Genomic DNA, 236,116 nt, shown 5'->3' on the forward strand with positions numbered 1-236,116 from the left:
CGTGATATGGTCCCGCCACTGCTAGACAGGACTCCTTGGGAACTTCCAGTGCGGCAGGATTTGCTGCCAAACAGGACTCTGTTCAATGCCTTGAGAGGAAAAGAGCTGTTAGCCATACGGCTGTCACAGTCGGTGGACCAAACTCTGAAGCGCAACGAGAGCGCTCTATGGTCACAGGTGGAGGGTCTTTATGACATGTTACAGGGAACATCAGGTAGATCCTCTGGCATGCTCACCCCTGGAGATTCTGCGGTTTTTGCAGAAGCTCAGGGATGCGGTGAAGTCACCCTCCACCCTAAGGGGTATGGTGGCGGCTATCAAGGCAGCCCGTATAGGAGGATGCCAATTATCTGAGGAAGTTGGCAACCTTGTTTCCCAATTCCTCAAGGGGGCCAGAAGGCATATTGGCCATCAGTGTAGATCTTCTCTCTCGCCTTGGAGCTGGTTCTAAAGGCTGTGGAATGAACTCCGTTCGAGCCCCTGGATCCTGTTGACTTGAAGTGGTTATCCCTTAAGTCTGCCCTACTGCTGGCACTGGCCACCACCAGGCGGATTGGAGAGCTTCAGGCTTTTCTCCATTCATGCGGACCTCTGCAGGATCCCACCAGAGGGGTCAGGGGTGGTCCTGCAGCTGAATCCAGCATTTCTCCCCAAAAGTGTAATTTTTCCTTGTCTGTCAGCCTGACGTGGCTGTTCGGAGTGGAAACCTCTCAGACTGGCTGGCCTTGGTAGCGTCTCGTGCTTTGGAATCAGGTAGCAGTAACTTTTTTTTTGCTTGACACCATGGCATTGAATTCATTTATTTATTTCACTGAACTTGTTAATTTTGGTTAGTTATGTGTGTGATTCCCGGCAGTATGCAATGTGTTCACGTGGGCGGGAGTGTGTTTTTGTGGGTGGGTGTGTTTTTATCCTGTGTACCAGTGAGAGAGAGAAGAGAAGAGCTTGACCTTTAAAAAAATATTTACGAATGCTGTCCTTGTCCATCTGAGTTTAAAAGGCCATTTCAGCTGTCTTGCTTACACTCTTGTAAGCCCGATCATGGCAAGAGCTGTGGTGCAAGTCACCCTCTTTGGGCTGCTGCTGGCTTTGGTAACCACACTACCAAACAAGGTAAGATACTTATATTACCTAGTGTAAAAGAGCTGCATAGAAACTATACAATCAATCCAACCAATGAATTTATACATTTCAGAGGCTTTGGTGTTCTTATTTTTCTGTATGTTACATCACACTAAACTTTGTCCTGATAAATGCCTGCAGGCTCAATAACTTGAGTGTTGCTTCATGTTTGTGTGTTTCTGACTTGGCATTTAGTAAGGTTTGGTAACTATGCTAAAAGGAATTGTTGAAAGTTGACATTTAAAAGTTCAGATAAGTTACAAAAATGTGTTTCTGTTGGTTTGTTTGTGTGTGTGTGCGTGTGTGTGAATATGTTTATACAGTCACATTATGGGGTCTAATCCCCCTTTTTAAAGACATAAAAATTCCCCCATAATGTTAATCATTAAGTAAGACCTAAGGGATAAAGGAAGTGTGCCATGTGAAATTACTGGATGGAAAAAAAGAACTGGGTGTTTCAGCATTTAAACCAATAACATTTTACCAATGCCGTCTGCCTTTGCTTAACATCATCATCTGATCTTTGGTTAGTTGGTCCTCGGCCAGAGAGATTAAACAAGCCAATTACTTGATTGTGAAATGGGCCTCCTGTATTTGCTCAGGATGACTGGGACATCTACAGCTTTCACATCAACTCAACAGTGAGCAGTCGTTACGCAACCACAGTCATCACAAGCCGTGTGGCCAATCGAATGGACGAGTCAAAGGAAATAGAATTTCAAGTCCGGATTCCCAAGAATGCCTTCATCAGTAAATTCAGAATGTGTGTACATAATGACTAATTCATTAACAATAAATGTAAACGTTTAATCATGAAATAAATCATGGGTCATTATTAATATTTATACTAATATAAGCTTGTCCTCGGTCTTCAGGTTTATAGATGGCCAGGCATACGATGGGGTTGTGAAATCTAAGGAGGCGGCTAAACAGCAGTACACTGATGCTGTGTCACAAGGCCAGAGTGCTGGGATTGTCAGGTACATGGATCAATAGACTGAAACAGTATATTGCCAGGTCTTCTGCAAATGATTTCTAGATCATATACCCTATAAGATCTTGTGTGTCCTTTTGATTAAAGAGGAACAAAGTGAAAAATATTCTTGAAAGTATAAATTTTTTTTATTTTTCTGACTTTTCTTAGATATGTAATTTTGATGTTAAAATCCTTCAAGTTAAACAATCTAAGAAGAATAATTGTAATTGCTTCCATTTGCTTTACTCCTGATGAAGGGTCAGATGTACGAACTGTTTTAATTTAAGGGACCCACTGCTTTAATGCCATGATAATCCTCTCTGTAAAAGTTCTGTAGGGAGGACTCTCGAAGAATTCAAGACCTCTGTGAATGTAGCAGCTCACAAAAAGGTCACTTTTGAACTTACATATGAGGAACTACTGAAACGCAAACTGGGCAAGTACGAGCTGCAAATCCACGCCCGACCAATGCAGCCTGTAAAAGACTTCAAGGTTTGAACATTCTGTTGGTATTTTATTCATGGATGAACCAGGAAAACAATACTTGAGTGATAACATCTCCATAACTATTTCATTTATTTCTCTAAATCAGGTTGACGTGTACATACATGAGAAAGCTGGAATCAATATCATGGAGGTTAAAGGTGGACTAAGCACCAATGCCATGGCTAATGCCATCACCAAAACACATTCAGACACACAGGTAGTAGTCTGATCTTTGTTCAACCCATTGCCCCCAATGGTTTTCTGATGGTATTTGACATTTATTCTGGCCTATTTCTCAGCCTGTCAAGGGTGAATAAATCTGAATTTTGCTGTTACCAGGCGTGGGTGTATTTCTACCCAACTGAGGACCAACAAAAGACGTGTGACCGCTGTGGAGAGCAAGGTATGAATGGAGATCTGGTTATTGTTTATGACGTCAACAGGGACAACTCATTTGGAGACATCAAGGTACAGCAAGAGTCCTATATTTTTTTTTGAAGAATTTAGACTTTTAATGAAACTGTTCGCAGCATCTCATATGTATGGCAGTTTTGCCTTTGCCTTACCAACAATCTTTTCTAACCAGCCGGAATTTCATCTTACTCTTCCTTAGAAATCATCAGGGTACTTCGTTCATCACTTTGCTCCATCTAATCTCGCCCGAATACCAAAAAATGTGGCCTTCGTTATTGATCAAAGTAGCTCAATGCATGGCAGAAAAATACAACAGGTACAGTTTATGAGAGTGTGATTTTGTGACAAATTACAAGAACTTTGAGGCATTTTTTAATTTTCAGCCTGTGGCATTTAATATACCGACTACAAATAAAAATCTTCTGAGATGAACAAAAGCTGTAATGTTTGAATGTTGTTTTTAACCAGACCCGAACTGCATTGATTCGTATCTTGAATGACCTGGCAGAAGAAGACCACTTTGGTCTGATCACTTTTGATAGCTCCATTTTTCACTGGAAACGAGAACTTGTTCAGGCTACGGAAGAAAACCTGGCTAGTGCCAAAACCTTTGCACTGCAGATTCAAGATAGAGGAGGTGAGGTTTTTTTTGTAGGGAAAATACTTTTTTATGAAACAGTCACATTTGACAGCAGAATGTTAGCGTTAAAGCATTTTTGTTGTCGTTCTATTTCAGCCACGGACATTAACCAAGCAGTTTTAGAAGGAGCACGAATGCTGAATGCAAATCCCAGAGAAGGCTCAGCATCTATTCTCATACTGCTCACAGATGGAGACCCAACCTCAGGTTATAATAAAAAAAACATGCATGTCAGATATATGCATTGCATTAAGAGCGTTCTAAAAATACTATCTTACATTTTTAAGATGACAATCAATGGCTTGACATCTTCTTTCTGCTGGCTAAACTCCATACTTGTGTGACTTGTGTTTATTACAGTGTGATGTTCATAATAACAACTGCATTCTGTGATGACACCATTATGAGCTCATCACAGATTAGTGGTTTGATTTTACTGTCAAAGGGAAATTGAGTTCAGTTTTAATCGTCAAACTTCATATTGGTCTTCTGTCTGCAGGGGTGACAAATCTGGAAGTAATTCAGTCAAATGTAAGAAAGGCTATTGCAGGTGAATTCCCTCTCTACTGCCTCGGTTTTGGTTTTGATGTCAATTTTGAGTTCCTTGAAAAGATGTCACTGCAGAACAACGGTGTGGCTCGACGGATTTATGAAGACTCTGATGCTGAGTTACAACTCAAGGTCAATTAAATCCCTCACACTATAAATATTTGTTACATTTCAATGGAAAAACTGCTCTTACTCTGCTGTGGCAAAACTAGACATTAAACCAGAGTCCAAACTGTATGTCAACAGGGTTTCTATGAAGAGGTGGCAACTCCTTTGTTAACAGATGTGACAATGGTTTATGAGGGTGGGATTAATCTAACCCAGACTAACTTCAGCCAGTATTATAATGGCTCTGAGATTGTTGTGGCAGGTCAGATCACTGACAACGACATCAGAACCTTCACTCCACAAGTTGTGGCCGTTTCGGTAAGGACAAATCCACACTCACATGAGCTTTCAATTTCTTAGCACTATGTAAAATGTAAAAAATAACTGACATCTGAATGTATTTGTTCAATAACAGAGAAATAGAAAGGTGGTGTTTCCTGGAACAAATGTTACAGTGGAGTCAGCCGATGTGGCTGACAGTAACATCCAGAGAGTTTGGGCTTACCTCACAGTGAAACAGCTTCTAGAGAAAGAGTGAGTGTGATGTCCAACATCTTTTATAAATATTATTTATCCATTATTTCCAACAACTGTTTTTTTGGAGGGCTACAACCCCTCATAGTTTGATTTGATTAATTAAATGCAAACCCTGTTTTCTACATAATATAATGTAATGAAATTGAAAAAAGAAAGTACTGAAACATCATCTTATTAACTAGCTGTCACTCATTCAACCATTACCTAAGCCCTTGGGACTGTTTACTAGTCAGTCAAGCCTTTTGTCTTCACAGGACAGGTAAGAAGATTTACAATTCCAAAGTTTAAAGTGTAATTTTAAAAATAGGTCTTACACTTTAGCCATAGAAGCCAAACAAAAGTAGATATACACGGTTGACAACTTTAATTTGGTGGCAAATATCGTTACTGTCCCTTACAGAATTTACCAGACATGTAGTAGCCTGCAGGCTTATGGCTATTTCACACCTTGCAGGGCAACTGACTGTTCAGCGACTTAAATGCAAGAGCTTTGCATACAAAAGCAAAACCTAGAAAAACTTTTTTACTGGATGTGGAAGTGGAATACAGTGTTTGTAAAATGTTAAAAAAAAACAGGTATATGTTGGGTGTTCTGGGTGGTAAAACGATACTGGTGACTGGAAACCCCCAGCATTTTTCTTCTTCTTCTTGATTTCAAACATACACAACTTGTGCCACAGACTGCGGTTATCTGGACCTGAGAAGGAGAGCGCTAAGAAAGAGGCCTTGGAGCTGTCGCTGAAATACAGCTTTGTGACCCCACTCACATCCATGGTGGTCACCAAGCCTCCTGGGGAGAGCTCAGATGTGCTCCATAAACCCAAGGAAGGTGAAGCACCTCAGACCCCAACCTCTAATGCGAGGCAATACGGACTCATGCCTACTGTAAGTGATATTGTCATGGCTTATGATGGTGAGTAACACAAATGTGAACAGAACAGCAAACACAGTGCAAAACAGTAAATTAATTGTATAGATATAATTTCAAATGTACGTGTGGATTTCAACAAAATAAATTATGTGACTTAACTAATCGACAATTAATAAACACTTCATTAAATAATTTATTATTAATTCACAGTTTTCAATTAAATATTTGATAACAAGTTCTTTTTAGCAAATAAAAAAATCTAATGATAGGCTTTGTGATTATTCAATCGCAAATTTAAACACTATTTACAATTGGTTATGTCTACCTTTATAATGTAATTGTACTCTATTCTTCTCTTAATTAAGTGTTCACTTAAATGCTCCCTTTATTCCCTGAAACTGTATCTAAAATCGGATTACCTTACCAACCTTCCTCTCCACATACACACACATGCTAGCTGAGGAGGATTATTGTTAATGACATATTGAAAAGATCAAAAAGAACATGATGTTTATATGGGGTAGCTTTGGCTCAGCGGTAGAGTCAGTCATCTCTCAACAGGAAGGTCAGGGGGTCAATCCCCAGCTCCTGCAGTCAAATTTCAAAGTGTCCTTGGACAAGACACCTAACCCCATTGTGCCCACTGTGAGATTAGTTAATACACCCTGAAGTCTTTGCCCTCAGTGTGTAAATGTGGTGTGAATAGGTGAATGTGACCTGAGCTGTAAAAAGTGTATTGAGCAGTCACAAGACTAGAAAAACGCTACACAAGTTCAAGTCCTTTTAACATTTTACACATGTCACTGATCATATGCCACCGTTTTGTAAAAAGGAAACTCATTCCCACAAATTTAATTGGCTTTTAGTTCAGATTATGTTGTCAAACTGAAGCTAATCAACTAATCAGATTGAAGAAGTTTATGAATTGAATGAATGAATGAATGTTTTTTTTATTTTGGTCATTCATTAAAGAATATCAAGAGTTAAAAATATTTATGTAAATAGTCAACTTACAGAAACAGAAACAAAAAACTTCACATGCTTAAACTTGTCGATTTCACACATTAAAATTCAAATAAATCAATGACCAAAACAGGAATAGGCTGAAGCCCAAGGTTTATTTCTGCCTATCCTGTAAAAATCCTTCATATAAGTCAGAACATAAACAATCCAACAAAAACAAAACAAAAACAAAAGCAGTATTTCTTAATTATTCATAATTTCACGTTGTAATCATGAATTAATTTGCATTTTAATTTTTTTTAAAAACTCAACAGAGAACTAAACAATTTCAACTCATGACTAAGGCTGTTCCATAATTTGACTCCCCAAACTGAGGCGCATCTATGTATTTTATGTTGATTCTCACTTTGCATGTTACAAACACACATGACCGTCTTAAATTATAATTGCCTTCCCGTAATTTAAAAATTGTTTGAATAACAACAGGAAGACTTTTATTATTAGATGGATGAAGTATTGTTAATGTTTTGAAATACACGATATCTACAAATTTAAGGGTAGAAGACCTTATGAACAATGGATTAGTAGAATCATAGTAACCAGCTTTGTTTATGACTCTTACAGCTCCTTTCTTGTGTTTAATTATTATTAACTCTTAATAAAGATGAAAAGTAGGAAAAAAGAGAACAGTGAAAATGTAGAAGTCATAGGAAGTTAGAAATAAAAAATAGGCTAATGCAGTAAGTCTACCTGTCATGCAATAATTCTCACAATGTGATTATTCATTTAAAAGCCTGTAATTAATAATTTTATTCTTTGAATCATGTCAGTACAAACGTTGTTTTCATTCTGTGTAGCAAGGTGAGTTTTAGACTTTCACCCAAAATGCTTCTTAACAATCTGTGCCAATTACAAGTTCAGATGTCATAATTCTTGGCATGAAAAGAGTCTGAAAAAAAAAGGAAAGTAAAAACATCCCTTGTTGTCCCCTTTGAATCCAACTCACATGGGACTGATGTAAGGAAAGACTGCAGTCACTTGAAATTGGTATTTCTATATTGTTAGAACAAAGCATCAACAAATATTTGTTTTAAAGAGCCCATATTATGCCCTTTTTGGGATTCGTATATTTAATCTATGTACCTACTTTTGTACGTTCACAATAGGTAAAGTCCAAAAAACATGTCTGTTTTCATGTACTGCTCCTCCTTGCTCCCTCTACACTCTGCTGAGCCCACACTGTTAGACCCCACGTGGGCCAAGTCTGCTCTGATTGGTCTGCCGATCCGCTCTGTCGTTATTGGTCAGTCGCTCAGCACAGTTCTCAGAAATGTCCCGCCTCTTTTAACATATTGGGAATGCAGCCACTGGCTCCGTCTGAGGGGAGCATAAACATTAGCAATTTAGCACTACTGTGCTACCGCAGGCTACGGCATATCGTGGGCGTGCTACAGAAGTTAACGGGCGTGCAACATGAGCTGCAGGGCTTGCCACAACGAGCCAATGTGCTTAGATCAGTGATCTCACACTGACAATGACGTCGGACTGACAAATTTTTATCAAGGGGGGCTAGAACCGAGCGTTACATGCAGCTAATGCTACAGCTAACAGGAGGACGCAGGAGATGACGCGTTTCCGTGGACTTTGCATTTTTGCACATAGATGTGCCTAAACAAATAAAACCAGAAAAAGCATAATATGGGACCTTTAAATAAAATTTACATGCAAGACAAAAAATCTCATTTTCCAGTTTCAGATGATTACACAGACTTCGCTTCCCGAGCTGATGCGATCATGGATTTTGGTAATATTTTTCTTCTCTATTTCTTTCTGACAAAAAGCACGAAGTCAACACATACCTCCATCAATTTGTGTGTCCTCCTAATTTGGCCCATGAAAAGTGAATGAATAGAAACTTCCTGTATCTGTATCGTAACACACAAAGGGAAAGGTTACAATTCATATGTGCAAGAATCAAATAACTAAATAGAAAAGGTCTATACAAATGTTGATGTAAAATATCATTAAAAGTATTTCATCTTTAATCACACACATTTTTTTTGTAAGAGACATTACTGTAGGGGGGAAAAAAATAAAAAAATGGATTGATTTCATATTTAATGAGTTACTATGAAGTGGCTTTACGTCAATTAAATTAGTTGTTCAAACTTTGCCCATACTCAGAAAAACTTACAGGGCAGAACACCGAGATGTTATGAAGAACACTCTAATGTCAGCTTCCCTTCACCAAACATCCTGTTTTTTCGACCAGACTCAAAAAATGAGATGTATAGATTTACATGTGCAAATTGTTTTGCTGAGAAGGCTGTAAAAATTTGTGCATTTCAGTTTGAGAACTATAAAACAAAAGATCTTTACATTTTTTTTTCTAAATGGACCACTTTAAAAGCAGTTTGGAAAAACACCTGAAATCTTTTTAAGATTTGACATAAAATCCCATTTTACTTGCTTAAAGTGTAACTATTTTGTGTGAGCAGATTTTCCTGTTGAACTAGAAGAAGAAGAAATTCATGCTTCATATGGGCCACCAACTGCTACTATGGGAACAACTATAGGTACAGTGGAATATTAAATAGATGTCATTCATGTTCCTATTTAAATTGTGCTGTCATTGATTTAAAAAACAAAAACAAAGATCAATAACAAAAGAGGCTTTGATTATCAGTTCCAGTTCATCACAATTTTCAAACCTTTGTATTTTTAAACACTATCCTCGCAGCCTGTTGGGGCCCTGGCCACCCTGCCCTCCACTTGTATCCGCCCCTACTGTCCAGCCAAAGTTATCGTAGCCCATCCAGCTCATGGCGTCATCACTACATATTTGAAGTTGCCTGTTATTGCAACATGTTAGATGCAAACAATAGACCACTCAAACAACTACATTTACACTCTGCACAATTTTAGCCAGATGTTTCCAAACATCCTAACTTTGGTACATAATCTTATGTTCAGTTTACCATTACTGCCTGAGAATTACAAACCACGGCTCACAGAGTGCAACAGATAAACAAATACTTAAATCTCATACATTTTGTTTGCATTAGTGATCCAATTTACCTCAGATGCAACTTGAAAACTGCTGTTGATATGTGAGTGAAAGTGCGAAGTATCTTATGACAGAAACAGATTTTCCAGTGAACTCTTAACAAAGATGTTTAATAAAAGTTTTCAGTTAAGAATGTCTTTTCATCAGTGGCCAAAGATAGTTTTTAATCTTTTAATGGAGAAATTCTCAATGGAAAATTTGTCAAATTTATTTAAACCATTGCATGTATTTTTTTTAAAACCTTTTTTGTATTGTCAGAGTACGGGGAGCTAGTTTTGATGCTGTTTGATGTTTGTTTTCAGTGTTTCCTGTGGCTTTACTGTATGACTATGTTGCTCTCTTTATCTCGAGGTTCCTCAGTGTCCAGTGTTGTCTACAATGATTTACATCCTTCTATCTTACCTGGACAGCTTGTCCACCAGTTTTTGCTTAAAACTGAGAGCCTGTCTCTCCCACTTTGTTATGGTGTCTATGGAGTTGTCAGCCTTAAACTTCTTCACCATCCCAATAAAGGTCAGTCATTTTTCTCTTTGTGAAAATTGTTAGAAAGCCTCAAAAACAGTCTGGTTAATAAACCTTTGATATTTCAACCCTTTGTTTACAACCTTTGTAATAGCAGAATTTTCTTCTCTTGCCTCTCCTCAGTGTCCTTGCAGCAGTTATAAATTATGTGTACTTTCAGCATCTTCATACTTTTACTATATTAAACTTAATTGTCAGAAAAAGCAAATATAGGAATACTCAGTTTTGTTTTCTGATGGTCTTGTTTGCTTTTGTCATACAGAGGCATCAGTATTACTTTAAGTCCCCTCACAGGGGCGACGTTAGCCTAGTGGTTAGTGTACACGTCCCATCTGACTCTATCCAAGTCCAAAATATCTTTTCTTCCACCTCTGCTTGTTTTGATTATAATGTTGAGTTACATTGTTGTTCTCTTTTGCTTTAGCGCTGTTTGTGAATGGTGAGCTTGATGAAGTATTGCTTGGAGGATTCAAAAGGATTGCCATACATACAGCTGCTGCACACTTTGAGTTTGATGCCATGAAAACCATTGTACAAGATGGACAGTCCACAGTAGAGTACCTTCAACAGGATATAGTTGTTTCTCGTAATAGGTGACTTTGCATTATAATCTCAGTTATGATTACACCATGATCAAACAGACTTTCTGACCTGCATAGATGATAATACATAAGGGTTACTGCTTTGTCTGTGTGCACAGACAGGTTTTAAGATCAAATCAGAGCAACTCTTAAAGGAAAACTGTAACTTCATTGAGACGTTGCTGTGACTTGTAGAGGAGAGGATCAAAAGAGAAATAAATAGTACTTTGTTGAATTTGCACAATAGCGTGTTTAAATAAGAAATGTAGCCCCCCATGATGTCACCAATTGGTCTTAAAGGAAAACTTTAACTCTTATGAGCTACAAAATGAGCTCTGTCACTATTGAACAGTGCTCAGAATGATGTTTCCACCTGTTTCCAGTCTTTATGCCGCTGGCTGTAGCTTTACTAATAATTATAGTTTTAAAATGGTCATCACTAAGGTAGATTACACTTAATAACTGATGTTTACATTAACATTTCTGCACACACCATTAATTGGCCCAAACAAGAGCAGGGGCGCAAATCCACAAGAAATGTAAGATCTGTGCTTTCTTTTCTAGTGTGACAGTGATCAGGCGGGCCAAAGAAATAGATGTTGTAAGTGGAGACACACGTATTGTCTTCCTGATTCATGAGAAGGAAGGCAACTTTTATCTCTGGCCTGTTATAAGACAACAGCCAATGGACACCAACGTTACAGGGATTTTAGGTGGGTGGATTTGTTTGCATGATTTAATATCAGGTACATAAAATATTCAATCAATGTTTGCACTCACTCGCTGTTATTGAGGTTATAATTATTCACTAATATATTGTGCTATTTTTTGATTTTCCTTAGCTCTAAAGCCAGCAGTTTATGAAGAGGTACAGCAAACCCCCTCAACTATACTCAAGATCCAAAACACGGAGGTCATTGCTACCAGGTACGTTTTGTTCAATCAATCAATCAATCAATCAATATTTAAATCGATCAATCAATCAATTTTATTTCCATTGTTCCAATTTATAAATGTTATCTCAAGACACTTTAGAAAAAGAGGATGTCAAGTACATATTCTTTGTTATATTATTCAGAAAGCCCCAACATTAATCCAGCCCAGGACTTGGCAACATTAAGAAAAGTACCATTGTTCTGTGTTATTATGAACAAAACGATTTATTTGAGAGTGCTTTAATACACTAATATAAGATCTTTTATGTTTTTATTTGAAGATCCACAACTGCTGACTACAGTATCGCCTCTGCTCTGACACTGGACTGCTGGTCTGTGCCCTCTGAGTTCGCCTTACAGAGACCCATAAATGAGTTCATCGTTACACAAATTTAACTGGGAAAGGCATTTAATCTCTTACAAGGATTTCATTAAAAAAAACATGTTAGACCATGGAAAAATATTTTTCACCTTTTAGTGACAAAACTTGTCCCAGATTCTTAGTCGTCTGGAAAGACTTTAATGAATAAATATTTACCCAAAAGACTTGCCTACATTTGTCTGGTTATTGTGAGTTATGATTTATGGTGATATTTGTGTGTGTATTAATAGGCAGGCTGGCACATATAGTACGACACACTGTAATTTCTTTACCACAAGAAGTGTGAACTGTAGAGTGCTTGTAGATCAACCAGCAGTTAGAGTTACATAGTCAGCAGCACATCAAAGTATAACATATCTGATATGATGCAAAGGTGTCACCAAAGCTAATGATCCGAGTTTATATTTGAAACCCTACAGTCTTTAATAGCATAGCAACTACATCTGTAAAGAATTGTTGTACTTTAGACCTGTAGGGAAAAAAACAACAATCTTCTGTATAGCCATGTTACAGACAGAACGTATATTCAATTCAGTCTCTGAGAAACATAACAGTTTTCAGAAGAAACCCTGAGGATTCAAAAACATTTCTGAGAGATATGTCATTGTTCTAAAAGGCATGCATCCAAGGTGGAACGGCAGCAAAGATACAAGGCGGAGAGGAGCGTGCATGAGGAGTTTCAGGACAATTAGACTAATGGATTGTGCTATTGGGCTATTTCTTCCCTTCCTCCCTGCTTATGCTTAACCTTTGACTTAATGTTTATAGTAAATAGAAATTTCACTGAATAGATTCTTTGGTTGTTAAAAAACTATTTTTCAGGGGACCATGATGATTTTCTGCTTTCTTATAGTATACACTAATAAACAGGCTCAGATTTAGGAGCATCTATGTTTTTCTTTTTCTTTAATTCTCTTGCTGTCAAGAATGTAATTGCGATATCCCGCTCTTTTCTTCACCCCGACTTAAAGGGTGACATTTGAACTATTAGACAAATGTATAATTTGCTATAACTATACACTAGCACAAATAAACTAGCACAAATAAACTCACCCTTGACTACAAAACAATAGTCAAGGGTGAGTGAGCTGCATAGAGCATTTAAGAATGAGTGTTATCAATATCAGTTCTCTACTGTTGAATCTATCTCTCCCTCAGTAAAATTTGAGAGTTTGAGAGCTTTGGGTAGTTTCTTGGTGAGTTAGTAGAGATAAGCGGGAAGCTAGTGTTTTCCATTTTGAAGTCATGATGACACAATACACACGTCATTTATTTGTTAAAATGTTAAATATTAACCCATGAAACTTTATTTCATGGGTTAAAGATGTAATTCATTATTGATGTAAGAATGATAATCAATTTGATAAGAAATGCTGTACAGTTTAAAATATTTCATGTATTTAATCATTGTGTTGCAGTAATGATATTGAGTGTAGCTGTCGCAGAAAATTATATTTCTTTGAACAGGATTTGTTGTAATTACAGAGAAAATGTTTTATTTTGAAATGTGATCAGATTCTATGCTCTGTTACTGACACCTACTGGTCTAATTGTGTATTGCGCCGAGTGTTCAGCACGCGGTGTTCACATGTTTAATTGAAGCAATAAAACGTGCTGCCAGAAGCTAGTACCAACGGTAGGACACAGATGAAGGAGACGCGTCTGTGAAAAACATTAAAAGACTGCAAAGCCTAAACATTTCTGGTTAGAAGGCGCACATGGTATATAATTGTATTTTGTATTTGTAAAGGACATTTTGTTTAGCTTTTGTGTAGTCATCTGTGCTCATGAATGCTTGTGTCTTTATTTACTTCATTTTAGTTTTTCACTGTGTTTGCTGACAAAAGGAAAATAATAAATATTGGTCAAACATCAGTTGGAGCGTGGCCAAAGAAACTTTGGGAGCAGTTATATTGAGAATTTGAATTGAATCTCATTATGGTCATATAGAGTGAGAATTTGATAACTTGAGGAGCAATAGCCCTGTTTCTGTACAGGCTAGGTTTTTGAGGTATCCTGGAAAACATTCAACTTGACAAATTAGATGGCGAGCCGACCCTGCACTGTGAAGAGGAAACCATGATTTCTTAAATCCCATCACTTGTGCGTGTCAGTGTGGTAGGACTGTTAAAGCCCGACTGTTGGTACGTATTTTCATGGATTCATTCATCTTGATAATTTTGTGGACATATCTTTAAATTGTGTCAACCATCTTAGGGTAATTCTTCTTCTGGGTCTGTGAAGCTGTAACCTTATATGGTGAAACATGTAAATTGTAGCAGATCTATGTTTGGATAGGAGCCAACTATATGTTGTCAGCAACTGTTTGCTAGACAGAGAGTCTACATCTGATACGTATACAAATCAGTGTCATGTCATCTTTATTGTTTTATAGTGATGTACCCAAATGGGAAGGAATTTGTGGGCTGTACCTTCTAGCAGAATATAAGCCCCACTGTGTGATGAAGACTTTGCCACTTTGCCATTTTGCCCATGATGGCCACTTTGCCAATGATTGTCAATGATTGTCAGATCTTGGTCAGCATGGGTCAGCGATGGTCTGCACTTTGTCAGCCATGTGTGTTGTGTTTCTGTGTTGTCTGACCATGGCTGAATAAATCTAAGATGATCCACAGTCTGTTTCACGATTTCATCATTGTTCATCTCAAACAGAAATTACCCCCACCTAACAGTGGCGTTAACGAACAGTCGATAATGATCACTTCAGACCCAGGTAAGCAATTCAACTTTTTTGCTTGCCTGGAAGAAGTATTTCTTGTTAAAAGACCTGTTGGGGACTATTTCTGTATGAGTTGGAAAATTAAGTATTATTGGATTGGACATTTATAAGTACTGTAGTTGAATTAAATCACAGTGTTGTATTTCTGGACTTTATGAAATTTAAAATTGATAATTAATGTTATTGTTATGTTGTCTATGTTTTACATGGTATTGCTAACATGCTCATTAGAGGACTTTGTGCTGTGACAGAGTTTATCTTTGGGATTAGAATATCGATGTAATATTTGTGAAGATTTCTATGAGGAACATAGAATTAACTGTAGTTTGAACACTGGCAGAGCTGCAAAGGTTTGCGTGTTTTATAACCTCGGTGTTAAAGTTATGTATAAATCGGGACTAGCGCAGCTAATACTTAGCTGTAGGCTTGCAGAATAAAATGCGTAGAAACCCATTGTAAAATTGTATTAATTAATTAGAGAATGATAGCAGCTGATGATTTTTTTATGGAAAATAGATTTTTATGGAAAAAGTATCGATACAGAAATACATGGAAGAATATAAGGAATAACGAAAAGTAATTTATAGCAACTTGCTAACTGAATCAAAGGCGATTGCAGGCAGATCGTTTCAAGGACGTAGTGTTGGCTAAAAGAAAAAGAATAATGAAGAAAATGACTGTAATAGGCCTAAGATGTGTTGCTGGTCAACTGTCTTGTTTTGTTTTGTCTAAAAGTCTCGAGCAATTGTCACTTTGTTTTCTTACTGTCCAGAAAACTAAATTTATATGACTAAATTTTACAAATTGATAGAAAATTTTCAAAGAAAATGTATTAAAACAGACTTGTTTTATCTTATGATTTATACAAGGGTGCACTATATTCACTAATTTGTTGTGTGTGCATGGAACTAATGAAGTTATTGTTAAATGATAAAATGAATAAAAATAGGAAAATAATAAACTATTAAACAATAGGTAAAATAATTAACCATAAAAAAGTGATAACATAGGTACCACATTTCTAACTTTTAGCAGATTCATCTGTTAATAAAATTGCTCTAAGAGAGTAGATCTAGAGCAGATTAAGTTTTTTAATATAGAACTTTATTTGACTTGTTTAGCAGCATGGACTGATAATCACTATCCCATAGAAGGTAGCTTTGACAAACAGACATTGGACTAAGGTCCATGGTTTTAATAAATAACACTGCAGCATCTTTAGTGGGATAGAGACTACATGTTATCTGTGTTTAAAGCATGGGATTTAAATAGCCTTGTAACATAAACAAAAGATAAGACAGAAAAATTGGACCAGTAGATGAACTAACAGATAAACTAATTCTACAGTTTTGCCATAATGCATAACATGTCAGTAAACTAAGACATGTTAAACCCAAACGTAGCTGTTAATGCATGACAAGCTGATATTATACTCTGCAATGACTGACACAGAGTCAAAGGCAGATACCTTTAATCATAATTTTCTCCTACAATGGTTTATCTTTTTACTCAGACAGTATTATAAATCAAAGCCTAGAGGATGGAATGTGTTATTGCATGGTGAGCAATGACAGAATTTTAAATCTTTAGAAAGATTACGACTTGTTTTAATTGCTCAAATATGCTAAGTATTTACTCTGCTTTGTTTCTGAGTGCTCTAAGCAGGTGGTAGATTCCATTCCACCAACCGAGACCACTGTGCATTCCTTCCAACCGGGTGACCACTTCCTAGTTTGCAACTCGAAACCAATAGAAACACATGTCATGTCATCTTTATTGTTTTATAGTGATGTACCCAAATGGGAAGGAATTTGTGGGCTGTACCTTCTAGCAGAATATAAGCCACACTGAGTGATGAAGACTTTGCCATTTTGCCATTTTGCCATTTTGCCACTTTGCCACTTTGCCATTTTGCCCATGATGGCCACTTTGCCAATGATTGTCAATGATTGTCAAGTCTTGGTCAGCATGGGTCAGCGATGGTCTGCAATTTGTCAGCCATGTGTGTTGTGTTTCTGTGTTGTCTGACCATGGCTGAATAAATCTAAGATGATCCACAGTCTGTTTCACGATTTCATCATTGTTCATCTACGACAGAAATAACCTCCACCTAACACCGACTGATGACCACCTGTCTTTTGGACCTTTCGAAATAAGAGCTCTTGAACTGAAAGACATTAACCTATCTGACTAAATCTTCTTTGACTTGACTTAAACATAAGAACATTCAAACTTTAAGGGAGCGGTTTGATGAGAGTGTGAGGACATAATATGCGCATCGTATCGGAACTGCAGCTGGTTTCATCTGTCATTGCACAGTTGACGAAGGAGCAGGTTGCAGCAGAATGGAAAGGCAAATCGTCTCTCTGGCTGACGAGACTCAAGCTTTGGTTGTCTGCATTGCAGCCCGAGGACCAAAGCTGCCTTCTGAAACTGGCCGAGGATCCCTCAGCCATGTTTGGTCCTTGTGCTAAGGCTATGTTACAACAGGTCCAAGAAGCGAGTCACTGTTCCCACAAGGTTTTTGGTGCACTGGTCAAGCTTTGCAGGTGGCGATGGACTGGACAGTCCAGCAGGCCCCCTGCCCCAATACAAGGGCCAAGCTGGGACTCTGGGACATGAGAGCTACCTTTGATGCTTGCTGTGGTAGAGGATGAGTTAAAGGCAAGCCATGTGAGGGGGCCCAGATCAAAGGACGGCCTAAGCCCCCGCCTCGCCCCTGACGCCAGTCCGGGTCCTGCCGCTGCCGGTCTGGTGCACGTCTCACAGCTTGGAGGACACTGGGTGTGAGCCCCTGGGTAATTTTCTACCATGACCCAGTGGTATCATGTTAAATTTGCCCGTCCTCCTCCGACCTCAAGGAACCCAACTGTCTTCACAGTGGTGGATCCAAAATTCAAGACTGTGCTCAAGGCTGAAATTTCCGCTCTGCTGGTGAAGGTCACCATCAGAGTAGTTCCACCAGGCAACAAGCAAGCTGGTTTTTATTCCCAATATTTTCTCATCCCAAAAAGGGATGGGAATCTCCGTCCCATTTTAGATCTAAGGGGGCTCAACAAATAACTCAGACGTTTGCCATGCAAGATGTTGACTGTCGCGAGGGTTAAACAATCCATCTGGAGAGGAGATTGGTTCGTCACGATGCCTATTTCCAGATTCACATCCCGGAAGGGCACTGGCGGTTCCTCAGTTTCATCTTCGTAAGAAAGACATACTAATTCCTCCCATACTGGATCTCTCTAGCTCCCCGCACCTTTACCAGTTGCACGGAAGCAGTTCTGTCGCCGCTGCGATTGAAAGGGATCAGGATTCTGAATTATTTGGATGACTGGCTCCTGTGTGCACGTTCAGAGAAGCAATGTCGGGCTCATTTGTCCTTGCTCCTGGATCACCTACAGCATCTAGGCCTGCATCTCAACTGGAATTAGAGCAGGCTGGAGCCACCACAAAGGACGCAGTTTCTGGGCCTCATAACGGATTACCAGACTGCACAACTTGATTGAGTCAGGAGAGACAGGTGGCCCTCAGGGGATGTCTCTCACATTTCAAACTGGGGGCAAGGGTCACATGGGGACTGTCTCTCCGCCTCCTGGGGCTTATGGCATCATAGGTCCAGGATTGGCCCTTTTGCATATGCGCCCAGTGCAGAGGTGTCTCCTGGGTCTAGGGTTGAGCCCCGGAAGCCATCTGCATAATGGTAAATGGGCTTGAGCTAGCGCTTTTCTAGTCTACTGAAAGCGCTTTTACACCACATTTCACACCTACTCATTCACACCCATTCACACACTGATGGCAGTGATTGCTATGTAGTGAGACCATCAAAAGTAACTAATCCCATTCATACACATTCATACGCCACCACCGAAGCAGCGGGAGCAATTGGACACATCGGACCTGTTGCTGCAGGAGCTGGGGAACGAACCATCGACCTTCCCGTTGAGAGATGACGACTCTACCAACTGAGCCACAGCCGCATACCACTGTGCTTGTCACCAGACGGATGCGGTTGGCCCTCCGTTGGTGGGAGAGCAGGGTGAATATTTGCAGGGGAAGCATACTGGGCGCAGTGACACATCACCAGCTACTGGAGACAGATGCTTCGCTGACAGGTTGTGGCAGTCACATCAACATGCTGGAGCTAAAGGCGGTCCACCTTTCCCTTCACCATTTCCTCCCACATCTTCAAGGTCAGCATGTGCTGGTGAGGACAGACGATGTGACCGCATCAGCCTACATCAACAGGCAGGGTGGCCTGTGTTCCCCACGCCTGTGCAAACTGGCACACCGGCTGTGGCTTTGGCCATATCCCAGTGTTAGAGGCATAAAGGATAACAGGTTAATATAAAAATATAATTTGCCCATTATTATAATTTTGTATTTATATGTTTATAATTAATAGAGTTTTTGCTTTTGAATTTTAGAATGAATTTTTTTTTTTTATATTTATCACGTATTGAAACATTGTGTGTTTATAGTAGGTCTGTGCTCAGTTCACGTGTCCTGCTGCTGCAAAGTGTTTCTGCTGTCGTACAGCGCAGCTAATTGGCGTAAATTGCCATGTGGATACAGGTGAATAAATACTCGGACGAGAGGGCATTCTGCCGAGCAGGACGAGGAGCAACAGTTTTCTGACCGTCACGGTTTTAGTTTTTGGTCAAATCCGAAAGCTTTTCTTTTAGTAAACAAGTGATATTTATAAGAGCTTATTTTGTAAACTGCAATTCTTTTTTGAGTAGCCTACGAGTCAGAAACTTCTAGTCCTGCAAGAAGTGGCAAGAGGATTTTTGTTTGAGTTAAGTTGCCACTACACCCAGGTTTGGATCCCTGAGGGCAGTTCATGTACCAGGGGTGAACAATCTGAGAGCGGATCAGCTGTTCGGGGGGGGGGGGGGTTCAGACCTAGGAGGTTGGAGGCTACACTCTCAGTTGGTTGCAGGTATATCTTTATGACATGTTACAGGGAACATCAGGTAGATCCTCTGGCATGCTCACCCTCGGAGATTCTGCAGTTTTTGCAGAAGCTCAGGGATGCGGTGAAGTCACCCTCCACCCTAAGGGGTATGGTAGCGGCTATCAAGGCAGCCCGTATAGGAGGATGCCAATTATCCGAGGAAGTTGGCAACCTTGTGTCCCAATTCCTCAAGGGGGCCAGAAGGCATATTGGCCATCAGTGTAGATCTTCTCTCTCGCCTTGGAGCTGGTTCTAAAGGCTGTGGAATGAACTCCGTTCGAGCCCCTGGATCCTGTTGACTTGAAGTGGTTATCCCTTAAGTCTGCCCTACTGCTGGCACTGGCCACCACCAGGCGGATTGGAGAGCTTCAGGCTTTCTCCATTCAAGCGGACCTCTGCAGGATCCCACCAGAGGGGTCAGGGGTGGTCCTGCAGCTGAATCCAGCATTTCTCCCCAAAAGTGTCAGCCTGACGTGGCTGTTCGGAGTGGAAACCTCTCAGACTGGCTGGCCTTGGTAGCGTCTCGTGCTTTGGAATCAGGTAGCAGTAACTTTTTTTTTGCTTGACACCATGGCATTGAATTCATTTATTTATTTCACTGAACTTGTTAATTTTGGTTAGTTATGTGTGTGATTCCCGGCAGTATGCAATGTGTTCACGTGGGTGGGAGTGTGTTTTTGTGGGTGGGTGTGTTTTTATCCTGTGTACCAGTGAGAGAGAGAAGAGAAGAGCTTGACCTGTAAAAATATTTACACATGCTGTCCTTGTCCGTCTGAGTTTAAAAGGCCATTTCAGCTGTCTTGCTTACACTCTTGTAAGCCCGATCATGGCAAGAGCTGTGGTGCAAGTCACCCTCTTTGGGCTGCTGCTGGCTTTGGTAACCACACTACCAAACAAGGTAAGATGCTTACATTACCTAGTGTAAAAGAGCTGCATAGAAACTATACAATCAATCCAACCAATGAATTTATACATTTCAGAGGCTTTGGTGTTCTTATTTTTCTGTATGTTACATCACACTAAACTTTGTCCTGATAAATGCCTGCAGGCTCAATAACTTGAGTGTTGCTTCATGTTTGTGTGTTTCTGACTTGGCATTTAGTAAGGTTTGGTAACTATGCTAAAAGGAATTGTTGAAAGTTGACATTTAAAAGTTCAGATAAGTTACAAAAATGTGTTTCTGTTGGTTTGTTTGTGTGTGTGTGTGTGTGAATATGTTTATACAGTCACATTATGGGGTCTAATCCCCCTTTTTAGAGACATAAAAATTCCCCCATGATGTTAATCATTAAGTAAGACCTAAGGGATAAAGGAAGTGTGCCATGTGAAATTACTGGATGGAAAAAAAGAACTGGGTGTTTCAGCATTTAAACCAATAACATTTTACCAATGCCGTCTGCCTTTGCTTAACATCATCATCTGATCTTTGGTTAGTTGGTCCTCGGCCAGAGAGATTAAACAAGCCAATTACTTGATTGTGAAATGGGCCTCCTGTATTTGCTCAGGATGACTGGGACATCTACAGCTTTCACATCAACTCAACAGTGAGCAGTCGTTACGCAACCACAGTCATCACAAGCCGTGTGGCCAATCGAATGGACGAGTCAAAGGAAATAGAATTTCAAGTCCGGATTCCCAAGAATGCCTTCATCAGTAAATTCAGAATGTGTGTACATAATGACTAATTCATTAACAATAAATGTAAACATTTAATCATGAAATAAATCATGGGTCATTATTAATATTTACACCAACATAAGCTTGTCCTCGGTCTTCAGGTTTATAGATGGCCAGGCATACGATGGGGTTGTGAAATCTAAGGAGGCGGCTAAACAGCAGTACACTGATGCTGTGTCACAAGGCCAGAGTGCTGGGATTGTCAGGTACATGGATCAATAGACTGAAACAGTATATTGCCAGGTCTTCTGCAAATGATTTCTAGATTATATACCCTATAAGATCTTGTGTGTCCTTTTGATTAAAGAGGAACAAAGTGAAAAATATTCTTGAAAGTATAAAAAAATGTTCTTTTTCTGACTTTTCTTAGATATGTATTTTTGATGTTAAAATCCTTCAAGTTAAACAATCTAAGAAGAATAATTGTAATTGCTTCCATGGGCTTTACTCCTGATGAAGGGTCAGATGTACGAACTGTTTTAATTTAAGGGACCCACTGCTTTAATGCCATGATAATCCTCTCTGTAAAAGTTCTGTAGGGAGGACTCTCGAAGAATTCAAGACCTCTGTGAATGTAGCAGCTCACAAAAAGGTCACTTTTGAACTTACATATGAGGAACTACTGAAACGCAAACTGGGCAAGTACGAGCTGCAAATCCACGCCCGACCAATGCAGCCTGTAAAAGACTTCAAGGTTTGAACATTCTGTTGGTATTTTATTCATGGATGAACCAGGAAAACAATACTTGAGTGATAACATCTCCATAACTATTTCATTTATTTCTCTAAATCAGGTTGACGTGTACATACATGAGAAAGCTGGAATCAATATCATGGAGGTTAAAGGTGGACTAAGCACCAATGCCATGGCTAATGCCATCACCAAAACACATTCAGACACACAGGTAGTAGTCTGATCTTTGTTCAACCCATTTCCCCCAATGGTTTTCTGAGGGTATTTGACATTTATTCTGGCCTATTTCTCAGCCTGTCAAGGGTGAATAAATCTGAATTTTGCTGTTACCAGGCGTGGGTGTATTTCTACCCAACTGAGGACCAACAAAAGACGTGTGACCGCTGTGGAGAGCAAGGTATGAATGGAGATCTGGTTATTGTTTATGACGTCAACAGGGACAACTCATTTGGAGACATCAAGGTACAGCAAGAGTCCTATATTTTTTTTTGAAGAATTTAGACTTTTAATGAAACTGTTCGCAGCATCTCATATGTATGGCAGTTTTGCCTTTGCCTTACCAACAATCTTTTCTAACCAGCCGGAATTTCATCTTACTCTTCCTTAGAAATCATCAGGGTACTTCGTTCATCACTTTGCTCCATCTGATCTCGCCCGAATACCAAAAAATGTGGCCTTCATTATTGATCAAAGTGGCTCAATGCATGGCAGAAAAATACAACAGGTACAGTTTATGAGAGTGTGATTTTGTGACAAATTACAAGAACTTTGAGGCATTTTTTAATTTTCAGCCTGTGGCAATTAATATACCGACTACAAATAAAAATCTTCTGAGATGAACAAAAGCTGTAATGTTTGAATGTTGTTTTTAACCAGACCCGAACTGCATTGATTCGTATCTTGAATGACCTGGCAGAAGAAGACCACTTTGGTCTGATCACTTTTGATAGCTCCATTTTTCACTGGAAACGAGAACTTGTTCAGGCTACGGAAGAAAACCTGGCTAGTGCCAAAACCTTTGCACTGCAGATTCAAGATAGAGGAGGTGAGGTTTTTTTTGTAGGGAAAATACTTTTTTATGAAACAGTCACATTTGACAGCAGAATGTTAGCGTTAAAGCATTTTTGTTGTCGTTCTATTTCAGCCACGGACATTAACCAAGCAGTTTTAGAAGGAGCACGAATGCTGAATGCAAATCCCAGAGAAGGCTCAGCATCTATTCTCATACTGCTCACAGATGGAGACCCAACCTCAGGTTATAATAAAAAAAAACATGCATGTCAGATATATGCATTGCATTAAGAGCGTTCTAAAAATACTATCTTACATTTTTAAGATGACAATCAATGGCTTGACATCTTCTTTCTGCTGGCTAAACTCCATACTTGTGTGACTTGTGTTTATTACAGTGTGATGTTCATAATAACAACTGCATTCTGTGATGACACCATTATGAGCTCATCACAGATTAGTGGTTTGATTTTACTGTCGAAGGGAAATTGAGTTCAGTTTTAATCGTCAAACTTCATATTGGTCTTCTGTCTGCAGGGGTGACAAATCTGGAAGTAATTCAGTCAAATGTAAGAAAGGCTATTGCAGGTGAATTCCCTCTCTACTGCCTCGGTTTTGGTTTTGATGTCAATTTTGAGTTCCTTGAAAAGATGTCACTGCAGAACAACGGTGTGGCTCGACGGATTTATGAAGACTCTGATGCTGAGTTACAACTCAAGGTCAATTAAATCCCTCACACTATAAATATTTGTTACATTTCAATGGAAAAACTGCTCTTACTCTGCTGTGGCAAAACTAGACATTAAACCAGAGTCCAAACTGTATGTCAACAGGGTTTCTATGAAGAGGTGGCAACTCCTTTGTTAACAGATGTGACAATGGTTTATGAGGGTGGGATTAATCTAACCCAGACTAACTTCAGCCAGTATTATAATGGCTCTGAGATTGTTGTGGCAGGTCAGATCACTGACAACGACATCGGAACCTTCACTCCACAAGTTGTGGCCGTTTCGGTAAGGACAAATCCACACTCACATGAGCTTTCAATTTCTTAGCACTATGTAAAATGTAAAAATAACTGACATCTGAATGTATTTGTTCAATAACAGAGAAATAGAAAGGTGGTGTTTCCTGGAACAAATGTTACAGTGGAGTCAGCCGATGTGGCTGACAGTAACATCCAGAGAGTTTGGGCCTACCTCACAGTGAAACAGCTTCTAGAGAAAGAGTGAGTGTGATGTCCAACATCTTTTATAAATATTATTTATCCATTTATTATTTTCAACAATTGTTTTTTGTATGGCTACAACCCCTCATAGTTTGATTTGATTAATTAAATGCAAACTCTGTTGTCTAGATATAATATAATGTAATGAAAAAATAAAGTACTGAAACAGGCCCATCATAATTTCCAATAGCCAAAAGTGGTGTGTCTGGATTGCTTTTTAACTTTTTTCCACTTGCTTTTGTCTGATCAACAGTCCCAAGAAGCAAGAAAACTTGCATTAAGAATCTTAGTCAGATAGTTGTTGTTTTTTTAATCAAAGTTATTATTGATTTAATTAATTAGCTGTCACTCATTTGACCATTACCTAAGACTTTAGACTTCATTGTCCTCAATGGGAAATTCTTTTGCACAGCACCGTTACTGTCCAAACAGACCAAACCAACAAAGTCCCACCAAAGAACATTCATACACAGAAAAACAGAGTATAACACAAACGGAGTTAGACAACAGTCAAAAGTTCCCACTCTGGCCTGTTCAGCGAGGCCTTTTGTTTAGGGCCGCTATAACTGCAGGCTTTCTGCACCTCATTGCTCTATACCTCCGTCCTGAGGGAAGTGGGGCGAGGTGAATGTTCAGTGGGTGTGTGATGTCCTGTTCTATTGAGGTTGCAATGCGTGTGATGGCCCTGTTATTGAGTTCTGTTAGGTTGGGTGTGGGGAGACCGATTATTCTGGCAGCTGTGGTTGTGATGCATGTGAGTTTGGCCTTGTTTTTTTACAGACAACATGTTGAAGAAGCAGGTTGAACAGTACAGTAAGATCGGCTGGATCATGCTCTGATATAGCAGCAGGAGGAGATGGGGGGCAACATAAAGTCCTTTCAGTTTGCGGATAGCTGACAGTCTTTGATGGCTCTTTTTTTGAATGTCACTGGTGTGCTGTTCAAAACTGAGTTGGTTGTCTAGTGTTACTCCGAGATATTTAAAACTGTTAACTATTTCCACTGCTTGGGTATTGATGAGAAGTGGATGCTGAGGTGAGGGGGGACTATTAATTATTTTGTCTTAGGGACATTGAGATGAAGATGGTTATTCTCAAATCACTGAGTGAAGTTTGTGGGCTGGTGCAGTCATTGGTGTAGAGTGTGTACAGGAATGGGCTTAATACACATCCTTGTAGTGCTCCGGTGTTGGTGGTTAGTGCAGGTGATGAGGTTGTGGCCACTCGCACAGCTTGAAGCCTGTCACTGATGAAGTTGTGAATGAGGTGGATCAGGCAGTGTTGAGCTGGTGTAGTTTCTGGATCATCAGATGCCTTTGGATGGTGTTAAAAACAATGATGAAGTCCATGAAGAGGATTCTGATAAAGTGACCTGGGTATGTGACCGACTGGTGATGTTACCCAGTCGGTCATGTTGAGGAAATTAGTAAGACTTGACTTCACACAAGAAATGATTCAGAAAGACTCATATGGCTTAAGTTGAAGAAAGTATATAAATACAAGATGACTACAGAGGAGAAATTGAGTAACAGAACACGTCTGATACTTGTCTATTAGCTCTGACTGACATCAGAGAACAATGAATTGACAAAATGATGTCTGTACATTTAAATCTAAATAGTTACAGAAATTCCACCACATGTCAAGCCTTTTGTTTTCACAGGACAGGTAAGAAGATTTACAATTCCAAAGTTTAAAGTGTAATTTTAAAAATAGGTCTTACACTTTAGCCATAGAAGCCAAACAAAAGTAGATATACACGGTTGACAACTTTAATTTGGTGGCAAATATCGTTACTGTCCCTTACAGAATTTACCAGACATGTAGTAGCCTGCAGGCTTATGGCTATTTCACACCTTGCAGGGCAACTGACTGTTCAGCGGCTTAAATGCAAGAGCTTTGCATACAAAAGCAAAACCTAGAAAAACTTTTTCACTGGATGTGGAAGTGGAATACAGTGTTTGTAAAATGTAAAAAAAAACAGGTATATGTTGGGTGTTCTGGGTGGTAAAACGATACTGGTGACTGGAAACCCCCAGCATCTTTCTTCTTCTTAATTTCAAACATACACAATTTGTGCCACAGACTGCGGTTATCTGGACCTGAGAAGGAGAGCGCTAAGAAAGAGGCCTTGGAGCTGTCGCTGAAATACAGCTTTGTGACCCCACTCACATCCATGGTGGTCACCAAGCCTCCTGGGGAGAGCTCAGATGTGCTCCATAAACCCAAGGAAGGTGAAGCACCTCAGATCCCAACCTCTAATGCGGGGCATTACGGACTCAGGGCTCGTTCAGGTGGTTTTTTCGCGGGTTATGGTGGTAAGTAACACAAATGTTAACAGAACAGCAAACACAGTGCAAAAACTGAAGAGTTCAACATTTGTTTTCAAATGTCTCTTAGCAGGGAAGTTTAAGCTGCGTAAAGGTAGGACAAAAGTGTGTGATTTGGCATCAGGCTGGGGAATTACACAGAATGAAAACAGTAAATTAATTGTATAAATATAATTTCAAATGTAAATGTGGATTTCAACAAAATAAATTATGTAACACAGTTAACTAATCAACAATTAATAAAAACTATTCATTAAATAATTTATTATTAATTCACAGTTTTCAATTAAATATTTGAAACAACTTCTTTTTAGCAAATAAACAAATCTAATGATAGGCTTTGCGATAAATCGCAAATGCAAATTTAAGCACTATTTACAATTGGTTATGTCTACCTTTATAATGTAATTGTACTCTATTCTTCTCTTAATTAAGTGTTCACTTAAATGCTTCCTTTATTCCCTGAAACTGTATCTAAAATCTGATTACCTTACCAACCTTCCTCTCCACATACACACACATGCTACCTGAGGAGGATTATTGTTAATGACATATTGAAAAGATCAAAAAGAACATGATGTTTATATGGGGTAGCTTTGGCTCAGCAGTAGAGTGAGTCATCTCTCAACAGGAAGGTCAGGGGGTCAATCCCCAGCTCCTGCAGTCAAATTTCAAAGTGTCCTTGGACAAGACACATAACTCCATTGTGCCCACTGTATGAATGAGATTAGTTAATACACCCTGAAGTCTCTGCCCTCAGTGTGTAAATGTGGTGTGAATAGGTGAATGTGACCTGAGCTGTAAAAAGTGTATTGAGCAGTCACAAGACTAGAAAAACGCTACACAAGTTCAAGTCCTTTTAACATTTTACACATGTCACTGATCATATGCCACCGTTTTGTAAAAAGGAAACTCATTCCTGCAAATTTTGTTGGTCTTTAGTTTCGATTATGTTGTCAAACTGAAGCTAATCAACTAATCCGATTAAAGTAGTTTATGAATTAACTTTTAATAAAGATGAACAAGGAAAAAAGAGAACAGTGAATATGTAGAAGTTATAGGAAGTTAGAAATAACCAACAAAAATAGGCTAATGCAATAAGTCTACCTGTTATGCATTAATTCTCACATTATTAACAATATGCAATTTATTGTGATTAATTAATGTAACAGCGCTTCTTGGATGAGGTTGATTATCCTATGTTGGCTTGCCATGAACTATAACACTAAACATACTTAATTAAATATATCGTCGGGTGTGGGTAAGTAAAAGCACAGGGACAACTTCTGCTGTGAGTCTCGCATACTTTAATGTCTGTCCGTAACAAAGCATGACATATCCAGACTGCACAACAACAACAGCGACACCTTACGTGTTTTAAAGCAATATCACTCCTCCAACCGTAACCATCGGTAACTTTAAAGGCAAAGTTCATCATATCAAACAGATACTCTTGCAAAGTACAAAATGTAAATATAAATGGAATTAGCATTAAATTAAATAATGTATATTATCTCAACCTGAGAAAATAAAGATCTTTAAAATAAAACTTCACAAAAATAAATCTCATCTCCATTTTACATTAATTTAAAAGCCTGTAATTCATCATTTTATTTTTTTAATCATGTCAGCACAAATGTTGTTTTCATTCTGTGTAGCAAGGCAAGTTTTAGACTTTCACCCAAAATGCTTCTAAACAATCTGTGCCAATTACAAGTTCAGGCGTTCAGTTACATGCAAGACAATAAATGTCCTTTTCCAGATGTAGTAGTCAGTGGTCACCAACCCTTTTAAGCCCAAGATCCCTGACCTCAGCTTTGGTGAAAGGCAAGATCTACCTATTGAGGAAAAAAAGGACAGCCCAGATTGTACTTCCAACTTGAGGCCTATTTGAATTACATGAAATGTGTTGGTCCAACTTTCAAACTGTTGCTACCAAGAAAACAGTAACACAAAATAAATGCATATGGCTCATTTTCCACTTGTATGAGGAAATTATTGTTTTCATAAAAGACAACAAAGAAAAAAAATCTCCACACTTGCAGTGAGCAGATCATATTAAGTACCATTGTAAACCATTTTGCTTTCAAATTACATGACATGCTTTAGTTCAAATTTGAGAATTTTAGCAACTACGGAAACACTAACAAAAAATAAAGGCTTGAGGCTTATTTTCCATTTGTATGAAGAAATTATTTTGTTCATAGTAGACAAAGAAAAAATCAACACACTTGCAGTGAACAGATCATATAGTGCCTTTGTTGTGAACGTTTTGCTTATCAATTGAAGCTTCATGCAAATTAATACATTTAGCCTACCATGTGCATTTTAGGAAGTAGAACTCTAACATGTGCTAACAAAATTCTTAGTCAGTGCAATTAAGATAAGTGCAGTTATGTGTCCCCTTCCATCCTCTGCATCACTTTTCACATCATCAGAAGGCAAAACTATTGCAGTCATGCTCCTCACTCAACTCAGTGGGATGGCTCTGAATTAATACTGTCTGTGAGTGCCTTGTTAGTTTGGCTCATAGCTACAGACAGCCAGTCTGAGACCGTCAGTGAGGTACCTCTGTGAAAACGTCATTTCACAGAGGTAAGTGGATCCAAAGGTCATAAATTCCTCTTCCCATTCTGGATGGAAATTGTACGTTTTCGCCTTCTTTCGCGGAGCCTCCACCATGCTAGCAAACTGTTATTAGTGTGTGCTGTGGCTCTATTGACATTTGCGACAGCACTCTTATCTCATTGGTCACTTAAATGCAGCACCTGCTACGCTGTAAAAATGCAACAGTTGATTCAAGAGAGAAAGAGAGACAAAATAACAAAAATAACATTAATCAGGCACGTTGTTGTCCAAATTTTGTATTTATTTTCAGGAGCTGCAGGGTTCGCGATCAACAAGTTGGCGAGCACTGTAGTAGACGATTTGGATGACAATCCTATATTTGCCAAGGGTGAGATGGATCTTGGTAATATTTTTCTTTTCTAATTTTTTTTTGTTTGAAATAATGTTACAAAACGTGCCTGATTAGATAAAAAGCACTAAGTCAACACATACCTCCACCAAGGCGGTGGAAAGAGTGTCCTCTTAATTTGTCCCATGAAAAGTGAATGAATAGAAACTTCCTGTATCTGTATCGTAACACACAAAGGGAAAGGTTACAATTCATATGTGCATGAATCAAAGAACTAAATAGAAAAGGTCTATAAAAATGTTGATGTAAAATATCATTATAAGTATTTCATCTTTAATCACACACATTTTTTGTAAGAGATTTCCCAGACAATACTGTAGGGAAAAAAAAAAAAGAATTGGCTTTGATTTCATATTTAATGAGTTACTATGAAGTGACTTTACATCACATAAATTAGTTGATATAACTTTGCCCATACTCAAAGAAAAACTTACAGGGCAGAACACCGAGATGTTATGAAGAACACTCTAATGTCAGCTTCCCTTCACCAAACATCCTGTTTTTTTGACCAGACTCAAAAAATGAATTGTATACTGTAGATTTACATGTGCAAATTGTTTTGCTGACAAGGCTGTATAGAATTTATGCATTTCAGTTTGAGAACTATAAACCAAAAGATCCTTAATGTGTTGATTGAAAAAAATTCTAAATGGACCACTTTCAAAGCATTTTGGAAAAACACCTGAAATCTTTTTAAGAATTGTCATAAAAAATAATTTTACTTGCTTAAACTGTAACTACATTCATGTAAGCTGATTTTCTTGAAGAAGAATTTGATGCTATATATGAGCCACCCACTGCTACAATGGGAAACACTATAGGTTTAGGAGTATTTAATAGATATAATTCATGGTACTATTTACAGTATATAGTGCTGTAATTCATTAAAAAAAATAATGATCAATAACAAAAGAGGCTTTGATTATTAGTCCCAGTTAATCACAATTTTCAAACCTTTGTATTTTTAAACACTATCCTCGCAGCCTGCTGGGGCCCTGGCCACCCTGCCCTCCACTTGTATCCGCTCCTACTGTCCAGCCAAAGTTATCGTAGCCCATCACTACATATTTGAAGTTGCCTGTTATTGCAACATGTTAGATGCAAACAATAGACCACTCAAACAACTACATTTAAACTCTGCACAATTTTAGCCAGATGTTTCCAAACATCCTAACTTTGGTACATAATCTTATGTTCAGTTTACCATTACTGCCTGAGAATTACAAACCACGGCTCACAGAGTGCATCAGATAAACAAATACTTGAACAACAAACACCTAAATCTCACACATGTTGTTAGCATTGATGATCTATTTATGTGCAAAATATCTTGTGACAGAAACAGATTTCCTTAGTGAAATCTAAACAAAGATGTTTATTAAACGTTTTCAGTTAAGAATGTCTTTTCAGCAGTGGCCAAAGATAGTTTTTAATCTTTTAATGCAAAAACTCTTAATGGAAAATGTGTCACATTTATTTAAACAAATTAAGCACGGCATGCATTTTGTTTAAACCTTTTTTGGATTGCCAGAGTACGGGGAGCTAGTTTTGATGCTGTTTGATGTTTGTTTTCAGTGTTTCCTGTGGCTTTACTGTATGACTATGTTGCTCTCTTTATCTCTAGGTTCCTCAGTGTTCCATAGTATCCAACGGGGTTACATGCCCCGCCAAACTGTCAGACCTACTCGCATTTCTCTTCCAATTTTTACACTTCCAGTTTTGCATTTCCACCAGTTTTTTCTTAAAACTGAGAGCCTGTCTCTCCCACTTTGTTATGGTGTCTATGGACTTGTCAGCCTTAAACTTCTTCACCATCCCAATAAAGGTCAGTAATGTTTCTCTTTGTGAAAATTGTTAGAAACCCTCAAAAACAGTCTGGTCAATAAACCCTTGATATTTCACCATTTGTTTCCAACATGTAACAGAATTTTCTTCTCTTGCTTCTCCTCAGTATCCTTGCAGCAGTTATAAATTAAGTGTACTTTCAGCGTCTTATTAATTGTACTTCATTACATGTCATAATGAAAATATTGTTCTATTTTATTCACTACATTTATGTGACATACAGTTACTACATTAAAGCATATAAGTGTAAAGAACAAAATGCATTGCTTAAGAAAACAGTGGAATACCAACCTTCAAGGCATATCATCATCATCATCATCAACCTTTATTTAAGTTCTCGGAGAGATCATTGAGGGCAACCCTCATTTACAATGATGCAGAGAAAACATATATAAATGATAAACAACGAGAAATTAGATGAAGCTACTACAGAAAATAAAATCAATAAAAGACAAATAAGAACAATAAAATATATACACTAATATAATTTAAAATCTTGAAATTACTACAGTGATAAGTCAGTAATTAAAATCAAATAAAACCGTTACAGTCAGATATTGGGCCGTTAAAAATAATATTTCTAAAGTGTCCATAAGGGGTTAAAGGGGCTCAAATTCCGGTCCTGTTTTAAAATGTTCCAGGAGTTTGCAGCACTAACACTAAAAGCAGTTTTCCCCAGGTCAGTCCTGGCATGAGGAACCTGGATAACCAGCCTCTCTCACGAGCGGGTTAAAAATGGACCAGGGTTCACATGTAACAAGGAGGTGATATATGATGGAAGCTTTCCAGTAAGGGCTTTATAGATAAAAAGATGCCAGTGATTATTGCGTCTCTCAGTGAGGGAGGGCCAACCAGTTTTATTATGAAGAATGCAGTGGTGAGTCATGTTGCTATCACCAGTAATGAATCTAAGCACAGAATGGTAAACAGCATTTAAATGCTTTAGCGTAGTGGAAGAGGCATGCCTATAGACCACATCACCATAATCCAAAACTGAGAGAAAAACTGCTTCAATTATCCTTTTCCAACTTTTTGTCGTAGTTTGACAGTAAGATTATCAATGTGAAGTTTGAATGTCATCTATCCATATACCGAGATATTTATAGTCTTTAACTCTCTCGATAATGGATCCTAGCAGGGTGGTTAATGTGAAGGTTATTATCAGTTTCACATTTAGCCCTAGAAAACAACATACATTTAGTTTTCTGAACATTTAAAACCAATTTAATATCGTTAAGTGCAACTTGGAGAACATTAAAGGAATGTTACACGTTCTCCAGGGCAAGCTGAGCAGAATTAACAATACAGTGCAATATTGTATCATCTGTATATAGTGATAGCATTAAGTGAGCATGTGAATGGTTGCTAGATAATAATGGAATAATTTTATTAATAAAAATTGTAAAAAGGGCTGGGCCTAGGATTAAACCTTGAGGAACACTCTTAGTGATTGGAAGAAACTCAGAGTGGATGGTTCCCAGGTTCACTGATTGTCGTCGGTCAGTGAGGTAGTTCAAAAACCACGCACACGCACTTGCACTAAAACCAATAAAACCAAGAATTTGCAGAAGCAATGAATGGTCAACAGTGTCAAATGCTTTGGAGAGGTCCTGAGTACTCTGAAAGAAGCCCAGTGGGACGCCTCTCCTGTACATCTAGCTAAGGACCAAGCTTTGTTTCTGATAGAAATACAGCTGACAGTTCATGGGAAAACCATGGACTAGATCTATTTTTTACCCTAACTTTTTTTTAAAGGTGCATGCTTATTTACCACAGAAAGGAACTTATTAGTAAAAAAGTCTAAGGCTAGTTCGGTATCTTGAAATTGAGATGTAAGATGGCTGTCGCTCTCAAATAGGTCATTCATTAAAGCAGGTTCATTAAATGTTTCATATTTCTTTTAACTAAAATATGTGAAGAAGTTCTCTTAAGATGCATATCCCTAATACAAGCAATAGGGCAATGATCACTAACCCTTAAGTCAAAGACACCACTTGCAGTAATTTTTTCACTTCTGTTTGAGAACAATAAATCAATCAAAGTCGAGTGGGTCTGGTGGGTTCATTAATTAATTGGGTTAAATTGAGACTGGATGATATTTCCTTAAGGTAATCAGAGTTTTTGGTCAACTAATCCAAGTTTAGATCACCCATAACTATGATTTCAGAGTTTGTATACTGAGAGCGTAATTCAGCTAGATAGTAAATAGACCTAGTTTCAGCTGATGGGGGTCTATAGTTCCCTATTATAACAAACAAATTATTTGACCCCTTATTTACCTTTAAAGCTATAAATTCAAAGCAATAAGGCACAGAAACTACATGTAAAACAGAAACAGAAAAAACATGATTTGACATAAACAGCATATATGTTTAAACATATTGTTAAAACAGAGGCCCTTGGTGTTTTTTTTTGGTTGAAAATTTTTAATTCACAAAAAGCAAATATAGAAATATTTAGTTTTGTTCGCTGATCGTCTTGTTTGCTTTTGTCATACAGAGGCATCAATATTAATTTTATTCCCCTCACAGAGGCGATGGTAGCTTGTGGGCCCCATCTGAGTCTATCCAAGTCCTATTTCTAAATAAAGGCAAAAAAAAACCCTTTAAAAAACCTCTTATCTTTTCTTCCACCTCTGCTTGTTTTGATTATAATGTTGAGTTACATTGTTGTTCTCTTTTGCTTTAGCGCTGTTTGTGAATGGTGAGCTTGATGAAGTATTGCTTGGAGGATTCAAAAGGATTGCCATACATACAGCTGCTGCACACTTTGAGTTTGATGCCGTGAAAACCATTGTACGAGATGGACAGTCCACAGTAGAGTACCTTCAACAGGATGAAGTTGTTTCTCGTAATAGGTGACTTTGTATTATAATCTCAGTTATGATTACACCATGATCAAACAGACTTTCTGACCTGCATAGATGATAATACATAAGGGTTACTGCTTTGTCTGTGTGCACAGACAGGTTTTAAGATCAAATCAGAGCAACTCTTAAAGGAAAACTGTAACTTCATTGAGATGTTGCTGTGACTTGTAGAGGAGAGGATCAAAAGAGAAATAAATAGTACTTTGTTGAATTTGCACAATAGCGTGTATAAATAAGAGATGTAGCCCCCCATGATGTCACCAATTGGTCCCACAGCTGGATGAAGACTCAAGTTCTGCATGTGATTGCCGCCATGTTGATTTTTGTGAGCCAGAATTGACTATATTTGAAGAATATGGTTGAGTTTCTGACTGCAGCTGGTTATTTATCAGACAAAAGAGGCTGATTTGAAATGATGCAGACTTGCTGTTTGCTTGCAGGAATCTCCAGGGAGAGAATGGAAACCTAACTTAAAAATTGCAGCTTAGGGGCATCCATAGCCTAGTGGTTATTTCACTGGCTTTGATAACTGTTGGAAATATTTGAGGTAATGTAAGTACTTAAGAAAAATACATATAACCTAGGTTTAGTCCATCATTTTATAAATTTAGATATTTTAATGTAAACATTGTAATACAATTCTACATATTGTACATTTATATGTATTTTATACATTTAAAGCTGAATGAAATAACACAGTGTTAACATTTAAATCAGCCCATGCATAGCTGTCATGAGTTCAAAAATTTGTTAAAGAGACCCAAACCGTTTTTTTTTTAACAGGCTGTAAACCAAGCAGCAACCTCTACTGTTGAAAGTCACAGTTGTGGTGCAAAAAAACCACAACAGTTCCTCAAATGTCCACTTAAGGCTGGCTCCAACATCCCATTTACCCTCTTGTTAAAATGCCCATTACTACAGAAATAAACACCTTTATTAACCGGTACAAAAAACAAAAATTGGTACTAACAGCTCATGTTTTTATTGGTACAAACGTAGGAGGTAAGGTTTTTATAAGTCACCCACTTTGATTTTTAAATGCTGAGAGTTATGCATACATTGCATAATTTGTAGCTGTTTACTTAGAAGTATAGGCAGCTCCCCCGATCTGTTACTTAGCTGATAGACAGTTTTGGCTTCATAACTCTGCTTCTGATACCAATTGGTGGCATCACTGAGAATATGTCCATTTTCTGTACTGTCTATGCTGAATACATGTTATACTTGTGTTTTTAGGCTTTTGCATTTCCCCATAGGTGTCATTTTTTCGACTCCAAAGTTTCCTGTTCGATTTAGGCCTACTTAAAGGTTTTAGTATAATTTAACTCGTATGAGCTACAAAATGAGCTATGTCACGATTGAACAGTGCTCAGAATGATGTTTCCACCTGAGTCTTTATGCTAAGCCAGTCTTACCAGCTGCTGGCTGTAGCTTTACTAATCACTATAGTTTCAAAATTGTGAGAACTGAGGTAAATTACACTTAATAACTGATGTTTACATTAACATTTCTGCACACACCATTAATAAGCCCACACAGTGGCAGGGGCACAAATCCACAAGAAATGTAAGATCTGTGCTTTCTTTTCTAGTGTGACAGTGATCAGGCGGGCCAAAGAAATAGATGTTGTAAGTGAAGACACACGTATTGTCTTCCTGATTCATGAGAAGGAAGGCAACTTTTATCTCTGGCCTGTTATAAGACAACAGCCAATGGACACCAACGTTACAGGGATTTTAGGTGGGTGGATTTGTTTGCATGATTTAATATCAGGTACATAAAATATTCAATCAATGTTTGCACTCACTCGCTGTTATTGAGGTTATAATTATTCACTAATATATTGTGCTATTTTTTGTTTTTCCTTAGCTCTAAAGCCAGCAGTTTATGAAGAGGTACAGCAAACCCCCTCAACTATACTCAAGATCCAAAACACGGAGGTCATTGCTACCAGGTACGTTTTGTTCAATCAATCAATCAATATTTAAATCAATCAATCAATCAATTTTATTTCCATTGTTCCAATTTATAAATGTTATCTCAAGACACTTTAGAAAAAGAGGATGTCAAGTACATATTCTTTGTTATATTATTCAGAAAGCCCCAACATTAATCCAGCCCAGGACTTGGCAACATTAAAGAGCCCATATTATGCCCTTTTTGGGGTTCTTATATTTAATCTATGTTCCTACTTTTGTACGTTCACAAAAGTCCGAAAAAAGTGTCTGTTTTCATGTACTGCTCCTCCTTGCTCCCTCTCTGCTCTGAGTACATCAGCTACGCTCTGCTGAGGCCCCACTGCAGAGCCCCACATGGGCCAAGTCTGCTCTGATTGACAAAATTGTCGCCGATCCGTCGCCGATCCGCCTGCGGTAGCACTACTGTGCTACCGCAGGCTACGGCATATCGTGGGCGTGCTACAGAAGTTAACGGGGGTGCAACATGAGCTGCAGGGCTTGCCACAACGAGCCAATGTGCTTAGATCAGTGATCTCACACTGACAATGACGTCGGACTGACAAATTTTTATCGAGGGGGGCTAGAACCGAGCGTTACATGCAGCTAATGCTACAGCTAACAGGAGGACGTAGGAGAAGCCGCGTTTCCGCGGACTTTGAATTTTTGCAAATAGATGTGCCTAAACATGCACAGGACACTTGGAAAACACACTAAAGAGCATATAAAACCAGAAAAAGCATAATATGGGACCTTTAAGAAAAGTACCATTGTTCTGTGTTATTATGAACAAAATGATTTATTTGAGAGTGCTTTAATACACTAATATAAGATCTTTTATGTTTTTATTTGAAGATCCACAACTGCTGACTACAGTATCACCTCTGCTCCGACACTGGACTGCTGGTCTGTGCCCTCTGAGTTTGCCTTACAGAGACCCATAAATGAGTTCATCGTTACACAAATTTAACTGGGAAAGGCATTTAATCTCTTACAAGGATTTCCTTAAAAAAACATGTTAGACCATGGAAAAATATTTTTCACCTTTTAGTGACAAAACTTGTCCCAGATTCTTAGTTGTCTGGAAAGACTTTAATGAATAAATATTTACCCAAAAGACTTGCCTACATTTGTCTGGTTATTGTGAGTTATGATTTATGGTGATATTTGTGTGTGTATTAATAGGCAGGCTGGCACATATAGTACGACACACTGTAATTTCTTTACTACAAGAAGTGTGAACTGTAGAGTGCTTGTAGATCAACCAGCAGTTAGAGTTACATAGTCAGCAGCACATCAAAGTATAACATATCTGATATGATGCAAAGCCCCAAAGCTAATGATCCGAGTTTATATTTGAAACCCTACAGTCTTTAATAGCATAGCAACTACATCTGTAAAGAATTGTTGTGCTTTAGACCTGTAGGGAAAAAAATGGCAACCTTCTGTATAGCCATGTTACAGACAGAAAGTATTCAATTCAGTCTCTGAGAAACATAACAAGATATGTTTTCAGAAGAAACCCTGCGGCTTCAAATATATTTAATTTCTGAGAGATATATCATGTTAAAGGAAGAATTTTTCGACAAAATTTACGCATAAATATAGCATAAATATATATAAGTTTATCAAGTATACTGTATATCCTACTGTATAATGGGGTGGCAGTAGCTCAGTCTGTAGGGACTTGGGTTGGGAATAGGTGGGTTCAAGTCCTGGAACTGACCAAGTCAGGAAAATGGTCTGGTAGCTGGAGAGTTGCCAGGGCACTTCCTGGGCACTGCCAAGCAAGGCACTGCTCAAGGGCACCAGGGTGAGTGTGTAGCAACAGGGTGTGTGTGTAGCAACAGGGTGTGTGTGTGTGTAGCATGTTCATTAAAGGTTCTATATGTAACTTTTTACATGTAGAAATCGTTTTTTTATCGCCCATTAATAAGCGAATGGTTAACTGATATGAAAAAGTAGATGTTCACTGTCTATCTGTGTTGCCTGTATAAAAAGTTTCACCGGCTCATATTTTCCATGAAAGCTCCAGGAAGTGACATTTTATGCATGGTGTCAACGTCCACCTCACTCCGCTCTGCTTACAGCGATCAACAGAACAAACTCATCACACACTCCTGGTCTTCACCTCCTCAGCCAGAGGTCGTCTTCCACACACTTCAATCCGCCCTAAGAGCTCTCAAAGGCGGACAAACTCATCCCACACTCCTGCTCTCAGCCAGTGCCTGCAGAGACTGTCGTTTGTAGGATGGAGAATGAATACAGACACACAGACTCCTTCACAGACTTTCACATGTGTATGACCTCTGTAAACATTATGCCGGTAAATATCCAGTGTTTCGCGGCCGATGATGATGCTCGTTTGTGTACGCACGAGCAACAGGTTATTGGTGCAGTTCGCCTAACGGCCATGCGGTATCTCTACAAACGCAGTATTTTTGAAAGTTACATATAGCCTCTTTAAACAGAGCTTAAAACCGAATTTTCCTTCACTGGATTAATAAAGTATAAATTGTTATCAATTATTTTTATGTAAATGTCTCTCTGAGTCATGACTATATATAATGAGTGAGAAGCACGAGTCCCACTGGTTGTGTTGTTGTTGTTGGAGCTGTGTTAACATCATGACAGCCAACTTCTCTCCTCATGTAAAAAGCTGTTTTAGTCAAGGACTAGAGAAAATAACTATTACATAATTATTTTTTGAATGTCATATAAGAATTTTAAGATCAAGGTCATTCCATGTATGTTTACATGCAACGCGAAGCTACAAGCTAATCAAAGTGAGCTAACATTATCCTGCTAACACACCAATGCAGGCCACAGACAATTGCAGCTCGAGCAAAGGACAATTTTGTCCGCCACTTGCGCTTAATGGTGCCTAATTATGGTGCCTTCCATTTGATAACTCCTTTTTGTGAATGTAAGGGGAGAGGGGTTGGAGGTGTGTTGCTGGAGGACTGGAGGCCTCAGTATGGCGGAGGTGTCGCCAAACAGCAGCTTGTTTTGGTTTCATGCTGGTGCTCAAGGTCGACATCTACTGGTTTTAAAAGTTGCATATTCTTCCTTTAAGATACAAATGAACTTTATCAATCCAGAATCACAAAGGACAGTAACCCCTCTCCCAGTTAGGTGACACTCCCACAGCAGTGGTGGTTCTAGACCACTTTTACTAAGGGGGCCAAACTGGGGCCAGTTGTTTTGTCAGAGGGGAACATAAAAAAAAAAAATAGAAAACATTAAGAAAAATAGACAAAGATAATCGCTTTTATATATATATATATATATATATATATATATATATTATGCCAAATACCATGATTTATGTTTGTTTCAGTAACAGAATTAAATACTAGATTGTGAGTCAAATACCAGTGTGTTATTATGGGGACTCTTCCTTTTGGAGGGGTGGCCACAGAGGGGACCAAGCTCAGTTTTGCAGGGACACTGGCCCCTGTTGGCCCCTGCCTAGAACCGCCCATGTCCCACAGCTAGGTGTTTGTTCTGTCTTCTGATTCTGCCTTCTCAACGTAAACAATAGGGCATGGTGCAAGAAAGCCAGAGCCACCCAAGCCCTTCCAGAGGGGTGTGGTCGAACACAGTTCATTGTCATAGACACAGAAACAGTTCTATGCAGGGCTGCAATAAAGGGGTTCATAGGCATGCTAAAATACAGGATCGGAGTGGATTTTTACCAAGAAACTTCACAGATATGTTTTGGGGAGCTCCAAGACTTATTTCAACTTGTTGAAACGGAGGATGATATGTGACCTTTCAAACTTGAGTCTGATGTGTTTCCACAAAGGATGCAACAGAGCTGGTTAGCTTTAAGATAAATAAATCAAATCTTAACTACAGCAATCGTCACTTAAATTTTGTTCAGTGAAATAATTCAGGGTTAAACTCTGCAGTGTGAAGTTATACAATGAGAGTTCACACTGAGCTTAAGTTAATATACTATCCATCTTTACTGGAGCCATGCAGCTTGCCCACATCGATTTACAATGTACACAACAGGTGGATGTTTATTTTACTCTGGTCTGAACACACAACGATAGAGTGGTAGACAAGGTTTGTGCTTGGTTCAATATTATGTGGTCCAACCAGTTGAGCTGCTGCGTGATCCATGTGTCATCGTGTTAAGAGGGGTTGTCTTTCAATGGATTGCATCATGAATGCGGTTCAAAGGTATGCATGGCTCCTTACGAGAGAAACTTGTTTGTCAGCACACAGTTTCCTAAGAACTGCGAAAGTATAATTTTTTTAAAAGCACATAACACGGAAAAGATATGCTACACATTTTCCCCTTCAACTTATCAGCTGTGACTTGTTTATTGTACCTTAAACTCAGCTCTGTGTATAAAGCTACTTAAATCCAGCAGTCAAGGTGGAGTCTCGAACTGATTTAAAGCACTTATGGACTATGACCCCAACTTGTTATGCTGGGATAAAGAATTTAGAGCAGGAAGGGTTCACTTCAAAAGTGTGATTAGAGTGTAACATACGGACAAACAGAGAGAGAGAGAGAGAGAGAGAGAGAGAGAGAGAGAGAGGGAGGGACTGTTGCTTCAATTTTCCCACAAGGCAAACAGTTCTTAGTAACTCTAACAAGGTGTGCAGCTTAACAGTCTGTCTGGAGAAAAACACACCACAGAGAGACTTAGACTGGACAACCAGACACAGTAAGTAACCGACATGATGTTGCTTTGGTGTATTCTTACATGACTCATGTTGCTATGTGTTATTATGATTTCATGTCCTCTTTTTCTGTACCACCATTCCATTATTCCTGAAGGTGTTTTAATAAAACAACAATTTGGCTCCTTCTTATAAAATAACAGGCAATCCAACAGGAAGCTTTATAAAACTGTGGTGTTTCCAGATGAAAAACAACTCTATTTACTGATCTTTTCTTCCTCAGGCAATAACTTAAGGTGAAACCTTCAGAAACACTCTGACAGTTTATCTCGAGTCTCTGCCTTCGGTGCTGCTGAGCTGTTTCTGCCAGGATTTCATCAAGTTAATCTCCAACCCAAAGTCATAATGGAGAGGAGAAGACTGGACTTACTCAACAAAGTCTTCATGAAAGCTATTTGGAGGGAACTCTTGTAATGCTTAGTGTCCACACACAAAATGATTATTCCTGGATGGTCCATTTGGTGCCTTTTACTGACTCTACACATGTCAGCCTGTAACTTGGAAGCTTCTGGATTCAATAGCCATGAAGTCATCTGCTCTCAGGTACTGAAGGCTTCACTGCCTGGATATACTGAAGCAGCATTTTCCTCTGCTGCAATACAGTACATACATTATGTTGACGGATTACACTTTTAATTTCCTTTTTAGTGCTTGCTCTAACATTTTAATTTACCTTATGACCGATAAGGTGTTTTATTATCAAATATTTATTCAAAGCAAACAATCAGGCATCTTCTCACAATACAGATCTCTGTTGCATGTAGAATTATCACAGTGTCGGCAAATATTTACCCTTGCAATGCATATAGTACTAACATCCAAATGGCTAACAAGTGAATCTTGTTCTTCTATTTCCAACTTTGTCTCCTATAGGGTCTCTCCAATTGCACCATGAAGGATGAGATGCCTCTTTCTATGAAGGAAAATACTTCTGTAAATGTCCAAAACCTGACACCATATTTCAAGCTCTGCTGCAAAGACGGGTCCTCATGTTGGTTATGTCTGGTGATCGACATGGAGATAAACACCCACGCAGAAAAGGACATGGAGGATAAAGGCCACTCTGGGAGGGATGAGGAGGACTATAACGAGGAACTGAGCAATTCTAAAGGTACAAACTAAGAACACATGCAGCACAATGTTGAGTTGCTACTTTTTATCTAAAGACAAAATACGTTATTTTGTATGTTGAAACCAGATCTAAATATTAGCATTACTGTAGCTACAGTGCATACCACCATTAAAACAGACAGAGCAGTCCCTTTTTTCTCTGTGCTCATCTTGTCTTTTTTTTGTCCCAAAGAATCTCCCCTCAATTTATCTTAACAGCAAAATGTATCTCTTGTTGAAAATGTAACAAAGGTCAGTTAAGTAATTTATCAACCCTTCCCACACACAGAGATTTTTTGTTTTTGAAATGAGCAAACATGACAGTTGTGAAATGATCATGTGAAGTAAGTGTAATCTTGTTAAATGTCACCTACTATATCAAGTGTATCAAATTCCTTTAAACAACATGTGGTTTGTTGAGTGTGTTCAGTTTCCTTACTCTCTTAGTGAGCGTCAAACCCTGTCATTTTTTCTACTGCCTCTTTTGCAACAGCGTCTGTGTCAGTGTGTTTTAACACCGCACACACCATGCCCAGCTGCAAGAGGGTGGAGTTTACGGTTAATCATGCAGCTCTTACTCAACAACACCAGGCAAAGGTACTGTATGCTTCATGTGCTGTAATACAAGAGGGTGTGTACTATCAGTGCTATCATACTCTGTGGCATTATGTCTGAACTGTGTGTGTGTGTGTGTGTGTGTGTGTGTGTGTGTGTGTGTGTGTGTGTGTGTGTGTGTGTGTGTGTGTGTTTGTCTTTAAGGTTTCCATGGTGATTACTGAGCCAGCTGGGGTTACCTTTAGCAGTCAATTGATGATTTATTCGTCAATTGATCATCATCGTCCGTTAAAGTCCGTTGTCGCTCCTTCTCTAGATGAAGGTAGATTTTTGTATTTTACAAATATAACAACTCTAAGGACATGCTAACAGAAGTGCATGGCATTCACCAAATACAATAAAATTGGACCCCTCATCTCGAACAGTTATTACAAGACAAGGATCTTTTAAGAGATCAGGATCTGGTAATTTCAAGAAAATATCTCATAATTAGATATAAGAATCCAATATTTATTTTGTTGCATAAAATGTGAATGAAATGTTCTTCTGTACAAATGTGACTGATGATTAGCTTCTACATCTTTAAGAACTTTTTTTTATATCTGTGTTTAGTTTGCTCCCAGAATCTGTCTGAGCGTGTAGAAGAGTGTGGAGGTAAGTTTCCCACTTGCATGTATTTTATTTGTGCTGGTTTGTATCTTTAATGGGAACAGTGCTGTACTTCTCTCCCGCCTCTCAGTGCCCAGACTCCGCAGTGTTATTAACAAAGAGAAGAATCGTGTTGAGCTGCAGTTTGTTGGCAGGAATATGAACTCACCCTCTGTATGCCTTCAGTATGAGCAGAATGGAAAATGCCAGGTCAGTGTATATCAGTGCCTAATTTTTGTAGTTGTCACAGTTTGTGTTGTTGTTTTTCTTTTGTCATAGTGGTTTATTGTATTTTTGTTGTTGTTGTTTTTAGCAATATCGCAAATTAACAAAAGTCATCCGTTTAAAACATCATAAGTGAAAGTACAGAGGCTATTATCAACCAAATGAATGAAATAAACTCACTATGCATACTGTCCCATTTAAACATATTATATTTGAAGCTCCTGTGCAGAATTTTTTGCTGGTTATGAAACAGACTGAAAATAATATTAATGCATCGATATGACCAACAAAAGGTAAACGAGTTCATCACCATGTAGGTTGACTATTTCTATTTATAGAAATTATTATTGCCTTAAACTGCTGCTGTAGATGTCGGACAAAGTGATAAACTGCAGAAACATCCTTAGTTTGCACTCTTCACAGCAAATATTCACAGTGTACCTTTACATACCTTTAACTGGAAGAGAAAGAATGACGACATTTATATTTTTTGAAAAATATTTCTTAAAGGTCCTATGTGATGCCCCAGAAGGGTCAGCAGATAATTGTTTTCATTGTATGTTGATTGTCTTGGAGATGTGTCTAACTTGTGATCTTGTTGGAGCACTAATTGGAGTAACTCCTGGGTCCGGTGTGCTGAGGTTACTTAAGCACCTGCAGACACACACACACGCACTCCCTGCTGCTCTCTATGCTCACCCTGCTCTTCTCCACAGGTTTGAGAATTTGGTCTAATTGGAATTAGATAAAGAATAAAGACTAATTCGGTTTAATTTGGTTATCACAAATTGTTTCAGTTATCTAATTTGGTTTATTCTGGTTTAAATAAAGAATTTTTTAAACTGGTACTTGGTGTTGTCTCCCCTTTTTGTTGTGACTTCCTGACCCGGGTCATGACAAGTCGGGGCTCGTCCATTTCGGCCATTTTGATATTTTTGTGCCTTAGGTAGCAGTCCTTAAGTGAAATTGTTAGTTGGTCCTATGATCAGTTGGTGTAGCTACATATATGCTATTTTGCTGTGCTTTGTTGCCAGAGTCGTCCTTGTCTGGAGTGTAGGGCTCTGTTTTTTTTTTGCTTGTTGGGAGATACACCATGTGCTCTGTTGAATATTGCTGTTTGTGAATTAATGCTGGTTTTTTGTTAACCATCCAGGAAGCATTTGTTACGGCTGACGCACAGTAGACACACATTTCTCCGTCAGGCTGTAAGGTACTTTCCAATCGGGATGGTGCCTGTTTGTTTTTTTTATTTTCATTAAAGTGGTGGGAAAGTGGACCGAGCAGTTGTCTCAGGAGCACATTCCCTACTGCAGGGGGGTCGCCATATAAATGGTTGCTTTCCCGAGTTGTCGGGCTACAGTCATCGAGTGTATAAAATGTGGATTATTGCAGTCGATGCAGTGCATAAATACCTACCATCAGTACCACACGAAGACTAGGGTCGAGCTTTAGCTAGCTTTCAGTTAGGCAGATAGGGGAAAGTTGTCTGTCGAGGGCAAAGCCTGCCCAAGTGCATATAAAAGCAGTTATCTTACTTTCTGTCTTGTGTTGGTTTTGTGATCATGGCTTCCTTGTCAGAGTTATTCAGGACGCCCACAGTGACATTTGTAAATTGCTATAAGAAGGAACAGTTATTGGAGATAGCTGACCATTATGGTGTTGTTGTTGCTGGAAAGAGTCTTAAAGATGAGATTCGTAAAACTGTGTTTTTGTCTTTGATTGATCAGGGGGTGTTAAAGGAAGACCCAGTGCCTTTGTCAGTGTCTGCACCGGTAGTTTTTTAGGCTGCAGGCCTAACTTTTGAGCAGCAGAAAGAATTGTTGGCTTTGCAGTTTGAGCAGGAGAAGCTACGCAGACAGTTCGAGAGGGAAGAGCGGCTTGAGCTAGAGCAAATGAGACAACACACTGAGAGGATGAAGTTGGAGTTAGAGCAGTCCAGATTACAGTTGATAAGAGAGGGCAAGCTTCATCCTGGGGGCTTTGGTGCCTCTAGTGGTGCGTCATCAGGGGGTTTTGATGTTGCTTCTGATGTGCGTTAAGTGTCCAAGTTTAATGAGCATGATCCTGATACGTTCTTCACACTGTTTGAGCGTGCGACCTATATGTAACTTTTTACATGTATAAATTGTTTTTTATCGCCCATTAATAAGTGAACGGTTAACTAATGTCAAAAAGTAGATGTTCACTGTCTATCTGTGTTGCCTGTTTAAAAATTTTACTCGGATTGGAAAGCTCCAGGAAGTGACTTTATTTGAAAGTTACTTATTGCTCCTTTAAACATGTATAGAACTATATCAGTAAAGGGATAGAAGGAACCACTAAAATGCTAAAGTTTCTTACAGGAGCGTGAACTTGTTGCATTATTCCTTATACATTACCATATGAACATGATTTTAAGATGCTACAGATGTAGTTATAGCTTTACTTGCTTTGTTTCATCTTGCAGTGCAGCAGACAAGCTGAACTTTTTTTCAATTGAGAATCTTTGCAAGGAAACTTCAATCTCCATCTAGAATGTTTCAGAAGAATAAAACTGGAGCATTAAAGATACTATCGTACATTAGTGAACATTTTGGTCGGTGGCGAAGTACCCAAGGTGAAAGAAGTCCACAATGAAGAAAGTTTCACTTGATAAAATGTTTAAAACTCTAAGCATTCATCTGTACTTATAGTTCGAAAATTAAAGTACTCATTATGCAGAAGCATGATCTTTTTCTGACCCTGAATCATTTTGTATTATTGAATTCAAACTATAACTACAAAAATGTGTATAGCATAATACGAGCCTGATCTTAATTACAATACAGTTTAATCATAATGCTTAAGTTGACTGGATCTGGAAAGTTATCAAAGTAACAGTAAAAAGTGAAATATTGGCCTCTAATAGGACAAATCAAGGAGCATTAGAAATATTTAAGTTATCCACAACTAACCATAAATTGCACTTTTCAAAAGATTATTATTTACCAGAGTCTATGCAACTTCAAATCAAATTGTGACTTTACACATTGAAGTATATTTATGAAAGAAGTTTTGAAGAAAAAATGCACACCTTACTCATAAGCCCTCAAACACTCATTTCTTACTCTCATGTTGTGTTAAATGTTACTCTACAGAGATGGAAGAGGCCGTTCATCCCGTTGTATTCTGTAACCACCTGCATGTGTTTTCAGGTAACCTTATTGGAAAATCATAATCACTCACAGCTAACACACTAACAAGGATGTGTATGTACTGACTCATAGGCCTGACTTGTGTGTGTGTTGTAGATATGGGATGAGGATGATCAGAGGTCTCGGCGCTCTCTAAGCTGTCCTTTCATCAACAAAAGTAAGAAGTCTGGAGGTATTCTAACGATAGTCTACTACTTTCTGTCTTGTAACAGTTTACCAATCAGCATGCTGATTTTTTTGTTTTTTTGTTTCCATTCTAGATTTATTCCACAGGAATATTTGGGAGAATATTTCAGTGTCTGTTGGTCAGGGTCAGATGAGCAACTCCCGCTCAATGCTGTCGTGGAACGTGTCTGCCCCCTGCAGGCTGGAGGGGGAAGTGTGGCCCTGTCAGAGAGACCTCAGCTGCCGGGAGGTGAAGGGCTTCAGACAACAGCTGGCAACGGGTGAATGGAAACAAAACAGCAAGGGATTGTGGGTAAGAAAAAAATGTTAATTCGTTTTAACCTCTTGATTTTACACTTAAGCTTTTTTTTTTTTTTTTTTTTACCATCTAATTGCTTTAAATTTGGAGAAATCTAAACTTACCATACTGTCTAATACTTAATTCTGATTTGGCTTGTTTTGACTTTAATTGAAAACTGTGTGTTGCTGAGGAAATTGTCTGTTTTTTTAAGATTGCTTTTTCAAAATGTTATGTGAAGTTGCCTATATTAAAAAAAACAACATATATGCATAATTTTAAAATCATTTAAAATCATTTCTTGCCTTGACTAGAATTTAAATCAATCTGGCTACACAGTATGGTGTTTTTATTACTGGCAGACTTACATTTCAAAAGGTCTAATAATATGTGACTTTAAGATTTATAATTGTGTCGCCTTTTAGGTGAAAAGAGGGGTGTTTGAAGACATCAACCTTCAGCTTTCACCATGTGTGATGGTAATGTTTTTTAAAGATTTCCTCTTGTGTGAAACATTTGTATGTTTATTGAGCCGAACTAACAAACCAATGTCCGTGTCTATTTGTTCAGGTGAAGGTCAGAGGACTGGGACTTGACCTGGGTCCATTCTGTTTTAACAACAGTGAGTATGACACAAATTAAGCAGAGGGGAAAAAACTACACCAACGGAGCTGTTAATAAACAGTGTTTTGTTTTATCTTTAATGCAGCTGGCAGGTGGCGCTGGAGTCTCCTGGTTGTTGGTGTAATGCTGATAGTTTGCTTGACTATGATCATGTTCTATGTGCTTCATGACTTCATCAAGAGTAAGTCTTTTTCTCTCTCTTTGCATTACGTTTAATAAGGAAAGATAGTAGAAGAAAAGTCAGTGTCGTATTTTGCTGTCTGGAATTTGTTTGCTATGATAAAACATGCATTGTCTAGCTTGGATTAAATTCCCTGAGGCCCCTTCCATAAGTCTGCTTTCATTTGCTGCTAAGATCATGTCTTTTTGACTAGGTCTTGAAATGTTTGCATCCCTCTTGCATACCAGTGTTTTACACGGATGATGTCAATGAAATTAAATACTTATAGGGGCACAATAATGATGAATATGCTTATAATGTGTTTTTGCTAAGCCTTCTAAAATATATATACTTTATTTCACCTACTGTTATAGAATGGGTATGGAGCTGTCATTATGGCGGATTTGTCAAGGGTGAGTATTTAATACTTTAACACAAAAAGTCAAGCTGAAACATGCCATTACAGTAATCATTTTGTTTCTTCTTTCTAAAGTTGGCAGAATGTCTCATGTGGTGTTGCTGAGCCCCCCAGATGTGGATGCTGGTGTTTCAGAGTCAGTGTGTGAGCTAGGGTCCTTGCTCTCTAACCATGGCTTCCATGTGTCTGTGGACCAGTGGAGCAGGAAGGACCAGTGCACTCTGGGACCTCTGCCATGGCTGCACTCACAACTGCTGGAGCTAAAGAGCCAGGGTGGCAGAGTCGTGCTCGTCTTGACCCATAATGCCTTAGAGAAAACAGAGGAATGGACCCGTTTGCACAAAGAGGATATCAAGATGAAGGTGGACAACAATGATCTTCCTCAGATGTGTTCCCCGTACTCTGATGTGTTCACAGCCTCTCTGTGCATTATCCAGGCGGACAAACAGCAGGGCAGGGCAGGAGAGCGTTTTCTTCTTGTCAAATTTGACTCCCATCCTAGCAGTGACAGGAGACTACCAGAGCTTTTTAAGGGCCTGCCCCTGTTCCATCTCCCCTCAAAGATCCAAGCGCTCCTATCTGAGCTAACTGTGGGGGGCACAGAAAGGAGAACAGGTATAGATGGACATAACCATGGAGAAATGAAAGGACTCAGATGGATGAAAAAAAACAAAAACTAAAGAAGAAAATCACGTTGGAGTTTTGGGACAAAGCCTTTGAAGCATACATATAGATTTCATGCTGGAGATAATGTTGATCTGCTCACATGAGGTGCGAGTTCATCTTAAATGTGCCTGGCATACATCGTAGGACACTAATGAAGACCTGTTGAAAAAAAAAAATCTATTTTGTTAATGTTTGTTATATGGGGTTCCATTTGTGCAAAAACCAGACAGACATTTGGCTGTAACTTTTCAACAGTGAACTGTGCTTTCAGTTTATCTGAGTCAATTGCTCACCTGACGACACATTTGTCTGTGTAAATGAAAATGTTAACAAGATTTCAGTAGTTTTGTTGTACTCCATGTCATCTTTTTAAAAATATTTATTTGTTTTGTTTTTTAGCATTTATTTTGTATAGGACAGTGGATAAAGTATGAAATCGGGGAGTAGTGAAGATAGGGGGAAAGGAGCCGCAGATCAGAATGGAACCCAAGCCACTTCATTGCACTGCTATAGCCTCTATGGGGAACAACCTAACCGCTATCCCATCTGAGCCCCATACTCCCCTTCATCTTGATGTTACTCTGACAACGTCATTAAACATGTCCTGATGTGACGTATGTGTCATTATATTTGCCTTTCTGATGTGGCGTCAGACAATGTCAGTACACATTCTGATGTGTTGTCTGTGTTGTTCGAGCTACCTGTTGTTCTGATGTTTTGTCTGCTTGTGTCAATATATCTGTGTTCGAGATGTGTCGTCTGGAGATGTCTGTATGGAACTGACTTAAATTACTGTACATTATGTTCATTGTTCGGACTGGACATGGCAGTAATGATAGTCTTTGGCCTATCAAAAAAAAAATAAAGATGACAAAGGCTATACTTAATTCAGTTAGACTAATTTGTGTATTTTTGTTGAATTAGCTTGCCATGTTTTAAATATGATTGAAGCAGAAGACATTAGACAATGTCAATATTGAACCTAAACACAGATTCACGAATTCATTTAGTATGAGACTGTCAGCAGTCCTGTCTATAAATACATTAGTCTATTTTTGTCCTTGGTGCATCTCGGATTGTGATTGGTTTCTTCTCCGTGGAGGGCAGCTTATCTCATTGGTGTAATCTAGTGTCCGTTTGAGGACACAGACGCGTCTGAACATTTTCCCATCCGATACTGGAGGAGCAGTCGTGTGAGGCCTGCATGTCCCGCCCGTTGTTTATATGTGTGTGTTATTACACTTAACAGGTTATGTCACAAGTGCGATAAAGCCGTCTAACTTATATTGACTTCATTTAAACTTTACTGATGACGATACGGTGACGCTGAATAGAGGTAGGCAAAAGAAAACCCCTAAACTCAACACAAACACACACACACACACACACACACACACACACACACACACACACACACACACACACACACACACACACACACACACACACACGTGTTGTGTTGACTGCTGCAGTGTCACGTTCACTGTGTGTTCTATGTGACGTGTTGTATTATGTATCAGCATGTCAAACACAACGCTCAGTGTGGCGCTTACAGCCTGTCCTCATGGGACTTTATTTTAAATTGGCGCTTGGAAATAAACTTTTGTAATCGAAGTTATTCTGACTCCAATAATACAAAGCCTTGATTTTACCCCTTATAGTTATGACATATAGCCATTTCTGTAACATACTACTTTGAGTTGACAGACAATACAGTGGTAAGATGTATGGCCTATATAGTCTATAATAAAACGTGGGTAAAGAAAGTTTTCTGTGATAACATACACAGAAACTGTATTAAAGGCCTAAATATGATTTGAAACGATCAAAAACATTTTACAATCCGTTTTAATGAAGAAATTAAGAGAAATGTAGCAACAAAAACAGACATTTCTCACAGGGCTTCCTCACTTCAATATATTTCTAGGGTGGTTATATGGATTCTGATTAGTCAAAGATCTATGTGGTCCTTTGATATACATGCACACATGCAAGATACACAATAGCGCACACACACACTCAGAGGGAGAGAGAGCAAAGCCCTTTAGCTACACAATGTAGTGATACAAAAAGTTAAAACTATTATTTTTTTTACTTGAATGTACCCTCTTCTGTTAGCAATCTGTTCCTCATTATCCACCTGGCAAGAAACATGTTTATCTTCTTATCAAGAAACACAAAGCAGCTTTATCTGGTGGACCTGCTGGGACAGATGGGAATGAGGATGCTTCACATGAACCTGCTGCAGGCTGCTTTGCTGTGTTGTCTGTTAGCTGTTAAGGCACACAGCTGCCCTCCTGCCTGCAGTAAGTGTTCAGGCCCAGAAAACCACCATTGTGAGGGATGCAGTACAGGATGGATACTCCATAACAACACCTGTGTAGGTACTGTATACAGAGTCTGCAGATCCAATAGTGCTTGTGTATGAGACGTAAAACAAACAGACTATTGACTATCCGTTACATTCTTCTGATCTGTCGTAGACTTAAATGAGTGTGACACCGAGCTGGGTATCTGTCCTGCAAACAACTACTGCTTCAATACAGAGGGTTCCTTTGAGTGCAGAGGTTAGTGCTTTAAAATTATATAAGGCACAATATATTTGAAAAAGTACATTGGTATTAAATGCTTGTTAAGTCTTTGGTATACACTAAACATTTAGAGTTTGCTAGTGGGCTAAGTATATAGTTCTAGATATCGAATAAATAAGTAATAGTTGAAATTGAGTAAAAAGTGAATGAATAACGGATTAATCTTATAAAACTAAAAGGTTTCAATTTCCCAGGGTTACATCTTTATATAGTTTGTATTTTACCACCAGCTGTCAAAATATTGTGTTAAACTGACAATTAAATATATTTTTGTGTTCTTCAATTTTTGACAAATACATTTAATTTTCAACTCTTTTTATCCTGATGCCATATTTTTTTCTAGTTTTTCTAATTTTCCACCAATGTGGCAAAATTGTCCTTAAAATACAGTATCAATTAAATGTTCTGTGGGGAGTCTTTAACTGGTTAAAAGACAGACTGATGATAATATTGATGTCTTAATGACCTACAAAAGCAAATAAGACCATCAGTGAAAAGACTGGTTATTTCTTTATTGTCGTCTGTTGTGCTTGTGAGTGCTGCTGGAGGGTATGTGTCAAACAAGTTATAGCCTGCTGCTGAAACAGACCTCTTTTATATTCCCCCTTACAAAGATCACAGCGAAGGTTACAAGACAACAGGATGAGATTTTAACTTTAAAAAACTGACTTAACCTTAATCTCCAGTTGGGTATTAAAATGACATGATGCTTCCTTTCTCATGTAATTTCATTTGGATTCAGAGTTGTACGACAAATATTTAACCTTCACTCTTCCTCCAGATTGTGACCCCGCCTGTGTGGGCTGTATGGGCAGCGGACCAGCACGGTGCAGGAAATGTGCCTTGGGGTTTACACTTACAGGGTCCAAGTGTTTGGGTAAACAGAGAATATTTCTGAATATTATATTATTAGCATGCATTCATTATGTTATATTATATGAGAAAGTAGTGATCTAAAATGATCTGATGTTGTCTCTGTCTTTCTGTTGCTCAGATATAGATGAATGTAGTGACAGGGTGCTGGCCTGTCAGGGTCTGGATGAAATCTGTGCCAACACAGTGGGCTCATTCCGCTGTGACTGTGCAAAAGGATTCATACGCAGAGATGGTGTCTGTGTGAGGAAGCAGCAGCCAAGTTAGTCTCATCTTACAATACTCGAAGATGTTTGCACCCACAACCACTTGAGCACCTTCATCAGCCTCTGACTTGTCCGTCTCTCTGTGCAGGTGTTCAGGGGAAAGGTCTGTTTGAGGACATGCAGGATGATGAGGTGGAAGTGCTGCAGCAGATGTTCTTCGGGGTGGTACTCTGTGCTCTGGCCACGCTGGCCGCTAAAGGAGATATGGTCTACACGTCTGTATTCATGGGAGCGACGGCAGCCATGGCAGGGTACTGGCTTTCTGACCGGGGAGACCGTTTGGTAGACAACTTCTTCAGGGTACGGTAACGCTCTGAGCTGATCCAAAAAGGACTTCAATATTTAAGAAGGTAGATCAATTAGCATGGGTTACAGCTCAGCAAGGCAGGTAACAATCACTGTTCAGAAAAGTCATTTGAATATTTTACAATTACTTGTAATATGGTGATATGACTTATTGATATTCAAATACATCATACTATGGAAAGCTCTAATCAAATCACCCTTTTCCAATGGCAAGAGACATTTTCTTATGCTCACCTGCTCTGGCTGCTTGTGTGACTGGATTGATGGTTAGCCGGTCTTTTTCTCTCCCTTGGCTTCCACTTTGGTTAAAATGTGTGGTTGATTTACCTTCTCTCATCACTGAGTTGTATTTACATTAATTAAAATGAAACTATCTTGGCTATTCAGCAGTGTTTTTAATTCTCAACATTCAATGCTGGCACAGTTTTCGTCGCGACAAAGAAGAAATCATTGTAACCTTTAATGAGAGATGCATTTGAAAGGGGTTAATTTGTGAGGGTAATCGACATTATACTTTTCATTTCAACTATTCCATCAACTGTACAACTGTTGAAGTCTGATTTTATTATTGTTTGAAGGAGCTTCTTTATACAGGCACATTGAGCCACCAAAATATAAGTTTTACGATTGTAATCGACCAAACAGCCTGCACTAATATATGAACATGTTTATCTTAAGGTACCATGTAATAGATTTACTTCTTATATTGTATTTACAGTAGATAATCGAAATACAAAGCATGTACAGTTTAATATTTTTTCAACAAATTGAACTTGACTTTTACCCTTTTCCCAAAAAGCATCTTCGTTTTTTTGTTTCATTGTTAAACACTGAACTAGAACTTTCTTGTACAACACCAAATGGTTCCACTTCAATCATTTTCCTCATCAACACATTTCTACTTAAATAGTTGAATTCTGTTGCATTAGTGGAAGCCTTTCCTCATGTAAAGCAAGCCAATATACAGTATGTGGCGATACCTTCAAGCTAGTTTAGCCAGGCAACTCAAGCGGCTCTGATTTTACACTCACATTCATCATTCTTCACAATGACCCGTTAACACATCCAACTTTTACTGTTTATCTAAGCTGCAAGATTTCCAGTCTCCCCCTCACTCAGTCACTGCTCAGTGCTGTGTTCTACTCGTACCTTCTTACCCCACCACCACCCTAGCATCCACCTGTAAACTCCAACTGAGGGCCTAGAAATTATCTCTTATCTCCTCAAATTTCTGCATGTACAATTAATCTGCGAGACGTAATGAGGTTGGATCCTAGATGCCTTACTCAAAATATTTTTTGCTGCTGCAGTGCACATTTCAAATTATTCCAAAGAGTTATCTCACTGACACGATGGAATTAATCATATTTAATGAATTAAAGGGCTCTTTGAATGTGTTCTTAAATCCTTTTGTAAAGATTGGTTTTATTGTTACTGTAAATCACTACAAACCTTGTTTCTTTTAAAGCGCTTTGTAAAAACCTGCTAACTTGATGTAAAGTAGAACTTAACTAAAGCAGGTAGTACCCAGTCTTACAATAAGTCACAAATAAGTTAAATATTCTCTTGAACTCCAACTTTGAATATAAGCCATATAACTTCTTCACCTGTGTGCTTGTTTGCACAATATACTGTATAAACATGGACGTAGTCTCAGGGATGTCACCCTATGGTTTCTGAAGCCCATGGATGGCAGTCCTCATATTTAACATGCTGTTTCAAACTAACTTTCGGTCAACCTAGTTACAGGCAAAGAGGAGAAGCTGATGCAGGACTTAAGTCTCCTGAAAAACGGCTATAAGCTGCCCGTCTGTCAGTCACGCCCATTATTATGATTAACTCTCCAAGTCATTGAAGGGGGAATCAAAATGGATGAGTCATTAGTCCCCGTACAGTGTGTGCCAATAAAGATACGAGCTATTCAGACCAAATTTGTGATTTGAACCTGAATAAAAACATGTTTATTTCTGCTTTGGGTGGGTGTTTGTGACTTCCAGGGCTTTTGTAGCTAGCCTCAAGTGGGTATTCAAGGAACTGCAGTTTTTATACTTCCTTGGCATTTGCCTTCATTTTTCAACACTGGAGGTTGCTGCTTGGTTTGTACTTAGCTAAGATATCATTCAATTTATAAAAGGTTCATACTATTTTTTTTAGTACAAGAAAAAAGTAGATTCTACTACTAATATTAAATGTTTTTAACTGGAAGTAGAAAATGACCAACAGAGACAGAAAGAAAGTCACCTTTATTTGATGGATATAAACAAGCTGGCCAACACTCAATAGTAATATTCTGTTACAGCACATACAATAGCAAACTGGGGCACTGAGGACAGCCTCCTAGGTTTTAAAAAAAAACATCACAGAGTATCCATGCTTCATTCAGTACTTTGACTCAGTCTCGCTTATTTTTTTCTCTAGGGACTTCTTCTGATAAAGTTTTTCTTCTTTTGAATAGATTGTTCTCTTGTGCATTCATGACACACACAGATACACACACATACTGACAAACACATCCATAAAGGCAGCTATACACACTCAAACACACACACACACACACACACACACACACACACACACACACACACACACACACACACACACACACACACACCCACTCGCATCCCTCTTTTCTGAATACATTTACACAAGCAACCCCAAGAAACATGCTTCACTCTCACAGAACTGTACAGGCTGTCTACTAATGGGACACAGTAAGTGAGACACACATCACTCTCAAACACAACATCACACCGTCACAATGCACGATGCGGATGCAATAATGAGTGAGGAATGATGCATCATGGGAGATTAACTCACGTTCACACAGGTTTTCATTCAGCATGCTGGACACTCACATTGAACTTGTTCCTAGGTTTTTACTGTACAGCTCAAAGATTTACTGAAATTAAATAGTACAGTCTCAAACTGGCATTTTCAAGAAGCAGAAACAATAGAAAAAATAAAGCTAACTGAAATAGAAAAAATAAATACAAATAATACAAATAAAAAAGTCAATATTTGTTCTGTTTGAAGAAAAAAAAGTTTCTGGCATTGGTCACAGTGATTTGTTTGATCCAAAGGTTTAGCAACATATATATAAAAAAAAAAAAAACCCTGAATAACAACAATAAGGTGAAAATATATGTTCTGTCTTTTCATACTTTTTCTCAAAGGCTTTGGAATTACTGCTAACTCTAAAGGCCTTTATCTCGAGTTTTTCTACATGGCTGCCTGCAGGCACAGATGCAGACTTGACTTCTTGACTCCACCTCACACTGAGTGCAGTGTCAGTCATTCACAACCAGGATTAGTCTTAAGTCTAAGCCCAGGAAAGCAGCCTCAGCCTCAATAAGCCTCTGTGTCTCCGAAACCTTTTTGACACGACGTTTGAGAAATCGCTCTGCATAGACAACAGGAGATTATCCTTACATCACCACTCTCAGTTGGCACGTTATGTAAAAATCAGCATGCATGGGCACAATTGAAATGTTTCATGTTTTCTACCATGTAAATCATATATGGTGTTTCATGGTAGGAGAACCCCCTACTTCAAGTATTCAGTAGATATGGACCTGAAAATGGAGGATTCATACTCCGCCTCCTGATGGTGAAGTGATAGGTTTTTTTGCTCCTTTGTCTGTTTGCATTGTCTTCCCATTTTTTTTTTTTAAGAAAAATCCAAATTAGGACTTTTCTTAGAACTTTTGTAAACACAAACACCACACAATTTGCCGATTCTTGGTCAGTGACAGACGCAGTAGAGGGTCATGTTTGGAGCTGACACAAAACGTGATGCATGGATCACCTTGGTTAGTGGAAGATGGGAGAGACATTTATATATAACAATCAAAACTTGGCCAAAAACGGGAGACACACACAGGCACCATAAGGGGAGGGAGAGGACGTGGGGAGAGTAACAGTCTAATTCAACTTTCCACAACACTGCAACAATGTGTGCTGGATTTTTCTACTAAACGAGCTGTCACAGTCACATTTTGTCACCACTTCGGTTCACAAGACGACGACGACACAACAGGTGAAAGAAATGCATCCGACAGAGTCACTCAACCCTCCACTTGGATGTAAGTAGTGATAGTCCTCACTCACAAGTGCAAGTTTTTCTGCCCGCTGAATGCAGCAGACATAATCTCATTGCTACCTATGTGAGTTGCAAAAACTCAAGATCGTATTTCTTGTTTGAAAGTTGTCACCACAAGCAAATGGTCTTCAACTGAATGTTTTTCACATTTAAAAAGGAATGTTATTATATCAGCTTAACTAGCCTTCCATTTAGACTTGAATATACTTTTCTATTTCCCATCAACTCCTCCAAAGCTCTTTTTTTCTGGGCTGTCCTGTGTTTTCAGACAGGGAATGTAACTTGCTGCTGAGGGACTTTCTCACAAAATACAAACCAGAGGAAAAACACACCACTCAACACACTAAATAAGACACCTCTCTGACCTCCAGCCAGTTAGAAAAATAACCATGAAGAAAAAACATAGATATATTATCTTTGTCAGTTTGAAACGATTTTCTGACCACGTATAGACACACTCTATAGAATTCTCTCTATATGTATAATATATGTATATCTATCATATATGTGTACAGTTTTTTTTTACGAGGCACAGGCCACCTTGTTAAGAAGGAGAAAACGAGTCACTATGTTTAGGGAGGTCACACAGACTACTACTGGAAGAGGAGGATTACAGGAGAGAGGGGAGCAGGAGCACACTGCAGGTCAGACATTGGGCTGTCAATGGTTCAAATAGGCCTGCAGGGAAAACATCTATTGAGCATCTCCTCCCTTACATAGTCTGTAACAGTATTTATAATAGCAGTAGTCCCCCATGGTCGAATCATATGTACAAGGCTGTCTTTTACAGTGTTTTTATGAAGGCTTTTCTTTTTTTAAATCTCTTATTACCAGGTCGTCTGACACCATTCAGTTTGAGCACCAGCAGAAGCACCAATAGTAAAAATTCCTGCAACATGGAGGAGGTGCATAGGTGCATAGTCTCAGAACCTCAAAATAGTCGGACCGATGAATATTTGCTGACCGCTCTCTTGGCCTCCGATTGGATGGTGGATTACACTTTGATTGACAAATTTGAGAAAGGATGAGGAACTTAAACACGCATTCACTCCATGTTAACACCTGCATAGATTGATTTTTTTTGACTACTTCTGATTCAAATGAGGTAACATGAAGAAACACCAATGGCAGCCACAGCCTTAAGGCCAAAATGGGCCCAAGAAGTGGAGGGCCCTAGCTCATGCAGCCCTGTTGCTGCAGGCAAGGCTAAAGGCAGACTAACTGTAAACTCTGAGCTCTTTCTTTCCAACAATGAAAAATCACTCAAAACTGGGATATGTAGAACATGCTATACTCTGTTTTTTGTTTTTAAGTTAAGGGACATTGTATCACTTCTAAGGATGCTGAATATGATCTGCACTAGAAATGGGAAGGTATAAAGGTTATAAAAGAGGACAGTGTGAACCACAAAGTGTCATGGACACAATCAGGTGACTAAAACAATAGAAGAGACTCTGAGGGTCATGACAGCCAGGTAAAGGGGCCAGATGTCACCAAGTGGGTCAGCAGGGCAGTGAGGATTGAGACAAAGTCAACTGGGAGCCAACCAGAGTAAGAGGAGTCAGTCTGGAAAGTGACACAGACACCAACACAACCATGATCTTGAATCTGTCAGTGGAAAGAGGATGAACAACAAAATACTGAGCACAGACAGTCAAGAGCTATCTGCTGGGAGGATGAAGAGGGCATTGTTGGCCTGAGGAGGTGCAGCGTCCTGCAGGTGACAGACAGGTGAGGTGACCTCTGGTTCTGGGCTGCTGTTTTGATCACATGACTTGTCAAAGCAAGGTCTGACACAGAGAACACTGTGGTCCATCAGCAACAATTTCTTTCTCTTTACTTCAGTTTCAGTCCTTTATCTGTGATCAGCTCCTGTGCAAACAAAAAGACGTCCAGGGTCACCTTGAGCAGAAAACAAAGAAGAACAAAGTGTGAGTTGCATTTTTAAAATGTAACTTTAATCACTTATTGTGTTTTTACACTTGCACAAAACTCTTGACATTTTCTAGGGTGAGCTGCATGTGTGAACACAAACTGATAATGTCTTCACCCTGACTTTTTGCAGAATCTCTACTGCCAGTCCCCTAGTTACATTTTTGCATGAAGTAAAATGATCAGATGTGTAAATGTAGCAAGAAAATTGCTATTCAAGAAAATTCACTGCAAGTAAGAAGGAGGGGGTGATGATGTTTACATCTAGTGACTGGTGAGCAACCAGTGCTATGGTCATGTAGGTAATGAAACTGCATCATTTTGAATCCTCGCCAGAATGTTCTTCTTCGCTCTTTCTGCAAAATGAGATTAATAAAGTAGGAGGCTTTTTAGTTTTCCATCTTTTCAAAACGACACGTTTACATCACCTGACAACTGAAGTAAAACAGAGATATTAAGATAGCCTGTGAGTTTTGGGCTCTTGCAACCCATATAGAGTAAACACAACACTATGCCAATCGCTAGAAAAGTTCTTGCCGGTATTACAGTTTTAAGAGTTACCATGGTAACTAGCAACTTTCAGTTGAATGTGCCCGCGGTTGTCAGACTGAATGGCTGAACGAATGCCTCCTTGTTTAGCTTTTGATATCTAATAAGTATTTCTGATATCATAATAATCCAGAAGCCAAACACAGAGGCATTTGTTGGGACACTTTCAGTCGCATTTGTCTGAAAGTCACAACAGAACATCACTCTAGTGACGTTATATTCATGGAGAATCCTTCTCCTTACACTGTTGTAGGAGGAAAGTCTACAGTCGTCAGGTGGGTTGTTCCATAAGTGTGTGATGTCACTCCAAAGCTATGAAAAGCGTAAGACTACACTTTGCCTGCCATCTTGGATATCTTGTTAAGATTATTACTGCAGTCTCCTTTTTATGTCCCACCTCCCCAGAACCCTCTCCCGTCTTTCAGGGAAAACGTCATGCCGTGGGATACATGTGAATAAAGACCTGTTCTAGAACTTTTCAGGGATGCATAAGAGAAAGCAGTTTCAATAATCCATTTTCATGGTAGTATACACAATGTGTTTCCTGATTCGTTACATTACCTGCTGAGCTGTCGGTCTCCCCGCATGACCTGCACACCTGAGTGCCCTCTCCTCTCCCATCGGAAAAAAAGGTCCCATAGCTGAGTGTTGATTAGGTGGAGGTAATAAATGTTTGGTCGGGTGGTGTTTCAACATCATGGCATTGCTGTGCTCCTCCAGTAGTGACTGAATCATCTAAATATAGGAGATGTAACAACATTTTGTTTTAAAATGCAGGCGGAGAGGCAACAGTGAATCATATCAATGTGTAAGTCTTAAATTTATCTCACCCCTCAAAACAACATCAGAGCTTTGGTTGTCACAGCTGGGATTATGCCCAAATGCCCTCGTCGTCATCCTAAAATATGCAAGAAAGGAGAAAAGTAATCAGACACTGGCATAGGCATAATTTAAAAAGATTATTTTAAGTTAAAGCAGCAAAAAATGTATTAATGTAATTCCTAGTTACAGTGCAGCTTTAGGCACAGTTAGTATAAGGCTATACTTTGAATCGTATGAATTTGCATCACAAGAAAGTGATTGCTGCAGCTCCCTACAGTACCATAGTTAGAACCAACAATGCTCCAGAGTTTGTTGACTTCTATCATTTCTTTAACTGTTTATTTTCAATACCATTTTTCAACAAATATTTTCCTAAATCAACACTGAACGACAATAATAAAAAGTGAGGAACAAACCCTGCTCAAAACAAATGATGTCCCAGGTATTGTCAAAGTAATAGTAACAGCATGCTATAACTTGAGTACATCACACAAGAAAAAGTTTACCGGTAATTGAATTAATATTGATAAAAAAGTAAAAAATGTGCAAAATACTGATTTATCAACAGTCAGAAAAGCAACTCTGAACAAGAGGTCGAGAGATTTGTGACACAGGAAACACATTAAAGCTACCGTGAGAAACTTTCATTTCATCTTGGTGACCCCTGTGGACAAAGAGGTACACCTCATCTCTTTGCTAATAACAGAAATTGTAATGCGCCTTAGTTCTCATCAAGTTTTGAGAGAACGTAAACTCTGCAGTCAAAAGGACTAAAATCAGGCTGTAAATGGAAAGCTCTTGCTTTGATGCAGAAGATGCTTTAGGGGCCTACTTAAAAAGATTTCATCTAAATGTGTCAATGATGTTGAAGTAACTAGAGAATTTGGTGGGAATTTGTGATGTTATGTTTGTGATGGAAGACACCTCACCTGGTCCTGGTTGGGACGGTGACCAGCGTGCGGGGGTCCTCTGGCAGGCCCTCCACGATGATGGGGCGACGGGTGACGTGGATGCTGGGCATGGTGTGGGTGCTGTGGGTGCTGAGGATGCTGGGGATGTGGATGTTGTGGATGGGGTCCTTGTTGCGCAGGGCCATGTGGGTGCTGTGGGTGAGGGTGCTGCTGTGGAGGATGTCCATGTGGGTGCTGCTGAGGATGCTGTGGGTGCTGCTGGTGAGGGTGCTGGGGCTGTTGGGGACGTGGGTGCTGTTGTTGTTGATGCTGTTGGTGCTGGGGAGGTGGTTGGGGATGTTGCTGAGGATGTTGCTGGGGATGTTGCTGGGGGTGTTGCTGGGGGTGTTGCTGGGGGTGTTGCTGGGGGTGCTGCGAGTGGGCAGGGTGTGGGTACTGGGGTTGTGGCTGCTGTGGGTGCGGGTGCTGTGCGGGGGCCTGTGGGTGCTGTTGATGTTGTGGATGCATGGTGTGTGAGTATGGAGTCTGCTGGGCGTGGGGAGCATGGGGGTACTGGGGCTGGGGCTGAGGCTGTGCGTGGGTGGGCTGCGGCTGTGGGTGGTGAGGACCGTGTGGGTGATACTGCTCGTCTTCATAGTTGTCTGCGATCAGCTTCATTCGACTCTGTGTCTGCGGGAAGATGAGAGAAGAAATGATTTAATAGAAAATCATGATTATTATTTTAAGTATATGTGGGTCTTGATTTAAACAGCAATACCTTACAATGTATTAAAATGCATCATCATAGGAACAAACACACTTTAGGCTTTAACTTTGCTTTTTTTAGTCTTCACACTGTGTCAACTGTTGATTAATATGTGTAGTCATTCTGAAGGATATCTAGATTTTGAAGATAAAAGAACATTTGGGGAAAGGTCCCATATTTTGTTAAAACCAAAAAAGATATGCAAAAGCAACAATCAGTTGATAAGCTTGAACAGGGAAAACAAATCTACTGCCTCACTCACATGATATTATATATTTAAAAGGTTGTGGTGGAGGGAGGAGGCTAGCGTTAGTGACTATCTTATCATCTTAGGCATCGTCATTTTTAAGACATGTATATTGTATAGTTACCACCCGAGTTCCTCTAAAGAGACTCAAGTAAAGAAAAAAAAAAGAAGACTTGGGTCCTGACTTGGGCTTGACGGCTGGATGTTTCTACTTACTTGAGACTTGACTCCTTGAATACCTGACATGACTTGAAGCTTGAAAGCAAAAACATTTAAGACTCAATGTTTGACCTAATGAACACATCTTGAATAATAGATTATAAGGCTTTAGTATGAATTTGACATTACGCGTTGCAAAAAAACACATTGCTTGTAGCAAAATATCCACGCTGATGTGAAATGTATATTCATGGTCAGAAAAAAAGTAGCATTCACCTGGCACTTTGCTAATGAAAGCTTGTAGCTTGATTTGTAGCTCTTTAGAATGACTCAAGCTTTAAGCGGCCCAAAAAGATATAAAAGTAGCCCTGACTCATGCTGCAAAATTAGATGCTAACATTGGGAATAGCGCCAAAACTAGAGCAGCACAGAGAATCTGTGAGCATGCATGCGCACCACTCTCGGCAGATGAAATGGAAATATGGCTAGGTTCCTTCTACAGCTTTATTTTTCATTGTGATTAATGTTGCCTTGGCAATGAGATACAGACTTAGACATAGACTGCATATTCTCTGACACTGTGCTGCAGTACTTACGTGCTGTTTGAGCTGGTGCATCAGTTTGTCCCGCTCCCTCTTGAGGGACAGCACTTCGTCCTGGGTCTTCTTTTTATTGGAGGCAGAAAGTTCCAGTAGTGCAATATTAGCATCTTTCTCACTGATGGCTGCCAGCAGAGCTTGTTGCCTAAAAGAGTTAAAAACCATTTGGCCATCTGAACTTTTGTTTTGAAATAAGGAAGAACATTTCATAAATGATAAATATGGTAGGTGGGCAATTTAATGGAGCAATTCAAACACTTGCCAGATGCTGTTCAAGTGCCTCTGTGAACTGATAGGCCTGATTAGATACACAAGGACTTTTAAATTACAGTAGTTATTTACATGATTTGAATGCCTCAAATGTATCTACAACAAAGGCAGTATATGCAAACTGTATAAGATGTGGATGAAACCCTTGGTTTCAAAAGTGAAACCAAAGTGGTTTAAAATTCTATGTTATACCTGACATCTATCTCATGGCCAGCAGGGGATGACTGTACTAGTTGAAAAACAAGTGTGAACTCTCAATAATAAATCTCAATTGATGTAATAAGGCGTATCCATCCACCCTGTCATTCAGATATGGTCATTTCTGGTTTTACAAAACAATTCAAAATCCTGAACTCAAGGCTTACCAATGGAAGTTCACAACAACTAATATTTGATTCTTGGAAGCTGCATCCACTTCTACCACTTATTAACGTGGATTGGAAGGGGGGAAACTGTCTACTTTTCCAGAAAAGGTAGTAATGCATACTCAAGAGACACAACAAGAGAGCTTACTTCATTTCTAGGATCTCCTCCAGCTGTTTCCTGCGATCTTGTCTCATGTTGGTGAGGTGTGTGTCCCTCTCCTGCAGCGACTGCTGTGTGGAGGAGAGACGCTGCTTGGTGGAATCCAGCTCCTGCCTCGTCCTCTCCAGAGTGCTCATCAGCTCCTCCAACTGATGAAAACCATCATTATATGAGAACACCTAACTTAATCATTAAAAATCACAAGGGGCTTGGTCAGAAGGGTGGCATGGGCCCCCCTTGAAATTTGATTGGCCACCCCAGGTGCCACCCCAAAATCCAAATCTCTGATAAGCTATTTGCCTAATCAGAAGTGGTACTTCGGTTCAAATCAACTATTCTGGCTGTTTTCAGCAGGCTTATGGTTAATTAATACTTTGCTTTTGCATACAATTTTTCAAGAAAAAACATGTGCACAGTGTCTAACTTGCAATGGACTTGAGTGCCAATAAATGTATTTGTTCAAGTTAAACAGTGTGCAAGAGTAAGCATTCATTTTTTTAAGTATATTGTGACTTTGTTTTTAAGTCCCTAAATAATCAAGCTGAGAAGATTTATCTGTTGCCAAATTGTGTTACTAATAAGTACGTATCATGAGTGGTAATAGAAAGGGTAAAAAAATGATGTTGTTTGTGCGCGTGTGCCCACAAACTTCATGCCACTCCTGAATAAGTCAGTGCCCGAGGTGGGCCACCCCAGTTAAAAAAAAAGTTTGGACATGCCCCTGAAAATCACATATACATTTTTTATTTGAATCCAGTTCGTGGTGCTGAGTGGAACACTTGTTGGCTTTTAAGAGTTAACCCGTACCTTTGAGTGGTGGCCACCATCCATGGTGCCATCCTTACGAAGGTCTTGTCCTAAACCTTTCTTGTCCCCTTGTGGTCCCAGTTTGATGTTTGGCCCCTTCTTTGTCAGGTCTTTGCCTCCTTGTCTGTAAAATCACAAAACCTTAAGATTGTTCCTTTACCAGTTCTTCTGAATATCATTGTGTGAACCAGATATTCAACTTTAATTCTAGGGGCAACAGTTTTAATTGAAGTTAGTAGATATGTGAGTAGGATACAATATAAACCCATATATCAGAATCAATAAACACACGTAGAGCAAATACAGCGGGATGGACCACCATGGGCATTTTGAATAAATCCTGTTTCAAAATAGTACCAATCATGACATCACCGGGACAGCAACAGACATGAGCATCAGACATGAATTGATTGCCTCATGTTAAAATGACATTGTTGTCATGGCTTAAAGGTTAGAGCACCAGAGTTAGGATGGGATGGACAGAGGTAGAAATGAACGCGCTGAAGGGGGAGGGGCATAACTTACCTAGGAGCTAGACTGCAGAGAGGGGGAGGTAAAGATAGAAGAAAGGGGGGTGACGAAACAAGTTTAGGAGACATTGAAGGCAGCAGAAGAGAGCACACGAAGGACAAAAGTAAAAAAAAAAAAAAAAAAAAGAGACATTAGAACCAGAACATAAAGAGACAACAACAACAAAAAACAATACAGAGGACCCAGAGGAGATCCCAGTGTTTCTTGTCAAACAAACTGGGAGACTACAAAGTAGCCTGTGACTGCAGCCTGTCACAGCTAATGCAGGATGTACCTTCTCTGAAAACATGGAACCATTTGCATCTACTGTCAAGCCTGGGAATGGCATGCAGTCAGACAGGCAGAAATCAGCCGGGCAAAGGAAGAGGGGAGGAAGAAGGGGGAGGGAGGGTCTCAGAGCCTAGCAGAAGGCAGGGGAAGCCAAAAAGTGGTTTGACAACGAGTAGGAGCGAGAGAATCAGTTATGGATGCAGGGTTCTTCAGACAAAAAGAGACCCGACTGGACTGACACACTTCAGGACCGAGGGTTCAGTCCGGACCCTACCTACTACAGCACCTCACTTACTGAGCGCGTGTAGACCTGGAGCACAGCAGCTCTATTCATGCAGGCCACTAGAATGATCATTTCCCTTAGTGTCTGGTCGATCAAGCGAGGAAGGGCGGGGCAGGGTGGATTGGAAGGAAGAGCAAGGAGGTGGGCACTGGGAAAGATTGTTAGGAAAGAACGGAGCTGTCGAGTGGTGTTACTGGGACGATTTGCAAGGTGGACTGAGAGTTAGAGAGAGAGGGTGATGTAGGGGAAGGGGGGCAGATGGGTGGATGGAATGCACAGGGGAAGCGTGCTCATGGCAGGAGGAGGCCTCAGCTCTAAACACACAAACTTCCTACACAAGCTACAACAAACAGCCAACACTACAAAAAGACACAAACAAGTGTGTGTGTTTGCGTGTGTATGTGTGTGTATGCGTGTGTATGCGTGTGTCAGCAAGATTGATGGTGTGCACATATATTGATAGTCCACCAAGAACACAGAGGGACAAAAATTACAGTACAGAAAATTAAAATGATTAAAATGAATCAATGAATTAGCAGAGAAAATACATCACTGACATATATTTTAAGATAGTTCTGAATCGGCGCAGTTAGAATTTTATTTCTTCAAACATACAGTAATCAGGCCGTATTTATAATTTATACCACTATGATTTGCTGCTGCTTTTGTTGACTGTAATGTGATTTGACACACAAGAAAATCTTTGTGTACTTAATTCCCTTCTCTGTCAGTACAGATAGATGGCAGATACAACATGCAGAGAAAATAAACGTGCAGCATAAAACTCTCGTACAAAATCTCTAACTTAGACTAATCAAAAAATAATTTCACAGCACATAGGAATACATGTAAAAACAAAGCAAAAACATGCCAAAGAAATAAAAGCAAACATGTATCCAGTGATCTTTGTATCACGTGTACAAGAACTCACTAACAGCAAAGACACTGTGATACAAAAATCTGTGAATGCTTCAGACAGCAGGCAGACCCAGGCACACATGTGAAACCAGAAGCAGTTGCAGCAGTCGCAGTCGGAGACTTTAACCACGCAGCCGAGCTGAAGTGCCAGGGCAGAGCACTCACTTTCCCAGGAAATCCCACACCATGCCCCCTATCTGCTGAGGAGCAGCGGACACAGAAGGGAGCGGGTCAGGGGGAGCTCTGCCACCGGGACGAGGGGTAGGGCGAGGGAAAGAGGGAGGGGGGCTGGTGTCGGGAAGGAGGAGGGGAGTACAACAGAGAAAGAGTTGCGTGGAACCGAGGTTGAAAGTGTTCAATGGCAGAGGGGAAAAAAGAGAGACAGGTGGGTGTGAAAGAGAAGATAGAGGAACGGGACAGAAAAAAGTGGGTAAAGATGGCAAAAAAAAGGACAAGAAGACTCAGTTAATTCAACACCACCAACAAATTAGCATGACACTGAAACAAAATGGCCATTATTTAAGGCTGGGAAGGTAAAATATAACTGTTTTCAACATGAGGTGGTGGGACTGGGACTTCTGAAGTTGAATGGGCTTGTCATTGGTGGACATGTGCTCATACAGTTCTCGTTCACTCTGACTGATCTCTGTCTCAGTCTTTCCTGTGAGATGAGGATGGTCTTGTCCAACAACAAAGCCAAATCCAAAAGCTGCTGTCAGTGTGGAGACACTAGACCACATAGTGCACTGAGAGGTGAGCCAAGAGCTGATGAGGCCACAAGCTTTATGTATGTGTCCAATAACTGTTATCAGTGTGACCTCTGTCCTTTGAGGGGTCGGGCTGAGTGACATCTAGCACAGTGTTGAAGAATTACACAGAGTTTCTGGTGTATCTCAACACACAGCAGCAACAGTGATCCCTGACAGGTGTTCTACTAAGAGTGTACCATGACTGGATCCAGTTCACAGTGCTGGACACGCTTACACACAACAACAGGAAAATTGCAGAATACTGCATGTACACAGAAGCACAAGGAAGCTCACTCACGACACGTAGAACAAAAGAACTGTATACTTTAAAGGTTACAAAATGTATGTGTGCTATTTTCACTGATCACTACTTAATGTTCTGCATATTAACAGTAAAGGCTGCTTTTACTCGAAATGCTAAAATAACATCATCTGCTCAGGGAATTTTGTTGGTGATTTTCATTAAAAGGAAGAAAGCTTGGATACCATTTAGTTAAAAAGAGTGAGAAATGAAGCATTTTCCATTCATTTTGAATACTGTTACTGAATACTTTAGTTAAGAGTTCACTACCTTTCCAACTCAGCGATCTTCTTGTCCTTATCATTCTTTTCCGTCTCCACCTCTCGCAGGATGTCCAGGAGTCTCTCTGTCTCCGTCTGAGCCTTGTTGGCCTCGTCCTTGTAGTAGCTCACCTCCTTCTCCAGCAGCTTCACTCGGTCCACGTACTCCGGGTTTCCTCTGGAGCCCGACTGATGATCCACCTCGTGGGCTTTCTGCATTCCACATGCCAAAGAGAGTTTGGGAGAGACCCAAACAGACACACAAAAATGCACACACACAAAGACAAACTCAGTTAACATTATAATATTAGCACAACCACGCAGTTACAGCACAGAGGTCTTTACTGCGGACAGCAAGGAGATACACACTCTGGCCACATTTCAGTCCATCTGTGTATTTTATTAACTACTCTCTCGCACTCTCTCCTTCCTCCCTCTCTGTCTTTCTTAATGAATGAAGCAGAGTAAAATGTTGTGGGCAAGGGCATCATTAATGGTTGTGATGGCTCATTATCTTTAACAGAGCAATTATTTAGCTCCATTAAATGGCCTTCTGAGACTCCCAGTCACTTTGCATATTGAATGTATATAGAATAGTTAGCTGAATGCATTTGTGTGTCTGTGTGTGTGTGTGTGTGTGTGTGTGTGTGTGTGTGTGTGTGTGTGTGTGTGTGTGTGTGTGTGTGTGTGTGTGTGTGTGTGTGTCTGACTGTCTGTCTTTGTACCAATAATGGTAACAAACTTGTGCTACCAAAATGTTACTCATGAGTCTGTCTAATGGGCTTTCTGACACAAGCTGGTCAGACGTTAACTGCTGGATCACTATGGACAAAAGTCACGTTTCCACCACAAAAGCATTCCCCAGGGACCAGAACCTTTGAGTGAACTTCCATGTAATGCAAGAGTCTAAATGACATTCTGTGCAAGTTTCCCAACAACCAGAAAAAGTCCCTGCTTGTGGAAATGGTACTTTCCAAGACTACAAGAACTTTGAGGCCAGTTTTGCAGCGCTAAATGTTATTTACTGGTTGTGCATTCGTTTTTTTTCCAGCCACTATTTAAAAAAAAATATCTGACTATGAACAGGTATGCTCAAAGCTTCTTGTGGGTTAAGGTGGGGATCTCTTTCCAATGTTGATTCACTTAACCAAATTGCAAAGTAGTCAATCACAAACAAAAGCCAAAACTTGAAACTACTCCTTGTTGTCAAATTATTTAACAAATACCCCACACGGCAGCACTGCTATATAATTTAGGTACAGACGGGAACAAAGGGCTTGAAAAAAATGGTCTCTGGGAGTGAAATGATTTTTCAAATTTAGTTCCCGGCTCAAAAAGTCCTTGGTATTTCCTTTGGTGGAAATGTGGCTTAATATCACTATTATTTAGATAGTTTGAAACTCCCAATGAAGTTCATTAAAGTGATACACATTACCCTCAAGACAATATGCAGCCACACATGTCAACACAGTTTCGCTGAAGTGCAAGATTTAAACAGAACAAGAGAGCATCCACCAAAACACTGCAGTGATCTCCAACCACGGGCTGATACATCAGCTGACCGCACCACACTGAGACAAGAGAAAAGCCTGGCAACACTGACAGTGACAACATGCAACAAGGTCGACATTTTCATGCAAACCCAACAAAGCTTCACAGTCTCTGTGATTGTCAGACAAAAATGGAGAAACAAAGTAGTAGGGACCACCGTCTGCTAACAGTAAGTTGCATATTTCAAGCATGAGGAGCAATGTCAGGGTTTTAACTTGTAGGAACTTTTTTCTCAATGAGTAAAACTCTTTAAATAATATAATTAATAGTAATTTTAGATTGACGTAATACAAATGAAAGTATATTAAAAATACTTTATTTAAAACTTAAATCAAAATTACTGTGTCCAATTACAACATTAACATTTTGCTAAAGATGGGGGTTCTGATGGTTATGAGGGTTGTATGACCTTCACTTTTTGATGGCTTTGGTACGAGTCTATTTTAATGGTAATAGAATACTGCTTTATGTATTGATTTGTCATCTGATACAAGGAAATGTTGCTGTTGTTAAAAAAAGTATCATAAAAAAAATCCATGACCATGAAAGAATAATGCTTTACATACAATTTTATGAAGCTTCTTAAAAATAAAAATCATATATAAAGATATAAATGACTGATATGAAAGATACATGTGTTTGTTATCAGATTAAAAAATGTGATGCTACACATGGAGATTAAGAAAATATAAAGGCTATGATTCCTTAAAAACATTAAAAAATATATGTATCCTCATACTTTTTCATATTTACTTTTTTTTCAAGTTTTCATAGGATATGAAGAAATTAGACTGAGACTTGATGCAATTCGACCTTTAAAAGCCAGACTTTTAGCAACATTTCTCATGGTCCTGCATGACAAACATGGGTAGATGCTCTGGGATGTACAGTATACCTTTCCATACATTTAGGATGTTAGTGTGAAAAGCTTCTTTTCTAAATTGTAAGTGTGATCAAACAAACTATCATAGAAAAAGCAACCAGAGAGCCACAGTTAAACTTACAAATAAATATTTACAGTGAACAATTCCAAAGAGCTGATAAGGTGAACTTAAAAACTTTGTATGTAGCGCCAGTGTCACCACGTGTCACAAACACAAACAGTTGCAGAATGCCTCTGAGTGCACTTTAAAGCTCATTATATCAGTACAGTGCGATGACCAGCATGCATCTTGGCGGGTTGGTGGGTGAAAGCAGAACCTTTTCTTGGGGGGGGGGGGGGGGGGGGGGGGCTGGCATGATCACCATCTAGCATTTTTTACAGAAGTACTCAGTGTCCTCATGCTTTCAATATGTGCCTCAGAGCGCTCAGGAGTGGGACTTACAGGATTGTTCATGTGACTGAAAAGCTGCTCAGCTTGCTACATTGCAAACGGACGAGTTGAGGAGGGGAGTCAGGTCGAGGGGGTCAGGATGGAGGGGGGGGGGGAACCCAGGAGAGTAAGTATTAGGATTTAGTTTGAGCCAGAGGAGAGAACAGCAGGATCAGACATGTTACAACACATGTTCGACAGCAACATAGTCTCAGTACAGCACATGTTGGTACAGGTTAAAGACATTACATGATGTACAAATGCAGAGGAACAAACAAAAGGAGAGCTTGTGGATCATGGAGGAGGGTATTTAATGAAGAGGCTACTCCCTGCAGGAGCTTAACAAAGCAATGCAGCTTTTTACAGGAGAAAAAAAGAATGAATGTACCCATTTTCTTAATTAACTGTGCTTTCATACAAGAGAGACTGACTTTTGTGGATCTGTCAAGATAATATTGATAATAAGAGTAGTTACATTTTTTAAAAACTGAGTAAGTTTCATGAAAGATGGCAGTTAATTAAAGTCTTCATGTATGAGCTGGAAATAACACGAACTCAGCTTTTAGCTCAACTCTTTTTTCTCTCAGAACAACAACAAAGAAACGATGGAGTCTGTCACTACCTAATAGTCTCCATTCAAGTGTGGGTGAGTTAATTCCTTTCTTACGTGTGGGCACTCAGCTTAAGCTTTTTAGCTACAGTTCAGTGCAGTTAATGAGGAATACTTCTACAGCCTTCTAGAGCAAAGACGCTCTCCACAGTTCAGCCAAAGTCAAAACATTAAACAGAAGAAAACTGTGTTTCACTACAAGAATAGGTCACTATTGTCCTGAACCTCTCACAATTATCTGTTTGAAACTCATCACCCATATTTATTCTTTTCCTCATAAATATAAATGATTCATTTCATGTAAAATCCTAAAGAATCAAAGACAGGGAGTTAATGAATCACCTTGAAAACATGGACTGGCAAAAAAAAAAACATGACCACAAAATTAATCGGAGATGCTGGAGAAAAACTACATCAACCAACTACTGTTATTTGTTCAAACATTTGCTGTGGTGTCACATGTTAGCTTGTATGAACTGTGGAGGGGTTTGCCCACAGCTGAGATTGCCGCTATTACTCCATTTTAACTGCAACAACACTTAAAGACAGAACTTTGAGTCAGAATGTAACACAGCTGAGGATGAATGTGGAGAGAAACTTATCTGCATAGTGTTAAATAACTGCTGTGTCCAAAATACTTATAGGATGTAAACATCATGCCTTCATGATTGATGTTTTTGTGCACTTGCTCAGATGTGCTGACTGTAAAATAAAGAAAATGTCTGTATTTAAAAAAATTAATTAAGAATTTTTAATCAAGTAACTCTTGATTGATTGATTGATTGATTGATTGATTGATTGATTGATTGATTGATTGATTGATTGATTGATTGAAACTGATTTGTCAAAGTTTTTGACTTGCCTCACAGCAGCTCCATTCACAACATAAATTAAAGACAAAATACAAAACATTTGACAAAACATTTTGAAAACCAAACAAATATTCAAGGCCCTTTGGATCTGGGATTAGTCTCCAGAACGAGTAATCTGTTTTACAAAATTCAGATTCATACATTAGTCTGTATTTATATGACTCACACTTACCTTCTGCAACTGCGTCTCCAACTTACTACACTCCTCTTTTTTCTGCTCGATGGCGATCTCCAGCGACTTCAGCTTCGAATCTTTCTTCAGGCCAGAAGACGCCAGAGATGAAGCATGTTCCTTCAAATCGATGAGACTCGACTGCAGGTGGTCAAAACATGGGGTTTCAATGTTACAGAAAGGCCGTAGAGAACCATAAAGGCACATCTGTTTAATAATATGCAATCATATAGACACACCTCTCTTACTACCTATGCTCCCTGCATACTTACTCACCTCTTTATCAGTTAACTCTATCTGCAGGCTGTTGACCTTCTCCTTCAGATCCTTGTTTTCCTTTTTATACGAGTCCACTTCTTCTAGACGTTCTCTGTCTTCCCTCTCTCTTTGGTCCTTTAAACGCTCAATAATCCTCTCCTAACACACACAAACGACAGAATTAAAAGAATATCACTCAAAAATGCTCCAAATATGTTGGTAATATGTTCGCAATAAGACCAATTTATTAAGCAACTAACAGCGAAGGACAAGAGAAACACTGTGTGAATTGTTTTGTAAAAATGATTGATTAATTAATTCTGAAAAGGTCAATTAGGGACAGAAAAGATCAATAAATTCAAAACAAAAGTTAACCTTTGCTCATTCTCAATTCCAAAATCTTGTGAATGACACAAAATAACAACATCAAGCATTAGTCTGCAAGCAGGCCAAAGAGTAAGACTGAAATGTTTTGACTTTGACCTTTGATTACAAGAAGCCTTACGGATGTGCACTGATCACCTTTCTTGGTGAGAGTAAGACAAGAAGATTGATACCCGTCATGTCTGTACATGATGACCTCAAGTAAGAAACAAACAGCAGCAGCTCGCTAACTAAGGTTATCATATGCTAGCTAAGGTTGTCATAAAATGTTATACCTGAATATTTCGATACTTTGAAACAATACCATCTTTGTTAATGATCAATAGTAGCTTAGCTTTAAAACTACAGATGATCAGTCATATTTTGAACACAAAACTGCTGCGAGAGAGAAAGCAGTGGGAGTCCATTCAAATTCAAAGACTGGCAAATACTGATGATTGTCACGTCCCTTTGGCAGTCTCATAAAGACACTTTAAAGCCTGCCAACTTCATTTAAAGTCGCTCATAAAGCAAAAACCTGGATTTCAAAAAATGTTGAACTTTTTCTTAATGTACAACACTTCTGATGAACTCAGACCCTGAACTCTTCAAACCTGAGTTATGTCAGTGGGATGGGCACTGGGATTTTGTGACTTTGAATCCATTCACATTCACGTTTATATCCTTATACTTCAGTGCTGCTGCATACCTTCTCTGACAGCGCCTCCTCCAGGGTGGCCAGGGCAGTGTCTGTGTTACTGGAGTCGGTCTGCAGAGACTTGACCCTGTCCTTCAGGTTTCCCAGCTGCTTGTCTTTGTCCCGCAGCTGCTCCTGCAGGTTCTCAATCTGACAGGGAAGGAGGAGACACACAGAAACAGAGGTACATTGTATGATCTCAAAACCAAAGCAGAATTTGAAGTTGGTGTTACAGCTGGACTTGGAGATTACTAAAGTCTTTGAAGTTTAATTCCCTCAGCAGACACTGTCATGTTAAAAGTTTGAAATGTGCTGAGCCCTTTCCTTTCCAGGAAGAAACACAACCAAACTGGCAGACTTTAAAGAAGAGTTTAAAAATCTGAATAGAATTCAACAAAAATAAAGCTGTCAACTGTGAGCAGAGAGAAATTGTGTATGAAACCTCCATGAGACAGTCAAACACGTGCCCTGATTTAGCACACAACAGAGAAACTCAAGCAAATAACCACATCTGAGGAATACAAAGATGTAGTAGTCACGAGAGATGACAAAAAGAGATAAAAGTGGAGTGATGTTGGAGAGGAGGTGTGATGGGAAAAAAAGCAATGAGAAAGGGTGAGTGGCTCAGGGTGAGAGAGGGAGTAACACTCATGAGAGTATTTATAGCACACACACATACACAGGAGCCAGTGAGGCAGAAATATCTTCTTGCTTGTCTTTCTATGGACACTTTCCCTCTGAGAGCGACACAGACTCTTACTCTTAATGGAGACAGTAACCGCTCGGCTTTCTATTTTCACACAGTGGCTGTTTTAGTCCAGGACATCTGAATCTGACTGAACAACTCGCACCATTCCGTGTTGTTTATTTCTAATTTCATATTACATCAGGAGCGTATTTACTCAGACCTCGATCTTCTTACCATAGTTCATTGATAAGTACAGTAAACAGATACGTAACACCTTGGAAATGCTTTATACTTTTTCAAAGAAACGTGTCTCGTTTTGAATCCCCTCTTTCTGACGATAAATTGCCTTCAAGCTTCCTTAAGCTGGTCAAGTCATTCTCACCTTCTTCTGCAGGACGTTGATCTTCCTTTCTTTGACCTCCAGCATGTCCTTCATGTCCCTTATTTCTCCAGCGAGAGTGCCCTTCTCTTCTGTCAGGTCCTGCAGCTGCTTGGTTTTCTTGTTCAGAAAGGACTCCTTCTCCTCCAGACGCAGACGCAGAGCATCAACCTGAAGCACAAAACAGCCCAAATCACCTGAGAGGAAGTCTAAATACTCGAGCAAGTAAAAGAAAGGCTGGTTTCACTTTAAATAAGTTAGTGAAATCCCAATAATGTCAACACCTTTCCATTGGTTATAGTCGTTCAGTGTCCATGAAACTGTAAAATATATATATTTGTATATACATGGGAGGTAAGCAAATATTAAGCAGTTTCTGATGATCTACGATGAGTGCATCAGATTTTGTGTAATACCTCCCCAGTTGTTTATTCATCAGTCTAGCTTTCAGTGTATTTGATGTGTATTAGAGGCACCATGATAGTAGTGTGGAACTGTTTCTTTGGAGCCACAGCTCAGTTCGTTTTAAGTCCAAAAGTAAATAAAGAGCTTGTATAAGTTACAGTAATAAGCTTCAGGCCTAGGGAAGCTCTCATATTTGCCCAGCTTTGGCTCATGAAAATCCTTGTGCGGCATGGTATTGTTGGGTTGATTTACCGTGTGTGTACAAACAAATGAAGGGCTTTTCATCACCTCTGTTTGCAGAATGGCAGCACGTTGTTCTTTGGCAGTGAGAGACTCTTTGAGCACCTCGATGTGCTGTTTGCAGTCGGAGTTCTGGTTGTTGAGGGTTTCTAGTTTTGTCTGCAGAGCCAGCAGTTCTGACTCCTTTTTGGACAGCTCCTGCTTTAGCTGGTCAATCTGCATGCATATGAAACGCACAACAAGAACAACCAGTTACATCAGCATTATGACGTTTACCGTGTGTGTGTGTGTGTGTGTGTGTGTGTGTGTGTGTGTGTGTGTGTGTGTGTGTGTGTGTGTGTGTGTGTGTGTGTGTGTGTGTGTGTGTGTATACATATGGTTGCCTGATAGAGACAGCGAGCGAGTCAGCACAGGGTTTGTACTATTTTCATCAACACACTTTTCTCTCATTAAATATGCATTTGGGACTGACTCCCCTGCATTTGTCATATATTATACATCATCTCCATACATGATTGATGAAAAGAGGTCTATAAATAGAAAAAACAAAACTGTAGCTGGTCGGTGCCTGGTTGACTAATATAAGGAGCAGGAAGTAAACACAGTGTCAAAGCTCTTGGAGGACACATAGCCAGAGAGTGGCAGATACATACTGAGACACGGTTACAGATTTTAGTGTAGCTTCTGTTTGCTAGTGTCTTGACAGGGAAGCTAGATCGACTGACACCTAGCAGCTGAAAACACGATTCATCCTGCAGTGTGGGCTGATCAAAACACTGACTGATCTAAAAAATGAAGCAGGTAAAGTGATACTTTGAATTTTTGGGCTTAAGAATTTAAAAAAAAAAGTTTTTTAACTGTCTCTTGCCATCAGAATTAGAAAGATAATCCCTTTTGTTAAAGATTAAGGACAAAAAGTTCAGTATTTTATCATTCTGTAACATGCACTTGCTGATTTTGCCTTTTTTTTTTGCAATTCTTGACTCTAAGCTCCTCTGAGAGGAAAGCACCTCTTGGATTGTTGCCAGTAGTACACTTTGCTGATGAAACTAAATGTTAATGCAGCTAATTTAAGCGACACGCATCTTAATTTAGCGGTCTCACCTCAGAACAGGTCTATCTGTGCAGTCTTTTGTGTATTTACAGTAAGCCATGTTTTCACATGACCCTTATTTCTACAGAAGCATGCACGGAGCGGACGGTATCTACCTTGGTCTTCATAAACTTAGAGTGGTTCTTGTAGACCTCCATCTGTTTGATTTCTTCCTCTCTGTCCTCTGTGTTCAGTAATCCATTCGCCTTCAGCATTTGGATCTCATCCTCCAGATCCCGAATGTTGCGCTCCAGAGAGGCAATTTTGGTGTCCTACACACAAACATGCAGAGGAGACACACCTCAAAACCTCGGCTGGCATGCCTACAAGTTGCATGCTGCAAATCAACCCTGAAGTAGAGACTAGGGTCCTAGCAGACAGATTGAAAGACTGATAAAAACAAGGCTAAAAGACAGACAGATAACCAGAAAGAGAGAGCTATAGAAAGAAGAAGAGAGTCTGGTAGATCTCTGTGTAGAGGCTGAGAGCAGCTGCAGTATCTGTCGGTGAAATCAGAAGCGTCTACCCAGCTCCTGGCGGCGGCTCAGAGGATTAATCACCATGTGGAAATATTGAGCACACATCCAGCTAGGAGAGATCAGCCCGGACCGGAGAGGAACGTGCAGAGGGGAAGGCAGGAAAAGTAACTAGACGTTGTTTTTGGCGTTGTTGCTTGCAGATCAATGCAGAATCCAGTCCCTGAACTGCGACTGTGAGTGCAGCTTTAGCTTCACGGCTTTTTAAATAAATAATACAACGTCTTTAAGATTAGACATGGTCCATCTACCTCTCCAGTAGAGCATGGAGCAACCTTGTTCCTCCCACTTTCTCTCTTTTTGTGTCTCTCATTCTCCCCTCCTAGTGGCTCTGAACTTGTGAACTTGTGGCCGTCAGCTGGGTCAGTCAAAGACCACCTCAAGGGAATGTGGGTAATGTATCAAAATGAGGAATGACCATCAAAGAAGGATGTAAGGTGTTAACATCAACACATGAGCGCTGCACATGTACATGCACTTCACCGTGCAGTTGCATCTCACTTCAGAGCGGGTGTTATGAGACGAACATCAATGAACTAACATCGCTGAAATAGATATAAGACATCGTACCTTCAATGGAGGGAGATTTTATTCCATCCACATATAATCATCGACCTGGTCAGTAAATCTTGCTCTTTATCTCTTTTCCCCTGCCTCTGTGTGTCTCTATTTCCATCAATCTTCTTGCATACTGGCCTCTCACTGTCATAAACAACCACACCTGTTTCCATGGCAGCAGCAGCAGCAGGCTGGCTATATACTGTGCACTGTCTCTGGTGAGTGTGGAGGAGAAGGTGGGAGGGAGGGGGGATTATTCGTGCTTCCATCAGCAGCAGCATCAACACAGCAGAGGGAGAGAGCAGCGGGGAGAGATGCAGAGTCTGCCGACACAGGACAGAAGAGGAGGAGAAGCGAGAGACAGAGTAGGAGGAGGTAGCTCTGTATGCAAATCAACAGGATCCCAGAGCACAGAAGTCACATGACTGTGCCGTGCAGCCAAGGCTAAGGCCTGCACAGTGCAGATCAAGCCGAGTGAGAGGGGCTGTGTCAGCTCAACGATGATGTCATGATTTATTTTGAGGAAGTGATGTCATGCCTCTGCAGTAAGGATGTTGGTGTGTGTACAGTGTTACAACACATGTTTTACAGTTCAGTGGTTCAACATGTGTTGATCGAAAGTGACGTCTAAACAAGCATGCTTGCACGTAACTGCTGCAGGGTTTTAAAGAATGGTTCTTGAGATTCAGCCAGCTAAACTGGTGATGGGTGGGGTCTCTGAAAATGCAATCTGAGAGTATCTTTCCTTTTTTATCTTTATATGACCTTTTTTGCAGAAATATTTTAATGTCCCTATAATTTCACCTGAAGCTGTAAAGTTACATAACACATTACATACGTATTCTTGTTGTATTCTGCTTGTCCAAGTGCTTCACTGAAGATATTCAACTCAACTAGTCGATGTAAATTATGAATAACTAAGATGACAGTTATGTATGACAAACCTACCTCAACTATCAATTACAGTATATACATGTTTATACCTTTCAAACGTTTAGTTATAAATCAGCCAGACATACAGTAGCCTATGTGGAGACTTTCAATGATAATTAGCACGCTAAAAACAATGCTAATGTGCTCAAAACTAAGCTGACATGATAGAAGTGCAGTCTGTGATGCTGGCACACAGACTCTAATGTTGAATATTTGATTTCTGAAATAAAACATGTTATTTCTTGTCATTAAAAAAGTGAAATGCCACTTGTCATGACTGGCACGCTAAGTAGGCTGAAACATGAACAGTAATATTGATTCTTGTTGATGTTTACACAACTTCTTTGAGTGTGTGTGTGTGTGTGTGTGTGTGTGTGTTTGTGTTTCTGTGCCAGGGGAGATAAAGAGATGTGTCATTGTGTTTATTATTGACCCAGCTGCTCATGATAACAATGACAACAATAGATTCAGTAGAACACACACAGGTCACAGGCCTGTTTAGACAGGCATGCGAGTGGTGGAGTAACCTGTGACCTGAACACACATGAATAAGACATCAGTATTTTACCATCATAGCAGACTGTCCATGATTAAACTTGTTTTTTTTAGTATACAGTCATAGCAAGAGGAAACTTCATCAAATATAATGAAAAAAAACAACTGAAGCTGGATAAAGCTGCCCCCTTATTTACTCCATGAGGCGTGACTTTGAGGAATAATACGTGGGTAATTTGACTTGTGATGAAAGCTGCATGCGGATTCCTAAAGCTTTGTGTTGTGAGTGAGGTTCTTACTTTCATCTCTATGATGGTCTGCAGGGCCTTGGTTTTGCCTGGATCCTGATGTAGCTGATTTCTTCTGTGCAGTTCCTTTCAGAAAAAAAACAGCATTTTGCATCAGTAAAACGTAACCTATAGCAATCTTCATTCAATAAAAATACAGAGTAATGCATCTTAAGCTTGTCACATACGTAAATTATTTATATGATCAAATAAAGGCAGCAGATCATTTCATACTCAGCAGTGCCCTCTAGTGATGACAAATAAGAAGACAGTCATGTGTAAGTCTTAAACAGTGAATCCAACATATCCATATTAACATGACTGGTTAAAGTTACCTCTCGCAGATGGATGTTCTCCTTCTCCTTCTGATCCAGGATGACCTCCAGGTGTCCAAGCTGAGCCTCTGCCTCAGCAATGCGCCTCGCTCTCTCCTGTTCCTCCTCCTCCGACACTCTGCCAGAGGTAAGCCCTTTGCTCTGCAGCATCTCCAGCAGCTTCTTGATGGACTCGTCCCTGGCACCCAGCGTCTGCTTCTGGGTCTCGATCCTCAGCTCCATCTCCTCCAGCGTCTTTCTGAGCAGGAACAGCTCCTTGGCCTGTCTGTCATGCTCGGCCTGCAGCCGACGGAAGTTCTCCTCTGTCAGCTCAATGGTGGTAAAGTGGTCAGAGGCAGAGCGGTTACCGCTCTCCTGCTGCAGCAGGTGGTTCAGGTCTCGCTGTGTCCGCAGCTCATCTTGCAGAGCCTGGATGGTCATCTGGAGATGCTGATACATGACACATGAATAGACAGACTGAACAGTTATTGAAATTGAACAAAACAGTAAGAAGTGTTTGATGATAACAATGCAATACTTGTGAAATACTTTCCCCAACGCGTCTGTAGAAAAATGCAGGTCAAACATGAGGGCATATCACTTTCCTCTTTTTAGAGGCAAACAGACTGTAAACTACTTATTCTGTCGAACACATTCTCACTTCTCTTTTTTCTGGAACAAGAAACAAAGCTGTAAGATGTTTTAAAATATATCAAAGATCGGAAAATTCACTCCGGCATTTATTATTGGTGAGCTGAAAAATATGTGCAGTTGTTATACAGCTTATTAAAGCTGGAGATCATCCTGATACTTTACTGCAGTGAACCAAGGGCCTTCGGTCTCTGACATTCAGCCTGATAGGCCAGCAACATGTCAGGTGTTTGTTTGTGTCAAGAATTAAATCAAACATTAACAGACACTATTAGATTCAATATCTGATTGTATGTAGGTGTGTTGGTTCCGTGTTGGGGGAACAACCTTAGAGCTAAGTTTCTGTCAAAGATTGACCAAGAATTTGGGTTGCCACTGTTTAAATTTTCTTCCAGCAGATATTTCAAGAATGCAATCAATCTACACCCAGAAAGTGACCCAATCAGGAGAAGGAGGAGGGGAAACAGATTCTTAAACTGAAATAAGATCCACATGACAGGCAGACTAGGCTTTCAGGGTTTGTTGTACTACAGGGGGATGGAGCACCAGACACTTTTGGATTCACACCACTGAACAACCCTATCACTCTTTATAGTTTTACAGTATTTGTAGGGGAAGATATGAGGTTTCACAAGAAAAGGATGCAGGCTTAACTGCTGGAAATGTTCATTTCTTTTAAAGGTTCATAGGAGAGGAGGTTGTAATGGTGCAAAGGGATTGCCAGGTGTCTGAAAAACACACCACACTGCAGGTGACTCTATGTTGTGCACACAACATGTGGTGCAAACATAGGGACAAACCTTAGTTCTCCTTGACTCCAGCAGCTGCAGAGCATGGGCAGAATGAACAGAAAAACAAATGTATGGTAAAAACAGAGCATCAGAGCATGATGCAACAGAGACGGATGGTCAACACACACCAGCCAAAAAATTTAAAATAGGAGGCAACAATCAGTCTGTCCAGCTGGGTTGTTATCTGCCTTCAGCCGTCAGTCAGAATATCATATTATTCACAATATGCCAACAGACAACATGTGACCCATTGAGGTGACCTTTCTGGAAAGAGATATATGGTTCAAAATGACTGAAAATGATTCCAACCACTCATTGTTTTTTGTTTCTAAAGTAAAGAAATGGGTCTGGCTGTTTTTACAAGTTTCCTTGCCTATGACTGTCTTTGAGTCTGCAGTAGACCAATCATCAAGAAATAGTTGATCTAAAACAGAAAAACAACAATGCAATTTCTTTATTCACTGGAATATAATTTTTTTTAAAGACTATTATCTTTCTGGTCTAAAGGCACTAAGATTTCCCTGCTCTGGGTTACCAATGAGGATGTTTGCTGACGATATCACTGCCTTGTTCTCCTAAGCACAGCCTTTAATATGATCACTCACAGCTTCCTGTTGGACAGACCGACCTCCCTGGTCATTATTTCCAAAAACATGATCAATCCCTAAACAAGGAACTGTGATCAATCATCAATCCTATTTTAGCTTATTTGCACTGCCTTCCAAATATGTTAAAAAAAGACATTACAATTATGCTGGTTACTTTTCAGGTTTTCATGGCCTTTTTGCCTTGCTATAGCTTTGACCATTTGGTACTTTAAAAAACGGGTAAGGTCCTTACACTATGGCCTTTTGTCTAGAGCGAAACTTTCCTGATTTTACTTTAGAATAAAACTTACTCATTATACTCATTATTGTTATAATTTAAAACAGTCAGTATCTGCAGCTGTGATTTAATGACACCATAATTACAGCAGGATAAAAGACAGAGTATTCTCTGTGTAATAATAATCAAAAAAATAATCAAATGAGATATATTAAAGTTGAAATACTTCCACATCATTCCTCTTTTTACATTGGCTCCTTACCTCAGTAAAGACAACAAGGAAATTGGTAGCATATAAAGCATGTGCTCTCCCAGCCACCAGGTGGCACTGTTTGTATTACAGGAAGAAGCTGATGATTTTTCAGCTGACTGCAGGACCGCTCCCACCACCATCAGTGCTTTTGGCTCGTGTCAGTGCTATTTCTTCTTGCACTGAAGAACTGACACAACTGAAATGTAACATGCATGTTTTTTTACATGCCATTATACACATTGTTGCCACTTAATAAAAGACAAAGGATCTGAACATTCTTTAAACATGAAAAGATTTGTATTTCTAAACAAGTTTAAGTCAAACTGTTTCTATCTCACGTGGAATAATCCGCATTTTTATTTTTAAAATGATCATTTGCTACAAAGGGAAAAACATATTTTAAAGAACATCTTCTTAACAACAATTACATGAAACACAACTGTTATCAGACCTAACCAATCAAAAGGCTGGTTTTCTTTGAGAAAAGGTTCCTTTAAATCTTGACCTGCTGAACCCCACTTGTATCAGATCCATATAATATGTCATACAGAGCAGTTTTCAAACACTAAACAGAAACCTTTTCCTCTCCCTCCACGTATCCTCACCTGACTTTACTCCCTCTCCGTTCCTTATCAGTACTTCCTTGTTTTGTCCTGATCAATAACCTACTGACTTGGATCTTAACTACAGGAAACTCTCCAGTGAGCCCATTTGCATATTTGCACGGTGGGTTAGAATGACTATGGCAGTTTCTCCTTAATCCCCTCAATACTTAAAGCAGGACAGGACCACTTCCTGTGAGTCAGTTGTGGTTTAGCAGATGTTGCTGTTGTGGTCAACCTGCCTTAAGTTTGTAATAATAACAGTAATAATCATTTATATAGCCCCTTTAAAAACATATGTTTATGAAGTGCTTTGACAGACAAAGAAAAGGCTTCTCTTTCTCTTTATGTCCTATAAAATAAGTTCAAGAATTTTCCCTGAGTCAAGGCCTGATGTTGAGCTACTGTGTCCCTCCTCTGTCTAACTGACACCGGGGCATCCGGGGGTAACTGCCTGTCAGAAATCCTTTCATGCAGAAACATAAAACCCTTCTGAAAGCTACAAGAGTCAAAGACTCACATTCTGTGTTCCCCTAAAATCTACCTCAAAAATGCCAAGCCCTTATATCTGCTCAAATGCAGGTCAAAAAATCATCAGTCAAAATCATGTTTTTAAATGGGAAGTTAACTTTACTTATTATCAACATACTAGTTGCAATGGGAGGTAGTAGCTACGCTACTTAGATGCATATGTGCTTTCAGCATGCTAATATACTAAGTACAGTAGGTATATTGTCTATTATTCTCAAAATGCTACTTATGTTAGTATTTCTAATATGCACAACACACATAGTAGCAGCGGATGACAGAAATGTGAAAGAGTTCTATTAAACATTTTGACCCGATTTTAGAGCACTTTAGAGAAAAGCAGATTTCATCGTCTCAGGTTCTAGATTATTCTGTACAAATTCTATAGCAAGTGATCCTTTAGTTTCGATGATATTTCAGCCAGCATTAGTGTTTTACTGAGTGACACCCTCACTAACAGTCAAGCTAACAAGGCTAACAACATGTTGGCTCGTCGGATATGTTAACAGCTGATCCTTTACCTGGACTTAACACTGACTGTACACAGATTGACATTCAAGGCTGTCACGTCCAGGTCACATCCAGTTTTGTTAACGATTTTTTTCTACCAGGTGGGAAAGGCGCCAGCAGCTGCCGTATATGTGTGGTATATATATGTGTGTGTATTTAGAGACAGTGGGTGTTTTTATATGACAGATGGACAGCTCAACAGCAGTGAGTCAGAGCAGCCTAAGCTCACTGCATATCTAATCTCTGTGTTGTATGTCGTGATGGCTGACAATATAGAATCACGCCCACGGCCATGGCAGCAAACCTGGTATTTAATCGTCTATGCTCAGCTAAAAGGGATGTAAAAGCTGTCTAAATGCAGGAATCTGAGAGTGGGGACACAGGAGTTCAATAGTGAATCTGAACACTGTTATATTGTCTTTAAAAAATATTTTTAAGTACTAAAATATTTAAAGTCTCTTTGACTTGGTATTAAATTACACACATATAGTTTCTTATTTCACAGTATTGGGTTTCTAAAAGATGGCCCTACATCCTTTGAGTTACACTGATGTTACTAATAATGAAACTATGAATATCAAACACAGACCACAATGCACTTTGCATGTGCATATACTATTTGTGCATCTGTCTTTTAATGTGCCATAGGGAAACTTCTTTAGCCTTTACACGTGTGTGTCTCCAGGGGAGGCTGCGCTAAGAATTCTGGGGGTACTAGAACGCTCCACATCTCTGAATTATGAGGCTCAACTGAGTGACTATACAGTATTAGCCACTAGCGTAACATGCCAGAATCCCTGAACAAATCTGATGGCAGATGCATTGTGGGTAATACAGCCCCAGGAAGAAAAGAAAAAAAAAGGCAGCTTTTTATGGTACTTTCCACATTTATCTTGTCGTGTGCTGAAAGGATGTCATTGGAGTGCTGAGTTGATGAAGCACTCTTCTGAAATGTGGGTTAATTAAAAGTTAACAGTCAATCAAGAGCATGTCTTCAGTTCATTCTGTTTCAAGTCATTGTAGGTTGTGTCCAAGGTCATTAACTTTTTTCATCAATATTTACATTTTCTTCATTACCATTTATTACTGGGATATCAAGATATATATGTCTGTATAGATCACAGCTGTAAGAGGAAATACAGCGTACACACCCATAACATATGTTAGGTTCTGACGTCTGTTAATGAACCACATCCATGTGGTTTGATGTTGTGTATTGAATCTTTCCCTTCTTCACGCATTTTCTTTCTGACTAAGTATGAGGTGAAGTTATAATTTCACAGTGATTTCGTATGAAAACCAGACAACCAGTCTACCAATGTAAGCAATCAATAACCCATTCACTGAGCATCATTTACAGCAATGCCACCAAATGAATGCCTTTCAAAACAACAACAAATAAACAAACTCATATAATTGATTATTTTAATGATGTTTGAGGTGATTTTCAGCCATTTTCCCCCTGTTTAGGGTCATGTAAATGTGAGTATTATTTTCGAGAGTCACTGAGAGCTTAAACTTTGAGAGCAGATGAACAATAATACCTTTCATTAGCTATCTACATAAATGTATAGGAAGTTAAGCTGAGATATACTGCAGTGTTTCCCCTACCATTATATTGGGGGGGGGCGGCCCCTTGAAGGTCAAGTAAAGATTTATTTTTGTGCTTTTTGTGCCTTTATTGTAGGGATAGGATAGTGGATAGAGTCGGAAATCAGGCAAAAGAAGTCATTTAAGGATACCTTTCCGATAGAAAAGGACAGCTGTCATTAAAAGTAACACATGAACACCAAGTGTTTGTGTCGTCGTGTCGCCGTGTCGGCATGTCAGCTTGTCCCCACCCCCCCAATGCTGTAAACCTAGGGAAAACACTGTACTGTACAGGTACATAATACACAAATGTGTTTAAGCTTTACTCTTCTTCTGAGGATGCTTTTGCAAGACATATTAATCTTACAGTTTTCTCAATATGGTCATTTTTTTTCCATTGAATTATATAAAAAATGGTCATTTGGACATGAAACCTACCAAACTACCTCCTCCTGCCCTGTAGGCTCTGATCTTATCTTCAGTGTAGAAAAGACACGAGCAGACTGTAACATGTCTTTATCCCCTTTACTTTGTTCCCTCATCCTCTGCTCCCACCTTAATCTTTCAAGCCTCGTGCTAAGTAAATGCCTCCCTCGCTTTTCGGCATCTCATCCTGTTAAGATGAACTGAGGAGAGGGAGAGAAACCTCCTCTCATCACCTTCCTGTCCTCTGGAGGAAGCAGCAGCCATCTTATGTCCTCAGCTGAGGGGGAGGTTACCAAAGGAAGAATGCATGTGCTTTTTTTACACTGTTCATATGATACTTCCCGGGTCCAAGGTGAGCTTACTGTTTTATGACATTAGGGGAACATATCAACACCTTTGCTTGTTATGCATATGATACAGCTACAGGCTAGTCTCTACAAACTGAACATGATGCATTAATGTCTGCTGTAGTGTGCTCACCTGCTGCAACACCAAATATGCATATCATACCTGAAAACAGTTGTGACTCTACATCTCTCTTTCTCTCACATTAAATGCAGTCTGGTGGTCATGACTAAGCCTCTGCACACACATCTGCAGCTGGCACAACTACAAAGAGAAGAATAAAGCTGTCATCAAAAAATTGCAAACACCCTTGTTTACTTAAAGTACACATCACAGACCAAAGGGGAACACAGATAAATAAATAACCTATGTGAACGTGCATACAAATGTCTGCAAGCACGCACATTTGTTCACATGTTCACACTTGAAATTCTCAGGGACACCTAGCAATCTGCAACTCACAGTAAATACAGGTTATGTACATGCACGAACAGAGCTTTGTCATATGGAAAGCCAGGCCTCCATTTTGGGGATTGCATTGATTTGGGCTGACTGGCTGGCTGAGCAGCAGTGGTCATGACTCAGACAGATATGGTACGCTCTAGCTCACACACTTCCCTCGAGCAGCTCTCGTCCAGCTTCAGCACGACAAAATATTCTGCTGGATTTAAGTCGCATGGTTCACTTTTGTTACAGCCTGAGCCAGCTGCAAAGTAAATTACAGATGTACCACATAGAGTCTTGGACTAATAATTTCCTCAAGTCATGGCCTTTGACCGTCTTTATTAAAACTCTGCCTGCTCTTGTTGGTATTTCAGTTGATTCTTTGCTCTACAAAACAAAGAAAGACAAACTTAGGCCAATGTATCTCTTCCTTTGATGTGATACAAAAAGGCACAAATTCCCAGTTCACAAAATAAATAATGTATAACATTTGCTCAAGCTAATTGAGGACTGAAGCACCTGTAGTCATTGTAAACAATGCTACAAGACAGATGTAATGATTGGTCTGAAATCACTTCAATATTAATGAGGCAATTCTCTCCTCAGTCAAGCTCTGAAGCTTTCCCACTGTAAGCATACACTATCATAAGAATGCCTCACAGCCCAGAAATCAAGATAAAAACGATCAATTATAAGAGCACGGCACATCTGCCTTTTATTAGCACTCATGCTTCATTAATGAACCCTACCAGGAGGGATATTAATATATGCAGCACAGAGTGAGAGCGAACACTGATGGACTAGGTTGAGGATAAAAAAAGCCTGTCTTTGTATCGAGCACAAAGGCATGAAGGCCCACACTGTACAGCTTTTATATTCTTCTAGACAAATTCAGCTTCTAGGTGTGAAACGGAACTAAAAATACACACAAGGATTCACACTGAGTTTTTTAATCACACTGAACATAAGGAATAAGAAAAATGATGAATGGCTTTGGCCCTGTCTGAGGAACATTCTCCTCCCATGTCCTGCACATTGACATTGAAACATTATAAAACATCTCTCATTCCCCATTGGGAACCACCAGCAGGTAAAGACCCTTCAGTTGTTACACAGAGACGACCAGTCCTTTAGCAGCGTGGGAGCCCTTTCTTTAGATAAAAGCATGAAAACCATTTAAACTCCAGACAAATTGCTAATGCTAATCATTATACACAAACGCAGACAGGCAGGTCGCATCTAAGGGTCATCATGCTAATGGTGTCCTGCGATGACTCTGAAGGTTGGAGAGACAGTCTCTGCCACTGTGAGTAATGGATGGCCCACTGGCCGCTCTGTGGTCGACAGTATCACTCAAGTGGACTGACAGAAACGCAGACACACAGGGAAAAAAAAGAGCGCTATCAGCTAGCAAAATTCAACCTTTTACGATTCGTGAGGCGGTGTGCAATTTGCTGCATCATGCCACAGAAGAAGCCAGTAAAAGAAAACACTCTGACCTTTTATACATCTTCCTCAGTGTTTGTTCCCTTTAGATACAACCTAAATACGAGTTATATAAAGCACACAACATATCCAAAAGTAAGCTAATTTAGTCACAATTTCAGATCATGAAGTCAAATATGATTCCAGCAGAAATCAAACATCAATGCCTGTTTGGATCCCCAACAACAAAAATAAAAGTCCTAGGCACCAAATATTTGGCCATTTCTTGTTTTAATTACCAAACATTAGCGGTAAACTCCTGCATATTGTTGAAATTTCACAAATAAGTTGGTGACATTTCAATATTGAAATGTTGCCAATGTATTCGTGCAATTTAGACAGTACTCCCTCTTTTCACTCACAGCAGCTTTTGGTTAAAAATGTGACTTGGGATCAGTCGTTTTTTTGGTACTAATGATCAATATAATAATGGAGATTGTATACTTTTAAACCATGTACAGAAAGAATCTAATTATCAAAACTTTTGACAACATACAGCAATGAAATTTTGGCTTAACATATCCAAGAAACATATCAGTACTGGAGGCATGAAGACCATGGTTCCATATTAAATTGGTCCACAGTGAAGATGGGCCATTTTATATCTGGAATATTTCCATAGTTGAAATAGATTTTTGCTACTCTGTAGATGGAGAGATTTGATGAATAAAAAAAACGAGTAATTTCAAATTGACATTTTTCTAGATTTTGTCGGAAAATGACTGACTGGGTATTTATATTTGAAGACAGGGAGGGTCAGATGAACAAAGGTAGACAGCGAGAGATGATCAAAGTCACAGTGTGTAAGGGAAAGACTGTGGGATAGGGAAGACAGAAACAGAAAGTGTTTCAGTAGCCTTGACATCTGTCTCTGGGCCTTGTGCCTACTGTTGTCAGTAACTGATTGAACAGGGCCATGACTACACCCCCACACTGAAGCAAGCAAAAAAGAAAATCTCCTGACATCTCAAACTCAAGGGGCCAGTCTGATAAAACACTTGAAAAGAAATCAAAATGTAAAGATTTTGTGGCGAGGATGCAAACAGAAGTTACAAACTGAAAGTATAGGCTTCCATTGACAGTAAGAGGGTTTCATATGAGGCACAAAGCTCATATTAGCTCAGATTTCAAAAAGCAGATTATAGACAAGCAGATTGAAAGGTTTTGTATTTCCTGTGGCTCGAGTGCTCTCTCTGACATTGATGCTGTGCTGGAGCACCTTGAAGGAGAGTGTGTGTTAAATATTAATGTTTGCTAAGAACTCTTTCCAGAAAGGTTTCCTCATGTACTTAAAACACATGAATGCAATTATTGGACTGAGGGTGACAGCGGTCCACAGCAGAGAAAGAAATGCTGACAAAAAAAGAAGACGGAAAGAAAAAGGACTAGCATCAAGTGAAACTCATTGCAGCAAAGAGTGGATTAAAGATAAGAGAAAGAATGCTCCCACCTGGTTCTCCTCATGAGTGACTCTCATCTGCTCCTTCAGGATGGAAGTGCGGGCGGCCTCCTCTTTCCTCATGATTCTCTCTTTCTTCAGTTCAGGGCTCCAGAAGCTCTTGATGCTGTTGGTGGAAGACCCCAACTTACTGTCCTTCAGGTCAAGCTCTCTGCGCAGCAAATCATTCTCCCTCTGCGTGTCCCTGAGCTGGGCCTGCATCTCCAGCAGCTCCCCCCCACTGCCCCGCACCGCCTGCCTCAGCAGGGCAGAGGGCACCCCCTGGTGGTGGTGATGGTGGTGCAGCATGGAGAGGGAGCCCAGGTCACTGTAAGACAGCAGGTCAGCATGGTGAGGCAGCCCCACTGAAGCAATGTTGGGACTGCTCCCCATGGCTGTGACGCGCCCCCCATACATGGCCCGGCTGGTGGCGCGACCCAGAGTCATAGTGCCTTTTGGGTAGGTGGCAGTGGAGCCCACGCCCTCATGGTCACTCAGGTACATGGGACCTGAGGTGGCGTAAGCAGCGTTGAGGGACTGGATGTTCTCCATGGAGAGCGTCTTGCCCCCCGCACCGCCCCCACCCCCGCTGTTGGCCCTCCGATGGCCCAATCTGGGGGACCTTGGCAGGCGCGGGGACCGTGCGGGGCTGCTCTCTATATGGCCTACAGCTCTGGCACTGCCGTACATGTCCTGTGAGTCAGCGGTGGAGCCACCAGAGGGTCCTTAACGGGAGGGCGCTGAAATGAGGCTGCTCTGACTCTCTGAACCGTACATGGGTGATTTATTTCATGCTTTAAAAGGTTGTGCACATCAAAGTCAGATCTGAGGAAACAGGAGAGAAACACCTGTTAGATGAAGAACAACTTTGTCACATGAAAGGCACAAAAAGAAAAGTGTATTCTTATCAAATTTAAAGTCCCACAAGAGACAGAATAGTTAAAAACAAACAGAGCTGGCCTTCAAGATGTTTCAAAGGGAGGAATAAATAGTTCACTTAGCTTAAGGACTCTATTAGTTATAACATCAGCAGCAAACTGTCACATTGTGCTTGGCTCCTATTTCAAATGGCCTGCAGGAATTTCCCAGCATCATCCTGGATTTCCCACTGGTCAACATTTGTCTACATCTCATTACTGTTGCAAAAAGATGCGGGAAAGTCAGAATGGCTGTACAACCTCACAGTGCATCGGCTAAATAGTGACTCAACTAAAATGACAGGACAAAACATGTTTATCTTGAAAAAACCTGGTAGATGGTTGTCAATCGTTTTGTATCAAGAGGAAATCCTGCAACTTAGTAAGATGTGAAAATGCAGGTGTTTTGTTTACCAAATTTGATCACATGCAAAAGGCAGGCTATATAATTTAAAAGACTATGCATCCAGAAAAGCTGTGAAGACAAAATGAATGGTTAAATATGATGCCACCCTGTTTTGCTACCTACTCGATCAGTTCTTTTCACAAAGTCTGTAGAGATCAAATAAAAAAAAATATTTAAAAAAGCAACCTTTTTATTACTATCATAAGTGTCGGAAACTGAATTAAATGGAAAAATTATAAAATATCACATCCTTTTTATGGAAATATTATAATATACAGCACATCCTGCAGGCTAACAAGGAAAAAATGATATGGAATACTTGTTTTTTAATGTTAAAAATAATATAGAGTTATAAAATAATAGTTTAGCTATTTCAGCCTTAATAAATCACAGTCTGTGATATATTAAAGCTGGAGATGGCATATAATGGCTGTGGCATTATTACATTGTGGAAAAAAGGTAAAGTACAGAAAAGTGTTAAAGAGTTGACGACAAAGACACACACAGGCTGTGATGTCACAGGCTGTAATGAATAACCTCAGCCAAAAAAAATTACACTCTTTCATCGAAGTGAACTTTAAGACTTTCTCTCCTCTGGTGACACTTGCTGCTTAGCCTCAGTTGCTATGGCGACAATGCCTGAGCTAACAGAGATAAAGGACATCTGTGGTCTGAAGTAAAGCTAGCAAAAAGTTTCCAAAAGGTTAAGGGAAATTTTGTGGTATGTGGTATTTTATTCAACAGTGTCAATGTGACATTACAGCTTCAAGGCTACATTTATAATGATACATCTATTTTTTTTTTTTTTTTTTACTTTTTGGGGCACAGATGACATGAAATGAGATCTCATGGCACAGCACAGTGTGTCAACAGGTCTCTTCGTTGGATGAAATCAAGTTAGATTTTTGATGACATGAACCCTCAGCTGCACCCAGTGAAGCATCATGTTTGTGGGAATTCGGCCAGCGACAATCTTTGCAGTCTGGCAGAGGGGTTCAGACAGCATACAATCATATGTTTTTAGTTATATAAAGCAAACTTTGCCTAGATATGGGAATTTGCAAATATAAAACTGCAAACAAATCTACAAGAACTAGTCCAAAAGTCTACAGAGAGCATGTGTGTACATGCTGTAGACACTCTGTAGTGTGTAAAATAACTCTCCTTTCTTTGTCAGTACCTCTGAGAGGTAAAATTGAAAACTGAATTCAAACAAACGTATGCAACAATAATCACTGTAGTTCTTATCTTTAGTGGTCAGCTTGCTACAGCAAGTCTGTCCAGTCTAGTTAGTTTTTTTTTTTTAAATCAAATAAAAACAGCATAGAACACTGCAGACAAAGCAACAACAAAAATTATAATTGACCACCTGTGCATCCAGTCTACTGAGCCTCATAATATCCTCATGTTGCTTAAACTGAAAATGTTTCAACTCAGAGGGGATGTGCTGTGGTCTGAAGTGTGAAGCCAAACATATTGGAAAAGCATCATTGAGTCAGTGTTTGTCAGGATCTACTTGTAATAGTACGTTTTTCTGTGTCTGGCAGATGTCTGCATTAATTTGGGATGTTCTGTCGAAACAGTGAATCAGGCAGTGACTCTCTGGCCTCTTTGTACCTCTTTAAGTAGCATTATGTTTCCCTGAAATGGATGTCTATAAATTGTGTTTGTCAGACTCCTTATTAACGCTGATGAGTCCTACTAAATGGTACTCAGCTTTAGCTATGATTCACTTCGTCATTTCACTTTTGTAATTTTTAATAAAAGGAAAACTATGTGATGTGGGGAGTTTCAAATTTACAAAAATGATGCCAACTGTGCTGGTGGGCCAGTGATCTGGGATGAGTGCCATTTGACTAAAACTTCCCCGCTTTGATCCCAGCTGGGGATCCTTGTTGCCTGTCCTCTCCCTCACATGTTGTGTTTCCTGCCAACCCTCAATGTACGCTATTTAATAAATCCAGAAATAGTTACGGGACAAAATCATGACATGGGCAGAACAGAGGAACATGGCACTGTGATGAGGACCAATGTCAACACAGACACTGCTAAAGACAAAAACACACTTCCCCTGACGAATTAAACACACTGAGCGCTTGTCTCTGACAGTCTCCACATTGTTTTGTTATTTACTTTATATAAAGTGTTGTTTTTCTGTTAATCCTATATCATACACTCTAATATACTCGTAGGGTTGACAGATTAACAGCCTGGTGTTAAAAGACTGAGATAAACTGATAAACATGGTAATTGATCAAAGAAGATTGTAGAACTGTAACATTATTGTCTTTTTATCAAGTAAAGAACACTTACTTAAAATGGCTCGCTTCACATTTTGAAATAATTTTCTTTTGTCTTAAGTTATGGAAACCCAAAGTTATTCAGTGTACTAGTGTTATAATACAGAGAACAGTAGCATATGAAGGTTCGTTCATTTCAGACACTGAAGCAAATAAATTGCTTTAAAGTTAAATTGTTTAACAGAAAACGTTAACGATCATGCAATCTTCCAAATTGTTCTGAGCTAATTTATTGTAGATCTACTAATCAGTTAATTGACGAAAGATTGCAGCACTTTTAATGTGGACATCTGAGACAAAAGTTGTCCAATCGTCTTGAGAAAACACCCATGAGCCGGCTTCCCTCCAGATACCACTGTGATCGTTTTCTTCTTCTAACCCTGTTTTAAAGCAGAATTCTTCTGTACATGAACAGATTTCACCCACACAGATCTAAAGCACATTTTTCAGTGAACTGCATGGGCGGGGGGAAATGACCAAAATGCAATTTCATGTGAGGATCATGCTAGCAGAAAAATGATATGATGGAAGCACCAGAGGAGATGCCAGCTGAGAAGGCCAATCGTACTCCGTCTCCCCTTCCTTACTCTACAGTTCACTTTACAAAGGATGCTTAAGAATACACTTGAGCCTGATTCAATAAACAAGGACACAGTAGACTGCAGTAGTTTCTCCCGATTAAATTATTTAATGCCATTTTTGCAGCTTATGGCCTTGCTGTCACTTGAATTCATATCTGACCAGATGTCCTTAATGCTCAGGTTTAACTTGAGCATTACAGTTATTAAGGACTTGAAAACCTGTCATCAAATACCAGACCAGGCTACTAAAGAGATGCTCAGTGAGAGCAGTGGTGCGTTAACTGTGCAGATGATACAGATGTTGTAAAGATTTCACCACAGGCGTTGCTGAGTTTATCTGTGGGGACGCTGAGGCTGATTTCCATGAGGCCAACATGACATTTTGAAAGCAAGCGTCCATGCATTGTATTCCTCCTGGAACTAATTGTATAAGACTTAAAAGCATGGATCTTTGACAGTGAGAACGTGCTTTTGAGGTCAGAGCGCATGTCTAGGGTAGGACTAGAGGGCCATTTTTCTATAAATAGCCTTTGATAATAGAGAATATCCTCTGTAGAAAAAGAAGTGCCAACCCATTCAGCACGGTACAGAGCTGCTTGTGCAAACACACATGCAGCTTCCTCATCACGTATTCTAATAGAGGGTCTAACGCCCCCATGCTTCCCACTGAATTCAATGGTTGGCTGATTGGATGAGAAAATGTAAATGTGCACATAGTCTGTTCTACCGTCAACTCCGAGCCGAAGCTCAGTGATTGTCCCTCTTTGAAATGGCTTGCCGGCGTAAAATGAAAAACGCATGTAAAACCTCTTCGACAAGTCTTAATTATACACAGAGGTTTTCTATTCAAATGTGAATTATTGATGTCTGTCGTTAGATGTGCAAGCTGAGTAACATTTGATGCAGCATTGAAAGCACGACCGTGCAATTGACAGCTCATTGGGCCTTCATTTTCGATGGCTCCAGCGTGGTGTCCGTCGAGCACCAATGAAATATTGGGCTTACCCGCCGTGAGGAAGCCAGCTTGCAACCTGGATTTTCAAATACCCCGCTGCTCTTATCATTTTAATACTGGTTTAAAAATACAAATCCGCCGGTATCGAATCATCATTGACTGGCTGTGTCCATGCAATCACCGACCACGAGAAGGGATTTGTTCAAACGCTCACAGCCCGTGCCTTTTCCGCCAGGTCGCTCACGAAACGCTAAAAAAAAACAAAAAAAAACGAAAGGACACTTCACGTATTCCGTTTATCATCACTGATGAAACGCGGATGGACTGGGACCCAAATAAAAGACATAAATGTACCTTGATCGATGTTAATTCCTTTCTTTCTTCGCCAATCTAGACGGCATCTTGTCGCCTCCATTCACCCCAGCAGCGTCTCTCAGCAACCTGCGCTGTCATTGGGCAGCGGACACGCTCTCTCTCCTCCTCTACACACCAGGGAGCAGCATCACCACTACAGCCCGGCTACTGACAGCGGCAGCTGGCAGGAGGGGATGGGCGGAAGAGATGCGGCTGAATCTCACATCCTCTTGATGCTGAATGGGAATCATGTGCACTTCAAGTTAGTTTTTAAATCGAGCTCACGTTTTTGTTTTTTTTCCCTCTTTAATTATCTCAGTGGTGGAGGTTCTACTGTTAGCCGGAAATAATTTGATGTAGGTTACAGCACATTTTAGAATAGGTGGGTCTATTCTCAATTATATGAGTGACTTGGATCACTAGTCAAACCTGTGGGTTGAGCCAGGTGCTGGGTGTTTTCTTTGCCCTTAGTCAAGACTCTCAGGCGGCACTTCCTCCCACGCTGCCTCATGAAGCTGTTTCCATAAAAGCTATGGTTAGATATTAAAGGGACGGGAGTATGAGTAAGTAAGTATGAGAACACCAGCGAGGGAGGAGAGATGTGCACGCCTGGCAGACTGCACTCTGGGCCATACAGCACATGTTTTTTCAGCTTCTTGGCTCATTGCTTGCTTCTTCATTTTTCTTACACATCTGATCCAGTTAATTCTTATTTTATGAACAGATGGAACAGAAATTAACTTAGTGCATAAGGGAAGATTAAACACTTGTAGCACACGAAGAGCCCAATTAGATGGCAAGATCATTATAACTCTCATGTCTGATAAATATGAAGCTATATGGCCAGAGGACTTGATATAGGCAAATAGGTTTGTCAGACATGAAAGTCCACCTGCCTGTATAAACCCTTAATGGACATTTTCACCATCTTTTATTTACATTTCTTATTGCTCTAATTCACAAGTAACATGCTGTTTTGTGTGCAGTCTTGGCCTCTCTGTACTTCATTATAATGTCTATATAATACGCTCATATAAATACAGCTGAATAACCAGACAGGCATAACACTGTCAAATGTATCCTCATCCAAAAAATCCTGTGATTCATACTTTTGGAATTCATATTTGCCCAATTTTGTAGTCTTTTTGCCAATGCAAGAAAGGGAAAGAAAAACTGAAATAGCCTGCAGATCTTCAGGGCCATCAACTACAAATGGCAGAGCTGGTACTACCACACATTTGGCAGCTGCTCTGAGCTGAGATCCAAAGAAACAGAAAACATCAACAACAGCACGTCTGATTAGAATAAATAGGTTAAAAGCCGGAGGGGGGGGGGGGTCATTTTACTTTCTGAATTTTATTTGTAAAACTCGTGACAGAATCAAGTCTATTAAAGGAAAGACTACTTTTTAAATAGGTATTTATGTACCAGAATATTGCGTTCTTTTTCTTCTTTGCATTATGGTCTGGGATGTTTCACACTTTAAGGTTGCCTGGCAACCTCTGTGTGAAGACAAGTCTATAGAGGCAACATCTTTATGCACAAAAAAATACTAAGGAAGCATTAATCTTCTTGCCTCACTCTCATAAAGAAAGTAATTTATCAACATTAAAAAAAAAAGTTAGCTTTGAGCTGTAAACTACAGGACGTGGAGAAATTCTATTCTTTTAATCAAAAAATTGGAAAACTGATACAGTAAGGCAGTGTTGATTATGAACCAGTGAACTGGGTCTTCTCGAGCCTTCAGACTGCAAACAAAATCATTTGGATTTAACTGCCAGAGGAAAACAACAGATCCATTGAGAAGCTCTGACAGGGGAACTTCTGTCGCAGCATGAATCAATCTAAATTAATGACATCATAAACTGACTTCGTCATGAGGTGAGATCGTCCTTCAGAAGTGCCCTAACGGACAGCCCTCCTAGCTTTTCAAAAACAGAGCAATGTCCCCCTCTTGTCTTCCTTCTGCTCTCGCTTGCCTTTAGCCTTCCTTAAATTGACTTTCTCCTGTTTAGCAATGTAAACACTGACGCTAAGTTAGCTTGACAGGGCCCAAAGGAGAGGCATCATCAGCATTTCTGTGTCCTCAACACAAACCCACAGACTCTGACTCCCTCACACATATGACAGGAAAGAGGGGACATGGGTACAAGAGGAAACTCTTTCTCTAACGTTTGACCTCACATATGTTCACATGCTCCATAGGCTGTATTAAAGAATTGCTTGTGGCCACTGTGATGTCACCAATTGGTTTGTCAACTACTTGAGACCTCAAACATGGCATTTTGGCTTTCTTGACCATATTTGGATGAGTGGGTAATGCTGGAGAGGAGCCAGGGGTTAGCAGACATTAAGTAATCCAAGCTAGCCTGTGGCAAATTCATTAGCTGACTAATTAGCTAGTTAACCATTATGTTTCCCACTTCATTAAACTTTATTTGGGGTTTGTGGTGCTTGCTGACTGTAGTTCCTTATTTATCAGTGTGAATAAAATGCAACCCATTTGCCTCCTTTGCTTGTCCTCATCTCCATCAGGAGTAAGGTTGTCAAAATTGTAGATCATTTCATTGATTGATTGAAGTTTTAATTTGAACATGTAAAAAAAAGAGAAGAGAATAAAAGTACATAATAAAAGAATAAGCAGACAGAAAATAAGTAATATGTACAAACGATGGAAGACATCATACAAAAGAAGCTTTCAAATACTAGTTACTTCAATTCACACGTCTGAAAAAGGAGTCGGAAGAACTTTGGATACTGATAATGATTGAGAGTACCAATAAGTGCAGAGGCTTTAAAAAAAACACCACAGATTATAAATACTCTCGTAAACCTGTGGGCGAAACAGACTCTTGAAAAATGATCACAAGAAAATATAAATTAGAGGGAGATACTGTAATGCTTAAATGGTCTGCGTATGATTCAGACTTTACACCAAATAAACTGGCTTTGATGAAAGAAGGAAGACTGCTTAGTTTTGAAATGATTAAAGAAGAACATTTGAGAAAGAAGACATTTTTTAAGTTCCCAGATGCAAAATTTTGTTCACAAAAAGATGATAAATGTAATCCAAGTAAATACATATCTGATAGAGCTGTTAAGAAAAGCACACAATTCAGATCCTGTAATAGAATCATGTTATGTATTGGTAGGGGTCTGTCAATTCTCAAAAACAAATTCAACTTCAAACAGAACAAAGTTGAAGAAAGAAGGAGGGATGAATCTGCAACAATATGGAGAATGGAGATACATTTGAAGATGTTCATATTAACGGAGGGAGTTTTGTTTGAAAGATCATTAAAACCCAGAGTGCAGATTTCTATATGTATAATATATTGCAAGTGTCAAAATCTGTGTGAAAATCACAAAAAAGAAGGAGGTAGAAAGGAGGAAAGGAACACAAGTAAATTAAGTTCAGTGTCTGAATTAGGGCCTGTGTCCAAAGATTATGTTTTTTGTGCTGGCAGCATTCAAGACCTCAGTCTCAGGGCACTCCTCACCATTGTTGCTATAGGTTACAAAAAGTTAACCACCGCTTCCTTTGGCAATGTTAGCTGTGGCTTAGATAGCGCCATGTGCTTAATATTTTCTTTTATTCAAGGATTTATCAACAAGAAAACATAATAACAATGTAAAGGAATCCTGTCCTGCGATCTGATCTGTGTCCATTTTCACATCAACATCTTAATTCATACCAATGAGATTTTTGGTGGGTGGAAGGCCACGCTCCGGCAGAAAGAACATACAGTCGATTAGGTTGCTTTTAGACCTTTGTCTGGTCATGAATAATCACTGCCCCCAGCTTTTAGAAAATTCCTACTATGAAAGTATATTGACAACAACAATTTGAAAGACAGGATATGGCTTTACACAATTCCTTTGCACACCTCAGTCATGTCACACCTGCTCGTGTCCTCCCCCACATTGAACTAATTCTGCTCTTACAAAACCATGCCTGTGGGCTCTTAAATGTTGACTTTCAGAATAAGTAGCGCTCAAAACTGATTAAAATATACTTCCACAGAAGTGCAGCCTACCTTTACTTTATGAGCAACACAAGACGAGATGCAGCCTATCCTCTTCGTTGCAGCTGCAGTTAAATATTGGAAAAGCTCATCTGTTTCCAATTGCTCTGTAAAAGGATAATGAGAAGAACCGTCTCAAAAGTATGTTTAATATTTATAACGTGTCAGTTTTTTTTAGAGAGTATAATGATGATGTTTGATGATCGTTCCATTAGTCTTCCTGGTAATCAAATTAATACAGAGCATGTTGGTTTCATACTTACATAGTCTAGAGAAAGCAATGGATGGGACTTTAAAAATAGCACTGCTTGCTGTGTGGTTTAGTTTGTCAGTGGTTGTGTTTGCTTTCTACTTGATAAAACTGCTTAAAAATGCAGGTCTAGCATGAGGAAGAGTTAGCTGGCTGTTTGAAACCCAAACATAAAAAAAAGAGCACGTCAAGTCATAATAGCACCCAGTTAAGTAATAACAAGCTTTTAAGCTGCAAGGTTTTGATCCTACTTGACGGGGAAATGGCAAGCAATAAAAACAATATTGAAATATTATCACATTTGAAGTTTTTTGTTAGAATGTCAGTGCCCCTATGCTTCTGATTAGCTAGTGTGTTAAAGGCTTAATATGCTATTTTTCACAAATGTAATAGAAATTGAAAAAGAAAAAGAAAAATGTTGACTATTTCCCAATTGCACTGTATGTTTTGAACTTGCTTTAATAAAAATATGTTGATTAAAAAAAAAAAAATGTAATAGAAATCAAGTATATCTTCTGAAAATAACTCTGTGAGACTGTCTACAACAGGTGTAACACCCGAGTCCCACTGTCTGTGATGCTTTCCGAGTTTTCCGAGTCCTATCTTCAGTTTGTTTACATCGAGCTGGGACGGCTGGCCAGCTCATCTCCTCGCGTATAAATGTTGTTTAATTGAGGGACTAGAGAAAAGAAGAATAACATACTGTACTCACTGCTTAACTGAATGTCACATAAGCATTTCTAGATCACGCTCATTTCGGGTAAATTTACATGCAGTGTGAAGATATGAGCATAATAAAGATCGCTAACATTAGCATGCTAACACAACAATGCAGCGCAAGTTGTTATGGTTTCATGCTTGTGCTTAAGGGCGACATCTGCTGGATCAAAAAATTGCATATAAAGCCTTTAAATCAAATAAATACAGGCTCTACTCTTCCTTTAAACCAGTGGTTCCCAAGTTTAGTTTGTATTGGCAAATCTAACTTTGGCAACCTTAGAGCAGACATAGTCTTGTGCCCCCACTGAGATCTTTGTGGATTATGGGTGCCGGTCTGTTGAGCCTAAAGTCTAATGCTGTTTTCAAAAAACTGCCAACCACATTCTTCCATTGAAGGTAGTATGCAGTACTTAATACTACTATATTCGACAGTAGAATGTATGACTGCCAGTGGGTGGTTATTTTGCAGTATGCCAGGCCCAGCTAAGGTGGTTTACGGTTTGTAATGCAGTAAATAATAGCACAGTTAACAATAAATGCTGCAACAGTGTAGCATCAACTTACCGTCTGGAAAAGAAAGCAAGGGATTTTCATGATTTTGAGCATCAAAAAAGATAATTGGTGGTTATCTTTGTGTGGTTAGATCTGATTGTGATTATTTCCCCTCTTATGATATCCGTTGCTGTCAGTCATTCTGATCTCTGACCTGAAGCTTTGAATTGTGGAAAACAGTAGGCCACACAAGGAAGACTGATCTGATGCATACTGTAATTTTTTTCCAAATCAGTATGACATCAGCGTATGTTTTTGGCATACTCACACAATCTAGCATTTGTTTGCATGTTGTATTTTTAGCCAAATCAGTACGTGCTACTTGTATTGTTTCGGAAAAACAGCCAGAGTTTTTCATGTCAGGAAGCTGTCTTTTCTGACTACGGTCATCAAGCTTTTATTAGGTCTTTTGGAAACACAATTAATGGAACACACTAGCCTAGGCCTGTTTGTATGTTGGGTAGCTTGAGACTGGCACTGTTTACACTATTTAATTTATATAGGCTAATCTCTGGAATTATCTTACATTTTAATGATGAATGGTTTCTATTTGGTTTCTTATTTATCTCTTTGAATCTGAATAGGAAGCCCAGTCAGAAAAAGTAGCCTATGTTGACAAACAAACAAATGAGAATTATTTGAGTTTTTGTCCCTTTACCAACAGGTTCTTCAGGATAGGCCTATATGTGAGAAAATAATACACACCTTTTGCTTAGTAATCCTGAGATTTAAAAAATGACAAATAAATGTGCTGCTTTGTATAAAATACCTTTATACAGGTATTGAACCAACCAATGTAGCTCTAAAGTTTCCCCTCTGCACCTCAGTGAGCTCAGTTGTTTTTCATTTGCTGAGACAGTGTATTGATCTTTTTTTTTTTTTTTTTTTTTTTTTTTAGATGAATGCCCACAAACAACCCCTTTAGAAAGCATAAATGCCTGTAAAAGGATTGTTTCATTATCAAAGGATTGCACATTGATTATGCAGTATGTAGATTTGGCAACCAAGCAGATTAGACTTTGAGTGACAGGTAAGGGAGGAGAGCCTGAGCAGTCAGTTTCCCTCCGCCCCATTCATTTGTAATTAAGCCCAGCAGTTTGATGGATGTGGATATATTTAGGACTAGAGTTGCTGGTGTGCTCTCTGTTGACCTCTTGTGGTGTGGCTACAACACATCAAAATCACTAAAGGGGTCCTCAATCAGTTATAGGATTGTTTTTAGGTTACATTTACAAAAATCAGGAAACAAGTGTCTCTCTCAGAAATGTCTCTCATTGGCATCATAAAAGAAATGCAACATGGCTTGTATCTGTGAATCAGCTTCCTTCTGAGAAAGAATGTCTAATATTTAATACATTTAATCGGGGTAGCTCTTCTGGTCATTATCTGCTTTCTCTACCTCTGCGTCACACTTCCCACCACATGATGATGAGTCATTAAACGTTTCTCTGAGGTCATCGCTGACGGAAAGAACCTGTTTAGAAAGGCTCTTAGACTTCAGAAACTGAGGATTTATTTCAGGACAAAGATAATTACAAGCATCCCATTCATAATTTCATGACTTACTTTTTTTTACTTCCCTAATAAGAGGACATGCAGTCCTAAACTGCTAGTGACCTAAACTGAGACCAATAAGAAGCTCTGAGGAAAGCGTCTTAGATCATTGCAGTTTTGGGAAAAATGAGAAGAATGTCTATGATAAAATATATAAAGTGACCCCAGACAGTAAAAGAGGAGTGTGCATGGCAGTGTTATATATTATCATGATGTTAAATATGCTCCATTAGATTGACCTGAAGGAGGGGAAACGGTTGGACACCAGTGTTGTAGAGTTGGCTGCTGCAGGGACGAGCAATAAATCTGTGTTAGAGGAAAGATTGAGCACTTAAAGCTTCACAGCCCAGTCATTGAAGGGTCATATCAGTTGATAGAGGATTTTAGTGGTAGTTTAACCTTTGTGCACACATGTTGCAATAAAAATCATGAAGAATATATATTGTATGATGTCCACTGCTTGCTTTCTTTGAAAATTTCTCGGAAAAGGGCAAGGCTGGTATGGTAAGCATTGTTAATAGCTCTTTCAAAGGCCAATACTTACTGTATCATCTTTTTTTTAAACTTTGCTTTAAGAAAATATAGGCCTTAGAAAAAAAAAATCTAATGATCTATTATCTGTTTTTATGTCATTTTTGTATCAATGTACAGGGACTGACCTCTTTAAAGAAACCAGTGAACTTCTTAGAGCTGCAGTGTAAGGTTAAAGTTCAGTTTAATCCTTTGACATCACAGCTTTGCCTTTCAATATGTAAATCATGCAGTTACATTTGACCACCTCAAATCCAACTCTGGACAGGCATCAAGGATATAGCGCATACATTCAGTGTAAGGCCTCATCCTGACCTGTACACATTCACTTATTAGTTATATTAGTCAGATATTATACATTATTGTCTAATATTAGCTTTTCTGTCACTCTGTTTCTAAATAACATAGATTAATCTACTCTAGTATTTATACTATTCATAGTATGCCAGAGCTTGGACGGATCTTTTAGATTCAGACAAACTAAACACACATCTGCTGGTCTTCTGTTTAGTGCTTTCATGATTCCATTTTTTCTGACAGACTTCATGCTGATACATTCAGTGAATATTCATTTTACTTTACTTTTTTATTTTTCAGTCTTCATTCTGTTCAGTATTATCTTTATTCAGTATATATTTTTTTAATCCAATCAAGCTAAATTATTCATAGTAAGCAAGAGGTTTTTTTTACCCACTACCCCTAACACACTTACAACAGTTTCATGAATCCAAGAGTTTTCCTTCCAGTTTACCTCTTGAATTTTTTTTAGGTCTACCTTGCTTCAAGTTCTGTCCCTAACCAGATGAGGGCAGCCAAGTTCTGCAGATGTGACAATTGATGCCTTACCCAGTGGGAATGAGCTGCAGAGTGGATTGTGCTTTGTAACTAAAATAGGAACACATCAACCTGAAGGCTCAGTATGTTGATAAATTATCGCCAAATCTGCGCTGCTGGAGTGGTAGGTCAGACAGTCCTGCTGTTTCACTGGGTGAGTAAAGCAATGAAATAATTGATGTACGCCACATTGACTAGAGGACCACAGGGATCTACTGTATACAGTACCTGATTCAACAACCACTGTAGAAGCACATGACACAGTAGAAAAGGTCTATAGGCCTAGACTCCATAAAATAGCCTAAAAGAAATAAACATCTTTGGTCAAAAGTGTTAAGTGTTGACAAACATCTCTGAAAACCTCAACTCACATCTTTATTTTAACTTTTCACCTTTAATTACATACATGTATGTGACACCTGACTGGCTCCCATGTGACCTACAGATTATCAACATGTCAAAGCAAAGCAAATTCAAGACTCTAGTATGCAGGGGAGTTGCAAAAGGTCTGATCGGAAGAGTACGAGTTTGAAATTTAAACAAAATCTGGCTGTGTAGATGTAGAGTATAAACAGGTGATGTTACCAATTCCCCCAAAGCTAGCAGCTCAAAGCTTCATGAGCGACTCGCACAACACACCCAAACAGATGGTGGTGTAGGAGAAACATGTTGCATTGTGGGCAATGTGGGCTTGGAGAAGGAGAAAAAAGGATTCACCTAAAACAAATTATATCTCAGATTCTACTGAATCACTTTTTTATTTTGTGTCATTGAGGTGTAGATTTTTAAAGGAGAGGAGTGGATATGTGAAGAATTTAGAAAAAGAGCTGAGAAGAGAAGGCCACAACCAGTCACAATCTTGTCCCTGAAGCTGCTCTTTGCATTTTATTTAGCTGTTTTAACCGTAGACCCTGCTCCCAATCTTTAGTGTTACATAGGAGTTTAGATTATATAATCCAAGTTTGATTAGTTACTACTAGCTAATGTCTTACTGCATAACATGAATGACTAAAGACCTTGTACACTCACTTCAGATATCCTTTACTCGGCTTGTATTTATGAATATGTGGCAGTAAGTGCATGATAAAAAGCACAAGAGCTGCATTAATTGAGTTACATAAAAAGAATGTTATCTCAATGGAATAGCGTGTTAAAGGTACGAACTATCTTTTTTTTCTTTGTCATTACTGATACAATATTGATAATGTGAAAATGTGTTGTTGATGGAATCTTTATGGACATAATTTTCACTATTTCCTATCATTTTACAGTCATTGAACTCTGGATATAATAATCAGTTTACCAATCAACATGATAATAAATGGTAGCTGAAGGCTTGAGTTGCTTTAGTCAGTTTAAGCTTGAGATAGATTGAATGAATATCCCCATTAAACTGTACTGATCTTATCAGAGTAATAGAGGACAAATGCATCAGTAAACAACAATACAAACTCAATACTCTCCTTTTTCCTGATACACACATGCAGACTTAATTACACATTCTGACACACTCACACCTCTGCTACGTATTGGCAAAAACTTCTCCCCTCGCTTCTCTCGTCTCCCTACCACCCACCCACACTGGGACAAGTCATAACTGATTCAACGCGTAAAGCCTGGTCTTATCTGAACAGATGTGTTGCCTTTTTCTAGATCTCTCTACTGTCTGCTGTGGAGCTATAACTGAACCTACTGAGTCTCTATCAGTAGTGTAAAAAAAAAATGGTACACACAAGAACACAGACTCAAGACAGTAAACACAATATATTCCTTTTCTTTTTATTCTTCTCTCTGTTTGGAAATTTCAGGGTCAATATTTTCATTACTCACGTTACTTGACATGATGCACCAAAATTTACTCTTATCTGTTTACAGGAATACACTGAATAGAACACAAGGTTTCACAATGGATACACGACTGACGTTTTGCCCATTGCACTTACAACAGTGAATGACATTTTCCAGATTTTTTTTTTATTCATTTTTTTCAGCTGCTTCCCTTTACCCTCATCACTTTGCAGATGATATCCATCCATCAAAGACCTCCTGATAGTCTGACAAAGGCATTCTACTCTGCAGTTACTGTGGAGGTTTATTCTTCTTGTTTACAAACACAATATGTATAGAAACTATACACAGACTGGATATGTTTCTGAATACAATTTTGTTCCACTGTTGTAAACAGTCAATACAAGTCAGCCACATACACTATGCTTATGCAATAATTATAATAATTATCATCATTAGTTTCTTCATCATCATCATCATCATTGTGGTAATAAATTATTTTTGTACACAAAAGTTGGCAGCAAATACGGCATGGGATGCAGATGACAGCCGTACTCAAAACTCAAAAGCTGTACAGAAAAATGAACTTGTATTTACAGTAAGAATGTGTGTCTGTCTGCCTTTCTGTAAATCAGACGGCTGCACTGAAGGCTGTTTTGTCTCATGCACCTCATGTCGACCCGAAAGCAACTCTACCTCTCGTTCTGATACAGATCCTACGCTGTTGGAGGCACTGTTACGCAACCTCCGTGTTTCTGCGCTTCATCGAGCAGCAGGTGCAACCAGCCAGGCTTGTGCTTTCCGTATGACATGCCCTGATTTGTGAATGACTGGCTGAACATTTAACTCATCAATATTCTCTATATTGGCCAGTGAAACTCAAGGTTTTTTTCAGTAAACCTTTGTGAAATCATGCCTTCCCTTTTTTTTCTTTTAAATTTAGGTACAGTTTCAAAGTATATAAGATCTAGTCATGCACCTTTTCAATGGCTTGGCTGCTGAGTGGTTTAATCAACAATGAAATATCAGATAGAAGCATTCCATTCAACCCACAGGTTATACTGACACCCAATATGTACATTGACTAGTAATAATGAGAAGTGCTGGCCATCTGTATCACAGGTTTATAGCAGCACAGACAGTCACTGCAAGCCAAACACTGAGGAGCCCAGGTCAGCCAAAATGCACAAAAACTGAATGAGGACTTACAAACAGCCAGACAAAGCCAAGCAAACCCATGCTTCAAAGCAACATGATGGTGGACATTCAAAACCGACAGTCTACACAGTTTACCCTTTGGCAACAAATCCCCCGTGTGGGGAGTGAGGGGTCAAAACATGCCACGAAAATAAAAAACAATTCTAGTTCAATATTCAAATTCATACAGACAAGTTGCTAAGTAAAAACGTTTCATTACCTTTTTTTATATTTTAGTCCATAACTTCTTTTTTGTTTTCTTGTGAATAGAATGATGATAATAAACTGTTTTAGGCTAAATCATTTCCAGGTTCAAAATGAGTCATTGCATAGAACATTTGAATTGATAATTGCTTTCATCCTCTCCTGTATGTATGTGTGTGCATGTTTGTGTAAGAGTGTGTGTGTTAGTGCATGTGTGGATGTATTTGCAAAAATAGAGGAAATGGGCCCAGATTGTTAGTGAGATGATCTTGTTGGTGAATAGGTTACCTCATTTATGAGCAGGAGGCTAACATATCTATTTAGTGGACAACACAATTAAACTTGGGTCTGACAAGTAACTGTTAGTTGTGTGTGTGTGTGTGTGTGTGTGTGCGTGCGTGCGTGCGTGCGTGTGTACGTGTGTGCGTGTGTCTGCAAGAGACAAAGAGAGAGAGTGTTTCCGTGTGAGTGTGTTCGTACCTGTCTGCATGCTCTATGCCTCTGCACATGACATGCACTTCTGGACGTGGTACTGTGGCTGTAAACCCGCTGACAACATCGTATTACGGCTATTTATTGACAGAAGTGTTTGATATCTTTTATCACTAATTTCAACATTTATACTTTGTGCTATATACCATTTTCTGCATGCTATTGCTTTTAAAAATCAACAAGCAAATTATTTGATGCAAGAAAAAAGAACCAAAAAAATAAAAAGTGAAAAATATAAAGTTTTACCAAAGAAAGACACAGACCAACAAAAAAATGAGTCACTGGATAGTGATTTGATGAATACATGAAGACAAATTTACATAAGTAGATCTCTGTTTGTTATGTACATACAATAGTTTACAGTTGTTTAAAAAGAAATGCATGATGACATGGACAGTTCCAAACATGTGAGGTATACAAGTAAAAACGTACTGAATAAGGCTCTTCCATTCAGTGAATATCAGGCAGAAATGAAAAGAAACTAAAAGATGAGAAAAATCAATAAAAAGGATCAAGTCTCCGAGGGGACTCTATCCTTTTATAGTTAGACCCAGAGTGTTGCCATCAGCTCTGGGGCTGACTATAAGGATGGCTTTACAATGGCTAACAAAGAGCCGTGGCCACTCTTTCATTTGGTCCTCTCATCTGTGTGAATCTCACACTTGTGGGCACACTGGTAGTATTTTCCTTCCCTAAAAACCTACAGTTATTAACTAGTGGCATCTCATAGGTGGTGAAAAAGTACTGATATGGGCTTCTATTTTTCTGTTGTTTTTTTTTTTAAATACTTGTGCGTGCATTCTCATGTCCACATTTACACAATGCATTCTGTAGACATCGAAAAAAAAGAGGAGAAATAAAATCACATTCAGAGAAAGGGTCATATTCCCTAAACTGGAATGTACTGCAGAGATCAGAGAAACCAAGCATTCGAGGGTTGTGAGTGGAGTCATCTGGTAAGTTGTCATTGCTGTGATACATCTTGTCTATTCCAGTTGTGTTGTCATTTTGGGCTAAAATATGGGTATCGTTGGTACAAGGAAAACCTATGAAAATCTTTCTTTTTCTTGTTTCACTGTTTTTTTTTTTGTTGGAAAGGCTGCAAAGACATCAGTGTAGAATCAAATATCCTTGCCAGATGTGTACTCCTCAGACATAAGAAGTGTTCCATTAAATCCCTCTTGAAGGCGCTGTGTGGCTTCCTTTATTGAGCTGTTAGAAAGAAGGGACATGCTCGACCAATATGCTGAATTCCTCCCAAGATATCCAGGTGCTTCATTTAGCATGCCTTTTACTGTCACACAAATCCCAGAAGGCTTGCTATAGGAGAGGATAGGAAGCAGCACATGAGCCCCTTCCCCCTCTCTCCTATGCTTCCCTGCATCTTCATTATTTACTGCTGTTGTCCTCCTGAAATAGAGACAAAAGAGATGTGAATGTTAGCAGAAAGTAACTAGATATTAATTAAATATCCAATGCATAAGACTAAATGCATACACAAAAAGCTGCAACCTAGACAAAATCAAAATGAATAAAATAAACAAAAACAAATGACAAAAAAATGTTTTAATCACCTGAACCCCAAATATGCTGTAATCTTTGCAATGGCTATGGACAACAAGTTTATAGGGAACCAAAACCCTCCACCTCCTCCCATTTACCTCTCCTGATATTCCAGTCAATCATGAGCCATAAAGCTGTGGCTTCATGGCTAGTAATCCAGTGTTGTGCAGGCTGCCTTGCCAAAGAAACATTGAGTCAGGTTTATCCCGACTTTCCCCCACTTAATCTGGCCACAGACACAGAAATGACCCACACTGCCACTGATAGTAATCTAAATGTCAGCATAAAACAGCATAAAATGATAAACCTTCATTCAAATGAGCCATAACTTCATCCTTACACAGCATGTGTTTTGACAGATGCTAAATCAAGTTCTGCTTTATTGGTGCTTCTGTATTTCTGCTACATTGAGCAAAATGAGTTGATTAGCTCATTCTTCCATTTAATGAGTGATTCTTACCATGAGTCATGATTATTTGTCCCTGCATGTGCTCATGTCCCTACGTGTCGCTGCGTGTGTGACATTAAAGCAAAGCCATGGTTAGCCTTCTCCGGCTAATTATAGCGGCGTGTGGCCCAGATTATTGGAGCGGTGTGAAGTCAAAAGTAAGCTGTAGTAGTACTGTCCTCCCTTGTCCTTTCCCCTGGCCTCTCACCTCAGCAGCTGAAGGTTGAAGGGGACTATGACTCTCGATACCTAACCTGACACAGCATTGAACTAATGCTGAAGCAAGCAAAAACTCCAAACTAAAATAAATCAGCCCTAAATCCTGCAACATGACAATATATATATATATAATCAAACATACATGTGTACCCTATAGACTTTATAAAAAGATGAAGCCACAATATTTGGAGGTCCCCCTATTGACTGGCTGCAGTATAGGCATTAAAGCCCTCCATTTTAACAAATGGGACATGGGTCAAACTATAAAATCCAAATACACATTGAATCAATCTTTTCAAAACAGGTTTCATTACAATTCTACTATAATTCTATCATTTCATTTACCAGACACACTGTCCATAGTGATGCACATCTGCGAGAACATACAACACAGGCAAGGATCTATAGAGGAGGAAATGATGTCAATAAGGGCCAACAAACAGCTTCTGATAAGACACAGTAGTTTATAGGCAGTACAAAGAAGCAATGCACAGGTAGATTGTTTTTGTTGACCAAGACAAGACGATAACGCGCTAAAAAGAGATCTGATGACAGGTATGTTTTGTTTACATTTACGAGACGAAATGGGACTGATATGTTAGTGGTGGTCTGTTGCCAGACAGAAGGGGACATGGATGTGGGTGTACGTGTGAAGCAGAGCGACAGTGAGAGCATGAGCTGATGTGGTCACGATCGCCTGCCAAAGCAGCGATTGAGTGAAGTCTATATGGTGTTATATTATTGTAACCTTAATTACTGCACAAAGTACATTTGTATGTTCTGTGTTTTTACTTGACTTTATAACATTAATTTATTATGTTTATTTAGATATACACTACACTGTGTTGGATTTAGTATATTTCAGCAGGAATAGTACACTATATTATTGTGAGTTTACAGGCTTAGTTTATAATTGGGTATAATTATTATTTTACTTTCATTCACTGCACTTTAAGTATTATGATTACATGTGCAACACTTACATATGTAGGTTAAATCTGTAGTTTTTATACTAGAATGTATGCCAGGTGTAGTGGTATCCAAAGTGACCTTCATCACAGAGCAAGCATAACACAAGCAGGGATCTTGAGATGAGGAAACAAATTCAGTAAGTGCAAAGAACGGATATAAGTCTGATCAGACACAGGTGCTGACAGGCAGTGCACAGAGGCAAAGCACAACATCGACAGCTGTTCTTCAGAATTCTAATCAGCATCAAAACCATCCTAAATATCATCATATTAACATCTTTAAGTTTTAGGTGTTCATGAAAGAGCAAGGTCTCTAGCTTTTACTTAAAGGTGCAAAGGGACTTGATAGATAGGAACTTTATTAATCCCTTGGGAAGGGTCTAGTTAGAGACTTAGGCCCTGTTGTGAAGGTTGGATCAGATGCCTATTATTGGCAGAGCATTGTGGGTGGGAGGGAGTGTCGACCTGGATGATAGAGTAAGGAAGGAAGGTTCTGTAAGCGAGCAGCAGGGTTTAAAATTTGATTCAAGCAGTAACTGGAAGCCAGTGGAGGGAGATGAACAACGGAGTGCTCTTCTGGTTAGGTTGAAGACCAGTCAAGCTGCTGGGTTTTGTGTTGAACAATGGAAAGACGTGCAGATGCACTTTCCATCTGATGATGCGATCTTTCATCGCAGTTACAGTCAATGGTGTACACTAAATGATACGGCCTAAGTTCACAGTCATGCAAGCATTCACTTACTTTTGGGTGTCCTCTGTCCTCCTGTCCCCCTGTCCCCTGCTGACAAAGCGTCCGTCCTTAATTTAATTCACTTCAGTTGTGTGCCCATGTCTGGGGAATTCAGTGCTGACAAGGCATCCTTTGATTCCAGTTCTGTTCAGTAATTTTGGGGAAAATTAAAGATACAATGGATCACATCCAACATACTCTTTTTTTTATCAGTAATCAGTCAGCTTGAGTCTTGCCAATATGCAGACAAGGGCAATTGTTTGCTTATAGAGCATTAAGATACATATTTGATCAAACTACATATTACTAAGTTACTTCATCAAAACAGATTACACAGATAGAAGTTCTACATGATGAAAATGTCACTAAAGGGGTTGAACACATAATTAAATATTCTGACTTTTTTTGTTCAACAACATAGTTTCCAATTGCTTAGTTGATCGGTTGACACAATATATATGATAAAATAGCATGTCCAAGAATCCATTTCTCAATGAATAAAGATGAGTTAATGAGGTACTCACTGATGCGCTCAGGATCTCTTTCTCTGTTTCCTCTGTGGTGTGAAATGTATTTAATGAAGTTTCATAGGTTTTTCAAGTACGAAGCTACCAGTCCATCTCAATTCAATGCTGCCTAACCTACAAGAAGGAAATGATTTGATTTTCAGTAAAGTCAAGAGATATGTTCATATTAACATTCCCCTAACATTCATTATTTGCAAGGGGGAAGAAACTCATAATTTCTGTTTATACAGCAGAATGCCATTTGTTGTCACACACCATAACATCAATCAATGCTTCTAAATTAAAAGTCCTAAAAAAATATACATTTTAGTTAAAGTATGTTTCTTTTATACTAAACAACCCCCAACAACACACATTCACTTACCCTCTATTTAGTTCACCACAATGATGTGAACTTCTTCCCAAGGCCAGATAATGCTATAAGTATAACGTGAAGAGAGCATACAATAAATAAGAAATATACAAACAAAATATATAAACATTCACGGCTTACTTGTATCTCAACTTTTTCTGAATTATTGAACTACTCTGTAAACAAAACCTGCAATTCATTGTCTCAAATAGCTGTTAGATCCAAAGTTAGGCATTATTTTACAGTAAGCATTTATTTACTAATATTCATGACTGTACCATCTCCAAGTTTTCCAGCTTGCTCGGCTGCCCCTCCTTGCAAGATTTTGCTGAGAACATTTTCTCCTTCAGCAGGTGGCTGTCCTGCTGCAGCACTGCCTATACCTACAGGTTTGCTACCGATCCCAACAGGGGCTGCCTTGGAGCCTTTAAACAAAACAAAAGAGAACAAAAGTATAGATGACACCATTTCAATATGTCTTCATTTACCTGTGCTCATTGTAAATTGTATTTGTGCGAAGCAAGCTTACCAATGCCTGTAAGAGGAGGTGTGGATGTTTTCATAGGCAGAGGTGCTGTTGGCACTCCAGTTGTTGGTTTTATTCCTGTGGCTGTTGCTGCAGGGGTAGCATCCATTTTGGCCTGCAATTAATTAAATGGAGACAAATGGGGTTAATCACATTTCTTTTCATAGTATTTGATTTGATTTTATATTCAATTCACTATAAAATATAATCTAATAGAGCAAATGAAAAAAATGACACTTTTTTTTCTACATCTATACTTTTGAAAAGTTATTTCTATTACACCAAACAAGATTTCCAAGTGGTACATCCTTAAGAAAAATTCTGTATGAACATGTATGAAAAGTATAAGCAGGCTAAGATCTACTCACCGCTGTCGTAGTCGCCTGTCCTGCTGCAGACCCAACTCCTGGTTGACGGCCCTGTGGTTGGGCTTGGCTGGATTTCGGCTGTTGCTGTGTTGTTCCTGCTCCTGTAGTGGTTGTTGGCGGCTGGCTACTCTGAGGGGTCTGGCTGTGCTGCAGAGGCTGCTGCTGTTGTGCACTTGGCTGGTGCTGCTGCTGGACCTGCTGGTTACCATCAAATTGCTCAGAGCCTGTCGGTCTCCCAGTCTGGCCCTGGCCACCTGACCGCTGCTGCCCAGCATGGCCCTGGGGTGGCTGCTGTGGTTTCTGCCCTGCTACAGATGGTTCCTGCCTTCTGGAGGTTGTGCGATCTCCTTGTGGCCTCTGGCTCCGTCCCCCAGTGCCATGGTGATGACCAGAGGCTGAGTCCCGAGAGAAGTCGCCTGAGTTCCGCGGGCTTGCCTGGGCAGAACGGGAGTCTGGACATCCCCTTCTTTGTGTAGACGTTGCACTTCTACCATCAGAGCGGCCTGATGGATCTTTGGGGTTTGTCCTGGTAGAACGGGAGGACCTGGGATCATCTGAGCTGTGGCGATTAGAGCTGTGTCTACCAGAACTGCTGCCATGGTGACGGTGATCTCGAGATGTGGAGGAGGAGTGGCGCTGTTGGTTGTACTCATCCTGGGGACAATATTCCTCTGGAGGTTCGTCATAATCATGGTAGGTATGTTTACTACGCCTACCTGTGGATGAGTGACTTCCACTTCCATGATGCCTAGAGCGATCAGAACGGGCCTCCCGTGGCTTCTCAAACCAATCAGTCTCCTCTTGTCCCAAATGATAGGCTTTTAAACCAAAACAAACCTTATTAGTCAATTCAGTTTTGTGGAGAGATGAGTGGCATGCAGATAGAAGCAATGCAAAAAAACTGCGAAAACATGCTCTACAGCCAAGAGCCATGCAATTTCTCAACGAGTCCGACAAACAAACAAAAAGTTTAAAAACAGACATTACCTCACACTTAAAAAATCATGCATAAGCTTAGGTATATAACAGGCAATTTTGGCTTGATATACAGCTGGGAAAATTCCACAAACAACACAAAAAAGTTATAGTACTCTTCTTACATTCCCACACTTGGCATGCAGTCTTTTCCCAGCACCGATTAAAGCAACAAATGTCAGGCAGCACAGATTGTTCAGCACCAATTACCTTCGCTGTCAGAAACAGCACAGTGCATATCATCTACGAGGTAAGGATCATCTGGTTTATATACATGACTCCTGGGCAGGTCTTTCTTGTGATGGTCCTGCACATCTGGCAATGAATGGCTGGAGCCATATTGGTTCCTCGCATCACTGGCATCTGCTATGCCAGAGCCTCTTCCCATGCCTACAGGCTTCCCAACAGGACTAAGTGGGCTCTCCTCTTCTGAGTTCTGGCGCATGGGAGGCCTTCCACTACGGCTGCTTCTCTGAGATCGCTCCATGGCATCCCTCTCATAGGATTTACTTCTATGGCCTGTGGCATCTCTGGAGGAGATCTTGTCCATACCATATCCAGTAGACCTGGATCTACCAGAGCTGTACATACGGTCCTCCTCCTCAAGGCCCTCACGACTGGTGCCATAATATTTTTGGTGTTCATAGGCATTTTTCTTGATCCCATAAGTGGCATCATCCTGAAGCTTCTTTGATCTTGACACAACGGTACAGCTGCCTCCAGTTGATGTTGTCATTGTGTAGGAGGCAAGGTCAGACTCCACATCTCGAGCTTCCTCAATAGGGGAGAATTTAGAAATTTTCTGCTCCATTCCCTGCTTCCTATGCTTACTACGTTTAGATGAAACCACTGCAGGTGCAAGATTCTTTGGATTGAGTTTGTGGCTACTGGAACTGCTCCGTGATGTGTGTTTATAATCATCGTAATAATAGGAAGAGCCTCCACTTACTGTGGTGCTGGTGCGATTGTCAGCTGTATTCTGGTAACCTGTTGTGCCTGTAGGTCTGCCATAAGCATCGAGAGGCTCATCTTCAGGCCTACCATAGGCACTTCCACGTGCAGGGCCATTCTCACTGCGATACCGTCCTGCCACAGGATGGCCCAGAGCATCACTGGGTTGGCTGGTATTTTCTTTTGTTAACTCACTGATGTCATCAATCATGACGTAGTTCCTTGGAATATTCTGCTCCAGGTTGGAGGTGTAGAGTCCATCAGAAGCATAAGCAGAGGTTGGGCTGTCTACAGGGTGAGTTAGGCCTGGCTCTGGGGGGCGATATTGTCCATATGCATTGCTGTACACAGGGCCAAAGTTGGTATCTGGAGCTGATGTTGCTACTGATACTGCTGGATTGCTGATGACCTCGTAGTTGGTAGGGAGTTTTTGCTCAAGGTCAGCCAAGGATGTCTGCCGAGGTCTTTGATGGATGGTAAGTATCTCTGCTTGGGGCTGGTAGGAGAGACCCGGTTGGTAGGCGTTAGGGCTGGGGTAAGGAAGGCTCTGGCCTGGCATAGGCTGACCAGGTGCATGGAAGCCCTGGTGACTGTGCTGCTGCATGCCAAGGTCTGTCTGGTAGGAGGACTGTGCATACATGCGAGAGGAGTAGCTTCCCTGGTTTTGGTAGCCAGGGCCTGGTGGGGGATGTGGTTGGAATGTTCCTGGCTGGGGTGCAGAAGATGAAGGGTATTGGGGAGGTTGGAAACCTATCTGTTGGTAAGCTGAGCCCGGCTGCTGCATTGATTGTTGATTTTGAGGGTAAGGATAAGACATATAGGATGAGGTTGAGGGATACTGGGAGGTTGAATTGAGGTCATTAGTAAATTGGCTCATTGGTGCAGTGCTAGGCCTCGTCAGCAGACCATTAGCATCAAAGGTTCCTGTTGCAGCTGCCATCCTAAGGTTATTAAGCTCACTGTCTGACATGTAGTCCCGAGCATCACCCATACATCTCAGATAGGCCAGCTCTCTCCTCTCCCTCTCCTTCACCATTGTTTCCTTTCGTTGGGTGATTCCTAGCTCCAAGTACCGAAGTTTTGCATCAATCTCTTTTTCTTCTTCCTCAAGTTCAGCCTGCTGCTTCCGAAGCTTTGATGACTCTTGTTCTACTGCTTTCAATTCACTCAACAAACCCGCCTTGGTGACTCCTTGGCCAGGTCTGGGTAGAACCCTCTGTGGCATGCCAGGAGAGCTGTACATTTGGGCTGGAGTAACAATGGGGAGTGGACTTTCCTCTGGAGGTGGGCTAGGGAGGGTCCTCTTTACTTTTCTCATCAGAGAGTTCTGTTGCTGCAGGGAGGCCATCTGCCAGGAGGAGAGACACATCAAGAAACATTGAGCTGTAAGCAGAATGTAATAATTTTGACTATATTGCTGTACACTGGTAACTCAGAGGTTCTGCACATTTTTCATCCCTAGACCTGAGTAATATGCTATGCAGCCAGATACATTGCCAAGCTACTCAATTGTTAAACATATGCACTGCAGAGATGATGGCTTCATCAGTACTTTTTTAAATACAAATACATTGACAAAGACAAATACATTGACTGTGATTTTTCATTTTATTGCTGATAAACAATGTTAAATACCATGGTTAATAGTGGCAATCATTGTTATCAATTCTGTTACATGTTGATATATGCCTAAGTGAAAATTAATCCATATTGCTTGTAATACTAAACACATTAAAAGTGTATCCGTTCTATGAAAAAATAATAAAATCTGTCTCTACCAATAAGTCTTTTTGCTACTCCAGTTCAATGTTCTAAATGTGGAATGTCAATGTGAGATTTTCAAATACAAAAGAAGAAACCTGTGTTTGAGTGTCTAGGTTCATGTAGTTACAGTACCAATGCTATGAACAATAAAACTAAACAGAAAAATATCTCTGCTAGTTCTATACAGTCAGAATAATTGTGAATCGTGGATCTGTGTTGTTTTTTTTTTTTAAAGTAACAATTGGACCTTAGTTGAAAAATGTATATATATTCTCTGATTTTGGTGTAACAGCAGATGCAATTAAATACATTTTAACCATCTGCTAACAATCAGGCAGACAGCATAGCAACAATGGGATTTCACATTGTATGTCCCTCTGGCAACTCTTAAATGTTTGCCAGATAGATGATATTCCAGAAAGAGAGGGAGAAAAAGACTAAAATAGTAAAGAAGGGAAAGATAAGGGACGAGACACAGCAGAAAAGGATGATGGGAAAAGCTTTTCTGGTATAGCCAGCTGCTCTCTAAAGAACATTCTGTCACCCTCTCCTTGCCAGATCCTGTGTGAGAATCCATGTCCATACAAAGCTGTGTCTCCACAATATCATTCTACCAATACTAGACAATTAACATCAAAATACTTGTTTTAAAATGCTTGTATTTAAATTTAACACATAAGGACTTTGTGTATGATGCACAGTAGCATTGATTGAAAAAAGTGCTGTTATTCTAAAAATGAAAAATAAAAATCCTTGTAGTGAATTGCAGTCAAATATCTAGGCTATTTATTCTTATTTTGGTCATTTTTCATTAATATAAATAACTGATATTTTCTGTTTATGGGAAAAAGTGATGGCATCGTACCTGGCTGTTGGATAGAGCTTGCTGATGATATGGGGAGAACCTGTTCTTGGCTGGGTCTTCTGATGTTGGGCTCAGAGGTTTAGGATCCGACATGGAGCGCTGCACACTTTTTATGGGTCTTGGTAGTGTTTGGTGACGTTGGGGTGATTCAGCAGTAAATGCCTTCTGCTGGGGTGTAACATGGGCTTTGTTAAGTTTCTCCTGGGAGGCAAATGTTGTCTCCATCATTCGATGGGGAGACAATGGAGACACAGGGGAGTATAGAACCTGGGGAGATTTAGGGGGCTGGCGAGATGGGGATTCATTTTGTTGTTGCTGATAGCCAATTTCCAGGGGGTCTGGTTTTCTCCTCTCAAATTTAGCAACTCCTTGGAGTCTAGGAGAGCCCGAGTCAGATGTGTTTGCTCCTACTATATGAAGACTTGTTGAGTATGGACTGATAGTTGTAGGGACACTGAGCTGTGGTGCGACAACACCCTGGGACTGAGACTCTGGTTCTGTCTGGCAGGCAAGACTCTCTCCTTTGTGAGTCCTTTCAGGAGCTGCTATGTAATGTAATAGGTCAACCTTTGAGGTTTCTGCCATGGTAATGTGGATTGCAGGGGAAATCCTGCCTAGTTGCTCTGACTCTGTTTGGCACGACGAATCATTTGTGGTCTGAATAGCTATACTAGAAGAAGCAACTTTGGATGATCCTTCTGATTTGGCCTCCCCGCTGGATTCAGAGTGCTTTGATACACGAGACCTTCTGCGCCTTACGGGCTGCTGGTCCCATTCTCCTTGGTCCTCCTCATCAGTCTGCACACTGCAGTCTGCAATGCGCCTGGTTCTTCTTCGCCTGTTCATAAATTTATCCTCTCCATCTTCATCATCAGTTTGCACACAGCTATCTGTAATCCTCTTCAATGATTCCTCCTCTGAGCCATCCCTCAGCCCAGGCATGGAATTCTGCTTTTTCATAATCTTGGAATCTGCCTGTTTTTCAGTGCTTCTCAAAGACATTTCAGATGCAGAACTATGAATAGGTCGAGCAGCCATTACAGCTTGAACCACTTGCCCATCCTGCCAAAATTGTACACTTTGACCCTCTTGTTGGATAACTCGGCCACTCTGATCACAGATAATAAATCCTTGAGGTTGCCCTCCACCCACAACAACCCCTTGAATAGCACCCTGCGCAGATGTTGCTGCTGTTGCTGCTGCTGCTGCAGCGGCCTCTACTGCTGCTGCAGCAGCAGCAGCCTCCACTGCTGCAGTCTTTTGCCTTTTCTGCTCCTCCAACTGCTGCTGGAGTTGATGCTGCAGAGACTGAATTTGTTCAAGCTGCATTCTTTGCTGAGCTAGTTGCTCCCTTTGCATAATCAGCTGTGTTTCCCGCTCTGCTTGCTGTTGCTGAAGGACTTGCTGCTTGATTGATTGCAGTTCATGTATCTCCCGCTGAACAATGAGTTGTTCTTTTTCTCTGTGTCTTTGAAGCTCCATCCGATCTCTTTCAAGCTCTTCATGTAGGCGGAGCTGCCTTAAGTTCTCCAGTTCAACACGCTCTCGCTCCAGCTGCAGCATGTGCTCTTGTTGCTGACTAAGTTTCTCCTCCTCCTTACCTTTCTGGGAATCTATGGGAGGAGAGGGTTTGGAAGTCTGTGCTAGGGCAGTACCATGGGGTGTTGCTTGAGGCTGGCCCTGTGGCAGAACTAATGGTTGCAGTTGACTGATAGGTTGAACTTGAGATTGGGTTTGAGTCAATGATAAAGGCTCAGTTTGTGTAGGTAACTGCTGTGGCTGCATTTGGGCCTGCACTGACTGGACAGTTGGAGGCTGAGATAGTGTTGGAACACTTTGTTGAGTGCGGTCTGTCTGTTGTTCTGACATGATTTGCATACCAGTAACTGGTACATTTTGGGGTCCTAAGTGTGCTGCAGTTTGGGTAGGTGGAATAGTGGCAGCTGTTTGTGGAGCAACTGTTGTTAGAGGCCTTCCAAGGTATACAGGAGTTTCCTGGTGTGAAATGCTTACATCAGGCATAGATCCTGGGGGTTCAGCTGGAGTAGGATATTGGTTTGGAGGAGGGAAGGAATATGGTCCCTGTGTGGACAGTGGCATTCTGGGAGTCACTTGAGGTAACCTGGTAAGGCTAGCCAATGGTACAGCAGTGACACCTGTGGGGTATGTTCTGTAAATTCCTCTAGGCATTGGTCGCAGGACAGAGCCAGGCTGGGTAGTTATAGGCAAGGTGGAGGCTATTGGAGTGTTTATTGTAGAATAAATCATGCCATCACCCCCTCTCATAGCAGCAGGGTACAAGGCCCGTAAACTTGCTTGTCTTGCATTAATTAGGTTTGTCAGTGTTTGGCCATTTGCCGTTGCTCTTCCATCTGGGCCATACAATAAGTTTGCTCTTATGGATGCTAAGCTTTGCTGAAGGTTAAGCCGAGCTAAAGATCCACCCCGTCCAGCCCCATATGGTATCAGTTCAGGGTTATTTCCATAACGACTCCCATACTGGTCTGCAGAATTAAGAGCTGCACACATGCGGCTTATTTCCCTAGCAGTGGTTGCACTGTACTGAGCCAGATTAGTGTCCTGTGATCCTGATAGGTCCCGTGAATTGTAGGCATAGTCAGAATTGATATTTGACATGGAGCCATATCGGCGAAGGGGTAATGAAGGGCCAGTAAAATCTCCCTGATGACGCAAGTCTGTGTAAGATCCATACTGTGCTCCCAAACCAAGGTATCCACCATCATAAGCCTGATTCATGCTGCTAAGATCCACTGCGAGACCACCCTGGACATTACTCTGATAGTGACTAGCATCAGTCATCGAAGGCAAGTTAGTATCAGACATGGAGGGCTGGATTCTGCCTGAGGGGACGACAGGTGGTTGATAGGATTTATGCTCCTCTGGCCCTCCTTGTGTAGATTGAGGTTGGTGTTGTTGTTGGCTGACATTGTACTGTGGTAGATGTGGAGGCTGCACTGCTTGAGAGGTTTCTGTAGTGGGGGTTTTGTCTGAGGATACTGTTGTAGGCTTCTGAGTTAATGACCCTGAACAGGAACCAGCAAAGGGCAACTTGTAAACAACATCACAGCAAGCCACTTGGTTTTCTGATTTGATTTGTCCAGTAAGATCCAAGACCTGAGGAGTGGGAGGAGGTTCCTCTCGCTTTACCAGTTGAGTCACTGTGCTCCCTTGTGATGTGTTACTCTCATCAAGTTGCACCATCATAACATGGGGTTTTCCTGTAGATAAGTTCATTACTGTTGGCTTGTTTTTCAGCTCTAAGGCAATTCCACCATAGATTTCATGGGGGGCATTAGAAGCTGGAACCCCAGAACCTTGAGGTGGGGCCTGGGGGGACACTCTAGGAATGACACTAGCAGTCACTACTGGCTGGGCACTGCTCGTTTGACTCACTACCAGATCTTTTTTCATCAGCAGTGGCTGAACCTGATTAGCTAAATTGTAACGAGCAAACGAGGATTGCTGATGGTGCTGTTGGAGCTGATGCTCAAGGAGCTGTTGTTGCTGCAGAAGCTTCTGCTGCTGTAACTGGAGTTGTTGCTGTTGTATACCCAGGTTCTCAAGGCAGGCATCAATTCTGGGAATAGATGGGTCACTAACTGGTGTTTTACTCTGGGATAAACACACAGCTGATCCAACACCCTGCCCAAAATCCATACGGTTTTGCAAAGGATCTCCATACACGACCTGTTGTTTGGGCTGGGTCATAAACATAGAACCTGCAACTGTTATGCTTACTGTGGTGGGTGTTGATAAAGATATATGTGTTTGCTCTTGTGCATTCAGATTCATAATAAGAGGTTGGACTGCTGTGTGTCGAACAGATGGCTGTTCTGTTCCTAAAGAGTATCTTCTTGTGTCAGTGGCAAGGGATGTTAGATCCATACCCTGGTCCGTCATTATAATTGGAGCTGGCCTCACTGGGGCCCTCAGATCTACCACATTAGTGCTTTGATGTGTTTGACTGTGACCAAGATTCTTTGAAGGGCTTTGAATATTGGAGATTTTACACAGGCTTTGTGCAGTTGTGGTCACGGTGCTAATACCAACATTTACTTTTTCAACATTCTGGCCCATATGTGAATAATGCTTTGGAGACTGCTGTGATGGATGCATTTGTGGTGATGTTGGGGAACTTGTCCCAGTGGGCTTTGAGCTATACAAGGTTTTACAACTGGCCTGTGTTGGTGATGACAGAGGGGAAGTAGAAGAATTTACAGTAAGTGGCTTGGTAGGAGTAGTTGTATCAGAGCCTAGTGTTATCACCATCACTGGTGAATCTTGTGAGGACCGCTGTCTTGCAAGACGTGGTGAATTTGCCCTTTGAGGTGTTTGAGCTCCATGAGATGCTGCTGCTGCTGATGTAGGACCACCAGGCAAAGAGGGCAGCTGTCTGCCACTACCACCAGTGGGCCTTACAGATGGCATATGCGTTGGACTTTGTGCTGGAGAGGTAGTGGGAGAGACTGGGGGGCTTGGACCTTTAAAAAGGGAAAAGACTTTGGAGGTTAGGGAGGAGGCTCCTGGATCAGGCAATGCCTGTGTTGGCCTCTGAGAGCTTGCTCTGTTGCCAGCAGGCACTGTGTTACCTGTCTGTTTTGTGGTGGTAGTCTGGCTAACTTGTGCTTTGGTCATGGCAACTCCAACAACACCTTCAATTTTGGCACTCTGCGTCATCATCCTATTTTGTGTTTCTTTAGATAGATGCTGAGCTGCATGAATTCCTGGAATTCTTGGATCACTACCTGTTGTGGAGAAGGACATTGGTGCTGTAATTTGAGTTGGACTTGAGCCAGGGGTTAGGGATGTTCCTGCATCAAGATGATGTTTACCATCAGGTTGAGAAGAACCTTTGTGTTGATTAACTGTTTGTCCTTGCCTCTGCATGAGCTGGGCCTTCTTCATCATCTCCTCGTAGACCTCCTCTGCACTTTTAAGTGTTTTATCTGATGGTGACATTGCTGATGTTTTTTCTGTGGGGGAGTAGAGTGATGTGAAAGTTGGAAGGTTATATTCATTTCCGGATTTGTAAAGTTTTCCACCAATAATCTCAAAGCCCTCTGCTTCCGAGTCCATAGATGGGGAGTATTCAGAACATGATGATCTGTGAAGTTCCTCCATCTCTGCAGCCTGTCTCAGTTCTTCGGTTGGTGATGCATCCTCAATAGGAGAGAGATTACTTGGGGGAGTTTTGGATCTTTCCCTGCGCCTCTGTGCCCTTAGCTCTTCTTTGTCCCTTTTTGTTTTTCGTGCAGTGCTTCGAATCCTCTGTTGCTCTAGATCTCTCATTTGTTCCTGTTCTCGAAGTAGTTCTTCTTCCTCTCTGAGTTCATCCTCCTCAGATGAATCCTCAATAGTAGGCAGCAGTGGCCCATGAGACCGATGTCGAGCTTTCCTCTGCTGCTTTGCCTCCTCTAATCTTGCCCTACGACTAGGGCTGCTGTCACTATCATCCTCCATGGATGACACAGATGTGGGAGATGTTCCAGAAGTGTAGCTAGGAGTGGTAGCAGGTAGGGTAGATGAATATTCTCCCTTGGAACGCTCCTCAGGAGAACCAGTTAAACTCTCCATCTCAAGCTCTGGTTCTCGCAAGTCATGCTCAGTATTGAGCTCCATTTCTCGGTTGTAGCTGTTGGTGTTATTCAGCTCAATAGTCTTAAACCGCCGAAGGCCCCCAGCCATTACAACATCTTCTTCTTCGTTTACCTTATAAGCACCTTCTGATGCCTTGGTATCTTCCTCAAAACTATTTGACTGGTGAGAGAGTCGTCGTCTTTCCTTGCTCAGATCCCCACTTGTTTTATGTACCCTTTTACTCTTCTGGTTTCCATGTTCTTCCAACTCCTCTTCATCAGCACTCATCTCCATAATTTGCCTCCTCATGAATTCCTCATCTGTTAGTTCTTTATGTGACTTTTTCTGTCTTACTGGCAATGGTGAGAGACCGCTTTCACTGCTGTCTTCCACATAATCATGGCGAAGCTTACAACTGAGGTCATCTTCTGATTCATCCCTCGCTCCGTCATCATCTGGATTGTAATCTCGCTCATGTCCAACAGACAGTGAATGTGGCCTGTGCTTCTGGTCTGAGGCTGTCTTTGATTCTAGTAGAGGCTTCATGGAGCTCTCCAGCTTGGTGATTTCTGAGGGTATGGAAGCCCCCCTTTCATTGAGCTTAATTCCTTCTTCCCGAATCTGGCCGGTAATCTCCCCATGAGAGCTGGAGATCCCATCTGAGGAGTAGCCAGTGTCACTTAAACTCTGTGTACTTGATTTGTTGTAATCCTAAAGACAGAGACAAAAATGAGAGGTCAGAAGTGGAGAAAATTAATTGTTCTAAATAAAGCAATGGCCAGATCTGTAACATTGTTAGTGTAAACATTTCCTCAAACTACGTCATTAAAATCATCAGCAGTGACATTTTCATAAGCATGTTATGATATAAGGAGATACCAATAAATGCATTGGACCTAGGGCAACTGAAATAGTATTATATTAAGATATGTAAGTATCAGAGGTTCCTTAGAAAGAACAAACCCTTAATCAAACAAGACGTAATACCACTAACCGGCTAAACTCAACCCAAGCATTAATCTTTTATCTCAGGAGTTCTTCAATTCCTTATGTTCCTTATGTAACACAAATCTCAATTTTAATCTTGAAACAGTGACCACTAAGCACTATGTATACATTTGTGATTTTTATTCTTAATATTATTAATACTGTATGTTATATGTTTGTATTTCTTGAATGGATAATTGCATTTTTAGAATTTATGTTGTAAGAGGTATAATCAAAAAAGGGCCCTGTTTGGAGAAGCCGGCCAGAGTTTCTCATCATCAAAGTACCACGGTAGATGGGGACATGATAAAGATTTACTTAATCCAGTAAATAAAGTCCTACCTGTATAACAACATTTCAGTTTAAATGTATACTTATTTTGTCGATATTTTCATTGCTTTACCTTATCATAAACACAGCCCTTTCCTTTTTTCCTATGTTTTTAACTGCACCTGTGTTTTTACACATGCTGCGCACCGCATCAGATCTGCTATTTGGGCAGGGGTACTTTGAAGAAACAACATAAAAGTGAATACAATTTTATCATCATTGCACTGGTCATCTGACTGTAAAACCCAAACCACAGACATACGGACATCAAAACACATTAAACAGCTTACATTCAGAATTCAGGGCTGTTGTACGCCAAGAAACATAGTGAAAGAAAGGGCTGTTCATGTCAAGGCGAAGCGGTAAAAAAACAGTATAGCTTACCCTTTGAAATGTTGTTTTAAATGTACATTTTGACTTTCATTTGTTTGCTAAATTATGTGTTTCTCTTGATTCTGTCTGCAGTGGTACATAGCTTAGTAGCTTTCAGCTTCTCCACACAGAAATCTTGCTGAATGTGTATTACATTTATTATTGACAGGTACAATAAATCTCAGTTAAAAAAATATCCAAACTTTACTAATATTTCTTAGAATATCTTACAAATAACAAAAACAGGAAATAACTGCATCCTTATATAAATCATTATGAATATTTTGTGAATATAATGTTTCTAAGTAGTTTGGTAAAGCTGTTTTTCTTTTTTCTTTGGGTTGAGTTGGCCTTTCAAAGTAATGTACACATAGATGGATTAATACACTTACACAAAGAATGAATATAACAGACAGTTGAACATACAAACATCTACAAACAAATGTCATTTATGTTACATGCTTGATTTCCATCTTTGTTGCATTCTCCACAGCATTCTTTGAACCACTGAAAAATGAACATGCTTAGAATGCTTAAAGTATTGTAACAAAGGGTCACATTAAACAAAAAACTTGATTTCATTGCAAAACAAATAAAAGTGTTCAATCCAGTCAAACAAATTGGCTGAAGACAAAGAACGACCACTGAGACAATGCTGGTGAAAATGATGCGATGATATGAAAGATGACATGAACATGATAAAAGTGAAAAAATTAAGATGAGGGGGATTAAGGAATAATTATGATAAAGGGAATTATCATAATGTAGGCTAATTTAAGGTGTGTTATGATGAAAAATATGCAAAATTACTATTATTACAATAGTGATATGAGTACAAGCTAGTTTTAAATGTACTTTAATATTGAAAAGAACAATGAATAAAAAGATCAAACTGGAAAATTAACATCTGATAATGCAGAAGAAATGAAAGAAAAAGAACCAGAGTTTTGATTGGTTTAATAATGAAAATGGAGAACAAGCATATTAACTTAAAAAAATATGTATAAAAAGAAGAAATAAAAAAATCAAGCTAGAGATAAGCATAGGATGATGACAGCATAAAGGATGCTCATTGTTGGATTTAAAATAATTTTGATGATGATGATGATGATGATGATGATGATGATGATGATGATGATGATGATGATGATAATGATAATGATAATACTAAAACACAGTTACATTTACTCAAATGGATCAAAAGAAAAGAAAAAACGGTGAGAGTAACAGGTGAAGGCGAAGAAGTTGCAGGTAGCTCACTTCATGGTGTGTTGACTTCTGTACATCCTCAGTTATCTTCATGTCTTTTGGTGAAGAGACAGTCTCTGACAATGCTTTCTTTGGTGAGGCCTTGGTGTCTTCTTTTAGAGATTTGGATGAGCCTTTAGTCTTCTCCTGGCTCTGCGGCTGTTTGCGGTTCTGGATGTTACCTGTGGGTTTAGACTGAGTGGGAGCTGTTTTCAATGCGGTAGGTGAGGCCTTAGCATGGTTGGGTGCGGCTTTACCAGGAGTGGTTGAAGCCTTGGCACCAGAGGGATGAGAGGGGCCCTTAGTCTGAGCTGAGGGCTGAACAGATCCTTTAGTCTGAGTCTGTCCTTTGGCCTGGTTGGGACCCTTAATTTGGTTAGCAGACTGAACAGGACCCTTACTTTGAGCATTGGAATGGTTGGGACCTTTAATTTGAGGTCCCTTACTTTGACCTGAGGGTTGTAACGGACCTTTGACCTGGGGAGATTGCTGAGCGGAAGCCTTAGGGGGGGGAAGGGGTTGGGCAGAACTCTTGGTTTGAGCTTGACTGGGCCCCTTAGTACTAGGAGTGGGCCCAGCCTGTTTCACAGGAGAAAGAGGGCCACTTACTTGGGGACCCGGTGCTTTCTGTTGTCGTTGAGGACCTGTGGGCTTAGGCCCTGAGAGTTGATTTGGCCCTGTTTGCTGAGGTGGTTGTTGATTGGCTGAAGCAGGTGGTCGGGGGGATCCGGGCTGTGCAACAGGAGCTGGAATATCTCCCAAGCTTCCTGACAGAGCCCTCTGCGTCTGGCAATTCAAGCATAGCCATTCTTTCTTCTGAAAAACAAGCACAAATAAATAGCAGTTAGCTAAATTGAAATTAAATAGTCTAAAGCACTTTTGGCATTTTAAAGCTCCTGTGGACCAAGCAATATGTCTTCTCTCTTTGCTTAGCCTGTCCTATGCATGTTAAATAAGGGTTTCCTGACCTAAAAAAAACTCATCCTACTTTATTTTAACAGCCAAATGTTTGACATATGATGAATCAACAATATGAAAGTGCACACATGCTGATTTGAGAGTATAGTGAGTATAGTTATTAGTGTTGTCTGACAATGACCCATGGAAGGAGTAATCGGCAAAATAAATAGAAAATATAAATATTCTTGCTGATGGTCATAATTGATTTTGTAGATCTTTTAGAGGCATCAGTAATAATGTCAATCTATTCAGAAAACAAAATAAAATTGAAGATTTCTCTTAGGGGACCTGTATTAAATCCAGTGCCAAGACTTAAGGAAACGAAATAATGAAAACTGTGTTTATGGGCAGAAAATGGACTGGTAACACAAAGTTTTGCTCAACGTTGATGTTTACTCAGTTTTCTGGCTCTATGAAACACATACATTTTTATTCATGGTGATTGATGAGTACAGAGATACAAATGTGTCTGTTTCCTATAATTAAACAAAAGTTGTGGATTTGTAAACAGACACAGAGTGCCAAGAACTTAGTTAAGCATGTCTGAACAACTGAATATTTGAAAGCCTGTGCAAACAAGGCCTTTCATCTCTTTGTGAAGACTAAATCATTCACAACATTAAGCACTCTTAAACAGGGTACACAGCAGAAGAGAGCTGGGTGAATACAAATGAACACATCTGGTATTAGACTGGTGGGATGCATGTGTTGTTAAACCTTCTGTCGAGCCAACAGCAAACCTTCTATCTGTAAGACGATTTGTCCTTCACAGTCATCCTCACTGAGCTCTGTGCTCAGCCTCGGTTATAGATTCAGACACTGCTTGAACTGAGGAACAAAACCCAACAGAGGCAGGATATTAACATTAAAAGATTCAGTTTCAGGTCAATGCACTGGATCGATGAAACTGCTCAATGGAATGAAATGGTTATATTACAGATTATAAAGCTGAAAAGAGAGGAGGCATCCCCATGTTTGTAACACAGTCCTCTGTTTCTATGATAATCATTCGTGCCTCAGGCTTAAAAAAAAAAGGAGAGATATTGTGTCACAGACTCGTACAATGTAAACAAAATAACCACATAAACAGATAACCATCAGCTAAGTAAATGACTTATTTTAAGAGTCATACTGTCTGAATAAATTTAACTCTCCATTACAAGCAATACAAAGAGATAGACAGAGCGACAGTTATTTATCTAACAAGGAAATTCCAAACAGCACAATAGTCATGTAAGTCTATGAAACCCCCAGAGACCAGTGTTTGATGGACCAGTCTTCAGTGATGGGGTGCGGATCTAGTGGACCTATCTGTCTTCTTTTAACCTTCAAACTAAAACAGTACAGAGAAATGTATCAGGAGCTGTGAAGGTGAGTGATTGATCATGTGTCATTTCCTAAAAGCCTAACCAGGGACAAGGAGTGCAAATTGGCCATGGATAGAAGTGTCTTATAAATTGCATCTGTTGCACATCAACCAGATGTAACGATGCCTACATGTATTTTCCCCTTACAAATAAACAGATAAACACAGAAATCGTGGTCTTTATGTGTCTCTCGGATTTGTTTAGAAAATGCTGTTTAGCTCACTGCTGGCCCCAATAATCAGGTGACAGAGACAGTCACCTGCCATGTATACTTTTCACTACTACAGATTTGTGAAGGCCAACACATCTTTAAATAAAGTATCAGCAATTGATGAATTGAAAGTTCAACAGCTGAAAGTTAACAGAAGATGATGAAAAGGATGATGGAGAGGGGGGAGGATGAAAAACAGGAAGGTGTGGGTAAAGATGATGGCCGCAAAATGGAGAAATGGTTATGATCATGTTACTATAATATTTTTAAAATAATGTTGTTTTTTTTCAAGTCACTATCACTGAGCTGTTGTGGGGAGCCCAAAAAAATCTTAACACATTTAAAAGCACAACTTCAAATAAATCAGAAATAATCAAAATAACTTAATATGTGCATGTTTATGGAGCTGTCCTTGGAGCAGCCTTGTAGTTAAGACTGTTCTTGCACAGGTGAGTGTACAAGAGTGTTACTTTACACCTGAGGTATGTACGAGATCATGTAACCATAACCCTTTGCATGTAAAGGTTTAGAACTTCTTTGTAAAAATATTAATAAAAGAAAGGAATTACAGTATCTGCTCAATTAGAATCCTTATGCAACACAAGTGTTAAATCATGCAACCCCCCTTGTTTAAAAATGTGTTTTTAATCATGGATATTTGTAGTTCAATAAAGAATGCTGGAACAGTGTGGGCAGTTACATAAAATAAGAGCCAGGCAATCAGTTTAGATGTTTCAAAGGACAGCAAAGACTGAAGTGTTGTATTACATCGTCAGCTTACTTTGTCAAGGTGACAAATTCAAATCATGATAACTGCCAAAACATAACATGATATAAAGACAGATACTGTGGCTACATTTTATTCTTCATGTAAGACATTCAACATTTAATGAGAATATTTTTCCCATTCAAGATGCAACCTTTTTTGAGCGTGCCCAAATCCTACAGGAATCGGTTTTCTCATCTGAGATAACCAAGCGTAGATGGTGCCATTGGCATGCCAAACAGACAGATTTGCTTTGTTTTCATCTCTCTCAAGTGCTCTACTGAGAAGCTATATATAAACAGGTGCTGTCCTCTCAGAACTAGCCATCTGTGCCGGTTTTATCACAAGAAAAATCGTACAATAAAACGTGTAGAAATGTAAGAGACAAGCGTCTATGTGTTTGTGCACACCAGTGTGCATAGAAAACTACTGAAGTTATATGTGTGCACATAGCATATCATAGACCGAGCAGAACACAATGATCTACTATATAAAAATAGAACCCAAGCCCCTGAATCTCTAGTCACTTTAAACTTAAAGCTGCGTAAAGCTTGCTTTTTCTATCCTCCAGGCAGGTTTATAAAAGCAGCATTTTATCAGATACCTAATTTAGATAATGATGAACATTTTTCCTCCACAGAGAAGCTTTTTCGTGCCATTTTGGCACTGCCAAACTTTCCTCTTTGCTCCTGAATCAGCATAACATCACTGCGTGGGTGAGAGGGAGAGAGGAGCAAGGCCAAAACGGAGCTGGGAGTAGCAAATTATTCATGTAGAGTGCTTTAGCTTGTACAGCAGTAAGCAATGTGGGCTGTGCTTCCCACCTCTATCCCGCTTCTGTGGACGACTGAGGCTCTGCTTCTTTTGAGACGGACATTTAATGCAGCCTGAAAACAGAGCATCCAATTCACTGTGACAATCCCTTTCTACTGGTTAACTGCCCTCTGAAGAACAGCAGTTCAACAGCTCAATAGAGAGAAATTACACTGCAGCTAAAACCACAAATGAGATAGATAACGAAAGGAGTTCTTCTGGAAGAAAATAATTAGTTTTCAAAAACATTACTTGTTTTTTAACACTTGGAAAAAGGACTTTGCTCTGCAGATCTGTTTTTGTTTTGAGTCGTTTTTAACCATTCCCTGGATGTGTGTTTGGCACATTTGTTTGGCGGTGGCCGGCTCACTTTGTAAGTGAGATCATCTTGTTAGAGAGCTGGTAACCTCATTAAATGGCAGGAGGTTAGCTTTTCTGCTCGCTTGAGATTGTTTTTATCCTTGGCTGTTAACTGTGACTCAGATACAGCTGACAAGACAAAACGCCGGCTGTAATCTATCAATTACATTTCAAGTTCAGCCATTTGGGGGTCTTATCCACTATGACATGTAATGAGCCAATATGAGGTGGATGTCAGTCTCCACTTCAGAGACATTTATTTTTCAGAATGTAGTCCAAACACTGAGACTGAACTGTTTTATACTTGCCTCATTATTTCGCTGTCACTATTGCATCAGATTGTTTATAACGTCTCGTAAATTCCGAAGCCATTTTTATCATTTCACATTTGATTCAACTTCCCCTGTGCTGCTACCTTGCCGTAGTGGGGTTGCTTGTGTGCCTCCATGACTCTGAAGGCTACACCGGTGGGGGGTTTATACCCCCCAGCAGGTTCAACCATGCCGGGCAGGTTTCTAGAGTAGAGGTCGGACGAAAAGCAGCAACTGGCCCTCCAGGTTGGGGGTTAGGCGTGGGGTTAACTACCCCATCCTGTAAAAACATTCCAGTTACAGAAACGCTAACAAATGAAAACCAAATCACACACCTGGCTGAAGAAGGTGCCCCAGCAATGGGGACTATGACGCTTACCAGCCAAACCCGCAAGGGCGCTGGTAATCCGACACACCTTCTGACACCAAGAACACCCATCCCCATGGGGACATGGAACATCAGAACCATGGTCCAGGCTGGCAAGGCTGCAACCATTGGCAAGGAAATGGAGCGCTACAACCTCTCAGTCCTGGGCCTGGCAGAAACAAGATGGACGCAGTCGGGTGAGGTCAAATTGACCAGTGGCCAGTCCATTATCTATTCTGGACACGAAGAGGAGGCAGCCAACCATACGGAAGGAGTGGCAATCATGATGACGAAAGGAGACTTACAAATCCGAAAGAGAAAGTGGAGTTGGATTGGCCACACCCTCAGAAAACCTGCCACAAACATCACCCGACAAGCCCTGAAATGGAACCCCCAGGGGAAAAGGAAAAGAGGTCGCCCCAGGAACAGCTGGAGAAGAAGTGTAGAGGCAGAAATGTCAGAGAGTGGGCTCAACTGGGGAGAGCTTGAGCGAAAAGCCACAAACAGAGTGAAATGGAGGATATTCGTCAGCGGTCTATGCACCCAAGAGGAGCAAAAGGCTTAAGAAAGAAGAAGTAAGAAGAAGACATTTGATTCAAACCTTTTTGGAACTATTGATCTCTACATGAAAACCAGAGCTACACTTACACATATGAACGTTTTTTTTCTTTGTGTCCCGCATCTTTAAGAATTTTAATCTGTACAGTGCTAACTGAGAGCTAAATGCAAGGCAACTGGAAACACACCAGAAAAATAGGAACAAATCTTTACCAATTTGAAGACTATAGGACTGTAAGAGTAACACAATTCAATTACAACTGAGGTTGGCAAAATGTTCACTTCTTTGATACTTTTTTTTTTTTTTTGCTGTGGTATCAAGACAGGTATGGATATCATTGGCCTTTTTCTACTATTGTGTGGAAGTTTAAAATCCTGGCATCGTGACAGCACTGATTAAAACAACTTTCATTAACTCATTAAGCAGCAATTGAAGTGGATTTCCTTGTGTTTTCTGTATTTTGTTACTGGTGACAGTATGTGCAGTTTGTTTCTGTGTCAACTTGAATTCTGCATCTGCAATGCTGCTCATGTGTTGGCATGACAGATTTTATGGAGGTGTTATAGTAAAGTAGAAAAATCTAGAAATACATCCCTCATGAGGAGATGCAGTGTGGCACTCCATGGACAGCTGCCTTTTTCACATTTGTACATGTCTGCAGTCAATATTTACACCATACACCCAACTCAAGCATACAGTCAATGTTTTTTTGTGTTTGATGCAATAAGATTTTTTCATTTATTCAAGTTGACAAGGCACTATGAGTGAAGTTGAGCAGAGCAGTAAGCACATGGACCTGCATGTGCCACAGGAGACAAATGTGGAAAGTGTGAACACTGACAGTGAAGTGAGATCACAGTCAGAAAAGCTGCCCTTTCACTGTCAAAATATAATGAGAGATTGAACACTGCAGGTTACCTCAAGGAAAAGGTCAGAGAGATTGATCCCTTTCTCATAGATTGATCCTACTCTCAGAGGAACTTGCTGAGACATTACATCCCTGATCACTCTCACAGTGTGTTTGAATATATATGTGTCTGTGCACAACAACATGTGTAGCATGTCCACATGAATGCAAACGTGCACAGGTACGAATTCACCAAACTATGTAATGCATTCACTATGTACAGTATTAATCAGATACTACCACTACCACTAAGACAAACAAGGATAAAATGAGGTTTGTCAGATACACTTTAAAACACCTTTGATGAAGGAATGTGGTTTCCTTAATTAAAATAACATGTTTACTCTCTCTCTCTCTCTTTCAATTTAGAGTGAGCCAAAATGTAATGGGGCAGGACACCCAAATACTCTAAGCAGCGGATAAACTCCAGGCTATAAAAGGCGTTTTTGAAGTTGTTAAAAACAACCACCATAAAGTATAAGAAAGAGCAACATTGCTGCAGGCAAACATGCAGAGAGAAAGGAAAACAAACTGTAAAGCCCCGCAGAACGGCCTGTCACAGTGTGGCTAAAAAGACAACTTGAAGTTGTTTTTCTTTTTCTTTGCTGTTCCCATTCTATAAAATGAATTATAATTAAATAACGATTATACACATCCACATGTGAAAGACTCCACACAAGATACCTACAGTAGAAAAACATGAACATGGTGAATTATTAAACCTTTATGCAGCCTCAAACTTTAACTCAATACAAGGGGGGAATGGATTTGTAGTTATTTTGAGTTTTGTTTCTGGATGTAGGTTAGTGTAAGTCACTCTCTGTTTAACTTTGATTGGCAAGCTAGTCACTACGTAACACCAAGTCTTCAATGTATTCAAATAACATTTTGGTAAATGTATTGTATCAAACAAGAATTTTCTGATTAGAGAAAAAGACATTGTGTGTTTGCTCAGTTAACATATGTAATGTTTGTTTTCAGGTATCAAACTTTTCTTCTGTTGAAGACTGTCTGGTATCCAGTGACTTCAGTTTCTGGTGCAAATGCAGCTTTGTTCTCTGAGTGACTACAGAATAAATTTTTTCAAGGAGCAATTTAGAGATGCTCCTCTGTACTTCTCTCTTGACTAAACTTAAATAAATAAAAGGTCACTCTGTGCACCAGTGAAACTCTCCATGCTGATTGTTAATTACTGACCTTCTCTTTTTTAGTTTCATAATAAAATAAAAGGGCAAAGCGCACATTAGTAAGAGACAAATTACTGATGAGGCTAAAATGTAACAGAAAGCTTTAACACCTCCTACCCATGGAGGGAGCCAGAGAGTGCAGAATTTCATAGATATGGAGCCCCGTGGGCGCAAACACACCCACACAACAACATGAACGCGCAGAACAAAACAACAAACACTCACACAGTCAGATCCTGCTATATACTGCGCTTTGAGTGGGCTGCATGTTTAACAGCATCCTCTTGAATACTACCTCAGATCTTATTCCTTACACTATTGATGGTGACTGTCACAACGCCATGTCCTATCTCAATCTGCCCCCTCATACATACACATGCATACTAGAATAATATGCAGCTCAACAAAGTGTATGAACATATGTGCATGAAGACATACTGAGCATAACCTACAGCCCCAGTGTTCTCTTCTCCCTGTCAGTCAACTCGCAGCACGAGTCTGTTCCCCTGCCTGCTTTTTCTGCCAGGAACCAGAACACAAGCTGTGAGCGAGAAATGTCAGCTGTCATTAAACGCCATGACATACCTCACAGTGATATAATAAGTTTAGGTGCTCATTATCATGACAATAAGGACGATACAGTCTTGCAAAGTTACATTTATTAACAAATAAATCACAAGAAGGAAATTAAGTACATGAGGGCGTGACAGTGTTGCTAGACAATATTAAATCTTTAGAATAACACTGTCACACTTTCCCAAAACGGGTTAATTAAGCGTTAATTAAAATATTTCAACTAAAGCTTTCACATCTTTTCTTTTCTGTCAAAACAGCTTTGGTTATTATCTGTATTTACATTTTTTCTGACAATTAAAAACAAACTACTTTGCCATGTTAGAAAAAAGAGCCAAAATACAAAGGATAACTTTGTAACAACAAAGGCAGAAATCATCATAGTAATCCTTCACGTTCTCTGTCCCTCAGAGATTAATGAGGCTTGCACGACGGAGGGGGTCATAATTAATTCGTAACAACTGAAGGTCAGGGGAGCAGAGGGTCAGTATGAATTATTAACTAGCACGTGCAAAGGGGTACGCTGCTGAGCAGGTAGGAACCATGGACTGTAAAAAAGAAGGAACAGGGTTACTTTAAGTTGAATGGGGAAATACGTCATACGTAGTTCAGTGCCCAGACACACATGTTTATGCCCTTAAAAGAGCGTAGGAACATGTGAACATAATGTGAGGAAAGTATAAATAAATGTAAACAAAATGCACTGTTCATTCATTAAAGTCAAAATCACTACAAAATATTATACTCACTGTATTCCATCCTGTTTGGATGCAGTAATATTCACAATAAGAGTCAAATGACGGCAGTGCAAGTTACTCCATTAAAGTCCCATCAGAGCCATTAAAACCACTGTATCCATTTCTATTGTGCACTGTCAGAATGAACAGAGGTTTAAAATTATCAAGTGCACAGTGCGAAGCGTGAGCGAGCACATGTCGCAGTAGTGCGCCAGGCTTTGCCAAACCACACCATGACTGTGACAGGTCAGTAAGAGTCAGCAGGTATATAGGTCAATCCCCTGGGACTCCTTCAATGGGGACACGTGGTCAGGCCTGTGGATTAGAGAGGAAATGAAGGATCATCCACAGGCAAGCAGGACTCAACTATAGTCACAGTCACTCATGTACAGGCCCATCCCGTGACTAAAAATGATTTTGTAAATATAATAAATGATCATAATCTAGTCATATAGGGGCCAAAGTGTCTGTATATTCAAAGTTCTTTTTAATTCATCAGCTAAACAAGTAGCTATGTAACTTGTACTTAGGCGAACAAATTCACTAAGCAAAGGCTAACGCCAGAGTACTAACTTGCTGCTGATAGTTAATTATGTTAGAACTCTTTCAGAAGGTAAGCATGCTAACATCTGCTTATCATACAATCTGAGGCTAATGGCACATCTGTTTCTGCTTTTTGAAATAACAAAGACATCAACTACTACAAAGATCATACAATAAACAAAAATTGTCAAAAAAAACATGGTTTAAGCATTGTGTGATAACATGTAAGTTGATGTCAATTGGCAGGATCAGTAGAAGTGCAGAGTGCCAAGTTCATACTATATCATCAGAGTTTAGCACTTGACCCTTTATCGCATTTATCACAAGCTGGCGGCAGGGCTCCAGTGACGGGAGAAGCAAGGCTGCCAGCCACTGTCAAAGGATACTTGTCACCAGACCAGGCAACTTTTCTGAGGGAAACCCCTGTGTTTATTTCTTTTTCTGTTTGTTTGTTTGCACCACTTGAGTCTACTCCATGCACATTACCAAAGTGATTAAGATTATTGTTGGGGGGGGGGGGGGGGGGAGAGAGAGGGGGAGTTGCAGTGTGTGAATTATTTTTCCTCTCAGGCAGAGTGTGTTGCTGCAGGAAAACAGAGTGTCATCTGTCATTAAGTGTGTGTATCTCTGCTGTCCCTCTGGGGTTTTGATAGAACAGGGTCAGGTCATGTTTTCTGCTCTTTATTTACTTGTTCTGTCGCTTACTGTTTTTTTCAAGAGGGGAAACAGGTGTCCCCTTTTGTCCTACACACAGGCGGATCACCTTGTGGAAACTGTCCTGTCTCATTAGGGGGCCATCAATACATAAGGAACACTGTGAGAAGAACCAACACATCCAATTTATGTCACAGGATCATTTTGTGTTATGTCGCTGGTTTCCTATCCGCCGTGTTTTTAAAGTGAGTCTGAGACAGACACAGACTGGTGATGATGATGTGTCTGCCTCTGATGCATCTGGGAGGACATAAGATGCCCTTGAAGGACAATGTTACAGTCCTCCAAAAAGAATCTTTTGTACAGAAACCTTTTAGTATGTGTCGATAAGAGTACTATTTCAATGTTCTTGTAAACCTTGTTTGAAAGCCTCATCCAGATTCAAACGTTTTTATAACGTGCTCTGCACAGTTAGAGACAATAACGATTACGTCTAGACCAACTATGAAACAGAATACATTAAAACAGAATAATAATCAAGTGCTTCTGTCTGAAAACCTTATGCTCAAGATTTCATATTTACTGCAGAAAAACGAGAAAAAGATCTGCACACGGTTCAGCTCCCGATGAGCAACTTTATTCTAAACAGAGCGATGTTCAGATTCCAAGGATCGTCCTTAGGCAAATGTGGCAGGAGACTGAGGAAGATCCTTTGGAGCCAAACATTTCCCTGTTTAAAATTAAGTTGCTCATTGGGAGCTGAAGAATGTGTGGACCTTTCTATTTTTCTGCAGTTAATACAATTAGGATCATTGGCACCTTAAAAACATTAAGAGAGATTTCTTAAACCATAAAATAATTTAAACTATAAATTGCTAGTATCGGTTTATTTCAGATAGCCTACTTATCTATTAAACAAGGCTTTTAATAACCTCCATCCATTGCCTCCATGATAAATCCTTTTAGTTGTAAAAATAAAGGGATATTCAGAGGATCCACCTCCTCCATTCCTCAAACAAGTGAAATCTTTCTTAGAGGACAGGAACAATCAAATATCCCTCTCCACACACTTCAAAACGTGTGAGATAGTATTCAAAGGCAAAGTGAAGCGCTCTGAAGGCAGCTGCTCTGCTTGTTAACTGTTCTCCTTATAGTTACTTTAAAAAAAAAAAAAAAAAGCTATTTAGCACAGCTCTGCTAATTTACCTTGAGAATATTCAGATGAATTGCAGTGTTTATCCCTCTGCAATCTTGCTTTAAAAAAATCACCCTGTGCAGCAGCACAGCTCAGCCTAGTTTAGTAAAAGGCACCTCTATCTGTAGTCAAGCTGTCTATACTGCAGTCAGTAAAAAAAAGAAGATTCTGATGTGACATATTTTCACCTTCATATACTATCTACCTCTTTGACTGTTCGGACATGTTTCCTGTTATTTGTCTCTTCCCCGCTGTTTGGAGCATTGATCAGCAGACAGGCATTATTTCAGCCAGATAATAGGATTCAGTATTCTAGTGTGGCTGAATGAGATTAAGTAAGTCGTGTATGCACTCATCAATAACAGAATAGGTTATCAGCATGCATCATACAGAAGATGGGTAATTTGATTACTCCCATGGACACACAGGAAGATTAAACAGTCAGTTGTACTTTCTCTGAAATTCCTCCAAGCATCAAATAAAAAAGAAGTAAGAGAACCTAAACAAACATCTGTTTTCTAAGACTGTAATCAAGCCGCAGCCCGACAAATGTATTTTACACTATGGTAAGCAGCCGAGCTGAAACAACTTCTGTGTCTTGTCGCATATGTCTGTCCCCAGGACAAGTTAATCAGGCTGTCTCTGCAGCCCTCTTTTATATTAGATGAGTTTCTCATTCTCTTGTCAGGCAAATCTAAAGCTTTCAGCCAAGCAAATACATTGTATGTGTCTACCATTAATCTTGTAGACAAGTTACTCAAGCTGTAACCTACTGACAGCGTCTAGTCGTACGACTTTAATACTGGAACAAGTTCAGTTGGACTATTCGTCTCACTAAAGTGATAAGTACAGCACAAGCATAATGCAAATGTTAATTCATTAAGACAGCAGTTAAACAACTCTGATAATAGACTAATAAAAATAAACATATGCATTAAACAAGGATGTTAAAAGTAATTCCTCAATTGTTATCCTCAGTTCTTCAAATAAGATGATTAGGCTTGTATTTATAAGAGTCCATTGCCCAAATCATGTAGTATTTCATTCAATGTTGTTACATCAGAATTGGTGTGAGCAATATAACTTCAAATCCAGTTCAAACCTAAAAAAGAGCATAAAAAGTAACAAAACCATTAAAAAACGGCACCATGTTGCACCTCATTGCTCATACAAAATTGCAGATTGAAAAATATTTTCGTTTAAAAAAAAAAAATTAAAAGTAAAAAAAAAAGTATCACGTTTCCTGGAGAGAATTCATTGGAGGATAAGTGAGGATAAGCTGACAGTAGTAGATTGATCACACATCTCTGCTGCTTATTTCTGTAGCAGAGGGATCACTAATCCAGCTTAAAAAAAGGAAACCTAAAATATGAGACAAAAACGAAGTGTATTTGTTGGTTTGTGAAGTGAGGTTTAATCAGAATGCAGGTCAATGACAGTCACCAAGTGAACCAATTCACTACTATTACCCCTTCTTGTTTCTTTCCAGCCCCCAGCAATAAACTGTTCAGTGGAGCCCGATGTCTTTACTAATGGAACCAGTGGGAGGAACATCTCTCTTGTTAAGTACAATGCTCCTCATTCAGTTTCTGCTTTTGTTGCTTTTGCTGCTCAGGGCTGCAGCCCTCGGCCTCACCAACAGATCTGGTCATTTCCACTGCTGCCCGACAGCTGCAGCACTGAGAAGATTAGCAAGGGGTTAAATGTAATATCTGAGCGATCAGTGAGCTTTATCTCTTTCATTTTGTCTCTCAATCTCTTGCTCCCTTTCATTATAGCTCCCTCTGTCTGCCCCTGTCTGCCCCTGTTCCCCTGACATACAACTGCATCTCCATTCTATAATCTCACATTTTTGTCGCCAGCCTTTTAGTATTTGCAGCCTCTAAACACAGCACACACCCAGCTAACCCCTCCTCCTTCTCTCCTAATGCCAGCATTAGGGAGTAGTCGCATGCCTGAGGTGCTGCGAGGAGGAGAGAGCTGGAGCAGCGATGAGGCTGATGAAGTGATGTCTTGAGACAGGAGGGCCCAGTAGCAGGGGTGGGAGGACTTCTCCGCCCCACCTCTGTGCCTCTGACAGAGCGGATAGACACAGCACCGCCAGCTGCCCCTGGAGCATTGCTAAAGCTCGTTAGCATAGCCACCAGGCCTTGAAGATGATGAGTTCTGAAGAGGTGATTAAGCCAATGTGGAGCAAATTCGCTCACAAGGTACAGGAGGAGGGGCATTTGAAGATAGAAGAACAGAAAAGGACTGGAAGGGTAATTCAAGTTCAATATGGTCACCGTGCTCCTATATAGTCATTCATCAAAAGAGCTGATAGCGCTGCTGGTTCAGGCCAGAAAAATGAACCCTTATGGTGCACAGAATCTTAGCAGAATAACGCACATGAAATCGCATTATAAAATGGCACAAAAACTGTGAAATATATATATTTTTTTTCTATTTATGTTCCTGTTAAACAATATTTGTATCTGTTTGTACACAACAGCAGCACAAATACAAGACAAAGGCAACCAGTTTTGGGTAATTTCTTGTTTTAAATTACCCCAAAATTAAAAGCAAACCTGCATACCATCCAAATATCACAAGTATATTTGTACAATTAAGATAGAGTTATCTACACTGCTTTCTGTTTCTTAAGAGACGTAAATGGAAAATAACTTTCTGACCCATGTGTTTGATTGGACCAACACTGCTCTCCGTCTTGTTTGCCCTTTGGGATAATCATAATACTGATGATTTGTAGTTTTTTTTAAGAATATGTAGTTTTTGGATATTTTAATCATTATAAAAATGAATATTGCATAACTTTAAAACACATGGTATTAAAAGGAATCCATGTATCAAAGGTTTTGACAAACATAGTACGGGCAACTCAATTGACTAAAAACACACACCAAAATAAGAACTAATGTAAGAGCAGTTGTGGGAGCTTAGCCCTGGTGTTGAGATGTATACAGGAGTTTAGTCAAAGTGTGTGTAACTCACACTAAGTCTGAGCTCGGCACCTGCTGCCAAACACAAAAGGCCCAGAGATGAGAGTGAGTGGCATTTAAGCCGCCAAACCAGCGGGCCATCTGTGCTGGGCGCCACATAATCTCAACAGGAAGCAGTCATCACATCTTCTTCCTGTCCCCCTGTCTACTACACAGACTTTATCAGTGAGTGTACTGCGAGAACAAAAGAATTTGGGGCAAACATGCCTCATGTAATTTAAACTGAACATGTTCTGTCTTATTAAATGAAATGCTGGATGTTGTTGAAAACTCTTTACTTCCCCATTACAATCTCTTCCTTGCTAACATATTCATCAGGCTAACTCAAACTGCCATTGTCTCAGTTTAATCAGCCAACAAGGCTTCTTATTCTCAGATGGCTCTTATTTGTGTGGGTGGGTCTTTACAGTGGTGTGTTGGGGTTAAGCGGCATACTCAAGGGAATCTAAACACCCTCAACACAGATTAGAAACACTCTTAACTATTAGCTCCTTCTACAACACACACTCTCACTCTCACACACAAACACAAACCAAAAACACCCATCTCCATGTCTCCTTTTGTTTGTGTCTGAATCACCTCTTACAAATACTTTGACTTTTTACGGCAGGGGCTTTTAAAATGCTCGCCCCGCTGTTGCTGCTAAACCAACAGAGCGTATAGACTGAATCAAGAGGGGCTGAGTATCTGTGTTGCAATGTCAACTGCAAGCGTCTCAACCTGAAGTAATTGCCAATTCAATCAGTGTGTCAACAGCAAAGCACTCTCCAGTGCATGCAGACAGGAGGAAGGGGAGGCATCCCATGAGTACATCCATCCTGACTTTAGGGAAACAAGAGTGACAAATGTACAAAACAACAGCAGTGCCCTGTTAAAGAATTTGACACATAAAAAAGATAATTTGCCACAAGAGCTATATATGTGTAATGTAAGAGAATTTAACGTCTTCAAAAAAGAGCTTATATGAAAAAACCTGCAAGACAATAATTAAATATTTCATGAGAATCTATTCCTGCTTTTGGAATACTCTCAGTTTTACAGCGAGGTGAGTCAGGATCACACATTTCACCGATTTAATACATCTGAACTAAGAGAACAGGAGAGCGCAGGACGTTGTGTGTGGGTGTCCAAACTATAAGTGTATGTGGGTGTTTGCAGCGCTGCAAAATGTATTTCTTTACGCAGTGCCAGATGCTACCATTAGCATTTTAAAATGGTTTTTGGAAGTAAGGTTGATTTTACAAAACTGCAAAAAAAATGTTTTTATATTCTCAAAATTAAGAGGCACAATTCTCTTTGAACAGTGAACTGAAAACTTTTACAATGTCACTCACTCCATCACTGTGGTAAGTTCTCAGTGTGTGTGACATGCATGCTGGCATGTGCTGCATGAGAAAGATGCATGTGTGTGTGTGTGTGTCTTAGTGCTTCCTAGGCTTGCAGGATATTAGGAAAAACTAATAAATTGAATTCTAGCATTGCAGTCTAGTACTTTAGCTATAACCTACATTTAGTTTTAAAATAGCAGAAATACTTTGTTTTTCACCTCAAGGTTTTCATCAACCACATTTTCTTCAAGTCTGTCCTTTCAAATAGAGCTAACTCAACTCTCAATTTATCCTATATACCATATATAAATATGGACAGTGCAGCTCCATCCCCCTTTTCTAATAAACAAAATTTAAACCAAAATTTCTTGCCAAGGGCGCTGGCATATTGCGATGATGATGTCATTTGGAGCCAAGTAATACGCAGAAGGGATCTGGCTGGTGGATCCGCAGAATTGATGCCCCACCCCCTCCAATTATCATGGCACACATTAAACTTAATTATAAAACATCAGAGAGTCCTCCAGACGGTACAGTCCAAAGAAAAATAGATTCTTGTGTTTGTTTGAAGCAGACACTAGTGGAAAGTTTAATGACTCTTGTGTTAGTGTTTCAGTTGCTTCTCTACTCTGCTTATTTGATACACAGTGTGGAAGGAGTTGAATATAGAATAGAGATATCAATCATGATGATTTTAAATCTTTTCTTTTTTGTATGAAATAACTAATTAAAACTATTCTTCTGAGAAAAGTGAACATGATCATGATGCAGATTTTTAAAAAGTAGTGACACAGAGTTGTGGCTCAAGTACAAATGTTGAATCTGTAGTGGATTGATAGCTTTATGCAGATATCAGTTTTCCTGAGACAAATAAATCATCATTAAACATCGATGGGAGCTGGTATGTCATTAGCGCAGAGCATTTTCCGCCATGTTTTTCTGTCCACATTTATTTTTTTCCTGCATATGTGGAAACCTGCTGAAACGTAAATAGTCAATACAGCTCGGACTACAAATGTACTACAAATGTAAACATGAACACTTCCCATGCTGAAAATCCAGACCCCTGTGTACAGACTCTACATATTTATGTAGAATCTGTTAATAGAGATTAGGTTGCTGCTCATTGACACCAACCAATCTGATTGTAGCTTAATGCTAGCTGATGCTACATAATTATAACTGAATGGTCTCTGTGTCCAGGGCTCCCCCTTTGATAGGTCAAATGTCTGTGGATGTCAGCACAAGTGTATGAAACAGTTTTCTAATTTATTGCAATAAAGATAATCTTTTGCTATGTGTTATTGAAATGCAATAAACACATTGTATGGCAACCAAATTGCAATTTATTCTGCAGTCCTCATTCTTCTACCAACTGCCTTTTATAAAAAATATAGTGCATTGCAGTACAAAGGAAAATAGAAGTATTAAAAGGCGTTGAGCAGCTGATTGAGGCTGGGTGGGCGTTTGAAGCGGTGATGGTGTACCATCATCACTTCGGGAGCAGCCAGGCTGAGCACGGCAGGCTTGGATGCATGATGCCGGGAGCCATCTGGCTTTGGATGGGACTCCTGAGGGAGAAAGCGGCTGGTGCCAACCTTCAGAAAACACTTCCAGCGTGTTTGAGAATGAGAATGACGTGTTCATCTATACTCTGTGTGAGAGTGGCAACTGTGTTCCTGCAGAGCTGTGACACATTCACAAATACTACATGTTCTACATATGTTTACTGTGTGCCTGCTGTGTCTTCAAGGACACACTGCGGTCAAATGAAATTCATATGCCTGAATAGACAAATACAAATCAATAGGATTTCCATCAAGAATTTCCAAAATTAAAATTACAGCTTGAATCTGTTTGTTGCTCTAAGAAGCTGCTGGATACAGTAAAAGTGTTTCTTTAAATACATCATTTGTTTCAAATGTCGTTTTTAAAGGGTACATTTTATGCTACGCAATGTCGTGTGCTTTCTCATTATCAACAGTTCATCAGTTTACTGCACCCTGTGTTCGAGGCACTTAAAAGTGAGCCTGGTTACCACAGACAGCTTTTCAGACAGTTTAAAGGTCTCTCTTTGCACAGTCTTTGCCTGTAATTGCTTTGTCACAGCTGAGCATATTACAGAATGAGATTGCTGGAGAGCCTGTATGTGCACCTCTGTGTGTGTCCTGTAGTATTCTATCGCTTTATTGTACATACGATGTAAAGACCGCCTTAAATAGAACAACATAAGGAAAAGTAACAAGAACATTTTTTAGGTAAATATGTCGATACATAGAGGTTGTTTCTGGCAGTACCAGAGCCAGAACAGAGCACAGAGCTCTGCTGACACTACGAGCATATGCAAATATGAATCTACAGTTGGTTTGTCTGATCACCTTTATGTCTTATTTCAAATTTCAAACTTATCCCCACCCTGAAGGGGCAATGTAAATCTAAGATGAAAACTTGAAATAATTAGTTTGATGTGAGGGACAATATATTCTCTGAAAGAACAAGAATTAAAGGGCTTACACACTTGAAGAAAACTCTAGAAAAACTCCTGATATTTGCCAGAGGAGCTGTATGTGTGAATGCAAACAGCAAAATGTTTCCCTCGACTTCACCCGAAGTTTCTCCTGCCAGCCCCCTAAGACTTTTTCGGCAGCAAATCCGAGTGGGCTGATGTGAGAACACAGCAGGATATTATCTGGAGAATTCTCCTCGAGTCAATGGAGTTTGTATACTGTGACTGCTGCACGGTGTTAAACACCTACATTGTGTTTCCTGTTTCGATTATGTTGTTCTCCACTCTTTAGTTCAAATATCGGATCTGGTTAAATTACACGTAGCATTGATATTAAGGCAAATATTCTCAATATAGCATTGTATACCAGACTCTGTTGCTTAGTCGGCTACTTCCGCATTGTTTTTTTACGTCACGACCCCCCTCCCCCCCTCCAGTCTCACTCCTGTTGTCATGTGCAAACGTGAACAGCCAGGCCAGCAGAATATCCGGAGCAGTCCTCCTGAAATGATCTAGATATTTTCAGGAGTGCATATGTGAAAACGGCTTTAGTTAGTATTTTAGTATTCGATTTCATCATAAATCTGAACTTAAACCTCACCTGCTCCATAAAAACACACACAGAAAAACACCTGCAGCATGTGTTTCTCACACACATGCATACACAAATACAGACGGGCATCAACCCACACCGACCTTGTGTGACACAAGGAATCAAACACAGCTCGCTCACTGCTGCACACTGCATGAACTATTTATAATGTTCTCCCTCATTGAATTATTGATGAGCTATGTTTTCTTTTTCTCTACACTTTTCTACACTTCTGTGAGAATTTCAGTCGTTTCGCTAATGATCCACTCAGGGCCTTGCCTTGTTACAAACAGGCCACATTTCAGTATCAAAATAATAGACACATAAACAGTCACATTTGGTGCACCGGCATGACCGCGGGAATGATGTATAAGGCATATGGGAAAACTGGTAATGGGACCATAATATTATACTCAGACTGCAGGATCTGAAAATGTAATGTATTGTGTCAGACACAACTCTACCTTTACATTCGAGAAAAATCTCAAGCGTGGCTGCTTCAATTAATGGAAAGACAGAGTCGTTCAAGAACCAAGGTTGAAGGCAGCGTACTGTAAATCAGATTGAGCAGCTCAAACATCTAAAGTTTTATTTTCAATAACTCCAGGAAGTCAACAATGACACAAGGTTGGTTTTTAATCTCTTTGAGAAGCATAATGGGGGAGAAAAGCATCCGAAAAACAAGGACAGCTTATTTACTCAGAGCCACACATGACTTTCAGCACTAATTGACGGGAAATATTGTGTGCTGTAACAAACAGTTGGCGTCCTCTCACTCATTATCTCTGATTCTCACTCTGTCTCTCTCTCTCTTCTCCTCCTCCTCCTCGATCTATGTATCACCTCTTTTTTTTCTCTCCTCCTCCTCCGTTCTTCCACCGGTTCTCGCTGGCACTCATGTTCTCATCACAGATTAAAAAGGGGCTGGCTATTTTTTCTCCCCATGATACAGCTCAGCCTAATTTGTTCAAAATGAATTATGCATTGTGTCATTCTGGGGAGGGAGGCAGAATATATTTTCACAAATATTCCAGCATGTTTCTCATTTCCTCGAGATGCAGATCATTTTTTTAAAAGTGATGTTGCAGAAAGTAAAGACGTTTAATGCATGCCACTCAGTACTTTAGGAATATATATTTGTGATAAATCTAAGTTATGTTGTAGAGTTATGTTCTCCTTTTCCGCAGCTTTTACTTTTGTCAGTGTAAGAAAAAATAAACTTACCAAAACTTGAAACACATGACCCATAAAACAACAGTCCATTTGCATTTTTTTTTACCAATTTGTCTTGTCTATGTGAAAGCATAAACAGTTGTCAAAGTGTCACCAGATTAAGCTCTAGTCACTAATGCACGAAACTCCTGAAACTAACCCAACATTTTCAGGATGAGCTGCATCTGTGAACACAATCAGTCAAAAATGTCACTCCGACTTAACCTGTACTTCCTTCTGCCAGCACCCTTGTAAAATTTCCACGTGAAGTTGGGGTGAGTGGATATGTGTCACAGCAGTTAATAGGCATGGAAATGTATTGCGGGATGATGACATTTATATTGTGCAACTAGTCCACGACCATTGTAGTCTTTGTCTTGTAATGAAAATGCTTCATCATGTTTCTCTTGTGAATAAGTTCTATTACTCTGGAAGATTTCAGGAGGGGCAGGCTGTCTAGACATTTTTAGGAGTGCATATGTGAAAACAGCTTTTGCTTACTGTACGTTGTTCCATTTTGGATTAAAAAAAAGTAAAAACTTGTATATTTTATATTTTTTGTTGTAGATGAGTACATACTGTCCCAAGTCTAAGTGAATATTAGTTTAAACTGATTTCTTGTGTGGTAAAATATGTTTAAAGAAGAAGCCATGCGTAAATGAGCCACACTTTTGAGTGACATGTTCCAACAGGGAAAAGTGCATAGTGTATTTTTAGATGTTCAAACACCAACACACATACACACACGCACGCACAGGCACACACACACATCCTGCTGTAAATACTCACCAGGCTTCAGGCTGAGAGACAGAGAATTGGCAGGGAAAGCTATGTTGTAAATTAACCTGTGCATTGTTTGTTTTCAGTCTTTTCATAAGATTTGTATGTTTCCGTCATCCTTTAATACATTTCATGAATTAGTCATTTATTCATCTCGCTCAATTGATCTAACAGGGCTCTGATCATACTTGATAAATTCAATCAGGACTGAGAAGTATCATGTGAAGAATTGAAGCACCTACAGGCTTTCATTGTCACCACACCCTCATTATAATAATAATTACATTTCTGCCTACAGCAGCCGGAAAAAGACGGTGACAAAGCAGAAACAGAGAAACAGAAAAGTTTGGAGAGATTAGGAGAGGATGAAGAGGAACAAAGTGCCAAACAAGCTGTTGAAATCAAGCTGAGGCACCTAGAATCAAAGTACAAAGCCTCACACCATGCCCAAATGGTTCTCACCCACTCTGAAAACAACCATCTTGCCAGCAACTCACATGGACTGACAACAAAAAAGCGTTCAGTTTTGGGAAGAATGCACCTTATGCTGGACTGAATAGAAAAACGCAGCCAGCCAAGAAGAAACATAGGACACCTAATGACAGCGCCTCTGTCATGAAAATGGAGAAATTGCAGTCTGAAAAGTTTTTTAGACCCTCAGCATCTTAGCAGCCGAGCATGAAAGGGACGGCTGACAAACAAATTATCTCTGTTTCCATAGCGATCAGTGAATGGCCTGTGCTAGTGCCTGTGACAACCAGATGCCTGGGAAGACAAGGCTGGCCCATAAAAAGCCAGAACTCCGCAGAAAGCCTGTTATTACTGCTATCATTCAATTGGACTTGATTTGCATAATTAAACTCTGTTATTGCCTGGCTCTGGAAGCCACTGCAAGTCCCTACTCTCTTACAGAATGGGTTGACGGAAAACAGGGGGGGACACTTCAGGGAGGAATACCCTCAGTTGACCCCTGAATGAGACTAATCAATACTTAGATTACACATTAATTGGACTTGATAAGGCTCCGTTTCCCGAAGATTGGTAATATATTTCCGTTCAACCCCAGGCTCGCATGCTCATTGACTGTTTGAGTCACAGCCTAAAATTCACTCTGCTTACTACATGAAAGACTGAACTGAACAGAGCCGGTCCACACTGAGAAACGGAGAGAGAGAAAAACCGGCTGGGGAAAAGGCGAGAAGCTTGCATGCTTGTTCCTTTCACCAGTCTCTTACTTTTCATGTTCTAAAAACACATGTTGATCTTTCTGTCCTTAAAAAAAGAGAGAGCTGTATAATTGATCATTCTGCGAAACAAGAAACAATAGCTGACAATGACAAGATTCAATATTTAAAAGCACCTGAAGCCACATATATGAGTCATGCACAAAGGAATCCTCTGTTAAATGTCCAGAGAGCCACACATTAATAACAATACAGCCCATTCAGCTGCACTATGACACAGCATTTTTCAAAGAAACACATCAATAAATCATTTCATTTAGAGAATTAGGTCTGGGAGCCATTTCAGACCAGTTTCACGCAGTTGAATGACAAACAGGGGAAAGCAAGAGTCTTACCTCTACTATGTGTGGCGTGGGATTAAATCCACACATGTTGCACACCTGCTGGTGGCACTGTGTGCAGGTGTTGTAGTTGGGTTGTTCTGCTGTGTTGCTGATGTTGAGGTTAGTCTTGCAGAGAGGACAACAGGCTTTGGGTTTAGAGGAGTCCGGGGGAGCGTGTAGATTTTGATGCTGAGTAAGAGTTCGAGGCCCTTGCTGCTGTGCAGGCTGAGGTCCTGAGGGTTTTCCTGCCCCCGGCCCCGGACCAGGAGCTCCTCCTGGTTTGGGGGCCGGCTTCGGGGGCTGTTGTTGGGGTTGAGTGGTCTCAGATATAAGAGTGCTAGCTTGGTTTAGAAGCGATGCACCAAAGCCAAACAGCTTCCCAAATGTCTGCTCTGGAGGTGGGGGCTGTCGTGACGGGGAGCTCCCTGCGCTGCGTGTCTGGTCCTGGCGAGGGTGCTGGGGTTGATGGGCGGGGGAGTTGCGAGACAGATCAGGTTGGGACGGGGCCTTGGCCATGCCAGGGAGAGGGACTGCCCCTGGAGGGAGCTTAGCATGTTGCTGAACTGGGCCAGCTGGACCAGCCTGTTTAACTGGAGCGGGCGCTGGATGGGCCTGTGTTGGAGGCTGTTTCTGAGGAGGGGGCTGAGTCTGAGGTGCAGGCTGAGTAGGAGCCTCAGGATTAAGTTCAGGTTTGGCTGCTTGAGGAGAGTGTATCTGCTGCTGGCTCTTAGAACGTGGTGTGGTCATGTCCATCCCCAACGCTCGCTGCATCTGACAGTTCAAACAGAGCCACTCTTGAACCTACAGAGGAGAAAGATACAAACAAAACAATCAATATGATTACATGATGTTAAAGACAGTCGATTTATTTTGACTTGAAGAACACGCGTAAACATGTTAGTCCAACTGAAATTGTACTAGGCCAAATCAAAGTCGGATGTGGTTGGGGGTTGATTACACTTGCATCTATTCACTTCAAGCAGCTTTAAACTGGCCTTGGTGTTCTGTGCATGCTCCGCTTAGTTTGACCCTGAAGTCAGACAGCTTAAATGTTCAGAAGAAAGCCGAGAAGAAAACAAGACCAAGGTCAACATGTGTGCTCAAGCTTGAGTGAGACCAAGCATTTTTGGACAGACGAGGAGACACTGTTTGTTAAGTCAGTTGAAGGAGTTAAACATATTGAAGTATACAGATTGTTGGAAACACATTGTTTCAAGCTTAAAGGGGGCATATCCCCACCTACCAAAGAGGAGTCGGACATTCTCCTGTCCATAAATCAATTCCCCCCGGTGCTTCTATACTAGGATACAGTAGTCCAATTAAACGTCATTATCGAGCTATAACCATAGCTTGACCTAACTGTGAATGTAAACTTACTGATAGATACGGTTTCTAGTCTTAATCTTTCAGTCTATAAATGATTACGGATAGTAAAGAAACAGTTTGCTTTATTGGGAAATATTCTTGTTTGCTTTCATGCTAAGTCTTAGTTGAAAAGATTGATAATTATCACACTTCAGTCCTGCTCTCAGCCAAGAAAGAGTCCAGCACATAACACCCTATGAAACCAAAACTTGTCATTTTTACACTCTGATTTTTTTCTCGATTGAAGTGGCAAAATACTGCATGTTGTTCTTCATCTTTTGGTTCTGATGTTTGCATTCCCCCTCATATTTCTACTGGGTGCTTTACTTTCTTTCCACTGTCCTAAGATGCAATAGCATGAACCAAAAAAAACTCAACAATGCCTTTGGGTGTGAATGTGAACATGAGTGTGTTGGTCTTTTTATGAGACAGACTGGCTGCATTCCCTCTCCCTCATCCAATGCATGTTCGGATCGCCTCCAGCCTGCTCTGAAGATGGAAAAAAATTGTGGATGGAAACTGATTAAATGAAAGAATTATTGTAAATGAAGTAAAATATCTCATTGATAAGAATTTAACGTACCTCCACAGGGGCATTTATTGGTAAACATCATTTACCTACAAACAAATGTGTTGGAGTAAATGTGGCAGATGGGATGAACTCATCAATAAATCATGACTGCCCCTGATTTTGAATCTTCCCGTTCATTTCCTATCACACAAAATGTTTCCTTTCTCATGAAATTCTACCGTTTCCTTCAGTTGTTGTTTCCTTTTTCTTTTTTCTTATTTCCTATCATCTCTGTCATTTCCTTTTTGGCTCTTTATGGGCACATAAGAAGGTGAAAGTCAGAAAGAGGCCATAGTGGTGGCACATGGCCATATGTGGTAATTGGCATCCTAGTGCTCTGACAGCTGCCACACTATTGTATCTGTTTTGGATGCATGATCATTACATAATGCCTTAATGCATTAATGATGCACAAAAGGAAAGGTTGTTTGAGGGTTGGCGGTCTCGGGCACACACGGCCAGGTAGGAGGTCTGGCCACCAGCTATTTACCTTTACACCTTTGGGTTCAAATTCACTGGTGGATTCATAAAGACTTTAGTATGGTTTCAACAGAAAGTTTTTCGTGCTCAGAGAGCTGCCAAGCCTAGAACTAATAATGCAGAAAGATCTCTTCACTTTTGCTGTGGACGCAAATGTCTCTGCAAGCCTGTGGCCATGGGAGCCATTGATTCAAACACAAGCTCACAAACACACATGGACAAACATCAAAATGTGGTTTGAGTTACTTTGACAGTTGATTACTTTTGTGAGTTAGTAGGTTTTTTTTTTAAATCATAACACATAATTTTCCTTTGACATTAACTTCTCAAAAATGAAATCAGGAAGATTGACTATCATGATGCTCATTCAGTATTTACATGCTCTCTCTCACTCTCTCTCTCTTCAGCTGACTTTGGGCATTTCACTCTTTCAGTTAAATTTATCATGTGGTGTCACAAACTCCAAATCAGCCCATCGCTGTTAAAATTTAAAACGGTCCCTCTCTGCTGCTGTCAGCTGTGGTTTCAGTCAAATAAAAGCAGCTCTCACACACACAACATTCACCTAATCACATTCATCTAACTATCTATCTATTAGAAACCTGGTAGTATTTTTGAATGGTTGTGCATCCCGCCCTCATTTTCCTCTCAGATGGGAAATCTTTGTATTTCTAAGTCTGAAAAAGAGCTTCCAGTGACGCAAAATGATGATTTTTGCGTCACTGGACGCAAGGGATTAGCGGGGTGAAACACTAGTTCCTCATATTTTCGACCATTGAAGCTACAGACCAATCACAGATCAGTGGGTGGGACCTCACTCCCAGAAACAAAACTTAACGTCCGCCATATTGCTTGGAAGCTATGCTAACAGGCTCTAGGAAGAAAACTGATAATGGCGAAAAAATATAAATATAGCGGCGAGATGGTTGCCGCCGACAGGCTGGTCTTGTGTTTTGGCTGCTTCAGCCGCTGGGCCGCTGCGACACAAGACCGGCCTGTTGGCAGCAACCATCTCGCCGCTATATTGCTGGCCGCCGGCGGCGGTGAGGACGAAGAGCCCGGGTCGGCTCGAGCTGGGGCGGACTGGTAGTATCGGTGCTCTCACTGTTTGCCTATGGACACAGACTCTGTGTCCATAGGCAAACAGTGAGAGCACTGATTTCTGCCAAGATTTTCCAAGATCAATTCTAGAAGAAATCTCAGAATCAGTTGAGGAACAGGCCTTATGTGTTGAAGTAAATATGTCTGTAAATGTTTTTATAACTATATTTCCACTGCTATACTGTATATTTTGGAGAAACTGTAACAATCGAATTTTCCTCTGGGATTAATAAAGTATTTCTGATTCTGATTCTGAAATAGAGGACCTTAGTGGGAGTGGCCTGCGGTGCTGTGCATTCTGGGATTTGGTGTCTTTCATGAGCCAAAAAGACACTTTCTGCCTTTTCTCGGCCAAGAAGGCACCAACTTCAAAATTTATTTCACATTTCTCCTACATATATGACCCAATGTCAACACAGATTCATGTTTCAACGGGTGAAGTATCCCTTTAACTACATTACATGTAGCCTATGAATTTAAGAAGGACAGTAATACGCCTCAGGCCCTTTTACAATGTTTGGACATTTTATTGGTGATTATGCTGAATCCTGCCCTTGTAATAACTTGTTATAATTGTTGTATGTTTCTATAGGTTTTAAATGCTAAACAGTATTTTTTCATTTACAACCTCCAAAATACAACTGTAAAAACTAACAGGCTAGTTGTCACTTCACATTGGAGCTCCAGTAGTCTGAGTCACTTAACTAAAAGTGTAGTATTGCTCCCAATATAGCAAAGTGCTGACTCACTGCCACGGTCTGACTTGAACTTAAAACTGAACCCTCAACATCTAGCTATAGCTTGATAATCAGACCAAACTGGCGCATTGTTTCACTTTATTTTCATGAATGATTATCACCTTTTAAGTTATGGAGAAAATGGAGATATAGGCAATGACTGAGAGATCTGAAACAGTCGTGGTGACAAAAGTCCTGATGGAAATGTACTTATCGTGTTGTGTATTTCTAATCATAACCATTAAGTGAGCCACTGACAACAATGGTTTTGTCAGTGATCCAGATAACTGTTTCTAGACTTCGGAATTCCTACTCCCTGCCTGTTTCATTTCACTTTTCCTACGCTTGTGTTTTGCTCACCGATGACTGCTTCTATTTGGTTGGAGAAACAATTGATCGATCAGATATTGACTTTCAGATTTCCTCTGCTAAAGCCAGAAGCTAAAGCCTCTGCTAATGTCCTCCTGCTGCTCCCAATATTAATAACATTGAACTATGATTCTATGGAGATCTTGGGTTGTGTTTAAGACATTTTGAAAAGTCAATGCTCCAATTTCTTTTGTAGTAATGATTGTTTATGGAATAGTTTTTTGGTCAGTGTTTGTCATATAATATTTAAATAGACAATACACTAAGCACCAAGCACTCTTTTGAATGGCTCAACAGCAACTGTCCTACACTACATTACAGTGATTGTTTTGTTTTTTTAAGTCTAGCTGAAAAAGCAAATAAATCCCCATCAGGCTCTGCATTGCAATGATTGTCTCTACAACAGATACAAGTTTGATGCCTGTTACAAAAAACGATTTAAGTCGCTAAAGCTAATTTCTTTATTAGTAAACACTGTACAAAGGGGTTGAAATTGTTCTCTTGTATTTATATAAAAAGTAAGAGTTTTGCATTAGTTTGCATGATTACTTAACTTTAAGATGGGCGTGTTGTAGCTGTTTGCTTAAATTCCACCTCAGCTCCACCTGTTTGCCTATTACTGGAAAGTTAATGGAAAATCCAAAATGGCGACCACCATCATTCAGCTTCAAAACGTCTCTTTGGAAACCAATGGGTGACGTCACTAAAAGTGTGTCCATGTTCTTAACTGTCTGTGTTCTGACCACACCCACCTTTCAGACAGACAAACTCAGTGTTTTATCAGATACCTCAATGATCATTTCAGCATGGTGTTAAGTTATTCTTTATGCCAAAGTAAACAAAATGTTTTGGTGTAACGGTGAGTTATCGCCTAAAAGATCTCTCGATATTTTCTGCTCATTTGGTTCTCTATCCTAATAACTTTATTCAAACATGACTTTTATCTAGTTTACAGTGTTCAGTTACAGTACTACTCCACCTGCTTTCTGGTAGTTCTCAGTGGGTTTCTAAGTCAGTCATTCAGTCGGTCAGTCAGTCAGCCATTCAGTAAGTCAGTATAGACAGAGTAAGTCACAGGCTCAGCAGTATCTAAGCCTTGTGTTTGGCCCCCTGCCAGTCCTCAGTAGCCGCGGTGATGGGACCGTGGTTTTCACTGTCAATCAGGGAAACGGAGAAGCCATGGGGACATTAAGAGTAATATGGACTGAGAAATAAGCCAACACTGAAGGAACACAACACCATCCAGGACTGAACTATTCATCCAATTAGAGACGCACAAGTGGGAAAAACTCTTTCCGTCATTATTGTTATTGTGCTTGATTATTTTTTCATTCCAAATTACAGCTAGGATAATCATATAAAGCCCATTGGGGGGGGGGGGACAAGGGGAAAAAAACAAAGACAGCAGCTGTGAAGAGGGCAAGCAGCTATTTATCAATTTCATCGTGTCTCTGCCTGCCTCCGCCTCGTCTCTCCTTCTCATTCCTCTCTGCGTCCCCCTTGTTATGAGGCAATCATGTGGATCTTTATGAAACCTGATCTGTATCAGCAGAAAACAAGCGCACTGCACACTCTGTCTCCTGTCTTTCTCCTTCTCTCTCAGCTCTCTGATGCAACCCTCCATCTTGTTCTCCCTCACTCATCTTTACTTTTCCTTCTTCACATATCTCCTCCTCCATCTCCATAGGATGAGCCTCATCTGCACTATTTCATACATGGATCCAATTTCTGCCTTAGCTTATTTGTGTGTGTGTGTGTGTGTGTGTGTGTGTGTGTGTGTGTGTGTGTGTGTGTGTGTGTGTGTGTGTGTGTGTGTGTGTGTGTGTGTGTGCGTGTGCATGTGCGTCTGCGTGTGCGTGTGCGTGTACAATGGTACAATGGTACAATACACTTCAAAAGGTCATAAACCGGGACTGCAGCCCATAGCTCTGGGAGTGCTCAGCGAACAGGATGCTTGAGCAACGTGGCTTCATGAGGAACGACGACTTGCTGCCATAAATAGAACCTTTTAGCAGCAAGGGCCCGCAGAGAGTTGGATATGGATCAAATAATGAGAGCAAGCACACTTGGCAACACAAAAACACACATGTTTACATTCAGAATTTTGATGCTGATTTGCTCAAGATCTAATACATTTCTTAAAAAGTCATTTAAAAGTCTGATTGGATGGTAGAGAACAAACGAACTCCAAGGCACTTTGTTTTTGGTTTTGACTTCCTGATGAAGGCTTTTTTTTAAAGTCTTCTTCACCATGCCATGAAATAAAGCTATACATACATATATATATATATACACACATCACTCAGGAGAGCAAGAAGATGCTAACTACGGTGCGCCGAAATAGGACAAAATGGCACAAGTGTGAAGCAACTTTAAAAAAATTAATACTTTAACTTTGGACCTTAATCGCATGACAGTGAACATGTTAAAGCTGACAGCAGTAATAAGGACATTTCTTAATACACATTCAAAAGTTGAAACATAATACTAGCAAGTGAGGCAAGCAATAAGGAGTACAAAACAGAGACATTTGGGTCAATGTGAACAACTTCAAATTTCAACAACTTCAGACTTTATACTAGAGGGCCAGCAGCAAATGCTTTTGAGATTTGTGCTCTCACAGGCAGCCCAGTCAGGTAATATGGGAAATGATTCAGGAGTGCAGTGCATGTGTGAAATGGGCTTCACGTTCACCATGTGACCCGGTGATGCAACATAAGCATTCCAGTGAACGTAAATTATCCTACAAGAGTAAAATGATAGCCAATTGGAAGGGTAGAAAATATGTTTGCTTCTCACATAAAAATACTCAAACATGTTAAAAGATGTAACTCATCATGGGAATAAATCCCACAGCTGCACAAACTTTCCCACAATAGCTTTTCCGGTTTATGTTTGTTGACAGGTATTAGACATTATGCACTCCAACATTTCCCAGGAAAGCTGGGTAAGGAACACACTCAGAGTCTGAATCAAACTACCGCCAAACACGATTGCAGAAGAAAGAAGCTCAGATCACAATGCAGTATCACCATGCAGCGTGTGCAGCAGCTGAGCTTTGCAGTTTGGAGATCAGGATGCTTGGGATGCAGCGGTTTATCAATTCCTTGCAAATTGGGCCACAAGACATTGAAATTCCTCCCTGTGCCTCTCTCTTTCTTTTTCACTCTCTCCCCTTCGCTGTCAATCTGTCCCCCCTGCCTTTACCGAGCTCATAGTCAGTCAGTCCTACAAACAGCTAAACAAGCACTATCTCGAAAAAATACGGCTGGAATTTCATTTGAAAAAAGATTAATTCTGAGTTGCTATGGGGGAAAATCACTGTCAATCTATTATTTGTTATTTTCTTGCTCTTCATAGAGTATCTCTCTTAAGGTGTGCTGGTGTACCTTCACAGCAGGAAGCCGGTGGATTCTGGAAAGTACTGCAAATTCTAGGAACATGTTTTTTTTGCTTGAGATACAGGAGTTCAACACAATATAATGAACATTTGAAGATCATAGTGTAAAGAAATGATATCATTTATATCCCTGAAAAACATGAAATACTGATGTTGTGCTACTGTTGAGCTAATGTAATTTTTTAATTTAGTAGTGTTATGATTGGAAAATACACAGCAAAATGATAACATACAGTGTCACAAAACATAAACAGGACAATTGCTGTGTCTATCTGACAAGTCTCAATAGCATAAATTGAATTAATAAGTTGTTAAATTGTTCAGATAAAGGTACTTAGAAATGTTTTGTATTGGATTGCATTACATTATGCAGGTGCTTTTCCTTACCCTCCTTTTAGAGTAGGCTTTTGAGCTGTGATTATCAATACATGTACATTTGCAAACTAAATTGACAAAATATGCTGAACCAAAAGTGAAACCTTAAAAACAAATGTTAAGAAAAGTGAATGTAAGATAAATAGAGCTATATTCTTAAAAGCTCTTAAGTCTACTACAAAAACTGTATTCCAACTTGAAGCACAAAGACCCAAACAAATTATTTCTACAGGTATACAACAAGGAGCATGGTTGCATATAAAAATGGGCAGAACACTGTATTGTCCCTCTGTGCAGCATGACTGTCTACCCTGTACCCGGGTTATAACAGGAGCTATATAAAGAAAATGGAATAAACAATAAAGAAACATAGGTGTGTAACTTCTCAGTTCAAATATAATGACAGATTGTGATCATTCCTAATATTCCTTTATAAAGATAGCCCCGCTGACTTCAGCAAGTTTGGACTCTACATGAAGTGAGCTTTGGTATAATAATTAAACCTGTGTCCCAGATTTAGTCTTGGTAGTTCTCACTGAGAAATATTTTGAAAATATGCAAAATCCAGCATGTACTGTAGGGTCTCAGCTGAATTCTTGACCCACTTTAGACTGTTTGTCCAATTGAAGCACCAGTGTGTTTGTGCAGCCTGGTGCACAGTATGAACAAAAACACTGATTTTTTTTCTCTGTTTGGTAAGTCAGTAAATTGATCACAGTCTGCATGATTCCCTGTTCAGATTTACATGAAAGGACCTGCAGTAAAAAGTGTATACGAGTCTACTTCAACATTATAAACAAATGTATGTCTGTGATGTTAATTGAGCTCAAACATTTAATTTTGAGATCATTAGGTTGTTTTTTTTAGGTCAGACTGTTTAGGTGTTTATAATATATATGCATGCAGACGTTAGATGAGTAAACCTTTAAATATAAAAGTTGTTACATCTTTGTTTTATCTATTTTATGACAAAGACCATATCATTTTTAAATATATTGTACCATATTTCTCCTTAAACAAAAAAGTTTTGAATTCATTGTGAAGAGCATAGCGTCAGCTTTTAAGTCAGCAAATGACGCACACAGACTGACATTACTGTACTTTATTGGCGGGAAACCCAAAATGAAACTCTGACTTTCTTTGTATTCAAAAATAATTTAACAGGTCATTTTTCTGCAAAACCTTTGATGATGGCAGATGGTCTCAAAACTATATAAATAGATAAAACATTTATAATTGTTTTTTTACTTTGTAATTTAAAGACTGTCAGAAAGCCTTGGGCAGATTCTTTATCCCTCATCAGGGCAAGAATAATTTCATATTTCATATCAATAGAAAAGAAAGCATGACAGTTACCAGGGTCACTCATTCATAAACCTGAAATCTGACTGAAAAAAGAACTGACATATTGTGGTTAACGTCTCCTCAAGGACAAGAGCTATAATAGTAACATAAAATATATAAAATATTTCAACTTTGTACAATGGTTAAATCTGAATGAATCACACTGATTACATTAAATAATTACAACCTTTAGTACCAATGCCATCCAAAGTCTACATTAACTTGAATGCAAGCGAAGCTCAGGCCAGTATTACTGAGAGTTTCATATAACAACCTCATTGTCTGCTACTTTGACAGATCTGGAAGCCACAGAATCTCTTGTGCCTTATAATGAAAAGTTAGGGAGGGATTAGAGATGTCTGATGCTAAATATTCGAATTAATTTGAAGGGATTTGGAACCAGGCCCTGGCTCTCTCGAGGTATAATGGACTTATCCTTCAGTGATATGACTGCATCATTTCTGTTCATATATTTTAATCCGTAGACATGCAATAGAAATCTGGTGGTTTATTTGAAACAGTTTGCATTCTATACAATGACTCAGTGCTTTCAGTTGAAAGGTAAGAAGTAAATTATTAAAGAGTTTAGCAGTAATCACATGTTGAAGTTCAAAAAGAGAACAATGATGTACCCGAGGCTTACACAATCAACAATGTTGCCTTCAAGCACACTATGAAAAAAACACTGAATATTTACGGAAACTATAAACAGCTTGTTCCCTCAGGTTTGGGGTCACTATAGAAAAGTTTGAGAACTCAATGGTGGGCCTTGGGATGAGAACATGAGCATAGCTGCAGAGTCCTTGTCTCTGACTGACAAACTCAAAAGGTATCTAACAAATAATCTGTATCCTACAGCTGTACATTTGCAGAGATTTTTCTCCTGAGGGAGACAAAAAATCTGACTGACCAACAGAGTGACTCATACAAGCTGCTAGGCACAGTTCAAAAAAGCACCCATTTTTTTTAAAGGAGAGCTGGTAAAAAAAATGTTATTGACTGCACACGAACTTCTCAATTTACCTGTAAAGGAGAACATTAGAGTAGAAATACCTATTTTTTTTATACATGGGGGCAGCAGAACAAGTTAATACTACTACTGCATGGGGCGTCATTGTGCTTTTAACAACTTGTTGTAAATCTATTAGTACCCATCAACACTTCCAGCAGACACAGAGAAACATTATCATTCAATGGAGAAGTGGCTCCATATGAGTGAATTAAAGATTTTTTCTCATACTTTCTTCAGACATTTATCAGATTTTTCTAAACTATGTTCAATAGTTAGATGTTTACATTGTTATCATCATGAAAACACAACTGGACTGAACATTTAAAGTTTCAGATCACTGAACCAAACAAATATATACAGTACTATACTTAGTTATTTAGTGTAACTTTTCTTTCAAGTTTAGAAGTGAAAACTAATGAAATTTGAAGATAAAATAAACGTGTCTTTAGTTTTTTATTAGAACTTAACAGTTCTTGTCCAACATTGTCAACCGTGGCTTCCTACCTGATCTATTCTGATCGGGGAGGAGAAGATTTATAGAGCGCCTCTGCAGAATCTTGTGTGTGGGAGTGTTTGTTAAAACTGTTATTCAACTTGTGGGATTGTTGGTTAAAAGACAAAGAAGTGCCAAGCCATTTTTTCCACACAAAAGCATTTCATGTCGACTGGATCAAAGAAAGTTTCAAATTTCCAGTGTTTAATCAATGCTGATGCCTTCATCATGAAGAAGAACACAAATGCATGAAGAAAAGCTTTTTGTATTTTTGTTTTGCAGCACTTGGAGCTATAGTCTTGCATAGCTTTAGCATGAATGCTCTATTATAGTAAATCTGTAATGCTGTCTTTCTGTCCCTCACTGTCTCCTTACACTGCTCTCTCTCTCTCTCTCTCTCTCTCTCTCTCTCTCTCTCTCTCTCTCTCTCTCTCTCTCTCTGTCTCTCTCTCGCTCTCTCTCTCTCTTGATCTCTTTCTTTCAGCTGTGGCTTCTCAGGACCAGGCCATCGCAGCAGACAGAAGGAGGGTACATCTATAAATAGAAATTGGACCAATTATAAAGCAGATGTTCCCCTCTATAATGGTGGGAGGACACTGTCGGGTGTTTGGTACTTTCATCACCTCTCTGTGCTCTTTTTCTTTGTTGCCTTAGTCTCCTCTCTGAGTTCGTCTTGACTGTTTCATTTCTCCCTGTCTGGCTTCCTTCTGTCCCTCACTACATTTATCTGTCTAGCTGTAATCTACATCATAACGAGTTCTTTCTTATGACTGCTTGAACACTTTTCAGCCTGTTTCTCTGACTGATGTATTTAACAACTATCTGTTGCTGTTTACATATGTACATTCATTCCACTGATTGTTTAACAAAGCATCAACCTGTAATTCTACAATTGATTTTAATCACCAATTATAAGCAGAGATTGGCTTGATCAGAAATAGGACTTTTTTTTGCTGAATGTTTAAAAAAAATGCTCTAATTTAAATGGGTTTGAGATTACCATTTGGGACTTTATGCTGAATAAGCATAATCTAAAAATTCCAGATATGAAATTGCCCTGGGTTATCAACATTTTAATCAGCACTGCCATCTCTTTGTAATTTGAAAGAAAATCCTCTTCAACAAGAGATTTTTCCCATATTATCCCCATAATCTGGAACAGTTCAATCAGCGTCTGTAAAATATTTGTAAACAAAAAATGCAGCTCGTACCAAGAGGAACGTAACAGAGCTGTCGTTTTCATCCATAAGCTATACTGGAACTACCATAAATGAAACACTGTTTTTATTTCTTTATGCCACAGGTGGCTTTTTATTAAAACGCCAATCGTATTTACCAAAATAAGACTTAAAACCCCAGAAAATCCTCAGATATCTTTTAAACAAATTTAACAATATATGCATGTACGGATGAGGAAAATTTCCCCTTAATTTCAACAGCAACTCACCATCCCTGTAATCTTTATTCAAGCTATCGACATCTCCAGCATTATCATCACCTTGCTTCTAACAATGCAACCATCATCAACTTATCTGATGAGTGATAAGGTTCTGTTTGATCTGATGCATGAGGCAAAAGCCCAATCCATGCTAAGTAGGTTAGGGGGGTGAATCTTCAGGTCTCCAGAGGCCGAGCGCTATCCCTCTGTGTCTCTGTCTCCCTCCCTGTCAGCATCTGACAAGCTCACCAAGGCTGAGCTGAAAAATACCCATAACATCCACCTCCGCAGATCTCTTTACTGCCATGTTCTCCTTCACTCGCTGCCACCATCTATTCTTCACTGTCTGTTTCCTCTTTGCTCCACGCATTCCTTTTCTAGTCCTTCCATCTCCTACCACTTCCGACTTCTGCAGAATCTCCACTCTCAAACACACAAATATGCACTCGTGCAATAAAATATCTACATGAACACAACAAAAGTCCAAAAACAAACCACTTACTCCCTGAATCCTAATATTTATTTATCCTACAGTTGCTCTTATAGCCTGTAGGCCAGCTTAACTGACATTGCATCTTGGCTGCAATTTTGCACATGACTCACTGGAGTTGATCTGAAACTTTGTGACAGATGACACAGCCACACTTGACTCACAGTAACAGTGAAGCATAGTCTAATTCAAATTAGGCAAGTGATTTATTTTTGGATGAAGGCAATACTCTTTCTCAGCTACCTGTTAACACTGATGACTGTGTAGATGCATATGAATGAATGTGAAAGAGGGGGGCTATGTGTGCTGCTGCAGTCAGTGGTGAGGTTAGTAAAGGCTTTGTTTGGGAGAGGCTTTGGGCACGGTTTGGATGCTCACGATGGCCTGTCAGGAACGATGGATGTAGCTTTGCTCAACTGTTATGTGCTTTAGGTTGCTAGCATGGGCTGAAAAAGAACATAGCACTTGCTCAAGATAAGAGGCTCAAGATTCATTACAGCTACCAAGAAGTGACCAAAATGTTACTGGGAAGACTAATGCGATGACAAAATCTTTAGGGATGAAATACCACGAGGCCAACAGAACATTAAACACTTAACAAATCAAGATGAACAATGGCTAAAAACAAGATGCTAACAGCTCTGAACCAGCAGGGAACTGATTCATAACCTCACTTCAGTTGGTGCACTCCAGCCTGCAAGGCTGTCATAACCAACTCAAAAACAATAGTCATCGCTGCATACTCACAAATGTCAAGAAGAATGAATTACCATTGATTTAATCACCTGAGTCATCCACTTAAACACATTTAAAAAATGGTCACTCACTGTAAGAGACTCCTGTTATAATACTTCTAAGTGTATACCAGAATGTTATTTATGCACTAAGGTTTCTTTTTGGCATGATGCCCTCGGCTTTACATGCTATGGATGCTGTGAATGCTATTGACAAATATGAAGACATATGGTTCTATTTAAAGCAGGGTTTCTCCGCCTGATCGCAATATTCAAGATATTTAAAGAATATGTACTGTATGTCATTCATAGGACAATAAGTAATGTGAAGATATTGGATATACGCTGCTTAAACAACAGCTAACATGAGCATATTAATTAGCATAAACTAGAAAACTGCAAAACTAGAATAACTGTTTTGTGACATTATATGCTTGCTTCACAATTTATAGCTACTGAAGAGACAATTGATACTTAATAAGTGGAGAGACTTCTGCCTTTTTTAGAGTTCATCAACATTTCTGATAGCCTGTTAGCTACTATTAAGTAACTAATAGAATTCAACCTATTTCAAGTTGACAATATACATCCCCTGGTTCTTAGTTAAGCAAAGGGCAAGCTAATTAGCTAGCCGTAAAGTTAGCTAATTATTAATTAGCTCATAGCAAATATACCTTATACTATATTATGTTAGCTAAGAACTTAAACTTTTCAAATGTAGTATGATATTACAAACAGTAGCTAACAACCTATATATATATATATATATATATATATATATATATATATATATATATATATATATATATATTTTTTTTTTTTTTTTTTTTACTTTAAGCTATGGCCAAATATCCCTTCAGATTTTAACTTTCCATATTCTATAGATGCCAATCCACTGTGAAGCAAATAAATTATAACTATTGTATGATACCCTACATCTATACAATTTCCATTTTTGAAAAATTTAGCACAATATCATAACTGCACTTGAGCTCTTGGGTAAACCATAATACAGTGTGCCTGAATTTATTCTTTATCTGTTTGGTTGATTGAACAAAAGCGTCTTCTTTTTATACAGTTTCTGTCATGTTTATTTTCCAAATGAATGCACCAGGGCGGATGTTGACCCAATTGTAACCCTGTGCAGAACATCGGAATAGACTTCATACTAACCATATCTGCTATGTCATTGTAGGATAAGTGTGCATGTTATAAGTAATACGGTGGTATTATTGTTCCAGTTGAGCAGCACAGCTTACCTCTGTGAGGTGAGGGTTGGGGTTGAAACCACACTGGTTGCACACCACGGAGCGGCACTGTGTGCAGGTGTTGACGTTAGGCTTGTCATCCCCCGTGCCCATCAGGTCAGCGGTTTTACAGACGGGGCACAGCTTGCTGCTGGGCATGGGTGCAATTTGTGGCACAGAATAAGGGGAGCTGGGGACACTGCCTCGGTCAGGGGACACAGAGGGGGACCTCCCTGTCCTGCTGCTCCCCAAATCCACCTGTAGACTCTTTCTGGCCACATGACCCTGGCCTGGCTCTCCCTGTTGTGAAGCATGCTGACGGGTTTCATGAGAGGCCAACCTATCACCTGTCCCAGGATCACTCTGTACTCCTGCTTTAGGTCCTGGGTCTGATGGAGGTGGTCTAGTAGAGATGACAAAGAAAGCACAAAAGCTGAATATTAGACCTTGATCTATGATGTAACAATTACCTGAAGCATTATTTTAAACTTTGACTTTTACCCAAAAACAGTTTGTTACATTTTTGGACACACATGTATTTATATAGCGTGTTCACAATTTAAAAAAAAATTGTAGCTCAGCACAGAGAATCAACTGACATGTAACATGCAGTATGCAACAAAAACACCTCAAACACATCTTAGGATAGCATAAAGCAAGATGCCATAACAACAAGTCATATTGCACTTCTTCACTGCTGTCCTATCTAACTGCATTTGACACCGGCATGTGAAACAAACCTATACTTCTTCAAGATGCAAACTTTACTTGGAAAGCTACACATATAGAAATGCAATAGTGCCAGCCAACCTGAAGTTCTCATCCACATCACACCTTCCATCCTCTTTTGTAAAACCTGGAAAATAATATTTTTTGCCTGCTGGATCAATCTCATGGTCATAAACTTCCCACTCCAGGCCAGACATTTTTTTATGATGAAACCCTGCATCATCCTGTACAGTTACAAAACTGGATTTGGATTCTGTCTCACCTGCTACATTTCTTTAGCCTGGCATAAGTCTTTCATAAAAGTCATCAGAGTGGAAATAGACACACAATGTTATGTCGTCTGTTATCATGGAGGAATATAGGATTTTTTTTATGTTTGGTTTTAGGTATAGAAAAAACAGCAAATTGCATATAATGTTATTTTGAGTTATGCTTTTAAGTAATATCATTACAATAGTATGTAAAAATGTGCAAAATCAAGTTGAATGACACAAGAGTTTGTTCGTGGTTGGGATTAGTTGAGAAAACAATACAATGAAGTCTGGTGTTGCTGTTGTGCCCCGTGTGTGAAAGTTACAAAAGGTGAACTCTATGTTGAGAGAAATGCATTACAATTGGAAAAAAGTGGAAAAAATAATAATTCTCAAGGTCCACTTCCCAGCACCACCATGAGTGTTTAATAGAGTCTTAATGTCTTTGTTCAAAGAATTATGTTTTTCATTTTGAGCTGTGGTCAAACCCTTCAGAGGAGTGAGTGAATGGGCCTTGAGTATGGAGTTACTGTTATATTGCAGGATTAGAAAGCACTTTAACACACAATAGAAAAATAATATTGTGTATAGCTAAAACAATAACACAATAATCTCATGTATAAAATCCAAAACATAATAATTTATGTGCACACTAATACTGTTAGAGTAACGAATGAAGCCTTTTTGTCGAGTGAAGAGAGAGTTGGTGAATTAAGGGGAAAAGAGGGAATATGAGCTCAAGAAAATGAGAGACCTGAGACCTTTAATTGGCTTTGTGTTGTTATTACAGCTGCCTAGTTTGTATAGCTAATAACATTTTATTCATGCGCTGTAAATATGTAGCTTATACATTTTCATCTAACAATATTTTCTAAATGAGCTGTATCTAATGATTTCTCAAGTAGGTTTCATTCCAGTGATCTCTACTTAATTTCAGGAGGAAGAGCACTTCTCCCTGAGAGCTCTACTTTGGAAGCCTTGAGCTGTGAGATGCACTCGGTCCACATGCCATTAAAAGATTTTATTGTTGATCAAAGTGTGAAATCAGACTTCTCAAAATGCTGGCACACAGAGAGGCATATGTTGAATATTTTATATTGCCTCTATCAGTTTACTGTGAAGTGCTTCTTGTGGCTTGTTTTTACTCTTGAAGCAGTTCTGTTCTGGCCTCAGCCAAATGAATTCAAGTTAGTGTATCAGACAACTGTATTATAAACTTTTGGTTTCCTAGCTTATGCCCTCCAGCATCCACGGCAATAGTTTAATAGAAATGGAGGATTTCCGCTGTCATAACAACTTAGGCCTTGCTTTGTCATGGCCGTCATCTTCAAAGACAGTCTCAGCAGCAGCTCTGCGTCCACACAGAGAGAATGGTGGAAATAAAGGGACGAATAAAGGAATTCAAATAGAGCATGTTAGCAATTATGAGTCACGGCTGATGACTTGAGCTTCAACAAAACTCTAACCTTGTTCTGCTCTCAGTAGGGGCTGCATTTGCCAAACCATCACGGGTCACCGGTTCAAATCCTGTTGCGGACTATGTCTTAAAATTGGTCTGGTTCACGGCAGTTCACTTCCTGAGCACCGCTGACGTGCCCTTGAGCAAGGCACCAAACGCTCCCCCCCCCCCACACACACACACACACACACACACACACAAACACACCAGCTCAGGAGCACTCACTGTGGGCAGCTCCATTACTTTGACATCTCTCCATTAGTGTATGACCATAGGATCCTATTAGTGCATGTGTGTGTATTTCAGCATGTGTAGCATGTCTCAATAACAGAGTGTAAAATTGAATTTCCCCTCACGGGATTAATAAAGTATACCTTCTTCTACACTGTTACATTAGAAATACACTCCTTATAGTGTGCTGCCCCTCACTCTGCTCTAGTTAAGCCTGAACTGGATATGTTCAAGCAACTGACCACTGATAGAGCATATTACTCAGTGTCCTCACAAAAGATGCAGTGGGGAGAAAAACAAAACAAAAAAAAGACAAAAACTTCAATGCCTTTTAGGATTTATGCAGAGGCACCTTAATGAGACCCCCAAAAAAGTAGTTAAAACGGAAGGACACCTCTCAAAAAGATTTCTTTAGATATTCTCTTACATCAGTAAATGGGAGTCCACTGAGAGTTACTTGTGGCTTTATATATAAATCACTCCAAATGACTTGCTTTAACACAAAGTGGATCGTGGAAGGTTTAAGGGTTTGTAAGCTGCCAATCTTCTGTAACGGGAGCTCCCTGTAAAACTTTCTATCGTAAGGAAGCAGAGAGAGAATTAGATTCTCTACACAGCATCAATAATACATGTGACAAGAAACAATTCAACATTTCAGGAACTATAATCATTCTCTGTCTGTGGAGAGTAAAGATCAATGCCTTTCTCATGTAACTGCTGCAAATTGGAAGCAACAGCGAGCACCTGGTTAGCTTAGCTTAGCAGAAAGATTGGTCTAACTCCGCAAGTTGCAAATATTTCCCTTCAAACAGTTAAAAAGCAGCAGGTACTTGTTCTTAGCCTGACAGAGTATGTGTGTCAGTATCTCTATAATGGATGTTCTTTATGTCTCTTATTGATTTATTCTTCTGTCCACTGAAAATGAACCTGAGTGGCTCCTGAAACATTTCCTGTGCTGTCAGTTCAGTCATATCTAAAGGTTAAATCAGAAAGGTAGAGGATGTATCCGACTTGAAGGCATGTCTAAATGCATTCTTTGCTTGTAAATGGATGTTAAGGACATCAAGTAGAGAATACAGCTACTGTTAAATGTCTGCTCATTCACACAGGGCCTACACTTAATGTTACAGTAAAGTTGTCATTGACCACAGTCTTTTTGACATTTAAAACCTTTAGGATAATACTTCAACTTTCAAATTATTAAGCTAACTTTTTTCATAATGTGGCAACTTGATCCCCAGATGCATAGAATAGGTTTGCTGTGTTGATGTACTTCTTATGAGCTCTGCAGTGTCCATAGGGAACTGACACGAATTCAATTGAATTTTGTCAAAAATTATGACGAACACATCTTTTTTAATTTGTTAACTATCAGAAGAAAAATGACAGAAGCTGCGACAAATAGTCCAAAGTCAAGGCTGTTTTAAAATGATTAAATAAACAATTGATGGATTGCAGTGTTTTGGCCCAGGGCACTTCTTATTCTTAATTTTACAGACATTTCATCATTAGCTATCAGAAAAGTTTGGAAAAAAAAAAAGAAATATAAATGAGCAGCAGAGACATGGATGAGGGAGAGCTAATTGTAGAGACAATATGTTCCCAAACATGTTGCTCAGATACAAAAACAGGAGCTGTGCTGATGAAACTTTGCAGCATGTCATGGAAGACCAGGCTTGTCAGATGACGCAGACCACATCAAAATCGCAAGTGGCCTTGAAAAAAGATACCAATGACAGCACACATAGTGTCTGCTGTGTTTTGTTATCTTTCAGATATACAGGCACAGAAGTGTCCCCGTTTTACCACTGCATGTCAAAATATCACTTTCCAAACTTGATTCCTTTTCCTGATCACATGTTCTTGATCAGTTGTAAATCATGAAGATAGATCTAATGAATAATTATCTGTTATATCACTGTATTGTTTATTTCCACTACTCTTTTCATATATAACATTTTTTGCTTTAGTTTTTCTGTTTACTTGGATGGGAAGAACTGCAGTCACAGGAGAAATGGGTTTAAAATATTTATCGTCTAGCTGACAACTTATTTATTTTCATCCAGATTGCTAAAAAGTCTTTCAGGATTAAAGAAACTCACTCAGAACGATGTTAAGTATTGTTAGCCAACCTTCTGTTTTTTTATGTTGTTGACTGTATAATTTTATTCCCAATGATATCTATACTTATCTTATCTTAGCTTAGCTTAGCTTAGCTTACATGAGTGGCACATACTGGGGTAACGGTCTGCTTGTAAAAACACTAAACTAGGGAAGCCGAGAGCCTATATAGTGGTTATGTCATGTGCCTTATGTGAGGAGGCTATAGCCCATGTCACAGAGGTCATGGGTTTGAATCCAACTTTGGCCCTTTGCTGCATGTCCTCCCTTACTCTTTCCTCCCAACACTTATAGTTTTCTTCAGCTTTCATATCTGATAAAGGCCAAAAATGGCTCCAAAAAATTACTTTAAAACAATAGAAAACTAAACTTGATCTTGAGCCAAAGTCTAGTCCCATTGTGTTTGAGATAGACCTTTTAGCCTATATGGTGAGCAGTGCTTTTCCGAAGGTGATTTAATTATGAGGGCGTCTTGTTTGTGTCTGTATCCAATTATGGTCAGTGGTTTGACAAACTGAATTTGTTTGAAATTTGATTCCAAGTGATTTTCAAGTATTTACAAATAACATTCTTAAAAAGAAACATGAATCATGTACTGTAACACCCCTCTTTGCCATGATGCAGCAAGTACGACTCTTCACTGGCTCAGTTGACAAACAGAAAACAAAACAGCGCATTATTGTTTCTGTTCAATGAATAAGAAGTGTCTAGGGCTTCTGGTCAACACAAGGCAGAATTTCTTACATTTGTAAATGCTTGTCAGTTCTGGTCATCAGGTCAGGATGACTGTGCACTTAGTCAAAGCTGTCGTGATCAGAGGACAAAACAACCACATGGTGCACAAGAGGATGACTTCCATTGCTTCATGGCCTCCTGTATGAGCACGGATTCAGCGCTCTGACTGTTCTGAATAAATCATTATATAGTCAGAGACAGAGCAAAATGCTGTATAGAACTTATGAATGTTGTTATATAATTCATAGCATTATATGTCAAAGTTCATATAAGAATAAACTTATGCAACTTGTATCTGCAGTCTCAACCATCAAGCTACTGTCTTGTTTCTCACTGTCACAAGTTTTTGTCGTAGAATGCAGGCCCATGATCTGTAGAAAACAATTTTCATCAGTCATATGATATACTCCCTCTCTCTGTCCCTCATCACTTCCCTTAGCCTCATATGACACCTGGGTGGATCCCTGAGAGAAATCAAGACATGAAAGAATCATGAGGTTACATGGGAGCTCTGGGCTTTTAAACTCAGCCTGCAGGATGAAGAGCTGGGGCTTTTTCCCAAATATAAACACAGATGGGCCTCAATGTTACTACTGGTACAGGATTCTAGTGGCAGAGCACATCTACAAGCCACCTTTAACCTTAAAATCACCTATGTAATGACTCAGGTCAACTTCTACCTCAAACCATTCTATCGTTTTCCAAAGAATTTCACCTTAAACTAAGACCTAGTACTGTATGAGAAACTTTCAGGGTGGAAGCTGGTGGTGCAAGTATTGGATGCAGCTGTGCCACTCGTTCTTATTCAGGTCCACAACTGTTGAACTGTGTAATTAAAGCAATATCAGAGCTGGTAAGAAGGGTATCTCCTCCTACACCCACACAGAAAATACAGACCCACAGGCAACTACATGTTATTAAACACTAATGATCTGGGCTGCATTTTGGAAGAGGCTAATATTTCATATGCCTATATAATAACAACAATTTGTTTCTTATATGTAGCTGTCACATTAATGGAAATATTGCCTTTAAAGGCTAGCACTGTTAAAGTGTCCAGGTTCAATGTCTGGATTTCTTCTAGAGAGATGCAACATCACTCTTTAAGAAGACATTACCTTTTTTTTTTTTTATGTGCATGATAGTGAAAAGCAATTACTAGCTCACTAGCAGCACATTGATTTGAATTGAGGTCTGATAAGTGAGACAGCTATGGCATCATACGCGTTATGGTCCTGTGCTCACAATGACGCCGGTGATATCTGATGGTAGCTTTGTCATCATCCTACATATGCTGTCATCGGGATACAGGCGTCTCCTCAACGGAAGAATGACTCTGTATTTACTGGCACTCATGTCGAAGCATGTTCAGAAAATCAGCTTGTAGCCAAATGGTAGCGAGCGAGCCCCTCCAACGTGAGAGCCATGGCACTTTGCATCTTTTACATTTCTAATGTGTGTACCAGATAACATCATTAAATGAAACAACACGCCTGAATATTGCTTATATGTTGGGACAGTCTCACTACGAGGAGAAAAAATAAAAAAAATCGTCGCTCATTCATTCATGATACTCAGCCATGCTTCAGGACAAACACCGTGAAAACGGGCGTAGAAATGCCTAGTGGAATCTACATTTACGTTATTATTGATTCTTCATCGAAGGTGTTGCATATTTTATTTGACTTCGACCATTATTGACGTTAAGAGACAAGGGTGGCGTTGCCAAAAAAAAAAAAAAAAAAAAAAGCAGAAACGGCTCTCAAAGGAGGTGGGGAATTGTGTTGACAAAGATATTGAAATAAATAATTAAGCACCCATTCAAGTCTATCTACACGCAGTCGGTTGATCCTATATCTAAGCTGCACCGTGCACAGATGTACGAAAAAGAAGGTACACGCCACGCTGCCGTTTACACAACCTTATTTCTCAACACACTTCGGCGGTGAAGCGTCCTAGCTATCGCGGCTACCTGTTAATCCCCGGCCCGGGAACAGCCCCGCTTCCTCCGACAGGCGCTCCATTGCTCGGCTTGATGAGCTGTCCAGAGTCCGGTGGTGCTGAAATGGAAGCCGGAGCCCCCGCTGCAGGGACGGCGGGGCCGGGCTGTCCCGCCTGTCCCTCCCCTTCCATGCTGGCCTCGTTCCCCATCGCCTCGGGATAGGTCTCGACGGAGAGAAACGATGTTGTAGGTGGTTCTACAGCTGTGGTAAGAACTCAGATGAAACTCAGCGCTTCTCCCCTTCCGCCATCATCACCTACAATTCAGCATCCCGCACGGAGCACGCGCGCTGACGGAGAGGGCGAGGGAGCGCGCTGACGCAATGGGTGGGAACTCGGGAGGCTGATACGTGAGCGTTCACGTTGTTCTATGATCTCAAGTCACCGCGCAAATAGGCTACAGCTGAGCCGACTGGGACCTCCCTATTCACGTAATGTCTACTCCTCATGAGGTCTATAGACCACTTGAGTTTATAATACCTATACGTACCTGATGGATCGTCATCGAATCCATGACTAAATATCCTTGGACCAAATATTTAGAATTCAACTATTCTTTATCATTTTTAATAACATTTAAAATTTTCTTCTCCTGGAAATCCACAAGAGGTAGCTAACCCACACTATGAATAACTGAGGCATTGAATCACAATATTGAATTAAAATTATTCGTTAATTATTGATTGAGTAGTCAAACAGGAGCTGGAGTTACATGAACAAATATTTTTGTAAACAATAAGAATAACTAAATATGTCAGATTCCTTAATTTCCCATGTTTAACGAAGAATGCGATTTTTTTGGCTATCCTATGATTTGAAGAAAACTGGAGAACAATTTATTACTTATGATACACATTGAAAACTCAATCATGTAATGCCATGAAAATGTTCTATATGTTGTTGGGCTGATGAAGTCTTGGTCAGTGAAAATGATAGGCAGGCAGTGGTGTAATAACACTGCAGTATGAATCCTAACATTTGCTCCACCAAAGATGTGCTGTTGAGATAATAAACTGTACCTTAAATATAACAAAAATCTTTTTCATTTGAAATATTTGATAGCAAAAGTTAATGACTTGTCCAAAACTCCACGTGTATGACACTTTTGTCTGACTAAATATGTACATAAAGGCCAGTGTGTGACAACAGTCACTTTGCAGTAAAAAAAACAAAGTCAAATGTTATTGTATATCGCCCTTGATTGTGGTAAACAGCTGATTATGAGATGCTCCCACACCATCTCTGAATGATTGCTCTCCCTAGTGTACACCAACTGTCACTACAATGAAACAATGAGGTTGATTTAACACGCCTACACACAATCTAATAAACAGACTTACACTAGCAAGACAATGTTTGTGATTTACAATTGGAGCATTCTTTGTTGAACGACTAGATAGAAACCCACCCAAATCCACTTACCATCATTATAAAACGTTGTTACACAAAATCAACCGCTGCATTCACATCCTCTTAAAGAAATTTGGATTAAAGAAAGATATTTTCATTGACTTTATTATCTTATGAACTAGCAAGCAAAAAGAAAAAATGAACTCAATGTACAGGTTAACCATTTAATGGATACATATGTACAAAAACACACAAGTGCACACGTCAGACTTAATATTCACTCGCTCTGAAAGCCATTTGTAGGTAGAAAAATAACCCCAGAGATTGTAATTCATCTGCAGGACCTTAAATAACCAACAATACATACACAGCTAGAGAGCTTAGGCAGACAAAACATTCCAATGTCAAGAGAAACCCCTTGAATGTATCATGACTTTCTCTCAAGTTTAAAATTGGCCATGAAGAATGTAATTAAAAGATGCTTTTCATGTTGTTAAGGGAATTACCAACAGTGTAACGGAACAGCTAGAACGGAAAAGCTATGGAGAAATTCGAAACATGGATTGTAACTTTCCAAACATTCAATACTTCATTGGCACAATAAAACAATGAGTGAGACTTTTTGATTTCAAATTGAATATTTCGCCACATACTAAACTGTACTGACTGCAAAACTGTAGAGAAGAGCTTATTAACAAGAATGAAGACTCAAAGAGTTCAGGTGCATTATGGGAACATGCCTTTGTTTCATATTTACAATCTGCTGATAAGAGTGTCACAAGAAAGAAGAAAATGTACAAGTAGACTAAAACGGTAGTACATATATACAGAAATGATTAAAATACTAACCAATCACATGGTTGATTTCATGAAAAGGAGGAGGTCTGACTAAAATACAACACCAAACTGCCTTGAAGAGACAGTTTGAGGAGTGCAGCATCAGTGTCTTTACTCTGTGGTGATTGATCACTGCTCACAGGATTGACTGATACACAGATGGTGTGATTGTTTGTATTTACTGGCGCTTTGCTTTGTAAGGTCGGGAGCGTTTCCTGCGGTCCGGTTTTCTCTGTTTGTGCAGGCGGCCGATACTCACTCCCTGCCGACGACGCACAGAGATGTTCTGTTCCACGAGGCTGGCCAGCATGCCTTCAGGAAACACCATGCATAACAATCAGTAAAGAAGCAGCAACGCAACATGTTTTAGCAGCACAGCAATGTTTTATTCAGCTTCTTTGGAATGAGAAATGTTAGTTTGTGTAGAACTTTTGTTCCAGTTGTTTTGTTTCTGTTAATGAGTCAAGATAAAATAAATATCACTATGTATTAAGATTGCATTCATCTATTCCAATTAACCCTCACAATTTAAAGGATTCAAAATGTATTCTGTCTCTACATCAGTCAAGAACAGACCAGCTTGACTAGAATTATTTAATGCCGTTATCTGAAGATAAACAGAAATGTATTTATCGCAAGAAAACAAGCTTTGTTTTCTCCATATCTCTGTTATCTCTTCATTATTATAATGCCAAGAAAATCTGTCTTTAAGTCGTGATTAATTAGCTTATCATGTAGAATTTGTTTTCTCGAAAAACCAAAAAGAAATCTTGTATCGGGGAGATGATGTCATGACAAATATGTTTCCAAGAATGGCGGTTCTCTGCATCAATAGTTTTTATCTGATAAACAAATGACCAAACTGTGTCATTTTCCCACAAAAAGTATGAGGACAGACTGTTTTAATGCACAGCCCTTTGCAGGGATGTCATTTTTTAATTTAGTCTCTTAATGACATGACTCCAAACTGACTTTGTAAGTTATCTGAGGTATTTAGTTAAAAACATATATCCTTAAATATGATGTTATGCATGTGCAGAGATGTATATTGACACTAATAATCCACCACAGGTATTGAAGTGGGATTTCAGGATAAAGGTTCAATGCTGATCTACAGTTAAGGATAAAATGGTGACAGAAAAAAGGATTTTGAGGATTACCTTCCTGGGCCAGCATGGATATGAAGGTGCAGATGAACTCGTCATAATTATGAGTCCTTCTCTGATCATCAATCTGTTTGAATGAAACAAATAATTTGGCTTTAATGAATCGAAAACAACCTTGCATCAAAATATTAGTTTGGTTTCAGGCAAAAAAAAAAAAACCTACTTTGAATTTCTTTCTCTTTTCTACTTCCTCCTTCAGGTACACTTCATAATTGGCGATGTCTGCTTCAACACACTTAAGTAGTGCAAGCAGCTCCTGCGAGAAACAGAAGAAGATTGACCGCTCTGTGTATTTGTTTATTACAATAAATAGTACACAGCTTAAGAAAACACTTACTAATTGGCAACACAAGCAAAAAAAAATAAATATGAGAGTGCTCTGTTGGCAGGCTGATAAGTAAAGCAGGCTCTATACCACAGTGCATTGTTGGAAATGCTCAGACTTACTTTGGGAGAGTATTTATCCCCAGCGGGCTTGCTGTCTGCAGCAGCTTCCACAGCGCTGAGCTTCTCCTTGCAGGGTTTTACCTCCGCTCCGTCTTTATTCTCCTCTTCTTTCACCTCCACAGATGGTCCCTCCTCTTCCTCTTTGACTCCCTGCTTTTCGTCTGCTGCGCCTGCTACCAGGCCTGCTTGCACTTTGTCTTTTATCTTCTCAGGCACAGAAGTCTGTTTTGTGCCATCAGCGGCCAAATCTACTGTGCAGACAAACAGTAACATCTATCAAAAGTGGCAACACGCAGACTAATATCATAAGAAGTGCATGTTATTTGCATAAACATCAACCTGCATAGTTTACTTCTCCTGTCCAAAATGATGAATATGCTCCGACTGTGCTCTAAATATTAAGTGACAGACTGGAAAGCTTTTAAACCACCTTTGTAAATAACATCCCTTGTACTCACCAGACGGAGGGAAAGCATAGATGACTCCATCTTCCTGCAGGTGTAGCAAGGCAATGCTGACAGAGGGACCCAGCTCTCTTACAGCACGGTTGTGTCTAGAGTCTAGCCTCAGCATCTCGTCTTCTCCAAACAGCACTCGAGACAGATGGGATGCAACAGGGCTGGACGGCCGCGTGGCAGCCTGGGAGCGTGCAGGCGAGCGCAGCGGAGAGTTGAAGGCACTGCCGATCTCAGAGGCGGTGTCAGTGCTTTCGTTGCTGGGTGTGGGGGAAGGCTGAGATGCAGATGTGATACAAATGCCCCCAGTGCGTCCTTCTGTGCGTACAGAAAGTGGGGTATTTAAGGCGTCTTTCCTTTGGGCCTCTTTCTTCAGTTTCTCAGCCAATACTGTGAGGGCGATCTGGCTCTCCATTCCAGTCGCCACCCGACCTGTTTGTGACCGCAGACTCGCCTTCCGTCTAACCCTTAAAGATGGATGATTGAAAACTTAAGTCAAATATAAAAAGAAAACAAAGTTAAATGCAGTATTTCCAACATATGGACGATACTTGGACGGGCCGCCCAGGTATATTTACGCCCCCCCCAAGCATTTTTGCCGACCATTTTTCTTTTGTTTTGTCCATATATAATCCCCATCAAAGAAAGAGAGGGAGAGAGAGTCTGAGAGAGTGGTGCATTTCTTAGTGCGCGCTCCCCATGTATGGAGGCTGTGGTCTTCCAAGCGGACGGCCCAGGTTCGAAATCCCGCCTGTGGCTCCTTTCCCGCATGTCATGCCCCACTCTCTCTCCCTGACTTCCAGCTCTGTACACTGTCCTATCACTCCATTAAAAGGCACAAAAATCCCCTGAAAAAAATCTTTAAAAAAGAAAAAAAAAAAATCTACAGAAGCCACTGTATGTATTAAGCATCCAGCACTCAGAGCTAGAAACATAAATTACCTGTACACAATATCCATGTTCATGTCATAAATGTTTACCTTTTAGAAGTGCCTGCAGAACCAGTCACTTCCTCCTCCTCATCCTCATAGTCATCTTCATCTTCAGAGTATGGGGTTTGAGGAGGTATTCTAGAGCGACCAACTCCAGCGGCCAGATCCTCTTCTTCCTGTTAAATCAGAGAACCTCCAAATAAACCTCTAAACACCATCCTGCACCAGAGACATGTTAAGGCTGCCTTAACAAAAGGAACTGGTGTTAGATTAAAATCTCAAATCTTCGTTCTATCAGTGTTACAGTGCAGAGGGAACTGTTTCTGACTAAAAAAATAAGAATGACGTTTTCTGCAGCTCCATTCAGCTTAAAGAGAGAGATATGACAAATTCAGACGGACGATTGATGAAGACAGTAACACACAGGAGAAAGTGTGATCTCATATGTCACCCTGAATGTAACACTTAGCTTTTTGCTAGCATAGTTGGAAAAAAACGGTGTCATAAAAGTGCCCTATAAAAATGAATTGTCTTTCCATGACAAAATGGATCAAATGTATTTCTTAGAATAACGGTTCCCAAAGTTTGTCCAGGCCAAGGTTAGCATGAGCATCTCGCTCTCCCCCTCTTGCAAAATTTCTTAAAATCCTTGTAAATTTGTTGGCAAATACCAAAAAAAAGAAGAGAAAACTACTTAATTTATTTCTTATTTTTGATGAACAATCAATAATAGTAATGTTATAATGTATTCATTTCATCCAGGGTCTTTTTTTGTAAACTGTTTCATACTTTCACACACACGGGAAACAACTAAGAGCTTTCTGAACTGGGATCCAGAAACCGGATTCTCCTCTCACCTGCATTGGAGACTTTGCATAGTTGTGGTTGTCTAGGAAGGCAGGAAGGCGTTGAACGATGGGGTTGGGACTGGTAACCTGCTGAGCACCTCCTCCTGAGGGGACTGGTGGTTTGCCCATGACTTTGGTGTTTCCTCCAGTGCTTGCTGCATGCTTAGTCTGACCTCCGGATTCCTCTGCTGCATCGAAAATGAGAGAACCGTCAATTTCAGATTAAAGTTCCTGATAAACCCGTCACAAATGGCATAATGTCTTTTAACAAAAAAAGTGTAGTTTTAGAGCCAATTAATGTACCTGAAGAAGCCTGGTCGGCCCCCTGAGCTGTAACTGGCTCTGCATCTGCCTCTTTCTTGATCACAGCAGTGTTCTCATCAGGAGAGGAAGAGTCCTGCTGCTTCTTGTCATGGACAAGCTCGGGTTGAGTTAGCCGGATCATCTGAAGATATGACAACACACAAAACATATTCCACTAGATATTCACCAATGTTACAGAGAACCTTGTTGGCCAAATTTAAGACACCTTGAAATTTTTACTTGAAAGTACTTCAAATGAAAGTGCATCCAATTAACATCCTGACAAATTAATGTCGCCAAAAGGAGCTAATTGTAATAAAGGATGTGATGATGCGGACCTTCTGCAGACCCTCCAGAACTGTCTGTCGATTCCTCTTAAGAATTTCCAGTTTGGACTCGTACTTCATCCTGCGGTCAGGCACCACTGCCATCAGGTTGAAGCGAATGTCATGATATGGCTCACTGGAAAAGAGCAGAGCAGCAGCATAAGAATGGAGCCCTGGGGGTACACGTGGAAGGTGAACCACTGCGGCTTGAGCTAGTCGGCTCATGACTCACCCAGCAGTGGCAAGTCCAATCCTCTCCATGATTACTCGCCGAGCTTTATCAGTCCATTCCTCCTCCTCTCCCCATGGTCCTAAGATAGAGTGAAATGTAACACTTAGAGCAGGCAGCAATATTCAATACTCAAGAAATGAACAACACAACACTAAATATCTTGCTGCATTCCACAATAAATATGCTATTACAAAACTTAGATCACAACTGACTTCAGGTACATTTTACAAGACAAAGCTAAATTTGCTTGGTCACTTTGGGAGGAGCATTTCATTGTTAAGGGGCTTTGAGAGGAAAAATTATCAGCTAAACTATTGAAGTCATTTCTCTAAAGGAAAATAAACTGGATAATGGTTTTAAGAAGATTTCAGTGTTTGTATGTAATGAAAAAATGCTTAAAAAAAAAAAAAAAAAAGACAGGAATAGATTCTGTAGTCTTACCATGGTCAATGGGGTAAGCCTTGAGTCCATCGAGCTCAAAGAGGCGGTCTTTGATGGGCACATAGCTCACAAAGTGGAAAGCTTCCATGGTCCGCACAGCGCTGATCCCATTCTGTTTCTCTGGCAGGTGCCTGGGCTCCGGTCTCCATAGAAACATGGAAAGAGAACTTGTGAAACTGATGAATTCACAAAGCCTGACATCTCTCACAGTGAAACAGAACAAACAGCAAGAGGATTTTCTTTGTTTACACAGTCAGACTCCTGGAAATGTGAAAAAGAACCAGTGACTGTAACTTACCTGGCATGGCTGTTGTGTGCTCTAGCAAGCTCTGGGGCATTTCCTATTGCGTAACCTTTACTCTGAAAATTCATAAAAGCAAAATCTCAACAAAACAGTGTGGGAAGGAGAAGGGGCAGAGGCTGTGAGAGACTTTTTTTCAACCTTTATTTAACAAAGGAAGAAACTCGTTGAGATTAAGGATCTATTTTCCAAGAGTGTCCTTCTCAAGACAGGCAGAGTTTCAAACAAACAACAAGCAGCCAGTCTTGATGTGTTCCAGTGTTCATTCACCATGATCTGGACAAAATACTAGGTGATTTAGACTTTCTCCTTTTTCAACTAGAACCTGTGTAGCATTTCTCAACTTTGTATGATGTATCTACTGTTACAGCAGAGGAAAAACATCTGGCGGATCACTTTTAAAAAAATGGAAATAACAAGGACAAAACCAAATAACACTTTATGAAAGATATATATGGATAGTTTGAAAAAAAAAGAAACATCTCACCTCTGGACTGAAGCCTTTAGTGAATGCCTTCATGCGACTCAGGGTGGTGCCAAGCTCAACACCGCTGCAGTTTAGCAGCACACTCAACAAAGCGTGGGTGGCACATGAGTTTGGAATCAGCTAGATAATGATCATAAAAAAAAACATGTTTATACACACATATATATATATATATATATACACACAGAGAGAGGGGGGGATGTGCAGATAGATATAGATATACACCAAAAAAATAGAGATAGTTTAAATTACCACTGAACTCTGGACACAGACATTTAAAATAAAATAAATACATTAACATTAACAGTGTGTTGTAATCAAAACAAACTACAAACTCTAATAAAAGACTAAGAAGACCTTACATGTTACAAATGTAATTTTGTATCATTATTTACTAATAATATGAATAAAAAATGACTTGATGACAAAATCAGTTGTTATCTACTGTGCCTTAAAACCACTATTTTGTCAATATTTTTACTTTGACTTCATTGAAATGTACTCAGGAGCATTTCTTTTTCATTACAGACTCATCTCATATCAATTACGTAACAGCTTTAAATGTATGACTCTGGCATTAGGTAACAACTGCCAACATATCACATGAACACTTACCTGATGAGCAAAAAACATATCATTTACAATTTCCTCATCAATGACTGATGTCTCATCCACCAAAGTGTTAACTTTCCTCCTGGATCGCCGTTCCTCAATCCACTTGAACAGGAATATGAAGCCATAGACAGGACTAGAAAATAAAATAATATAAAATACAAGTTACACTTCAACGCTTCATTTCAACAGTGTGCAAGAAAAAGGCTCACTGTTTTCTTTCAGACACCAGATGAAAGTCACCACCTCACATTCTGCATTTAATTGCATGGATGCTCATCAAACAGACCACGATCGGTTCAAGTCACAAACCTTTGACATTTGCTCTGGAGATCATAGATTTCCTCCACTTGGACACCTTTGACACCTTAAGAACAAACGGAGAGATTTTTGTTTACCGACTTTATGAACCCCAGGATTTCTACGTGGAGTTGTATGTGAGGGCTATATAATTTGCAGCTACGTGAGGAGGAGGAGGAGGAGGAAGAGTCGTGTTACTCACCAAAATCTTCCACAAGCAAAGTGAACAGCCCTGAAATTATAAAAAAAAACAGTATTTTAAGATTCAATAACTAGCGTAGAAAAACCATTGCAAAGCCATAACAGTGAGTTTGTGGTGAGGGACCCTGCAAAGCAATAAACACATGAACGCTTAATGTCTAACTACCCACGTTTAAAGAATGAATTATTGCATTAAAGTTGTTGTTTTTTTAAATCTTGTTAAACCGAACCGTGCACCGGGCTTAAGGTGGAAGCTAATGTTATCCGTAGTTAGCTGTCTATAGTCGAAATGTTTCACCTGGATCACTCTCGAGTTCCAGCCAGCCTTTGTTCATTTTTGCATTTACGCAGAGCCGTGTGATATTTAAGACGTGTGCCAGTCCATGGCGAGAGAAGGGTTAACAATCTTTAGCGAGAATGTCGTACCCATTTACCAAACAACTGTGTAGGGCTCAAGATAAACACAATAGAGAGATTTAGCCGCCTACAATCTACGTCATCAAAAAACGACGGGTGGTGGAAAGAAAAGAAAGAAAAAAAAAACAGTCCTGTCCGCGTTACACAAATCACTGGAATCAATATTTGACTAATTTTATCATCATTTGTCATTACGGGTATATAAATGAAATAACAGAAATACATTTCTAAAATATTTTTTAATATATAAAGAGGGTGAAGATAAACAATGGATAACAAATAAGGAGGGGATTCATAAGTGTACTCCTACTTGAAGAAACATTTGGGAAATTTAACGAATTCAAATTGCACTATAAAAGATAAATAAATAGTAAATGTATTTGTGCACATACATGTGAGTGTTTTCTTTCCTTTCTACTTTTTAGTTTTCTGTTTCTCTCACATTCCTTATAAAACTAGAGGTGGCTGAGCAGTCCTAGTAGTAGGCTATAAAATAAGTAGTAGTATTAGTAGTAGTAAGAAGTAGGTAGTAGTTCCTATAAGTAGTAGTAGTAGTTAATAATGGTGGTGGTCATTATTATAAAATTGCATCGTTGCCGGGCTTTTTCACTTCCGGAACCTTAGTTGTAGCCGGTCCTACGGGGACGGTATTTATGGTTACACTGGAAAAAAAAATTGGAAATCACCAACGTTTATCCGATCATTTTAATCGTAACTGGACCAATAAATGATCGATAGTTGTATGCACACGGAGGTTTTTGAAGACTAAAGTGTAGCTGCTTACGAGGTAAGCACCAACCATCGAGTCTGTCGTCTTACCGTGCCGAGAGTGTTAGCCTTGTATGAACACAGGCTAGCATTAGCTACTTGAACGCAACACCTACACAATGTAAGATTGTTATCTTTCCGAAGCAGCCAAACAACTGGTGGCAGAAATCGTGGTTCTTTTTCCGACCCAAGTAACAACCAGCCATCCTGCATTTCTACCACTTGTGGATGATGATAAAAACAAATCAAATGTGTTGGTGTTAGCGTTTGTATTCGCGTTTATTGTTGTGTAATTAGGGAGCATTTTGGTCTGCAGATCAATGATATGAGTGTGTCTTTGACTAGTTAGTACCAGTGTGTACCTTTGAGACACTAAAACGAGATGCCAGATATTATGTAAACTAACAACAAAAACACACAGATGTGTTGCAGGGGTAGCTCACTGCTACTTGCTAGCTGCCTCCATCCTTGTCTTGAAAGCCTTTAGGAGTCATCCTGATCAAGGGTTCATTATGTACAAAGTAAAGCTGAGATTACCATCGGGTAATAGAATATAATATAATTACTTTTATTGATCTCAAACTGGGAAATTGTGGCGTTACAGCAGCAGGTTATCCAAACACACAATGTGAGTAAAAAAAACCCACAATGTTAGCAAATCTAAACATAATATAATATTAACTACAAAGTAAATATGTACAAAAAATATAAAAACTAAGAATGTGAATACATATACAACCAGGATTTAACTAAGCATTACTAGTCTTAAATAGGAAGATTAAATGTAAACGTGCAAAAACAGAGTCGTAAATGGACAGTATTGACATAAGTTAAAGTGCATGAGTGTAGACATGTAGTAAACAGAAACTATACAATATAACAGCGAGTAGACAGACAGATGAAGTGAACATGAGTGCAGGGATCATTTGTAAATTTACAGAACAGGTTACAGTATGGAGAGACAGATATTATCCTTTAAATAAGGAATTGGACTATCATGTTCTGATATAGATGGCTAGTATTTAACTACTGTGAACATCATGTAGGATAATAGTCTAATTTGGATAGACCACATAAAGGACTGCCTCTAAACAGTGTGACTGAAACATGGTTATGTATTTGTCTTTTTTAATATATGTTCATAAGCAAGTGAAGGAGGAATCGGAAGCACCTGGTCTGTCCATACGTGGAGACCATGACAAAGTTAAACCCGTCAGAGTCATTATTCATGCTGACCTTTATTCTTGTTTGCATGTTAGCAGCTCTGAAGTAGCCTTCCGTCCTCTGAGGACCAGTTTTAACATTATTTTGTTTTATTTTCTGTCCAAGTCTGAAACATGTGTGCAGCTCCTTGTCATCAGCAGATCGGTTGAAATGCTCTTGGTTTATGATCTTTAATGGATAGTCGTTTGCATTACACTTACTTTATTTTGACCTGAAATTAGATTATGATAAGGCTTTGCAGAGAACTGGTCTAATAAGCCATAAAACAGTCCACAAGTTGAGATTGAAAAAATAGTCTCTTTATTAAGACATGAGGGGTTAAAAAAAAAAAAAGTGCTCACAGTGCAAAAAAGTTACACCATTGTGAAACAGACCCAACTACAAAAAGTAAAATAATTTGCATTTTTACAGTTGATTATCAGTGCAACCATGTGTGAATTACAAACCCCAAAGCTTGCTGTAAGGTGTCATCAGATACCATACACCATTGTAATACATGTGATGTTTTCATATATCAGGGCTCCTGATGAAGGTGTGCAGGTAATACTGTGAAAGCCTTTGTAAGACGCCATGTCTGAAGAGGCGATGTCAGACAGTGACCTGGAGCCCAGCCTTAACAGTGAAGATGAGGATTTGGAAAATGAAGAAGAAGAGGAGGACATGGAGGAAGATGAGGATGACAATGATGGGGATGATGAAGAAGATAGTCTTGGTGAGTAACATATTAACTACTGTCTGTATTGCAGTTTATTGTGTTTACCAACAGTGATTCATTTACAACCATCTGAGAACAGGAAGAAGATTGTTGTGTTGTAAAATATGAACATAGCTGCACTTCAAGACTTGCATCGGTAGTATGAATTTATAGGTCATTTAGGAGGATATGTAATAGTATGTTAATATTAGACATCATTGCCTGTCATCTTGTAATTTGAGGCATTTCAGATAAACACTCTCTACTCCTTCTCAAGAACGACCTGCAAGTGCCCAGAGCAAGGAAGATGCAGCCCAGGATGGCCAAGACTCCACCTCAACTACCTCCGAAGAGCCATCCTCGGAGCCGGCATCCTGTCCATCTTCCAGGCCTCCCTCCAGGCCTCCCTCTGGACCTGCCTCCAGACCTGCCTCTCGCTCTCAACCTCCAGGCAGCCCAGAAACATTGAGCCAGAGCAAGAAACCCTCCAGCAAATCAAAGAAGCAAAAATCCTCTAAATCAACCAAATCTTCAAAGTCTTCAAAAGGCTCCAAACCTTCTAAGCCTTCTAAACCTGTACACATGAGGAAGAATATCAGGTACATTGATCTACTTTTTTTCCCCAGCAGGTAAAAACATCACGTATTCTGGAGAAGTTTGTATTTAAACTGAACTTTTTCCTTATGCTTACAGAAAGCTGCTGAAAGAGGATCAGCTGGAGGCTGGGACCAAGGCAGCTCAACAAGAGGAGATGGAGAGGCGGAAACGTCTGGAGCAGCAGCGGAAGGACTTCCCTACACCTGCTGTCCCAGAGTCCCAGCTTGGTGATTACCCCTCTTTCTTTGAAGCCACATCTTTTCACTCATGTATGATTTTTACTTTTTTTGAGTATTTGATAGCCTTATTTTCCACTAACCTTCCCATGTCTCAAACAGTGGACACTGCGTCACTTTTAGGAGAAGTATCTCACTTGGTCCCGGCTCTCCTGAGCAAGCAGGATGTGATCTGTCTGGACAGCAGCGGCGATGAAGATGAAGAAGGGGAAGCCAAGCTGCCTGCGCTTGCCATTAGAGATGGTAAGTTCTAAATATGTTAAACTATGTAGATTCCAGACTGTATGAGTAATGAGCATGTTGTCACACACACAGCGTTTCCTTCTCCTGTTATGACGCAGATGTAATTGAGCTGAGCTCGGGGGATGAAGATGCCCTGCAGATAAGCAGCGAGTCTGCCGACGAGGATGCTGACGGCACTGCAGGCTCACAAGAGAGCAGCGGGGCGCATATCAACGACACCCAGAATATGCCTGACGCCCAGGGTCGCGTGCTGGTTAATATCAATCACCCTGCAGAGGAGAAAGACATTTACCTCGCTCCACAGTTGGCCAAGGCAGTAAAACCTCACCAGGTATTCACATAATCACACCCTCCCTTAAACTCTGCTAAACAGAAACCCTCACTAATAAACAGCCTTGCTGGTTCACCTAAAAACATTTGTTTTCTTATTTTTTTTAAGATCGGGGGAATCCGGTTTCTCTATGATAACCTCATCGAATCACTGGATCGGTATAAGTCCAGCAGCGGGTTTGGCTGCATCCTGGCTCACAGCATGGGTTTGGGAAAAACTTTGCAGGTGATATCTTTTATCGACATCCTACTGAGGAATACGGAGGCTCACACTGTGCTGGCCATCGTTCCTGTGAGTAATCAGAGTTTATACAGACTGAGCACATATTCATGTTCTTCAAAGCTTTTTTTTTTGTTTTTATTGAGTGAAATCTTTGCTTTATTTTTATTTTTTAAAAAGGTGAACACACTTCAGAACTGGTTGACAGAGTTTAACCTCTGGCTCCCTCCACAAGAAGCACTTTCCCCGGACATTGACCCCGCATTTGTCGCAGGCCGCACATTCAAAGTTCACATCCTCAACGATGAGCACAAGTAGGTTCCATGCTGTGTATTCTTTAATGTAACGTTTTTGGTTAACAAACGTTTAGACTAATCCCCCTCACTGTATGACCTGCAGAACCACCTTAGCCAGGGCCAAGGTGGTGGAGGACTGGTCCAAAGGGGGAGGGGTGCTGCTGATGGGTTACGAGATGTACCGCCTGCTCTCCATGAAGAAGAGCTTTGTAATGGGCAAGAAGAGGAAATCAAAGAAGCCCGCAGGACCAATCATCATCGACCTGGACGAAGAAGATAGACAACAGGAGCTCATGAGAGGTCAGAGAATGTCAGAAACACATAAAAACAAACAAATGCACACATGATGTACCTTTTTTCTATTTTTTTAACACCTTTTCCTTTGTTATTTAATCTCCATAGGTATAGAAAAATCCATAGCACGGCCCGGCCCAGATGTGGTGATATGTGACGAGGGTCATCGCATTAAGAACTACCATGCCAGCACATCACAGGCTCTTAAGAACATCCGCTCCCGGCGCAGAGTGGTCCTGACAGGTTACCCCCTGCAGAACAATCTGATCGAATACTGGTGCATGGTGGACTTTGTCAGGCCCGACTTTTTAGGCACGCGGCAGGAGTTCAGCAACATGTTCGAGCGTCCCATCCTCAACGGGCAGTGTGTGGACAGCACACCGCAAGATGTGCGCTTGATGCGCTACCGCAGCCACGTGCTACACAGCCTGCTGGAGGGGTTCGTTCAGAGGTAAAACGGATTTCTGACTCTGCAGGGCTTACAAACTGCTCTTCCATCCTGGATGCTGCTTACCTGTCTTTGTCTTTTCTTGCTTAAAGACGAGGTCATGATGTGCTACGAGACCAGCTTCCAACCAAGGAGGAGCATGTGATCTTGGTGCGGCTTTCTCCCATTCAGAGGGCTCTCTACTCTGAGTTTATGAAACGCTTTCGAGAAGCAGGGAACACCGGCTGGCTTGGTCTTAACCCACTCAAAGCCTTCTGTGTATGCTGTAAGGTGAGACTGTTTTCCCTGCTGTTAGGTCAGAACGGCAGCTCAGCCTTCTCTTTCCACAGACAACTGTTAAAAGTGCTTCTTGCGCATTTTTTTTGATCATGAAAGCTTCTTATTCCGACAGATATGGAATCACCCAGATGTTCTCTTCGAGGCCCTTCAAAAGGAGAGCCAGGCCAACGAGCAGGACCTGGACCTGGATGACATCACTTCAGCTAGTAACCCACGCTGTCCTGCACCGGGTGCTGGCCTCAAGGCCAAAGTAGCCGACTCCAGCAACAGCAAAGTCAACAGCGTTGTTCCACAACTCAATCACTCCCAGGAAAGAGCCAATCAAGTCATCACGTATGAATGGGTATGTCATGACAACAGTTGATGCAGAACTATTTCTCTGCAGATTTTTCTCTTTGTTTTCAAGCTCAAGCACCTTTAAGTAAAGCTTCAAATTCTGAAATAGTGCAGATAGATGTGCTAGACCAACATGTAATCTTTGTATTCATGTGAGTATATGAGTTTGTTGTTACTTTTTTCCACTTGCTTTCATCTAACAGCCTTTCCTTCTATGTCTATGTCTCAGGCAAAGGACATCATGTCAAACTACCAGACGGGAGTTCTGGAGAACTCGGCCAAGATGGTTCTGCTTTTCTATTTGATTGATGAGAGTGTGAGAAGAAGAGACAAGATTTTGGTGTTTAGGTAAAGTCCTCTGCTCCAGCGTACGCTTCATTAAACACAAATCCAGCATTAAGCAGCTTAGAGCAGAGATGGGACGAGTTAGCTAATTAATCTGATTTATTATGAGCTTTCTGAGATTTTTACAAGCTGTTGGAAATTAATATTTTAATCCTTTTTACAAGGTTTTCATTTTTACTTTTCCAGGTTAGGATTTTAAGCTTGAGTTTCGACGTGAAACATTTTGCGAAAGCACAGCTGCTTGTTGTTTGACGCTTCACAAAAAATGTTACCAAAGCACACTCCTTATTATCTCTTTGTCCTGTTTACCCTCTAGTCAAAGCTTGTCCACCCTGTCAGTCATTGAGGACTTCTTATCAAAGAGAGCCATGCCGCCAGGTATCGCCTCCTCCGACGCCCAGAGCCAAAACTGGGTTCGCAACCTCAATTACTACAGTGAGTCATCCAATCTGTGCTCTCCCCCAAACACAACCACAAAGAGAGCGGTCGTCACACTGAAAACTCAAAGCTGTGATGGACTTTATTGATTTTTTTTTTTTGAACTCTTAATTTCTCAAGCTTTCCCATTTCATCCTTTTTTAGGGTGTGTTCAAAGTTGGGAGAAATCGTTTTCTTTTTTTTAAATTAAATTTGTCAAAGATGTTTAAGACTTTTGTTTCATACATAGTATACGGTTATGCTCTGTGACTGGATGGTTTAGATTCACACATCAGATTCACTGATCTCTTGATGCTTTGACTGCAACTATTTAGAGTGTGTTAATAAGACCCTGTTAAACGTTTCTTTATTATTTAGCGAAACATGTTAAAGTCATCCACATGTTGTGTTCAAGTTAAGAAAGTGTTAACATTAGTTGTCTGTCTCTGTAAAGGACTGGATGGGAGTACATCTGCCTCAGAGAGAGAGAGACTCATCAATCAGTTTAACGACCCAGAGAACACTGCAACATGGGTCTTCCTTCTTTCTACAAGGTTCGTTCTTTACTCTATACTTTTACAAATATTGTTCACACTCCCTGGAGACATTGACAAGAAGTTGGAGTGAACATCTGCTGTGTTCCTTTCAGAGCGGGCTGCTTGGGGGTGAATCTGATCGGGGCTAACCGCGTTGTTGTGTTTGATGCCTCCTGGAACCCGTGCCACGATGCCCAAGCTGTGTGCAGAGTGTACCGCTATGGTCAGAGGAAACCCTGCTACATTTATCGCCTGGTCTGTGATTTCACCCTGGAGAAAAAGATTTATGACCGACAAGTCTCCAAACAGGGAATGTCTGGTAAGAGATTTGCTTGGACCAGATGTTTGTTAAATATGCCATTTACAGGGTAGTTCATTATCCATTTTGATCCGCCATCCTAGCTATAAACACACTCTGATTTAATGTGAGCAGTTAAAAACATGTAACTGAATGATATTAAGCCTTAAAATGTTGTGTCTCTATGTGTGTGTGTGTGTGTGTGTAGACCGTGTTGTTGATGACCTAAACCCGGTGCTGAACTTCACTCGTAAAGAAGTGGAGTCACTGCTGCACTTTGTGGAGGATGAACCTGACAACCACTCTCTGACCTCGAATGAAGAATTTGAAGAGGTGATGCTCAAAGCCTGTCAGTATCACCCACACCTCATCACCAAGGTACAGCACTATCATTGACATGTATGAGCCTTGACTCATTTTTCCGGAAATATAAGTTTAGTTAACCTACTTGAAACAGAGATTCTGGTAATAAATTCTCTTTTTCATTTGCTTTATTAGCAACCTTTCCATCACGAGTCCCTGCTGGTGGATCGTAAGGAGTCTAAACTAACCAAGGCAGAGAAGAGAGCGGCCAAGAAGAGCTATGAGGACGAGAAACGAGCGTCCGTGCCCTACACACGCACATCGTATGCCCCCTATTACCCAAACAGTGACCAGGCGCTCACAAACATACCAGCATTCAACCAGCGTGGCTGGTGTGTTTCATTCTGCATGCTTCGCATTGCTTTTAAATGTCTCATTTAATTGTTTGCTAAGTGACGCTAATAATCTAATATTGTTCACTAGTTAAACTCCTCAGCTACAACCTTAAACTAATCTGCAGTGTATGATATCTTAAAAAGTATTTTCTAAGAGATTTCCTGGACATGACTGACAAGATTATTATTTATATTTTTAGGCGTCCCATGGTGCGGCCTGATGACAAGCCTGTGGCAAGCGTCAGGCCCATCCAGTCAACTCCGATCCCCATGATGCCTCGCCAGGTTGGCATGGGCATTGGTGGCTCCGGCTCTGCAGGCAGCCTGCCCGTTAACTTCCTACAGAAAGCTGGAGTTTATGTGCAGAGGATCGTCACCACCACTGGTAATGTGTATATCGAATATTTTTCAACGCTTGAATTAATAAAGTATCACACCACCAACAAAATGTTGCATGTTTTGATTAATGAATGAATTGTTTCATGTGTTATACCTCCAACCATCTGGTCTGTATCTACAGATATTGTAATCCCGGGCGCAAACAGCACAACAGATGTGCAAGCACGAATCAGTGCGGGAGAGAGCATCCATGTGATCAGAGGATCTAAAGGTAGAAACATCTACAGGACAGTTGCTCCCTGCTTTCAAATCATTTCGACTTACTATGTGCATCACTTGATTTGGTTTCTCTAACACAGGCACATACATAAGGACCAATGATGGAAGAATATTTGCTATTCGATCTGGAAAGATCAGTAGAGCAGTAGGTGGGGGCTCTGCAGCTCAGAGAGGTAGGAGTTCACATTTTCTATTTTGGTTTATGTAACATCATAGCTTTGGTACAATACAAACAGGATACATAAAGTTAGGTTTACACATCACATTTTTAACATGAAGCACATTAAGGAGGCACTGCTTATCACTCCTGATATGATGTATTAGTTTCTGTTAGTACTTGTAAATGAAAGTACATCCAGTGTAGACATATAGAGAATGAATTATTTCAAAGCAGAGTAGATGAACTGACATTTCATGACCGTGTTTCCTCCTCCACAGGCATGCAAGACTCCCTGATCCATCCCATCAGTAATGGCTGCTCTTCCCCTGTGGATCAACGGCAACTTTCCCCAAACAGGGAGCAGCGATCCTCCTCACCCCTGAGCTCCGAGATCCTCCGAGAGATCAGCCGCTACACGTCATCCACAGGTGACACCAACATGGGGTTGCATTCACCTTCTGACATGTCGGCCACACCAGCAGATGACGGTGGAAGCTCCCAAAACATTCAGGCCGGAGATGTCAGCCGGCAGCTCGGTGACGACCTCCTGAGCTCGGCTTTAGAGATGCGTGGCAGCAAACGCAGGAGTACTGAAGGCCAGAGAAACATACAAACAGGGGGCAAACGCAATGCTGCGGCACGTTTTCCTGGCCTGTCAATGAGCTCCAGTGGACTCAGTTTCCCTCCTGTGGGTTTGAACTCCTCCTCCTTATTGGGGAACCTAGGGCACATGGGTCACCCTCTTCTGATGGGTGGTAGCAGTGGATCATCATTCCTTCAAACCCCAGGACAAACTCTGACTGATTTACAGACCATGTTCCCCTCTGCAGGCTCAGACCTGTTGAGACAGTCCTCCCCAGGGAACGGACACCTCCCCAGCCCCTCCTCTTCCTCTCTGCCCACAGCTTTCTCTTCTGCCTCCACCACCATACCCATGTCATCATCACCGTCAGCGGCAACTTCTTCCTCCATGGTGTCGGGTTCTCTACCTCCGTACTTGATGAACCCCAACATGGCGGGCCTGCTTTCGTCAGGCTTCCCCCTCAACTACAGCCAGTCTCTGCTCTCAGAGCCCAGTATGTTCTCCAACCCCCTACTCTCGGGGTCAGGGGGATTCCAGGCGCCGAACTCCAGCTCTACCACATCACGTTTCCTCTCCCATTTCAACAATCCCGCTTCCAGCCTGTTGGGGGCGGCTCTCACCCAGTCAGACAGACATCAGAGCACGGAGAATGGCGGCAGTAGTTCTGATGATGACGTCATAGAGGTGACAGGACAGTAGAGATCTAAATAGGCAGTTTCACACAGAAGGTTGGGATCTTGATTCTGAAATAAGACTAAACTTTTCAGGAAATACAAATCGATTTTAACCACGAACACATACATTTAAATTGGAAAACATTTATACAAATGATATGCGTTCGGTCTTTCTGTTAAACTGGCAATTTAAAATAGTTTCATTATGCCATCTTATCTTTAGTGGAACAAACGGCATTCCCATTCCCTGTGCTCTCATTAAATTTGATAAACGCTCAATCCCCCACACTGACGTCAGTTTGTAACTTTGAGGACTTCATCAAGTCAGAGTTACAAAATGATCCTCATCCTGCTGGATATTCTAGACTTGTTCACCTGGAGAATCAGCGTAGTGGGAACAAACCTCTGACATACAGGGGGGGCCAAGGGGGTTTCCTCTGAATTAAAGTGAAATAATGTGATTAAAAATCAGCTTTGTGTTGGATCGTCTGATGACAAAACGCTGTGAAACAGTAGAGTGCAAACCAAAATGTCTGTTGCCGTTACACTTTCTGAACGCTAAATGACTTGTTCTTTTCTTCAGCAGTCTTTCTTTTTGCAGTTAACAGAACTGGACAGCTACACACTCCACAGTGAAGTAACAGCTGCTACTGAACGTGCTGTTGATATTTGTACAAAAAAAAAAAATATTTCCCTCAAAGCTTTCCTTTGACAGAAATGTTAGGCTTTCGGGGCATATTTTAGTCTTTAGTGATTTGATAGACATCGTAGCATCCTGTTGAAAGAATATTATGCGTCATACTATAAAGTGGTCATGTTGATACTTTGTAAATAGCAGTTATCATTGTTTATATTTCAAGTCGATACTGTGCAGTGTGTAGACTTTAGCTGTAGGGAGATGGCTCATTATTACAGTGACTATCCTGATGATGAATAAGCCCTTGCTTTGATTCTTGGACTCAAAGTTTTGTTCAACTTTCTAATTTCTGTTTTTTTTTTGTTTTTTTTTGTTTGGTTTTGTTTGTTTTTTAAAGTAAAAATGAATGTACTTTCATGTTAGCCTTGGATACCACAGGGGCAGGGACATGGATTTGGACTGTGTTCTTTGATTTTTGGCCTTAAATATAAATACACATAGGGGTCTTGAGTCTTAGCATTTATCCTAAGTACTTTCTTTTACAAAACTGTTGGAAGAACTACTGAGCATTTAGACATTCAGTGTTTCACTTTAAAAAAAAAAAAAGAAAAAAAAACAAGTTGAAGGCAGAATCAGCAATGTGACTAAAAGCACCAAGTGTCAGCAAAAGTAGCTTGAAACTGTCCTTTTCTGTTGCTAGCTCATTAGCAAACTCTTTTCACCTACATTCTGTTACATTTCTGTAGAGTAGTGTTCCCATCATTTGTGGATATATCATCACTCAGACAGCTCACAAGTAGTTTTTTTTTTTTGATTCTTCCTTTCAGAACATCGCAACGAACAAACACAACCTGAACTGTAGAAAACGATGCACTCAACACAGCCTTAGTGGATGAAACCTTCAGTCAGTGTAGCCACAAACCATTCAACCATTAAACACCTTACTACAACAACCTGTGACTGCGGCAGAGCCAGGTCAAGAAGCGTGGTGGCCTTACAGAACTGACTGTGCCATTGTGTGGTAGCTTTTAACGGAGGTGTGTCTCTTAAAGCAGTGCACACGTTAGTATCTTCTGTCAGTAGTCTCAGTCGCTGTGAGTTGCCATGCTTTAGAGAGTTTAGGTGTTTGCTGTTCTCCGTAGCCTTGTGTTTCTGTGTTGTGATGACACCTCAAGGTATGTAGATGTTAGGAAAGTCTCTTTTCCTCCCTATGAAATAAGCAAGTCACATTGCTTATTAGCCCTTTAGAAAATCATGGAGAACCTGAGAACACAGGTCATCCCCTGTAAGGTTACATTTTTTGTAGAAAATGTTTTCTTGTGGGCACCTTTTTCTCCAACCATCCTGAGTACTTTTTGTTTGATTTGCTACTGGCTCCTTCCCTGTTGTTGATTTGGATGTTGCATTTCTATCTTTAAGGAAACTCGGCATGTTCAGGTGAATTGTGATTTTCTTCAGACTTGAAGTTGGAGTTGTTACGTTGAAAAGGATCAAATCTGCGTTTGAACTGTACAAGGTACATTACGACACCATGTCTTTATTCTCAGTCTTCTCTATCCATTGGAAACATTTTGCATATGAATCTTGGGAATCATCAGTCTGTAAAAACGCCTGTCTGCCCGTTCCTGTCAGTTATATGCATTTTTGTGTTTCATGCTTCTTTTATGTTTTTTTTATAACTTCTTATCGGGGTCTACTCACTTGGCAGTCGTTTCCCTTATTTCAATGTAAGTGTCTGAAATGTATTTATTTATGATGGAAAATATATTGTTTTTGTAATGACATCTTTTTTTACCTTTTTCGTTCAGTTTGACCCATTGATGGCTGATCCAGTAAGACTTTTTCGTACATGCTGCCTAGATCGGAGCAGAATAAGACTGTGTTATCTATGTTATTTTAACAATAAAACACTCTATTACTGCAGTGTGAATCAATTACAAAAGCTTTTCATGTTACTGTTATCTTCAGTTTTATTCAAACAGGTGGCTGAACAAATCAAAGGCAGCATGTGATCAGAAGGAAGGAAAATAAGCCACCTGAGATACAACAACTCAACATGATCAGGAAAGATTTGGAAATACAGAGGTCATGTTTAAGCTGCAATAATCGTATGCCCCTCTCTTCTGCTCAAATAACTCTTAAGCCCCTTTAACCAAATGATACATTTCATTTGGTTACATATTAGACATGTGTACACACACACTGTCTTACTTGTAAACATTTATTGGCAAAACTTTGGTATTAACTCTATCAGGCAAACAGTTTGCTAAAATGGACGGGGCAACTTCAATAGAAAGTGGCTACAAGCCTGCAAACACTCATCATGACATCAGATTTAAATTAGAGAATCAATAAATAAACAACAAATATCGGCTTCCTGTCAGAGTACACATACCAAAAAGCTTCCTAAAACTTAATGAGGTTATTTTAAATCAACTGTCAGTTCATGATTTTAAGTCAAGGGGACACAAAAGGTGCAATAAATACATTTGAAACAGAAAAAAAGGAACATCAGTAGATCAAGGGTGCTGCCAGGAATTTTGGTCCCCAAGAAAAATGAAAATAATATAATATTGAAAATACATTAACTACTGTATTATTATGTGTAGGGCCTCTATCAGTCATGGGCCCTTCCTGCACTGGGACAGCCTGCAGTTAAAGGCATTACAAACGACAACATTGAAATAATCAGTCTTTATTCTGATATTATTGTTTGCTTTGGTCACAAAAAGGCATCACTATTCGTTTCAGTCTGATTCATAACCACATACAAACCTACTTACAGTGGCTTCAAATAAGTGACATCATCTTGCAATCATCAGGTTTATATTATATTACCAAAAGCAGCTCTAACCCTTGAATTTCATTGCAATTTGATGATTTATTCTTTTTTTTTGCCTTAATTCAGTCAAGATTTTACCAATTAAGCCTAAAAAATGTCTTACAGGTTACAGCCATGCTGCTTTAAGGGACACTGCGGCTGGATTTATGAACAACAACTCTTGGATGAATGCTAAAAATATAACATGTAAACATGCTGATGTCTAGCAGGTGAAATATTTCTCATGTTGTAATCTGCATGCTAAATCTGCATAGTCCCCCAAAACACAAAGTAGAGTGGAGGCTGAATGGTTTATCATTCATTTCACGTTTTGGTCATAATCTACTTCAGCATCGCTTGAATAATCAGAAACCACAGAAGAAAGACAAAAATGTGCAATATACCTGAAAGTGTGAAATAATGAATGATCATGTGAGTGATCTCTACCAAATTCCTGCATTAAAACAACAAATACAGGACATCCTCACTCAGTGACCTCAAAGAGATCTTCAGTACGATTGTTATGTAAAGAGAAATATATTTTTTAATTTAAAGAACATTTTAAGTATCTCATCTCTCATATTACTACTGTGCAAAATGCATCCACTGCCTTTAATAGTTAAATCTCGTTGGCAAGCCTTGCATCTCGTGATTTTCTTGTAGAAGTGTTGAAATGGTGTCTTCTCTCAGGACTGAAACCTTTTCTTAGCCATGTAGGCCGTGGTGACTTGGTTCATCATAACAAGGGCAGTGAGGGCGGGGCACAGTGCTGACAGGTACCAGGTGTATCCGCTCACAGATGCAGCGAACCAGGCAGAGCAGAGACCGAGCAGCAGGCTGACACTGCCCAGCAGGTACGTGACCAGTCCAGATGCTGCGTGGTAGCGCTTGAGTTTGGCCAGGGACCAGCCTTTGGCCAGAGAGTGGAAGATGAGAGGCACAGCTGCCAAAGACTGAAGTCCCACCACACACACTGTGATCAGCCCCAGAAAACCATGCCATGAGGTGAAGTGGGGTTTATCATTCAAGTGCTTGTTGTAAAAGATGGCTGCAAGGCCCAGGACTGCACAAGACACACAGATGCACTGCAGAATCCAGTGAACACGGCCTTTGGTTTTGTGTGGCAAACTTTTTATAGGGGAGCCATGAGGCGAGAAGAGGAGTATTGCTTCTGTCATGAATAAGGAGAACTGGTGGAAAAGAGAGAGAACATAAATTGGGCTGTCAGTTCTCTTGAATTCTTGGTTAATCCTTTGGTCTAACATGTATCATTTTTTAAAAGCCAAAATCTACATATTCAAATTTTAAGTTTAACACCAGTACAAGCTGAATTTTGGCTTTTGATTTTATTTTATTTTTGTAAATGGCTTTAATTACTAATCACTTTTCAAAATAGTTGCTACTTGTTGACAAAAATATATATTGACAGATTATAACTTGGATGGTTTGATTGAGTTTAATTCAGACTGTACTGCAGAAGATTTCTTTGAAACATCAAACTTACTGCTAGTGTCATTAAGAATGGGTGCCAGGAAAACAAACCTAAAACAAAACACACAAACAAAAAAAAAATGATATAACAGGAAGCCCAGTGACATTAAGATCTTTGAACTTTGGTAACACTCACTTGAGCCCGGTCGGGACAGGACAGTAATGAAAACAGTGAACACGATGCAGATCAGGTGGGTGAGAGATGCGGAAACTGTTCTGGTAAAACCGTAAAACCGGTGCTCAGGTTCAGTCTCTTTGCTGTGAACCATGTTAAAGCCAATAAATGACCACCAGCCTCTCACCTAGAGTGAACTCGAAGAATCATCCAAACAGACCCGGAAGTGATGAACGGAAACCCCTCAAGTCTAAGATTTTTAGACTGTAAATCAAAAGACGGATCTTATCTTAAACAGAAAGACACATTAACTAATCCCAGTCTCATACCAGTCTCATACCAGTTAGTTTAAGCAAAATCATTTCTGTTATCAAGCTGTTCAACGGGGGGGAAAGTACGACTTCCGGTTGTTCTTTTCAAAATAAAGTGTTATTTAACCAGGCCACCACAAACAGCACAAGAGCTACCTCGAAGTAAAGCCAAAAGATGAAGAGCTCCCCCTACTGACTGGCTGCAGTTAAGGTCATAATCCCCGCCCCCTCCATGTTAACAGAACGGACATGGGGTTTACAAAATTGTTTTTATTAACTTCAATATTTTCTCAAATATGTTTTCTGTCATGTTTTCAGTCATTCTTATCATGCAGATGAATGCTCAAATGATAATTTTCTGAGACGTTTTTGTTGTTGTTGTTGTGGGTTTGCTTATTTGATTACTGTAGGGGCCCATTTGTCTGGGAAAATGCAGCATTTACATATGTTATATTATGATAAGTTCCTTGTGATCAATTCGGCTTTTTGCCGTGTTTTTTTTGCAGAGTGTAGGCCTACATCGATTAAGGCAATTTCACCCAGTTTACCAATGTTTTCGTTATAAGCTTTTACTTTGAAACAAGAATAAACGGATATGGTCTCTGCTTATTTTTGTGACGGTTATACTCCTACTCCTCGATGACGTGGACACCTCCCAGTAACATTTCCCACATATATTTAAAAAGGAGGGGGGTTCTGGCTGAATCCAGTTTGTGTCGTCATGTTTAAAGGTTGTTTTGACAGATGCCGTCATTAGTTAGAGTTGCATTACCCAATTCAAGGTGAAAAAAAACACGCTCAACGTTTGCAGTGAGTGTAAAATGTGTTGGGTGCATGTTGTTGGTTGAAGCCAGTCGCAGGTTAAGCAAGTGATGTCTCAGACTAATACCAACCATTCCATAGTCAAGAACTCAGTGGACACTCACTGGTCAGCTGATCATTGGTTATTGTGCTCCAATTACTCTGTACTAAGCTTGTGACTGTGCAGGATCACCACAAACTGAGCACACAGGCAGCATGCAAGAAAACAACATGTTCATTCAGGAAATCCCTCTCTCCCTCTATGTCTATCTCTCTCTGTCTAAAATCAGTTTCACAGTCAATTTAGATCTTTATTTTACTGGGAAATCAGACTTGGCAGGGTTCCTGATGTGATGTTGACACTAAAATATAACATTCAAAGTAAGACATCTTCAATCAATATCTTTAATTAGGTTAGGTGTTTTGCTATAAAATATGAACAATTTGGAAAAGATGATTCATTGTTTTACATGCAGGCTATCTAACAAGTACTTTACATTACAGCCAGAAGAATAATCCAAGAAGTATTCAGTGCAAGCGAATTGCATTATTACTAAGGCCTAAAATCTTAAATCAGCATTTACCTAAGGGGCTTTAGTGGCATGGCAAATATGACCACTATGTCCTTCCCGTGAGATCTTGTCTCCCCATAATAAAACTAGGTTGAAAGGTTGTCCTGACATGGTTTTTACCTTTCCTGATTGTAATGTATTAATAATTGTGTTCAAACTAACCCTGATATCGAAGTTAATCAATATTTTATGAATCCAGTGCTAACATTTTGTTTTGCATTGTTTTTCTTTAATTATTCTTTGCATTTTTAAAATGATGCATATTCTTAGGATGATAACAAAAGCCGATGAGAAAGTGTTAAAGATCACCTTCAACTGAATTTAATGCATTCATGAACTCGACTTTAGAAATGCAATAATTGCCATTACATTCTTCATGTCTGGCGAATAGTTGGGGAGTTATATCATTGGTTTCTATTGAGGTAGGCTACATTTTTAGTGGTAGAGGGGATTCCTCCCGTGGAGCCTCCCACAGGATGCTCCAATACACACACGGGATTAAACGGTAATCCCACGGTCACAAAGTGCATGCGCGGACACGAGTGCGTGTTTGCTGCGAGTGGCAGTTCTCTGTTAATACAAACTACAAAGTGACTGTCACTCTCCAAACGTCGTCCACAACACATGCTGGGGAAGACTTTTGAGCGAGGTAAGGTTTTTGTTTTTGTTACCGGTTTTTCGGTCATTGAAGATACTTTCGGGTGTCACATCCAATAAGCGTGTCGTCCCGTTTCAGACAGGATTACACCGGGCTGTCCCGTTACAGACTGAACTGCTTTTGCAACAAATGACAAATTAAGGAACCAACTGGATTTTTAGATCATCAAGCCAAAAATGCTAAGATGAAAACAAATGACTATAAATCCTTTTAAATATGCATGGATGGTCCCGGTTACAATGTGTTCTTGTTGCCCTGTGTGGATAAATCGCCGTGTGGTGACCCAGTTGGCAGATACTGCCCCGGGTTGTTCATATTCAAGTCACAATGGAGCGCCATGGGAAAACGAATGGAGCCAAGTTTCTGATGTACCTTTGAAAGGATTTACAGGACTACAGTCCATAAAATTGGGTTTTCTGTCATGAAGTGTTTGTGGATATGTCAGTCCCTGCTACAGCTAGTCCATCCTTCACCAGCAGTGTGGAAGTATTTAGGTTCTTCATTTAACTGGAATGAATACCACTTTGTGAAAGTGCACATAAAATGAACTTTTCCAGCAGTATGGCCCTTGATAGCATTTTATCATTAAATATTTTTAAAGGGATTAATATCACACATTCATTTCTAGGCCTAGGATTACATGTAAGCAGAATTTTAGTAGGATGTTGTGAAGCCCATTGTACACTTCTGTGTAGTCTGAACTACAATATGCTGTCATATTTAATCAAATAAAAATAAACAAACAAACATAAATGTATAGGTCGAATTGTATAACAAAATCAAATCAGTCGACTAAAGTCAACTAAAAGACTGCCTAACATCTGCACCTGAAAGTGTTCTTCTCTTTTTGTTTATTTTTTATTGTATGTTAAGGCTTCAGTTGATTTGTATGTCCGTCTTGTGGCCAGTAGATTCTGAATATATATGTTCAAGTTTCTGAACAAATTCCTATAGGCCATCTTCTGTGTTTATATTTTGGAAGATGTTCTTCTAAACGTTGCAATATGCGGTTTCTCAAACAGATAAAACAGTTTAAATTGTCACACAGGATTGCACGGATTAAAGGAAACATTTTGACCCACATTTTATTATAATCGTATGATTCCTGCCACCAGTTATTAAAGGTTAATCTTTTGTTTTCCTGTGTGCAAAGCTCATACCAAGCAGCAGCATGCTCATTGATTTTATGATGTTTATTATTCTTAACACGTTATTTTAAACTGAGCCATAAATATAAATGTTTTTTTACTGCCTTGCAGGTGCTAAGAACTTATGGGTCACCTCTTCTTCTGCACACCACACCTTTCTGTAGGGAGACTGAACTCTGACCTGCTGCCTTTCGGCCCAAACTGTGTACATTTCACTATAGAGACTGACCTCCTCATCAGGAATGCATGTATGATCAAGATGTTTGTTCTCCCATCTGGATGCACATATTGCTAACTCATGGACAGCGAAGGCTTACATGACATGCCAGCGTGTGTATCACAGGATGTCTAAATGTGAGCTGATCGAGCTTAAGGACCTCAGTATAAATGATTCCATCGAGCTGGCTGCTCCTGCAGTCCGCAAAGCCCCGTCTCCTATAAACCCGGCTCAGACGGGTCACTTCCACGTCGTACGCCTGGTTGGAGAAAATGTCAGCATCGAGACACCCCGCTGTCAAACAGGAGAGGCTGGAGTGGGTCATGACTTTCAGCCTTGCAGTTACACTCATCTCACCTGGTGTGACCTGTGTGGAGAATTCATCTGGGGGCTTTATCAGCAAAGTGTGCGCTGCACAAGTGAGTTCAAACTCCAAGTAGTCCCACAGAGAAAATAATTTACCCCTTGGGAAGGTTGTTCAGTTCTGATACAATAACACAACGTTTATTTAAGTTAAAGCTTCTTAGGTAGTTTTTATATCATTACGAAACATACTTTAAGTAATGCTGATGCAGAATGAGAAGAATGATTACTTCTGTCTACTTTGAATGTCTGTAAACACTGCCGTGGGGTACAGCAGGTGTCAGGCATGGACATTAACATCACATAGTGGAAATTATTCTCAGTGAGTCAAACAGTCGACTGATAAAAGAAAGCAGATTTTATTTTTGGTCAGAAAATAGTATTTTACAGGACAAGATCAACAAAGAAAAAAAGCTCAGTGCCAAAATACAAACAAACTCTAAGTTCCTCACATTTTTTTCCCATGACTCTGACCTATAAGCAATGACACCTGACCAGCCACCAAATATTCATCTGACACACTGACACACAGTATCAGTCTTGAATGAAAAATTGTCACACCATTGTGGTTCACAATAGCAGGTGTTTCTATAAACCAGCAACCTTTCAAGAAATGATCCAAAATGTCCTAAATTTAAACTTAAACGGTGAACTAAAGAAGTACTCAAATACTCAAATCCGCTCTGTAACCAGATAAAATAAATTACAAACTTACATCCATTCAAAAAGCATTGAGCCTTGTTTTAGGTTTTCACTTTCCATTCTCACTTGAGTTCAGGATGCTCTTGTTATTTTTCCATTCTTGAGAAACTTTAACGCATGGTTGTTTTCTAATCTGTAGGAAGTTCTGCTAAACTTCATGTTCGTACAAAGTTCCTGGGAATGTATTTGTCTGTCTCTATCATTTGACGTCAGGAGGCTTTTCCTCCAGTTTACCCCCAAATTGAAAAGCTGTTTCACTTTATAAACAAAACAAAAACAATTATTAACATCTCAGTAAATGTCAAACAACACTCATTTTGATGTTGTACCAAGAAACCATTTGGCGTTTCAAACCAAAGTAGTCCACACAACAAGCGTTGACCTACTAATGGTGAGCACTCTCTGTTCCCCTCAGACTGCAGTTATACTTGTCACTACCGCTGCCGACCATTCATCCAGCTGGACTGCAGCACAGATGGACGTTTATTAACAAGCCAAGAAGATTTCTCTGTCGACTCCATCGAGACTGACACAAATGTGGTGAGGACTAAGGCTACACACATTTGATCAACACACATTTGTTGATAAAGCTGGGCTCATACAGTGGGCTAGTGTGTTACATATAAAATAGTTAATTCAAAGATACTTTTCTGTATTAAAGTACATCTGAAACTCTTATTTGACTGTAAAAAAAAACATTCAACCTTTATAAAAAGAAAATGAAGTGTACTTTACCACATTATACACTATGCTTTTATTGTGTAGGTGTGCACGTCACAGCAGATGGATGCTACTTGAATGTCCACTGGTATCCAAATGGTATTAGTGTGCCATATGTGCTTAAAGATACTGGTTTTATTACCGCCTCATTGTCGAGGCATCTATACAGAAAGTCATTTAGGAGAGAGCTGAGGGAAGGGATGACTTAACAACTTCACAATAAAACAGCTGTCTTTATTTCAGAACCACAACATTTGCAACAACAGATGTCCGTGGAACCAGCTCAGGTTAACTAAAAATTAAGGATTCCTTTACCTATTGTTCAGCATTTGCTTCCATATTTGGCATATTCTGAACTTTGAAGCCCTAAATGATTGTGTCACTAACCAAGTGTAAAATGTGCCAGAACACAAAAGTAAATGAAGCTACTAGTGGAGCTTCTTTACTGTCAATTATTTAAGAAAAAAAATACATTTAATCCTAATAAATGAACCACAAATAACCAGAAAATTGGGTGAAAGTTTTGCTATTATGATAATTCGAGGAGATCTCTCAATGAGTGGGCTGGCCTTTTGACATCTTTGTCAGGTTTTATGGTCAGGGAGGGGCAAATGGAAATGTTGAGGTCAAAAGAGCCCTAAGTATTCAGTAGGCAGATAACCCCAAACAGATGAGAGATACACAAGAAATGTGGATATTTTCTGATCAAACTTGAGAAATTTTTCTTGGGTTTTTGGGATCTACAAAAAAGGAGATTACCAGGACTTTTTGCATTCTTACCTACTTGAACCTAAAGATGACGAGGGGGAGCACTAAAAGGGACACGTTGTGCAGCAAAGAGGACAGCAGCTCAGAGCAGGAACAATATTTTACTGCATATGCATCTTTCTTTCAGAAAGGCAGTAAATATGGGGTGAGGCTATAGTATTTTATCGATTTGGTTCATTCAATCGAATCATGTATTTTTCTGTTCCTACAACTTTCATCTCTGTCATCATGTAGCCTATCTGATGTACTGTGCGGCTCTTTTCTCTTTCAGGATGAGCCGATCGATTGGGCTAAGCAGAAGTTGTCTGTTAGTGAGATTCAACACAAGATTAAGGAGTACAATGCACGGATCAACAGCAATCTCTACATGGTGGTTGTAAGTGATTAGTACACTTCTTTTATCTGAACATTTAATCAAGCATAAAAAAAAGTGAGACAACAGGAGTGCTTCTGGTATCCCTCAAACCACCGGTGCTCATGGAAGGGAAAACTTCAAAAAAAAGGGGAGGAGGACTAAAGACCAAAAAACATTGGTATAAATAATCCAGGTACTGGCCCTCAGGATGGTTGGAAAAAAAAACACCAACGCGTATCGGCTTGCGCCTCCTTCAGGGTGCAGTTTAATCAAGCATACTATGTACTCTGTTTTTAATTTCATTATATCAGTATGTAATACTTTACAGAAAAAAAGGAAAAAGGTCTGCACTCTGTTCAGCTCCCAATAGGCAATTTTATTTAACACACTAAAAACTCTGAGGATCTAGAAGATCTTGTTGATGGAAACATTGCCCTGGTTAAATTAAATTGCCCATTGGGAGCTGAACAGTGTGCACTTAGTACATTTCTTGTCCTGCATCTGTGTGCATTTTGCCTGGATGTGCACACACTAGTTTTTTCTTTTGTTTTCTCTTACGTAGTTCTTGGCAGACATTGTTGTTATTATATGAGACTGCTTGACTCATTGATTTTTACAAGATAATTCTGTCCTCCATGCAGAATAAAGACGGGTCTTACACTGGTTTTATCAAGGTCCACTTTCAGTTGGTCCGCCCCATCTCCCTCCCTCCTCGCCAGAGCCTAAGCTCCACACAGGAGGAAGAGGAGCAGAGTGGATGGTTGAAAAGGCGGACTTCTTTCTACCTCCCCAAAGACACTGCCAAGCACCTGCATATAAGCTCCCACACACGTGTAAGGGAAGTGATCGAGGCATTGCTCAACAAGTTCACCGTGGTAGACAACCCAGCCAAGTTTGCCCTGTTTGAACGCACTGAGAAACAAAGTCAAGGTACGGTCCTCAGTAATGCTTAGAAAAAAACCTTTAATTTTTGTTTATTATGCTAAAATACTTAGTTGAACTTCTTTCAGTGTACATGCGGAAACTGTCTGATGAAGAGTGCCCCCTGTACCTGCGCTTGTGTGCTGGCCCCAGTGAAAAAGTCTTGAGTCTGGTTTTGAAAGAGAATGAGACAGGAGAAGTCAATGTAAGTTTTAAATAAACTTTACGATATATGAAAAGTCCCTGCCACCTGTGCTACTGCTTTTAATGTAAAATGACTCTCCTCCACAGTGGGATGCTTTTAGTTTCCCTGAGCTGTGCAACTTTCTGCGAATCCTGCAGCGGGAGGAAGAGGAACATGTGCGGCAGATTGTGAAGCGCCACGCTCTTGCTCGAGACATGATGAAGCAGGCAATGGCGAGGATTACCACTCCTGGTTGACTTTTGGCTATTCAGCTATTCTGAACAGAACAGCATTATGTATTGAATCATTGATCAGGGATGAAAAAAGGGAAGGAAAGAGCTCTGACAATGAAATGTTGTTTAAGAAGCAGGGATACTACTGTTACAATTATAGGGAAGCGTGTTACGGGATAGACCCTGCTAATTCTGTGCAAGCAGAGCAACTGAATGGGGATTAAAAAAATGTTTATCACGAAAGCAATTGGATGCAGCTCCCTGTTGAAACACATGCTGCTTGATATGAATATTTATAGTTTTGTTATAGGCCATTTTTGTAGTTCTGGTCATTTATCAGGGAATATCTGGCTTCATTTATATCATGTCTTTAAATGTTTGCACTTTAATGAACCTGTGAAATTGGATTTAAAACTATTTCTGTTATCTAGTTACCTAATAAACTGATGACAATATAATTCAATGTTGCATTTGTTTTATTCATATGGAGAGCTCATTTTTTCAGACAGTCAATGGTTTACACCAGCCGTGTTAGCAGGAATTCTGGGCCCCATGAAAAGATATCCCTGTGGGACCCAACACAGCCCAAGCCAACCCCCCACAATTACTATACCCAACACCTCCATTGCACTTTTGTTCTTTTAAAGAATGAAGGTACCCTTTCAGGCAGGGATGGAGAGGAACTTTCCTTCCAAACTGTTTTCCTTGCAGTTGCATTCTCTTTCTGTGCACTGGATCCTAAACCATGACCCTTCACGCTATTAGGCAGCAGTCCTAACCACTACACAACTGTGCTTTTGTTTTAAGGTTTATGTCAGTGGTGTCCAAACTTTTTTTCTTACGGGCCAAAATTGTCGTGTTAGAATCGCTCGCGGGCCACAGGTTTTGTTTTTTAAAATATAGTTGAAAAAATAGTCTTTGTAGATCAGAATCAAAAGGCTCGCTAAAGAAACCCTTCAATAAAAGGAAATCAAATATTTTGATTTCTTCGTTCTACTTTATTTGTTTTTTTCTCAGAATCAAGCCTGTAACGTGGTTCATGTTTTTGGAAAAGCTTTCTGCATTTAGCTCGGGTCATTAAATGGTTAAACAACAGTCCGCTTGTTTGCAAAAACTTTGCATACGTTTTTTTTCATAGTTAACAAAAAAAAGGTGGAAAATAGTAAAAGCTGTAGATTTAAAAAAAAAAAAAACAACAACATACATGTTACTGAACATTTTGTATTTTAAGAATATTGTTCAGCCCTTGTTAACAAGAAAAATAAAAATAAGATAATGTGCCAATCTTAATCGAGGCCCCGGGCCAAAATCTTCTGATTCTTCATTTGAAATCACGGGCTGAAATAAATCCCCTCAAGGGCCGCAAATGGCCCTCGGGCCGCACTTTGGACACCCCTGGTTTATGTAATTTTCAGTACATTAGGATAGTCCAAAATCATTTCGGCACTAAGTGGTCCAGCTCAAAACCATGACAACCTGTAGGAAAAACTCAAAGGTAGGAGCCGTCCATACTTTTTTTTTCTGTATTGTGTATCATGTTTTCACACCCTTTCCGGTCAATGACAATGTAAAAGGTCATGCAGTTAGTTTTTTTTGCCCACCAGTCTTATCAGCTGAGTGTCCTTGTAGTCCTGTAACTTCACACTCCTGTCCACGTGGTGGCGGTAGCTCATCCAAACCTCTTCACGAGCCGTCCCAGAAAGAGACGACGAAGATCAACGATGGTTAGCATACACAGCTAGCGTTTGTCGTGTGTGTGTGGCTTTTTTTTGAGATCTTCTTGTTGTTAAGATATTAAACTATCAACTACAACAAATTTATCAAAGAAAATATCAAAGCTGCGAACACAACAAACCACACTTTAGGTATGTTTTCAACGAGTTCAGCTAAAGTAACAAACCCCTTGTGTGTTATGAAATCAGCTAATGATAACGATGAGCATGGTCGGTAAACAGGTTGACCTGAGCTAATGTCAGTAAACGAGTGTAAACTGTGGGTTGAATTACGATAGTGCTAACAGCAGGGCACAAAGCAAAACTCATTTATTAGTGTTCTTGTCGAGTAAAAGTTAGCGACCTAATTTAGCTATCCTGCTCATTTAACCTACTGCTACCGAGATTTCTAGAACTAAGGCATGTCTGACTAATGTTATTCAATATGTTCTCAGTTTGAAATACCAATTTAATCTAGTATGATTAAAGGACATGAAAGAGTTGTCACCTTTGGCAGGCTTTGAGTTAATGTAATGTTGAGTTGTCTAGTTGCAATGTCACGTAAGTGGCCTTGTATATTAACTGAGACAAACAGGGCAGACATTATCTAAATGTACTGGGCCCAGAGTCAGGCTGGAGTTTGTCTTATAGTTTATGTCTTACATGTGAGATATAAGGGATACAGTAAATAAAAAAAATAAAAAATAAAAAAAGGTTTATGGCCCATATAGACTGTAAAAATAATTATTGTTGTGCTGTTTTTATTACTTTGGTTCCCCTTGTCCAGTCTGCAGAAGAAGGAAAAAACATTGTGATTCACCATACATGTGTAATTTGTCCTGCCCCCTGAATTTGAAATAGTGTGATAATGGTGGGAGGGGGCTGAAATGTGTTAATATGTATTGACTGAAACGATTTATCTCCTCCCTGTTAATGTGTCCATTTTCATAGGATTCATATCCTGGAAGTTGTATATTTTCATCTGGCACAGTAACGCTGTAACACTACTGGTAGTCCTAGGACCCAAGAAAATAATGTGCTGCAGCTGAAGATGGGTGGCAGTGGCTCCAAATCCAGAGGATATTGGCCTTTTTCTGGCTCAGGTAGTACAGACGATCCCACCAAAGATGGAAACGAGCAGCCACTGGCGAGAGTTCGAAGTTTTGCTGGTGCAACACCATTTGTGTTTACAAGACGAAGGTTAGTGTTGTGTCCAATATATATTACATTATTGTATTGTCTTACAACACGAGTACTCACAGTCATTACTCTTTGCTCCTGCTGAAAGAATATGTCCTTTTTATTGCATACTTCACGTAATAACATATTGTTACATTAAGATTAGTTTGAGGTTAATATCCCTTTAAATAGTCTGAAAAAGAGGATGTGCAGATACTGTGGTTGCATGGAATAACAATGTGACTAATGTTGTATGAAGCCTTGTATTATCTACTTGTTTGAAACAGAGAGAGACCTGTGTTTGCACAGAAAACTCCCACTCTGTCACCATGTGTTTTTTTTGCTGTGGGCAAGATAAACCCATAAATTCACACTGTTTGTCCAACATTTGTGACCCATCCTCTGCAAATTGACACAACAATGTTTCATTTGTTCTCCTGGTTCCCAAGTAATAAATATAGGAAGACAGTTCATTTAATATTTTCTTGTTTACACAAATGTGGATTGTAATGTTTTGGAGTAAGTTGAAAAGCTTAATGTGTTCACATTTTCTTTTGCTTGAGTTTTGCTGTGCTTCAGTCTTCACCAGGTTGCCAAAAATCCTTTACACAATTCTTTAATATCTGCTCCATATCTTGTGTTATTGTAAACCATCTGTTCTTTCAGAGTGTACTGAAGGATACACACAGGCATATCATTTATGGATTGATAATTATTCTCGTCTCTCTGCTTGCAGCTCTATGTTTTTTGATGAAGACGGCGACTTGGCCCATGAATTCTATGAAGAGACAATTGTGACAAGAAATGGACGTAAAAGAGCCAAGCTGAAGAGGATTCAGAAAAACCTCACACCTCAGGTGAGGCACTTCATCTGGGCTTGAGTAAACATCAGCTAAGTCTCTTTTTGATCAGTCCAAACACTAACACCTTTTGTATCTTTTAGGGAATTATAAAGCTGGACCACCCTTGCATCCATGTAGATTTCCCAGTTGTCCTCTGTGAAGCCTGATGATGTCTGAGAAGCGTCTTGGACTCGTCACTGTGTCAACTCCGTCCAGTGCTTTCCCCTACAGCTGGATGCCTGAACCACCTTTTAAAAATAACATGATCTCTTGATGTATTTGATGCCCTTATGTGGACAGGCTGCTGCAAATGTGTGCTGAGCCTCTGCATGTGATCTGTTTTTGGCTTGTGTGCAGTTAGACACAAAATAGATCATCAATGGAGATCTAGAAGGGTGCCAAGTTGGCGAGACGTACCCATTTTACAGTTCATGGTTTGTATGCATGTAAGTGTGAGCGTGTGTGCAGACACGGGATGAAATGTGTCAGAGTCCAGAAGTTTTTGCTGCCGAATGTTTAATGGGTTGATTAATTGAACTCGAGAAGTTTGAGAAGAATGTGACATATTTTTTTTTCCTCTTTCATGGTCATACAAAAAGCTGGAAAGTTAAAGTGCACACTTTAATTTTTATGACACCATGATGTCTTGCTTTATTATGCATGAGACAGTATCTGCTTATCAGTAATAGTCCAAAGTGTTGACAATCAGTGGGCGACAAATTCTGATGTGGATTCATGTCACATAGTAGTAGTATGATGGACTGGCTTCAATGACCTCAGAGCCACACATGTACACAGCAGCAGTGAGTCCAGTTAGAGATCCTGTTGTTTCCTTTGCTGCTTCAGCATACTCTGTTTCACTTTTAATTTATTATAACTGTTTTTTTAATTACAATTTCAAAATGCTGAACTGTGTCATGGTGCTCTTTTGTGTTGGTACATGACAGTTAAATATTGTATTTAAGTGCATATAGATCACTAGCTGTCTAAAAATATTCATTGACATCTTTACACAATACCTTTTAAAGAACAGGTGAGGCTGCTTAACCCAGACACTACAACAGGACTAAAGAGGTGTGTCTAGTTTTTTCTCCTGTTTCAGAAGTTAAAGCAACCTTTTAAGAGTTACAACTGGAAAGTAACAGGTGATTATCTAACTATCTGATTCCATTAAAAAAAAATGTTTATAACTTAAAGTTCGTCATTATTATTATTATTCAATTATTTGTGTTTCCCATAAAGCAAACAACCACAATAGAACGCAATACTAAAAATACAAAGAGCTTATTGCTAGACATTTGGTACCATAAACAAAGAGTAGCAGCAAAACGAAATGTATACAAATAACTACAAAAAATAAAAAGAACAACAATTTGAGCCAATTCAATTGATGCTGCATTGAACACCTGCATGTCCTGAAATGTCCCAATGTGAATATTAAGAAGACACCCAAAAATGAACCACTTTAGAGAAATGACCTTTGAGCTTTCTTTATGGTAAAGCTAGTAATTTGCACACAAAGCTAAGATAAATGGGGGCGCTGGTGGTGCAGTGGTTGGTACGCTTGCCCCATGTATGGAGGCCGTAGTCCTCCAAGCGGGCGGACCGGGCTTGAATCCGACCCTTGGCTCCTTTCCCACACATCATTCCCCACTCTCTTTCCCTGATTTCCGACTCTATCCATTGTCCGATCTCTAATAAAAAAAGGCACGAAAAGCCCAAAAATAAATATGTATTTTTTTAAAACTAAGATAAATTAACATATTACTGGACATATCTTTACCTACATATCAAATGTGGCTTTTCAATTACTATGACGAGTAGTGGCAAGCCCATAAGAGCTATTTGTCAAACACTTTAATTAGGACAAAGAATTCAGCTTTTCATACAAGGCCTAAAGATGAACTGACAGGATCTGTTCACCCATGTAAGGGAAGTAAAGCGGCTGACCTCCACCTGTGATGAAATAAAACGACTGCACAGGAAATTGCAAATGCAATTTCCTGTGCATTGTTGGGAAGTGATGTATGTGTATCTGCTAATGAAGGATGGATGAAGTTAAGGAAGAAGGGAGTGCCAACAGTGCAGTCTCCATGGGAAAGGCTTTTGTCCAAAGCTATCTGATATTGTTCTCCTCGGAGGATAAAGAGGGCTGGGCCAAAATCAACTCCATTTTATTGCCTCTGAATTGATTTTGCTCGGCACAGGTTTTTCTGCTCTTATATCTCTGGGCAAGCACCTTATTTTAGCTGAGTCTGTGGGAGACATGGTGCTACAATTACTTTTTGTTGTTTACTTATACAAAGCTGTAATAATATGCAAGGCCACAGTATATTCTGTATGGGGGGGAGGGGGGGACGGAGAAAAAAAAAGAAATCAGCAAACCACCAACCAGCCGGCCCCTTAGAGTCTGCTGACCAAAGTCTGGGAACATTTTAAGACACAAATTGAGGTTCCAGTCACTGGAACCATTACTGTGTTTTACCGTGTCATTAGAATTAATTTGTGGATTCTTCTACATTATATAGAGCTGCATGACGTGGCTTTGTTTGATGTGGGAAACCGATGAAGGAAATCAAGAATAACTTTGGATAAGTCAGCTGAATTATCTACTCTGTTAAAGCTCTTTAAATGTTTTCTCAGCTTAAAGTGCAAACAGAGAGCTTACCAGAATGTTTGTATCAACTTCATTTAAAACCAACCAGCTATAACCCCTGTTTACTTTATCAGCTCTTGTAAATGTATTTTGTGTGCATTCATCAAACTATTATGAGTTACGTAATGATGCAAACAGAAGAGACAGTTAGATGACCCTCTGTGAGATTTTTCCTTCAAAAATGACAGAAAAACAAACCATCACATGATTACACTGAAGCTTATTATGGCTCTGTTTATAATCCATAAAGTGTCTGTCAGGTATTTAGCTTATAAAAGTGTGTACAAAGCAGCAGTTGATATGTCTATAACTGTGACAGTAAAACAATTACTGTGATGTTGCTCTTCATGATCCCAACGTGTATCTTATCAATCATCCCATAAAAACCACAACCTTCATTTTTCTGAGCAATGTGTTGTAAAGTATGAACTCAGTTGGTAAGGTTATTTTCATATTGCACAGAACTATCTAAAAACTGATCTTAAATTTAAAAACTAAATCACTTTTCAAGTTTTTAAAACGCTGGCCAATTCCATGAAATCGAGGCTCTCTTGTGCAAACACTTTATGATCAATTTAATGTTTCTCTAAACGTAATGTTTGCTTTTTAATTCATTGTTGTAAGGTAGTGCTGCTGCTTTTTTTCTTTGCCAGGTCTCCTTTTAGAAGAATGTTTGATGAAGTTTGGAGAAACCTAGTCAAATAACATCTGAAAACAATATATATAAAAAAAACAGCTCACAGGATCAGAGCTTATGATGACCAAAACAGATTCTTATTTTAAACTAAATACAGGTTGAAAAAAGAAAACTGTCAATGACATTAAACTAATACTTCAAGTTTTGAATGTGGCTCAACTGGGTTGGTCATGAGATAAAAATGTTCCTCAGACAACTTTTTATTGAAATATGGAAAAATCCTATGGTGAGGTGTTTTGCCCATGTGTGTTTGCTATATCTCAGACAGAGGAGGAGCCTACAGGATATTTAAATAGCTGTCAGTGTTGGACTTCAACAGAGTGGACAACTGCTTTCTTCTTTCAAGTGTGACAATGAAACAGAATAACAAGAATAACCTGTTTGAATCCGGATCAGCTTGATTGATTCAACTTTCATCTGGAGATTAGAGACAAAACGATTGCTGGTAAGTGACACATTCTGGACACACACCAGGTAATGATGACAACTTTATTTTTGAAAATATAACCATTGCGGTGTAATCATAAAACATTATCACAGGGGGACTTCAGTTGTGACCATGGTCACTTAGAAGAAAAGATGCTAATAATGTGATTCAGTTTTACAGCACTGCTTTTATGAACTTCTTAATGCTTAATCTATCACTGTTTAGGAATAAAAGGAGACTGGGTATGTTGCAAATTATCTAATGAAATCTCACCTGTGGAGACCAAATGATCTTAAGTCAACTGAGTCTATGTAAATTCAAATATAAAAAACTTACTTCAAACAACTGCTTTCAACCAATGCCATTTCTTCAGAAAATAAAAGTATAGGGAGCATGCCATGACCAAATGTTAAATGCTTGATCATTCAGGCTGAATTGCAACATTTTACCTGTAGATTGAGTCCTTTGCCATAAAAAAAGATGCCTGTCTAGTAACAAAATACAAGAGCTGTCAAACATTTTTGAGTGTGAGTTGTCTTTTCTCCCTTTTAGTCTCTAATGAAACTTGCCCCTTCATTCAGTGGCTTGTTTAAGTAGGAGGTCCATATTGGCAGATGAAGGACAGGGACCGATGGCAGGTTCTTCAAGAGCAAGTTTGGCATAGCCACCAAAACAGCGGGAATGCCTGTGGTTCTGTTTTACTGAACCCTTTAACGATACTACTGAACATGTCAATGATTTTAAGAAGATTGCCATTTTTACAAAGTTCTGAAGTGTCGCCATTATGTGGTGTCTATGTAGACTGTCAGTGCTCCTCAGGTAATCTGATTTCATGAGCTGAGGAATTTGCTTTCCCAACTTTGCTGTGTATGTGAGTTTCAAGTTATGTGAAAACGACAGATGTAATTCAAGCTCAGCTGTATCACACTATGGAAAACAGTATTCCACATTTTTAAATCAAATTTATACAAAAAAAGAAAGAAAGATAGGCCAACTAGAATTAATCAAAGCAAAGTAGTTTGTCCATTAAACCTACTTTCAACGTTAAATTAATGAATTTGAATTAAAAAAAAACAAAAAAAAAAACCTTGATAACGTGGTAATAACCTTTCAATCTTTTTTTTTTTTTTGCTTTGGACCTACCCGGAAGTGTTTCTTATTGTCAGCGCGACGTCACAGAGCAGAGATCGAACAGACCACTTCAGTGTGAAGTCAAGGGGTTATCGGCACGGGGACTACAAAACATGTTTTAGTTACACAAGGTGTGGTAAAAACTACGGTTAATAATTCAACAAAAAAAAAAAACACATTCAAATTGAAACACTTCACCATATTTGTACAAACAGCAGCACAAGACAAATGACTTGTTTTATAATTTCAGACCCCCCCCCCCCCCCCCTCCTCCTCCTCAGGAGCTCCATAAACAGAACTGGTGTTGCCCAACCTCGCCCCCCCCCCCCCCCAGTCACCACCTCTCATGTCGTGGTTTCTGTTATACTCTACAGACAAAGTTTGTTAATCATCAACATGGATTGAGCAGACTATGGTTGTTACTCTTCACATGGCAGGGCGGTGGAACAGTAATGTATATGAGGGGTGTTTTAGTGGCGTAAGAGCGCGTCGTCAGCTTCATCGGAACAGGTCAGTCTGAAAAAGGAACAAAACCTCAGCTCATTTTGAACGCCTTTAGTTTAAATGAAACTTTGAACGATCTTTTCCAATGAGGTCCGCTATGTTCGTGGACGGAAAGGCAGTAAATAAGAATGAGAAAGGAAGTAGTTTAATGTTGAATTAAGATAATGTGGATGGTTCCCCCTCCCCTTTAATATTTCCTCCTAACCATCGTTGAAGTTTCGGAAGTTAAAGCAGACGTAAGAATATAAGGAAGCTACCAATTTAACTGAGTGTTAAATATGTTACTTATTTTCAGGAAGTTCATTTAATCTTTCATATTTCCATTTACGACTCTGTTTTTGCACATTTACATTCAATCTTCCATATTTAATCTTCCTATTTAAGAGTAGTAATGCTTAGTTAAATCCTGGTTGTATATGTATTCACATTCTTAGTTTTGATATTTTTAGTACTTAATTACTTTGGATTTAATATTGTATTATGTTTAGATTTGCTAACATTGTGTTTTTTTTTACTCATATTGTGTGTTTGAACAACCTGCTGCACAATTTCCCAGTTTGGGATCAATAAAGTAATTCTATTCTATTCTATTCTATTCTATATTTAAACTCAGTCTACCCTTGAGATTACAAGATCAGAGAAAAGATAAGATGCTCTGTCGCCTTGTCATTATAAGTGTAATGAAAGTGCCAAAGTGCAGCCTTTAAAGCAGAGAAATGCTTACATAAGTTAAATGCAGTAGCACAAGAACTCCAAAACACATACCATCAGACATGCATTCATGACATAACATGCTAAATGTTGCCACTTAAATAAAGATAACACCCAAAAGTCTACCTGTAGACCCCCCGCCCTCAGCTTCAATATTTGTTGCAAATGTATGTACAGTCCTATTAATACTAATAAAACGACTTTATTTTTATTTTCTAGTGAAAACGGAGAGAAGGTGAGCAGTGACCATGACGTTTGCATTTCACTCTGTTTTCACCACGGCAGGCAACCTGCCTTGGTTGCTCCAGACTCTGTTGACATCGTGGGCAGTCTTGTGTTCGGCAGATTTAAAGCAGACAAGATGGCCATTATATTCTCAGAAGCCAGTTCTTCTTGTCTGGAATGCCCCAACACAGGATTGTGCCCCACGATATGGTGTTACTTTGTCTCTGGACCAGTTTGATGTTGTGGCTTCCCCCAATGAGGGCTTTGTCCGGCAGAACTTAACAATCTTCTATAAGGAGCGCCTTGGGTTGTATCCCTATTATGAGCGTGATGGCACTGCAGTGAACGGAGGCCTTCCGCAGCTTGCCAGCCTCACTCAGCATTATGAAAAGATGCCTGAAGGTGTGCAAAAATATATCCGAGAGCCAGAGGCAAAAGGTCTGGCTGTTATTGACTGGGAGGAGTGGAGACCATTGTGGATCAGAAATTGGGATACTAAAGATATCTATCGAAGTAAATCTCGTGAACTGGTGGCTAAAAAGAACCCACATTGGACCCCAGAGCAAGTGGGAAAAGTTGCGCAGCAGGATTTTGAGCTGTCGGCTCGCAAATTTATGCTGGAGACCCTAAAACTTGCCAAGAATTTGAGGCCAAATCAACTGTGGGGATTCTACCTGTTTCCAGATTGTTACAACCATGACTACAGGGGTGGCCTGAAAAACTACACAGGACGCTGTCCTGCTGTAGAGAAGGCGCGCAATGATCAACTCAACTGGTTGTGGATGGAATGCACAGCTTTTTTCCCATCCATATACATCGGCTCTGTACTCAATTCAACGTACTATGGGCGCCTCTTTGTCCGAAATAGGGTGAAAGAGGCAATGCGCCTGGCGTCTGCAGGGGATGGATTAGCACGTCCTGTTTTTGTCTATACCCGCCCTACTTACATCAGTCAGATGTCCTTCCTAACTGAGGTAAGACGGCTAGAGCAACAATTCATTGAGAGCAGAAAGCTTAATATATGTTACGATAACTAGCAGTTCAATTATACATGTGACCATAGGACAGGACATTAAAACAATGTTTGAGCTTTTAGCACTCCCATGAGAAGGTTAAATATTACAAGGATGAAAATAAAGTTGGTCTTTTTGTAACCATTTGAAAAATTGACCCAAGTGGGATTCAAATGTATGAAATTTTTAATTTCTTTATGATCACAATTTCTTTGATTTAAAGTAGACCACTCACGGTTTGTGTAAATGATTTTAGATGGATCTGGTCTCTACCATTGGTGAGAGTGTTGCACTTGGAGCAGCAGGTGTAGTCTTCTGGGGGGACACCTCCTATGCAAGCAGCCAGGTCAGTGTCATATCTTATCTTCTATTTCAATGCTAAATAGCCTCATTTTTAGTGCTTTGGGGTTAACATTTTTATTTCTTCTGCAGGCCAACTGCCAAAGCGTTGATGGATACCTCCAAGGACCGCTGGGCCGGTACCTGCTCAATGTGTCCACAGCTGCAGAACGGTGCAGTCAGCAGTTGTGTAAATCCCACGGCCGCTGTCTACGCAAAATACCAGACAATGACGTGTACCTCCATCTCAGCCCCTCGACACACAGCATCACCAGTCAGGACGGCCAGCTGAAGGTTACAGGGAGTCCTGGCCGAGCTGAGCTGGACGTTTTCCACACACACTTTCAATGCCAGTGCTACAGTGGGTACAGGGGTGAGGACTGTACAGAGAAAGAAAAAGGGCAGAATAGAGGCTCCTCTGTCTTAGGGACCTGGCCTCTGTGCCTTTTACTCCCACTAGGACTCTTCGCCCTGCTACACTGAGGAAACTGAGAAGTGAAACTATTCCATGCTTCTGCCAACCCCGGAGTAGGACAGTACAGGGTTTTCAACATGATGGTGGTAAGTTTCTTTGCACTAGTGATACTGATACTGATTCATTGACAGCAGCAGACAGTCAGACCATCTCCCAGTAAGAAAGGAGATTTCTATCCCAGCCCAATGACAAGCTGCACTGGCAGAGCTCAAACCTCAGGGCCTCCTCGTTGAACTAATATCCATCCTTTAATACTACAACTGGTCATTTTCTTATATCAAATTATGTCAAAAAATCACAAGTTCAACTAAAAGACCTCTATCGGGTCATTCTGAAAGTGACCACCAGATGAGGATGCCTTTTATCAGTTCACATTTTTTTATTTATCTGGACACCATAATTAAAAAAAGACTTGGAAAGAAATGGAAGAAAGGTAAACAACATGGCGGGGCCTGCTTGTTTATGTTGATATTTGTGCCTTAACTGGACTACATACTTTGCATATTGGTGCCATTGTTTTCCGTCTCTGATTATAGAGGTTTTCATCTCAGCCCATCTCCTGGGCACAGTGCTTTTTTAAAATTGATATTAACACTTAATGCCTAGCAGCTTTTCAATGTATTTCAATTAAAAGTGTATGTAAATCAGAAAAGGCTTGATGGATATCTGTAGTATTGTTTTCAAATTCTGGCTCCTTATATACATGGACATTACTGTGAAAAAGCATGATAAAAAAGTTAAGTATCCTCAAACCGGTCAAGATAGTAAACAGGTACTTGGAATTGAACTATAAATACAAAGAGTCCAACTTCAGCGTGATCTAGAGCAGTGGTTCTCAACTGGACTAGCCTCACTGGACCAACTCCTTAATGAATAATGGCAACCAAGAGTTCTGATTCTTATTTTAATTTTTTTTCAACAATTAAGATTAATTTAGTGATTTTTTTTTTTTTTTTTTTGCCATTTGGACCTCAGATGGTACAAAACATGTGACGGAACAAAGTGAAGGAACAAACCAAAACAAAAGCAAAAAACGCTGCACAGATTTTCAGTTTGCGTTAGCTTTATTCCAAATAAATGTCTTTCGTCAGCATTTTCATATTTATACAGTAAGTTTTGTATTTATTCTCTATGGCCTTAATCAAAAAGTATTTAGCACCCTTAAAGCTGATATGGTACTAGTGTGCAAGTGATGCTGTGCTGTTATCAAAACTGAAAAATGGGAAATCACTCGAGTAGTAATGCAATAAAACATGTTATATATGCTGCAAACTGTATCTATTTTTGCACTTTATCTGCTTTTTAAGGTGGATCTGGCTTTAATACATGTTGATATTTATAAGAAGTGAAATAATGTTTTTTTTGCTGGCACAGAGACCTTTATGGTGTATTGTCGGTGCATTACAGATGCAGTGTTTTGATTTTTTTTTTTCATTCAATGTGTCATATAAAAGAGACGCTCCACTGTGAATCTTGCCTATAAAAGAAATGATTGCCTCCATTATTGTTATCGCTTCCTCGCCTCTAAACTCAGTTCAATTGTAATACAAGCTTTAACTTTCTAACTGTAACATATGTCTTACTGTTTAAGGAAAGATTCATGAATAGATGAATCCAACTTGTAAAAGGTAACACTTGAATGATAGTATGATAGAATGTCACCCATGTCTAATCACACAACAGTGTATTTCCATGTTGTTGTTTTTTCATCAGTCTGGTCACGATTGCATCAGCATCAATACAGACATGAGAGTTTGAACTTGTTTGAGAGGTCAAATTATTTAATTACTATTAAAGGGGGGAGGGAGGGGGGGGATTTAAAAACAGCTTGAGTCTAATTAAGGACATAGCAATATGTAACATGCCCTTTCTGCCTTAATGTATTGATGTATTGATGTTTTTGTTTTAAACCAAATCTAGCAAAAAGGGTTTTGTATTTCAAAGCATTTTATAACCTCCTTTTACATTACATATTTAAATATTTGATTTTGGATCTATTTTTTTTCTGTGTCTGATTTTCTTTTCTGGGTACTGTAGTCAGCAGGGATTCCATCCAAGTAAGAATATAGTTTTTCTGTTTGTGAAAAAAACATTAAAATGATTTTTTTTTTTTAAATGATGTTAAAAGTCTTGTGTCTGTATAAAGAATCCAGACAACTTGCACTCATTTAAAAAAATGCAGATATGAACAATTCAAATGTCATATAAAGCAAATAAACGTAAAAAACAGAATGCTTTAAAAATACCTCATGGCTTAAAGGTGAGGTAGTTCAGTTTATAGAGTGCTTGCTAATGCACAGTCTTTAAGTTTCATGGTTACAGACCAATGGTAAAAGTGATATATAAAAAGTTAAGTTTGCTGAAAGAATGATCTGGTATGAATGGGGTACTTTCCTCATATTCCTCCCTACACCAGTAACACAAACATATCTTTACATCAATGGATAAACTTCTTTAAAGAACTTCAGCAATTATTTTAAGTTTCATCAAAACATTTTTAAAAATTGTCCAAATCAAACACACATTTACTGGATAACATGTATTGTTTTAACCTAAACTTATTGATGGTTCAAATACTTGTATGTTCTCTCTCTTTTTCTTTTTTTTTTACTTTATTGAACACTTATACATATAATTCATCATGTATTACCGGTATATAAAGAAATAGTTGACAGATAAGTGAGAAAAATATGAAAAATATAATATAACTTTCCAGTGATAAATTATAAGTAACTCAATCCAAATAAAATCCAGATTCGGGAAAAGCAAATTACATCAGTGATAAGTTTGAAAATAATATTTATCTGAGAGAGCCCAAAAAAAGCCTATTCCTCTGTAAAAATGTCATAATGATTTGTAGTCTACTTGTTTAAATATATTTATCAGTTTAAGGGTTTTAATGTACTGTTTAAAGTCACAAAAAACAAGCTAAGTTTGTGTTTTCTTTTCGCCATCGTGTAAAGTATGAATATAACATTTATATCAAAGTATCAACAAGCTTACAATGTTCTTGTCATTTTCAAAATGCATTATATTTTTTAAATTCAATCACAACTTTATGTTGAGTGTTAGACATTGTATACTTGAATACTTGAGCCCAGTTGAATGTGAACAAAGTTAATATCTACGAATTAAGATAGATGTAGGTCAGTTGAATATATGTTTGATAAAAGTTATGCAGTAATTTCTTAATTGTTACTTTAAATACAACAATTATATAGCAATAATATGCCCTATGCAAATTGATTGATTGATTACATTTATTTCAGACATATCAAATAAAATCAAACATGTCAAAAATACAAAACAAAATGAATAGCACGAAAATACAATAAACAAAAAACAATGTTCAAATTATTTCACAAAAAAAGAAAAAGAAAATTACATATATTCAATTGATATGCCTGAAAAGGAGTAGGAAGAAGTATAAAACTTATTTAATCCTACCCCTTACGTATCAATAAAAATGTTTAAGCCTTTATTTATTCTAAAAGGACGTAGACCTATGTGTTTATTACTGCCAGTAACATTTATGTCAATACCATCTGTCACTGAATCTGGTTTAATCATCACTTGTCATTAGATGAGATCAGATGAGACAGACCGGAAGTGACGATGTGTTGCTCGGCGTTGTTATGTGCAGTTCCCAATGTGATCCGACCGAAACAAAAGCTGTAGAGACAGCTATTTACAGTCCTGGAGGCAGCTGCAGAAATTATTATGTCTGGGAAACGAGTCGTAAATGTCCCATAACTTTTTTTAAATCGGCTTTCTTCTCCGAGCGTTTATATGCAGTTTAATTTATAAATTAACCAAAGGACGATGAAAATATATATAGACCGTTTCATGTCTGTGAAAAATGTGCAGCTTAGCCGGCGCACAATTTGTGTTAAATAGAAAGCTAGCTACCAGCAACGACTACGAGAAGCCATTCAGCAATATTTCTCATCACTAGCCGCCAAACATGAAGGAGACATGACGATGAAGCAGAGAGCGTCGTCCTTCTGTGTGTGAAGGTGTCAAACATTAGTCTCATCTGTGTTGGTATGTCTCCCTCTGGGGTTACATCTTGTTGTCCTGGTGTCACATTATTCTCAGATTCAACGCTAGCTGTGAGAGACGCGTCACATCTAGCTAACCTTACACTTCACCAGTATTTATTGATTAAACCAGAAAGGTAAATTAATACTATATTGCATGTGGTTCGTCCTTTGTCCAGGAGGCTTAACTTTAATTCATCAGGTTACATGTCGTTTGCTTTATTCTGTGTCTGTTTCATTGCCAGCTCTCATCCTTACAGTAAGAACATAGTTATGGCAATTATATTTTACATTATATTTTAACGTGTGTTGTGCAATGGTTATGTATCTATGAATCATTTCAAATTGGACTTGGATATTGTTGTTTTTTCACTTTATGTGTTCACTGTCAAACAATGTAAAACTGTATGAATGGGATCCATTTGATTTTCTCTCAGATAATGCTCTGTCTATAACTTCTTTTAGGTCTTTAATCAAGAAGAAATGAATTTCTTGCGTAATCGTCTCGTTGTTCTGGGCCTGGTGCTGTTGGCCACGTTGCTTCTGTACCTGCTGCTACCGTCCATCCGCCAGGGCAGCATGGAGCCGTCTCTTGAGGCTCAAGGCATGGGACTGATGTCCACTTCACCGCCACCAATTCCAACCATCAACGTGTCTATCCGCACAGGACAGCTTCCAGGGGACCCTCCACTGTTCTTCAGAGAAGCTTTACCTGTTGATGGAGCTGGACGACAGATATTGCCAAGGTGAGCTGATTCTAGTCAACACGGCGAACACATGGTGAGATTTTTTTTGTCAGATAATAAGCGTTATTCTTGTTGTTTTCAATATCAAACCAATTATTTGGGAAGTTAAAATGCCAGGCATGAAGAATAGTCGGTGGCCTTCAGACACCACCGTTGTTTCTAACCTAGAGTTTTGACCTTAATCTTGTAGAATTTACTGTTTAAAGGTAATCAGAAAACCGGTTTTTCTTTGTCTTTGCAGGCTTCAAGTGGTCCTTCTTCATGGCCAGGCCTTCACATCCAAAACCTGGGAAGAACTTGGCACAATGGCCCTTCTGGCGACTCATGGATATCAAGCCTTAGCAATGGACCTGCCAGGTAGCCAAAGATTAAAAAAACTACATATACATTTTTAAGAAATTATATGGCTCTGGGTGAGAAAGATGATATGAACTAGTAATGATTTTGAGTGTAGATTAATTAATGCTGTATGAAGTCTGAACAAGTCACATTTTTTTTTTAATTTCCTATGCAAAGAAGAAATAGAAATCTCAGTTAACAGATTCTCAATCAGAAATGTACTTTATGTGTTGTGATTGTGTATGGTATATGAACTTGTTTATACTATTTGCGAATGTGATTTTCTTTGTTTATTTGAATTGAAGTCACATGTCCGGGTGACTTTATTAGCACAATAATAACCAATACATAGAGTTTGAAGAATTCCAATCCAAATCGATCTAAACAGAGGTCTCGTAAGCCTGAGTTCTTTCTTCTGTCATTTTTCTTCTTCCTTAAGGGTATGGAAAATCGCCGGACTCAGAGGCTTTGAAGACAGAACAGAATCGTGTGGACCTCATTTCAAGGTTCATGGAGTCCTTGGGCGTCAGGGCAGCTGTGCTTTTGAGCCCCTCCATGAGTGGACACTACTCCATTCCCTTCCTCATAAAAAACAACGCTCAGCTACATGGCTTCGTTCCCATAGCGCCAGTTGGTACCCGAAGTTACACTCCACAAAAGTACCAAAGTATTCCAGTAAGTATCCTAGAACAAAAATGAACTGCAGGTCCCAAATGAACAGCTGCTCTGTCTTAGCTTGGAGTCTGGTGTTCGTAACATTCTCCATACATTCCAATTACAGATTTCAATATATAGAAGTCCAAATTATTACTTAAACATATGTGGAAAAGAAATAATCAATTGCAGTGTAACATTTTCGGATCTCTCTTTTGCTGGACTAATAGTCTACAACTACAATTCTACAATTCATAATAACATCACAACGCCTTTATTACAATAATGTCCTGTTCATTTTCTGTTGATCATCTTATCCATTTTAGCTCCACAACATCGCTGTATGAAAATGTTTATTCGTTTTTCAAATGTGTTAACATAATATTTGTTGGTTATAACCTAAAGAGTAATAGTTGACATGAATTTTACTTGTTGTATTTTATATGTCTTGTGTTGTGCAGTCGTATTATTAAAAAATTAGCACATCATGGTTTTTCTTGCCCGTTATAAAGATATCACTGGGGTTTGAAGGTTTTTCATATTTCTCTCTCTCAGTATCTTTTTTTTTTTTTTTTTGATATACATACGATCACCTACAATATAACAATACTGTTGATATACTCTACATATTTATCCAATGATTTTGTGTCTTCACTCAGCTGCATGTTTGAAAGGTTTTGTCACCATCCACTCTAATAGTCTTCTCCCGTCTGTTTCATTTTTAAGACCCCCACCCTGATTGTTTATGGAGCCCTGGACACAAATCTGGGTGCCCAGTCCCACAAGAACCTCATACAACTTCCTCATCACTTTGTACTGAGGTTAGAAGGAGCCCGCCACGCCTGCTACATGGACAAACCCAGAGAATTTCACCAAGGATTGATCGACTTCCTCAGCAAACTGAAGTGAGGTGTAAAGCTGAGGATAAGAGGCAGAAAGATGGAAACAAAATAAAGAAGAGGAAAAGATGGATTAACATGAGTACTAAGTGTTGATCTGTCTACAGTACGAAGTAGTCATATTATCACCTGAAAAAAAGGATGTGGTCATTCGAGCAGGATTTAACACATGAAAATGACATGTCAAATCTTGTCCTGACAGTTAACACTGAATTATTTCAGATGTTTTTATTATTTAAGTTTTTTCTTTGAGTTTCCCATTCAAACAAAAATGTGAGACTAGCTCATCTCAGCTCATTCTAAAACTAGACTTGTACAGTAGGGAGTTTTGTTTAATGTATTTCATGTCTGTCTCTGCATGTAAAAACATGGAATGTGTTTGTTTCACTGTTACTATTTTTTAGGTGACATTTAGGTCACTGTAAATATGCAAATGTAGCAGGTGTCTGTGTTTGAATAGCTTCTGTTTGCTTCCCTTTGACAAACACATTTTTATATTAAGATCTATTAAACATTCTAGCTTCCAACAAAAAGTAGTGCTTCGTTTGAAAAGAGCAAACATAACTGGACAAAAAAAAGAAAAGAAAATAGAACAAATAAATTGATTTTAAAACAAACAAACATGTATGTATATAATGGAGATGAAGTTATATGTAATATATATTTGCAATAAGTTTGGACAATCATGTGAAGAACAAACTTAAAATAAGAAATATGCATAGCTTAAAATAAAAACAGATTGTTTAATTTGTTTGGTCCTGTCTATTTTCGTTGTGACATTTGTTTACTTTGCTTGGTCAGACCTATAGACTGTATGTCAGACCACGCACTCAATAAGCCCAAGTACGTAAATATTTTCTTCGATTTGTATATTTTTTGTTTTATTCCTCGAACGATTTTGAAAGGTTGTTTTAAAAAAAAAAACATAATTACTGTTTTAGTATTTATAGTTACAATAATAACCTAAATAGAAGATTATAGAGAAGCACCATGAGCTAGGACTTTTATTTTGAAAGTCAGTCAGCTGTTGTCAGGCGCTGCTGTCAGCTGAAAGGGAAAGCTGCTCACTTGCCGAGCAGTTCACTGCGTAAGGTAAGTATTTTAGAAGTAACACCTAGAGAAATACAGATTCAATCAATCATCACTCACGTAATTCTCATATACCACATCCAGTTTATAATGCTAGTTAGCTAACGATTCAGAGGCAGCTTGTGTAGCGGTCAGGGAGAGATGAATAAATTGACTACAACAAGGCTAGCTAGCTATTTTAGCATTCAACTGGGCTTACTGCAGTTGTTTGTCAGTAATGTGACAGGCCTGACACAAACAAAAGCTACCTTTAACTGGAGCTGAAGTCAATGCGGTAGAGGCCTTTGGTTATGATAAACATCTGAATGTGCTTGATTCTGATATGCGGCCGTGATTTTTCTCTCACTATTTCAATCCCTTTTTCTTCAGAGGAGTAAATAAATACCACCATGCTGCCTGACAAAAGTGGTCCAGGTGTGGGGGGCAGACAGAGCTGTCCTGAGGGAGAGGACCCCTCTGTGAGTCTGTTCAGAGAGTATCTCCGCCTCAAAACAGTCCACCCAGACCCGGACTATGGTGAGAAATCCTCCTCACTGCATGCTGAAATCAAGGCATATCTTTTACAGTGTCAACAATTAGTTTCTGGCTTTAGCCTTTGTTGGTCTTACACTGTCATTTATGGGGCAGAGTTAAAGCACCCATTGGGATATGGAAAAAGAAAACGAGTTTTTGATAATTCACTTTAAAATTCTGTAATTGTAAGATTATATCACTTTAATCATCTTTGGGTAAAAATCTACTAAGGATAAGTAAGTTTATAAAATGAACCATCTTGAAGTGTGAAATGTCTGTTGTTAATATTTAATGTTGTCAAATCAGGTGGTAGGATTTGTCAAAGTCCAATTCTTATCTGCCACTGTTCCACGTTAAGTACAGTCACTTGTATCACAAGCATGTTGACTTGAAATGTAAAAAACACGGCGCTGCTGTAATTGGCCCTAATTTGAGATCAAAAGAATAGATAAAGTAAATTACCGTGATCTAAAGATGGTGACACCTAACCTAAACAACAGAGCTCCATGTAGTGGCAGTGTTCATTGTTTGTTTTGTTTTTACAGAAAGGATGGCCTCACTCTTTATGACGACTCTCTATGAGGTTTTTTTTATCTAGTCAGTTGTGTTGGTTCAGGCTCATTTTCAGGCTTTCTCATTAATTTAGAGGTGTGTCAGGCGGATGTGCTTGAGGGACTTTATCTCCATAATGACCGGGCAGCTGAACAAGTGGCCCAGTAAAAGACATTTAAGCTGCTTTTCCCCTGTGGTTGCCTTCTCACACCATCCTGGAAGTGGCTGAAAATCGATTCCCTGACAAGATTAAGACTTTCATTCTTGGATTAGTGTGACATTGCTGTCACAACTAAAATCACAACATTATGACTCCCCAGTGTCCAGTTTGTAATTTTTAAAGAGACTATCTGCCCTTTGATTGTTCATTTACAGATGCTGCTCTTAAGTTCCTGGACAGGATTGCAGAGGAGCTTGGGCTACCCATAAAAAAGATTGAGGTGTGTGCCAGCGATTGTATCATAATTTATGTGCCAAACATTTACGTACAAACTGTACGAAACGTTAGTAAAACTTTCTCTGAGAGTAAACGGTGTTCCCTATGTGTTGCTGCTTCTGCCTTTAGGTTTTTCCAGGCAGAGTCGTTTGCATCATGACATGGGAAGGGACAAACGACACCCTGAAATCCATCTTACTGAATTCCCACACAGATGTTGTGCCTGTTTACCAGGTATGTCGTCTGACTCTGTTTGTGGTGTTTGAATCCTGTTTCATCTGTAATAGACATGAAAAAAATGGACTTGATATGAATCTCTTCTCCAGGAACATTGGAAATACGATGCTTTCAGTGCTTTCAAAGATGCAGAGGGCAACATTTATGCCCGGGGATCACAGGACATGAAATGTGTAACTATACAGTGGGTATAAACTGCATTAATGACTTGTTATTAAACAGGATTTGAGGTCCAGTGTTGTTGTGACCTTGACTTTTAATTCTGTTTTTACTAGCTCCTCTTAGCCTGCATTCTGTCAGCTCAGACTCAGTGCATTATGTCTGTAATAAGTTTGTTTGTGTTCTTCTTTCCTTTGCAGGTACATCCAGGCCATCAGAAGACTGAAGGCAGAGGGGCAGAGACTAATGCGCACTGTGCACTTAATGTTTGTTCCTGGTGAGATATTTGTTTGCTTGCCTCCTTATCCACCCAAATATTTCTTAACTAACTTGTTTATTATTGAGCCTATTTGAACTCTTCTTAAGTGAAGCTGAGTTTAATGACACATGCCCGTCTCCTGGTATTCCCAAAAATGAACATCAATTTCATAGACAATATAGTAGACACAGGAGAACAGTAAATGTGTTGAACAAAGATGAACTCTGCTCTATTTAGTAAGTACATCATCATCACATAAACATAACACTAATTTGCATATTAAATTTGTATCTTTTCTGGGGGGAAAAGTTGTTACTTGTGTCCGTGTGAAGTTGTAGCATATCTGGAAAAACTTGCTTAAAGTGAGGCTCCAGCAACATGTGAGGCATCAGATATAACCCAAATTTTCTATCAGCTTACCTATTTTGGTTTTGTTGTTTCCTTAGATATGAGTTAAAATACATGTATTGTTTTTCACAACCTGAACAGAAGTCTAATCGGACATGCAGATGTTAAAATATCTACTTAACAGTTGTGAACATTTTGTCATAAGAAAAGACATGACATTAACAACCGTTTTTTGTTTTTGTTTTTTTTTTCAGATGAAGAAGTCGGGGGTCACAAGGGAATGGAAACATTTGTGAAGCACCCAGAGTTCCAAAAATTAAACATTGGCTTTGCATTGGATGAAGGTAAACAAACAATCAGTCATTATTTATATAGTGCCAGTTCATAACAAATGTTATCTCAAGACTCTTTACAAAGAGCAGGTTAAGACCATACTTTCTGTTAGACAACATTGTCAACAACTTGGCACCATCTTTCAAAGTCAATGAATAAGACACCAAACACTAAATGTCACAAAGTTACTGAACCCTTTAACCTGGGGTCAGTTATTGTGTTACCTCACTGGAGAAGGACAATGAGTTTAGTTTAGTAACTGTTTAGTTTGCAGTTGTATGATAAAACTGTACATCTAACATCCCTTTTAATAGTGTAGTTATTACTCTATATCAGTGTGCAAGGTAAAGTATTCTACAGTGTCTGTTACTATAGCAACAACACTCTTGGTTCTTGCTACATTACCAGTAAAGTGAAACAAATGAGGTTTGGCTTACTCTGCCTTCACCTAATTCTCATAACAAGACGATATTGTCCTACATGTTCTTTCGAAGGCTATACAGCAGACTACATTTTCTGAGAGGCATTTTAAGTCTTTACAAACCTCCTGAGCTGGAGTTGAATGTTGTAGGTCATGGTCTGCATTTTGACCCCCAGGACATCTTATATTATCTTTTTCTTATTTAAAAACACCAATGTTTACATTTCTAGTTGTGATGGTTGTCCTTGTAAAAATATAGCATGACCAGTTAACCATTACTGTGAGGCGACTGGATGGTTGAACTTTTGGGTCAATAGGAGTACATTTCTATAGCTGTGGTCAAATAACTGTTGCTGAAAGTTCAACGCCTGTATAGAGGCGTTTGATACAGAGCTAGTATTTTACTCAGTCTGACATGACCAGAGTCACATGCTAAAATGTTGCAAAAGTTGCACACTTTATTTAATCAAAAAAATATGTAGCTAAATTTCAGTCCCTGGTTGTTGAGGTTTGTGGGATTTTGCTGCTAATCTGTACATCATCAATTTCTGTCCTTTTGCTTTGCAGTTAGCCCCTTTTCTTTTCTTATGTATTAGTTTGTAAATTGTGTTGTATTTGCCCTAATACAGCACCTTTGTGTACTTATGTGTTTTGTAGGTCTTGCAAACCCTGGTGAGGCCTACACAGTGTTCTACGGAGAGAGAAACCCCTGGTGTAAGTGTAAAACACAAACAGCAAACGACCTCTGTCATCTGATCATAATCCAGATATTTTAAGGATTACTAGACTGATCAGACTGTAATCATACTTAGCTGTTACTACTAATACAGATACTGTAACCATTATTACTGGAACTGTAGCAATAAAGTCTTGAATCAAGCAGAATGACTTCTTCTCATAGGGATCACAGTCCACTGCCCGGGCAGTCCAGGTCATGGCTCCAGGTTTGTTGAGAACACCGCTGCTGAGAAGCTTGTAAGTGTCCATATTATTTCTGATAAATGATAAAAGTGCCACACGGACTGAGAGGGACAGTGTCACTGATCACTTTCTTTTCTCTCTCAGCGCCATGTCATCAACTCCTTCCTGGACTTCAGAGAGAAGGAGAAACAAAGGTGAGGTGGAAAAAAACAGTATACATCTTCATTCTTTCCAGCATTGATGGTAAGATAGAAATCCTCAATATTAGTAGGTTAATATACAATCTAGCAAGATGCTTGCTTTTGGGAGTCCATATGTCTTTATAGTCTAAATATGTCTTTCCGAGAAGTTTCCTGGGACAGGAAGAACTCCACTCTATTTAACAGCCAGTTACAAAAACTCAACAGTTAATCTTTAAGGGAATTAATCAGAGATCTAGTGAATTTGTCCCCTGGTCATTGAAAGGAAAAAGGAAATGCTAGGTGGCTAATCGTCCCTTGTTTGTTATTTTTATTATTATTATTGTTAATATTAATAATAATAATAATAATAATAATAATAATAATAATAATACATTTGATTTGTAATGCTTTTTATTTTTGGAAAAAATCTCAAAGTGCTACAGAGATTAAAAATAAAATAATAAATCATCAGAATAAACCATTAGAATAAAAAACAAGAAAGGCAACTAAGGATACTAAAAAAAAACATGAGATGATCCATGGACATAAATAAATATGAGAGGAAACAGGGTGTTTGGTGATTTGTGTGGTACAAAGAAAATAAATATGATGTAGATTTCTTTGAAATGTACTATTTTGTGTTATATTCTTTCACATTAGAGTGTAAATCAATTTATTTTATGGCCAACATGTTTGTATTCAGGCTCAACACCAGCGAGTGCTTCACGCTCGGTGATGTCACCACAGTAAATATGACCATGGTCAAAGGAGGCGTGGCCTACAATGTCATTCCAGCTGAAATGGACGTCAGCTTTGATCTAAGGATACCACCGAGTGTAAATCTACAGGTGGGTGCATGTCTGTATTAATGAAAATGTGTGTCTGCAGAGTGCTTTTGTAGTCCTGCTGACATCTGATCCACAGACAGATGTGTCTGGTGTTGTACTTTATGACCTAGCCTCCTAATTATGATCATTCCTTCCAGGACTTTGAAAAACAAATCAAAGAGTGGTGTAAAGAAGCAGGAGACGACGTCACATACAAATTTGCTCAGGTCAGTACAAAGTGTACTCGGATATAAAGTGATGTTGGTTGGTCCCTGTTATCAAAGAGATTGAACTAGCTCTCTCTATGCCATCCGTCGCAGAAACATATGAACCAGAACGTGACTTCGACAGAGGAAGGTGATCCTTGGTGGAATGCCTTCAGCACTGTCTGCAAAGCAATGTGAGTTAAATGTACTAAATCATAATCTCTCTGTCATCAGCCTCGCTTTCTTATTAAAGCGTAAACAGGCTGTTGATAGTGGATTTATAGAAGCCTTTTCTGGTTAAACCTGTTAACAAAACAAAGGCACGTAAAGGCTACACTATGTGTATAAAGCAACCACTTTATAAGTAGATCATAAAACAAGATATGATTCTCTAGTTATTGCTGAAACAAACCTTCTAATGCAGTCACTTTTCACACCTTAGCTGCAAATATTCACACAGCTCCCACAATCCCTTTTTGCTCATGTTTATAAAGAACAGCATTGTCTGGTCTATCTGATGGTACTTGTGTCAGAATCTGAGGAAAAGCTGAGTTTCTTTCTAGTATTATGAAAACAAAGTGTCTGTGTCATTTTTTTTCTCCACTGTAGGAATGTAACTTTGGAAAAAGAGATATTTCCAGCTGCAACTGACAGCCGTTTTATCCGAGCTGTGAGTATGAGAACAGGATATGACAACAGGAATAGATCAAAAGTTTGATATCATATTCAGTATTTTATTTTTGATGTCTGACATTCAGTTCTGTTATAGGGAAAAAAGCATTTTACTTTCTTCAATCTAGGTGGGTATCCCTGCTATCGGCTTCTCCCCAATGAACTGGACGCCGATCCTGCTGCATGATCACAACGAGTTTCTGAATGAGCGAGTCTTCCTGAAAGGCATCAGTGTGTTCGAAAGGCTCATCCAAGCTCTTGCCAGCGTTCCTGCCTGTCCCAATGAGGCTTAGACAAGACTTTTAATCCTTTCTACAATGACGATGTGATTATTTAAGTTGGAATACTTGAAGAGATTACCAAAGAATAATAACATATATATCATAAGCCAAAACTGAGCACTTAGCCTTTGATAGAAGTGATTTTGTTTCTTGATTCTCAGGATAAAGACAGTAAGATTTTATTACTCTGTATTACATCAGGTTTTTTAACAACACACTTACTGTTTGTCCGTATTGTTGAGTGATGAGTGTGCTTGTGTGTATAGTCTTAAAGAAATATCATACATTGTGACAACAGTATTTCTAATCACAACGTTGGTTTGTAAAAATCAACCTACTATAATGTGAAGACAACTTTGATTGATAAACTAATCAGTAAACTTAAGCGTCATTCCTTTTTTAACATTTCACTTGATCGTAGCTACGATTCCACAGATATACCTTGAGTTATAAACTTGAATTGAATAAAAGTATGTGTTCTTTACTTTTTGGGGGGGCTCTTTTTTCTTCTACACAAGTTTGAGATCTGTGTCAGATGGTAAGTCGAGTGAGCAGCAGTGCTTAGCTGGGTTGAGGAGGACGATTTCTGACTGCCTCCTGCAGAATATGTAACCTCTAAACAAGCATCTGCTTCAAGGATGTGCATAAAATTGACCATAACTGCACTAATAAAAATGCCAAAGGATCATTGAACATGTAAGTGTAGCTGAACAATGTTCAACAGTGTGTCACAAAACCGCTATTAGGTACAGTGAAGTCAAAATACACAAAAGTGAATCTCAGCATTATGTACTTTCTGCCCTAAAGGAAGCACAGAGGCTGAATACAGCAACAAGAGAATCATTTTAAGCCATATGGATCTATGGATAGCAAATGTTGGTTGTTTAGTGAGAACTTCACAGCTATATCAACAGGTACAGAATGGGTTGATGCAACACATTTTAATGCTGTTCCTCAGGATAAATTCTTCTCACTGTAGACTGTGCTGATGTTTTCTTTACTGCCAGCAGTTCGACAGTTTGATTTCCTGAAAATATCACAACATCGTAAGGATGCTTTACCACAACCGCTGCCACTTAAATTCGTGATGAAATACATTTACTCATTGTCAAGTTGTTCAAAAGTTCACTGAATTCATCAGTTTGGATCAAATGCTGAGAATAGGCTAAAAAAATATGATGAATTAGATTAGGTAATCCACTCTTGTTTTTTTTATGGTTTAGTTTGTGTTAACACTTTTGAGTGGAACTGGGATATCCTCAAATCAAAAATATCAAGATGATCTTGTTCATAGAAGAGGGATATAAAAAATTCAGGAAAAAAAGAAATCTTAGGTCGAAACACATTTTTTTTAGTGGTAATACCTCACACATTTAATATTTTTCATTTTGTTTGTTATATAGCTACATTGACACTGCAGATAGATAAATACATTAGGGTTTGCTAGCATGACATAATCCAGTAAACACCTGCCAATATTTTACAGTTTGGCGCCCTCTGTGGAAAAATAATGTAGCAGGAAACCCCATAAAGAGCGCCAGTCATCAACATTTGGTAATCTTTAAAAGTCAAGTAGCCTACGGTTAATCAAATCCATTTTTCTTTGAAAAACCGGGACAAAATACAGTTTATTGATCCAAGATAGCAAAAGAGTGGATTTCCAAATCAGGAACACACATAACACAAATAACTTGAATGATTGGTGTTTCCTTAACTTTTTAAGAAATGCCATCTTCTAGCTCTAATCTTCATACTCTTGTTCTGTGGTTTAATATCAAATGACATCACTAGTATCCCAGGCTGTTGGCCTAATAAAGCAAATGTAAGCATGCTAGCATGCTAAACTAAGGAGATGAACATGGACACAAGATAATCTTGTCATAACGAGTGTGTTAGTGTGTCGATTTTAGCATTTAGCTTAAAGCACTGCTGTGCTTTGGTACAACCTCAAAGCCCCACAGAAGGACTCCTTGTCATGTCAATGCAGTCAATGTGTTGGCTCTTAGTAGAATTACATTTAAAACATACATTTTAGAAACACACGTACATTTGAGTAGAACAATCAAAAAAATAAAACAAAGGTAGATGTTAGCATACAGTAAAGTTACCATACTACACTGAGTTAGCTAAAATATGTTCCTTGAATCACTAGAAGAGGTTATTTACAATCATTCAAGTGAACTTGACAGAAAAAATACAGATGAAATTAGGGCTGTTGTAAACAGCAGTGTTGTGTAACAGAGGTGCATTAAAGGGCAATATGAAATATAAAATGATTTTGCTGTGTAATGCTGTTTACAGGAGGTAAAGGTCAGTCTCATCTACAGTTCAGCTCCCTTTGGAGATGTAGTCCAATTAACAGTGCATGGTTCTCCGAGGGGGACTGGCAGGAAGACTCTGCAGTCAGTAATTAGTCTTCTCTCTCCCCAGGACATGACAGCAGCATTAGCACATGGAGCCGTCAGGGAGACTGCTAAAAAGCTGATCCCACATCCTTGCTCCCAGAAGGGCCAGGAAAAGGGGGCAGTCATCCTGTTGGGTGAGCTTTTGAGGATCTGAATGTCTGGCTGTGAAAAGACATAGTGTTGAGCAGTTTTTCAATATGAGATTCATATTTGGCTGTTTCGGCAGAACTCCATAAACCTAAAAGCAGGCCTTTCTGCCACATGGCCAAAGTACTTTACGTCATACATGACCCTGATGAAGGCCCCAAGCCGAAACATGTCGATCTTATTTGTTAATAAAGTTGATCTTCATACTACAAGTGTTGATAGAGCATTTTGACCTCTTCAAGCCTTTCACTCTTCATGCATCTTGTTAGATGATGAAGTTGTGCCTGAAATTCCTGATCTGCTTTACATGCATGAAATATGATCATTTTAATCTCGTGCTTGTTCAATCAGGGGTCAGATTTAATAACATAGGCATCATAGACAAGGTGAGGTGGAGATTCAATTCTCAGTCAAGGACACCTAAGCAGGGAGCTTACCCACATGTGGAGATTTAAGCTGACTCCTGCAGTCTCTCCACACAACCTGCTGTTGTGTTATCAGCATTAATGTTATGATATTCAAACAGGTCTTAAAGACAGTGAAACTAGAGGGCTGACTTTTGCCTATGATGAAAGTGAGTGTAAAGGTAAGATGGTAAGAAAGAACTGTATCATCCCGATCACCGTATACATGTGTATAACTATATGGTGAAAAATAAATCAAAATCTTCCATTCCACTAAATCAATCTCAGATCCAGCTTTATTTTTACATCTTCAGCATCATAGTACTGAGTTCCAGCTCTCTGTGTTTTTGTTTTTTTTTTGGTTACGGGGAGAGCTGTTAATATTCAGAGAAGCTGCAGTGCACGAAGGAAGACACATACAGTAAATCTTCCATCTGGATTGTATTTCCCTCTGCCTTTCTCCCCTGGCATGCAACTACAACTGTCCTCTGGATTTAATTACAGCTAAACCCTGCTGTGATAGCCCCCTTAAGCGAGAATTAATTGTAGTCTGTCAGGGACTGCTGTTTGTGAACACAATATAGTTCATTGTACTGATACACTGTTTCCCTTTTTAGTTTATTTTTTACAGAGTTTAGAATGTTGGGTTTGGAAATAACTTTATAAGCTAATAAAGAAAATTATGTTTTCATCAAAAAATGTGATTTAAAAAAAGGGGATTTCTGTAAAACATGTTGGAAGAAATTAAATAAAATCTAATCTATGACACTGATAAAGATAAATGAGAAACACACTTCTTTTTCATCTGTTGGATATTTTTATCCTATTTTAAATTATGCTGATCTAAAAATAATTAAGGAGGAAAATATTTCAATTTTGGCTTTTGAATTTGTTATTTTTTACTCATTCTGTTAGATCTCACTTAATGTTTTAAACCCATGAATTATTTAAAACAATTGTAAGGGACCAAGAAGTTGGGTGCATATCCCGGCCATATGCATTCCTATAGGCCAGATGCTGGATAACAGATTCACAAGCTTTTAGAACCGCAATGGACATGCGCTTATTTTTCACCCATATGCTTTAACATCTTTGGCTCTAGTAAGTTACAGGCTCATCTCGGGGGAGCACAAGGATTCCCCCAAAGCGTTCATGAGGAAAAAAATGCTGTTTGGCTTCTTTTAACACTTCACTGACTGCACTTACCTGTTGCTCCTTGGTTTTCAATCATTACAATTCTCATGCTGTATATAGCAACTAAACTATTTTAACAACAGATGTTTTGACATGTCATAAAGGAACTTAATTTCTCTAAAAACATAAATAAATCCAGTGAATAATAGCTCAGCTCCTTGGCCCTGCCGTTGTGCTTACTATAGTTATGTGGCTTACTGCTGGTAAACTTTTAGTATAGAGACTTACAGAAGAAGCGTCATTCATGTTGTAAGTAAATAAAAACTACATCTTGTGAGTGAAAATAAGACCTATACCATGTCCCAAACTCATACTAAATACTGATTCTATGCACTGTGTATCACTTAGTGTGATGTAAGTAAGTCTATATCACATTCTGATTTACTTTTTAAGAAAAAGGAAAAGACTGATCAAGAAAGTTTTAGACTTTCTAGAATTTCCCTGTCGTTCAAATTTAGCTAATCAAATCTCAAAAGGTATTTCCTACCATTTTTATAGCATATATTTTGTCCATCTTTCTGAAGCCATGTCAGTCACCATATTGTCGATCGCTCTTCCATTCCATCTGTACATTGTGCACAAATGACAGCACACTCATGGCTTCACTGTACTGTAGTTTCCATCCAAACTGGTTTGAGCTTACTTATTTTAGACGCATTTCCAGTTCAACCACCAAATATACTCACATCTGCTTTGAAACTATGACGAGTGAATATTTATGACAATTTTGCAAATTCAAGTTAATCTTGTTTTCCCTTGAAATGTGGAGCTCCAGTTTGGTTGCCAACTTTCATTATTACATTTTCAGTGCAGAGCAGTCTCTGTCTTTTACTTCATTGGGTCTATCTGAACAGTTTTCTCATTGTATTGAAATCAGGAACCCCATTGCAAGTTGCATTAATTGACAGTTGCATTGTTGCTGCTTCTCTGGTATTCTGCATGCTACTCTCTGTATTTTGTATTTTGTTCATGGTGGAGATTAGGAAAGGGCGTCTGGCTCCTGTCCAGATCTTCCTACATCAGCAAATGCACACTGACACTTCTCTGTGCTGAAGAGCAAAATACAACAGCACACAATAGAAATACATGCTTCTGATATTTCTTAATGTAGCTCTAATGCCGACACCAAAGAGAAAAATAAGTAGCCATGAATAAAATTAGTTTTTGGATTGGATTGGATGGCAGGTACTCAAATCGAAGACCCTCTGAGCTCTCTGACTATAGCAAGTAGGAGATATCAAAGCAGCCACTTCAAACAGGGGCTCTAGCCCACATAAGCCCTTTCATGTCTGACTTTTGACTCATGATAAGGGTCCCTCACTACACAAAGCTTTTTTTGTACAGGGTTCAAATGCTTTGGTATAGCACTGGGTTAGAATCTAATCTAATGTTTTACAATTTCGTATGAATTGATTTTGTGAGGAACATTTGATTAATTAAATGTCCAAAAGTAGGTGACTTCTAGACTTAAGAGGTAGGCTATATGGTATTGGCGTGATGCATCAGT

General features: G+C 39.5%; 14 protein-coding genes across 35 annotated transcripts; 10 read left to right on the plus strand and 4 right to left on the minus strand.

Moving 5' to 3' along the window:
- Window positions 1-954: 954 nt before the first annotated feature.
- LOC109979122 (inter-alpha-trypsin inhibitor heavy chain H3) lies at window positions 955-12,322 on the plus strand. 6 transcript variants are annotated; one of them, XM_065954834.1, is made up of 20 exons: window positions 955-1,113; window positions 1,725-1,885; window positions 1,998-2,102; window positions 2,428-2,590; window positions 2,691-2,801; window positions 2,924-3,052; window positions 3,198-3,314; window positions 3,467-3,635; window positions 3,735-3,845; window positions 4,138-4,319; window positions 4,434-4,613; window positions 4,711-4,829; window positions 5,513-5,745; window positions 8,417-8,470; window positions 9,165-9,242; window positions 10,085-10,246; window positions 10,680-10,848; window positions 11,401-11,549; window positions 11,679-11,763; window positions 12,053-12,322. In XM_065954834.1, the coding sequence occupies exons 1-20, from the start codon at window positions 1,042-1,044 to the stop codon at window positions 12,165-12,167; spliced, it is 2,664 nt and encodes an 887-aa protein (XP_065810906.1). In that variant the 5' UTR covers window positions 955-1,041; the 3' UTR covers window positions 12,168-12,322. The 6 variants fall into 6 exon arrangements, with proteins under 6 accessions (XP_065810906.1, XP_065810907.1, XP_065810908.1 ...); XM_065954835.1 differs by having other exon boundaries at window positions 10,094-10,246; XM_065954839.1 differs by having other exon boundaries at window positions 1,002-1,113; window positions 1,654-1,885.
- An 8,261-nt stretch (window positions 12,323-20,583) lies between these two features.
- Window positions 20,584-37,548, plus strand: LOC109990282 (inter-alpha-trypsin inhibitor heavy chain H3). The gene is made up of 20 exons (XM_029279009.2): window positions 20,584-20,742; window positions 21,350-21,510; window positions 21,623-21,727; window positions 22,053-22,215; window positions 22,316-22,426; window positions 22,549-22,677; window positions 22,823-22,939; window positions 23,092-23,260; window positions 23,360-23,470; window positions 23,764-23,945; window positions 24,060-24,239; window positions 24,336-24,454; window positions 26,539-26,771; window positions 26,854-26,877; window positions 29,662-29,754; window positions 31,385-31,585; window positions 34,294-34,462; window positions 36,066-36,214; window positions 36,344-36,428; window positions 37,285-37,548. The coding sequence occupies exons 1-20, from the start codon at window positions 20,671-20,673 to the stop codon at window positions 37,397-37,399; spliced, it is 2,688 nt and encodes an 895-aa protein (XP_029134842.1). The 5' UTR covers window positions 20,584-20,670; the 3' UTR covers window positions 37,400-37,548.
- Window positions 37,549-40,956: 3,408 nt separating this feature from the next.
- Window positions 40,957-50,063, plus strand: il17rc (interleukin 17 receptor C). The gene is made up of 15 exons (XM_020642447.3): window positions 40,957-41,114; window positions 41,354-41,673; window positions 42,004-42,241; window positions 42,734-42,837; window positions 43,000-43,117; window positions 43,408-43,449; window positions 43,535-43,653; window positions 46,785-46,841; window positions 46,938-46,998; window positions 47,102-47,319; window positions 47,730-47,783; window positions 47,875-47,926; window positions 48,014-48,109; window positions 48,463-48,501; window positions 48,582-50,063. The coding sequence occupies exons 2-15, from the start codon at window positions 41,566-41,568 to the stop codon at window positions 49,184-49,186; spliced, it is 1,911 nt and encodes a 636-aa protein (XP_020498103.1). The 5' UTR covers window positions 40,957-41,114; window positions 41,354-41,565; the 3' UTR covers window positions 49,187-50,063.
- A 134-nt stretch (window positions 50,064-50,197) lies between these two features.
- Window positions 50,198-53,586, plus strand: LOC109990265 (protein disulfide isomerase Creld1). Of its 2 annotated transcripts, XM_065954849.1 has the most exons (6): window positions 50,198-50,508; window positions 51,345-51,556; window positions 51,656-51,739; window positions 52,545-52,640; window positions 52,758-52,898; window positions 52,991-53,586. In XM_065954849.1, exons 2-6 carry the CDS (start codon window positions 51,385-51,387, stop codon window positions 53,209-53,211), a joined length of 714 nt encoding a protein of 237 aa, XP_065810921.1. In that variant the 5' UTR covers window positions 50,198-50,508; window positions 51,345-51,384; the 3' UTR covers window positions 53,212-53,586. The 2 variants fall into 2 exon arrangements, with proteins under 2 accessions (XP_065810921.1, XP_065810922.1); XM_065954850.1 differs by lacking the exon at window positions 51,656-51,739.
- A 6,779-nt stretch (window positions 53,587-60,365) lies between these two features.
- erc2 (ELKS/RAB6-interacting/CAST family member 2) lies at window positions 60,366-95,598 on the minus strand. Of its 8 annotated transcripts, XM_065954840.1 has the most exons (21): window positions 95,351-95,598; window positions 89,850-90,662; window positions 81,401-81,424; window positions 79,971-80,399; window positions 79,648-79,722; window positions 76,943-77,098; window positions 75,782-75,949; window positions 75,092-75,259; window positions 74,034-74,171; window positions 72,980-73,120; window positions 72,704-72,844; window positions 71,062-71,097; window positions 68,196-68,398; window positions 67,041-67,163; window positions 64,874-64,997; window positions 64,055-64,215; window positions 63,269-63,416; window positions 62,730-62,768; window positions 61,540-62,190; window positions 60,619-60,686; window positions 60,366-60,523 (listed from the first exon to the last, which is right to left on the minus strand). In XM_065954840.1, exons 2-20 carry the CDS (start codon window positions 90,525-90,527, stop codon window positions 60,660-60,662), a joined length of 3,630 nt encoding a protein of 1,209 aa, XP_065810912.1. In that variant the 5' UTR covers window positions 90,528-90,662; window positions 95,351-95,598; the 3' UTR covers window positions 60,366-60,523; window positions 60,619-60,659. The 8 variants fall into 8 exon arrangements, with proteins under 8 accessions (XP_065810912.1, XP_065810913.1, XP_065810914.1 ...); XM_065954841.1 differs by lacking the exon at window positions 81,401-81,424 and having other exon boundaries at window positions 95,351-95,596; XM_065954842.1 differs by lacking the exon at window positions 71,062-71,097 and having other exon boundaries at window positions 95,351-95,596.
- A 9,976-nt stretch (window positions 95,599-105,574) lies between these two features.
- On the minus strand, window positions 105,575-171,732 carry bsnb (bassoon (presynaptic cytomatrix protein) b). Of its 2 annotated transcripts, XM_065954851.1 has the most exons (14): window positions 171,440-171,732; window positions 163,954-164,344; window positions 148,798-149,586; window positions 126,304-127,107; window positions 117,757-124,065; window positions 114,387-116,475; window positions 113,202-114,019; window positions 112,837-112,948; window positions 112,586-112,732; window positions 112,320-112,372; window positions 111,953-112,069; window positions 111,441-111,572; window positions 110,073-110,129; window positions 105,575-108,907 (listed from the first exon to the last, which is right to left on the minus strand). In XM_065954851.1, the coding sequence occupies exons 1-10, from the start codon at window positions 171,616-171,618 to the stop codon at window positions 112,332-112,334; spliced, it is 11,679 nt and encodes a 3,892-aa protein (XP_065810923.1). In that variant the 5' UTR covers window positions 171,619-171,732; the 3' UTR covers window positions 105,575-108,907; window positions 110,073-110,129; window positions 111,441-111,572; window positions 111,953-112,069; window positions 112,320-112,331. The 2 variants fall into 2 exon arrangements, with proteins under 2 accessions (XP_065810923.1, XP_020498022.2); XM_020642366.2 differs by lacking the exon at window positions 110,073-110,129.
- Window positions 171,733-173,028: 1,296 nt separating this feature from the next.
- bap1 (BRCA1 associated protein-1 (ubiquitin carboxy-terminal hydrolase)) lies at window positions 173,029-181,206 on the minus strand. Of its 3 annotated transcripts, none has more exons than XM_065954853.1 (17): window positions 181,005-181,206; window positions 180,708-180,737; window positions 180,518-180,572; window positions 180,209-180,341; window positions 179,594-179,713; window positions 179,104-179,165; window positions 178,806-178,948; window positions 178,365-178,443; window positions 178,145-178,268; window positions 177,807-177,948; window positions 177,513-177,688; window positions 176,704-176,831; window positions 175,727-176,190; window positions 175,269-175,519; window positions 174,985-175,077; window positions 174,816-174,888; window positions 173,029-173,967 (listed from the first exon to the last, which is right to left on the minus strand). In XM_065954853.1, the coding sequence occupies exons 1-17, from the start codon at window positions 181,039-181,041 to the stop codon at window positions 173,834-173,836; spliced, it is 2,244 nt and encodes a 747-aa protein (XP_065810925.1). In that variant the 5' UTR covers window positions 181,042-181,206; the 3' UTR covers window positions 173,029-173,833. The 3 variants fall into 3 exon arrangements, with proteins under 3 accessions (XP_065810925.1, XP_020498105.1, XP_020498104.1); XM_020642449.3 differs by having other exon boundaries at window positions 175,269-175,516; window positions 177,513-177,691; window positions 181,005-181,205; XM_020642448.3 differs by having other exon boundaries at window positions 177,513-177,691; window positions 181,005-181,205.
- Window positions 181,207-181,772: 566 nt separating this feature from the next.
- On the plus strand, window positions 181,773-193,977 carry rad54l2 (RAD54 like 2). Its single transcript, XM_020642382.3, has 22 exons — window positions 181,773-181,910; window positions 183,634-183,827; window positions 184,087-184,408; window positions 184,503-184,633; window positions 184,745-184,885; window positions 184,984-185,216; window positions 185,325-185,507; window positions 185,616-185,749; window positions 185,835-186,031; window positions 186,134-186,476; window positions 186,566-186,743; window positions 186,865-187,095; window positions 187,318-187,436; window positions 187,750-187,868; window positions 188,305-188,404; window positions 188,500-188,705; window positions 188,893-189,062; window positions 189,183-189,379; window positions 189,583-189,767; window positions 189,903-189,992; window positions 190,081-190,173; window positions 190,439-193,977. Exons 2-22 carry the CDS (start codon window positions 183,686-183,688, stop codon window positions 191,440-191,442), a joined length of 4,518 nt encoding a protein of 1,505 aa, XP_020498038.1. The 5' UTR covers window positions 181,773-181,910; window positions 183,634-183,685; the 3' UTR covers window positions 191,443-193,977.
- Window positions 193,978-194,733: 756 nt separating this feature from the next.
- On the minus strand, window positions 194,734-196,871 carry cyb561d2 (cytochrome b561 family, member D2). The gene is made up of 3 exons (XM_020642384.3): window positions 196,503-196,871; window positions 196,380-196,417; window positions 194,734-196,065 (listed from the first exon to the last, which is right to left on the minus strand). Exons 1-3 carry the CDS (start codon window positions 196,633-196,635, stop codon window positions 195,562-195,564), a joined length of 675 nt encoding a protein of 224 aa, XP_020498040.2. The 5' UTR covers window positions 196,636-196,871; the 3' UTR covers window positions 194,734-195,561.
- Window positions 196,872-198,656: 1,785 nt separating this feature from the next.
- On the plus strand, window positions 198,657-204,892 carry rassf1 (Ras association domain family member 1). Of its 2 annotated transcripts, XM_020642445.3 has the most exons (7): window positions 198,657-198,814; window positions 200,083-200,607; window positions 201,669-201,793; window positions 203,013-203,117; window positions 203,738-204,026; window positions 204,107-204,222; window positions 204,309-204,892. In XM_020642445.3, the coding sequence occupies exons 2-7, from the start codon at window positions 200,289-200,291 to the stop codon at window positions 204,456-204,458; spliced, it is 1,104 nt and encodes a 367-aa protein (XP_020498101.1). In that variant the 5' UTR covers window positions 198,657-198,814; window positions 200,083-200,288; the 3' UTR covers window positions 204,459-204,892. The 2 variants fall into 2 exon arrangements, with proteins under 2 accessions (XP_020498101.1, XP_065810926.1); XM_065954854.1 differs by lacking the exon at window positions 200,083-200,607 and having other exon boundaries at window positions 198,668-198,814.
- A 1,241-nt stretch (window positions 204,893-206,133) lies between these two features.
- tusc2b (tumor suppressor 2, mitochondrial calcium regulator b) lies at window positions 206,134-209,077 on the plus strand. Its single transcript, XM_020642415.3, has 4 exons — window positions 206,134-206,299; window positions 207,098-207,346; window positions 208,062-208,182; window positions 208,269-209,077. The coding sequence occupies exons 2-4, from the start codon at window positions 207,198-207,200 to the stop codon at window positions 208,332-208,334; spliced, it is 336 nt and encodes a 111-aa protein (XP_020498071.1). The 5' UTR covers window positions 206,134-206,299; window positions 207,098-207,197; the 3' UTR covers window positions 208,335-209,077.
- A 2,754-nt stretch (window positions 209,078-211,831) lies between these two features.
- Window positions 211,832-218,464, plus strand: hyal2b (hyaluronidase 2b). 3 transcript variants are annotated; one of them, XM_020642428.3, is made up of 5 exons: window positions 211,832-211,965; window positions 213,098-213,209; window positions 214,513-215,492; window positions 215,788-215,877; window positions 215,964-218,464. In XM_020642428.3, the coding sequence occupies exons 3-5, from the start codon at window positions 214,542-214,544 to the stop codon at window positions 216,351-216,353; spliced, it is 1,431 nt and encodes a 476-aa protein (XP_020498084.1). In that variant the 5' UTR covers window positions 211,832-211,965; window positions 213,098-213,209; window positions 214,513-214,541; the 3' UTR covers window positions 216,354-218,464. The 3 variants fall into 3 exon arrangements, with proteins under 3 accessions (XP_020498084.1, XP_020498083.1, XP_020498085.1); XM_020642427.3 differs by lacking the exon at window positions 213,098-213,209; XM_020642429.3 differs by lacking the exons at window positions 211,832-211,965; window positions 213,098-213,209 and adding an exon at window positions 213,399-213,588.
- A 1,539-nt stretch (window positions 218,465-220,003) lies between these two features.
- abhd14a (abhydrolase domain containing 14A) lies at window positions 220,004-223,770 on the plus strand. 3 transcript variants are annotated; one of them, XM_020642411.3, is made up of 5 exons: window positions 220,004-220,389; window positions 220,851-221,131; window positions 221,373-221,488; window positions 221,910-222,145; window positions 222,851-223,770. In XM_020642411.3, exons 2-5 carry the CDS (start codon window positions 220,869-220,871, stop codon window positions 223,031-223,033), a joined length of 798 nt encoding a protein of 265 aa, XP_020498067.1. In that variant the 5' UTR covers window positions 220,004-220,389; window positions 220,851-220,868; the 3' UTR covers window positions 223,034-223,770. The 3 variants fall into 3 exon arrangements, with proteins under 3 accessions (XP_020498067.1, XP_065810928.1, XP_020498070.1); XM_065954856.1 differs by having other exon boundaries at window positions 220,004-220,361; XM_020642414.3 differs by having other exon boundaries at window positions 220,385-220,522.
- A 238-nt stretch (window positions 223,771-224,008) lies between these two features.
- Window positions 224,009-230,943, plus strand: LOC109990311 (aminoacylase-1). The gene is made up of 15 exons (XM_020642403.3): window positions 224,009-224,115; window positions 224,482-224,628; window positions 225,553-225,617; window positions 225,743-225,847; window positions 225,940-226,034; window positions 226,210-226,286; window positions 226,871-226,960; window positions 228,028-228,084; window positions 228,272-228,345; window positions 228,436-228,485; window positions 229,177-229,321; window positions 229,459-229,527; window positions 229,621-229,700; window positions 230,116-230,176; window positions 230,307-230,943. Exons 2-15 carry the CDS (start codon window positions 224,502-224,504, stop codon window positions 230,469-230,471), a joined length of 1,260 nt encoding a protein of 419 aa, XP_020498059.2. The 5' UTR covers window positions 224,009-224,115; window positions 224,482-224,501; the 3' UTR covers window positions 230,472-230,943.
- Window positions 230,944-236,116: the final 5,173 nt, after the last annotated feature.

This window comes from Labrus bergylta, chromosome 5 (genome assembly GCF_963930695.1).
Source record: "Labrus bergylta chromosome 5, fLabBer1.1, whole genome shotgun sequence".
NCBI lineage: Eukaryota > Metazoa > Chordata > Actinopteri > Labriformes > Labridae > Labrus > Labrus bergylta.

What these genes read in the sequence shown, in the direction of transcription:
- LOC109979122 (XM_065954834.1), top strand. Translation starts at nt 1,042, where the DNA reads ATGGCAAGAGCTGTGGTGCAAGTCACCCTCTTTGGGCTGCTGCTGGCT. An exon ending in TTCATCAGTAAATTCAGAAT is followed by an intron (nt 1,886 to 1,997) that starts GTGTGTACATAA and finishes CTCGGTCTTCAG; the next exon opens with GTTTATAGATGGCCAGGCAT. An exon ending in CAACGTTACAGGGATTTTAG is followed by an intron (nt 11,550 to 11,678) that starts GTGGGTGGATTT and finishes GATTTTCCTTAG; the next exon opens with CTCTAAAGCCAGCAGTTTAT.
- LOC109990282 (XM_029279009.2), top strand. Translation starts at nt 20,671, where the DNA reads ATGGCAAGAGCTGTGGTGCAAGTCACCCTCTTTGGGCTGCTGCTGGCT. An exon ending in GCAGATTCAAGATAGAGGAG is followed by an intron (nt 23,261 to 23,359) that starts GTGAGGTTTTTT and finishes GTTCTATTTCAG; the next exon opens with CCACGGACATTAACCAAGCA. An exon ending in CACAAGTTGTGGCCGTTTCG is followed by an intron (nt 24,240 to 24,335) that starts GTAAGGACAAAT and finishes GTTCAATAACAG; the next exon opens with AGAAATAGAAAGGTGGTGTT.
- il17rc (XM_020642447.3), top strand. Translation starts at nt 41,566, where the DNA reads ATGATTATTCCTGGATGGTCCATTTGGTGCCTTTTACTGACTCTACAC. An exon ending in CGCTCCTTCTCTAGATGAAG is followed by an intron (nt 43,118 to 43,407) that starts GTAGATTTTTGT and finishes ATCTGTGTTTAG; the next exon opens with TTTGCTCCCAGAATCTGTCT. An exon ending in TCCATTCTGTTTTAACAACA is followed by an intron (nt 47,927 to 48,013) that starts GTGAGTATGACA and finishes TCTTTAATGCAG; the next exon opens with CTGGCAGGTGGCGCTGGAGT.
- LOC109990265 (XM_065954849.1), top strand. Translation starts at nt 51,385, where the DNA reads ATGGGAATGAGGATGCTTCACATGAACCTGCTGCAGGCTGCTTTGCTG. An exon ending in GGGTTCCTTTGAGTGCAGAG is followed by an intron (nt 51,740 to 52,544) that starts GTTAGTGCTTTA and finishes CTCTTCCTCCAG; the next exon opens with ATTGTGACCCCGCCTGTGTG. An exon ending in TGTGAGGAAGCAGCAGCCAA is followed by an intron (nt 52,899 to 52,990) that starts GTTAGTCTCATC and finishes CTCTCTGTGCAG; the next exon opens with GTGTTCAGGGGAAAGGTCTG.
- erc2 (XM_065954840.1), bottom strand. Translation starts at nt 90,527, where the DNA reads ATGTACGGCAGTGCCAGAGCTGTAGGCCATATAGAGAGCAGCCCCGCA. An exon ending in AGAACATCCATCTGCGAGAG is followed by an intron (nt 79,723 to 79,970) that starts GTAACTTTAACC and finishes TTTTTCTGAAAG; the next exon opens with GAACTGCACAGAAGAAATCA. An exon ending in TGGAGACGCAGTTGCAGAAG is followed by an intron (nt 71,098 to 72,703) that starts GTAAGTGTGAGT and finishes TTTGCAATGTAG; the next exon opens with CAAGCTGAGCAGCTTTTCAG.
- bsnb (XM_020642366.2), bottom strand. Translation starts at nt 171,618, where the DNA reads ATGGGGAACGAGGCCAGCATGGAAGGGGAGGGACAGGCGGGACAGCCC. An exon ending in AGAAGTCAACACACCATGAA is followed by an intron (nt 124,066 to 126,303) that starts GTGAGCTACCTG and finishes CTCTGTCTTTAG; the next exon opens with GATTACAACAAATCAAGTAC. An exon ending in TGCTGTTTCTGACAGCGAAG is followed by an intron (nt 114,020 to 114,386) that starts GTAATTGGTGCT and finishes TTGGTTTAAAAG; the next exon opens with CCTATCATTTGGGACAAGAG.
- bap1 (XM_020642448.3), bottom strand. Translation starts at nt 181,041, where the DNA reads ATGAACAAAGGCTGGCTGGAACTCGAGAGTGATCCAG. An exon ending in GGAACTCGAGAGTGATCCAG is followed by an intron (nt 180,738 to 181,004) that starts GTGAAACATTTC and finishes TTATAATTTCAG; the next exon opens with GGCTGTTCACTTTGCTTGTG. An exon ending in GGCCGACCAGGCTTCTTCAG is followed by an intron (nt 177,692 to 177,806) that starts GTACATTAATTG and finishes TTTTCGATGCAG; the next exon opens with CAGAGGAATCCGGAGGTCAG.
- rad54l2 (XM_020642382.3), top strand. Translation starts at nt 183,686, where the DNA reads ATGTCTGAAGAGGCGATGTCAGACAGTGACCTGGAGCCCAGCCTTAAC. An exon ending in ACCCACACCTCATCACCAAG is followed by an intron (nt 189,063 to 189,182) that starts GTACAGCACTAT and finishes TTGCTTTATTAG; the next exon opens with CAACCTTTCCATCACGAGTC. An exon ending in GGGCTCTGCAGCTCAGAGAG is followed by an intron (nt 190,174 to 190,438) that starts GTAGGAGTTCAC and finishes CCTCCTCCACAG; the next exon opens with GCATGCAAGACTCCCTGATC.
- cyb561d2 (XM_020642384.3), bottom strand. Translation starts at nt 196,635, where the DNA reads ATGGTTCACAGCAAAGAGACTGAACCTGAGCACCGGTTTTACGGTTTT. An exon ending in CCTGTCCCGACCGGGCTCAA is followed by an intron (nt 196,418 to 196,502) that starts GTGAGTGTTACC and finishes GTTTTGTTTTAG; the next exon opens with GTTTGTTTTCCTGGCACCCA. An exon ending in CATTCTTAATGACACTAGCA is followed by an intron (nt 196,066 to 196,379) that starts GTAAGTTTGATG and finishes CTTTTCCACCAG; the next exon opens with TTCTCCTTATTCATGACAGA.
- rassf1 (XM_020642445.3), top strand. Translation starts at nt 200,289, where the DNA reads ATGACATGCCAGCGTGTGTATCACAGGATGTCTAAATGTGAGCTGATC. An exon ending in GCAAAGTGTGCGCTGCACAA is followed by an intron (nt 200,608 to 201,668) that starts GTGAGTTCAAAC and finishes TGTTCCCCTCAG; the next exon opens with ACTGCAGTTATACTTGTCAC. An exon ending in TCGAGACTGACACAAATGTG is followed by an intron (nt 201,794 to 203,012) that starts GTGAGGACTAAG and finishes TTTCTCTTTCAG; the next exon opens with GATGAGCCGATCGATTGGGC.
- tusc2b (XM_020642415.3), top strand. Translation starts at nt 207,198, where the DNA reads ATGGGTGGCAGTGGCTCCAAATCCAGAGGATATTGGCCTTTTTCTGGC. An exon ending in TTTGTGTTTACAAGACGAAG is followed by an intron (nt 207,347 to 208,061) that starts GTTAGTGTTGTG and finishes CTCTGCTTGCAG; the next exon opens with CTCTATGTTTTTTGATGAAG. An exon ending in AGAAAAACCTCACACCTCAG is followed by an intron (nt 208,183 to 208,268) that starts GTGAGGCACTTC and finishes TGTATCTTTTAG; the next exon opens with GGAATTATAAAGCTGGACCA.
- hyal2b (XM_020642428.3), top strand. Translation starts at nt 214,542, where the DNA reads ATGACGTTTGCATTTCACTCTGTTTTCACCACGGCAGGCAACCTGCCT. An exon ending in AGATGTCCTTCCTAACTGAG is followed by an intron (nt 215,493 to 215,787) that starts GTAAGACGGCTA and finishes AAATGATTTTAG; the next exon opens with ATGGATCTGGTCTCTACCAT. An exon ending in CCTCCTATGCAAGCAGCCAG is followed by an intron (nt 215,878 to 215,963) that starts GTCAGTGTCATA and finishes TTTCTTCTGCAG; the next exon opens with GCCAACTGCCAAAGCGTTGA.
- abhd14a (XM_020642411.3), top strand. Translation starts at nt 220,869, where the DNA reads ATGAATTTCTTGCGTAATCGTCTCGTTGTTCTGGGCCTGGTGCTGTTG. An exon ending in CTTAGCAATGGACCTGCCAG is followed by an intron (nt 221,489 to 221,909) that starts GTAGCCAAAGAT and finishes TTCTTCCTTAAG; the next exon opens with GGTATGGAAAATCGCCGGAC. An exon ending in AAAAGTACCAAAGTATTCCA is followed by an intron (nt 222,146 to 222,850) that starts GTAAGTATCCTA and finishes TTCATTTTTAAG; the next exon opens with ACCCCCACCCTGATTGTTTA.
- LOC109990311 (XM_020642403.3), top strand. Translation starts at nt 224,502, where the DNA reads ATGCTGCCTGACAAAAGTGGTCCAGGTGTGGGGGGCAGACAGAGCTGT. An exon ending in TGGCTTTGCATTGGATGAAG is followed by an intron (nt 226,961 to 228,027) that starts GTAAACAAACAA and finishes TGTGTTTTGTAG; the next exon opens with GTCTTGCAAACCCTGGTGAG. An exon ending in ACAGCCGTTTTATCCGAGCT is followed by an intron (nt 230,177 to 230,306) that starts GTGAGTATGAGA and finishes TCTTCAATCTAG; the next exon opens with GTGGGTATCCCTGCTATCGG.